The 277,639-nt window shown below is 35.1% G+C and overlaps 5 protein-coding genes across 13 annotated transcripts; 3 read left to right on the forward strand and 2 right to left on the reverse strand.

Annotated features, from left to right (window-relative positions):
• Positions 1–17,249: 17,249 nt before the first annotated feature.
• Positions 17,250–97,183, reverse strand: LOC123556943 (tripartite motif-containing protein 2-like). 9 transcript variants are annotated; one of them, XM_045348046.2, is made up of 8 exons: positions 96,978–97,183; positions 78,648–78,846; positions 78,242–78,321; positions 30,147–30,444; positions 26,173–26,253; positions 23,908–24,125; positions 21,079–22,776; positions 17,250–19,419 (listed from the first exon to the last, which is right to left on the reverse strand). In XM_045348046.2, exons 4-8 carry the CDS (start codon positions 30,418–30,420, stop codon positions 19,267–19,269), a joined length of 2,424 nt encoding a protein of 807 aa, XP_045203981.1. In that variant the 5' UTR covers positions 30,421–30,444; positions 78,242–78,321; positions 78,648–78,846; positions 96,978–97,183; the 3' UTR covers positions 17,250–19,266. The 9 variants fall into 9 exon arrangements, with proteins under 9 accessions (XP_045203981.1, XP_045203979.1, XP_045203984.1 ...); XM_045348044.2 differs by lacking the exons at positions 78,242–78,321; positions 78,648–78,846; positions 96,978–97,183 and adding exons at positions 64,427–64,495; positions 66,638–67,269; XM_045348049.2 differs by lacking the exons at positions 78,242–78,321; positions 78,648–78,846; positions 96,978–97,183 and adding an exon at positions 76,085–76,251.
• A 102-nt stretch (positions 97,184–97,285) lies between these two features.
• LOC123556944 (autophagy-related protein 13-like) lies at positions 97,286–117,610 on the forward strand. Its single transcript, XM_045348051.2, has 6 exons — positions 97,286–97,662; positions 105,218–105,774; positions 106,313–106,507; positions 107,363–107,497; positions 107,844–108,009; positions 109,264–117,610. Exons 1-6 carry the CDS (start codon positions 97,513–97,515, stop codon positions 109,510–109,512), a joined length of 1,452 nt encoding a protein of 483 aa, XP_045203986.2. The 5' UTR covers positions 97,286–97,512; the 3' UTR covers positions 109,513–117,610.
• Positions 117,611–130,410: 12,800 nt separating this feature from the next.
• Positions 130,411–168,678, reverse strand: LOC123556945 (uncharacterized). The gene is made up of 11 exons (XM_053544553.1): positions 168,555–168,678; positions 149,878–149,952; positions 149,407–149,461; positions 143,322–143,553; positions 142,540–142,626; positions 141,930–142,034; positions 141,243–141,323; positions 140,591–140,734; positions 139,845–140,036; positions 137,947–138,145; positions 130,411–134,929 (listed from the first exon to the last, which is right to left on the reverse strand). The coding sequence occupies exons 1-11, from the start codon at positions 168,670–168,672 to the stop codon at positions 133,713–133,715; spliced, it is 2,505 nt and encodes an 834-aa protein (XP_053400528.1). The 5' UTR covers positions 168,673–168,678; the 3' UTR covers positions 130,411–133,712.
• Positions 168,679–170,200: 1,522 nt separating this feature from the next.
• LOC123558914 (zinc finger protein 862-like) lies at positions 170,201–183,161 on the forward strand. Its single transcript, XM_053544554.1, has 3 exons — positions 170,201–170,344; positions 171,046–171,262; positions 181,915–183,161. Exons 1-3 carry the CDS (start codon positions 170,201–170,203, stop codon positions 183,159–183,161), a joined length of 1,608 nt encoding a protein of 535 aa, XP_053400529.1.
• A 1,784-nt stretch (positions 183,162–184,945) lies between these two features.
• On the forward strand, positions 184,946–211,389 carry LOC123556947 (coiled-coil domain-containing protein 22 homolog). The gene is made up of 16 exons (XM_045348054.2): positions 184,946–185,097; positions 191,187–191,358; positions 192,335–192,467; positions 193,186–193,316; positions 194,275–194,359; positions 195,792–195,961; positions 198,899–199,105; positions 199,880–199,939; positions 200,532–200,771; positions 201,573–201,689; positions 202,337–202,438; positions 203,653–203,760; positions 204,497–204,592; positions 206,351–206,410; positions 206,912–206,986; positions 209,391–211,389. The coding sequence occupies exons 1-16, from the start codon at positions 185,048–185,050 to the stop codon at positions 209,505–209,507; spliced, it is 1,923 nt and encodes a 640-aa protein (XP_045203989.2). The 5' UTR covers positions 184,946–185,047; the 3' UTR covers positions 209,508–211,389.
• The last annotated feature ends 66,250 nt before the right edge of the window (positions 211,390–277,639 follow it).

Consider the following 277,639-nt stretch of genomic DNA (forward strand, 5'->3'; position numbering starts at 1 on the left):
TATTGAGAAGTCTGGACTCGTGACCCCACTCGAACCACAACCCGGTTTTGAGCGGCCGACACCTTATTCTAGACCAACCGCCCCCCTTTAAAATCCCCGTATTTCTAGCGGGGGCTGATGTAAAATTTTTGTATGGTTTATTTTCTTAAAAACGTTCACAGCCCCCAAAATCAAGTGGTTCCCCACTTCCGACCTTTAATGGTAGGTGGATGACCATAGTATGTCTCTAGGTGTTATTTCTGCTACTGACAGTCAGTCACCTTGGGAAAACCATCGACCGTCCGCAACCCATGACCTCATCCCTTTCAAGAATTATTCCTTCTTTGTTGGTGTTTCTCACCCATATAAAGCGACTGATTTTCATGGTTTATCGAAATTAAATCATCACAAAGAACAAATTTAATGTCCAAATTATTTTATTACTATATATATAGTGTGCTAAAATTTTGGGGGTCCACAAATGGAGTCCTTACGAAAAAAAAACTTTTTTGGCCGAAACCTAAAAAAAATCATGAACTACGTGTCGGGAGAAAATTTATACGGATATGTTTTTTTACATTTTTTCAGTCGGGGCCGCCTGGTCAAAGCTGGGGGAATATTACACAGCCAAGACCCCCCAGACTACTGTTTCCATCAGCCCCTGGCTTGTCTGTGCTGTTTTGCCCCCACAGGTCTATGCGCTACTACAGAAAAGCGTGTAAGATGTATTTAATTTATATACATAAAATTTTGAAAAGGAAACCAAAAAAGATGTTTGTTTTTGAATAATCACTTGTCAAAAACCTTTCTTTTTTGTTTTAAAGAAAACGATAGTTTTCGAGATCTAATTTCGTGCGTCTTTGTTGGGGGGGACATTGTCCGTAACGGACTATTATAGATCAAACTTTGGCCTCCGTGACTCTTTTAATTCCCCGCAGTATTTGAATAGTTAAAAAATTATGAAAGAGTTCATCGTTAAAGATCAAGTGCGGGTTTAAAATTTTTCCCGGTAAAACAGTTCAAATTTAAAAGTCTTGGCAAGCTTAAGGCCAAAAAATCGTTTCTGCCCTTTTTTCCTTTTTTGGGACTAAAATTTCCCTGTTCAAACTATTTATTTCCCCATTTTCGACAAAAACCCCCCAACCCCTCCCCTAAAAAAAATCTGTTCCCAAAAAAAATTTTAAAAAAGTGATTTACCGTTTATAAAAAACTACCTTTTTAAAGCACATTCGGGCAAAAAAAATTGAATGTTAAAGGGGACATTGCGAGAAACCACAGTAATAACAAATAAGTTATTATCACGCATATTTTTAAACAAAGTATTTTCGGTGGGTGGGGACCGATCAAAGCAACCAGAATGGAAACAAATAATTTTTGTTAATGTTTTTAAGGTATTTCTTATTTTTAAAGGCTTTACACCGGGTACGTAAAACTGAAGGGGCACGGAAACTGAAGGTGAACAAATAAAATTTTTCAAAAAGAATATTTTTTTTTTTAAATTTCATAACACATGGCATGTAAAGGGTTTAATACCAGGTAACAGAGGCAAAACAAAAAGGTAAAAAAATACGGGTTTTTTTCCCATTTCGATTATTGTATGTTTAGTTTCAAAGCAGACAAACACACTTGCACTAAAGGGGGTATATGACCTAACAAGCAAAAGTCAATTTAAAATGGGCTTTTAATTTAACTGAGTATCATGCTGTTTAGTTAAAAAAGCAAAAAAAAAACATCTGACGTGAACGGTGAAAACCGTGGCGGCAAAAATGTCAATAAGTATATGTTTTTAATTAATTGCATTAACCCTGCGTATGGTTTAGTCACATAGCAGACAAACATACACTTAAGCAACCATAATGCCAACTTAATATTATGTTTTAATCTTAATCCGATATCATGCGTATGATTAGTCGAATAGCAGACAAACACACACTTAGGCAACCATTTTGTCAATTTGATATAATATCATGCGTATGATTAGTCGAATAGCAGGCAAACACACACTTAGGAAACCTTTTGTCAATTGAAAATTTCAGCGTTGATTAGTCGATAGAGGCAAACACACACTTAGGAAAACCTTTTGTCAATTTGATATAATATCATGCGTATGATTAGTCGAATAGCAGGCAAACACACACTTAGGCAACCATTTTGTCAATTTGATATAATATCAGGGTATGTTTAGTACTAGAAGAAAACCCCCCTTAAGCAAACCATAAGTTTTTTAATATAATAATTATTTTTTTAATTTAAACTATTATCGCGTAGATCAGCAAAAGCAACAAAACACCCCGTTCACGTGGAGGATATGACCGAAGAAAGAGAATGTCTACAAATTTAAAAATATGTTTTTAAATTTTTTTTTCAGTGTTGGGTATTTTTCCTTTAAAAGGACAACAGCACGACAGACACACGGGAAACTGAAGGGGTAAAACTGGCCAGACAGAACTTCAATTAAAAATTTTTTATAATTCTTTTTTTGTTATTATACTTAATTTACTTTCTTAGCAGCGAACCCCCGGGAAAGGGGAAAAGGGCCGAGGTGGTCAAAATTTGAACTAAATACGGTTTTATTTATTTATTATATTTTTTTCAGTCATTAGGGTAAGAGAAAAACAAACTTCAGTGAGGGAAAAGTCAGAGGCGACCAGAATGTCAATCAGATACATGTTTTTCAATTCAGTTTTATTATCATGCGTATTTTTAGTTACAATAGCAGACGAATACACTGGCACGAGAAGGGGACAAGACCAAGGAAAACCGAATGTCAGTTCAATAAAGTTTTTTTTAATTTAATTAATACCCGTTGTTTGGGTTTTACAATAAGATACATTTGCACGAGAAGGGGGACATAACGCGACACCCCAGAAGGGAAATTAAAAATATATGGCCGTGCCATGGGAAAACCAACATGTGGTTTTGGACCACATGGCCCCAGCCGCCTGCGCATCCGCGCATCGGGTCAGGATCTATGTTTCGCTAAAGTTTCTCCAATTCCAATAGGCTTTAAAAGCGAACAGCATGGATCCTGACCAGACTGCGGGGGATGCCAGGTGGTCTGGATCCATGTGGCGAAAACCCATATTTTGGGTTTTTCTCATGGCATCTCTATTTTTTATGAAAAATCATTACATATCTATGTTTTGTTTAAACAAGGCAAAACATTGTACGCAATTTTTGAATTTTTAAAAATTTTTTTAATTTTTATCATTATCAGACAAACAAAGGGCCCGAAACATCCAGAAAAAATTTAGGCTGTTCAGTAGTAAATAAATTTGCTTTACTTTGAGAGTGAACACAAAAGCCGGCCCATTTTAAAAGGAAATTAGTAGCCTTTTTTTAAAATGACCTATAAACCACCAAAAACCCCAAGAAAGTAAAGGCATTTTCTTTTAAGGAGATTTTTTTGTCTGACAGGTAAACACTTTGGAAGTCTTCCAAACAACAGCTAAAATGTGGGTATGAACAATGATAATAGGTTTTTTTAAATTTCTGTCAGTGCAATTAAATTTTAAAAAATGCTACCAAAGTGTCAAGTATAGATCCACAATGAAATAAAAGCAGAAACTGGCTTACATAAAACATGAAAATTCCACTTTAACTGGGAAGAAAATGATTTTTTCTTTCTGTCATTACCCGACTAGCCCAGAAGTGCTGCTTGATAGCCTATTTAGTGCTATTGTTCCATTAGCCTAACAGTGCCACACACTTGGACATAAAAAGGATATTACAGAGGGGCAGAATGTGTCAAATAAAATATATTGATCTAATTTTATCTTATTGTTAGGCAAACACACTAGCGAAAAGAAGGGGACATGGCTGAGGCAACTAGAATGTCAAACAATGCCAGGAACTTGATGATAACAAGTGTCGTCATTGGCGTAGCCTGGATAATTCTTGTCATTGTATTGAGACTAGTGGTTTTCGCTACAGCACGTAGTACGTACGGTTATGATTACTGATCACAGGACGGGTTTTAACTCCGGAATCGAGGACATGGCTTCTAGACTTTACCTGAATTGTTTTGTTTGTAAAAAGTAGTTAAAAGTCAAATTTAGAAGGAAATAATAAAGTATTGCCTAATATCTTTGAACATAGATACACCATGATACATTTTACCTCAGGTCGGATAATAATACACATTTTTTAAAAGTTAAACCCCTGTTTGTTGTAACAAAGTATACTTTTTAAAAAAGCCGATGAACCTAACAAAAAACCTTTTAATTTTTTAGGTTTTTTTTTTGTATGTTTTTGGGCTCTGTAAAAAAGAATTACGATTGGTTTTTTCATGCAGCAATAGGCTTCATTTAGACTTCCAGTTACTTGATATACACCGCTTAATTACAGTTTTTTCTTTACACTTGTCTTTTTCTTTTGTTTATTTGAAAATATCTAAAAATTTTAATGTCTTTGGTGTTTTTGAGTAGATGTCACATTGGGACTTTCTCAATCCCCCTAAAAAAAAAGGGAAAACGCGGGTACGATTGTGTTTTGGATTTTAAAAAATAGAATTTGCGTTTAAATCTTAGATGGCGGGGTTAAGTTTGATAGTTTGGTTAAAAAAAAATTGCTCATCGGGCATCATTGTTTAAAACCAGATAAGCCGTAGAAACAGTTTTTCCATCCCGAGCATTAGCCCTTTTGCCGTAACTGGGAACAGATAATCGAGGGAGTTAATGCCGAGAAAGCTGCACATGAATGTTTTGTCAAACTTATTTCTAAATGTATGTGGTTTTAACGTTAATATCGCCCAGTTTCTCACTTTTACTGACTGTTAAAGTCATATGAATGAAAACTCTCAGGGTTTTCTTCTCGGTAAAATATCTTTATATTCGCACCAGCACATTACAACTAAAGCAAAACTCCGATATGCTATTTTTATATTCTTTAATTTTTTTTTTAATAACTTTTTATCTGGTAAATTTGGGCCCTTTTATTTTAATGTGTAATTTGATGTAGATCTGTGTGAGATTTATTTACAATATTCTTATTTTATATTTTTTTACATAATTAAATTTTTAAAAATTAAAAAAAAAAGCCTTTTATATGGGGGATTGGGGACATCCGGGCACTGAAGATGTGTTTTGTTTCCCACTTGTATAAAAAATTTGAATTAAAATTTTTGAATCGACCATTTTGAAAAACAACATATTGTTTTGGTCCATTTTAAAGCAGCCCCTCAGAAATAGCCAATCGATGAATAGTTTTTTGATATGTCGGGCCAAATTTTTAATATTTCTTAATTTTTTTGGGCCCCGTAATTATTTACCCTCGAGTATTACCCCTAGGAGTTGCGTCAGCTGCAAACATGCTTTGAAATGACGTTTTTTTAGTGAATTTGTTAAGACAAGACATACGAATCTTAGGGAAAATTTTGCTGTGAGTATTGTTTATTTATCATTTTTTTAAAATGGTTTTCGGTCAATTTCTTTTTTCATTTTACATGTATTGACATTCATATTCTGCTGAGATCGAAACATTACTAAATGATTTTAATTGTCATTTAGAGCATGGTCCCCGAGTAAAAAGAAAAAAAAAAGGGGACATATTTAGCCAGTATGATGAAAATAAGGTTAAGTTAGACTTTAAAAACTCCCATTTGAAATTGGAAAACACCTGTTTTTTTTCATACAAAATTGGGGCCCTGGCAAAACTTTTTTTTTTTTAATTAAAATGACAGAAATGCATAAGTTTTTTTGATTTAACAGTGGGGGTAATTTGGCCAAATTTCAGAAAATGGCTGAACACTTCCTTACTTACTTATTTTCTGTTTAAAAGATTGCTATTATTTTGACGAACTATTCACAGTTTATATCGTGTGAAAATAAAGTGTTTCCTTATATTACTGTTATGTATATATATATATAATATATATACAAAAATGAAATTTTTGCCAATATTGATTCGTGAAAATCGAATGACAAAATGAGATTGTGCTTGAGTCGGGATTTGTTTTCGGTCATCTTTTTATTTTACAGTAAGCTCTTGTGTTACACATTAACCATTTGATAGGTTGTTATGTTATATTTTAACCATATGATAGGTTTTTATGCCATGTTTATTTGAACCCGCAAATAACTGAATTTAGACGGCATCGGGTTGGATATTTTTTCATGGAATTATAGAAAATGTTGAGCATGTTTAATTTACATTATTCCTGCCTTTTTAGAACTTTCTTGACTCAAAGTTAAGGTGTTTTTTTTTACATTCTTTTTTCTTGCAATATATATTTTTAAGTTTATTTACTTCATTTAAAAAAAAATTTGAGAAATTTTCCGCCTTGTATAAAAAGGTTAAGTTGTTTCATGCAGTGTTATGTAATTTTTTTAAAATACTCTTTTTTAATCAAATAAAAAGATAACAGCTGTTGGCCCCTTTTTAAAAAGTTTTTTTTTTTTTGTTATACGAAAAAAGTGTGGGTTGGGCAGGCACTCGTTTTCCCGCTTTTTTCTTAAAAACCTCCAGTAAAAGTTGATTGGGCGATTTTTCCCCCGTGTTATCATGAAAAGTCACCGTCATCCTGAATATTCATGAAACACTTTTCCGTGACTATTGTTAATATTGGCTATTGGTACTTTGCGAAACGAAACGGAACGAGGGGCACTATATGGGGGAAATTTAAAAAATCAAATTTAAATAATAAAAACAATATTAAAATTTTTAAATTTCATGAACCTTTTTAAACATCGTTTTTGGAAAAGATGTATAATACAAAAGAAACTTGTACGCAAAAAAATTAAATATTAAAAGTTTTGTTTGTTTCGTTTTAGCAAAATACCATTACCCCCCACGGTATTGGTATTTGCGAAACGGAACGAAACGAGAAAATTTTAAATTTTTGCATGAAATATTTCAGGAATTATATCTAAAAATCGTTTATTTGTGTATTTATGTATAAATGTCGATCCCGGGTCTGCAAGTTATCCTTTTTGTATAAAAATTACAGGGAATTTGTTGTTCGAGAAGGGAATATTTTTTGATATTTTCTTGCAAATAATGCTTGTAATGAAATTTTGGTTCCTATTACGACAACTTAACAAAGCAATAATCGGGAAAAAATTACTGCATCACACTGTAATATGTAATACCTGCCACACATATATTTTTAGAAAAATTTCGTGAAGTACATGCATGCAATATAGCCCAAAATACCGAATAAAATTTATGTTTGTTGTTTATATTTTAATTGCGATTGGCTGCCCGTGCCTTTTTATGTTTGAGATTGTACGTGTATTTTTTTATGTTTTGAAGGAAATACTTTTTTGCAATTTTTTCTTGCATGTAACTGGTGTAATAAATTTGATTTTCCCCTTTTATTTTTAGTTGTAGTTTTTCAAAAAATCTTTTATAAAATAAAATTATATAAGTTTTTAACAAACTTTATCTTTTTATTTGTTAATAGTTGTTGGGTCTTTAATTCATAAATTTTTTACATGTCTATAACAAAATAGTTTCTCTCTCGTTTCGTTCCCTTTCGCAAAGTACCAATACCACACAGGATTGGTACTTTGCAAACGAAAGAAACAAGAAAAAATTAAATTTATTTTTTTAAAAATATTTTTAGAAATATCGGGAGACTTTTTCCCAAAGGGTATCATTTTTGTGTGTAGTTTTGAACTGTCCACCTTGATTTAAATTAGCCTTTTATTGTGAAAAAATACAAATTTTTTTTTGTTTGTGAAAGGGAATACCTTTTGCATTTTTCGATCCAGCAGTAACGCTTTTTAATGAATTCGGTTCTCCTATTTATTTTTTCAATTCTTACTTGTCCCCTCTTGAATGACATAATGATATATAAAAAAATTAATTTTTTGACTCGTTTTTTTCCGTTCCGCAAAAATTTCCAAAAACCCCCACGGGATTGGTACTTTGCGAAACGAAACGGGAACGATAAATTTTTATATATTTACATGAAATATTTTTAGGAATTTATATCTATTTATGTTTATTTTCTTGCATGTACTAATGGTTTTAGCCTGGATTTGTAGGGGTTTTTTTTTCAAAAAATTGGGGACGACTTAACAAAGTTAATCTGAAATTACTGGTTTCATGCAACACCTGAATATGTACATACTACACAAAACCTTCATAAAATACATGGCATGCAATAAGCCGGAATACCCAAAAATTTTTTTCACATTTGTATGTTGTAAATTGCCGAGTTGGATCTGCAAATCGCCTTTTATGTTTTGATATTATCGAGAATTTTAAAGTTTGTGAAGGAAAAAATTTTTTTTTCATATTGTCTTTCATGTCTGCCGTAAAAAATGGGTTTTCTTTTTATCTTTTTTATTTTTCAGTAGTTGCAGTCTTTTAATTTCATGATTAAAAATTCATAACAAAATTAGCCTTTCTCTCTCGTTTCGTTCCCTTTCGCAAGTCCAAAATTCCCCCATAGGGATTTGGGACTTTTTCGAAACGGAAGAAACGAGAAAAATTTTTTAAATTTTTACGAAAATATTTCAGAAATTCGAAGACTCCCCACGCGTTTTGTACTACATATTAAGATGGTTTCGATAAGACAGATCAGTGAAAAAAATAAAATAATCGGATAATCATTTTGTGTGTAAAAGTATGTTTTTTAATTTCAACCTTGATCTGCAATTTCCTTTTACTTGTGAAAATTACAGAATTTGTTCGTGAAGGAATACCTTTTTCACATTTCCCTTTCATTAAAGGTGTAAAGAAATTTGGTTTCCTTCATTTATTTTTTTAATTTTAATTGTCGCATCGAATTACATAATGCTTTAAACCCAAAATTAGCTTTTCCCCATCTCGTTTCGTTCCCTTCCCTTTCGCAAAAAAACCAATACCCCCCAGGTATTTTGGGACTTTGCGAAAGAAACGGAACGAAAAAATTTTTGATAATTTACTGAAAAATTACAGGGAATTATATCTATTTTTCGTTTTTGCTTGGGTGTCAATATGGTTGAGCCGGTTTGGGAGGGCGTTTTTTTTTTAAATTTAAATTTGGGGCGCTTCAAAGCTTAATTGAAATTATGGTTTCAGCAAACACACTGTAACTATGTACATAACTACACAATACCCTTTATAAAAAACAGACATGCAATATAGCCGGACATACCGAATAATTATTTATTTTTGTTGAATGTATAATTGCCCGGGCTGGATCTGCAAGTCGCCTTTTTATGTTTTTACATTTGGTATACGAGAATTTGTATGTTTGGGGAAAAAAATACTTTTTGCATATTGTCTTGCATGTAACTGCGGTAATAAAATTGTTTCTCCTTTTATCTTTTTGTTTTTTTCAGAGTTGTAAGCATCTTTCATTACTAAAATTTTACATGTCTTAAAAACTTGCCTTTTCCCCTCTCGTTTTGTTCCCTTTCGCAAAGTCCAATACCCCCACAGGTATTGGTACTTTGCGAAAAGGAACGAAAACGAATATTTCAGAACTTTTTGGATAAAAATTTTTTGTGTGTTTTTTGTTTAATGCGACCTTGATTGCAAATTTCCTTTTTCTTTGAAAATTTCAGAATTTTTTTCGTGAAGGGAAACCTTTTTTCTTTTCTTTGAGTAATGCTTGTAATGAAATTTGCTTCTCCTTCTATTTATTTTTTAATTCTTACTTGTCCGCATCTTAAATTACATAAGCATATAAAAAAACCCAAATTAGCTTTTCGATCCGTTTCGTTCCTTTCGCAAAATACCAAAACCCACACAGGTATTTGGTACTTTCGAAAAAGAAAAAGGGAAAAGAGAAATTTTTTAAATATTTACTGAAATTTTCAGGGTTCATATTATTTATCGTTGATTGTTTGAAGTACAATAATGGTTGGCCTGATTTATAAGTCGTTGTTTTTCAATTAATTGGAGACAAAAAACCCTTTTCGGAAAAATTAGGTTTTAGGGATCACACTGTAAAATAGTACATACCTAATATGAACCCCTTTTTAAAAAGCCCGGCATGCAATTGCAACTTACAAATAATTTTTTTGTTTGATAATGTCCGAGCGGATCGCCAAAAAACAAGGGAAAAATATCCAACAGCGAAAGTACGTTTTAAAAACGGAGGTACTCCCCCAAGGCACACCGATCAACACACACAAACAACAAAACAACAAAAACAAAAAATACAAGGACAAAACAAACAAAAACAGGGAAACAATGGGGCCCGCCTTGGAAAAGGTCAAGTGTTTTTTTGTTTTTGGGGTTATACCGAATTTGTATGTTTGTGAAGGGAAAAACTTTTTGGGTTTTTCTTGCATGTAACTGCTGTAATAAAAAATTTTTTTTCCTTTTATATTTTTTTTGGGATTGTCAGCTCAATAATTACATAATACATGATTAACACCTTGCCTTTCCTTTCTCGTTTTGTTCCTTTTTGCGAAATACCAAAAAACCTGTGTGGGTATTGGTACTTTGCGAAACGGAAGAAAAAGAAAGAGAAAATTATAATTTAAAAAAAATAAGTTTTATTCACGCAGTTTTCATGCAAGGAAATATGCAAAAAATATTCCCCCAAAATTTTCAAAACATAAAAGGCAAATTTTTTAAACCAGGCTCGTCAATTAACATAAAACAACCATAAAAAAATTTCGATAGGGCCCCTCTATTGTTTGTAGAGGTTCTTTTTAAAGGTTTCATGTATCTATAAAAGGGTTTTTGCTGGGGATGGAGAGTCGTGTTTGATACAAATTCTATTTTTAGAACGAATTTTACAGTATCGGGGGGGCAGAAGCCGACCCCAGGTTTTTTTTAAAAAAGTGATGTTTTTTTAACGTCTAACTTTCTTAAACACAAATTACATAAAAAATTTTTTGATCATTTGGAAAGGTTATAAAACACAATTTTATTGATTATTTTAATTGTTATTTTTGAAATAAAAGGATTAATTTTGAACGCTTAACTTACACTGTTTTTCTAAAAGGTTGTGAAATAAATCGCCGCTTTTAAAATTATATGTCATTTAAAAACGTTTTTTTCATTGAAAAAAGATATTTGGGTACAAAAAATATGAAAATTTTAGAATTTCAAAACTTTTTGAATTTTTAAAATCCATAAATGAGCAAAAAAGTTATTAAAAATTAAAAATTCTGATTCAATACGCAAACGGTGTTAAAATCATTTGTTTTGCCAACCACCAGATAAACAGATGTTAACGCGTGACGTCACGGCGATCTCTCCTATAGTGTGTTTTTATAGGCCAGAATTTCCTGTATGGTGTTGTTAAGCTGTCGCCAATTCCTGAAAAATAATGACTTGCAGATCCAAGCTCGACCATTATTGTACATGCAAGCATAAACGATTATTAGATATTAATTCCTGAAATATTTCATGAAAATATATTAAAATTTCTCTTTCGGTTAAAATTTAATTAATTTTTAATGATCTTTTTGTCTCTCGCTCCGTTCCGTTTTGCAAAGTACCAATACTTGTGTAGGTATTGGTACTTTGCGAAACGGAACGAAACGAAAGAGAAAATTATAATTAAAATTATTAAATCTTATTACACGCAGTTTCATGCAAGGAAATATGGAAAAAAAAATTCCAAATTCTCCTATAATTGATAAATTATACGATGTTTGCTGAAGTATAATTTCAGTTTCATGAAATCACACTTAAACATTGGTGTCACACGTGAGATGGCTAGGTAGTGATAAAGGCTCAGGCCTCAACGCATATTGCTGGATGTCACAAAATGTTTGTAGTCGAATTCTAGCATGTTGCTTATTTAATACGGGGTTTGGGATGGGTGGGTATGTGACACCTATGTGCTTAAGTGTGATTTCATGAAATTGAAATCATACTTCATCAAGCATCGTATAATTTATCAATTTCATTTCTTCCCACTTAATCACATAGCGCCACACTAGTGTGAGACTTTTAGAGGACATCCAGCTAAAAATATAATACAATAATCATGTGACTAAACTTTTATTTCTAAATACAAAGTGTTGGCTATGATTACTACTTGAGTATATTTCATGAAGTATTATTATGACGGTAACTGCTTATAATATGAAACGTTCACAGACATAAAATAAATTGCTTGAACCTTTAAATATGACACATTAGCCCTTATGGCCTCATTTCATTTAATATTACGGACTTAATAATATAAGAAATTCTTTATTCAGTACAGCGTCTGTAAAAGACATATCATTTATAATTTGGTTAGATACGATTATATATTTCAAGATGTTGACAACTAAGAATTAAAAAGAAGGAGAATCAAATTTCATTACACGCTGTTACATGCAAGGAAATATACGAAAAGTATTCCTTTCAGGAACATGAAAATTCTCCTGTAATATTCACACATAAAAGAATAACTTGCAGATCCAAGTTCGACAGTTATACAAACATACAAATGTAAATAAATTATCCAATATTCCTGAAATATTTCCTGTAAATAAATTTCTCTCGTTTCGTTCCGTTTCGCAAAGTACCAATACCTGTGTGGGTATTGGTACTTTGCGAAACGGAACGAAACGAGAGAGGAAAGGCTAATTTGGTTATATATATGTATTATGTAATCAAAGATGCTGACAACTACAAATTAAAAAAAATAGTTAGAAGGAGAATCAGATTTTATAACACGCAGTTACATGTAAAACGTATTCCCTTCACAAACATACAAATTCTTCTATCATCTCTAAACATAAAAAGGCGACTTGCAGATCCAGGCTCGGCAATTATACATACAAACAACCATAAATGATTATTTGATATGTCCGGCTCTATTGCATCTATAGGTATCTTTTAATGGTACATGTATCTATGAAGGTACGTAGGTATGTACATAGTTATAGTGCGTTGCATGGTATTGATCAGTGATTTCCGGATATGGCTTTGTTAAGCTGTCGCCAATTACTTGAAAAATAATGACTTGCAGATCCAGGCTCGACCATTATTGTACATGTAAACATAAACGATTACTAGTATTAGATATGAATTCCTGAGATATTTCATGTAAACAAATTAAACTTTCCTTGTTTCGTTCCGTTTCGCAAAGTACCAATACCTGTGTGGGTATTGGTACTTTGCGAAACGGAACGAAACGAGAGAGGAAAGGCTAATTTGGTTATATATATGTATTACGTAATTAAAGATGCTGACAACTACAAATCAAAAAAAAAAAAGTTTGAAGGAGAATCAGATTTTATAACACGCAGTTACGTGCAAGGAAATATGCAAAAAGTATTTCCTTTACAAACATACAAACTGTCCTATTATCTCTAAACATAAAAAGGCGACTTGCAGATTCAGGCTCGGCAATTATACATGCATACAACCATAAGCGAGTATTTCATATGTCCGGCTCTATTGCATGTCAATGTATCTTTTAATGGTACATGTATCTATGAAGGTACATAGGTTATGTACATAGTTATAGTTGGTTGCATGGTACCAGTGATTTCCGGATATGGCTTTGTTAAGCAGTCGCCAATTACTTGAAAATAATGACTTGCAGATCCAGGCTTGACCATTATTGTACACGCAAACATAAACGGTTATTAGACATGAATTCCTGAAATATTTCATGTAAATAAATTAATTTTCCCGTTTCGTTCCGTTCGCAAAATACCAATACCTGTGTGGGTATTGGTACTTTGCGAAACGGAACGAAACAAGACAAAATCTATTTCATTTCTTTATGTTTTGCGTATCATGAGTTTCATCGGACATTATACATCATTCGACAGTTTATGTTTACAAGACTTTATATATATCCGGGACATCATATAGGGTTGCTCTAGTTCAAATACTATTGCGCTTGTTAACAGACGTTTCGCAAAGTACCAATAGCCGTAACTATTTCGGCAATAAATATCACACCCTGTGCAAATCTCACTAAACAATACTAACTGAATAAAATTCACTGACGAAAAAAGGTTATTAAACAATATTGAACAATTCATAATAAATAACGCTCACTGAATAGATCTCATCAGTTACGTCCAATGAACAAATTATTAAACTTGCCCCTCCACGATATAGGTTCGAGCCTCACTCGGGGCTTCGAATTCTTCATGTGAGGAAGCCATCTAGCTGGCTTACGGAAGGTCGATGGTTCTACCCAGGATGCACGGAGGGGCACCTAGGGTCTCCCTCCACCATCAAAGCTGGAAAATCGCCATATGACCACAAGTGTGTCCCTGCGACATTAAACCCAACAAAAACAAAACAATTGCATCAAAGTAAACAATACTAGAGTGTTCTAATCACTGAATAGATGTTGGTTAGCACTGCTCAATAAATAATGCTCGTAGAACACTTGACTATTATTCACTGAACAATATATACTAGGATACTGTTTATCAACCCAAATTTTGAATAACACTCGCAGAACATTTTAAGTGAATTCTTGTATAAATTCACTAGGAAGACTGAGAAATTATTGTGCGACCACACTTGCTATTTCAGGAAGAGGAGTCAAGTAAGGGAGGTAATTTGCTTCAGATGCCAATAGTCTAATTTGGATGATTTTTTTTTTCGCTTTTTTATGTATCAATTGCAGACTTTTGCATTTACAGACAGAGAAGAATAGTTGTATTTTTAAATAATAGGTGATATTAGCTTATGATTTCATGGAACGCCACATTTGTGGTGTTTACTTTTCAAAGTATCTTAGTGTGTTATCATTAGAAACGTTGGATGTCCTCAGACTATTCATTATGAAGTTTTGCTGTTTTCATACTTTTTTCATGCTCCGTGTGGACAGAGCTTTTGTGATAACGGGGTCGAATCATAAAATACAAACATAACTACATGTCCCTATTACTCATCAATTTTTGATATCTTAGAAGTGTATATTTAAGTTTTAAGTACCATATGTTAGTCTGGCTTATAGTTTAATGTATTATCCTTTTTAAATAAAGTTATAATTTATTATTATTATTATTATCATCATTATTATTATTATTATTATCATTATTATTATTATTTTGTTGTTGCTGTTGTTATTATTACATTATATTATGATAATAAAACTTTTGCTTAAATGAGATTCGACAGGGAATGTCTGGTCCAGCGGCAAAAATCAAACTTTATAGAACAGAACAGAACAGTAAAATGCTTCACTGATTGCAGTAACCAATGATGAACTGATTCATAGTGTGTGGCGAAGGCTCAGCTAATACTTGCACGAAAGTCTCGTACACTTTTTTAAAACACATCACGACCTATAGTGGCATACTTTTTCACCACATGAACTGCACGAAAATCATTCTGATAATTCAGTATTACAAAATGATAGGCGGGAAAAAATCAAAGCCCTTTCTTCGCAACAACTTCATCTGCTAATTCTTGTTAGCTTTTTATTCAGTCAATCTTTCTTTCAGTAGTTTTTAAAGTTTAAAAATGAGCTGCGTAAATACGTTACACTTTAGAAACAAAGCACTTAAATACATTAACTACTGTGCATACTACTGTCACATTGTGCAGAATGTTACATTTATTAAAAAATGTTCAGAAAGCACACATCCAAGTACTGGGTTCATAAATATCTCAGTGAATTTGTAGTAAAGGCAATATTCATTCTCTTTTGCACTTCCCTCTAGTGTGTATGGTCTGGCTTGGATGATCTTGTCGGGTAGTGATTTGGATAAGTGTCCACTTTGGAGGGTTGAAACTCGTGTACAAAATTTCTTCTCATGAGGATCCAACACTGAGCCCTGGAAGATTCCATGCTTAAATTTTCTGATTGTGACTGGACTAATTAGAGATTAACTTGCTGGGATCGCTGAGGGATAGAATCCCTTCCATTGAGTTGTGTCAATCCGTTGCAGTTTAGTTTTTGGAGGATTTTATTTGCATGTCGTACCTGTTTGGTCGTACCTTACAATGTCATATTACTTCTACGTTTGAAAAATGAAATGCTCCTAAATATTATCTTTTATATTAACTGATGTATAAATTATGTCTATAACTTATGGAAATATTAGTTAGTGTTAGTTTTTTTTGGAAACGTTGAAAGATTGCAAACTGAAACAGGTATATAAAACTTTTAGTTTTTCAAGTTTTTGAAACTACGGTTAACCGTAATTAACTTTGGCTATTCTTGCGTCGTGTCAAGAATAACACGTGGTGGCAATCAAAAGTGTGCATGGTGTGACACAACATGAGCAGGATATTCTTGAGATGTTCAATCGCTTCGTGGAAGACTTTCCATTACTGTATGAACTGTGATAAATTGTGCCTTTATACTCAATTTTTACCAGTGTTAGCCTTTAGGCACTGGTCCATACTTTTCATAATATACAACACTACTCATTATAACACATATTGTGTGATCAATCGAGAGGTGATGAAACAGATGAAATTTCTTGTGTTGGCATAAAGCGAGATCCTCGTGGGTCCAAAATTTTGATTTTTTTTTTTTGCCACCGTGACTGAAATAATCTGAATAAAGATATGCTTAGAGTTTTATAACAATCCACTGGCAAAGTCAAAACTGAAATTCTAAAACTTTTTGTTTTCCACTTTTGATGTGCACTTGCTTGTAAAGACATACGGCATGCTACCTATAGTAATTATACATACAAAAATATAGAAATAACAAGACTATTGCTTGGCAATGAAAATCCTCTACTGAAATGGGAATTTGTAATATTTGCTACTAATGGAACCAGATTTTAAGTATGAAGGACCTGCAAATATTCCAAATAACCCACCGTCTATAAACCAGGTTTAAAATCTCTCTTACTTTTTGCAGGACGTATGTGCAAGGTTTCATGAAAAACTAAATTGTATTTCTGAAACAATGGCAGAATCCGTCATTTGTGACTGGTTTCATGAAAAAATCTCTTGTACTTTTTGAAGTTATGGCAGAATCCATCATTTGTGACTGACAGATGCAGGAACAAATGGAGAAAAAAAAATAATGTGCATGTTCTCCAAACTGTCCACAGCCATCAATATATCGAATTTCATGAAAAAAAATCTCATACATTTTAAGTTACTGCAGGATCGCACATTACATGTCTCACAGACTGACAGAGGGCAAACCACAGTGCCTCTCTGCTGACACGCCACTAGGGGACTAAATATAAGAATTTTTAAAATTCTAGTAAAATTATTAAAAGACTTTGAATGCAGGAATCACTAAAACATATGAGAAAAAAATGTCCTGATGACGGAGTAAGCGCCGAAACGGTGATAAAAGATAAATACTCACGTGTTGTTATTAAACTTTACCATGTAAAACACATAAGAAAATACAGGACTATAGCAATTGTTTAACTGTCTGATAAAAGGTCAAGTAAGAAGATAATTCATAAGAATAAAGCAAACAAAAACACATGTAAAGCATTGAAGCAAAAATGCATTTATTGATGATATCAGCAACAAAATGTTATAACAATATATTAACAACATGTAATCATTATTTCATTCTGTCCAACACCTGAAAAATAATGTCATTCAGGCAAAATACAGGATTTCAAAAGAAAGACAGAAATAATTTACACAACACATATAACAAGCATTTTTGATGCATATAACTGACTCCATGCCAAAAAGTTATAACCATCAAATATAGACTTACCAGGGGCCTAATTTATTATGTTTCCAAGTAATTACTTACTTACTGAAATTGGTATGATGCCCTTTAGATATCCTCTATGTGTCCCAAGTGGTTATACAGAAATGCAACTATGTGATAAGGGCAGTTTTAACCCTTAGCCTGCTGGCGGCAAGTGATTCTGCCTTTGCGACCAGTGCAGACCAAGATCAGCCTGCACATCCGTGCAGTCTGATCATGGTCTGCACTGTTCGCTATTCAGTCAGTAAATTTTTAGTAAACACCCCTTCAAATGATAAATGGTACTGCCCATATTGGAAGATGGACCAGTCCATTATAGAAATTTAGCATGGTAAGGGTTAATAGAAAGAGATGGAGTGGTATATAATATCCTAATAATAACTGTAATACCATACAGGAAGAACTGCCAAAATAATGCCTCATTCTACAGTTACGTGCCAAGTTAAGTTCTGCAAACATTTTTTTTTCCCAACAAGCTTACATTTATTTCTAACTTTTATAAAAGTCATATCTATTAGAATTGTAAAAAAGATGTATATCTTGAACAACTTAATACATGTACACAATACTACAGAAAAAAAACATACCTTTGCAATGAAGTGTTGTACTCTTGCAAAATGGTTCGTTTTTTAATAACATTTTACAAATAATCTTTCTTGATATAGTGTTTTCTTTTTAATATTTTGGTGAACTGTTAGATTTGAAACAGTGTTTACAAAAATAATAGAAATATATGTAAGTCTAAGGAAAAAGATGTTTTCATTGTGAGTTTGTGAGCTTTTATTTAACATATAGATCTACATGTAGCTTGAAAATACATTGCCTTTCATGACATGTTTTACTTTGGATGTGCAAGCTGTAATTTGGCATATAGCTTGGAGATTATGTAACATTAAGAATATCAAAAAGAATTTTGTTAACTCTGAACTTATGAACTTTAACTTGGCACCTTGAAATTAATATGCTGACATAAAATGTCTGCGACATATTTTCATTTAGATTTTTGTTAAATGTACTGTGCAAATTTCAATAAGTAAGCTCTTTCAAAATAAGCAAAAACTAAATGCACATTGGTCCCATCTCAACCAAAGTAGTTACTGTGACATATAAATACCGAGTTCAAATTTACATCAATGACACATAAAGGGAGAGAACTCTTAGTGACCATCAACAAATTATGTATTCTCTGTATGCAATTTTGGCATTTTCTGATTTTTTATGAAAAGTCATGTGTACATGGAGCTCTCTCTACATCTGAAGAATTCCAAATTGCCTAATAAAAATACATAATCACATGGTACTAGCAGAGTTTTAAATTATAGGTCCACTACCCTAGTATATCACATGTAGACTGCATGATTCCTACGGTCATCGTTATATGAAACGTTTTGAGGACAAATGCAATGTCTTGACATATAATGCCACTGGCAGAGGTATTGATTACCATATCCTAACAACATCATTACATGAAGCATATTGTAAATGCACAAAGAATAACAATTAAACATACTGGTTCCAAGCTTCTCCACAGATTCACAGTCAGGTCACAGAGTCATAGGCAACGAGTGTTGGTTTCAGGCCTCACTTCATTTTAATAGTAATTCCCAAGAACTATGATTGGTGCAAGATTTCATAAAGGAACATAACACCCTTAATACAATGGCACACAGAACCTAGGACAACTCACATATTGGTTCCAGGCCTTCATTTCAATACTTGTAGATTTTAATACAATGGTTTACGGGTGCCTGAGACAACACTTATATTGGTTCCAGGCCTTACTGTAGATACTTGTACACCTTGATACAATGGTTCCCGGAGTCTGAAACAACGACTGTTCCCTCTGGTGTAATGGCTAGTCCTTGTGGCCCATACAACGGGTCTGCAGATGTGTTTACATAACTCAGGAATGATCCATTACTATCAAATACCTGAAAATAAACAGAATATTATATTCAAAGTTTTATTAGATCATAGATATTAAAACTAATAACAATCACAATGACAGATATAATTGCATTTAAGTTGCACTGAGACAATTTAGATAAGGCAACTTTCCAGCTTTTAATGGTTGAAGAAGATCCAAGGTGCTCCTCTCTGCAGTTTTTTAGGCAAGGGCAGACATTTTGGTTACAGGCAGAACCACTGACATTCCACAACCAATGTATGGCTTCTATACAAGATGGCCCCAGCAGGGCCTGTAAGCAGTCTTAATCACTAAGCCATGAAGGCAGTTTTCATATTAAACTCTGACAGATTTAGAAAATATCATAGCCTATATTCTTACAAAGGGGAATAACTTATGAAGACTTATTCGACAGCTCTGAAGAGTTATCAAATGAAACAGACTGAATCGATCTTCATCAGCTTATTTTAATTTGGTGCACAAGTAAAGTGGCCCAAGAAAAAATTACCAACATACAGTGAATCATTCATCTAGAAACACTTTATGACATGTCAACATTTTGGTATTGATTTAACCAAGTCAGATAAAGTTAACCTTGAAAATATTGTTTCTGGTATTGGGTGTCAGTCTAAATTTCCACATGGATTAATCAGCACAAATATAGCTCTGAACATCCATCAAGTGTTTCATGAGAGCTCTGACAGCCATGTTTTTTTTATCTATTGATTTAAGTAGTCTATAGCTAATGGTAGGCATTATGTCACCTTAATTCCAGAGTGCCATAAGTCCACTTTTGGCAAAATTGAGATTTTAGTGCCATTAGGTACATCTCTATGACATCTGTTGGATGGTGAATTTGCGGCCTTGTAGAACAAACATAAACAGGCTAAATTTTAGTTCAACAAGTTTATAAGTAGTGTAAAGTCATTGACACTCAAATCTTTAAACGCCGTTTCCCAAAACTATCAAAAAGCAAGTTAGGCATTAGGGAAATAAGGCGACGATTATGGAAAAATACAGTGGCCACAACTCTGACAGTAAAGGCTGAAGATGTATACATGTAGTTACTTAGCAAGTTTGGTTGAAATCTGCTGAAAACACAAGTGTCATGTACCCATAACAAAATGAACAGAACCATATCTGGAATTTAAGGCCCATAACCCTGACAGTATAATAATTAAATATGGCTGGTTCAATACAGAAACATGTCAGTACAGTGTAAGTTTGGTTGAAGTCTGTTGAAAAAGTACCCCCAACAAAACATTAAATTAAATTTGTCAGTTAGTAATAATGAAATCTGACTGATTCATATAATGAACTGCTGCCTTGGGGTCATATAACTACAGTGTATGTTTGGATGTTATCGTTTGATAAATGGCAGTGTTACAGTTTCCACAAATAAAGTCTAAGATAATGGACTCCGAAACAAGTTTAACAATAGGCTTAGATCTGCTAAAACTACAGAACTTTGGAACCCGTTATCTCGAATTCCAGTGGATGAAGCGTTTTAGTTCAAAATAACCAAAATCTGACTTAAAATGATATTTTGTGCACATATTTTTGGGAAGGGACTTGAAAGTTTATGTTTTCGAGATGGCCGGAATTTTGAGATAAGCAAGTTCCAGATATCGAGTTTCAACTGTATACTCCTCACTTTAAAAATAACTACAATTCAAGTCAGTACCTGTATCCTCGAATTTCCCCAGTCAGCAACCAGAATATTTCCATACTCGTCTACTGCTACCCCTGTTGGTGCATTAAACTGTCCATTACCCTCACCATTGGACCCAAAACTGAACAAGAAGTTCCCTTCACAGTCAAACACTTTTATACAATGGTTGTGAAAATCTGATACTATTATATCATTGCTTGCATTGACGGCAACATAATGTGGTCCCGCAAATTGATGGTTACCATTTCCCCGTGACCCAAACTTTGACAACAGTTTTCCGTTCGACTGGAATATAAATATAGTACTGCCCTTGTTATCGACAACTATAATGTGTCCATTTCTGTCTACTGCAACACCTTTTGGTCCCAGAAGTTTTCCTGTTCCGATTTTATTAAGGTATTTGCCATCAGGGGCATAAATACTAATCCATTTGTTGTCATAGTCTGCTATCAAGTAGTTGCCATTAAGGGTAGTGGCAACCCCTGTTGGCCTCTGCATTTTGCCAGCAATTCTACCAGGTGTCCCAAATTTTAATTTACAATCACCTGATAGTGTGAAAACTTGAGCAGCTTGATTGTTACTGTCAGCTACCAATATCTTATTATCTATACAACAAACTCCTTGTGGATTTGTAAACTCTCCCTTATTTCGACCTTTGACCCCTACTCTCCATAAAAGGTCATCTTCAATCAAATTGCTTTTTCTATGTGATCCTGACCTTGAACTTGATGGTCTTTTGGTCCCTTTTTGTTTGACTGCTGCAGTTCTTGGAATTTTAGAATGGCTGCCAGAAGCTTCTCCATGGTCTTCAACCCCAACATTAACAGCCTTGACCTTGAATGGTGACCCTTTTATATGTTTACCAAATAATTTGATAAACATCATGTAATTGTCTTCCCTTGGTAATAAATAGACTAGTTCATAAGTTCCATTCTGTTGGTCCGTTATTGCGGGAATAATTCTATCACCATTGGTAGCTTGAAGCTCAGAATCAATCAATGCTTGACCTACTTTCACATGATCACCATGGCAATCTTTGGTTGTTATAATGATTACACCAGGTTTATTTACATAAGCGTGTCTAAGTCCTTCACCAGTTGCTGTGGTATTATAAGCTATGGCACTATTATTTTTAATATAACCTAGTGTTCCGAGGGATTTCTTTAAACCTTGGCAATGAGCTGTATCAAAGCCTACAAAGTCATTTTCTTCTGGTTCTGTTCTTGTCAAACCTGATGCATATTCTTGAAGTTTACCAGACATTTCTTTCTGTAGAAGTAAAACCTCGGTATCACTTCCATTTTCTAAAGTATCTTCAGTGAATTCACAACAATGATTAATTTTTGTAATCACATTGTCTAAATTTTCTTTCTGGTTCATCAAAACTTCATGTTTCTTATTGTATATTGTATTCAAGTCTTTTAAAAGTGTTTCTTTTCTTTCATTCATAAAACGTACAAGATCATCGAAAGTTTCTATGATTTTACTTTCTGCTATTTTTGTCTGACTAGTCAATGACTGTGATACTTCAGCAATGTTATTCATGGCATCTTGTATAAGAGGAATTTGATCTTTGGCACCAGTAATCAAATTCGCTAGTGTGGATTTATGTTCTTCTATGGCTTCTTGTAGAGATATGATATTATGTCCAATATGCTCCACTGTAGTGCAGTCCTTGCAAACTCCAGTCTCACAAGCAGTGCAGTAAAACTGAAATATGTAAAGAATAAGTATTTTTATTTGTTCAATTAAAGTTAAGGGCCTCCTTTGAACAGTATTTCTGTCGAGTTACCATAGTCACTTTGCCGAACTACCACTGTCAAGTTACCATAGTCATTTTGCCTAACTACCATTCCAGGAATTTGTACCAGTACTCATTTGTACTAGAAACTGATAATTTCCTCACATGAATCAAGAGGTTGGGAACCAGTAATTTCAAATATAATTTAATGTCTTTTGTCAAATTGCCATAGTGAACATTTGCCTCCACAACAGATCAAACTTTTACCTCTACACTGGTAGACAGTCTAACTAATGAGCTAACTGTGAAGTCCAACTTTTAAACAAAATTGTAGTTTCAAAGTACTTCAAACAAACTTTATTTCAACAGGCTAACAGATCCACCAGAAAATACACTATCAGAAAGTTATGATGACATAATTTATATGTATTTCTAGGTGATATGCTACTATTTTTTCAGTTTGGTTAAAATTTAAAAACTTTGTCTTTACAAACTTGTTAACAGATAGAAAGATGTATGTTGTTTCAACTTTTGAATTTTCAGAGAATATAGAGCACACAGATGTAAAAAGTTAAATGAAATTATATTTTCAGTCTCCATTTTCGTAAGATTTTAAACAGTTACACTTGTGGTTTTAACTTACTGTGAAATCATTAATATACGTGGGGGGGGGGGGGGGGGGCTAATTTCGTGGATTTCGTGGTTTAGTCAATCTATGAAATTTAATCCCAATGCACAAGTAAAATTCCCATTCATTCAATGTTCAAAAGTTGAAATCCACGAATTCATAAAAAAGTAACATGAAGATGGACTGTGATTACCTCCCTTCAACCTCACCTGTAGAGCTTGTATCATGGTTCTAATATATACATTGACTCCTAAATTTTGGAGTAGTAAGAACATGTCAGAATACAGGGGCTGAGAATGGACAACAGTCTCAAAAATCAAGCATCATACTGGCTGACTCTATATATAAATTTGAAATTGACTAATAGTAAGGCAGGACATTGAAACTGATCCCCAAATTCAAGTTTACACCTTAGACACTGTATATAAAAATCAAAAACTGAACCATTCCGGTAAAGTTAATCTAACTATACCTGTAAAGAGTTGCCATCATGGTTTGGACAGACTAGAGTAGATTCCTCACTCTCGGAGGAAGCGGAACACACTGGAATACTGACTAGTTCATGTGTACTCAGATTGTCATCGTCTCTATGCTGCTGTGCACACGTCTCGCATAAACTCTTGTCACAGGTTGAACATCGGATACAGAGTCTTGCACTCTCCGTACCACAAACACCACATGTCTCTGTTCCTAGAACATAAAACAGTAAGTATGTAAATGAATCATTATTCCAGTATGGCTCTTATGTTACATTGTATGAAATCAGCCTGTCTATCTGATCTGATACACAAAGATCAGTCCAAGAACACTGAACCAGCTAAGAATATTTTGGTAATATTAAAAGGCTTCAGAACAAACACAAATGAAAATGTCGGTATTTATCATTATTATACCTCACATAAATATCCAATGCAAATTTCCCATTAGTTTAACTTGAATAATATATCATATTCCCCAGTAATTTTATATCTCATGCGCAAAATCGTTATTTTCAGTTTCTGCGCATGTGATATGATACATAATTTCATATCACCTGCGCAAAAGCGCTATTTTGTTTTTCTGCGCATGTGATATTATTTTTTCATATCTCCCGTTGAGTGATTGATACTTTTGCACTGAGTAAAAGACTGAGACGTTAACTTTTCAGAAGATGTGCTTTTATAATTTAGGATTAAATTTCTTTCATTTGCGAACCCGGCCGATTTTTCTTTTATTAATGATTTGTTCTACGTGCCAAAAATTTCGAAAACAACTTTTTATCAAATATTGAATCGAAACTATTTCCATGAGATTGGAAATGATCTAACTAAGAAAATAAGTGCTCACACATATATGTTTCGTTTAGAAATAATATAGTTATCGCCGTTTTTCGAATGTTACTGCTAGCGATTTCAGCAGTGTGTCACAATGTTGAAATAATTATGCGCATAAACATAGGATTCAGCGATATGCAAACGTCTCGACTAAATCTATCAAAAATGTCTTATTACACAGAAGAGTTGTCACCCGAGTGCTAACAAGTAAGCACTCCTTAATTCAGTCTCCATGTTTTGGTAACTCATTTTTAACGTTAGATAAATCATTTAAATCATTATGTTGATTTTACAGTAAATGTTTGACCTTTAATGTCATTTCGGTATAATAAAATAAATATTGCATTCCTGAGAGGGTGATATAAAAAATGTTCATCCCTCGAAATATGAATATAGACCTCGGCTGGCGCCTCGGTCGATATTCATATATCTCGTGGTGAACATTTTTCATATCACCCTCTCAGGAATGCAATATTTATATAATGTTTAGCCTGAAATTTAGACCTTTACACCTTTAAACATGTGAACACCAAACATTCAATACACCGTAACTTAAAAGTAAACCTACAATGCTGAAATTATATTGAGCAGATCAAAAATAACCAAGAAAACACATTCTGTACCAGTTTAGACTTTTATGTCTTTTTCAAAAATAAACAAATGACGTCATATCCGTTATGACATCAATGTGACAAAAAATGCAAATAATGAGTAGAAATTTGTATTATTGTACATATAGAAACGGATCATATAGACTAAATAGTCTAAATTTCAGACATAAAACAGTGTCCAGTATTAGGGCCCTAGGCTTTGGTCAGGAACCAGCAAATGATTTTCAATGAATCATATTAAAAAAATATGAGCCACGCCATGAGAAAACCAACATAGTGGGTTTGCGACCAGCATGGATCCAGACCAGGCTGCGCATCCGTGCAGTCTGGTCAGGATCCATGCTGTTCACTAACAGTTTCTCTAATTCCAATAGGCTTTGAAAACGAACAGCATGAATCCTGAACAGACTGTGCGGATGCCCAGGCTGGTCTGGATTCATGCTGGTCGCAAAGCCACTATGTTGGTTTTCCCATGGCGTGGCTCATATGTGACAGCTAATAATTGCATTAAAATGAACATAAACAGAATGAGAATACAATACAAAATGAATTTCATGCAACTTAGTATGCGATGACTATAAGAGAGATGATATGCAAGTTGTGCCACAAGAAGATGTCTACACTTCAAACAGGTAAAAATGATACATTCTTCATGCAGTCCCTAAAATTATCTAAGAAAGTTCATGCCTAACTAGAATAAGATAAATTTATATCTCACTAGAAAAAAAGTTTTTTTGCCACACTAGGTAGACAGAAGTTTTGCTTTATAAAAAGATAAAATTTTATGCCAAACTTATGTTTGCTGGAACACACCTTTTTGATCAGGCAAACACCTAGTCCAGAAATGTCCCTGTTTTGATGGTTTGGATTGACACAAGCCCCCTAGCAGGTTCCCTAATAAATAAAAGTTAAATTTTCTCTGTTACTTTAATTAAATCCATGAACAGTCATATGCTTTATTGTTTAGGGCATGCAATAAACCTTCAGAGTAAAATTATCTTGAAACATTCAACTTAATATTATCTTGAACCAATCTGAGCACCCAATATAACATATACTTAAGGGGCCCTCCAATTATTATGTTCATATTGGCTCAAAATATTATGTTGTCTGCTCAAGATAATGAATAAAATGTTTGATGAAATAAAAATCTTTCAAAACAAGAACAACCTTACACAAATGAACATGACAAATGCAGTTTTTATTCTGATTATTCATGTTTTTATGATTCTGCACACAGTATGAGTTAAGCAATATGATTGTTTAGCCATTCTGTAGCAAAACAAGAGCTGTCACAGGAGACAGCCTGCTCGACTATTTCGATGCTGGATAGTGAAACTGGGCACATCTGAGGAAACTGGAGCTGTCACTGGAGTGTTTAATGACTCCAATGGTGGATGAAGATGCACAATAGCCCGAGTCTATGTCAAAAATGTTAAGTAATAAGAGAGGTAAAGATAAAGTGTATCAAAACACAATATAAGTATATTCTAAGCAAAAAGGGGCATAATTCATTAAATACATTTGTATTGGTGAGTTATGCATGTTATATCATATGGTGTGGGTGATGATGTGGAACAACTACTTCAAGTTTGAATCAAATGCATTTCATAATAACTGAGATATAGTGAAAATGCATCAAAATTAACCTAAAATTCTAAGTAAAAGGGGGGAAAAATTCATGAAAATTTGTGCCACAGTTATGCATCTCGTGTCATATGATGTGGGTGATGATGCTGAACAACTATTTTAAGTTTGAATCAAATCCATCCAGTAATAACAGAGACAGAGTGAAAGTGCATCAAACCCTTAACCTGAAATTCTAAGTAAAAGGGGGAATAATTCATGAAAAAAATGTGCCAGAGTTATGCACCATGTGTCATATGATGTGAGTGGTGATGTTGATCAACTATTTAAAGTTTGAATCAAATCCATCCAGTAATAACAGAGACAGAGTGAAAGTGCATCAAACCCTTAACCTGAAATTCTAAGTAAAAGGGGGAATAATTCATGAAAAAAATGTGCCAGAGTTATGCCCCTTGTGTCATATGATGTGAGTGGTGATGTTGAAATACTATTTTAAGTTTGAATCAAATCCATTCAGTAATAACAGAGATAGAGTGATGGTGCATCAAAACTTTAACCTGAAATTCTAAGTAAAAAGGGGGAATAATTCATGAAACATTTGTGCCAGAGTAATACACCTTTTGTCATATGGTGTGGCTGGTGATGATGAAGAACTGTTTTCAGTTTGAATCAAATCCATTCGGTAATAACAGAGATAGAGTGAAAGTGCATCAAAACTTTAACCTGAAAATCTAAGTGTAAAGGGGGGATAAATAAAAAAATATTGGTGCAATAGTTATGGCCCTTATGTCAGATGATGTGGGTAATGATAAGAAATAACTATTTTAAGTCTGAATCAAATCCATCAAGTAAATACAGAGATATGATGAAAAAAGAGAAAGTGTTAAAAAACTTTAAACAAGGTGGGGACGCGGAAAGACGCCGACACCGGGTTGAGTAGGATAGCTCTCCTTATACTTCGTACAGTCAAGCTAAAAACTAGAACTGTCACAGGAGTGACGAATTATACCCCCACAATACGGCCTTGTCACAGAAGTAAGCCAATGTCAGTCAAACTTGTCCTATATTTGATGATGTTACACCTGTGTATAAAAATTTATTTAAATCTGTCAACCCTTTCATGAGTTTGGAAACCATTAGTTTGGCAAATTTTAAGTTGGAAAGGGCCCATAACTACGTTAAACAAGAGCTCAGCCAAGCGAGGCAATATACGCCTAAAGGGTTATATCAGAGGAGGATGGGAGCAAAATTTGACTGTTGAAGCCCAAAGGATAGGAAGAAATAAAAAAGAATCAAATCAAAGTCCATAGAAAAAAAAAATTCGACGTCCACAAAAAAATCCTAACCAGGTACAGATATGTCAAAATACACCTAAAAATTGGAGGTATTGTACCATAAAGTGGTCTCGGGTTTTTGAACCCTACGGGTTACAAAAAAGGCTATTTATAGTATCATAAAAAGGAAGTAATTCAAAAAACAAAATTACTGTAAGTGAACAAAATGGAGATCTGCCAAAAAAAAACAAGAGCACTGGAATGCAGAGCAATATACACACGCAACAAAGTCATATGACCTTTGATGCCTAAGTGTGACCTTGACCTTGAAGCCAGCCATCCGAAACATGTGCTCTGCAAATCATCTTGATGTGGTGAATATTTGTGCCAAGTTTCTTTTAAATCCTTTAAGCAGTTCAAAAGTTACAGAACGGACTCGAAAAAACTCATATGACCTTCGACCACTAAGTGTGACCTTGACCTTGAAGTGAGCCATCCAAAACATGCACTCTGCATGTAGTCTCGATGTGGTGAACATTTATGTCAAGTTTCTTCGAAATCTTTCAAGGGGTTCAAGAGTTACAGAGCGGACACGAAATTGCTAACGGACAGACAGAGGGAAAACGGGAGTATAAGATAATACGTCCCTTTGGGCGTATAAAAATGGTGGTTTGTAGGCAAAGTCAAAATTGAACTGTATTTTATGAAGTTACACCAGTCCTGTGTACCAGAATTTATTTAAATCTGTCAAGCCTTTCATGAGTTATTGTCCGTAAACGAGTTTGGCAAATTTTAAGTTGGAAAGGGCGAATAACTATGTAAAAAATTGGTGGTTTATAGCCAAAGTTGAACTTGATCTGTACTTTATGATTTTACACCTGTGTACCAAAAATCATTTTTAATCTGTCAAGCCTTTCATCAGTTATTGTCCGGAAACCATAAGTTCGGCAAATTTTAAGTTGGAAAGGGGCCATAACTATGTCGAAAAATGGTGGTTTGTAGGCAAAGTCGAACTGGACCTGTATTTTATGATGTTACACCTGTGTATCAAAATTTATTAAAATCTGTCAAGCCTTTCATGAGTTATTGTACGGAAACCATGAAAACCAACGGACTGACCAACAAGCTCGCTCCTATATAATCCCCCAAACTTTGTTTGTGGGGGTTATAATAACACCTGATGCCATCACAAGTCATCAGCTGTGCCCACAGCCAGAACAACGTTCATATGACAGACATACAGGTCACAATTACCAGTCTATGGCTAGGTCTTTAGCAATTTAAGCTGCATATTTGTCCCTCCTTGCCTATATTCTACTTCCACACAACTGGTAATAAACCATCTACTGGTAAAATTGAATGATGCCAACAATAAAACGTAATTACCTCCCTTTTTCATATTTTGTAATGTATTAAACCTGCTGTTAACTGTATTATTTATTGTGATAACCTCCCCTTACTTAGCTACTGATGATAAAGATTTTTTTGGCCTTGAGGGCACTTACTCCATCTATCAACACAATTACACACAAGACTTAATAACCTCCCTTTTCACAGATCATTACCTGACCCTGGCTATATTGAATTGTGTAATTATCTCCCCTTAAAACATCCATGAGACTGGTGATAAAGCTGCTGACCTGCAGTACCATTGACTGTGCTAAAATACTGGACATAATTACCACCCTTGCTCAGTTTAGTAAAATTACCTGCTCTTAACTGTTTTAGTATAATTATCTACCTTTACTTAACTGCAATATCCATCAGATGGGTAACGATGAAGTGGACCTGGTGGGTAATGAAACAAACATGAGTAAAATTGCTGCTAGCACTCAGTGCATATTATTTACCTCTTTGTTTATTATTTTTTAATGTAATTACTTCCCTTTAATACATTATATAGTGTAATCACCTCCCTTTACTAACCTACAACATCCATGAGACTGGTAATAAAGATGTTGGCCTGTAGGGCACTGACACCATCTAGTGGTAAAATAGACTGCTGCCGACACACAGGACACGATACTGACAAACTCTCAGCGGGAATGTAATCATACAAACACTGTTCACAGAATGAATGCAGACACGGCAATACTTTCGGGTTGTTATAGCTTCTGTGACATATCCCACAATTCAACAGTTGATGTTCAAGGTGGGGTAAGACTGCAAGATTGTTGTTGAGGTTGTTCTGCAAATCCATGTCTTCCGTGTCGCAATACGGCACCTGAAAATATATCATATTTTTACAGTTATTATTTTTGTTGTGCTTACCAATGTTTTTAAGCAAGGGTGCTACTGCTACCATTTTCACGTCTTTGGTATGACAGGCCGGGGATCGAACCAACGACACCCCCGAGTTAATACTGCATATTCACTGAAAGAGTCTGAGTGTTCTATAAATCAAAATCACCTGCTCTACATCACACACATACATTTTTTTCTCTTTTTATTGTTATTCCTATTGTCAGAATATCATTTAAAAGCTGAACGTTTTGTGATCAATGAAAGATGCAGCCTTTCAATAAAACTAATTTACATTCCAATCAAAACAAATTCAACCATTTAGGGAGGTAGCAAGATTCAAGCACGCCATTACTTGGCTCCTGTTTTTTGAGTCATTGCTACTAAATTGTCCGAGATTGAAATCTTTTAAATGGTTAAGCATTCATTAAGACCCATTAGGCACACTTTCCCATAATTTAACCGTAAGTTTTTATGATGGAATAAGGCAAAAATTTTCTGGGTGATTACACATACAAACCATTCACTCACAAATCAGGGAACACTTAAAGCATATTATTTTGTTTGTCAACTATTTTATGACACATTAGATGTATAATGATATACAAGTCTCTAAAACACCCAATTTTCATATTAGTCATTACCTTTTTGATGCATTTTGTACCTTTTCAATCAGTAACTAGAGCTGTCACTAAAGGTGATGAATGTACCCCCTGCATGCACTGACACAGTACTTTACAATTTGACGCACACAAGATTGCATAATTATGTGGACTGTATGTATACAGTATAGTAACAACAAACAAAGTCCTATAACTATGCAGAATATTTATCTAAAAGAACGTAATATGCACCATGCACAACTAGGGTTGGTACTGATCACTTGTGTGAAGTTTCATTAAATTGTGTGCAAGGTTTAGGCGCGCACAAGACTGCATATGCAGACTGTATGTACATAGTATGTTAACAAGAAACAAAGTCCCATAACTCTGCATTTTTTGTAGTTGAAAGAACCTAACATGCCCCATGCACAACTACTGTTGTTACTGATCACTTGTGTGAAGTTTCATTAAATTGTGTCAAGGGGATGAGGAGAGATGGTGTGTACAAGATTGTGTCTATGTATATAGTTTAGTAACAAAAAACAAAGTCCCATAACTCTGCAAATTTTTTTTCTGAAAGAACCTAACATGCCCCATGCACAACTACTGTTGTTACTGATCACCTGTGTGAAGTTTCATTAAACCGTGTCAAGTGGATGAGGAGAGATGGTGCGCACAAGATTGTGTCTATGTATATAGTATAGTAACAAAAGACAAAGTCCCATAACTCTGCAATTTTTTTTTTGAAAGAACCTCACATGCCCCATGCACAACTACTGTTGTTACTGATCACTTGTGTGAAGTTTCATTAAATTGTGTCAAGGGGATGACGAGAGATGGTGCGCACAAGATTGTGTCTACGGACAGACAGACAGACGGACGGACAGACAACCTGAAACCAGTATACCCACCCTTACAACTTTGTTGTCGGAGGGTACAATAACACTGTGTGTTTTGATAGGGAAGTGTTATTCTTTCTACACCATCATCATAATAGATTTTGTTTCAGGGGCCCCATTTCATGAGGTCTACTGAGGACAAAGCTGGAACTTTGGATTAAGGTCAGCACAGATGTATTGCATATACTTAGCTCTCCATCATCTGCCGATTCCTTTGTATCTATGATTATTATTATGATAAAAACAAGTAAAACTGCGGTTTCAGGACACTAAATTTTTAGGCAAAAATGGCTCAAAATGCACACCTTGTGCGACCTGTACCAAGTTATCTGCAAGTTTTATCTCTTTAAAAGTGAATGACCTCCTTCATCAAATAAGTTTTATAATTTAATTTCTTATTCAGCCTAAAACCATTCATGAGTTATCAGATAAAACAAACACTTTCATATAATATCATGTACACATCGCTAAAGGGAGGTAATCAAAAATATGATAGATACTTATTATATAAATTTTTTTGTCAGGCAATTACAGCATATTATTTAAGAAGAAGTCTGTTCTTCAGTGGTGCCAGTTAATAAAGAGTCAAATTATAGGTGTAAGTAAACCGAGGTTATTCTTGTATGGGACATACCAGCTTCCATCAGTCCCTGAGGTATTCAAAGACATTTATTGGATGAGGTTAATGTCTGTTTTCAACAATATTTCAGCTATGGAATGAGGATCAGTTAACCTAACAAATATTCCTGACTGTACCATGTACAAACTTGTTCTTCACGAAGGAGGAGAAATGACTCGGTAACACTGTCTTCTATCAAACTGTTACAGAGAATGTAATGACACATCCAGGGATCAAACTCCCAATAACTTGATTCATAGCTTTCACAGTGCTCAACCTGCTGAGCTAACAGGGCGGGCTAGGTTAAGAATATTTAAAATAACTTTGCGATTCCCGGGCAATAAAAACAAAGTGACAGATGACAGCTAAGATTATAATCTTTATTACTGTTGGTTTATAGAGCTAAACTAAAATGTACAATTTTATGCATGAAATATTACAGATAACCTTTTTTTATTGCAGTGATTTTCATTATGTTTGAGGCAGATTTACAATAAGGTTAAAAGTTGATGGGCATGGAAATGATAACAATCTTATATATATATATATATATATATATATAGAGAGAGAGAGAGAGAGAGAGAGAGAGAGAGAGAGAGAGATTTTATACAAACAAATCACCAGACATACCACTGTCACCATCTAAAAACAAGAGCACCGCAATGCAGAGCAATATACGCCTGAAGGAATGACCTTTGACCCCTAAGTGTGACCTTGATCTTGTAGCAACCATCTGAAACATACGCTCTGCACTTCGTCTCATTGTGGTGAACATTTGTGTCAAGTTTCTTCGAAATCTTTCAAGGAGTTCAAGAGTTACAGAGCGGATACAAAATTGCTAACGGACAGACAAACAGACGGACACCAGCATCATAACGTAATACGTCCTTTTGGGCATATAAAAAGGGTGCATATTCCACTTCAAATCAACTCACCCATTAAATTAATTTTGATGCTGCTTTAAATACAGACCCAAATTGTACTACACATTCGTTCTGGTTCAAGACTTGCAATATATACACACACACACATTAACCATATATATTGCTGCTTCACTTTTACTAGAATTTCAATATCATATTAACTATATTATCACAGTTGGGAATATTCTTTTTTGCCCTGTCAGGATAGCATTTCTGCCAGTGATGTTTTTTTGTTTTTTTTTTGCAAAAAGCCACCAGATTCTTTTAAAGTGACAAAATTAACATCTATTAAAGGGGGATAATCTAGAATAAACATTACAAAGAAATATCTATTAAGGGGAGGAAATAAGAGATTACCTTGGCAAATAAACATCAAAGGGAGGTAATAAGAAATCTACAGGGATCAACTTGACAAAGAAACATTAAAGGGAGGTAAATTGTGTACCTTAGCAAACTGTTACCACATACAATGCAATTAAATATACTTTATGCCTTATTTGCACATCTCATTCAAAACAACAAAAGTTTCTTTTCCATGAGTTACCAATATATGAATACTAATCCAGCTTTCGATTGTATAGGCTACCATCTGATGCAATGATCCTTTTTTATTTTTGTTGCACAATATCAGAAATTTTATGCACAACTGCACCTTTTTACTGTCCACATCTAGTATACATAACTGACATATTTAATTATCATCACTAAAAACACTTGAAGATTAAATCACAGCTTGCATTAGGCCATGAAGAGAGTCAATATATCTACAAGATGCCTGTATCCAACATGGTTTTAACATGTCAACAATGATCAATGGCCAACTTGAACAAAATTTAACCTCACACAAAGTTTTTCACAAGACACCCTATCTCGTCAGAAAGCAAAATTCTGACATGCCAACAATAAGAGAATTAACAATACAAATAACCGGGCAGTCAAAAGTTTTGTTTGGCTGTATTTTTCACTCTATACCTTTTACGTTGAAATCCTTTTTTAGCAAGACACCTGCCGTTTTATTTTTTAAAGTAAATAATACCGATAAACTTTAAACTTCAGTTGGTTTTTGTTAATCTTGAAATAATCTTGGTGTCAGCATGTTGTTAACACAAAACTGGGCTAGTGATAAAATTCATTATAAAATATATTCATGATATGTCACATACTTTAATCACCAGGACAAAATTTCCAACAAGATCTTAATTACTTATAATTTACCTTTTGCATGTCAGAGCACTATTACCCATACTTCAAGGAAATTTAGTTTTTCTTTACTTAGAAGCTTTGCAAACAACAATTGCACTCAAGATGGGTCAATGTGTAACAGAAAGGGTTTTAAAGACAAGCATAAAAGATATCAGAGATCAGAAGGGGTGTTCACTGCATCAAAAAGGTGTTCATGAGATCAAAAGGTAAAGATTCAAGAGATCAAAAAAGGTGTTCATGAGATCAAAAGGAAGAGGTACAAGTGATCAAACTAGAACTGTCACAGGAGTGACTTATACCCCTGCCATAACGTCTTGTCACAGAATGGCAACCATAAGAAATTTTAAAAATACTTAGAATGATATAAAACGTAAAAATTGTTTTTTACTCGTCTTTGGAGTACTTGCTCTTGGGCTTCCACAGCACATATAAGTAATACTAGTATATGTGCCCAGGATGAGGGATTGGGTAAATATAAAAATCTCTAATATTAGAGATACACTAAAAATGAATACAAAAAAAGTGTCTTACCACACATGTTAACACAGAAAAATGTCTTTACTTTATACATAGGACTAATAATAAAAAAGTTAGAAAAATACCTAAAATACTGAAAATCTAAAAATAGAATTTCTAAAAATAGACTAATTCCTGGAATTTAAGCGAAAGTGACTCAGTACTAAGTTAAAAAAAAATTCCCTTTGGCTCTAAGCCAATCAGAATGATATATAGAGAAAATGCATCAAAATTAACCTTAAATTCTAAGTAAAAGGGGGCATAATTCATGAAAAATTAGTGTCAGAGTTATGCACCTTGTGTCACATGATGTGGGTGATGAGCTGGAACATCTATTTTAAGTTTGAATCAAATCCAGATATAGTGAAAATGCATCAAAATTAACCTTAAATTCTAAGTAAAAGGGGGCATAATTCATGAAAAGTTGGTGTCAGAGTTATGCACCTTGTGTCACATGATGTGGGTGATAAGGTGGAACATCTATTTTAAGTTTGAATCAAATCCATGTAGGTATAACTGAGATAATAGATTTCGCGACGGGACGCAATGCGACAAGACAAAACTGCCTTCTATATAGCCCCCCCCCACCCAAACATGTTTGGTGGGGGTATAAAAAAGGTGCTTGTTAGATCAACAAGAGCTGTCCGTAAGACAGCCAAGCTCGACTATTCGAAATATTGTCCCAGAAGCAGGAAAATATTACCCAAAAAGGTTAAATACCAAAAGAGTTTTAAGTTCAAAAGGGGGAATAATTTGACCAAAATGCATATCAGTTATGGGACTTGCTGCTATCAACTAGTTTTATAACCCCGAAGGCACATGTGAAGTTTCAATTCAATATCTGCATTAGTTTTGGAGATAGAAACTTGCATGTAAAACTTTAACCAGAATTTTCAAAGTCCAAAAGGGGACATAATTTGGCCAAAATGAAGGTCAGAGTTATGGGACTTGCTGCTATCAACTAGTTTTATAACCCCGAAGACACATGTGAAGTTTCAAATCAATATCTGCATTAGTTTTAGAGATAATAACTTGCATGTAAAACTTTAACCAAAATTTTTAAGTCTAAAAGGGGGCATAATTTGCTCAAAAAACATGTCAGAGTTATGGGACTTGACCCAGTGAGGTTGGTAATTGATCTAGAAAAAGAAAAAATTAGTTTCAAATCTATATGCCTTTTAGAAATAGCTGTATGTACTTGCATGCAAAAATTTAACCAGAATTTTCTAAGTCCAAAAGGGGGCATAATTTGGCCAAAATGAAGGTCAGAGTTATGGGACTTGCTGCTATCAACTAGATTTATAACCCCGAAGACACATATGAAGTTTCAAATCAATATCTGCATTAGTTTTGGAGATAGTAACTTGCATGTAATACTTTAACCAAAATTTTCTAAGTCCAAAAGGGGGCATAATTTGCTCAAAATACATGTCAGAGTTATGGGTCTTGACCCAGTGAGGTTGGTAATTGATCTAGAAAAAGAAAAAATAAGTTTCAAATCTATATGCCTTTTAGAAATAGCTGTATGTACTTGCATGCAAAACTTTAACCAGAATTTTCTAAGTCCAAAAGGGGGCATAATTTGGCCAAAATGAAAGTCAGAGTTATGGGACTTGCTGCTATCAACTAGTTTAATAACCCCGAAGACACATGTGAAGTTTCAAATCAATATCTGCATTAGTTTTGGAGATAGTAACTTGCATGTAAAACTTTAACCAAAATTTTCTAAGTCCAAAAGGGGGCATAATTTGCTCAAAATACATGTCAGAGTTATGGGACTTGACCCAGAGAGGTTGGTAATTGACCTAGAAAAAGAAAAAATAAGTTTCAAAGCTATATGCCTTTAATTGATGGCTGTATGTACGTGCATGCAAAAACTTAACCAAGGTGTGACGCCGACGCCGACGCCGACGCCGACGCCAGGGTGAGTAGAATAGCTAGACTATTCTTCGAATAGTCGAGTTAAAAAGTAAAGGTTCAAGGGATTAGAAGGTGTGTCATGAGATCAGAAGGGTATTCATTTGATCAAAAGGAGTGTAAAAGAGATCAGAATGGGTGCTCATGAGATCAAAAGGGGTGTACAACAGATCAGAATAGGTAAATGAGATAAGAAAGTGTGTAAAAGAGATCAGGGAGGTCATGCACTGGCTGTTTCTAAAACCTGGCAACAACATTTACTGCTCTTGAACAACGGTGCTTGATTCTTCTATAAAAAAAAATAATTATTAAATCATTAATTGATTGTTTTGCAGGATGTTTTGTACAAAATGCACCTGGCAGTGTATATTTATGACATGTGAGTAAAATGATCACTATTTATCTTCGATCATCAATCAAATTGTTAAAAAATTCAATCAAATTACCTTTCACGTAAGACAAAAAGATAATTTTCTTTTATATTCAACTTGTTCTCCAAAGATTTATCATCAGAATTATTTAAACAGGTGTAAAATATTGTAGACAGCCCATTTTCAGGTGAAGTATCACTATTCAAAGGCAATTTAACTGCAAGAAAGTTATAACTTTGCCAAAATAAACATTATATATATACTGGGCATCATTGAAAAGTTACCACTTAATATACACCTCTTTACTTTTTTTATACAATATCGACGTCACTTTTTCATGACCTATGCGCGGTCTATTAATCATAGACCCTGTCTGATCATATCTCCTAGCCCATTTCATGACTGTCAGGTGAGAACAGCACATATGACGTGCAATTTCACGACAAGAAAGTTCGGCATCAACCATGCAAATTGCCTGATTGCGTTGATCTTGCCTTAAACGTGGCATTTCCTAACAAGGAAATTCTGCTTTTTAATGTATTCCTTTTAGTCTGTCGACTGACTTTCAAGTGCTATGAATGATTTGCGATAGAATTTTCGTACATGTCGGCATTGCTGGAAAAAGTCATTTTGCACGTGCAGCCCTTGCCTCAAATGGAGTATATCGACATTGACAAATCTTTACACCAGTGACGTCTCAACTTCATCAAAAATTAAGTCGTGTTATGCTTTTAACACAGTCCAATGCAATTTTTAAAATATAAGGGTCATTAGGGTGGTAACTTTTCAGTGACGCTGAGTATACATTGAAAGAAGGAGCAATAGACAGGTAACCTATTGATGAAGACATTATACTTTTATAAACAAAGTCAGAAAGTTAGATCAACAGGAAAGTGTATGAAAAAATAACACAACCATTAAAACTTGGCGATAACAAAAGGTAGATAATATTACTACTGCAAGGAAACATTGGAAATGATTTTATTCTTTTGGGTCAGTCTCACCAACACAATTTAAGTAATATCATAACATTTTCATCTATTGGTAGTGGAGGATCTAGGTTCATCCAAGCATTATTTCAGGCAGAGATGCCCACATGTGTTGAGATACCAACATTCAACCAACCAGCTACGTACATGGCCCCAAATGAGGATCCCAGCAGGACTCAAGCCCACAGAAGTTAGGGCCTTAAAAATGCAAGTGCTTTCTAAGAGGTAGTGTATGCTCGCTGGTCTTATTCAGTCCTTGGTAATAAAATTTTGACACTTTATGCTTAGTCCTGTTGTTGAGTCACATCAACACAATTTAGGTACCCCTGCGAAATGAAACGTTACTGTTCATGAACAGTGCATGAATCTTTCATGAACAAAGTTCATGAAAACTTCATGAATTGTTCGTGAAAACAAAATGGCACAAATTCTTGAAATACTCTTAAATACCGTGTTCATGAACAGTAAATGAAAAGTGAAAGATGACTTCAAGAATTAATGTACATTAACAGTTCATGAACTATTCACTTCATGAATAGTTCTTGATATTTTGTTGAACATAAATAGTTCATGAACTTCTTGCTATATGTTTTTATTGTGCCATTTTATCTTCACAAACTAGCAGTGAACCATTCATGAACACGATTCTTCATTAGTTCATGAACTATCTGTCATGAGTAGTGCATGAAAGATTCAAGAAAATAACACCATGATAGTTCCTTTAACCTTTTATCATGGACAATTCAAGAACTGTGTGATTCTTTAGTAGTACATGAACTGTTCATGAACACTTTTTAAGGACAGTTCATGAACACAAATCAAGAACTGTTGAAGGTTAGTTCATGAACAGTTCTTTAATGGTTTGAAGTGTTCATGATTTCAAGAACTGCATTTCGCAAGGGTAATTTCCAGCTTTTCCGGGAAAAGACCCAAGGTAACCCTCCATGCAATAGTTTATAACAGACGGGTGCAATAACCTTCCACTAGCCAGCTGGATGGCTTCCTCACATGAAGAATACCGCACCCCAAGCAAAGTTTCAAACCCACATTGGTGAAGGGCAAGTAATTCAAAGTCAGTGAACTTAACCACTCAGCCATGGTGGACCCCTGTTCTTTAAGTATTCCTTATATATACAAATTTCACTTTTAATAAAATCAGTTTATAAAATAGAAGTTAAAATGAAATATTTGGAAAAGTATTTGTTTTGCAATTTTAAAATGGCAAGACTATAAAAACATCATTCAAAACAGAAACTCTATCCTGTACAAAGCTGAATAATAACACTTGGTCTACTTTAAAAGTGGCAATAACTTGTATTTTCATGAAATCAATGCTATATAATCTGGTAAATAATATATTAAAATGTCAGCATCAAACAACGTGACCCACAGCGAGAAAATATTTGATTTATTTGGTCAAACCGTTAAACTGAAAAGTCATCCAAAGCATTTTAACGACTTTTTTTAATAACAATAATCACAGTAATCACTTGTACTGAAAATAGGACAACAAAGATCACACCAGCATTGCTCAAAGGGGGTCTGAATACACTGTATTGAACAGTATGTATCTTATAATGCTGTTCAATACCCCCATAAAGTATTTGATACTTTCAAAAAAAAATCAATTTACAGCCAAAATTTGAAGAAAATCTATCTGAATTTTTTTTTTATTTTAAACAGCCATATTCAGGGGACTTCATATGTAAATAATCATAAGAAAGTGCTCAAGCCAACATTTATAACCACGTCTCTTAGGTGCAGTAAAACTAACCAAATTTGGTGAAAATCTTTGAAAATAATCTATCAAGATGAGTAGTTGACAATGTCATGCTAACAGACACCAAATGATAAGACACGGATGTGAACAAATTAAATGATAAACAAACAAGCGGGCCATGATTGCCCAAGTTTCACACAAAATATGACATCTAGATTTCTCAAAGATTTTTCTATGATTTGAATAAGTTTTAGACCCCTAAATACTCCAGTTTCAAACTAAACCAAGATTTCATCAAGGTAAACATTATGACCTGGCAGGTTTCAACACTGATCAAGTAAAAAAATATGGCATCAACAATCATGACAGTTTTTCTATGACTTGACCTATTGACCTAATTGTGAACCCAGATGACCCACATATAAAAAGTCTAAGTTTCTTAATGGCAAAGATCATGTTTCATACATTTCATGTTGAAAATTAGGCCTATATAGGGTTAACAACATTTTTCTATGATTAGATACAGTGACTAATAGTTTTAATGATCCTAGATGACCCGCTTTCAAACTTGACCTAAATTTCATCAAGACAATTAAAAAAAAAATATTATTCTGGCCTTATACCCCAGATATCCCAGTTTTTCACTCAAATGAAATTTTATTAAGACAAAACATTCTGATCAAGTTTCGGAAAAGCTGGACCAAAACTGACCTCTACAATAACTGATCCTGGATAACAGACCATTCATCTATACTAATAGCTCATTGTGAATGTTTGCGTTCAGGCAAGCTAAAAACAGAATACCTGAAAATTCCATGAAAAGTCATGTTCTCAAACCGCAAAACCATTTCAAACTGCAAAATTCAATAATGGTAGCACTGGCCTGCATCGAAATTAATGCCTTATTTCTTGTTAAAAAAAATAACAACAAAAGAACACTCCACAATCACAATCACTTGTTTTTTAATCCAAAAAACCTAGTTAAAAACTGTCTGATAAACCTAGTTAAAAACTGTCTGAAAAAACCTGGTTAAAATTTGTCTGTCTTGCAACTTTTCAGGATGTGCATGATGCAAAAACACGTCCCTGTCATGTAAACATTTGACATCTTTTATCATGCTGCAACTAAACATAATCTTGTATCCATTTTTATTGTCAATAATTCAGAAGGTTGGAAAAATTTCCTTGTACGGGGAATGAAAACATGGTGTAATTTCTTTTCAAGTCAAGATTACATTTTGGCAATCGTATGATGTCATTGTAATTAATTGTCAAAGTTTGGTGCAAACATGGTGCAAAAATGAATGTTTACGCCCACTGCTTTAATTTGTTGAAAAAGTCTGTCTTTTTTTGTACATTTTATATAGTATACAGACTCGTGTAAAAAAGACAAGTCTTTAAAGTCACGTTGGCTTACAGTTCATTTGACTGAACATAAAACGTAAATTGCTTCTACGATTCAATGATCACTATGTCATTCTGATATTAAGCTGTCTTACTATAAATGTTTCTGCCGAACACGAGTTCCCTGTAACATAACAAGACTTTTCTACTTTTTTTCTTCAGCCAGAAATTAAGAGTCATTGCCCAAAACAACTGAAGTTCTTGCATGATCACATTTGATGGAATCTTAAAAGCTTACAATGGAAATTCTTGGGACAAACCGAAAATAAGGTCTTCTTCCCCTTTTTTATCCCTGCATTTCATGGTATAAAACTTTCGAAACAGTGAAAGATGAGAAAAGCTGCATGACTCTATACAGTACAATATAATCATTTAAAAAGAAGATAGCCATTGAAGATTTATACATCTGTACTTCAACTCACTGAAATTGTGAATAATTTATTTTTAACTTAATAGCCCTAAGCAATCTATTATAAAAAGCAGTTAACATTTACAAATATTGGGAATTTTATTACTTTTAATTTCATGTTTTCACCAAATTTTAAGGTTTAAAATAGATAGACTGTGTTCAAGAAGAATGTTCACATTTTGTTTTTGGTATTTAGATGAAACTGTTTCTAAATCAGAAGTTGTCAAGAGTGGCCTTTGGTATAATTTACTAAGATATTTCTTTGTGCAAACTATATCCCTGTAAAGTTCTGGTGGCCACATGACTATGATCCCTGTAAACTGGCATATCTGGAAGGGTGGACTCAAGTCTAACTAAAATTAAGATCATTTTTGAATGAGCGTTCTATTCTGTATTTGATAAAACTGTCCAAGAGGCCAACTTTTTGTAATACATACAACAATGGTCTTATTTTTCACTATTGAAGACTCCATTAAAACTTTTATAATATTATAACCTTTTTAATAAAGACATTATTAAGTATATTGCACTTTTTGCGAAATTGTAGAATATTAGATAAAAGTTACCAAAATGGTATTAATAATGGACATAGTTCAAAATGGGTAACCGTATTTAGGTACAATAGGAATATTATTTAAGGGTCAAGTACTAGTTCAAGTAGTTAGCCATCGTAAACAATCTCTATTTCAACAAGCCGAAAAACAACCTTGAAATAAGATTTACTTTGAAGAGCCTAACAATACCTAATTCATTCATTCTCTGGTTTGGTTCGGATGGATGAGTACCAAACTTAATTTTGATCATGCCGTAGGGCAAATGATAAAATTAGATGGTAAAATCGAAAAACTCTTAACTCATAATAATAATAATTAACAGGACTGTTGACAGAGTATTGCAGTGGCAATACAGAAGTCCCCTACCAGTGGAAAACTTTGATAGTGTAAATTTCAGTAGTGACCTTGGCCTTCAAGCATAGATCATGTACACGCCACATTGTCTCATTATGGTGAACATTTGTATGCAGTACTAATTATTTTGTTTGTTTCACGGCTACTAAACGCTAGCGCCACCACCAAATTGTGGTGATAAGGAAAAGAGCTATCGACATTTCCGTGGTGCAGCTATCGCCCGTTTCTACTTGTAAACACGTGAGTAAATTTTATATTTTATCTTATATTTTTATTGATAGAACCTTTTTCGAAAATCGGAGAATGTAGTTCCGTGTAACAACACTTTAACTAGCAGTTGGCTGTGATTTCATTAAAATATTATGCAAATTGTGGTGCCAGGAGCTTTTCTCCCGAATTTGACAGTGGCATATTTTCATATCGGCTAGTATTCGAACACCATTCCGATGATAAGACACACTGTAAGAACATACCTGAGCATGCAAATCGTGTAGAATTGAATTACACGTATTCCCATACACCAAAGAATTATGAAAAACAAAGTAAAAAGTTAAAACACGACTATTTTTGAAAATGATGGCGCTATCACTCAAGTGGTGGCGATATACAGTAGTGGTGGCGCTGTTGTATATGATTAGTGGCTGGTATATTCAATTTTAATATATGAAAATGTCTGATTGCAAGCCACGGAAATTTCTACAATAATTGATATTATCAACCTATCCCACACTACACCCAAATTACGTTACTCAACAAAATACATGTAGTAACCTCTACATGATCGCAAAATAATCTACATGTATATGGATTCAGATTGTACATCTAAGCTCTATTGATTAATCATATTTAATAGATTGGAATTGAAAATGTACTGTACTCACTTTTCAGAAAGAATTGTGAAAGTAAGGTCTTTTGTTTACAATGCATGCAAACTACGTATAATAACAAAGGCAAGTAACTTTCAGAATCTTAATATAACAAATAAATTCTACACAAATCTTTGTTTGAAATAAAAGTATTGCTACTATTTTTCACGACCTGAATTTAAAGTACCCTTACGTTTGTATTTAGGTAGAATATTTAAGGTTAGAAATAATTCTACATTAACATTTTAAACAAAGGAAAATATTTACTTTGACTACAAGAGTCCCAAGGGTCTGTGAGTATTTTGTTCCTTTTTTTCTTGGATAGAGAATGTTTCATAAAGGTAAATAAACTATGATACTATGATCGCGTTTTTCTTTCTTTAATAACATAATTCCTTGCAGGAATATTATCAGTTAGACAATGTTGGTGTTTGTTTTGTTCCGGATGCGTCAGCAGTTCGTATTACTGAATGCCGTAACAGCGCCACCACTACTGTATAGCGCCATCACTAGAGTTATAGCGCCACCACTTTTAAAAATCCTGGAATATTTCTTCTAACCCGAGATTCTGTTATTCATGGTGTGTGCGTATATAGTTATTTATCATTTCTACACCATTTGCATGCGCAGGTATGTTCTTACAGTGAGTCCATTCATCGGAATGGTGTTCGAATACTGGCCGATATGAAAATGTGCCACTGTCAGATTCGGGAGAAAAGCTCCTGACACCACAATTTGCATATTATTTTAATGAAATAACAGCCAACCGCTAGTTAAGGTGTTGTTACACGGAACTACATTCTCCGATTTTTGAAAAAAAGTTCTATCAATTAAAATATAAGATAAAATATAAATTTTACTCACGTGTTTACCAGTAGAAACGGGCGATAGCTGCACCACGGAAATGCCGATAGCTCTTTTCCTTATCACCATAATTTGGTGGTGGCGCTAGCGTTTAGTAGCCGTGTGTTTTGTTTTGGGTTTAACGCCATTTTTCAACAGTATTTCAGTCATGTAACGGCAGTTAACCTAACCAGTATTCCTGGATTCTGTACCAGTACAAACCTGTTCTTCGCAAGTAACTGCCAACTTCCCCACATGAATCAGAGGTGAAGGACTAATGATTTCAGACACAATGTCATTTATCAAATAGTCACGGAGAACATACGCCCCGCCCGAGGATCGAACTCGCGACCCCGAGATCCGTAGACCAACGCTCTTACCTACTAAGCTAAGCGGGCGGGCTGCGCAGTACTAATTAAGATAATCCATTAATGCCCATAAAAGTTAAGAAGTGGAAACAATTTTACTTGATCTTCAATAGTGACCTTGACCTTTGAACGACAACCATGGGTCATGTGTGTGACACATAGTCTAATTATAGGGAACATTTCTGTTTGGTAATAAAAAAATCCTTAAATGCAATTAAAAGTTATCGAGTGGAAATTTTTTTTCACTTGACCTTTAATAGTGACCTTGAACTTTAACTGACAAACACTGATCATGTGTTGACACACTGTCATTGTCTCATCATAGGGAACGTTTGAACATTTGTGTGTAACACCAAGATCAATCCATATAAAAGTTATGGAGTGGAAACAATTTTTCCTGACCTTCAATAGTGACCTTTAACTATGACCTACAAGCATAAATCATGCACATGCATAACCTACATATTGCCATCTATTTACATACCAAATTTCATGAACCTAGCTTGAATACTTTTTGGGTAATTGCAGGATATGGATTTGTGGAGGGACGCCCGGGATGGACAGACAGACGTACGGACACAGGGATTCCTATAGTACCCTCCGGTGTTCCACCGGTACGGGACTACTAAATTAACATTTAATAATAATACTGCAAAAGACAGTGACTGGTGTAAAAAAATTAAGTATTGCATAAAATTTAAAACTATAGTGGACTCTTGAAAAAACAACCCAAAAGCACTCTCTGAAAATATAATATGTTAGCTTGATGAAAACCATAAGCATACTGTAAGCAAGACTGATGATGTATTTACAGATTTTACACAAACTGGAGTGAAATATTGGTAAATGATGTACTTTGAATTCTAATTATTTGTGGTTGGAAAATGAACCACAAAGATAACGATCTTTGTTTTAATTAATAGTTGTTGTGGTTATTTTAAAACCACATAGATAATGACGCACATGAACTACTAACAAATGATGCAAAATGAATGGTAGATGTGGATAACCGAGAATAAATGGTTCCAATTTCAACATTAACTTGATTTATGACAATGTATTATTAGTACAAAATAATATTAGCTGATGAAAAACGTCATAGTAAATATATAAAATAAATAAATAAAACAGATCATTAACTCAGTTTAAATGAAATTTCAGTTTTTTTTAAGTACACAAACTGAGTCATATCCTTCGTTTTAAAATTAATTATACTTCTTTCCGCTGCACTGAACTTTTAACATTTTGAAATCTGTCAAAAATAAAGAAAACATAGGACACATCTTTGGGTAAAGATTTGTCTTCAAGATCACTTCATTAAGAGACCCTTAAGCCATGAATACTTTAAAACCCTTACCCTGCTAAATTTCTAGGATGAACTTTATCCATCTTTCAATTTGGACAGTACAATTAACTGTTAAAAGGGGTGCTTACTAAAAGACACTGGCTGAATGGCAAACTGTGCAGATCTTGATCAGACTGCAGTGATGTGCAGGCTGATCATCATCTACACTGGTCACATAGGCAGAATCAATTGTGTCCAGCATGATATTTGGGTTAAAGTTACTTGTTTGCAGTTAAGAAGAACATTTAGATGTCTTAAACTATGCAGAGTTTGTAACAAAATGTTTATCTGGCACTGGGAATGGGTTATTCATTACATAAGAATAAACAAACAGGCATGAAATTCCTGACAATATGCCCATATCCACTTTATCTTGTTAATATACACCTTAAATATCATTTGAATCTAAAGTCAGAATGGGGCATAACTCAAGATTATTGAACATGGAAGTCCTGATAATATGTGCACACAATAATATAATATATTTCACGTCCACTTCATACTGACTGCATGATGATTTACATGAAGTTTCATTTGAAACTGTAGGCACTCAGTAAACAAGAAAGTTAGACGGACGGATGGACTGAGTGACAGTTCAAACACTATGATGTCTCTCAGATGTTTGACACCAGGCACACAAAAACTAAGTTAAATCGCAAATTAAAAGGTGCTAGCTTAAGAATGCAAATATTTAAAATTTACACATAAAACGTATTTTAATTCCATGTTTAATCATCTTGTATCTTAAATTATCTTCTAATTTGGTAATATAAACTTTTCTCATACCATTAATTAACAAAGAAATTAGAATATTTAGTGGTAAAAATGCCAAAATTTTATTTTGATGCAAACATATCTTTTAATGGCATTATAATATGTCAGACTGTCAGTTTACAATCAGGAAGTTTGTACACAAATACAAATTACCTACATATGTTCAGAATGAAGATAAAATTCATAAATGCATAGTTTAGATATTAATGTTATGCAAGTGTGTTAACGGCTGGAAGCATTTCGTTAATTAGTGAATCTGAAGAAACACTATGGGAGCAAATGAACCCTGAAGTTTAAAATTAACTTAGAAAGATATTACCCAACAAACGATATTACCCTGCAAATGGTATTAACGTGAACTTGATACAACCCAACAAATGATATTACCCTACAAATGATATTAACGTGAACTTGATACAACCCAACAAATGATATTACCCTACAAATGATATTAGCGTGAACTTGATACAACCCAACAAATAATATTACCCTACAAATGATACTAACATGAACTTGATACAACCCAACAAATGATATTACCCTGCAAATGATACTAACGTGAACTTGATACAACCCAACAAATGATATTACCCTGCAAATGATACTAACGTGAACTTGATACAACCCAACAAATGATATTACCCTACAAATGATACTAACATGAACTTGATACAACCCAACAAATGATATTACCCTACAAATGATATTAACGTGAACTTGATACAACCCAACAAATGATACTAACATGAACTTGATACAACCCAACAAATGATACTAACATGAACTTGATACAACCCAACAAATGATATTACTCTACAAATGATACTAACATGAACTTGATACAACCCAACAAATGATATTACCCTGCAAATGATATTAACGTGAACTTGATACAACCCAACAAATGATATTACCCTACAAATGATATTAATGTGAACTTGATACAACCCTACACATGATATTACCCTACATATGGTACTAACTGACAAATGATATTACCCTACATATGGTACTAACTGACACATGATATTACCCTACATATGGTACTAACTAACACATGATATTACCCTACACCTAATTATATGAAGGATTTATTTATTTTGTGTCACCACAAACTTTAAATTGTTGGTGATTATACCAATGTGCAGCAGAATTTGACAATATCCGAATTCGAGAAAACTAAATATTTAAAATGCGGAAATGCTGAAGTCATGCCTACTTTGCAGTATCCCTTGTATAATTAAAAAACCCAAAAAAAACTACCATCTCCAAGTGATTAGTGTATATCTCAACAGGTGATTCAATTATCATGATGTGAGGTAATTTATCACAGCTTCAACAGATCATGAATAAATAGTCACATTTTTCAATGAAACTTTTAACTATTTTGACGATTCTAATTTCCTAGCCTTTCAAGTCGGCAAAATCATAACTCTTACCATTCATAACAATGGGCATGTAAAATGACTTCAGAGAGACAGAGTTGGGAAAATTAACAGTCCTTGTCATTAGGTTAAAAAAATACTGGCAGTCCCCCACAAAAAAGTTTATCTATTTTTGACCATACGAGAATTAATAAATGTGACTTTCCTCATGATACCTGCTATTTCTAATTATTAAATATGGAAATAACAGTATTAAATAATCTATGACTGGGTCACCTTTGAGCTGATGTTAAGCATTATGAATTATTAGCTTCAAAATATAATTTTTGGTCCACACAGATTATTGTTAACTGATGACTTGAACTGAAGCAAAAAAAAATTTAAAACTATGTAAAAAAAGAGCAGTTTCATTTCACATAATTATGAAAATGCAAGAAAAACATTTATTAAATATTTCCGAAATGAAGCGAAACTTTTCTTACATATAAAATTATGAACATACTATTTTACTAAAAACATAATTTACACTGAAGATAAAACTTTTTGATACCTGTGAAGTAGATTCCAAGAACATCTGAATTTTCCAACATTCAGCCAAATCTTGATAACTGCCATGCTCCATTGTTTTATTCATTTTTTTTCCCCCGTCTTTGATTTTCTACTTAAAAATTGTTTTATTTTCTATTAAAAAGCAGTTGTTCAAAACACTGTCACATAAAATTTATAATGTAAAACTGCTTATTACATTTTAAAGTTCAGTTTAATGCTATGGTGCATTTCAAAATGAACAAACCACTCAATCCATTCTAGTTTACAGGCTTATTTAATTTACGTCCTTATATATTTTATGTTTGAACAATTAACCGCAACAAGGATTTAAGAAAGACCTGTAGACGAGTAAACATTTATCTTTTGCCGACAGTAGATAAAACTGTTAGCTCAAGTCAACCGCCTATCAATTTTATACCAATTTAATATTACTGGTACACGATTTGGTTTAAGGTACTTAAACATGCCCTAAGAGTCCGTAAAATGGATTATACTTCTGCTAAACCTTAACTAGCACTTTTAACTGATTTGATATACCAGTTACACATTTCCTTATATTGACTTATAAATTATTATTTCAGAAAAGTACACTCTACAAGTTAAAAAAAAAAGAAGAGACACATATCTTCCAAGAAAACAAAGTTTTTCACACCGCAAAGGGTTATTAAGAAAATAAAATTGCATATAAATGGCTCTTTATTTCTATCAAATTAATAGGCAAATACAGTTTTCTACTTTTTGTGCAGCGAAGTGGAACGTGCTGGTGATATGCATAACTTGGCTTGGTACTGATCACCCCTGTGAAGTTTCATCGAAATCTGGCCAGCAGTCTGACCTGTGAAAGCTGGACAAGCTTAATGACAGACGGCGAAGGGGGAGACATAATTATCCAGTACCCCACTGGTTCCACTGGGGCAATTCCAGCCAAGGCAATGACATAAGCTTTCTATAACATAAGTTACATCTTAAAGTAACTGGCCTCCAGATTGCTTGACAACAACAAAAATAAAATTTTTTTTAGATATCTTGAAATAAATGCTATATTTCTTAAGAAGGCTTTAAAACTTAATTACTGACAAACTTTATGTTACTGAAATACATGAGAATTTGCTGTTTTTACTACTTTTTACAATGAAAATCGAAAAGCGTTTGTCACGCTTTTACTCCAGGTAAACTGTCCCGATTATAAATATCTATATTTTGAAGTCAGTATCCATTACTTCAGCTAAAGCTAGCCTATTGGTTACGATGATGGGAAAATTTCTTTGTTGCCGCGGCAGTCCGGGGTTCGATTCCCGACGCGGTCATCTTTTTTTCTTGATCTGGAATTTTTAAAATATTTTAGAAACAAAAATCATATTCTTATGTTCATAATATGACCAAACTTCAATTTGAAAGGAAGATTTTTAGCCAAATCTGGAGGTCAGTGCCTTTAACTTGAGTTATATCAAGTGGACAGTCCTTCTATTCTAAGTTACAATGACCTTGACTCTGACCCCACTGGAAAACATTAGTCTTACTGTAAGCTATCTATAAGCCAAGTTAAAGCTAGTGAACAGCAATATTACTATGGTGATTTTATGTCTAAGTTTGTGAAGGAAGAAGACTGGCAGATTTCCTCATACTTGACCTCAGTGAGGCCCATCCTGCTAATGTGACTGAACAGCAAAATTTTCAGAGTCCCTCACCATTCAGCCAAGGTAAAAGGACTGGTGCATTCATGTATAATTTTCATATAATTTAAGCAAGAAAGTATAAGGTACAGAAAGATCAAGACTTTTAGTAAACCAGATCTCCTAATAATTAACCTTTATACCGAGAATATGTGGCAGAAATAATACAACAGCCTATATAACATTATATGGTAAGATTAAAAGTTAAGCTTTACAGGTCGCCGTGTCCTTTTTTAAATCTTCCTCTCAACTGATTAAGAAGATTACATACTGAAATTCAATAAAGTTTTTTTCTCATACCAATCCAAGAGTCATAGGTTTGATCTCAGACAGGACGCTTTATTAAACTAAATATGAAGCTGTCTGTTTTCCCAATATGTATAATGCTGGGAAGTTGTCTGTTGTCCCCCTCTATTCAACATAGGGAAGTTGTCTGTTCTTCCAATATGTATAATGCTGGGAAGTTGTCTGTTCTCCCCCTCTGTTCAATATAGGGAAGTTGTCTGTTCTCCCAATACGTACAATGCTGGGAAGTTGTCTGTTGTCCCCCTCTATTCAACGTAGGGAAGTTGTCTGTTCTCCCAATATGTATAATGCTTGGAAGTTGTCTGTTGTCCCCCTCTGTTCAATGTAGGGAAGTTGTCTGTTCTCCAAATATGTATAATGCTGGGAAGTCTCTGTTCAATGTAGGGAAGTTGTCTGTTGTCCCTCTCTATTCAATGTAGGGAAGCTGTCTGTTCTCCCAATATGTATAATGCTGGGAAGTTGTCTGTTCTCCGGCTCTGTTCAACGTAGGGAAGTTGTCTGTTCCCCCAATATGTATAATGCTAGGAAGTTGTCTGTTCTCAGCCTCTGTTCAATGTAGGGAAGTTGTCTGTTCTCCCAATACGTATAATGTTGGGAAGTTGTCTGTTCTCCCTCTCTGTTCAATGTGGGGAAGTTACATGCTACTTGAATGTATTTGAACCATCTTAAAGCATTAAATAACCCACAAAATTAGTGCCAGTCAAATACAGCACAATATCTGTATATGAAACCAATTCTTGGTAAAATTACCTCACTGTTAAAACAATCCCTGGACAACAAACACTTTAAGCTGTGCAATGGTGTTTGCTCAAGAAAAGTTTTACTTTCAACATTTTATCTAAATGGACAAGATTTTGCGATAAAGCACAGAATGGTGCATTGATCAACTTTAATACTTTAATACAGGTGCAAACAAAACTGTCTCTCACATAATGATTAATCATTAGAACATAATAAAGTACATGCATTTTTTTGCACTTGTGCAATAAATACTGTTTACATAAAAATTAATATGACAGACAAGTTAACCTATAAAAGATGATCAGACTGTCAACATGATGTACTGTCAATAAATTATTGAGTGCATTTCAATCTGTAAGTCTTGTTAAATACCATCTTGAACACTGGTTACATGGGAAAATGACATGTTTACATTAACATATAATTTTTTTTGAACATAAATTATTATTGTCTTGTGGTTATTAAAATTTTTCACTCAATTTAGCATAAGTTATAAAGTAATAATACTGTTTTTTTGTTTTTTAGTTTTTTAATGTTTGTGAGAAACTGTTTAGTTTTAAATTAATTTTGTAATTAAATTCAAAACATAAATATGTTTTGTATAAATGAGTAATAGTCTGCTTGATGAGCAATCTGTACTCAATTTTACACTTAGCCGACACAAAATGCCAAATTTCATACAGCAGTTAATGGTAACATAAACAACTATTATATAAATATAGAGAAGACACAGTTGTCTAGTGGTAATATTGCCAACTAACAAACCGGAGGTCCAGAGTTGAGGCCCGGGATAAGATTCACGTTCATGTGTGCATTACACTTGGCACGCTAAAGAACCAGAGGGAAGCTTCTTGAACAGGACCATCTTCTACATCGTTGCACTTCCTTCACACTAAGACTTTTAAGGTGCTGTCCATATACGTTGATGGTGGCAACTATAAATAAGCTTATAAACATTTAAAAGAAAAAAAAAACAAACATAGTTGTCTAACCTATGGTGGCTGATTTCTGCCATTTGGCGTTTTCGCCCCACGACTCCGCCGCATGAAAACACGAGAATTAACAAGTAAAAATGGGGGGGGGGGGGGGGGGGGGGGGGCGGCAAAACTTGCTAGATAGCGGTGACGCGGAGGGAAAACACGATAATTAACGGGGTCGTGGGGTGAGATTTAGGAGCTGGTATGTCGGGGTGTAGGGCGAGAACATGATAATTAGCGCTGCTTAAACATAGAGTTTTCGCACTGCGTCCCTGACATACCAGTTACTAAATCTTGCCCCACGCCCCCACTAATAATCGTGTTTTCACTCCATGCCCCCGCTAAATAACAAGTTTTTACTTGTTAATTCTTGTGTTTTCGCTCGGTGGGGTCACAGGGCGAAAACACGAAATGGCAGAAATCAGCCACCATACTGGTACGTCGGGGGCGCGGGGCGAGAATACGATAATTAACACTGCTTAAACATCGAGTTATAGCACCGCGTCAGACATACCAGTTACTAAATCTCGACCCGCACCCCTGATAATAATCGTGTTTTCGCTCCATACCCCCAGTAAACGTTGAGTTTTGCCACGCACCCCTGCCATTTTTACTTGTTAATTCTCATGATTTCACGAAATGGCAGAAATCAGTCACCACACAAACCTGAAAAAATCTCCATCATTAAATTTCCTCTGCTTTTTAACCCTTACCTTGCTAAATTTCTATAATGAAACTTGTCCATTTTTCAATTTGGCCAATACCATTAACTGTTAAAAGGAGTGCATAAGTTACTGACTGAATGGCGAACAGTAAGGCTGTGCAGTCTGATCATGATCTACACTGGTCGCAAAGGCAGAATCAATCGTGTTCAGCATAATAAGGGTTAAGAATTATAAGTTCTAAAAGTGTAACTGAAAGTAAAATATTTTGGGTTGGAGGGCTCAGACAAGTTTTTGGAGATTTCACAAATGATGCAAAATTCTCCTACATGTCACTTAATGCATGTGCAATATTATACCAAAGGGGAAAAGTGACATTTTTACAATTATTATACACATTAATGGACATAATGTTGTCTGGCGGTGTAATTATAATATTTTCTCTCATTAGCAAGACCATTAACCTAATTAAGCTTTCAAGTCGGTAAAAAACAGTTTAGTTGCATTTTCATAATTTTTTTTATTTCAACCCCGCCAAAAAATAAATAAAATGGTTTATGAAAGTATTTAATATCATAGAATGGTCTTCTCTTAATTGAATAAATACTCTTTTTAACTGGCTGGAAGATTTTCCTAAGACTTTTATTCACAAATTTTATTTCACATCATTATGGTTTTCTTAAGCAATAAGTACAGTTCACCTGAAAATTGAACTAAATGCGGAAAAGGTTCAAACTAGTTTACAGCTACGGTTCACTTGAACATAGTTAACAACCGAAGTCAATTTGTGACACGAAATAATATGGTAGATCAAGATCAACTCATCAATAAAAGTTTTTCAATACAGTAATAATCAATTGATCTGAACTTAAAAACCTTCTAATAATAATTAATAAAGCATTACTTTTCATACGTAGTTCAATAACCACAAAATCAGCCTATCCCCCAGGGTACAGGCACTAGGATGTTTTTGTTAAATTTGAGACAAAAAGCAAACATATATGGTCTGCTCTTGAGTGAGTCTCCAAAATTATAAATTTGATATCATTTGGATCAAATGCATACACCCTAGTTAAACACGATCTAGTGAGTTCCGTTTTCAAAGATAAAATCTTAACCCTCACTTATTTTAAACACTGTCACTAATTAATCAAAATTTCAAAATACAAAAGTAGCAGGTGGAGACATAAGGGAGTGTTAAATGTCACACTTTTTTTTTTTTCGTGACTAAAATAAAACAGGATTGTGGCAAAGTGAAAATTAGTCAGTCTATTTCATTTTTAAATCTATATATTAAAATAAATTAGCCTGATGTGAACATTGATAAATAAATTCAAAATGGATATCTTTTGAGTTATTATAATGCTAGACAAGTATCAGTTGCATGCAGATGATCTGGCATGCTCTGTCCATACAGAGGTTATGTTACAAATTAACAAGGTGCCATAACTCTGAGAAAAAGATCTATTTGCCACTGAGTAAATGATTATCAATACCCCCAGCTGCTGCTTTAATAGAGTAGAAGTAAAATGTTGTGATCATGACCTTTGACCTTCAAGTGTAACCTTCATCTTGAATCTAGTGATCAGCATGTTGTCTTGATAAGGTTGATGCTAGTTTGATGGAAATCCTTCCAGCAGTTAAGAAGATAAGGAGCAGACATAAATTTGACCTCTTTCATCTTTGACTTCTCAATGTGACCTTGACCTTGGACCTAGCAACCTGGGTTGTCCACTTTGCATGTTGACTTGATGAGGTAAACAACTGATGCTATTATCTTATGCAATTTATTCTAGTGGTATTAAAAGAAGATATGGAGTGGACACAAATTTTAGCTCGAACAAGAACCTAGATTAAAATCTCACTAAATCTCGTGATAATCTAATGAAGATCCTTTAGTTTCATTTCACTAAACAAGCGCAAGTTGGTTAGCATGACTGAAACAGCCAGTTAAAATTCTGTTTTTATTTTTCATTTCTGTATATCTTTACATCATAGCACGGCAAATTCGAGGAAGTTTGAATCATATCTGTATATTCAAAATTAATACCATGTTTCCAGACTCACAAGATTTCAGGATGGACACACAAGTGCAAACCTGAATACACTTCCATTTTAGGCATAAATGTCAGAACCAGTGTACCATCATTTCCAAGTCACAAGAGATTTTTGCTGATTTAAATTGTGACATTGACTTATGGCTGATTAATTCAGTTCAAGTGTGATATAGTGAAGATTGCTCTGTCTTTCTAGCGCCATTTTGATTGATGACTGAAGTACTCTTTACTAATAATTATCAGGTGTTCTTATGAAATTAGTTCTTTGCTGACTTCAGTATCAAGTACCCGAATTCATTATTCAGCATATGTTATTAATACTTTTATTTTAGATTCTAACATTATTTTGTTAATATTTTTTTGTACAGATGTACAAGACATACCCTTGTAGCCAAGTTGAAAAAACTATTGTTACAATAAACCAGATTCTAAATAGCATGTAATTCTATTGTAGTCAAAACTTCTTTTTTTACATTTATTTAAATAAAGCAGAATGTCAGTAGATTTACACCAAATATCTACATTTCTGCATCTACAGCTTATATCTGTATTTTTTAAGCTGATGTCAAGACTGTAACCCATATAGGTAAAAATATAACCTCCTATACAGTTGTCTCCCCTAATAGCAGAGTCATTTTCAAAAAAAAAAAAAAAAAAAAAAAATGCAGCAAATGTATACATAACTCAATAAAAGAAAAGTATGAGATTGAGTTATGGTAGTAATATGGTTTAATATATGCTCAACAGAATATTTTATTATTTATTCAAAGAGCAATTGTTTTTGCATTTGCGAATACTCTCATCATGATGGATGAGTGAAACGTAAGTAGCAATCAAGGTATCCAACGATGTGCCATACAAGGTAATTATCAGCACATGGATATTTGTAATATTATGTGCATGGTACTGAATGTACAAATATACAATAGAGATGTCGGTGCAGTAGTTACTTTAAATACATTAGTGTTGCTAGCACTATGCGATAATAATGGATAAAGTACAACTGAGTTTGGAAATTTGCAGAATCGCACCAATTTTGTTACAGTTACTAAGAAAGGATAATGTTTTCTCAATTTCAAAAAATCATAAATCTTCGAGCGTGCTGCTTTACTGGTGCAACTTTAATGACAGGTGAGGGTGTAATAGGTGTTTTTAACCTACAGCTTTTTTTAATCCATTAAATGCTGATGCTTTTCTTTGCCATTACATGCAGTCACCTTATTATCGAAACATTTATCATGAAGCATTGTTTTGCCTTAACTATAAATAGGTGTTAAGTGAATGCGTACTGTCACGTAACTGGTGTCAAGTGCATCTCTAACAGTTTCAGTCCCCATTTTTATACAATCCAATGTTGGAACCTCTTTACTTGCACATTTATTTAAATATTGATATAAAGGATTTTCAAGTACTTTCAGATAAAAACAGACTGAAACTCTGAATACAGTCTAGCTACATGTGGCTTTTCAATCTTGATTTTTAACATACACAGTCTAAAAACAGCTAAAAAAATTTGTTCAACACACATTGCCTGGGAAAAGCAAAAGATCAACCTTCATTTTGTAAAGTCTGGAAAAAGCTTTAGATAAATGTGTTCCACCCTTGAACATACAAATTCCAAGAGAGAGCTTTCTATATACAGGTCTGTTTCTAACTTGAACAGAAACAGTCTAAGAAAGCTACAGAATAAACAGTTGGTTCTTGAACATAGATAGTCTGAAGAAAGCTACAGAAAAACAGGTGTTTGGTTCTTGAATATACACAGCTTGGAGAAAGCTACTGAAAATAGGTGTTTGGTTCTTGAACGCACTAAGTCTGAAGAAAGCTACAGAAAAACTGGCAGGTGTTTGGTTTTTGAACATACAAAGTCTGAAGAAAGCTACAGAAACACAGGTGTTTGGATCAATAACATACAAAGTCTGAAGAAAGCTACAGAAAAACAGGTGTTTGGTTCTTGAACATACACAGTCTGAAGAAAGCTACTGAAAAATTGGTGTTTGGTTCTTGAACATACAAAGTCTGAAGAAAGCTACAGAAAAACAGGTGTTTGGTTCTTGAACACACAAAGTCTGAAGAAAGCTACAGAAAAACAGGTACCTGGTTCTTGAACATACAACAAGTGTTAGGTTCTTGAACATACAAAGTCTGAAGAAAGCTACAGAAAAACAGGTGTTAGGTTCTTCAATGCACACAGTATGAACCTTGAAAGCTACAGAAAACAGGTAGCTGAACTTGAACATACAAAGTCTGGCGAAAGAAACATATTAACAGGTGTTTGGTTCTTGAACATAAACATCTAGAGGCCAGCTACATATTAACAGGTGTCTGTCCCTTCGACATACACAGACTTGAGAAAGCTACATATCAACCGGTGTCTGTCCCTTCAACATACACAGTCTGTAAAAAGCTACAGATAAACTAGTGCTTGTCCATTCAACATACACAATCTGCAGAAAGCTACAGGTAAACAGGTGTTTGTCCCTTCAACACACAGTCTGGAGAAAGCTACAGATAAACATGTGTTTGTCCCTCCATCACACAGTCTGGAAAAAGCTATGGAAAACAGGTGTTTGTCCCTTCATCACACGGTCTGGAGAAAGCTACAGATAAAAGATGTTTGTTCTTGGTTCTTGAATTACATAGTATGGACAAACAAAAGCCAACGTATGTTTGGGTCCTTAAACATAGAGTCTGGAGAGAAATACGGAAAACAGGTTTTTAGACTGTGAACACACACCATCTGTGAAAGAAAAGGGGCCTCTGCGGCCGAGTGGTTAAGGTCGCTGCCTTCAAATCACTTGCCCCTCATCGTTGTGGGTTCGAGCCTCACTTGGGGCGTTGAATTCTTCATGTGAGGAAGCCATCCAGCTGGCTTACGGAAGGTTGGTGGTTCTACCCACTCATCATGAAATAATGCAGGGAGGGGCACCTGGGGTCATCCTCCACCATCAAAGCTGGAAAGTCACCATATGACCAATAATTGTGTCGGTGTGACGTTTAACCCAACAAAATAGAAACCAACAGATAATAATAATGCACAGTTTAGAGAAAGCTACAGATACACAACCATTTACAGTCCATCAAAAAAGATGTTTGGTCAATGAACATGAAAGCTACAACTAAACAGATGTTTGTCAATTGAACATAAAGAGAAAGCTACAGATAAAGACATGTTTTAACTTTGAACACAGTCTGAAAGTAGCTGATGAATTCACTGGTACTAAACTTTGGACACTTAAACTGTTTGTACTAACTCTCTCCAGAACAACACAGACATGGTCTAAATACAGCTCCAACGAAGGAAGATTAACTTCACCTGGATATTTCAAACCTTAGCCAGCATTTACTTCCCCTACTGAATGTCTCAAAAACACTTAATAAATTCCATTACCAAGTAATATAGATCAAACCTGTGTGAACTGTGCCAGAGACCACCCTGTTCTAAAGAATGAGATGTGTCAAAATACTTTTGTAAAAATCTTTCTCTTACACCGTCTGCACATCTGTTAATACCCAAAAGGGGAGTTATTAAACAGTAAACAACAACAGACAGATCAGTAGATAGACAACTCGTTTTCCCATTAATTCTTTTGTTGTGTAATTTTACCTTTGAAGTGCAGCCACCTGCAAACAAAGATCACTAATGACTGTAAAATGCATTTTTATACTTCCATGTTTTCTTCCTGCAACAAAAATGGAAATAGATGTTGTAACATTCCTTTCTCATGAAACAGTGTTCACCCTAACCAACATCAATATATAAATATAATCCTCACCTATATTGCGTATTCCCTGATGCCCACATTTTGTTTCTATAAAAGTCTGCAGTGACGTCAAATATGGAGAAAATGAGTGCCTGCCTGTCTACAGTTTTGACGTATTAATCAATGATGTGAATAAATTCTTTGTTAATATTGAACCTTCTGTTAAAATATAGTAACATCCAATGATCCACTCCCAGCAAATCAACAGTTTTCTTCAATGATACAAAAAGGTCATGGTCATAATTTCTTTTTAGTTATGCTGCGTCTGCTAATATTTTTTCATTTCACTTTCATATTTATTTCCATTTTTCTTCCCAATTTGTGTTGATATTATCCTAATCCCCACTCAACACAAAAGACAGAATTATGACAACTTTCCTTATATGGAAACAAATAGTTTATTCATGCATATAAATAGAAAACTGATAGAGAGAAAACAAAGGACTACTGCTCTCTGTGAACAGTGGTCTATCTGTGACTGTTAACCAGATATTTTGTTCACACAAGCAATCAATATTTACAAGCCAATTTTCTCTCTTGTGACCAAAAAACAGGCGATATTTGGTCAATAAATTCCATAGCACACATCCGTTATGATACTGTACATACAGAACTATTCATTATCTGGCAATAGATGCTGCATTATAAATGATGGTATTTTAATAATTGATTAGCAGTTTCGCAATAAAAGTACTGTTACACAAGCCATAGGATTTCATCGACTTCTGCAATCACTCAATTACTTTTGCATCATGTGCAGTTTTTTATGCAACAGTCACTTTGTAATGAATTTGACATGACATGAATTTGACATGATGTTCATTTTTTGTCATGTGTCATTTTTAGACTTTTGTTTCTTTGCAATGATATCTGAATATTTAATTAACCAATCAATAAACAGGATCACTCAACAAAATTTGACACTGACATCAATATCTTGTATACATGATTGATAAAGCAATGTCTTTCTATTCAAACATTATATTAACAAAACAGACTTCTCCAAATAAATCTGAATTCCTGTCAATAAATCTAATACTGTCACTAAATACAAAAACTGCCGATGAAATTAAAGCAATATCTCATTTGTTAAGCAAACTAAAAACCAAATCACGATCATGTTTTTTGCAAACTCAAAGTTTATGAACACAACTCAAACAATATATCTTGTACATGTACAAAACCTTGGTATACATGTACAATACCTCCTGTTGACAGTTACGATAATCAATACGGCTGATGCATTTACCTCAGCTTTTTATGGAAGATCAATGAAGTTTCAGACTGTGCCATACATATGGCTGAAAATTACATGTTTCTTTCTTTATTTCCAATTTATTTCCAATAAACTAACGCTATCAATCAATTTTACATGCGATCGGGTTTTCAATACTGTAAAATCATTTATTTTCATGGGCACAAAATTCAGTGGTTTCGGGCAAATCAGTTATTTCATGACAATACAAATTTGTGGGTTTTAACTTTTTATCAAAATTGGAGACGGGATTAAATTTTGTGGATTTAAATAAAACAGGAAAATTAGTTAAAGATTTCACAGTAAGTGGTAGTTTTCTATAAAATGCAAAATGCTCAATTTAATCAAACTACTGTCTCTAAGATAATAAATTATAGGGATGTGCAGTATAAAAGACATACCATATACTATGATTCTGGTGTGAAAAGATAATTATGTTTCATGGTACGAAAATGATATGTTGCAGTACAACATTGCTCCCATTCATATATGTAATTTAATGGTGTAATTACTTTGAACTTCAAAACATCTTGGCTATGCACTCTGCCAATTCACCAATCTTGATACTCACTTACTGTAACTCAGTGCACTTGGAGCATTTTTCATGACATGAAACAAGGTACATTTGTACTTTTAAATAACAACTTTGGTGTGTATGTAATATACATTGCGTTTCCTGCAATATAGTGGTCCGAAGAAGTTTGCCTGTAGGCAAAAAAGCAAAACTATGATAAAATCCACATCCATCAGAGCAAAACAGAAGTGTATCGTCAATGATTGATTGATTGATTTACTGACTGATTGACTGACTAATTGATTGACAGGGATGGCAACGAGTACCGATTTTTGTAATCGAGTACATACCGAATTTTTCGATCAAGTATTCGGTTACTCGTTAAAAGTGGTTTCCGTAACCGGAATAGGCGAGAATCAGCTGTATTTATCCTTTGTTCATAAATAATGGGATAAAGATAACCATATTGTTCTTTAGAGAGATATTTAAGTATAACTACAGTATCAATATAAAGACATACGAAAACTGAGTAAATTTTAATAGCTCATTTAAGATCATAATTACTCTATATATCGGCAACTAATAAAATGCTAAGCCAAACTTCTGGAGCAAACTGTGACGTTGGCATAAAATTGGAATGGTTTACTTTTCAAATTATAAATGATAATGTTCTTTATGAGGTAGGGTTAATTTTAACTTTTGCAAGTCGATTCAAGTCAAGTCAAAATCCTTTATTTCACTCATTTCATGTATATATGAATCAATGAGGTAACGTATTAACAATATGTTTGAGACTCTTACTAAGTAAATTATCAACAAAGTTTTAACAAAACTAACATGACAAAATGCAAAATTATTATTTCTAGTTGGCAAATATATATGTATAATTATGTATAAGTATAATTCTGGTATCTACTACTTGTTTAATACCCAATAAGGGCATCGGAGAGTCACAATAGACATTATTTAAAGGCTAATTATAGAATATGAGCTATCTTAATTGTAACAGTATTATTTTAACGAACTTGCACAAATTCAAATATTCTTTTCTGTTACTGGTATTCAAAAGTTGCTCTAATTTATATACGTTTGGATGTCTTAAGTAGTATCGTTTAATGAATTTTTTGCGATCATTTGAAAAAAGGCGGCATTCAAACAGATAATGATACTCGTCCCCTAACTTATTTTCACAGATGTTACATGTCCTAAGGTTTATTGGTATTCTTGTCCAATATCCAGTTTCGACTGGTAATCTATGATTTCGCCTGCGGAATTTTATCATAAATCGCAATAATGACTTCGGGGTGTTTGCACACAGGTAGGTTGTGGGTTTTCTAGTTGTTTATAATATAAGCGGTACTGCAATAAGCAGCATAATTACAATTTACAGCGATCATGATTTTGCAAACACGTGTTACCTGTCAGTGGTCATTATTGACTATTGTACATCAATTTACACCTTTGTGTTTGTATAATCTGGGTAACTGATCGAAAAGATGACAGGTACACACTTTGGTGTCATTTAAACAGCCGTGTTAAAATTGGCGTGTTTCTAGTCTTTCTTCTTTTACTATTTTTCCGAGTACTCAATTACTAAATTTCGTAATTGATACTCGGAACACCAAGCGAGTACTTGGTTAACCATTGACATCCCTACATAAATTATTAAACAATAAACAAATCTGTATGGACATAAATTGAAAGAGCCATGTCACAAAACATTACATGTTAAGGATAACATAAATAAGAGTAATGATGAGCTCAGAAGTCCATTGTGGTCCTCAAATATAACCAAGAGCACCGCAGTGCGGAGCAATATACACCCGAAGGTATTACCTTTGACCCCCCAAGTGTGACCTTAACCTTGAAGCAAGCCATCCGAACATGAGCTCTGCATGTGGTCTTCATGTGGTGAACATTTGTGCCAAGTTTCTTTAAAATCCTTCCAGCAGTTCAAGAGTTACAAAGCGGACAAGAAGCAAAGATCTTTGACCCCTAAGTGTTACCTTGACATTGAAGCGAGCCATTCAAAACATGTGCTCTGTACGTCATCTCATGTGGTGAACATTTGCTGCAAGTTTCTGTGAAATCCTTCAAAGCGTTCAAGAGTTACAGAGCAGACATGAAATTGCTAACGGACAGACGGACACTCGGGTGTATAAAAAAATTATAATTATATTTCTTATGACAGCTCGTTTAACAGATGTGGTAGTTGTAAATTTCATCACATATATTTACTAATCTTAGTATCATAGCAAGCTATACTGGTATAGCAGCTACATGTACATCCCTACTCCATTATGATAAAGATAATTATATATAACATAATAGATCTATCATGTTTTGTGATACAGTGATGCCATATTATAATAAACTGATAAAATTCATCATCTGTTATTTTTGATTATCTCCCTTTTCGGTTCAAATTGCAAATGTTCAGTATTAAAAGTAGTAGTTTTCTAACCACGTTATAATGCATAGCATCTCTTTGGACAGCATCTATTTGGAAAGCTGTTTCATCATTTTTCAACATAAAATTTAAAGCCTTATGGGACTTTAATGTATGGTTCCATTTTTAATGGATTAATCTACTCATGAAAATATTCAAAACTAGATATCAATCATTGACCTAAACTATGGTGGCATATTTCTGTCACGAGATAGCTAGGTAGCTATCATGATAATTTGTAAACTTTCCAGGAAATGTGTGAATTTTTTCTGAAATAATATTTTCTAGATATTTTTATTCATTTCCTGAAAATATTTTAGTGCAAAATTTCGCCTTAATGCTTGGAACTGCCACGAGATGCTTGGTAACTATCACGATAATATTTTAAACTTTCCATCAAAGTTGTGCACTTTTCTGAAAACATTATCGCAATAAATTATTTTTTTACAATACACCTTTCATTTCCAGGAAACTTTAGGCTATTGCGATAAACTTTTCAGAAAAATTTGAAATATCGAGAAAATTTCTGAAAGTATCGAGAAAGGTGATCTAGCTAATAAATGTCAGTTGTGGGCACTTACACAAAAAGGATTGAGAAAATAATGTAAATTATCACAATAATATTTCCAGGAAACCTTCCACTATTGAGATAATCTTTTTAGGAAAATTCGTTTTATCAAGATAATTTTTTGAAGTATTGCAAAAGCTACCTAGCTATCTCATGGCAGAAATATACCACCATACTAAATTTAATTTTCTAGTATTCCCTGTAAAAAAACCAAGGGAGACCACTGTTTAAAATTGGCATTTTTAAAAGCGGATGAATTACATCCCTGAATTCATTAAATGGACTGATACTAAACTCGCACAAATATGGTATAGTATACAACATTGTGTATGAACAAACCAAGTATTCGAAACTTTTTAAGAAATACAATGTATGTTAAAAGTACGTACCTGTATAAACATTTCCAATAGATTTCAAGTACATGTAATACACAGTGCAGAAACAGTGAACAACCAAAACTGAAACAGCAACGTGATTATATGACATACACAGTATCTGGGTTACACGTCGCTGTTATTTTCATTTATTTTTACCCTTCAAGGGAGTTTACGAGTCTTTTTCTGTAAGTAGTCAATAGTTTATATATCAAAGTGATAATTCATCTTAGATTTCATCAATAAGTGTATTTAGTACCGTCGTTATGTTACCGTAATCAAAAGCAATAACCAACTTTCTTTTGAAACTTCAGAAAGTGTCACATGAAGAAACCAGAGTTTCCTCTTCCAGTTGATAATATACGTGTATAAAATTGTTATCAAAGAAGTCCAGCATTGTCAATAAATTGTCCTTGAACTCATACGTTACAAGGTATGATATTTGTTTGTAATTTGGCAGTTGTTTGGTTTTAGTGCCAAGTATTCATAACTAAATTTGTAAGAACAAAATCTCATTAAGATTCTTCGGTAGACTAGTTCACTTTTCTGTTGTTCCTTACAATCTAACCGGTACTAACAATTCTATCAACAGGCGACTGGCTGTTTGTACTTCTGTAGATTTATCAAGCAGTGTCATATCATTATCTTCAGATGCCTCTTTTTCCACATGAGCAAATTTAACTTCTGTTTGGTGCACATGTAAGTCATTCTTGACTTATATTGACTGAGGAACACTTGAAATATGCCTTTCGAAAAACATCTTAAGGAATAAACATACCTTTATTTGGTAATTATCCAAGTATCAATCGAAAAAAAAATTATGCCATTTTTATCATATTTCGACAAATGGTTGAAATGGCATCGCTTATTTATAATTTCCGTTTTGGATGTTCAATCGTTTCTACCCTGTGTGTAATACCTTGCAGCCAAAGTCAGGTGCATCCAACATATGCTATTCTCCTAACACCGATGTATTAGTTATGGCTTTAATATCCTTTTAACATGACAAAACATAATAAAATAAACCTATTTTTCAATTGGTTGCCATGAAACAAATTGCAGTTTACAAAGTTACTCAGACATTCACTGAGATATTTGATCTTCAGCTAATTGTAGTACAAATAAACTGCTGCATTTTCATGCTTCCTGCAGAAATCAACAGAAAATCTTTTACAAGACAACTTTTTTAACACAGACTATTCACATAATATTGCCTTGTTTACCATAACAAATATTGAAAACAAGCTGCACCTTTAAAGAGGCATAGGACACTTAAGAAAATGTAAATTGACAGTTAAAACTTCTACAATACTTTAAAGAATCATTTAAGATGCAACCAAGTTTTTACAGCAAAAAGCAAAATTTTCATTTCTACACATTTTACAAAACTAGACATACAATAGGGTTATTATAATAGTAGCTCGATCTGGGATGCTGTATTTGGCTTGAGTGGATTTTGCCAGATCAGATCTCATGAGGCGCGCAAGCACCAAGTGTGACCCATCCTTGCAAAATCCATGAGAGCCGAATACAAAGTCCCAGATTTATCTACTGTTTATATACCTCCACCTTCTGTTTGTTGTTTTGTTATCAAATGAAATCTTTAATGTTTGTTGATATTAAAATAGAAACGAGTAAAGTTTTTATGTGCGCTATATAGAATGGTGTCAGGTCATGCGTATTAAATGAAAGTAGTCTGGCAACATACAATACAAAAGGTACAATATGGATTAATTTTCTGCCTGTTCATATTTACTGGTGAAATACAAGCCTTACTTTTAACAGAATTTATAGAATATATATAATAAATGTTTTTACTACATATACTTACTGAAACTCAATGTCACACAGAAGCACTCTGTTATTATATTTTGCCTATTAGGAAGCTATTTAGGCATACCCATTTAAAGAAGATTCACATACAAATGTCCCTAACATGAAAATGTATGCAACCAAAACAATGAATCATAACTCACAATATTTTTGTCAAAACCACAATGTTTTCATCAAAACCAAATACTTCACAGTATGCCCTGCAACCAATATTTACTGCATGCTGCATGTTCACAAAGCACTCATCTTTACCTATGTGTAGATTTAGATATAATATAATATTATCTCCAATAAAACTAAATATATATAAAGTTATTTACCATCAGCCTCAAAGTCCGATGTTTAAATTTTCTATATTTATTGTACAATCCTGATAAAACAAGTGCAGCTTACCTTTGACAGACTATCCCGGAAATTCCCATGGCTTAATGCTGTATTACTGTTGTTTAGAGGAAAACAATGCAAAAACCGGCTGGAATTATTACAAGAATCTAACTCAATTCATGAAACAGACATCATATGATGTTTACAAGTCTGAGAGAAAACAGTTGTTCTGCAGAAGTCGCAGTGCTTTCAAATATTTCCCACTTTCACACATGTGTAAGTGGTTTGAAATGTCATTATTTCACACAAAATGTCAAAATCCTTACAATACCAGTAAAAACAATAGATAAAAAAAGTTGAAATTTTGGACAGCTGATCCTATTTCATTAGTTTAAATGTACATCCAAAATTACTATTTTACTGTAACATTTTTTTGTTACTGTAAACGTGGTTTGTCTTCAAATGCATTAAATTCAAACTACACTAGCACTCGATGGAAGACCGGCAGCAAAATTTTGTCCTTAAGTAATCAACCACAGATCCTCCCCATTCACTGGTCAATGTGCTAAAAAAATATAAATTGATATAATTTTCCTAGTAAAACTGTATACATGACAATTTCTTTTAAACTCTATCTTTTTAATTTTTCCTCCTTCTTTTAAGAGAATTTTTTTTTGGTTTGTTTAAAACCACACTGTACCAGTATACATCGCTGTATAACATTTAAATACAGACATTATAAATGCCCCTTTCCTTATCTGTAAGTCATATAAAGTTTAAAGCTTTTATAAATACATAATTGTTATGTGAGTTAATCAGGAATGCAACAGGACTTATCATGTTATCATGTTATTTCTGCAGATTTATGACTACTCATGTCCAACTTAATTCAATGTCTCATATTCTAATTAACATTCACACTGTCTTTGCTGTCACCAGGAAAAAAATCATACCCAAAGCTAGAGCTATCACTGATGTGATAAACATTTTTACACATTTGGTTACCCAAGTTGTAATGTCAAATACAAGTAATGTCATGTAAAATATAACCCCTCTGAAATAGGTTCATGAACTTTATGAATTTATTCATGAATTTGTAAGAATTCATGAATTTGTAAGAAAAAGTTCACTTACTAAAATTCATGAACTCTCAAGTTCAAGAATATTACTTTCATGTAAATGTAGTTCATGAACATTTCAGAAAATCCATTAAATAATTTAAGAAATTCATGAACTTGAAAATGAAATTCAGATAATGATTGAAATTGTGATTCAGGAACTACAGGGTTATGGTTTTCCCCTGTGAAAGATTTTCTAGAACTAGTATTATGTTCTTGAACATTCAAGAACTTCTGAAGAACTTAAAGAACTGTTCCTGAACCAAAGAACTGTTCCTGAACCAGCATAACAGTTCTTAGACTGTGGTTCTAGAACAATGATGGTTCTTGACCATTGGTTCAAAAACTGCAAAAGTTCAAGAAATTACAGGACTTTACCAGTTCCTGAACAGTTACTGTTGGTAAGACTAAGAACCAAAACTGTTCATGAACACAGGTTCATTAAAAGTACTAAAATTCAGAACATTTTTCTAGTTCAGTACCAGATCTTGAACCCAATTGTGAGTTTCTGAACTGTTAATTCATTAAACATAAAACTTAGGTTTATTACCTTTTACAATAATGAATAAGTTCATGAACTGTTCATGAACATTAAATTCATAATGTCACATGATCAGTTTCCATTATTTTGTTGCATGCTGGGAAAATTTTTGCACATGTGATTCAGCAATTTTTGAGAAGTTTGTGCAGCAAATAAGAAGGAAATATTTATCATATTACAGTTAGGAATGGTTTAAAAGGAACATGAGTATACTGAATATCAAGTAAGTAATTATGGTGTTGTCATATATCGTTCATTTTAAAAACTATAAAATCCTTTTAAAATGTCACAAGTTTTCACGACCCTGAAGCAATTTTAACTAGTATCTGAATTTCAATCTTGATATTAAAGTAAATTATACATTGTTTAACATAATGTTTTGTATTTTATACAGCAATTGTTTACTTCTTACTATGCTCCCAATCCCACTCTAAACTTAGTTTACTGTTTTCACTCAACATGTCATTTGTTGAGGGTAGAATGACACCAATGAAGGGAAAATAAACCTTTGTTGTGAACCATAGCATTCTTCAGTTTTGTAAATTGTACTCTTTAAGACTCTGTGCTTAGTTAGAATGTTTCAAATGGTCAGTCGCCAGTTCAGCTTCCCTTGCACAAGGTGCCAGGTTGAGCTAGTAAGGATCGCTGTCTGTTCGTCCTACCATTTCTTTTAAACAACATCAGTCTCTGAAACTACTAGGCCAATGTTAATGAACCTTTTATACAGGAATTTTTCTTGTATCAAGCTCTACCGAAATTGTTCAAAGAGTTCCATCACATGCAGATCTCTCATGTTCATATAGTAAAGGCCATTTATGGCCGAAATGCCAAATAAAAGAAAAAACTCGCAAAGAATTGATTTTTTGTGTAAGTATTTTACAGGATGTATGTAACAACATATTAAAAGTATAGGAAAGTATCATGATGCAAAATGTCTATTTTGGGGTAAAAATGTTAAAAAAATAAATGAAACTGTGGATTTCTGGAATCAACCCATAGCAACAGAATTATGTATCTTAAGAGATCCAAATTTGGCACAACATTAGATTACTATATTGTACAAAACGTAGATTAATTAGAAATTTTTAAAAAAGCAAGATGGCGTCCTAAATCCAATATGGCCGCAATAAAAAACGACATTTAAACCAGAATTATCATTGATTTTATGTCAAATTGTCTCATATCATTGCTTTTACATACAGTAAGTTGATAATTGTTATATGCAGCTTAAGATGGAAAACATACTGCCAGAAGATTCAATACGGGGCAATAGTGAAGTATACAGACACAATTTTTGAGTCATTCAGCAGTAGAAATTGTCGTTAAGCAGCGATAACTTCCTTATTTATTAACAAAACATATATGAGTACAAGTATTTGTTTTCTAGTAGGATCATTTCCCATCTTTTCTTAGTAGGATCATTTCCATATGATAATCATGTTTTTGGGAAAAATTACATTGAAATTGTTTACAGTTCTGTTTTCACTAAATAGAAAAATGGCGCGAAATAGATGATAGTCAAATAGTCCTCAGGTTTTGTTTCGTTATTTTCTTTTCAATTCTTGCTGAAATCACATGACAGATCTATGCTTGATCTGTAGGTAGCCTTTTTATAATGAAATAATAACATTACAGAATTTGCCATGTTTACTTAGATCATACACCACCTCTACAATCTGGAGTCTCGATCATTTGACTGAAAATATTTTCCCGCATCAAACATGACCCCAGCTTTTTATATATCTTTATTCAGAACTGACAATATTCTTTAAGAAAATGTAAGTTACAGACATTTTACATTTTCAATTGGTCCTGGTGTGTTCTGCGGCCATTGTAAATACGTGCAATTTTATATAGAATAAAGAAGAACAGCTACTTAGTGTATTGTATGTGGTTAATTACAGTGATAACTTGATTTCATCATCACACATGATGTTATATACAATAGTAAAAGGGAACCAACTATTTATTAGAGCAAGTATTCATGTTCTTGTTGTAAAATATGTTAGAATTTGGACCTATCAGAAACAAGTTATAGCTGCAATTAAAATACACCTCTGCTAGGTAAGTTAATAAGACAGATTACAGTGAAGTCATTTTCTATCCAGCGATTGAGGATTCAACTTATAATTTATCCAAGTACCTTAAATGAGCTATTACAGCTACGCTGAAATGGCAGATAAATTACATAAAAAAGATTTGAGACTAAAAAATAGTTGCAGTATTGTAACTAGGTGTCAAGCTTTAGGGCCAGCACATAGAAATTAAACCTTTACGGGATAGACGATAGCAAATACAGGCTGAGCATTGGAAAGTTGAGACAGAGACGTTTGGTTTGGTAATCTTCTGAGTCAGTAAGAGAGTTCCAGCTCACAGACGGGGTTCAACATTCATACCAATATGGTGGTTTAATGCTATATGTTATAGCATGATATAAACACTGAGCATCCAAGAGTCAGGGCAATCATACTGAGTTGCAACTTCAAGTAAGAGAACATCGGCTGAACATCTATGTGAAAACACATCTGTGGATGTCTCTGAATTATTTTTTGTACTTTTAGCATGTGTATATGTTGAAATCTGCTCAACCCGGGGCTAGAGGGCGTGGACGGTAGCATGCATTTCCACTACCGTCCATGAACAGGCTCAATCAAACCGAGCCTGCAACATTTTCGTGTTTGTTGTGTTGAGCAACCTGTGGAGTTTCCTCTTTTTCTATTTTTGTATGTTGTCAATTCAAAGCCATTGTCTGACGGGAACTTCAACAAAAAGACCTGTCAAATATAGCATCCCCAGCCTATAGAAGTTTGAGCTGATTATCATTAGTTGAAGGTTGTTAGTTTGAAACATTGAGTGATTTTTGCCTGATCCCTGAAATTATCTAGCTCATAACCAGGGATACAAATTAGCAGGGGCCCAGTAGCCCATGGCTATATAGATTTTGGGCTGGGCCCCTAAATTGTTTGAGAAAATGCCTATATACCTAATGTTAAATATTTATTTTTGACAGTCTGGGTCCCTAAATAAAAATAGCTAGTTTATATCCCTGATAACTGATAACTGCAATTATTTATGAAATATTGGAACACAAAACATTTAGGCGAGATAGTCAGAGAAAAAAATATATATGAGGTATATGGTTTCACTAGCTCTACGTGTTTTAACAAAGAACATTCTACATAGTTTGTCAGTTAGTCTGAGACATTGTCACCTTAGTGACTGGACCCATTACAATGTTTAAGATACTAAAGGCATAGGCACTCTCCTGGGTCATATAACTCTAATTTGACATACATAGTATTGATATATATATATGCTACGTGGAAGTGTTGTTATGATATAGGTTTCTTTGCTTTTGCAAAGCATATTTTTTGTAAAATGTTATCAATTTATGTTCTTGGTAAAGGTTATAACGCACTTCATAGCCGTTCTTCTTTATTCTTTACAAAATTCATATATTTTCAATGACTGTGGCACACATCAGGACCTATTTAAATTTTTATAACTCACATTGTTTTGCAGAATATTGTCAAATACTAATATAAAGAAAAAGAAAAAGCATGAGTCATGTTTAATGCAGAAAAAAATATTTTCAGTCAAACACACATTTTTTAAACTGCAAATTTTTAAATCAGCTAAAGAATGAGACCCTTAAATTGTAGAGGGTGGTGTATGTTCTAGTATATATGACAAGTACTGTAGTGTTATCATTTCATTATGAAAATGCTACCAACATGTCAAGCATAGATTTGTCATGTGATTTCAGCAAGAATTGAAAAGAAAATAAGGAAAATAGTTCTACAGAGCAAAAAATAAATCGAGGACTATATGAATCCGCCATTATGCGAAGAATTGCGCTATTTGCCTATTTAGTGTCTTTATGCTTATAAGATAAACTTGTTTCTCTAACATTGTGCAAGTTTCATTTGAAATGTACAAACAACCCAGATGCATGTAAAAACACAAGGTTATAGTCTGATACCAACAGGGTCTAAGGTTTTATGGTAATTTCAGTAACGTATGACAACTCGTCAAATTTTGGCAAAAATAGCTGTAACAACATAATTTTCAATCAGTTTTCATAACTGTAGCCTACTTTGCCCTGTTCTGTAATTTTCTACCCGGATCTGTATACAAATTACACATTTAAGCAGTAACTATTAAATATGTTGGTTGTACCTCTGACTACTAAAAATCAGTAATATTTAGGATACCAATGTGCAGTTTTTGAGAAACAATACTGTACAACCAAAACATTAAAAATGTGATATTGTTTGTGTTGTATCAATATTTAACGCAAAATTTCAATGATTTTCTCATTTTCTATCCATTCTAGTCAAAGAAAACCATTCCCATGTGGCCAGATTTCATTTTTTACCAATATGCCCTTGTATGTTACAGCACACTAAATAGCTGTTCTTCTCTATTCTAGATAAAATTGTCATATTTCCAATGGCTGCAGAACACATCTGGACCTATTTTAAGTGTCTGTAACTTACATTTTCTTGAAGAATATCCTCAGTCCTGAATAAAAATCAGAAGAAAACCGGGGATCATGTTTGATGCAAGAAAAATATTTTCAGTCAAACCATTTTAGAGCAATTTTCCTATTCAGTGTATGTATTCCTAAATGATCTTGTGGCGGCCATTTTGGAATCGGAGAGCCATCTTGAATTTGTTTAAGACTGAAGTTTGTGCGTTTTGAAATAAAATGTATGTATGTTCTATGATGCTGGTCATCTTTCACACTATTTGAAGTTTTTGAAATACTTAAACGGTTTTCCTGTATAATGAAAATTTAATGGCGGCCATCTTGGATTTTGGCGGCCATCTTGGTTTTTTTTAAATAATCTTGAGCTTAAATTTTTTTGTGTTATAATTCTCTACTAACATGCAAAATTTCGCTTTCTTAATGAAAACAATGAAATTATTATGGGTCGATTCCAGAAATTCATAGTTTCAATTATATTTTTTAACGTTTTACTCCAAAAAATGCATTTTGCACCATGATACTTTTCTATACTTTTAGTATGTTGTTACATACGTCTTTTAGAATGCTTACACCAAAAATCAATTCTTTGCGAGTTTTTTCCCCTATTTTCATAAAAGGCCTTTACTAATAGTGTTACACTCCTACCAGGTGACCTTGACAAGTTCATGAATTTTTTCATGAAACCTGTTTTTTTTTTCTTTTTAACAAAAATAGTTCATGAATAAAAATTCATGAAAATCAAAATTAATGTTTCATGAATAAATATTCATGAGAATCAAAATTTATGTTTCATGAATATATATTCATGAGAATCAAAATTTATGTTTCATGAATTTCAATATTCATGAACTTGTTCATGTATTATTTTTAATTAATGAACAAGTTCGTGAATATCGAAATTCATGAAACATAAATTTTGATTCTCATGAATATTTATTCATGAACTATTTCATGAATTTGTTCATGAACCTTTTTCACAGGGGAAGTAATGTCAAATTACAATACTAGTTATGTCCACACAGTTATGTCAGACTTACATACAAGATAAGTAATACCAGATTGTATATCTGGTTTATAAAACTAATGTTCTTTGGCTTCTTATAAAACACAATGGCAACAATGGTAATTTAAAATAGTTCTGCATGTTCAGATCTAAATTTTTTCTACAATGTAGAATTTCAATAAACCTTCATTTATGACTACTCATGTTCCAATTAATTCAATGTCACATATTCTAAAATAAAATGCCTTGTTATTGTCTTAGCTTTTGATTTTCTTTCTGCAGACGTTATAACACGAAAAAACATGCATTATCCCTACAATTCCATCAATTTTACTAAATTCCAAAATTCCTCAAGTTTACAGCACTGATCCAGATCAAGCACAGTTTGAAACAGGTGGTGTTTTTCTCAATGATGAATTTAGACATTTTATCAGTCATCTAAAATCTGTTTTTCCTTCTAAATTTTTATCTATAAATGATAAAGAATATATATTATGTAAGTACAAAACTGGAAGATCTCTACAAAATATTTTAACTAGCAGATTTCCATTTAAGATTAAATTTTTGATGGAAGTTGTGGAATAGGTACAAAATTTTATAGGAATCAGCAGACTGATATACAACATAATTACAATTTAATATCTGTGGAAATGATAAATATACTTAATTAATGTTTTGGGTTACTGAGTTTAAATTTTTCATTTTTTTTTCTCCCAAATTTTCTGTGTTTCCTAGTCTGGCCAGATCTATTTATGACCTTTGTTTTTTTTCTTTTATCATTTCTTGTGGTAAAGGGAAATAATCTTAGATATAAATGAATGACAAGTGCAGTTACCTACCATGCTGTAAAATAGGAGATTCAGCTTTCAGTATGCCAGACTAACTTGGCACATGTCAGATACCAGACTGGCAATATGAGACCAAGTAGTGCAAAACCAGTTATATAAGACTAGCAATGGAAAATTAGTAACATCAAGACTGCTCATGCCATAATAGCAGTGTCAGACTTGTAATTTCAGACAATTTATGCCAAACCAGTTAAAAAATGACTAGAAATGCTAGACCAGCTATGTCTTGACTGGGGCTGCCAGACTAGAAATACCTGACTAGTAATGCCAGGCAAGTAATGTCAGTATAAATGCTGGACCAGTAACTACTGACTAGTAATACCAGACAAGACAAGTAATGCCTGACTGTTAAAGCCAAGGCAGTAATGCCTGACTCAGAAATACCTTACCAGTAATGCCTGACTAGTTATGTCAGACCAGTAATGCCAGTATAAATGCCAGACCAGTAATTACTGTCCAGTAATGACAGACCAGTAATGTCTGACTGGTAATACCAGACTAGTAATGCCTGACAAGTTATGTCAGACCAGTAATGTCAGTATAAATGCCAGACCAGTAATTACTGTCCAGTAATGCCTGACTAGTAATGTCTGACTGGTAATACCAGACTAGTAATGCCTGACTATAGTAATTTCGGTATAAATGCCAGGCCAGTAATTACTGTCCAGTAATACCAGACCAGTAATGCCTGACTAGTAGAGCCAGACTAGTAATGCTTGACAGGTAATACCAGACTACATGTAGTAATGCCAGACTAGAAATGCCTGACTAGTAATACAAGACTAGTAAACTACTGTCAAGTAATGTCAAACCAGTAATGCCTGACTAATAATGCCAGACCAGGAAACCAGACTAGTAATGTCTGACTAGTAATACCAGAATAGTAATGCCTAAATAATAATGTCAGTATAAATGTCAGACAAGTTATGACATTCCAGTAATATCAGACAAGTAATGACTGACCAGTAATACCAGACTAGTAATGCCAGATCAGTAATGTTTGACTGTCAATGTCTAATTCTAATTTCAGACCAGTATAAATGGCATACCATAAAAACTGTCAATGCCAGATCAGTAACACCTGACTAGTAATGTCTGACTAGTAACGCTAGACTGGCAATGTCAGACTAGCAATGTGTTACAAATATTTAAGTAATTTCAGAAAAGTAATGCATGAATAGTAAGGCCAGCCTTGTAATGTCTTATTAGCAATGTCAGACTAGTAACATTGATTTGTAGTCTATACTTCCAACTTATATAACATTTTCACACTTTTTTTATGAGAAAGGGTTTATACCAGTATGTAAAGTCAGACTAGTTATGTCCACACAGTTAGGTCAGACTTGTATACAAGATACTAAGTAAGTAGTAAGTAATACCAGATTGTATATCTGCTCTATAAAAGCTTATGTTTAAGTAAGCATCTTCTTTGGCTTCTTATAAAACACAATGACAACAATGGTACTTTAAGCAGCAATTATAAAGCAAGGCTTAAAATTAAACCACTGTCTTACCTTACATAAAACTGAGCCACAATTAGTCCACTATTCACTCTAAATTTCAGCTGAATTTTTTACTCTGTCTTAACACATAATACTGACTCCTAACAAAAACTGCTAGATTTTTTTCTATACTTTTAAAAAGTATGACCTGAGTTTTTTTTAAATACTTTTACATTGTTTCTTATAGACAAAAAGTTGTGGACCAAGTGTTATACAATACAATACTTGGCTGTTGATAAAGGAAAAACAAAAGATACTAGTGTGTTTGATGTATGGGTTAAACAAACAGTATAGATACCAATCTGAAATATAATCTATATCATAATTAACCTATCTAGTTCCTCTAAGTATCTCTTTAAACCATGCACAGATTGTGTTTTGTCTATCTGAGTTTTCAATAAAATCTTTGTAAAATTTCATTTCATCGTTTTTTTCCATTTTTAATGACATCATTTACACCAGAAAATTTGCTAAGAAGAGAGAATACAATTACATTTTTCTCCTAAACTGACTGTTTCATGGGTGCAGACTGGTAGAGGTACCCCATACTCTCTGTGTTCATCAATGACTTATTAGTCCAGTTCAAACCTGTAACTTCAGAAATTCTTACAACTTATATTAACTATGCACCATTAATATCTCTCAAACATCGGACCAGTTTTTGTGCCAAAGCTGGAAAATGAGGTGACCCTGGTCATTTAAAGCTCTCATTGATTCAAACCTGTGACCTCATGTTAACCTTCACCCATCCACAAACAGATAACATTTCGATGCCTGGTGACCCCATGCTTTTTGGATCATTTGAAAGAGTTGTGTCTGTTGAACAAGAATTAGTAAATAAGATGACCATAATATTCATGAATCACTACAGTCCTGTTTTTTGCGTATTTGAAATATTTTAATAGCACTGTTATAATTAAAGAACCTGCTTATTTGTGGACCGGATACTTTAACTACCCACACTTAAACATTACCAATCAAACTGAGACAGATTTTTATTACTAACATATCATAAACAATGAACAGTGTCAACATCTGATATTAGGTCCGAAAACTGATAATCCAACAACATTGCACTGGCTGCATTAGAAACATTGTAAATCCTGCAAATCAATATGAATAGCAGAATACTGAATGCAAAGTCAATACAGGGATAGACACATTTTCTCATGAAATTTATTGATTAGCAAACAAACAAGTAATTCTTTATGAATCAAAGCAAGCTGATAAGACTATTTAAATATCATCAAATTTCCTTATTAAGCATTAAATTACCTGAAGTAAATTTGGTCAATTTTCAAAGGATGATTTGACAATTCCTAATTTCCTATATAGTTTCCAAAATTTAATATATGCTACTAAGAAGAGCAAAATAATTTCATGATAAACATCAGAACAATTAAATATTAATAAATTAATTTGTATTTGTTGGTGGCTGGGTGAGTGGGGATGTTGCTTATGTTGTTAAAACCTGTAGCCCAACACATTTTGCATTATATGTAAACACATATGTGTAATCTTTTATATAAGGGTTTATAACAAATGCAATAAAATGTATTTACAATAATCATTTGTAGGACACAGAGCAAAAAATTCATTCTTAGATAAGGCGATTTAAATCTTATGTGAAAAGGCAAGCTTTTTTTATACCGATACAAACCTTCAAGGCTCATTCATGCAATCTCTAATAAAGAATAATTATTTACCATGTATGTTTTAAATTAAAATAAGATCAAATTCATTTGACTGTCACAAGAACACACCTTTGTTAATTGCTTCTCACAAATCACTTTGTACAAGGTCATATGATGTGAGTCATCAAAATAAAAAGAATTAACCATTTCAACTTTCCTAATACATGGACCCCTACTTGAAAAATATTTCATCTGAACCGCAAAATCCTTCCTTCATCAACATTCACTTACAAATTTCTTAAAACAATAAATTTTGATGTTGCCTTTTAACATGAAAAGTAATAATTTATTATGTTAATGTCAAATAATAATTTCAATCATTTCTTGCATTCATATACAAAATTTCATTTGTTTCTGTAAGATATCTGTTTGAAATTGTAATTACATTAATATCAAACATACTTTCTAGAAAATCAAACTTGATATAGCACTAAAGTCTTGTCCGACTGACAAAATAAAAAGACAAAAATCTTACATTTTTCTCTTTGGGTTTGTTTCAGCTACATGATAAACAGGAATGTGAAGGACTGCAAACCCCTGCCACTATCAAAAACTCTGAAATTATAATACCAAAAGCAAAGTATTATATTAATACACAAAAGAATATTCTCTTCATCTAACAAGAAAATAAATTAACATAATTTTATGAAAACAATGTCTTTGCAGTTGATACCAGATTTATTTAAGACAATTTCAATAGAATTCAATCAAAATATTAGTATGAAAACTGTTTTCCATTATAATATATAATGATTCAATAAAATACTGAAACAAATATATATCTAACCAATACAAATATGCAATTCAACAAAACTATTTCATAAAATTCTAGCGTTATTTAAAACATATCAAAATCACCAAACTAAAATACAATTTTTTACCAAATATGTTAATCCATTCAGTAATCAGTGTATTCCTTGTCCAGAATGTTCACATTGAGAGCTTGGTGAGACACTCATTTCCTGTGCACCTCTACCACCGCCACCACGATGACTCATAAGATAAAAAGTGCCGGTATTGGAAAATTTCTCTCTAATGCCTCCTTCTAGAGGCATCTTCTTGTATCACCTCAGACTGAAACTGGAGAAAAATCAATCGTAAGACTATCCTTTTACAAAACTGAATTGTTTTACTTCAATGTAAACGCTATATTAGTCACAAATTAAAGATTGTTACACGAGAACTGCAACCAGACACAATAACATGTTAACCCCCAAAGATGGCCAAATGATTAGTGGCACTATTTTTTCTCTGAAAGGCATTCATGAAAGGTCCCTATTTTGCATGTCCAAATGGGTTTCAACTTACCAAATTAGCTCAGCTGAAATAGAAGACCAGTCAGAGTGTCACAGGTTTGATTTAATGGTTCCAGCAATCTTTGTTGCTTCTTTCATAAGGTGTAATACCATGTTTTAACAAAATGTCAGGGTTTAACATCATGTTTTAACAACCTTTCAGTTATATACATGCACCTGGCATTGCTCATTTGCTAATATTTTCTGACCACCTTTTCTCCACATGAACATAACTTCCTCATCATGCTAAGTAGCAGTGAAGGAATGTTTATTTGTTTGTTTGTTTTGGGCTTGGCGCATTTTTTCGACAGTATTTCAGTTACATAAAGGCTGACAAATAACCTAACCAGTGTTCCTGGATTCTGTACCAGTACTTATCTGTTCTCCACAAGTAACTGTCAACTTCCCAAAATCAACTAGAACTGTCACAGGAGTGACTCATACCCCCACCATACGGTTTTGTCACAGAAGAATGACAACCATAAGTAATCTTAACAAGAGGACCATGATGGTCCTGAATCGCTCACCTATCCCCACATGACCCAGTGTTGAACTGAGTATGACGTCGTTATTTCTATTATTTGACAAAGTGACCTAGTTTTTGAGCTCATGTGACCTAGATATCATCAAGATGAAAAATTCTGACCAATTTTCATGAAGATCCATTGAAAAATATGACCTCTAGAGTTACTGACCGCACGTGACCCAGTTTCGAACCTGACCTAGATATCATCAAGGTGAACATTCTGACCAATTTTCATAAAGATCCTATGAAAAATATGGCCTCTAGAGAGGTCACAAAGTTTTTCTATTTTCAGACCTACTGTCCTAGTTTTTGACCGCACGTGACCCAGTTTCAAACTTGACCTAGATATCATCAAGGTGAACATTCTGACCAATTTTCATGAAGATCCATTGAGAAATATGGCCTCTAGAGAGGTCACAAGGTTTTTCTATTTTTAGACCTACTGACCTAGTTTTTGACCGCACATGACCCAGTTTCGAACCTGACCTAGATATCATCAAGGTAAACATTCTGACCAATTTTCATGAAGATCTCATGAATAATATGGCCTCTAGAGGTCACAAGGTTTTTCTATTTTTAGATCTACTGACCTAGTTTTTGACCCCACGTGACCCAGTTTCAAACTTGACCTAGATATCATCAAGGTGAACATTCTGACCAATTTTCATGAAGATCGATTGAGAAATATGGCCTCTAGAGAGGTCACAAGGTTTTTCTATTTTTAGACCTACTGACCTAGTTTTTGACCCCACGTGACCAAGTTTCGAACCTGACCTAGATATCATCAAGTTGAACATTCTGACCAATTTTCATGAAGATCTTATGAAAAATATGGCCCCTAGAGAGGTCACAAGGTTTTTCTATTTTTAGATCTACTGACCTAGTTTTTGACCCCACGTGACCCAGTTTCAAACTTGACCTAGATATCATCAAGGTGAACGTTCTGACCAATTTTCATGAAGATCCATTGAGAAATATGGCCTCTAGAGAGGTCACAAGGTTTTTCTATTTTTAGACCTACTGACCTAGTTTTTGACCTCACGTGATCCAGTTTCGAACTTGACCTAGATATCATCAAGGTTAACATTCTGACAAATTTTCATGAAGATCTCATGAAAAATATGGCCTCTAGAGAGGTCACAAGGTTTTTCTATTTTTAGATCTACTGACCTAGTTTTTAATCCCACGTGACCCAGTTTCGAACTTGACCTAGATATCATCAAGATGAACATTCTGACCAACTTTCATAAAGATCCCGTGAAAAATGTGACCTCTAGAGTGGTCACAAGCAAAAGTTTACGCACGCACCCACGCACGCACTGACACACTGACGACGGACGCCACGCGATCACAAAAGCTCACCTTGTCACTTTGTGACAGGTGAGCTAAAAATACTTAGAATAATATGAAAATGTCAAAAAAGCTTAATACTTAAAAAGAAGTTTACTTGTCTTTGGAGTACTTCATCCTAGGCCTCCACATATAAGTAATACTAGTATAATTATGTGCCCTGGATGAGGGATGAGGTAAATATAAAAAATCTCTAATATTAGAGATACACTAAAAGTGAATACAAACAAGAGCACCGCCTTGCGGGTGCTGACGCTCATCTGATTTTTTTTGTATAATAGAAATATTGTCCTACCCATGATTTTCTAAGTCTAAAAAGGGCCATCATTCTTGCAAAAAGCAGGATAGAGTTATGTTTCTTGATGTACAGTGTCCACTTATGATGGTGAAAAACTGTTGCAAGTTTTAAAGCAATAGCTTTGATAGTTTATGAGAAAAGTTGACTTAAACATAATACTCAACCAAGAAAACGATTTTCTAATTCCAAAAGGGGCAATAATTATTGCAAAAAGCAGGATGGAGTTATGTTGCTTGCTGTACAGGGTCAGCTTATGATGGTGAACAAGTGTTGCAAGTTTCAAAGCAATAGCTTTGATAGTTTAAGAGAAAAAGTTGACCTAAACATAAAACTTAACCAAGAAATCTGATATTTTCTAAGTACAAAAGGGGCCATAAATCTTGCAAAAAGCAGGATGGAGTTATGTTTCTTGCTGTACAGGGTCAGCTTATGATGGTGAACAAGTGTTGCAAGTTTTAAAGCAATAGCTTTGATAGTTTAGGATAAAAGCTGACCTAAACATAAAACTTAACCAAGAAAACTGATTTTCTAAGTCCAAAAGGGGCAATAAATCTTGCAAAAAGCAAGATGGAGTTATGTTTCTTGATGTACAGGGTCTGCTTATGATGGTGAACAAGTATTCCAAGTTTCAAAGCAATAGCTTTGATAGTTTAGGAGAAAAGTTGACCTAAACATAAAACTTAACCAAGAAATCTGATATTTTCTAAGTACAAAAGGGGCCATAAATCTTGCAAAAAGCAAGATGGAGTTATGTTTCTTGCTATACAGGGTCAGCTTATGATGGTGAACAAGTATTCCAAGTTTCAAAGCAATAGCTTTGATAGTTTAGGAGAAAAGCTGACCTAAACATAAAACTTAACCAGGCAACGCCGACGCAGACACAGACGCCGACGCCGACAACCGCTCAAGTGATGACAATAACTCATCATTTTTTTTCAAAAAATCAGATGAGCTAAAAAGTGTCTTACCGACCCATGTTACCACAGAACAAGAGTGCCAGAATGTCACAATATACGCCCGTCACATTTCTTTACTCTAGCACCTGTATTTGCAAATGGAATTTTAATTTTGTGGTTGTTTAGTAATCATTGTAAGTCTTTTGTTTTTCTAAGTCCACAAAAAAACTCCTTACCAGGTAGAGATACCTTAAAATACACCTAAAATCTGAAAGTAACATCTATGTTGTACCACAGAAAAGTGGTCTTGTTTTTTCCCTACGGTCAGTTATAAAAAAGTTACAATATAAGTTATTTATAGTAACAACTAAGGGAAGGTAATCTTAAAAAAAAAAAAAAAAAAAAAAAAAAAAAAAAAAAAAAAAAAAAAATCCAAAAAAAAATTGTAAGTCCACACAAAAATTTTTACCAGGTAGAGATTGGTCAAAATACACCTCATAATTGGATGTAGCATGCATGTTGTACTACAGAAAAGTGGTCTCGATTTTTCCCTACGACTAGTAATGAAAAAGTTACAATATAAGCTATTTATAGTAACAACAAAGGGAAGTAATTCTAAAAAGGGAACTGCGCATGACACTTCGTCTCATGATGGTGTATAATTGTGCCAAGTTACATCAAAATCCCTCTATGCATGAAGAAGAAATGCTTCGGACAAAGTCATTCTTGTATCTGACCTTTGGCCTCTAAGTGTGACCTTGACCTTAGACCTAGGGACCTGGTTCTTGCGCATGACACTCCACCTCGTGGTGGTGAACATTTGTGCCAAGTTATATCAAAATCCCTCTATGCATGAAGAAGAAATGCTCCGTACAAGGTTTTCATTCTTGTATCCTTTGACCTCTAAGTGTGACCTTGACCTTAAACCTAGGGACCTGGTTCTTGCGCATGACACTCTGCCTCGTTGTGGTGAACATTTGTGCCAAGTTATATCAAAATCCCTCTATGCATGAAGAAGATATGCTCCGGACAAAGTTTTCTTTCTTGTGTCCTTTGACCTCTAAGTGTGACCTTGACCTTAGACCTAGGGACCTGGTTCTTACGCATGACACTCCGTCTCATGATGATGAACAACTGTGCCAACTTTCATCAAAATCCCTCAATGCATGAAGAAGATATGCTCCGGACAAAGTCATTCTTGAATTTGACCTCTAAGTGTGACCTTGACCTTAGACCTAGGGACCTGGTTCTTACGCATGACACTCTGTCTCATGATGGTGAACAACTGTGCCAAGTTTCATCAAAATCCCTCCATGCATGTAGAAGATATGCTCCGGACAAAGTCTGTGGACGCCGCCCGCCCGCCATCAAGCCCGCCCGCCCGCCCGCCAGGGGCGTTCCCATAATACGTCCCGTTTTTCAAACGGGCGTATAAAAATGTATTTACTTTTTACATAGGACTGATAATAAAAAAGAAAAATACCAAAAATATTGAAAATCTAAAAATAGGATTTCTAAAAATAGACTAATTCCTGGAATTTAAGGGGAAGAAACTCAGTACAAAAGTTAACAAGAGCGCCGCCAAGCGGGGCAATATACACCCGAAGGCTTACATCATATGATTGGAGCAAAATTTTAAGAACTTGACTGTTGTAGCCCCAAAGGACTGGAACAACAAAAGGAAAACTTCAAAAAACAAATCTAGGTCCACAAAAAAAAAATCAAAGTCTACAAAAAAATCCTTATCAGGTATAGGTATGTAAAAATACACCTTAAAATTAGATGTACCTTTCATGTTGTACCACAGAAAAGTGGTCTCGGTTTTTCCCTACGGCCAATAATAAAAAAGTTTCAAAATAAGCTATTTATAGTAACATAAAAGGGAAGTAATTCAAAAAAAAAAAAATTATTGTAAGTACAAAAAAGAGATCTGCCAAATAAAAACAAGACCACTGCAATGCAGAGCAATATACACAAAGCAAAGTCATATATGACCTTTGACCCTTAAGTGTGACCTTGACCTTGAAGCGAGTCATCCGGAACATGCGCTCTGCACATTGTTACAATGTGGTGAACATTTCTGCCAAGTTTCTTTGAAATCCTTCCAGCAGTTCAAGAGTTACAGAGCGGACACGAAACAAACTGATATGACTTTTGACCCCTAAGTGTGACCTTGACCTTGAAGCAAGTCATCCGGAACATGCGCTCTGCACGTCATCTTGGTGTGGTGAACATTTGTGTCAAGTTTCTTTGAATTCCTTCAAGGGGTTCAAGAGTTACAGAGCGGACACGAAACAAACTGATATGACCTTTGACTCCTAAGTGTGACCTTGACCTTGAAGTGAGACATCCAAAACATGCGGTCTGCACATCATCTCAGTTTGGTGAACATTTGTGTAAAGTTTCCTTGAAATCCTTCAAGGGGTTCAAGAGTTACAGAGCGGACACGAAATTGCTAACGGACAGACGGACACCAGCGCCATAATATAATACGTCCCTTCGGGCGTATAAAAAAAAGGTTACTTCCCTTTGGCTCTAAGCCAATCAGAATGAGATATAGTGAAAATAATCAAAATTAACCTTAAATTCTAAGGAAAAGGGGACATAATTCAAGAAAAATTGGTGTCAGAGTTATGTACCTTGTGTCACATGATGTGGGTGATGAGGTGGAACATCTATTTTAAGTTTAAATCAAATCCATTTAGTAGTAACTGAGATACAGTGAATATACATCAAAATTAACCTTAAATTCTAAGTAAAAAGGGGCATAATTCATGAAAAATTGGTGTCAGAGTTATGCACCTTGTGTCACATGATGTGGGTGATGAGGTGAAACATCTATTTTAAGTTTGAATCAAATCCATTTTGTAATAACTGAGATATAGTGAAAATACATCAAAATCAACCTTAAATTTAAAGTAAAAAGGGGACATAATTCATAAAAAATTGATGTCAGAGTTAAGCACCTTATGTCATATGATGTGGGTGATGAGGTGGAACAACTATTTTAAGTTTGAATCAAATCCATTTAGTAATAACTGAGATATAGTGAAAATACAACAAAATTAACCATAAATTCTAAGTAAAAGGGGACATAATTCATGAAAAAAATTGGTGTCAGAGTTATGCACCTTGTGTCACACGATGTGGGTGATAAGGTGGAACATCTATTTTAAGTTTGAATCAAATCCATTTAGTAATAACTGAGATAATAGATTTCGAGACGGGACGGGACGGGACGCGACAAAACTGACTCCTATATACCCCCCTCCAAACATGTTTGGTGGGGGTATAATTAGATGTGGACGGCAAATGATTTCAGACACAATGTCTTTTATTAATCATCACAGACAATATATGCCTTGCCCGAGGCTGAAACTTGCAACCCTGCGATCTGCACTCTCCCTACTAAGGTAAATGGGCAGGCTGAAGGAATGCTTAATTCAGCTGAGAAAAAAACCTGCTTATTTGGGTTTTATGACGCACCACCACAGTACAGGTTACATGGTGCCAAACAGGACAAAAATTTTGGATTCACATCTCATTTACATTAAAATTAAAGATATAAGGTATGAGATCAAAACTAGTATACCAGCTGCAATAACAAATATACAGCAAAACGTAAGCGTTCATTCCCTATTAGGCCTAACAAAAAAAACTGTTTGTTTCCAGTGACATGGCAAAAAAAAATAGGGTAGGTAGGTAGGCATTTTTTTTTTCTTTTCTTTTTTTTAAAACCTAACACCATCCTAGTTTCAAACAGGGAGATTATTAACCTTATAAACATGCATCCTATTGTTATGTTTGATTTTCACCTGAATGTACAATGACTTTGATGATGTTTTAGCAATATAAAATTCCATTTGATTGTGTATTTAAATATTATGAAATAAATATATGCTTTATGTTTGTGTTTTGTTGTTGTTGTTTTTTCATTTCCAGAGTAGCCCATCCGATTAGCTTAATAGGTAGAGCAGTTGATCTACGGATCAAGTGGTCATAGGATCGTTGTGTCCTATATCATTCATTCTACTCCGCTAATTCATGTGGAGAAGTTGGCAATTACTTGCGGAGAACATGGTTTATATTTGATTAAACATGAAACTTGAATGAAATCTTGCTGTGGATTCTCTCTTTGAATAATAATTTTAATACTGAATATTATTCAACAACCAACATTTATATTTCAAACTGAAACCAAGTAAAAGCACACTGGCAAGGAATATGATTTGCATCTTTGATCTGCATTGAGATTAATACCATCACCCCCTACCCCAGTCTAAAATTCTGGATTAACTGGAAATGCTAGACAATGGAGTTTTGACTGGTATGCCCAAATTGTGAATTAATAAAGCTGCAAGTGGTTGTTCAACGTCTTACTACTATAAATCCAGGGTTTTCCCTAGGAAATTTATTTTGAGGGACATCATGTCCCCCCAATTTTTTTTTCTGGAAAAAAAGAGACTTTGGAGGACATTTTAGGATTTGCTTGAATACTTTGATACTCTTTTGGGCTTTTAATAGTTTAAATTGATTGAAATTAACTTTTAATTAATTTGAAAAATTGTTTTTTTGGGAAAACTCATGCCCCCCTTTGCTAAGAAAAGGGGGACATGGACCTCGAAAAGTGGTAAATTTACCACCTTTTTTGGGGCTAGGGAAAACCCTGTAAATCCCATCTAAAACCTGACTTTTCAAGACTCTGCAGGCCTCGACCTTAACTTTTTCAACAGGTCCACCAACTGATGAAATCTAGGAGAGCTGCTCATTCTTTAGTGGACCTCCAATTCTATCACATAAATTGTGATGTTGTAGACATCATAACTTCATATGACTCAAAGAAACAGGACAGATTTCTAAAATAATTAAAAATGGAAGACTGTAGCAATCTGTTATCCCGAAAAATAATTATTTTGAAAAGTGTCCCAAAATATGGACACAATAATCATCATCCACCCGACGTCGACCCGTGTTGAAAGTGAAAAAAAAAAAAAAAAAAAAACATTAATAATTATCGGTAATTATTCTGATGATAAACTAAGTAATTAGCCTTGTTTTCATCATCAATTAACACCCCCTCAAAGAGCTAAAAGAAGTGTGTGGGTTATTATGGCATCTGAAGTGGAGATCAAAGCGGTATAGTTGCCCGAAATTGTCATGGCATTACGTCATGTTTTCGCGCCATGTGACACATCACTGTCTGATCGTACTTTCTAGATTCCTTAAATTGTTGAGAAGAAATCAATAAAAAAGTTTTTTCTTTATCTTTTTTTAAAAGCGAATGTGCAATATCCTGAATAAACTGACATGTAAATGTGTCGTGAACGATGATAGTGGATAGCCTACCTCTGTGACCTATTTGCCCTCAAGGAATTTACATTATTGTTTGAAAAGAATATCTATCAAAGAGTTGTGTCAAAAAATACATGTACTATGAATAATTTAAAACTTATTAAAATCCGCAACAACATCATAATGCTTTTTTTTAAAACCACATTTCTATTTACGTTCACGAGGTCACGTAACCTATTCTGCCGTGCTAACAGAAATCTGTTTGCCAAAAATAGTTCTACTCCATGTATTTAAATTGCTGCCGCTTTTTCATTATTTAAGATTTTTTAATTGTGTTTTTTGTACATTCTGGTCAAGAGTCTGAATTTTATTACCATAGTATGTACCGTTTATTTACCTTAAGAAAGAAGTAAATAATCAAGATCGCGCTGTTTGAAATTTTACAAAACATTAAATGAAAATCTGATCGTTTTTAAAGAATTTTGCCTACATTCCTGTCGATATCTTATTAAAATTGTTATAGAACTCAAACTGTATTAGTTCTCAAGCGGTGTTGAAAATTTGAAGCGATTACATTGAAAAATGAATGCACCACGCGTGTTTATTGTGTCAAAAGTAACCGCGATGTAAATAAAATATTACGATAGGGCGCACGTGTTTGTGGAATGGAAAATTACCAGCATGACGTTTTGATATTTTTACGATTCGCTGGTAAATTCCAGTCAATCCAGGTAATTTTGCCTGATGTATTAATTTCTCAATTTGGTAAAGTTACCACGTAAAAACCACTCGCCCGATCGGTGGAGTAGTCCATTCATGCAAAGAGCTATAAAAATAATAATATACTTATTTGCAAAAATATGCGGCCCGATTTTACCGCTAAAAAAGTTTAGGGTCGGCGGTAAAAAAAATAGGGTAGGTCGGGCCACCGGAAACAAACAATTTTTTTTTTTACACCTTAGTTGCCTTTCATATGCAAGGGTAAGACCATGGTTCCAATTCTTTTATACACAAGTTGTCCAATCCCAGAACAGCATGGGACAGAAAAAGCTTGACTTGCAATATTATCCTTCAAACACTTGGAATTGTAATACAGTGGTGCAAGGCATGCCATTTTTCACAAACTTGGACAAATATGGAACAGCATAAGTGACAGGTGCATTTTTTTTATTTACTTGAACTTTCGTGAAAATGACTTGAAATTTGGAATAAAACAAGAGCTGTCTGTTGAAAGCACTCTCGACTATTTGAAGAATTGATGGAAGAATGGGGTCAAAATATTCCCAGAGATTTTCAGACATAAGAAAAAAGCCTGATAAGACAACACTGTACCTGTATTTGCAGTGTTCGAAATTCACGGTAGTCCGACAGCCCGTGGCTACCAAATTTCAGCTCGGGCTACCGATTTTCCACAGGTACAAGCCCGACTGGGCTACCGAATTTTCCTCATTTGTTTAAAAAAAAACATGCTAATTAAACGAGTACTGCATCGTGATTTTCCAGACTGAGAAACGCTTTTGGAATTATTGGTTTTTGCACTCTTACTTGTTGACAATCAAACACAGTGCCAAAGACGTAACCGCAGCTCTAATTGGCTGAATACAATCACCTCTAGCGTAACGGATAATTTGATTAGCTTTCACACTTCTCGCGAAAATCTCACAAGTACCTGCAGTAGGAGGAGCTTAAATTATGCTATCAGCGTGTGTGTAATGTGTATTCAGCACTCGGTATTACATCTTACAAATTGTCAACAGTCCGAGTTGCAGTAATTGGCGAGTGCTGATCCTAAAAAATCGGGCATAACAGTTTAGATTTCGATTTGGCAAGGAGTGTCATGTCCGATGCTTTTGGACTCTGACGATGATGATCTGGACTGGAGTATTTCGAGTTAAAAGTTTTCAAAAACATGGCAAACATGTACTGTATGTCTTTTTTATTACTTCAAACATGCATAGAGATGTCTGTAAAACAAAATGTTATATGGTGCAAAAATTATGTATTTTAAGGTGTTAAAGTTCGGGCTAGTGAAATTGATGTCGGGCTTGGAAAATTTTTAATCTGGTAGCCCGAACGGGCTATTGGATTCAAATCTGAATTTCGTACACTGTATTTGTGAATTTGGATAAGTCTTGCACTATATGGCAACGTGTGACCATGATGGTAAGCAAGTGTTCAAAGTTTCAAAGCCACATGTCCAATAGTTTTGACAAAACATGGACTTGTACAAAAACTGAACACAGTTTAGACAAAATATGGAATGGTATGCAAAACTTAACTAATTTCTATGTCAAAAAGGGACCATAACTGAGCTAAAGTCCTTGTCCTAGTTATGTAGTCTTGCCTACATATGTAGACCAAGATGGTAAACAAGTGGTCTAAGTTTCAAAGCCATATGACGAAAGGTTAGGCAAACTATGGACTTGTATGAAAACTTTAACTGAATTCCAAGTCCAAAAAGGGCCATAATTCAGCCAAAACAGTTGACAGTTATGTACTCGTGCTTACAGATAGAAATCATGATGATAAACAAGTGTTCAAAGTTTCAAAGCCACATGTCAAATAATTTTGACAGAACGTTGACGTGTATGAAAATTGAACCAATTTCCAAGTCCAAAAAGGGCCATAATTCAGCCAAAATAGTTGACAGAGTAATGTAATCTTGCCTACAGATGGAAATCATGAAGATAAGCAAGTGTTCAAAGTTTCAAAGCCACATGTCCAATAGTTTTGACAAAACCTGGACTTGTACAAAAACTGAACCAATTTCCAAGTCCAAAAAGGGCCATAATTCAGCCAAAATAGTTGACAGAGTTATGTCCTCTTGCCTACAGATGGCAATCATGATGATAGAAAAGTGTTCAAAGTTTCAAAGTTTCAAAACCACATGTCAAATAGTTTTGACAAAACGTGGACTTGTACAGAAGTCCAAAAAAGGGCCATAATTCAGCCAAAATAGTTGACAGAATTATGTACCCTTGCCTACAGATAGAGACTGTTATAATAAACAAGTGATAAAAGTTTCAAAGCCATATGTCAAACACTTTACACAAAATATGGTACAAAAAACTTAACCAAGATTTGTAAGTTAAAAAGGGCCATAATTCAGCCAAAATCCTTGATGGAGTTATGTACTCTTGTCTAAAACTGGACATGGTGATGGTAAACAAGAGTTGAAAGTTTCAAAGCTTGATCTCAAAAGACTGTCAAAATCTGAACTGGTACGAAAAACTTAATCAAGGTTTGACGCCAATGCCGTGGTGAGTAGGATAGCCCTACTTATTCTTCGAATAGTCAAGCTAAAAAATGAAACTTCAAGTTATGTTTGTCAGAATTTCGAGTTTCTTACATGAAGTCTAGATTTATAATCTTGCCTCTTTATCCACAAAATTTGAATGTCTGTCGAAATTTCAATGTATGACATACTCTAGCCTCTAGAGCTACTTCAAGTTTCAAACTTACATAAAACAAAGATATATACCTAAATTTACATGTATAGTATTTTCTGGAGGCAAAGACTCAAACTAGTTCCAAAACCTTCCAGCATTCCAGTTATCAGGAAAGTTTAAACCAAGAAATCAGCATTCACTGTAACCTTTTGCAGTTATAAATCTGTGAATTGGGCAACATGCAGCTAAAATATGTTCAAAGGTATCTCAAAGTAATATGGCTTGAGCGAGGAACTTTGCTATTCAAAGTAGCTTTAGGCAACATGTACAGGTAATGGAGTTGAGTTCTTTGGTTTTGAAGAAGTGACACAGTTCCCTAAAAGATATATTTACCAGCATTGGTTAATATTTTCAATCGATATATGAGAGCTAGTAAATTTGTGATGCAAATTCAAAAAGTTTTCTTTTAATTTCACAGGACTTAAAACTTTTTATTTTCAATGGCCATGAAATATTTTTGAGTAACAAGAGCTCGTCGAACACGAAATGCCCCCCTTGATGCATTCAGTAATTGCACAAGGAACATAAATTATTTGCTCACTGTAAACAAAAGTTCTACTGTTCTGGTTCAATGTGACATTTGGCCTATTGACCTCGAAATCAACAGTGGTCATCTGCTGGTCATGATCAACCTCCCTATTAAGTTTAGTGATCCTAGGCCCAAGCGTTCTCAAGGTATCGTCCGGAAAGGGTTTAACTGTTCCGGGTCAATGTGACCTTGACTTTTAGCCTACAGACCTCAAAATCTATAGGGGTCATCTACAGGTTATGACCTACCTCACTATAAAGCTTCATGATCCTATGCCAAATCTTTCTCAAGTTATTGTCTGGAAACGGTTTAAATGTTCCGGGTCACTGTAACCTTGACCTTTGACCTACTGACCTTAAAATCAATATGGGTCAGCTGCTGGTCATGATGAACCTCTCTATCATCTTTCATGACCCTTGGCTCAAGCCTTCTCAAGTTATCGTCAAGAAACCGTTTAACTGTTCCTGGCCAATCTGACCTTGAACTTTGACCAAATGACCTCAAAATCAATAGGGGTCATCTGCTGGTCATGATCAATCCCCCTATCAATTTTCCTGATCCTAGGCCCAAGCGTTCTTGAGTTATCACCCGGAAACCGTTTTACTGTTCCTGGTCACTGTGACCTTGACCTTTGACCTACTGATCTCAAAATCAATAGGGGTCATCTGCTGGTCATGACCAACCTCCCTATCAACTTTAACGATACTAGGCCCAAGCAATCTTGAGTTATCATCCGGAAACCTTTTAACTGTTCCGGGTCACTGTCACCTTGAACTTTGATATACTGACCTCAAAATCAATAGGGGGTCATCTGCTGGTCATGACCAACCTCCCTATCAACTTTCATGATCCTAGGCCCAAGCATTCTTGAGTTATCATCCGGAAACCGTTTAACTGTTCAGGGTCACTTTGACCTTGACCTTTGACATACAGATCTCAAAACCAATAGGGGTCATCTGCAGGTGATGACCAACCTTCCTATCAACTTTCATGATCCTAGGCCCAAGCGTTCTTGAGTTATCATCCGGAAACGGATTGGTCTACATACAGACCGACCGACCGACGTGCAGACATTTGCAAAACAATATACCCCTCCTTCTTCGAAGGGGGGCATAAAAATGATGAAATTCGGATAAAAACAAATTAGACTAATTATGCAAAAAATGATACTTAGCACAGATTTACATAAAACAAGATAGACAGCAAATGCATGCTCAGCTATTTGGAAAGTACCAGTAACTGAAAATGACAGAATATAGTGAATGCAACAGAAAATTTTACCTTTTTTTCTGCTTCCATTGTATGTGAAAGGGAGGTGTCCTAAGAAACAGTATGGCAAAAAGCAAACAAATGGAGGTGTGAGGGGGGATGGGAAGTGGGTATGAGAAATATTAAGCCTATGGAATGTAAAACAAGTGGAAGACAGAAATGGAAGGGGATGGGTTGGGAGGAGGTGGTAGAAGTGTTCTTGTGTGAGGGGGTGGGGTGGATAATGGGAGGAAGTGATACTTAACAACCATATGAGATATGATTACTAGTATTGGAAGGGAGGAGGTAGGTACGTGTTAAGGCTAGGAGGAGAATGTGGGAATCTAAGAAACAATATGAAATATGTTAGTTTATGGAATTAAAAGGAAATAGGGAGAGAGGTTTTTACAAGTGGGGGAGGGGGCAGAAGTTGGGTTAGATGTTGGGATATGAGGAATATTACACTGGTACTAAGAAACATAATGTCCAATTTTTGGTACTTCTGAACAAAAAACTATATCTGTGGTTGTTCAGAAACACACACCATTAACAGAACAATTAATTTCAACATGCAATTTTGAGGTAAAGAAAAATTTCTGCAGTTTTCATACACCTAGTTGTTTTACAACTTGAAAAATTATATTATACATATCTATAAATAAAGACTATCTGTAAATATAGCACTTCCTTAGACCTGGTTATGCATCTTTTCATACTGCTGCTTGTCACAGTGCAAACTGCTGTACTTCATATCCCAACTGAAAACAAGAGGGTCATGATGACCCTGGATCGCTCACCTGAGTAATATGAGCTACATGTTTCAAATGTCAAACTGATAATAAAATATTAAGAAAGTCAGTAGGTCACATTCATGGTCAATGAAATTTAGTTTTACAGTGTGTGTGCAAATCTGTGTATGTCATCAAAATTTCAAGGCTGTATCTTAAAAAACAAGAAAGTAGGTCAGTAGGTCAAGGTCACAGTCAAGTGACATCATATTACTTGGGGTCGTCAGGTATTTAAAATTAAACAGTCTTGGAAATAGGATCAGATGATTTTTTGAAGTATTTTTCCTATATAACTCACATAATAACTAAGTGACCCCAGGGCGGGGCCTTTTTTAACCCCAGGGGCATAATTTGAACAATTTTGGTAGAGGACTACTAGACAATGCACCATACCAAATATCAAAAGCCTAGGTCGTATGGTTTCAGACAAGAAGATTTTTTAAAGCTTTTTCCTAAATAAGGCTATATAAAACTTGGGACCCCCAGGGAAGGGCCTCTTTTCACCCAAGGGGTACAATTTGAACAATTTTGGTTGAGGACCATAAGACAATGCTACAAACCAAATATCAAAGGTCTTAGTGTTGTGGTTTCAGACAAGAAGATTTTTAAACTTTTCTTCCTATGTAAGTCTATGTAAAACTTGGGACCCCCGGGGCGGGGCCATATTTGACCCTAGGGAGATAATTTGAACATTCTTGGTAGAGGACCACTAGATGATGCTACACACCAGATATCAAAGCCCTAGGCCCTGTGGTTTTAGACAAGAAGATTTTTTAAAGTTTTTCCTTTCGGTTGCCATGGCAACCAGAGTTCTGCATGGAATTCAATTCTTTGAAAAAACTTTGAAAGGGGGCCACCCAAGGATTATTTCTGTGAAGTTTGGTGTAATTCTGCCCAGTGGTTTTCAAGAAAAAGTTTTTTTAGAAATTGTTGACGTACTACGCACGACGGACATCAAGCGGTCACAATAGCTCACCTTGTCACTTCATGACAGGTGAGCTCAAAATACCAGGTTGGTCTGGTCAACAGCAGCTTCTGGCAGCTTTCTCCATTCTATGAATGATAGCTGCACGGGAGACGGTATACTGATAGTGTTGTATTGGCCCAATTTTGTCAGTAATAGTCATCATGACCTTGAATGGTCCAAGCTTTGCAAAGCGGTGGGTAAGTTGTTAGGTCTACAAAGTTGTTCCTTAATAGCATGTTTGAAAACTTTGTTGGGTGTTGTACTTCATGCCCTGAATCATACTGGTAATGCTGCTAGTCTGTGCATTGTCATTCTTCACAAAATTAATGTAGCAGCTCTTGCTCTATTGAAGCATATAGAGTTGTGCATTGCCATACTACATTTTGATTATGTGATGTTTTTTTAAATAACATTAAGACATGTTTAATTAAAACTCATGAACTATCAGATGTGTAGGTACCTGTACGCAAAATACACAGCAGCATACACATGGTCCTGAAAAATTGGAAACAGAAAAAGTCTTAAAATAGAGTTTAAATTCTGATACGGGTAAGGTTTTCATGAGCTAAATGTCTTTTTGACTGTGTTTGGTTGACTGTCTTCATACCAGCAAGCTTTAAATATGACTTAATTGGGTTAGTCGTATATTTCTAAGCATTCATTTTCTGCAATGGTGGCTTGTTCTTATTACAAAAGTGTATCCTACTTTAAAAAAACTTATTTTCATAGACTGTATCAAAATCTAAACATACACACAGATGGAAATGTCTCTGAGTTACCCCAAGGCAAACTGTTAATCGGACATGCCTAAAGTGTCCTTTTCGTGCCATTTCAGTAGGAATGCATGCTCTGTCACAGTCATTGACCGCCTCAGTAGCCTAGTGGTAGAGTGCCCGCTTCAAGTGCGTGAGGTCGTGGGTTCCATTCCTGGCCGCGTCATACCAAAGACGTAAAAATGGTATTAGTAGCTTTCTCGCTTGGCGCTCAGCATTAAGAGGATAGTGCTAGGACTGGTCAGCCCAGTGTCAGTATAATGTGACTGGGTGGGGTATCATGCCATTTGTCTACAGCGTGATATTCCAGTGAGGCAGCACTATAAAGTTGGGCATTGTGCTCACTGCTACAAGTAGACACCGCTTTTTATATAACTGAAAAATTGTTGAAAAAGACGTTTAAACCCGAACACACACACACACACACTATATTTTTGAACAACTTACATGCTCCCTAACAGTAATTTTTCTAGCATGGCAAAGGTTTCACTCGTACCAGATGGTTTGCCAGTGAGAAACAAAATTTAATTAGCTTCATGTGTTAGTACTGTTGGGCATTGTAGGGTTAAATCTATTTTCATTTAAAAAATAATGCCAATGTAAAGTGCAGAAAACAATATCTTATTTACAAGACAACTCCCTTATATATATGAAATAAACAGCTTTGTGAAATGGAAGTGGGGAATCCCCCATGAAATCATGATTAACAACCATTCGTTATTCTTGCCTACCTTGCTTGAAATTTCCCCAAGATTGGCAATTCTTCTCTCAAACTCATAGTTATTTTAATTACAATAAAAATACTGAAGGCCTTTAAACCATTCTTAAATATCTTTAGATTCTGAATACCGGTATCAATGAAAACATTTATATAATTACTGCCTCAGGGGTGATTTTTCTACATTCTAATACATTATAAGCATTTAGAAGAGTTTGTAATGTACAGAAATATTTTCTTCTGTTAGCAACATTTTAGAAATAAATTTTCTAGGATTTGCTGGTATTTGATAGTTAAAATCTGCCCATGCAAACTTTATTGTGAAAATGCTTAAAGATTGCTACACTACTACTGTTTGGACCATTGAAATTTTTATTCATGAACCCCTTACGTTGAAAGTTAAAATCAAGAAACTATGAAGATAAAAGATGAATTTCCACAATGGTGAAAGTTGAAATCACGATGGCAAAAACACGAAACTATGATGGTGGAAGTCAAAATCATCATGACATGAAACATGATGTTGATGAAAACACGATATAATTTCGCATTTTTACCATCGTGTTTCTTGTTTTCATCATCAATGGTTTCGGCTTTCACCATCGAACTTTTGACTTTCACTATTGTGGTTTCGACTTTCATTAACAAGCTTTTGACTTTCATCATCGTGCTTTCATCTTTCGATGAAAGTTGAAACTAGGGTGTTGAAAGCCGAAACTATGATGACAAAAGTCGACAGGACAATAACGAAAGCATGAAATTACGATGGTGAAAACGCAAAATGATATCGAGTTTTTGTCATTGTGGCTTTTACCATCATAGTTTCGAGTTTTCACCATCATGATTTTGACTTTTTCTTTACCATCGTCTTTTCGACTTTCATCATCGTAGTTTCGTGATTTCGACTTTGAGGTATGGGGTTCAGAAATAAAAATAACAATGGTCCAAACGCAACTCAGTATACCACAGACGTGGCAGGGGAGGGCGGGCATGCGCCCCTCAAGATTTGCATACATATTCTCAACTCCCTAGTTATGTCCCCAACTAACTTAATAATTAACTGGTGAGCATATATATATTACCTTATACCGCCTTTTTGTCAGCAGAAGTTATTGGGTGAGCCGACTTGAGAAATGTAGCTCTTTGGCTGGGCACGTGCTCACGTGCTCGGCGATACAATCATGTATTTTGCTTGTGACATTAGGAATTTCAATAACTCTTTTTGCAGACACGCAATATAAAATGTTAGGTTTAGGATAAGTTTATACTTTACATTCCTGCAACGACGTAACGTAATTCACTTGGCTTGACTTCCCGCCAATATGTCATTTTTATGATTGTACGGTTTAGAACGGTATAGAACAGAAAATACTCCAATCCCCACGTTCAACGTACTTCCGGTTTCTAGGACGAAGAAGAAAAACATGATGGAAAACAAAGTAGAAGCATTTATTGCTGATTTATCAGCGTCTGAAATGATAGATTTGCATATATATTAAATAACTGAACAAAAAATCAGCGTATCCTTTACTAATCAACAAAGTTTCAATGAGTTACGTTATGAGGAGCGTCTGAAAGCTATGTAAATTGTAAACAAAGTTGACCCACTTTTGCAAAATGACAGCGAAGTCAAATGCACAGGATAGGAAAGACTTTGATAAGTTTACCAAATTCTTTGTATACAAAAGTATTCAGATTATAGTTCAGTCAAGGCTAGGAGAGAAGATCAAGACAAAATCAAAGCCTTTCTCTTCTGGAGCAGATTGGGTAAGTTCAAGTTATTAGCAGGTCCCAAAAAAACCACAAATTAGCTATATAGCTAGAAATAGCTATAAAACCAATTAATGTTTTTCAAAATATGTCAATATCAAATATAAAATAGTTATTTTCCCATTCAAATGGTTTATGAGACAAAAGACAATCACAAAGTATGGAGATCTAGGTAGTCCAAATAATTGTACTCGAGAGTTGAATATCGTTATATTATTTTGACTTGTCGATATCCGCCTCCGAGTACAAACCAGAAAAGGTAAAGAATGTGGTAGCACTGTCCTCTTCTTTGCGTAAGTAACACCCAGTGGAATCCGTTGGGCGGGAATTATGTTATAATAATGCAACGGATAAAAAAAAGAAATACATACATAGAAAGCCTGTAATTTTTCCTTTTCAATGATGTATATATTACCGAGATTTTTTGAGAAAAATTCAAACTATGGCAGTTAAAAAATTGCCAAGGTTTAACACGAGTGTACTACATATTGGAAAATGGCCGATCACCGGTAAACACATTACTACACGAAGCGTTTTCATTGGTCACGCCTCCGACCGCCATTACATGAAGACGATTGAAACGTTAGAGGTTTAAATTTTTTACAACAGAAATTCTTGATAAATATGTCCTGTTCTTATGTTTTTTATTTACTATTTATGATTTAAAACAACAGGTAAGCAGTTAGGGCTAAAGAAAAATCGTGACTACTGATAAATCGTAATTTCAATTGACCACAGTTTCCACCACAGTTTTGATTGTTTCTGGTTGAGACCTCTAGGTAGACAACGTAAAATATCAAAATGTAAAATCGGTCTGCCCGAGGTCTCATTATTTAGACTAGAGATCTAGGCAGTTTTAGTTTCCGTACATGTTGCGAATTTCTGCGATAAATCTTTTATAGATTTGTCTTATACTACGACGATTATCACAAGTGAAATATTCAATAATGATTTATCGCAAAATACTGCTGCATTTATTGAAAATGTGACTATAAAGACCTTAATTTTGTGCTATTGTCTTTCTTGAAAAATCTTCTTGTAATCCATTTGGGCGCAATTGTGACCATTTTGCATTTGATTTTGACATATTTTGCATTATTATGTCTCCCCCCTGGAGACATATTGTTTTTGCCCTGTCCGTCCGTCCGTCTGTCCGTCCGTACGTCACACTTCATTTTCGAGCAATAACTGGAGAACCATATGACCTAGAACCTTCAAACTTTATAGGGTTGTAGGGCTGCTGGAGTAGATGACCCCTATTGTTTTTGGGGTCACTCCGTCAAAGGTCAAGGTCACAGGGGCCTGAACATTGAAAACCATTTCCGATCAATAACTAGAGAACCACTTGACCCAGAGTGTTGAAACTTCATAGGATCATTGGTCATGAAGAGTTGATGACCCCAATTGATTTTGGGGTCACTCCGTCAAAGGTCAAGGTCACAGGGGCCTGAACATTGAAAACCATTTCCGATCAATAACTAGAGAACCACTTGATCCAGAATGTTGAAACTTCATAGGATGATTGGTCATGAAGAGTAGATGACCCCTAATGATTTTGGGGTCACTCCGTCAAAGGTCAAGGTCACAGGGGCCTGAACATTGAAAACCATTTCCGATCAATAACTAGAGAACCACTTGACCCAGAATGTTGAAACTTCATAGGATGATTGGTCATGAAGAGTAGATAACCCCTAATGATTTTGGGGTCACTCCGTCAAAGGTCAAGGTCACAGGGGCCTGAACATTGAAAACCATTTCCGATCAATAACTGGAGAACCACTTCACCAAGAATGTTGAAACTTCATAGGATGATTGTACATGCAAAGTAGATGACCCCTATCGATTTTGGGGTCACTCCATTAAAGGTCAAGGTCACAGGGGCCTGAACATTGAAAACCATTTCCGGTCAGTAACTTGAGAACCACTTGACCCAGAATGTTGAAACTTAATAAGATGATTGGTCATGCAGAGTAGATGACCCCTAACGATTTTGGGGTCACTCTGTGAAAGGTCAAGGCCACAGGGGCCTGAACATTGAAAACCATTTATGGTCAGTAACTTGAGAACCACTTGACCCAGAATGATGAAACTTCATAGGATGATTGGTCATGCAGAGTAGATGACCCCTAACTATTTTGGGGTCACTCTATTAAAGGTCAAGGCCACAGGGGCCTGAACATGGAAAACCATTTCCAATCAATAACTTGAGAACCTCTCAACCCAGAATGTTGAAACTTCGTAGGATGATTGTTCATACAGAGTAAATGACCCCAATTGTTTTTGGGGTCACTCCGTTAAAGGTCAAGGTCACAGGGGCCTGAACATTGATAACCAGTTCCGATCAATAACTTGAGAACCACTTGACCCAGAATGTTGAAACTTCATAGGATGATTGAACATGCAGAGTAGATGACCCCTATTGATTTTGGAGTCAGTCAATTAAAGGTCAAAGTGGCCTGTTCATGTAAAATCATTTTTTGGAAATAACTTGAGAACCACTTGACCTACAGTGTTGAAACTTAATAGGATGATTGGACATTCAGAGTAGATGACCCCTATTTATTTTGAGGTCACTTGATCAAAGGTCAAGGTCACAGGAGCCTGAACAGTGACTTGAGAACCACTAGGCCCAGAGTGTTGAAATTTAGTGGGATGACTGGACATGCCAAGTAGATGATCAGGGCTTTTTCAGGGGGTTTTGGGAAAAAGGCCCCTGGTCATATTGGGAATTTTTAATGCGGTAAATTGTCAAATTTGGGAAAATATACTGACAAATTAAGTGAGTTTTTAATTAATATATGATTAGTTTAAATCTTCAGTTTCAAATTTTACTGGTAGACAGTATCCCCTTGTGAAATTTTGAGAATTTTTTTCAGGATTGTGTTCCAATATTGCCTAAAAATACAGTAACTATTGATTTGTCATGCAATAATTTTTGTTTAGTTTGTTTTCAACAAAGTTATAACTGAAATTATCCAAAAAGTAGAATGGCAAAGTGCCTGTATTATCGAGTGTAAAAACTGGGTCGCGAAAATATGTGACAATTGATTTTAATGGTATAAGAACTACCTGTCAACATGTTTTGGGTACTTTATTCAATTAATATTTGTGTTTTTATGCATTTTGAGAGGTTTTTGTATACAAATCACACATTTCTTCAGCAAAATCTTGTAATTATTTTTTGCCGAGGTTGCAGACGGTCACGTTACTAAAAATAGAAACGAGTTGGTTTTTCCAACATTTTGTTTAATTTACTTGGCAAACAAAACTAATTGTGCAAGAATTATTATTGAAAAACAGAAAGTAATTGATTTCAGTTGGGAAATTTTTCATTGGATTGGGAATTTTTTGCTCCAGATTGGGAAAAATAGAGCATTTTTGGCATTGGGAATGGGGCCGAATATCGGCCCCGTGAGATAGGGTGAAAAAGCCCTGATGATCCCTATTGCAGCCAACCATCAGTGTCTCTTTGACTTTCGCTCCTGACCCCTATTGACTTCTTGCCTATAGGACTTTGCATTTGGGGAGACATGCGCTTTTTTACAAAAGCATTTTCTAGTTGTTATTGGTTTTATAGCTAATTCTAGCTATAAAAAGCTAGATTTAGCTATATAGCTAATTTGTGACTTTTCTGGGACCTGATTAGTGCATGATGTGGATTATGATAAGCTAAAAAATTTCAGCTTCAGAATCAGAGATTTTATGGGTGGACGGATTAGCTCAATGGTTTGCATGCTGGCTTTCCAATCAGAGGTCTGGGGTTCAATCCCCGACAGATTCAGAAATGCTTTTCAGTGTTTCCCACCCAACTAGAGGTGTACTGGACTACTGGTCAGAAACCCAGGCAATCCTCGCGTGTATTGGTGCTATACACCGGGCACGTTAAAGAGCCAAGGGGTCTATTAAAAAAGAGCTAGGGTCTGGTACCCGGATTCCTTTGTATCTCAATATCTGTTTTTCAACAAGTCTGCATCTGTCAGACACTTGTACATATACACGTAGTGTGCTCTTGTAAATAATAGCACTTAGTGAGCACAGTTCATATAAAAAGAAAGGAAAAACTACCTCTTCAGAGGGTGTGCCTATACAAAAGGCGGAAGTTACCTTAAGAATACAAGATGGCTTATATGGATTACGGCTCTCAGAGATGAAATAACCCAGTTTGGAAACCTAGCCAGAAATTGTGCATGAAATCTGTCGCACTAATTTCATCAAATGAAATAAATGCCTCAGACTGGCCTTTTAGTTTTACACTGAAATATTTATTTCATTGAAAAATAACCATGTGCTATGAATTTTTGCATGACATCATTTTCATAGGAGGGTCAATATGCAGATGTAGCAGTGCAGCTCTGGTTATGTAACCAAATAGGGTTTAAACACAAATTAACTTAATGGATGCAACCATTAGTCCATTACAAAGTAAAAGATAGTGTCGGTTAAGTATACATCCATAATTATAATGTTTTAAATGAAATTTTGTACCTTGTAGCATTCTGGAGGGCATGTATATTTAAGAATACCAAATTTGATTTCTGAAATAGTGAGTTATTTTTATGCCCACAAAGGTGGGTTTACCTCATGTTTTTATTTCGATGTAAATGAGATATGAAACCAAAATTTGTAGTCCTGTTTGGCGCCATATAACCTATTGGGCACGCTTTTTGGGCATTTGTCACTAATAGTGACGGCTCTTGTTTCTAAAATCATTTTATATGTTCATTGTAAAAATGCTTTGTTTTACACTAGTGGAAACTAGCAAATACTTGAAAATGCAGTTCTTTGACTGGTCAGTTAAATTCCTGGTGACTTTGTGACAGGTGAGCTTTTGTGATCGCGTGGCATCTGTCGTCCGTGCGTGCGTGCGAAAACTTTTGCTTGTGACCACTCTAGAGGTCACATTTTTCATGGGATCATTATGAAAGTTGGTCAGAATGTTCATCTTGATGATATCTAGGTCAAGTTTGAAACTGGGTCACATGCGGTCAAAAACTAGGTCAGTAGGTCTAAAAATAGAAAAACCTTGTGACCTCTCTAGAGGCCATATTTTTCATGAGATCTTCATGAAGATTAGTCAGAATGTTCAACTTGATGATATCTAGGTCAAGTTCGAAACTGGGTCACATGCGGTCAAAAACTAGGTCAGTAGGTCTAAAATAGAAAAACCTTGTGACCTCTATAGAGGCCATATTTCTCAATGGATCTTCATGAAAATTGGTCAGAATGTTCATCTTGATGATATCTAGGTCAAGTTCGAAACTGGGTCACCTGGGGTCAAAAACTAGGTCAGTAGGTCTAAAAATAGAAAAACTTTGTGACCTGTAGAGGCCATATTTCTCAATGGATCTTCATGAAAATTGGTCAGAATGTTCATCTTGATGATATCTAGATCAAGTTCGAAACTGGGTCACATGCGGTCAATAACCAGGTCAGTAGATCTAAAAATAGAAAAACCTTGTGACCTCTCTAGAGTCCATATTTTTCAAGAGATCATCATGAAAATTGATCAGAATGTTCATCTTGATGATATCTAGGTCAAGTTCAAACTGGGTCACATGCGGTCAAAAACTAGGTCAGTAGGTCTAAAAATAGAAAAACCTTGTGACCTCTCTAGAGGCCATATTTTTCTTGAAATCTTCATGAAGATTGGTCAGAATGTTCACCTTGATGATATCTAGGTCAAGTTCGAAACTGGGTCACATGCGGTCAAAAACTAGGTCAGTAGGTTTAAAAATAGAATATCTTTGTGACCTCTCTAGAGGCCATATTTCTCAATGGATCTTCATGAAAATTGGTCAGAATGTTCACCTTGATGATATCTAGGTCAGTATCGAAACTGGGTCACTGCGGTCAAAAACTAGGTCAGTAGGTCTAAAAATAGAAAAACTTTGTGACCTCTCTAGAGGCCATATTTCTCAACGGATCTTCATGAAAATTGGTGAGAGTGTTCAACTTGATGATATGTGGTCAAGTTCGAAACTGGGTCACGTACGGTCAAAAACTAGGTCAGTAGGTCTAAAAATAGAAAAACCTTGTGACCTCTCTAGAGGCCATATTTTTCATGAGATCTTCATGAAAATTGGTGAGAATGTTCACCTTGATGATATTTAGGTCAGTTTCGAAACTGGGTCACTCGGGATCAAAAACTAGGTCAGTAGGTCTAAAAATAGAAAAACCTTGTGACCTCTGTAGAGGCCATATTTCTCAATGGATCTTCATGAAAATTGGTCAGAGTGTTCATCTTGATGATATCTAGGTCAAGTTCTAAACTGGGTCACGTGGGGTCAAAAACTAGGTCAGTAGGTCTAAAAATAGAAAAACTTTGTGACCTCTCTAGAGGCCATATTTCTCAATGGATCTTCATGAAAATTAGTTAGAATATTCACCTTGATGATATCTAGGTCAAATTTGAAACTGGGTCACATGCGGTCAAAAACTAGGTCAGTAGGTTTGAAAATAGAAAAACTTTGTGACCTCTCTAGAGGCCATATTTTTCATGAGATCTTTATGAAAATTAGTCAGAATGTTCACCTTGATGATATCTAGATCAGATTTGAAACTGTGTCACATGCGGTCAATAACTAGGTCAGTAGATCTAAAAATAGAAAAACCTTGTGACCTCTCTAGAGTCCATATTTTTCAAGAGATCTTCATGAAAATTGATCAGAATGTTCATCTTGATGATATCTAGGTCAAGTTTGAAACTGGGTCACGTTTGGTCAAAAACTAGGTCTGTAGGTCTAAAAATAGAAAAGCCTTGTGACGTCTATAGAGGCCATATTTCTCAATGGATCTTCATGAAGATTGGTGAGAGTGTTCATCTTGATGATATCTAGGTCAAGTTCGTAACTGGGTCATGTGCGTTCAAAAACTAGGTCAGTAGGTCTAAAAATAGAAAAACCTTGTGACCTCTCTAGAGGCCATATTTTTCATGAGATCTTCATGAAAATTGGTGAGAATGTTCACCTTGATGATATCTAGGTCAAATTAAAAAGTGGGTCACATGCCTTCAAAAACTAGGTCATTAGGTCAAATAATAGAAAAACCTTGTGACCTCTCTAGAGGTCATATTTTTCAATGGATCTTCATGAAAATTGGTCAGAATTTTTGATCTTGATGATATCTAGGTCACATGTGCTCAAAAACTAGGTCACTATGTCAAATAATAGAAATAACAACGTCATACTCAGTTCAACACTGGGTCATGTGGGGATAGGTGAGCGATTCAGGACCATCATTGTCCTCTTGTTTTTCAATGTAAGCTGTCCTGCTTACTTTAAGAAGATCAGTGGTTGAGTGGAACATGACATCTTTAGTATATTCAAGTTGTCATGAAAAGCAGTACATTTCTAATCCAGTTTGAAAATGTGATAGTCCTCTAAAGGTTGGTTAATGAGGACATTGAGTTCTTGGTTAGTTACAGTTTGCATTATCTAAAACCCGGTACTTATTTTCAAAAGTTTAAAGTTAGAGATTTTTTTAAACAATGCATTGCTTATAAATATGCTCAGTGAGTTCTTAATTGTAATTTAGAATGTTTTCTCCTTTTCAGTTCAACATAGCAATAACTGACAACAATGAAGTTCACACTGAAGCCAAAAAGGTTGTGTCAAACCAGACCACAACACTTGCACAGAACGTGTGTGTTGAGATCTCTCTACGAACAGCCGAGGGTGATACAATGGTGCTTGAACTTTGGTACATAAATTTAGATACAAACCAGTATGATATTAGTGCTAAAATGTCACAGACTGGTTATTCTAGAATGAGCATTGCATTAAAATCGTTGCTGAATGTGTCGAGAGTTACACCAGCATACAGACTATCTCGTAGGCAAGGAAGCAGTGACTATATAATCTGTTACAGAATTTATCTTGGGGAACCTCAGTTTTACATTCTTGGGGAAAGCTATCAAAAATCAAAAGTTGGCTCTGTACCAACGCCATATGGGACCATCGGAATTCATCTAGGCTACAGAACAAAGCTCTTGCTATCTCCACAGAACACAACAAAAGAGGTGCCTTTCGAGGTGAAGGATGACCACTTTAAACAAGACAATAGTCCAGTTAGACCAACCACACCAAAACCTTGTTCATCAGGTTACAGAAGGTAATGATCAACTTCTTTATTGAGTTGATCTGTCAGTATTCTACATTTTATTCATAAGTTAAAAGCTGTAAAAAAAAATTGCCAAAAATTGTCTTACAGGATGCCTCTAAAGATAACAGGTTCTATAAAATTGTTGAAACATAGTAGCGTAAATTTGTATTCTTTGAAATATAATTATACTTTGCAGGTAGATGGATACAGGAATGTGCTAGTGTTTAGTTTAAATGATAATGGAGAGACTGTAGGGATAACATGTTTTAGATTTCAGATCAATTAAAAAACTGCTGACAGTGAATTTTGGTTTTGGAATCACATTTGTATTTGTCAACCAAAGAGGCAACCTGGTGTCAAAGTAACACTCAAGCTAAAAGTACCCAGTACCTTTACAAAGTATGATCCAATTTCTTTAAGACTTGGCAGTTTGCAGAAGTCCTCGGATTGTATTTCACAAAAGTTAGTATTTTGTGCTTTGTTAAAGCTTTAAAGGATTTATGCTTTGTCTGGTTTGACCCTGCATTAAAGTTTCCTTGTTTTGCAGGCAAAGTACTTGTGATTCAGACACAGGGCAGAGTGAAGAATCTTGCACAACTACATTCTCTACAAGTCCTTGTGGTGAGTCCCTGAGAACAAAGGGAAGCCCTGCCTCCCACCACCAGTCACAGCCAATCAAGATAAATTTGCAGGGTAGCTCTCCAGTAACAGACAAGTTTCCTGATGATTTGAGGCCACAAAGGTGAGCATATTCTTAAAGCAGCATGCCTCCAGATTTGTGTAAAAAATAATCTTTCTTTCAAATTGAAGTTTTGGTCATATTATGAACATTAGAATATGAATTTTTGTTTCTAAAATATTTTTAAAATTCCAAATCAAGAAAAAAAGATGACCGCGTCGGGAATCCAACCCCGGACCGCCACGGCAATAATCCTGTCGTCATAACCAATAGCGCTATAGCTGAAGTAGCGAATAATGACTTCCAAATATAGATATTTATAATAGAGACAGTTTACCTGGAGTAAAAGCGTGACCAGCGCTTTTCGATTTTCATCGTAAAAAGTAGTAAAAACAACAAAGTCTCGTGTGTTTCTGTAACATAAAATTTGTCAATAATTTTTAAAGCCTTCTTAAGAAATATAGCATTTATTTCAAGATATCTAAAAAAAAATTTTTTTTGTCGAACAATCTGGAGGCATGCCGCTTTAACATTTAGAAAATATGAGTATAGAGTTATCGTATGTGGAATATCTGTGTTAAATTTTAATTTTTTGTTTTGAAATTGATTGATATAGTTTTTAACACATCTTCAAAAGTTGAAATTTTTCAACAGAATGGTGCACTATTTTTGGCTGCATTTTGCAAATAAAGATGTAAAATTCACAAGATTATTCCTTTAATACAAAGAGAGCAGCAGCATTCTTTATGAGTTGCAAGTTGGAATCCAGCCGTGACATGATCATGACTTCTTGCACAACAGTTGTCAACAGTTGTGGATTTTTAAAAGAATTATGCATGGTTTGTATTAATTTTCAAGCTTTGCAGTGAGGTTAAAGTCAGTTAGTTTATTCTAAAAGAAATTATTTGCTGATTTCAGTGCTCCGGAGAAACCTTTCACATACCAAGATTGCCATAGAGTGGGTGCGTTTGTTCAGCATTTTACAGACAACAAACATAGTGATACAGATGATGTTCCATTCCTGTCCCTTCTACAACAGGTCAAACTCGATAGGTATGTATACATAGGTTTTGTCTTGAATTCACTTGGATACTCTAATTTTGCATTTTACAGACAGCAAACACATTGCCTTCCCAGTCACATCCACAACAGGTAGATTTTGGTCATTAAGATGTCACAAGAAAGATGTGTAAGGACTGAAGGCTGGGATGCTAGCTTATGATTTCTTTTTATTTGAGGAAATTTTGTGAAAAATTGATACGCAGTAGTCCGTATGGTAATGCTTTCCTGCTTGTATGTTCTTCAAATTGATTTCCTTAACAGAGATATTGTACAAGCTGTCTTCATAATACTTCTTTTTACGAATGCTCTGACAAATCTTAAACTACTTATTTTCCAGACAAGACAAAGAGAAAACAGACAATACCAAGTTAGAGGCATCTAAAGGTACTTCAAGCACAAAAACAGAAAGTTCACGTGACACAAGTGAGTCAGCACTGAGCGAGTCTAAGACAAGTACGAGCAGTCAGATTTCAGCTCCAGATGACTTTGTTATGGTGGAGTTGGTAGGTGTCTTAAACTGTCTTTTCATTTATTCACCTTACTTTTGTTCAAAGGGCCTTGTTGCTTATTGTGTTATTGAGGTAAACGCTGTTTTCAACGTTATTTCAGTTATGTGCTGATGGTTAGTTAACCTAGTGTTCAGGGCCTTGCACAAGTTTTAAGTTATTTGCTTCAATACAGTAACTGACAAACTTCTCTAAATGACTTCAGACACCATTCTGTCAAGTCATCATAGAGTATGTTATGAACTGTCCAGGATCAAATATATGCAACCTCACAATTCATACATGTACATATGTGTTTAACCTACTAAACTAACTGGGATGGGCTGATAATTGTGACAGGTGTGTTTTATCCAGTTATGTGTTTTGCTAATTATTTCCAATACGTTACTTTAGATTTTTTTTGTGAACTTACTTTAACTTATTCTTACAAAACAGGCCCTGTGATTCCCAGTAAGTTTGTTACAGTTTGCTATCACATTTATCTTCCTTCTTAAATTCTTACTGTGTTATATTGTGTCGAATACATAGAGGATATTTGTTTGTCTTGAGTGAATATGGAATATATCTCACTGAGAAGTGAGAAAATTTCAAAATATTTTTGAAATATTTTCACGAATGAGTGAAAATGTGAAAATTTTCTCACTTCGAGGTGAGATGTATTCCATATTCACGAAAAACAAATTTATTTTTTATTTTATGCTCAATTACGTTCAGATGTGCATTTTGCAACTATTTTAATCTCAGCGCGGGAAACAGACGCGTGTAAACAGACATGATGTCAGACGTGCTGTGACGTTATAAAGACGCATGCAACATAAAGTTTCATTTTGTTTTATTTTTTGCTGCATAATGGTATGAAATTCTCATTAAGTAAAATAATTTGAATCGAGAAATATACTATAAAGAACAAAGTGCGACTACAATTTTCATCCTGTTTTAAGAAATTAATTTAAAATTCATACACAATGTAAGGAGAGGGTTGAGCATATCTCTCACAGTGTGAAAATATAGATTTCATACTTTCACAGTGTGAGTGATGAGATATGAAAATATTTAACTGATAGAATACAGTATTTCATTAGTTAGCATAAAATAAATAAATAATATCGTTGCTAAACAGTAAGAATTCTTTAATTCTTGCATTAGTTATAGTTGATTTGATTTATTTTCATTTGTCATGTAGCAATCATGTTTTCTCTTATAGGTGCCTGTTTGTAGATGCCTTTCAAACATTGTCTCTTCCTCTTTCAGAAAACTCCATTTGCAGGGGCTGATGCAAACAGTGATCTGGGCAAGTTTTATAGAGAATGTCAGAGTGCGCCTGCACTTACTATCTGTGATGAGGAGCAATCTGTTCCAGAAGCTCTAGAACAGTTAACAACACAGCTTGAAAGTTTTGAAACTAATATGAAAGACTTCGACAATTTTGTGTCAGAACTGAACATTGAGAATGAATCTATTGGTTTTGAACCGAAGGCTGACAAAGTTTTTGAAACGTGATACAGTGAATAGTGTTTTCCAATCTCTCATATAGAGTTGTCATTCTTACCTATCACGTTGGGTCTGTTATTGATCAACAGATTCTGTATCAGCTGAAAAATATCAACAATAAATTAATTTAGCAGGAACACTCTTATGTAGAATATAGGCTAGGAAAAGAAATACGAGTCGAAACAAATGCAAAGAATATATTGCTTATTTGGCATTTTCTTTTGATTGTTTAAGGGAAATATTTTTCAGTTATCTGGCAATTTTTCTTCAGTTTTATTTTTGTGCTCCCCTTCGAAGGAGGAGTATATTGTTTTGCAGATGTCGGTCGGTCCGTAGACCAATCCGTTTCTGGATGATAACTCAGAACACTTGGGCCTAGGATCATGAAAGTTAATAGGGAGGTTGGTCATGACCAGCAGATGACCCCTATTGATTTTGAGATCAGTAGGTCAAAGGTCAAGGTCACAATGACCCCAAACAGTTAAACGGTTTCTGGATGATAACTCAAGAATGCTTGGGTCTAGGATCATGAAAGTTAATTGGGAGGTTTGTCATAACCAGGAGATGACCTCTATTGATTGTGAGGACAGTATGTCAGAGGTCAAGGTCACAGTGACCCAGAAAAGTTAAACCATTTCCAGACGGTAACTTGAGAACACTTGGGCTTAGGATCACGAAACTTAGTAAGGAGGCTGAACATGACCAGCAGATAACCCCTATTGATTTTGAAGTCAGTAGGTCAGAGGTCAAGGTCGCTTAGCTCAGTAGGTAAGAGCGTTGGTCTACGGATCGCAGGATCGTGAGTTCGATCCTCGGGCGGGGCGTATGTTCTCTGTGACTATTTGATAAACGACATCGTGTCTGACATCATTAGTCCTCCACCTCTGATTCATGAGGGAAGTTGGCAGTTCCTTGCGGAGAACAGGTTTGTACTGGTACAGAATCCAGGAAAACTGGTTAGGTTAACTGCCCGCCGTTACATAACTGAAATACTGTTGAAAAATGGCGTTAAACCCAAAACAAACAAACAAACCAGAACAGTAGAACTTTTTTTGCCAAATAGCTAGAGAATGCTTTGGTCTAAGGTCACATTTGATACGAAGGTCACTTATTGATTTGAGGTCAGTACATCAAGCGTGCAGTGCACAGTGACCGAAAAATTTCTGTTCCTTGTGCAGTTACTGAATGCATCAAGGGGGACATTTCGTGTTCTACGAGCTTTTGTTTTTATTGAGTCAATATTCCGGATTTCTGTATCGATATATATCTTTGACTTGACTGTATCATCGAGATTAACATTGACAGCCATAATGCTAACATCCAAGTTCTATTTTGTATTCAAAATTCTGAATAGATATTTTGAGTCTTTAAAAGGCAAAGGCAGTTTGGAAAATTAGATTGTAAATTAGTGTTGTCAGCCAGTAATGTGCCATAGTTATTAGTATATATTACTCCTTAATCATTGACAGATGAATGTAAGAGTAAGGAAAGGCAGCTCTGTGAAAGAGATTGGGTGTTTTAAGCGTGAGTGACATGTGTGATAATTTAATATTATGATTCAATGGCAAAGCTTTTTTTCTTTTTATTTCAGCGACCTGAAGTGTTGAGCACTTTGGTTTTGTAAGAGATGATGGTTGTATTTTTATTCATAGAGGTTGAATGCATTTGACAATTGTTTTATTGACTGTTCGTTTGTTAAAAGAAGGAACGTATTTGTAAATAGGTTGTTGTGTTATTGACCTAGAACTTACTTTATTTTTAATTTGACATCTCAGTATATTTGATGTATATGGGAGACAGTGCTTTTCCATTTATTATACATTTGACAAAAATTTAATGTAAACTTCAGTATTCTGAATATGAATTTATCCTATCGGCAAAATGGGCATTTTTTCAGTTGCGTTATATTCATGTATCTATGAATTATTCTCTACATCCTCTTTATATTTGTTAATTGATTGTACATTGATTTTTGATCTTTGCCCACCTGGGAAGAACAGTAGAAAAAAACAGGTAACTACTAATAGAGGTCGCTGGTTCGATCTCCAGAAGAGATGAATGTTCTTGGTGAATGTGGTGACAGATTACAACTTTGTAGGAAAGCTAATTACCAAGGCCAGATTTACATGTAATTTTTAGCTCGACTTTTCGAAGAAAAAGTAGAGCTATTGCACTCGCCCCGGTGACGCCATCGCCGTTGGTTAAAGTTTTTAATAAAGTCAAATATCTCTGTTACTGTCAAAGCTATTGACTTGAAACTTAAAAGTTATTTACTATCAAAGTCTACAGAAGGAGAAACAATCCCCATAACTCTGGTTTGAATTTTGACAGAGTAATGCCCCTTTTTAACTTAATTTTTTTTTTTTAAAGTCCAATATATCTGTTACTATCAAAGCTTTTGACTTGAAAACTAAAAATAGTTATTTACTATCAACATCTACACCAGCAGAACAATCCCCATAACTCTGTTTGAATTTTGGCTTAAACTATTTACTGGCAAAGCTCTAATTCAAGAGTCAAGCACTGAGAAAAGTTGAGCGTGCTGTCTTAAGGACAGCTCTTGTTTATAAAGTTTGTTGTTTGAGTATAAACTTCATTATGTGCTCTTGATTGATCAAAAATGCCATATTTTACATATATTGTACTGGAGCAGCTTTTTAGCTCACCTGTCACAAAGTGACAAGGTGAGCTTTTGTGATCGTGCGGTGTCCGTCGTCCGTTGTCCGTCCGTTCGTGCGTCCGTGCGTGCGTCCGTAGACTTTTGCTTGTGACCACTCTAGAGGTCACATTTTTCATGGGATCTTTATGAAAATTGGTCAGAATGTTCATCTTGATGATACCTAGGTCAAGTTCGAAACTGGGTCACGTGCGGTCAAAAACTAGGTCAGTAGGTCTAAAAATAGAAAAACCTTGTGACCTCTCTAGAGGCCATATATTTCACAAGATCTTCATGAAAATTGGTCAGAATGTTCACCTTGATGATATCTAGATAAAGTTCGAAACTGGGTCACGTGCCATCAAAAACTAGGTCAGTAGGTCTAAAAATAGAAAAACCTTGTGACCTCTCTAGAGGCCATATATTTCACAAGATCTTCATGAAAATTGGTCAGAACGTTCACCTTGATGATATCTAGGTCAAGTTCGAAACTCGGTCACGTGCCATCAAAAACTAGGTCAGTAGGTCAAATAATAGAAAAACGTTGTGACCTCTCTAAAGGCCATATTTTTCATGGGATCTGTATGAAATGTGGTCTGAATGTTCATCTTGATGATATCTAGGTCAAGTTCGAAACTGGGTCACGTGATGTCAAAAACTAGGTCAGTAGGTCTAAAAATAGAAAAACCTCGTGACCTCTCTAGAGGCCATTTATTTCATGACATCTTCATGAAAATTGGTCAGAACGTTCACCTTGATGATATCTAGGTCAAGTTCGAAAGTGGGTCACGTGCCGTCAAAAACTAGGTCAGTAGGTCAAATAATAGAAAAACCTTGTGACCTCTCTAGAGGCCATATTTTTCATGGGATCTGTATGAAAGTTAATCTGAATGTTCATCTTGATGATATCTAGGTGAAGTTTGAAAGTGGGTCACGTGCCATCAAAAACTAGGTCAGTAGGTCAAATAATAGAAAAACCTTGTGACCTCTCTAAAGGCCATATTTTTCATTGGATCTGTATGAAAATTGGTCTGAATGTTCATCTTGATGATGTCTATGTCAAGTTTGAAACAGGGTCATGTGCGGTCAAAAACTAGGTCAGTAGGTCTAAAAATAGAAAAACCTTGTGACCTCTCTAGAGGCCATACTTGTGAATGGATCTCCATAAAAATTGGTCAGAATGTTCACCTTGATGATATCTAGGTCAAATTTGAAACTTGGTCACGTGCCATAAAAAACTAGGTCAGAAGGTCAAATAATAAAAAAACCTTGTGACTTCTCTAGAGGCCATACTTTTCATGGGATCTGTATGAAAGTTGGTCTGAATGTTCATCTTGATGTTATCTAGGTCAAATTTGAAACTGGGTCAACTGCGGTCAAAAACTAAGTCAGTAGGTCTAAAATTATTTAAATCTTTTGACCTCTCTAGAGGCCATATTTTTCAATGGATCTTCATGAAAATTGATCTGAATGTTCACCTTGATGATATCTAGATCAGTTTCGAAACTGTGTCACGTGCGGTCAAAAACTAGGTCAGTAGGTATAAAAATAGAAAAACCTTGTGACCTCTCTAGAGGACATATTTTTTATGATATCTTCATGAAAATTAGTGAGAATGTTCACCTTGATGATATCTAGGTAAAGTTCAAAACAGGGTCACGTACCTTCGAAAACTAGGTTCATTGGTCAAATAATAGAAAAACCTTGTGACCTCTCTAGAGACCATATTTTTCAATGGATCTTCATGAAAATTGGTCAGAATTTTTATCTTGATAATATCTAGGTCAAGTTCAAAACTGGGTCACATGAGCTCAAAAACTAGGTCACTATGTCAAATAATAGAAAAAACAACGTCATACTCAAAACTGGGTCATGTGGGAAGAGGTGAGCGATTCAGGACCATCATGGTCCTCTTGTTTTCTTAAACTATCCTACAAAGAATGTGTATACCAATAAGATCTCTTTCAAGTTTGATTATAGGTCATAATCAATATAGTAGATTGAGAGTTATGTGCCCATGAATTCAGTATTTCATTATGTACACTTTAGCACCCTTTATTTTTAAACAAATCCCGTGTCATATCTACACGTGTGTACTTATAAAAGCTGTATGAAGTGAGGGTACTGGTTAGATCAGATTATTGATTGTCAACTTACATGCTCTTGATTTAGTAATAATTTCCATGTAACATTGGGATGCAGTATAACTCTTATATTATTATACATACATATACCATACTAAGTATGTGAATTGATATGTGTGTTGTTATTACGTAGGGTCTTTACAAATTTGACCTTGAATCAAGAGCAAAAGTACTCATGTGAGATACCAGGCAACTGTGGCTGTTTTTAGTGTAATTGATAAGTTGTGGTTGCATACAATGTCCTGTTTACTTGTAATGATTTCCCTTTCTGTTTTCCCCAAACATTGATTTGTATCACAGACATTGTACTGCTTCACATTTATGTTTATCTTCCGCTATAAACATGTGTTTGTGCTGTGCCCAGATAATTCATATCCATTTATCCTGCCATTTACATTGTGGTAAGCCATGCACTTTTTTTTTCAAAAGCAATTTCTAGCTTATACAATGTTTCCTACATGTAATATGCCAGAATGAAGTGGCTGTGAACATGTATAGAAATGAAAAAAACGTTGTCTGAAAAAAGTGACTCTACTGTTTTGGGACAAGTGATCTGTCGGATACAATGTCACAAATAGTGTAAATTATTTTCATTAGTGAAGAAAGTTTTCTCCAGTTCCTTCCTAAGACTGTTCAGAATCAACTTCAGTCAAACTGAACTTGGGCATTATCACTTGAGACTATTTCATAACATCTTTCAACAAAAGCTGTTTTTTCTTTTGACAGTAAGGCCAAAATTAAAAATATGTTTGTTTGTTGTCCTCCCTACTTACCCGCTTAAAACGCTGCACCCTAAAAGCTTTTATTGGACACTGCTGGTCAAATTTTTTTGAGGCTTCTTTTCTGTAAATTGTGCTTGGCAAATTAATCTTTTATACTTCTTATTTTATCTATATGCAATTATTTTACCATTCAGTTTTTTTTTTTGTTAGAATTTTGCACATTTAATAGTTGGCTATATTTCAGTGCAGCAGATTATTATGATTCTTGTTCGTAAAACTTGGCTATTTTTGTAAATCTCAATCATTAGCTCCACTATTCGGCCCATTATACCCAAGGTCAAGGTCACCAAGGTGTTATACTTAGGTTATTGTGTCTCCCACCACACAGTAGTGTGGGAGACATATTGATTTACTCCAGTCTGTGTGTCAGTCTGTCTGTCGCAAAGCTTGTCCGCACTCTAAGTCAAACATTTCTCACCCGATCTTCACCAAACTTGAACAAAATATGTCTGACCATAAGACCTTGGCCAAGATCGATAACTAGCCAAATCGGCCCAGGCACTTAGGAATTATGGCCCTTGAATTACCGAAAAATCCTCGGAGCGCATGCGCTTTCGTGCACCCAAGCTGTACCCTATACTACTTTTATTAGTAGTATAGGGTACGTTTTGGGTGCAAGAAAGCGCATGCACAAGTAGTATAGGGTACATTTTGGGTCCAAGAAAGCACAGACTGACTTACTATTTAGATGATTAGGCAGTTGTGGGAGACATGCGCTTTTCTCAAAAGCATCTCTAGTTTTAAAGGTTAAATTTTTTCGCCAACCTTTGTTTTTCATCATATCTTTGTTACTATTGCTTATATCTTACTGTAACTTAACATAAACATTGTCCACCATACAAACAAAGTATGTACAGGGGCTGGGGCCCATTATACCAAAAGGTCAAGGTCACCAAGGTGTTACACTAAGGTTATTTTTAAGGTTAAAGTTTTTTGGCAACCTTTGTTTTTCTGTCATATCTTTATTACTATTGCTTATATCTTACTGTATGTTCACATAAACATTGTCCAGCATGCAAACAAAGTATGTGCAGAGGCTGGGCCAATTATACCCAAGGTCAATGTCACAAAGTTGTTATACTTGGAATTATTTTCATGTTAAAATTTTTCGAAAGCTTCGTTTTTAGACATATCTTAGGTACTTTAAAAGATAATGACTTGAAATTAAAAATATTTCTTTATAATCATCATCTGCATGTGTGATAAGAATCCCCATAACTCTGATTTGTATTTTTGACCAAATTATGCCCCTTTTATACTTAAATTTTTTAACAAACTTCTTTTTCTGGACATAACTTTGGTACTATATAAGATAATGACTGGAAACTCAAAATACATTTTTACCATCACCATCTACATGTGTGGTTACAAACCCCATAACTCTAATTGTATTTTTATGCCCCCGAAGGGAGGCATATTAGTTTTCAATTGTCCGTCCATTAGCTTGTCACAACGTTAACTTTCAACATTAACTTTTTGCATGAAGGCACTTTACTCGCGAACCACTGCACCCAGGACCTTCAAACTTCACATGCTAATAGTACTTATTGAGTACACGGCCCCTATTGACTTTGGGGTCACCAGGTCAAAGGTCAAGGCGCTGCGGGGGCATTTGTCACCATTAGTGACAGCTCTTGTTGACAGAATTATGCCCCTTTTGTACTTAAAGTTTTTTTGCAATCTTCGCTTTCTGGATATAACTTTAATGCAATATAAGATAAAGACTTGAAACTTAAAATGTATCTTTATCATCATCATCATCTACATGTGTGGTAACAATCCCCATAACTCTGATTTGTATTTTTGACCAAATTATGCCCCTTTTATACTTAAATTTTTTAATAAACTTCGTTTTCTGGACGTAACTTTGGTACTATATAAGATAATGACTGGAAACTCAAAATATATCTTTACCATCATCATCTGCATGTGTGGTAACAATCCCAATAACTCTAATATGTGTTCTTGACAGAATTATGCCCCTTGGTGTATCTTCCTTTTTAAAGTAGAGGTCTCTTATTGAAACATATATTCATTTTACTGTCAAATCCCCAAATAGTGGAGCGCGCTGTCTTATGGACAGCTCGTTTTTCAGTCTAATTACTGGTATCTTTTTGTTTGCTATTGTTTATGGTACTTCTCAAGATTTTTATTATTTTGAAAGCAAATGATAAAAAACTATCCATATAATAAATATTATGAATAAATAGTGTTTTAATATTTTTTTATAGCAATTATTTGAATGTTGCACCATTACACTGTTTCTGGTAACTGGAAGCATTGATTTTTTTTTTAACCTTTTTTGTCAGCATGTAAAATTGTCATGGAAAACTCATGAAGATCAAGAAATTTTGTTAGTTTGTATGAACTACAAAGCACTATACAATGTCACTTTTGTCTTAGAATTTGCATTTTTTCCCATTTAAATCATTTTATCTTGATTGATATATTTTGAATGAGACCAGTGAACTGTTGTATGTGATAGCCTGATGTATATTCTCATAAATAAATCTGATGGAAAGCCAGGAAGAATTTTTGTTGTAATTAGGTCCCACTTTGAAGAAAATGGATTATATTGTGTTGCTCAGATCACAATTGCAGATAATTACTGTTGTTCTGGGGCTCAGTTATGTAAGAGTCAAATTACATCAAACTACTATAGCTTGGCTTACAGTCATCCAGCTTCACAGAATGATTGCCTGTGGTCAGTAGATGAACTCTTTTGTGTTTTTTAGCTCGCCTGTCGCGTAGTGACAGGGTGAACTTTTGTGATCGCCCTTCGTCCGTCCGTCCACAATTTTTTGTGAACACGATAGAGACCAATTTTGCAATCAATTTTAATCAAACTTGCACATAACTTGTATTGGCATAATATCTCGGTTCCTTTCGAAAACTGGCCAGATCCAATGATGGGTTCCAGAGTTATGGTCCCTTATAGGGCCAAAATTTGCTATTTTTGGCTTGTGAACACGATAGAGACCACATTTTGCAATCAACTTTAATCAAACTTGCTCACAACTTGTATTGTGTTTGAAAACTGGCCAGATCCAATCACGTGTTCCAGAGTTATGGCCCCTTAAAGGGTCAAAATTTGCTATTGTTGGCTTGTGAACATGATAGAGACCACATTTTGCAATCAACTTTAATCAAACTTGCACACAACTTGTATTGGCATAATATCTCAGTTCCTTTCGAAAACTGGTCAAATCCCAGAGTAATGGCCCCTTAAAGGGCCAAAATTTTATATTTTTGGCTTGTGAGCATGATAGAGACCACATTTTGCAATCAACTTTAATCAAACTTGCACACAACTTGTATTGACATAATATCTTGGTTCCTTTCGAAAACTGGCCAGATCCTATCACGATCCAGAGTTATGGCCCCTTTAAGGGCCAAAATTTGATATTTTTGGCTTGTGAACACAATAGAGACCACATTCTGCAATCAACTTTAATTAAACTTTCACACAACTTGTATTGGCATAATATCTCCGTTTCTTTCAAAAACTTGCCAGATCCCATCATGGATTCCAGAGTTAAGGCCCCTTAAAGGGACAAACTTCGCTATTTTGGTTTTGCAGCCTTGTAGAGACTTCATTTATGGTTTGATTTGATACAAACTTGTAAAATATCTTCAACAACAATAAATCTTGTATTCCATGATGAATCTGTCAGATCCAATCAAAGGTTCCGGAGTTACGGCCCCTGATTGACCACTGAAAGAGCCAAAATTTGGTAATTTTTACCTTGTGAAGCCGATAGAAGTGACACTTTTTATTTGATTTTAACCACACAACTTAAGTCACAATAAGATCTCGGTTTCTTTCGAAAACCGGCTAGATTCCTTCATGGGTTCTAGAGTTACTGCCCCTGAATCAAAGAAAAAGCTTGTTAACAACCTAGAGGCCACTTTATGACCCTAATCCATGAAACTTAGTCAGATGTTTATTTTGATGATTTCTAGGCCAAGGTCAGAATTGGGTCATATCGGGTCAAAATCTAGGTCACCCGGTCAAATCAAAGGAAAAGCTTGTTAACACTCTTGAGGCCACATTTATGACCCTGTCTTCATGAAACTTGGTCAGAATGTTTATTTTGATGATTCCTAGGCCAAGTTCAAAACTGAGTCAATTGGGGTCAAAAACTAGGATCACCTGGTCAAAGCAAATGAAAAGCTTGTTAACACTCTTGTTCATTTGGTGTGCATGAAACTTGGTCAGAATGTTTGTCTGCATGAAATATCGCTTGAATTTTTATCTGGGTCATGTGGGGTCAAAAACTAGGTCACCAAGTCAAATCAAAGAATAAGCTTGTTTACAGTCTAGGGGGCACTTTTTTATTCTATTTTCATAAAACTTGGTCAGAATGTTTGTTATTATGAAGTCTTGGATGATTTTAAATCTGGGTCATGTGGGGTCAAAAACTAGGTCACTAGGTCAGATCAAATGAAAAGCTTGTATACACTCTAGAGGCCATTTCTTTGCTCCAATTTTCCCGAAACTTTGTCAGAATGTTTGTTTTCATGAAATTTTTGACAAGTTCGAATCTGGGTCATGTGGGTAAAAAAACTAGGTCAATAGGTCAAATCAAAGAAAATGCTTGTTTACACTCAAGAGGCCACATTTTTTTGTCCAATCTTAATGAAAATTGGTCAGAATATTTGTCTCCAGGAAATCACTAGGTAAAACATGTTTACACTGTTATGGTGTGTAACTCAGGTGAGCGACCTAAGGCCATCTTGGCCCTCTCGTTTTGTGGTGGGAGAGGGAGTCAGTAAACCAAATATCAAAGTTTTCAGTGACCTCAGGACTGGGAACAGTTTCCATTTGTAATTGAACAACGCAACTTTATTTTGCTGTAGATACATGTACGCTACCTTTGGTTAACCAGACAGCTGTATTTGTCGTACTTGTCAAATATCAAAGATTACTGCACTATATGTAGCTTACTAGTCTCATAATAATTAACATTTTGTGATACTGATTAATTGAATGGACTTTGAAATGATATTGCCTTAAATTTTGTTCTGCATCTGGTCTGATTATCACAAGTTGTTTGTTGGATCTGGCTACATGCAGCTTTTCAATAGCATATCCATGATGTAACAACAGTCAATTCATCTAACCAGTGTCCCCTAATTCTGCACCAGTATTGTAGACTTGTTCTCTGAAAGTAACTGACAAGTTCACTTGATTCCATGGTGGAGAACAAATGACTTCAGATACATCGTCTTCTATCGTCAAGGAGCCCGCCCGCTTAGCTCAGTAGGTAGAGCGTTGGTCTACGGAGCGCGGGATCGCGAGTTCGATCCTCGGACGGGGCGTATGTTCTCCGTGACTATTTGATAAACGACGCTGTGTCTAAAATCATTAGTCCTCCACCTCTGATTCATGTGGGGAAGTTGGCAGTTACTTGCGGAGAACAGGTTTGTACTGGTACAGAATCCAGGAACACTGGTTAGGTTAACTGCCCGCCGTTACATGACTGAAATACTGCTGAAAAACGGCGTTATACCCAACACAAATAAATCTATCGTCATGGAGGAAGTAAGCTCTGGGGTTTAAAACGTGAAATTATATTTTGTGTTCTACTTACTGAGCTATTCTAGCAGACCTCAGGGTACAATGATGACTGTCCATCGAACCAAAAAATGTATTCATCTTATCTTTAAGCCTGCTAAATTCTAGAATAGACTGGTCCATCATTCAATTTGAGCAGTACCACTTTTTCAAAGGGGTTTTCACTGAAAAGTCACTGACTGGATAGCAAAAAGTATAGATCATGATCAGTGTGCACAGACATGCAGGCTGTTTTTAATCTGCACTGGTGGCAAAGGCAGCAGGCTGATGGTTAAACACTTTCTAGGAACAATAATAATCAAAAGTACAAATGAACTTAACATCTTTATTTATAAACATACAAAACAGTAACATAAACAAACATGTTGTTCTGCTATGTTGCTACATGTCCGATTGGCTTACACAGATATTTGCTGTATTTATTAAATTTTACAGTTTTATTCAAACAGGAAAATTTCCATTTAAACAGCAATGCATAATGTGTTAATTATGAATAATAGTAGATTCTAAATCACATTTGAACATGTTTGCAAATTTTGTAGTTTTACTTTGTACATTCTATTGAATATATATTTAACAAACAGTATGCCATCTTACACATCAGAACTGTCGAGATCTATTAACTTTCATGAATTTTGTGATTATATCTCTTAAAAGAAAATCTTTGTAAATTATCATTAATTTCTTTAGATTTCAGCAAAATTCCATGCATTTGACATTAAGGCTTCTTAATAACTTATATTCAAAATACAATTACAGTCAGAATTTACTTTTTATCGAGCCCGCTTGCACATGAGAAGACATAGTCGCCCAAATGGCTGTTTGGTGTATGTGTGGGCGTGCATGCGTCCAGACCATGACTTTGACATGCATGGAGCAATCTTGTTTATATGGCATGAATGTTAACATTAAGTGAGAGACAGAGTGTCATGCTTAAACCCTAGGTTCCTGTCTCTAAGGTCAAGGTCACAGATGGAGGTCAAAGGTCCGGATTTGTTTGTCAGGACCATAACTTTGACATGCATGGAGCAATCTTGTTTAAATTTGGCATTCTAATATGCTTGTATCTGTTAAAACACTCTTACGCTAGAATGACGTCATGTTAACGTACGGTGACGTCAAAGTTTTTGTTGCGACCAAAAAAAAGCACTTCTATATTTTATCTACTGTTTTAGATTAAGAGCATATTAGAATCGAAATAATTTATAGCAAAACCGTGTTTTAACACTATACACTCGGGCAGTATTACATTGTACAAACAATTTCACTCACCCTCGTTAAATTATTACGCCCGACGTATAACCGCCCATCGTGCATAAATAGTGTTAAAACAATGTGTTAATGTTAACCTCAGTGAGACAGAGTGTCACGCACAAACCCCAGGTTCCTATCTCAAAGGTCAAGGTCACAGCTGGAGGTCAAAGGTCATGTCAGATCTTGTCTGGCCCTAACTTTGACATGCATTGAGGAATCTTGTTCATATTTGGCATGAATGTTTAACCCAATGAGACAGACTCTATCTCAAAGGTCAAGGTCACAGGGGTCAAAGGGCGGGCTCGACGTGTTGCATGTGGGCATCTACCAGTAGTTTATTTTACAATTTACCTGTTTTGAGACTGAAAGAAACAAAAGGGAGATAATAAACCTATTGATGCGGATTTCTCTTGAAAGTTTCAGTAGCAAAAAACATTCCTCTTATAAATCTACGAAAACTGTAATTCAGCCTTTACAATAGTCCTAAAATACTTAAATAAAAATACATCTATTTAATTAACAATTACTTGTACACTTAAAAATTGTATCGGGCTAGAAAAGCCAGAATTCAAATCTTCCTGATGATATTATTCAAACAGCTCTCTAATACATAGGAAATTCAAATAATTGTACACATTCACTCCTAAAAGTTTCATACAAATCCTTAACGTGTCTAAAATCTTACTGAACACCTTTCACGACGAAAAAAACTTTTATACAAACAGTAAAATATAAAGATAATATTATATATGATAAAACAATTTAAACAAGACCTATTACTAATAGTGATGAATACCCCCAGACAGCAGTTTATTGTCAGAGGAACAAGGGTATTGAACATATGATACATTGCATGTCTAAACAGACTCGATTTTTCCAATCAAAGTAGTGTCGTTAGTGGGCCTACTGATATCCAAGATGCCCAAGGAATGAGATATATAGTGTTGGTTGTACTGAAAGAAATGAAGTGAACACAAATATCCCTCCTAAATATGTGCCTCTTTCTGGATTCAACAGACTTTCAATTATTATCAATATTATAATATTTTCATTACTATTGTCAGTTTTACTATAAAAATACTTCTTTCTTATTTTAATATAAACAAAAGAGAAATGGTAGCTCACCAGAGTTTCTCAACTAAAAAACTAAGATTAATCCAAAAAGCATTTCTGAAACATTTCTTTTAAAACTATTCTGCAGATTTAGAGGAGATAATCACGAAGTTTTCTCTTTGTGGAAAATAGGGAAAACTAGTCCTTTTCCTTGCAGCAATGTCTTCTCTTTTCTTTTTGTGGTGGGGATGGCAAATCAAGTTGGCTTCAACAATTTGAGAACAGACTTGTTTGTAACTTTTGCAGCCATGACTTTTGACAAATATGGTAAGTTCAATAAGAATTCAAAATTCAGCACTTATCTTCTGACAGGAGGAAATTCAAATACACACACATACAGAAGTGGCCATTCTCTTTGGTGGCCAAGAGAATTTGAATTATTTGAAAAAAGCCTGACAGAGGGTCACCCAAGAACATGTATTCTCTAGTCAGGCCAGAAATTTCTGACCAGGAGATTTTTTAGAGCTTCAAACTATACAGATACAGGGAACTGGTAGTTATATTTGTTTTGACTAGTGATTGAAGAGGAAATGTTGTTTGACAAATTTTCTAGTGTTACCTCTAGTTACATGAGCAATCAAGTGGAACCACATGAACCACTTTGGAAGAACTCCATCCAAAGATTATCCAGGCTATCTATCATAAACTTCCAACATAAAGTTTCCTAGGAAAAGTTGTTTTATGTAAATGACTGTCTTGAAGACAATATACAGACGACAGATGATGAGTGATCACAACAGTTCAAGGTGAACTAAGAACTACAACAGGGAAATACATGAAAGTATATAAAAAACTTCATTGAAATTCCCAAGGTGTCCAACATTTAACAAAATACATTACCAGTGACTTTAACCCATCGAAGTTTGATTTTTATCAATTTGTAGGGTTCTATGCTTTTAAATTAAACTGTCCTGATGTCAGTGCTGATGAACTAAAACTAAATCGATCCTGATGATGAGATCACTGCATTATCTGGGGAAAAGCTAGCTGCCTCTAAAGACAAACAAGTTGGCCAAGATGGTCCTAGGTCGCTCACCTAAGAAACACACCATAACAGTGTAAAACATGTTTGACCTAGTGATTTCATGGAAACAAATATTCTGACCAATTTTCATTAAGACTGGACCAAAAAATTGGTCTCTTGCGATAAAACAAGCATTTTCTTAGATATGACCTAGATTTTGACCCTAGATGACCCATGTTCAAACTGGACCTAGATTTTATCAAGGCAATCATTCTGACCAAAATTCATGAAGATCAATTGAAAAATACAGCCTCTATCACATACACAAGTTTTTTCTTTGATTTGACCAAGTGACCTAGTTTTTGACCTCAGATGACCCATATTCAAATTCGACCTAGATTTCATTAAGGCAATCATCCTGACCAAATTTCATAAAAATCAATTGAAAAAAACAGTCTCTATCGCATACACAAGATTTTTCTTTAATTTGACCTAGTGACCTAGTTTTTGACCTCAGATAACCCATATTTAAACTCGACCTAGATTTCATCAAGGCAATCACTCTGACCAAATGTCATGAAGATCAATTGAAAAATACATCCTCTATTGCATACACAATGTTTTTCTTCGATTTGACCTAGTGACCTAGTTTTTGATCCCAAATGACCCATTTTCGAACTCGGCCTAGATTTTATCAAGGTAATCATTCTGGCTAAATTTCATGAAGATCAGTTGAAAAATACAGCCTCTATTGCATACACAAGGTTTTTCTTTGATTTGACCTAGTGACCTAGTTTTTTACCCCAGATGACCCATTTTCGAACTTGGTCTAAATTTCATCAAGGTTATCATTCTGACCAAAATTCATGAAGATCGGTTGAAAAATACAGCCTCTATCGCATACACAAGGTTTTTCCTTGATTTGACCTAGTGACCTAGTTTTTGATCCCAGATGACCCATTTTCGAACTCGGCCTAGATTTCATCAAGGTTATCATTCTGACCAAAATTCATGAAGGTCAATTGAAAAATACCGCCTCTATCGCATACACAAGGTTTTTCTTTGATTTGACCTAGTGACCTAGTTTTTGACCCAAGATGACCCATTTTTGAACTCTGCCTAGATTTCATCAAGGTTATCATTCTGACCAATATTCATGAAGAATAATTGAAAAATACAGCCTCTATCGCATACAAAAAGGTTTTTCTTTGATTTGACCTAGTGACCTAGTTTTTGACCTGAGATGACCCATTTTCGAACTTGGCCTAGATTTCATCAAGGCAATCATTCTGACCAATATTCATAAAGATCAATTGAAAAATACAGCCTCTATCCATACACAAGGTTTTTCTTTGATTTGACCTAGTGACCTAGTTTTTGACCCGAGATAACCCATTTTCGATCTTGGCCTAGATTTCATCAAGGTTATCATTCTGACCAATATTCATGAAGATTAATTGAAAAATACAGCCTCTATGGCATACACAAGGTTTTTCTTTGATTTGACTTAGTGACCTAGTTTTTGACCCGAGATGACCCATTTTCGAACTCGGCCTAGATTTCATCAAGGTTATCATTTTGACCAACATTCATGAAGATTAATTGAAAAATACAGCCTTTATCGCATACACAAGCTAAATGTTGACAGACAACAGACGCCAGACGACGAACATTGAGCGATCAGAAAAACTCACCTGAGCATTGCTCAGGTGAGCTAAAAATAACATGAAGACATGGTGAAAATTCTAAGGAACACTACATAGGGAAAAAAAGTTACCAAGCCCACTATTTTAAGGAGGGATGTGATTACCAAGCTTCCACGGTAATAAACTTTAAATTGAGGGAGAAGAATTCTTAAGACTTGTCTTTCATTCTAATCCTATCCATCAATCATATTTATATAAGTAGGCATGTAAACATAAATATGTATAATGTGTTTCAACTAAATTGAAAGAAAAAATCACCAGTATGAAAGTTTCACCAAAAAGATGAACAACAGAAAGTTTGTTCTCCTCAAGCAATTACACATGGCAAAGTCTTTGTTTCTGTCTTTAAACAACAGACTTAAAATAATGGCCAGAAGCCCAAATGGGCCAAAGTTGCTCACCCATGGACCTTGACTGTTTTACCTTGCTTCTGACCAAGTTTGTGAATATTCATCAAGCAGTTCATGCAAAGAAATCATTAAAGGAAATTTTCTATTTCCTAGCAGTCCTTAAATGCAGTAAAACAGAAACTCTTGTGGTCCTTAAGTGCAGTCAAACAGGACCATATTGAAATCTGACTCCAGACAACTGACTACAGACTATCCTCCCATACTAATAGCTCATCTCAAACAAAATTCGGGAGAGCTAAAGAAAACTAATGAGCAACCAGTGAAACATATCTACAAAGGTTAATTTTTTAAATATCATTATTTCAGCTACCAAACCTAGCTGTTGGACGACTGGTAATATTATTACTGGCATATGACTGCCAATTCTGTGTCAAGAAATGGAAGAAAATGGATACCCACAGATATATAACATTCAATAGCAATACTGATCCTCCATCGGAACAATTCCACAACTTGCATACTATCTACACTTATCACCAATTAAATCTTGTCTTAGAGGAAAAGTACATCACTCTAGAGCAATTTTAAAATATGATTATGAAGTAAAAAAAACATAGTACAAAAAAAAAAACAAGAGCACCGCCTTGCGGGTGCTGACCCTCATCTGATTTTTTTTGTGTAATAGAAATATTGTCCTACCCACGATTTTCTAAGTCTAAAAAGGGCCATCATTCTTGCAAAAAGCAGGATAGAATTATGTTTCTTGATGTACAGTGTCCACTTATGATGGTGAAAAACTGTTGCAAGTTTTAAACCAATAGCTTTGATAGTTTATGAGAAAAGTCGACTTAAACATAATACTCAACCAAGAAAATGATTTTCTAAGTCCAAAAGGGGCAATAATTATTGCAAAAAGCAGGATGGAGTTATGTTGCTTGCTATACAGGGTCAGCTTATGATGGTGAACAAGTGTTGCAAGTTTCAAAGCAATAGCTTTGATAGTTTAAGAGAAAAAGGTGACCTAAACATAAAACTTAACCAAGAAATCTGATATTTTCTAAGTCCAAAAGGGGCCATAAATCTTGCAAAAAGCAGGATGGAGTTATGTTTCTTGCTGTACAGGGTCAGCTTATGATGGTGAACAAGTGTTGCAAGTTTTAAAGCAACAGCTTTGATAGTTTAGGATAAAAGCTGACCTAAACATAAAACTTAACCAAGAAAACTGATTTTCTAAGTCCAAAAGGGGCAATAATTCTTGCAAAAAGCAAGATGGAGTTATGGTTCTTGATGTACAGGGTCTACTTATGATGGTGAACAAGTATGCCAAGTTTCAAAGCAATAGCTTTGATAGTTTAGGAGAAAAGTTGACCTAAACATAAAACTTAACCAAGAAATCTGATATTTTCTAAGTACAAAACGGGCCATAAATCTTGCAAAAAGCAAGATGGAGTTATGTTTCTTGCTATACAGGGTCAGCTTATGATGGTGAACAAGTATTCCAAGTTTCAAAGCAATAGCTTTGATAGTTTAGGAGAAAAGCTGACCTAAACATAAAACTTAACCAGGCAACGCCGACGCCGACAACCGCTCAAGTGATGACAATAACTCATTTTTTTTCAAAAAATCAGATGAGCTAAAAATCATCATAAAATTGATTACATTCCATCAAAACAATTTCAATGCTAAAATAATTATAAAGGCACATAAAATCCAATAGAGATTTTTCATGTTTCTTACCAAACAGTTAAAAAAAACGAAAAAGAAAAATGATATAAAATATAGTTTGCAATACAGGTACTTTTTTTTTTTTTGATAAAGGTATCATAGATACTGCATATACATCATATTATACAAGAACATATTTCTTCAACAATGTCAAATAGACAGTAGATCATATAATAATTTAATATCATCGTAGAAAAAATGTTATAATTTAACAGATTATGTTGGATTTTCAACAGTAGATTGGAAAGAGGTCATGACCGTTCAAATCAAGAAAGTCACATGTAATAACTGCTTATTTTTGAGAAAAGTATTTTGTTTTTTAAATGTTTTTTTCTTTGTCCCGAATGTAACAGAGGCTGAAATATGGTGGTTTTGCAATCCGAAATTAGATCCTCACCTCCTATGCTGTGAATAATTGCAGCAAATCAAAAAGACATTTTATTTTACATATTGGAAAGTTTCTCTGCCAAAATTGGGAAAGCTTACCTATTTTTCGGAAGTGGCCATTTATCAGCCACTGTCATAAGGATGAAAAGCCTTATTATATTATGAACACATCAATAAATGCTGACTTAATTACGAAAAGGGCCATGATGGCCCTTAATCACTCATCTGAGTACCTGTGGCCTCTAGTGTTCACAAACTTTCCTTAAAACATTTATTTATTTATTTGGGTTTACGGCGCACCAACACAGTATAGGTTATATGGCGCCAAACAGGACTACAAATCTTGGTTCCACATCTCATTTACATCGAAATAAAAACATGAGGTATGGAAGGAAAAAAACATTGAAATTAAACAAAGTAATGATCACATTTAACACTCAATGACTGTTTTCACTGTATGGTAACTTTTAATGCATGACACACTAATTTCTTTACTCTATCACCTTATACAAATATAATACGGTGGGTGGAAAAGCGTCGATGTGATGTGTTGGACGTGAATTTGTTTTGGAACGACTGAGTTTCGAAATTTTCGAATCCCTGCCATTAACAACTGCGTAACTAAATAGCACCAAGAAAGCAAACATGTTACTAAATATTATATTTAAGAAGAGGGCCCTGAGGCCCTGTATCGCTCACAAGACCTACTTCTTAACCCGATAACCTAGTATCTAATTTTGCCTAGATTTCATTGAGACAAACATTTTGACCATGTTTATATAAATAAGGCTGATCATTAACCAAGCTTTTCGATGACTTTAGCTAGTGACAGGAGTTTTTTACCTTGAGTACCACACTTTTGAACTTGACATAGATTTCATACCGACACATTCTAACAAAGATTTATCATGATGAAGTTGTAAAGGTGGCCCCGGCAGTGTTAACAAAGTTTTTCAACAGCTTGACCTAATGTCCTAGATTTTAAACAGACAAACATTCTGAGCAAGTCTCGTGATGATTAGGTAAAAAAATGTTGTATTTTGGATGTTAAAAATAGATTTCATGATTTAATCCAGTTTCAAACTAGACCAAGATATCATAGAGACAAACATTTCTGACAAAGATTTATGAAGAAGAAAATGTGGTATCTAGAGTGTTAACAATGTTTTTTCTATGATTTCAGATAAACAATCAATCTGGATCTGCGTATGTCTGTTCTAATGATAATGTGTTACTCACACAAACCACAACACACATTTTGGTAATGTTAAATTATTTAACTTTAATTATTTAAAACAAATACAAGGGCACCTATTGTTCAGCTTGTAGTATATCTGGACATTATCAACATATATCTATGCAAAATAATTGCAAAATCTACTGACAAACAAGAGGGCCAAGATGGCCCTAGGTCGCTCACCTAAGAAACACTCCATAACAGTGTAAAACATGTTTGACCTAGTGATTTCATGGAAACAAATATTCTGACCAATTTTCATTAAGATTGGACCAAAAAATTGGTCTCTTGCGATAAAACAAGCATTTTCTTAGATATGACCTAGTTTTTGACCCTAGATGACCATGTTCAAACTGGACCTAGATTTTATCAAGGCAATCATTCTGACCAAAATTCATGAAGATCAATTGAAAAATACAGCCTCTATCACATACACAAGTTTTTTCTTTGATTTGACCAAGTGACCTAGTTTTTGACCTCAGATGACCCATATTCAAATTCGACCTGGATTTCAATAAGGCAATCAACCTGACCAAATTTCATAAATATCAACTGAAAAAAACAGTCTCTATCGCATACACAAGATTTTTCTTTAATTTGACCTTGTGACCTAGTTTTTGACTTCAGATAACCCATATTCAAAACCGACCTAGTTTTCATCAAGGCAATCACTCTGCCCAAATTTCATGAAGATCAATTGAAAAATACATCCTCTATTGCATACACAATGTTTTTCTTCGATTTGACCTAGTGACCTAGTTTTTGATCCCAAATGACCCATTTCGAAATCAGCCTAGATTTTATCAAGGTAATCATTCTGGCTAAAATTTCATGAAGATCAGTTGAAAAATACAGCCTCTATTGCATACACAAGGTTTTTCTTTGATTTGACCTTGTGACCTAGTTTTTGACCAGATAACCCATTTCAAACCGGGCCTAGTTTTCATCAAGGCAATCATTCTGACCAAATTTCATGAAGATCAATTGAAAAATACAGCCTCTATTGCATACACAAGGTTTTTACGTGATTTGACCTAGTGACCTAGTTTTTGACCCCAAATGACCCATTTTCGAAATCAGCCTAGATTTTATCAAGGTAATCATTCTGGCTAAATTTCATGAAGATCAGTTGAAAAATACAGCCTCTATTGCATACACAAGGTTTTTCTTTGATTTGACCTAGTGACCTAGTTTTTGACCCCAGATGACCCATTTTCGAACTCGGCCTAGATTTCATCAAGGTAATCATTCTGACCAAAATTCATGAAGATCAATTGAAAAATACAGCCTCTATCGCATACACAAGGTTTTTACGTGATATGACCTAGTGACCTAGTTTTTGACCCCAGATGACCCATTTTCGAACTCGGCCTAGATTTCATCAAGGTAATCATTCTGACCAAAATTCATGAAGATCAATTGAAAAATACCGCCTCTATCGCATACACAAGGTTTTTCTTTGATTTGACCTAGTGACCTAGTTTTTGACCCGAGATGACCCATTTTCGAAGTCGGCCTAGATTTCATCAAGGTTATCATTCTGACCAATATTCATGAAGATTAATTGAAAAATACAGCCTCTATCGCATACACAAGCTAAATGTTGACAGACGCCGGACGACAGACGCCGGACATCGAGCGATCAGAAAAACTCACCTGAGCATTGCTCAGGTGAGCTAAAAAAACGTGAAAAAACACCTTTAAATCAAAAGCACCTTTTTCTCCCAGAACAAATGTCAATACTTTATACAGAGTAAACATGTAATTCAGAGACAGACATATGAAATTTATTTGCTCTGACAGCCAACTCAGCTGATATGAGAAATCAGATCTACTAGAAATATAGTTGTTACTTAAACAAGACCTGTCACTATTGGTGACAAATGCCCCCGAAGCATGCCCAAGAATGCTGGCATACAGTTGTCTGCACAAAATATGCCAGAATAGTTTAGGTATGAATCATTTTGTGACCTTGACCTGAGAGACCTGGTTCATAAGTGCGACACATCTTCTCAATATGGTTAACATTTGTGTCAAATTATTTTCAAATCCCTTGATAAATGGCAGAGTTAAGGACCAGACAAGAAACAGACCACTTTAACCTTTGACTTCTGTGACCCTGACCTTGGAGCTAGGGGTCTGGGTCTTGAGCATGACATGTCATCTCATTAAAGGGAACATTTATGCAAAGTTATTTCAAAATCCCTTGATGAATGGCAGAGTTATGGACCAAACAAGAAACAGAACCTGTTAACCTTTGACCTCTAAGTGTGACCATGACCTTACAGGTAAGGGTCTGTGTCTTGCGCAAGACAAGTCATCTTATTATGATAAACATTTATCCAAAGTTATTTCAAAATCCCTTTATGGATGGCAGAGTTATGGACCGGACACGAAACAGACCATGTTAACCTTTGACCTCAAAGTGTGACCTTGACCTTGGAGCTAGGGATCTGGGTCTTGCGCAAGACACTTTGTCTTATTATGGTGAACATTTATACAAAATTATTTCAAAATCCCTTTATGGATGGCAGAGTTATAGCCCAGAAGAGAATTAACACGGAAGCACACATGGACGGACAGTGCGATTTTAATATGCCCACCGTCGGGGGCATAAAAATGTATGTAACACAAAAATATATTTTATTAATCATGTTGCTTATAAAACAGGACAAACACGATTCAAATAGTCAATTAAACACTCTATGAAGGCACATATGGTATAATTTATCAAATATAATTATAAATTAAGCTCGATTTGATAATAAAGTTGTAGTGATCTTTAAATTAAAACAACTTACATGTAAAAAAACAAACATGTAATACAACTCTGTTTCTGCAAACCCTTATGTTGATTTTTATTTCAAACATTAAACTGAAATCAACAAATTTAAAGTAAATTTTGCATATTTACAAATTAAAATTATAACAAGAGAAAAATATGGCCTCTAGAGAGGTCACAAGGTTTTTCTATTATTTGACCTACTGACCTAGTTTTTGATGGCACGTGACCCAGTTTCGAACTTGACCTAGATATCATCAAGGTGAATGTTCTGACCAATTTTCAAGAAGATCTTTTGAAATATATGGCCTCTAGAGATGTCACAAGGTTTTTCTATTTTTAGACCTACTGACCTAGTTTTTGACGGCACGTGACCCACTTTCGAACTTGACCTAGATATCATCAAGGTGAACATTCTGACCAATTTTCATGAAGATCTTGTGAAATATATGGCCTCTAGAGCGGTCAAAAGGTTTTTCTATTTTTAGACCTACTGACCTAGTTTTTGATGGCACGTGACCCAGTTTCGAACTTGACCTAGATATCATCAAAGGTGAACATTCTGACCAATTTTTATGAAGATCTTGTGAAATATATGGCCTCTAGAAAGGTCACAAGGTTTTTCTATTTCTAGACCTACTGACCTAGTTTTTGATGGCACGTGACCCAGTTTCGAACCTGACCTAGATATCATCAAGATGAACATTCTGACCAACTGTCATAAAGATCCCACAAAAAATGTGACCACTCTAGAGGTCACAAGCAAAAGTTTACGGACGCATGGACGGACGACAGACACCGCGCGATCACAAAAGCTCACCTTGTCACTTTGTGACAGGTGAGCTAATAAGTTTCAAATCTATACGCCTTTAAGTAATAGCTGTATGTATTTGCATGCAAAACCTTAACCAGGATTTTCTAAGTCCAAAAGGGGGCATAATTTTGCCAAAATGCAGGTCAGAGTTATGGGACTTGATGCTATCAACTAGTTTTATAACCCCGAAGACACAAGTGAAGTTTCAATTCAATATCTGCATTAGTTTTGGAGACAGAAACTTGCATTTAAAACTTTAACCAGGAGGGGGCATAATTTGCTCAAAATACATGTCAGAGTTATGGAACTTGACCCAATTAGGTTGGTAATTGACCTAGAAAAAGAATAAATAAGTTTCAAAGCTTTATGCCTTTTAATGATAACCATATGTACTTGCATGCAAAACTTTAACCAAGGTGTGACGCCGACGCCGGGGTGAGTAGAATAGCTAGACTATTCTTTGAAAAGTCAAGCTAAAAATAGAGTTTAGTTCAAACAACCAGCTATTTGATTTTCAGGATGGTCTCCAAACTCTGACCTAGACTTTGCAACAATAAAAAGGATTTGACACAGCAAATTACTATTCTAGTTGCACTGTTATTTCTACCTGCAAATTGGTTCCTCTAATATTATGTCAGCTGCCTTATCCCCACTCACCATTAATAATAAAACATAAAATATTAAAAATTTTCAATCTTTCAAAAGTTCATGTATCAACTATTCTGATTGTTGTTTCAACTTCTGGAAAAGGCTTTTGAGTTTTGCGTTAGTTTCTGATGGCACTGAAGACAAGTGAGGTCCATCCTTCTCAGAAGCACTGCTGCCGTACCCATTAAAATGGCCTAAATCACTTGTAGAATTATGAGAGTCTTTCATCTGACGAGGAAATGATGCTAAGTTTCCTGAATCAGAAGAATAGAAATGAGTGGATGACTTTCCCTGAAGTTGCTCGATGAGACGATTACTTTTTCTAGCTCCCTGAGACGAAGGTCTATGTGACGGAGTATCATTGTCAGACGAAGATTTGTGCTTCTGCATGTCTAACACATCTTGCTCATGCATTCTACCTAGCTGGGAATTCTGAAGTCTCTCTAGCATAAGAAGTTCCTGTTCAGTCAGCCGTGATTTCCGCGGCGGAGAATAAGTGGCAATATCTCCACCTGGTATAGCTGGACGCAATTCCTCTCGCTGACTTCTTGAAACTGGCTGACTGTGTTCAGGAGAAATTTTACCATTACGAACACAAACACCTTGTGTGCAACCTACTGAATGAGGCATTGACCGAGACGCACTCTTCTCTCGATGCATCACTGAATCGTTTAGGTCACCGCTCGATACCACTTTCGTCTTTTTTGCTACACTAACCATCTTTCCAGCGGGTAAAATAGTGAAATTTTCTATATCAGCTGTAGCCTCAAATCCTGTAGCGTCTTGTTCATGCACAAGTGCTCGCATCAGGCTTCCTCCTCTGAGCTCTGCAGCATTCAAATCTTTTGTTGCAATGGATGTTTCTCCGAATGCATCAAGATTTCTTATATTTTGGGGATTAAATTTTGTTTCACAGAATTCTGACTGAGATATCTCCCCCTCCATTTCAAGCTTTTTTGCGTTCATTGCAGCGACTGCTTTAGAAACGAGATCACTATCTGGTGATGTATGAATATTTCTTCGTGAAGGAATAACAGTTTCACATGACTGAATAGAATCATTGCCACTCTCTGTAGAGGTATGAATGAGTCTTTGGGTAGGAATATCAGTTTTGTTCCTGTGGATGGAGTCAATGTCACTTTGAGAAGTGTTGTGTTTATGTGTTGAGACGGAACTACTTTCCTGAGATTCTGTTGCAGATTGTTTGTCAGCAGATGCGGCACAGCTTCCCTGAGATGAGACTTGTGAATTCATAACTGAAGAAATAGATCTCGGACCTTTAATACCTGCAATTTTAAGTAAAATTTTGAAGTTTTACAAAGTAACAACATACTGAGACAATATACAACTGAAATACTGATGAAAAATGAAGATATACCCAAATAAAACAAACAGTGATCTGAAAGACCCTTACAAAACTGACTGTGCCTGAACCCTAAATCATAAAGTTTCTTGGGCAACTAATATTCATGCATTTTGTGAATGTGTTTATTCACCAATACTAAACCCCAATGAATAAAATGCCTATACATTTTTAAACCGCAAATTTAAGTTCCCAAGAAATAGCCTTTTTGACCAAAAAAAAACCCGAAAAAAAAACAACAACTAACAAGAGGACCATGATGGTCCTGAATCGCTTACCTCTTCCCACATGACCCAGTTTTGAGTAAGACGTTGTTTTTTCTATTATTTGACATAGTGACCTAGTTTTTGAGCTCATGTGACCCAGTTTTGAACTTGACCTAGATATTATCAAGATAAAAATTCTGACCAATTTTCATGAAGATCCATTGAAAAATATGGTCTCTAGAGAGGTCACAAGGTTTTTCTATTATTTGACCTATTGACCTAGTTTCCAAAGGTACGTGACCCTGTTTTCAACTTTACCTAGATATCAAGGTGAACATTCTCACTAATTTTCATGAAGATCTCATGAAAAATATGGCCTCTAGAGAGGTCACAAGGTTTTTCTATTTTTATACCTACTGGCCTAGTTTTCGACTGCACGTGACCCAATTTCGAAACTGACCTAGATATCATCAAGGTGAACATTCAGATCAATTTTCATGAAGATCCATTGAAAAATATGGCCTCTAGAGAGGTCAAAAGATTTTTCTAATTTTTGACCTACTGACCTAGTTTTTGACCGCACATGACCCAGTTTCAAACCTGACCTAGATATCATCAAGATGAACATTCAGACCAACTTTCATACAGATCCCATGAAAAGTATGGCCTCTAGAGAGGTCACAAGGTTTTTTTATTATTTGACCTACTGACCTAGTTTTTTAAGGCACGTGACCCAGTTTCAAACTTGACCTAGATATCATCAAGGTAAACATTCTGACCAATATTCATGAAGATCCATTCAAGGGTATGGCCTCTAGAGAGGTCACAAGGTTTTTCTTTTTCAAGACCTAATGACTAAGTTTTTGATCGCAGTTGACCCAGTTTCAAACCTGACCTATATATCATCATGATAAACATTCAGACCAACTTTCATACAGATCCCATGAAAAATATGGCCTCTAGAGAGGTCACGTTTTTTCATTATTTGACCTACTGACCTACTTTTTGACGGCACGTGACCCACTTTCGAACTTGACCTAGATATCATCAAGATAAACATTCTGACCAATTTTTATGGAGATCCATTCACAAGTATGGCCTCTAGAGAGGTCACAAGGTTTTTCTATTTTTAGACCTACTGACCTAGTTTTTGATGGCACGTGACCCACTTTCGAACTTGACCTAGATATCATTAAGGTGAACATTCTGACCAATTTTCACCAATTTTCATGAAGATCTTGTGAAATATATGGCCTCTAGAGAGGTCACAAGGTTTTTCTATTTTTAGAACTTCTGACCTAGTTTTTGATGGCACGTGACCCACTTTCGAACTTGACCTAGATATCATCAAGATAAACATTCTGACCAACTTTCATAAAGATCCCACGAAAAATGTGGCCTTTAGAGAGGTCACAAGGTTTTTCTATTTTTAGAACTTCTGACCTAGTTTTTGATGGCACGTGACCCAGTTTCGAACTTGACCTAGATATTATCAAGGTGAACGTTCTGACCAATCTTCACTAAGATCTTGTGAAATATATGGCCTCTAGAGAGGTCAAAAGGTTTTTCTATTTTTAGACCTACTGACCTAGTTTTTGACGGCACGTGACCCACTTTCGAACTTGACCTAGATATCATCAAGATAAACATTCTGACCAATTTTATGGAGATCCATTCACAATATGGCCTCTAGAGAGGTCACAAGGTTTTTCTATTTTTAGACCTACTGACCTAGTTTTTGAATGGCACGTGACCCACTTTCGAACTTGACCTAGATATCATTAAGGGAAACATTCTGACCAATTTCACAATTTTCATGAAGATCTTGTGAAATAATGGCCTCTAGAGAGGTCACAAGTTTTCTATTTAGAACTTCTGACCAGTTTTTGATGGCACGTGACCCACTTCGAACTGACCTAAATCACAAGATAAACATCTGACCAACTTTCATAAAGATCCACGAAAATGTGCCTTTAGAGAGTCACAAGTTTTCTATTTAGAACTCTGACCTAGTTTGATGGCACTGACCCAGTTTCGAACTTGACCAATATTATCAAGTGAACGTCTGACAATCTCACTAATCTTGTGAATATATGCCTCTAAGAGGTCAAAGTTTTCTATTTAGCCTACTGACCTAGTTTGACGGCACGTGACCGTTCGAACTTGACTAATACATCAAGTGAACATTCTAGCAATTCATGAAGATCTTGGAAATATATGCTCTAGAGAGGTCACAAGTTTTTCTATTTAGACCTACTGACCTATTTTGAAGCACGGACCCAGTTCGAACTGACCTAAATCATCAATGACATTCTGACAATGTTCATAAAGACCCATGAAACGTACTCTAGAAGTCACACAAAAGTTTAGACCACGCACGCACGACGGACGACGGACACCACACGATCACAAAAGCTCACCTTGTCACTTTGTGACAGGTGAGCTAAAAACAAACAAACAAAACAAAAAGCCAAAATAAAATGAAATATTATATCAATGAAATTAAATGATTTCACAGTTATACTAAAGGCTGAATATAATACAGTGGAATCCCTCCAAACCATAGCCCCTTGATTCACCTTGCAACATTGAGTTCCAAATTTCCTACTTGTTCTGAAAATCTGTTAACCCCTGTCACCCAAAATTGAGTCCAAAACAGACTTTTCCCCTCGCTTTAGACCTAATTATGCTTTGGGGGACTCCACTGTTCAAAAACTAAAACCAAAAAAAATACCAGTTTTCTTTGATCCCCCATGCCAGATTGAATCCTTGGAGAAATAGACATCCGGCTGAACAATACCTGAGCAGTTCTCACGGAATCCATTCATGTCTTTTGGCACCTCTCGGACATTAAAGTGGGGATTCTGTCCTCTGTATGATGACATGAAGGCCCGGATATCTTGAAATGCTACAGGTAAAAGATGAGGGGTTGTCTGAAATGCCAAAAATTGAGATGTATGGATGGTAAAAAGGAAGGAGCATTATCTGGAACAAATAAATACAGCAATTTTGACAAAAAATGTAAAATGTTATCTTTGCCATTAGTTAACCAAATATGGTGTCTGCCTAACTAGCAATTTTACATTCATTTACTAGCATTATTATGTAACTCCTTATATAAATTGCCCACACAGAGTTTGTGCTATTCACCTGTCTACACTTCAACATTAAATTTCTTTCAGCTAAAGTTAAAATTTGAAGATAAACAAGAGCTGTCTCCATAGGATGACACATGCCCCTGATGGCACTTTGAATGAATAGTTATGGCCGATGTTAGAGTTTAGGACCTTTGACCTCAGACCTGGGTCTTGCGCGTGACACGTCGTCTTACTGTGCCACACATTCATGCGTAGTTATTTTAAAATCCATGCATGAATGACAAAGATATGGACCGGACACGCCCATCATTGCACTATCATGAAATATGACCTTTAACGTCTAAGTGTGACCTTGACTTTTGAGCTACGGACCTGGGTCTTGTGCGCAACACGTCGTCTTACTGTGGTACACATTCATGCCCAATAATTTTAAAATCCATGCATGAATGACAAAGATATGGACCGGACACGCCCATCAATGCACTATCATGAAATATGACCTTTAACGTCTAAGTGTGACCTTGAACTTTGAGCTACAGACCTGGGTCTTGCGCGCGACACGTCGTCTTACTGTGCCACACATTTATGCGTAGTTACTTGAAAATCCATCCATGGATGACAAAGATATGGACCGGACACGCCCATCAATGCACTACCATGAAAAATGACCTTTAACGTCTAAGTGTGACCTTGACCTTTGAGCTACGGACCTGGGTCTTGCGCACGACACATCGTCTTACTGTGGTACACATTCATGCCAAGTTATTTGAAAATCTATCCATGGATGACAAAGATATGGACCGGACACGAAAATTGCGGACAGACGGTTCAAAAACTATATGCCTCCCTTCGGGGGCATAAAAATAAGAATACTTGTTTCTGATCTCATGTAATAAGACATTTATTGAATGGCTTGCCAGACAGAAGTCAAAACTACAGGCCCCAAGTCCTTCGGACCTTAGTTAATAGTTCTGACTATTGACCAGACAGCTTTTCAGTAAGTGTATACTAGAACATCCTGGCCAAATACAGCTAAAACTCTGTAGATCTCAAACTTGCTTATCTCAATATTCCAGCTCGAAGATACTTTCAAGTCCCGTCCAAAAAACATGTGCACAAAATATCATTTGAAGTCAAATTTCCGTTACATCAAAGTAAAATACTCAATCCCTTGGAATTCGAGTACCAAGTTTCAACTACAATTAGGATTTACGATAAAAAATTCAAGCAAATTAACTTTTTTTCTTTTTTCTTCTTCCTTGCATTACTTACTACTCACTAACATTGAAAGTCATGATCTAATATAGTAATACATCTTCCCCATGTATGGGGTCAATAATGTTTGACTGACACTGGTTTATCATTTCTTTTTCTAACAGCATTTCAGCAATGGCAGTCAGTTAACCTAACCAGTTTTCCTGAATTCTGGTCAAGTTTTGCTCGGTCTGTGCATGTAGCTGACAACTTCCTCACATTTAGTTACCAAATAACAATAATTCATCTCAACAAGATAAAATTCATAGACAACAGATACCTGGTATCTTTTAGCATCATTATCGGAGGCATCTCGTACATGCATCAGGTAAATATTGACTCCTGCTACAAATTCCTCCATCATTTTCTCCATCAGTACCATACGTAGCTCAATCAGATGTTTGACGTTCTTTACAGCAGCCTCCACTAGGTGGCGCTGTGGTGGTCTCTCCCTCCACACCTCCTCATCTTCCTATAATACATCATTTTGATATCTGATACTTTCAAGTGACCAAAATTATAAAACATTTATTAGTACATGTATCTGGTAATGTAGTTATGCATAGATGCCTCTCCAAGCATTCTTTAAGGCATTGGATGACAAATGGGCAGAACCCCAATGCTACACCCCAAGCAAGGACTTGAACCTACATTAGTAAGTGGTCAGCTTTTCTATTAAACACTGCAGTCAATATATTACAGAAACTCTCAAGTATACAGTACACTTTATTTAAAACTTTCACTCACACCAACTACCTACTGTAACTGCCGATACACTTAAAAATTGAAAAAAGATGCACAGCAGACAAGAAATAATCCCTATTTGGCCTTTAATCTCTGACTCACCATATAACTGTGTTCTGTATCTTGTCAAAGAACACTAAACAATAGCACCAAGTTTTCTACAAATCCTTCAAGGGGGCAAAAAGATACGAGGATTTTGAGATGGATGAAGGGAAGACAGACTATTTAAACATAATGTCTACAAAGAACATGGAGAAAACATAATAAACGCAAATGACCAACCTCTCTACGTCTTTCTCTGACAACAGCCCAGTTAACTTCTTCCATGGATAGGTCTAGATGTTGAACCAGAGCTGATCCTAAACCATCAACATATCTCGGCCAGTCATGATGATGTCTTAATCTGTACACAAATACGTTAGCAACCTACAACAGGTGAGGTAAGAGATTAACTGATACAGAGACATAATGAAAATCTGGCACTTGATAGTTCATGGGGAAACACTCAAGACTGAGATAAATTTGAATGTGATAATAGGAAATCAGCAGTTAATTTTTCCTTTAAATCACAATTCTATTATTCCCTTTGACCTTTATCTATTTACTATAGATATATGTTGTACATACATCAGTATGTATATATCATTAAAAGTACCAGTGTTTCTGCATTCTATACCAGTACTTGCTTGTTCTGCACACATAACTGCCAATTCCTCAACTTGAATCAGAGGTGGCGGATGAATGTCTTTAAGACACAATTCTTTGATCAAATTGTAACAGAGAACATACACTTTGCCTTGGGATAGTACTGACAACCCCACAATCCAAATTCTGAGCTAAGCAGATGGGCTTGAGAGGCCTGCAACATATACCATCTTCAAACTTTGGTCTGTTGTGTTATTACAAGAAGTATTTGTGTATCAAAATTTTTTACCTGTGTATCAAACACATTGATAATGTTGATGTCATATTGGTGATGTAACAGGTCCGATACCATACGACAGTCGTGCAGCACCTGAAATTGTAATATTTCATTTTATTGGGTTTTAAGTTGTACAGACAGTTTTAATCACTTTAGTGACTTTTCAGCTTTTTTAACCAAGTCCAGTAACAGTCCTGGACTCAGGCAATGGGGTAAAACCTCCCAAGTTTTTGCAAACTAGCTGTGTAGTTTTCTCACATGAAAACACTTGACAGCTAGAACAAGCATCAATCCTTCGGCAGCAAAAGGCAAATTAATAATGTAAGTGGCTAATTTAAATCACCACTTTCCTACTTATCTTCTTACAGACATGATGAAATTACCACTTTCCTGCTTATCTTCTTACAGACATGATGAAATTACCACTTTCCTGCTTATCTTCTTACAGACATGATGAAATTACCACTTTCCTATCTTCTTACAGACATGATGAAATTACCACTTTCCTGCTTATCTTCGTATAGACATGATGAAATTACCACTTTCCTGCTTATCTTCTTACAGACATGAAGAAATTACCACTTTCCTGCTTATCTTCTTACAGACATGATGAAATTACCATTTTACGGTTTGTCTTATTACTGACATGATGAAATTACCATTTTACTGTTTGTCTTGTTACTGAAATGATGAAATTACCTTGAGTATATCTTCACTTTCCAGGATACTTTTCACCCCTTCCTCAAAACATGCTCTGCCCATCTGTAGTACATCAAACATGAACACATGCCCTGGCACAGCAATCTGGCAAATAGAATACATACAGGATACATATTATTCAGAAAACATTTACGATGCATTTAAATTTAATCAAAGCTTTCAGTTAAATTTCTTCTCCCTGTCTATATTATTAATGATTAGTAATGTATCCATTCCGTGCCTTTTCGGTATATTATAGACACCTGACATAAATCTGTGGCCAACAAGACGGATTTTTCACATAGATTTCACTCATAGTCCCTGACATGGCTTGAAACAAAAGAAGAATGTAACTGATTTAAAGATGCCAATATAGATGATCGTGGCTAAAGACACCCCAATTTTGAACATGCCTGAAAAATTTAACTTTTCAGGTATGCAATTTAATTTCAGCCATATTCACATCAGAGATGATGCACTACATATAAAATTAAGATTTAAAAGTCTGTTTCATTTTTATAAGCAGGATTGAGACTTTTGCCTTCTATTTACAGACCTACACCATAAAAGAATATGCATCAATTTACACAAAACCAAAGCAAACATTTACCTGTAACCAACAAAGCCTGCCAAATCTTCCTATAGATATACCCTCCATTGCCACGGCAACCACTTGATGCTTCTTAATGTATGTGACCTGAAATTTTTTGTTTTGGCTTTAGTGCTGTTTTCAAACAGTATGTCAATTATTTAATTGTTGGGCAAAAAACTTTACCAATGTTCTAGGATACTATACACGTATTAATCTGTTCTCCATTAGCAACTGCCAACTTATTCATATGAATCAGATGTGGTGGAGGAACGATTTCAGACACTATGTCACTATAAATTTTAATCATCACAGAGAACATATACCTCACCTAGGGATTGAACTCAACAACCTCATGATCAATAGATCTGCACTCTCCCTACAGAGTCAAGGGCAGGCGCTCAATGTGCTTTTGAGATAAACAGAATAACTTCGGACTATCTGTCTTACCCATTATCACATGTAACTTCTGGTTTACTGTAGACTGGGTTATTTCATGTAAGTTTTATTTACTGATTACATGATTAGCAGTCTTATTCCCCGTGTTTGCACTACATTTGTCAAACGAGAGTGTTTAAGGACATGATGTGTATTAATATTCACGAATATTTTGAATTTGCAAGTGGCACTATTCACAAAAATTTGCAAAAATAAATCCATTGCCAATATTATGCAATGTATTGTAGCAGACTAAAAACTAGGATAAAACATCCACTGAAATTAAATCATTTACACAGCATGGAAATTATAAATAACCAAACTGTATAGATATTATAACCATGTACATTACTATCTAAACTTACAGATTCATAGAATGTATTGCACAGCTTGGGTATAATGGTGTATTCGTCAGACTGTGGGAGAGCATCAATGTCCGAGTCACTGCTACCTGTCTCATTTCCTGAGGACGTCAATGCTAAAATGTAGCAAATTAGAAAACATTTACCATATAATTTATGAACATGACTATTTCCCAGCATTAAAAGTCCCCTAACAGCAAGGGCACTTGTCATATTTGCTGCTATAGGCAACACATTTTATATATTAACCTTTACCCTGCTAAATTTCTGAAATGGACTGGTCTGTCATTCAGTTTGGGCTGTACCATTTATTAACTGAAGGGGTGTTCACTGAAAACTTACTGAGTAGCAAACAGTGCAGACCAAGTTCAGCCTGCACAGATTTGCAGGCTGATCTTGGTCTGCACTGGTCACAAAGGCAGAATTACTTGCTGCCAGCAGGCTTAAGGTTAAAAATTAACTGAAGAACCTGCATATTCTTAAAATAACGTACCATTTAAAAGTTAGGTTTCATAAAAAATCTCTTGTCCTTCGAAAGTCAACAAAGGATCTATATTTTGTGGATGATGGACAGAGAAATGGACAGATAAAGGGACAAAATAAAATGCTGAGTACATTCTACATTCTGCTTTCTATCTATGTCAAGCTAGGTTTCATGAAAAAATCAGTTATGAATGAATCCACCATTTGTGACTGACAGAAAGACAGATAGGCAGACAAATGCACAGAAAATCTACCTATTTACCAAATCTCATGTAAAAACTCTTGTGCTTCTGAAGTTATCACAATATCCACTCTTATCTCATACTTGTGTACTATTTGTTGCTAAAAAAGAAGTGCATATTTTCCATATTGCCATCTATCCATGTATTATCAAGTTTCAAGGAACAGTATCTTGCACTTCTTACGTTATCTCAGGATCCCTAATTGCCACCATATTAGTCATATTTTATATCCCAGTCACACATAAGGCGCGGATAGCTACGTCTAGCCATGGATAGAAACATAGTAATCCGTATCAATCTGTACCAATCCGTACGGCTCAGGTATGGATGGATACGGATTACTACGTTTCTATCCGTGGCTAGACGTAGCTATCCGTGCCGTATGTTTGACTGGGGTATTGGACTATTTGTTGCCATAGCAACCAATTTATTTTTGCCATAGCAACGCAATAAAAGAATATGCATATTCTCAACATTGCTATCTATCCATGTGCTAAGTTTCATGAAAAAATATCTTGTACCTTTTATTCTAGGCAATTGCAGGATCCCATTTTGTGCGACCGAGGGACAGACTGACTGACGTACAGACATTAAACTATAAGTCTCCTCCAGCGAAACACCAGTAGAGGAGTAATAAGCAAGAGCTTGCCATTAAAATTAAGGAAGGTCTTGACGCATGCAATTTCCCAAATGCATGCTAAGTCTGAGTAGACAAAACTTAGTATTCATTGGCTAAAAGTGCAACTGAAATTTTCAGAATATAAAACAGCTTACTACTGAAATAAGGAAACAAAGCTAAGAAAATAAATTATTAGGAAGAATTGCCTACTTGCAAATGGTCCATAAATCTTTATTGTAGATAAGGTGTTGGCATCTCAGCCTGAAGATTAACAAGAGGACCATGATGGTCCTGAATCGCTCACCTCTTCCCACATGACCCAGTTTTGAGTATGACATCGTTTTTGACCAACTTTCATGAAGATCCCATGAAAAATGTGACCTCTAGAGTGGTCACAAGGTTTTTCTATTTTTAGACCTACTGACCTAGTTTTTGAAGGCACGTGACCCAGTTTCGAACTTGACCTAGATATCATCAAGATGAACATTCTGACCAACTTTCATAAGGATCCCATGAAAAATGTGACCTCTAGAGTGGTCACAAGGTTTTTCTATTTTTAGACCTACTGACCTAGTTTTTGACCGCACGTGACCCAGTTTCGAACTTGACCTAGAAATCATCAAGATGAACATTCTGACCAACTTTCATGAAGATCCCAAGAAAAATGTGACCTCTAGAGTGGTCACAAGGTTTTTCTATTTTTAGACCTACTGACCTAGTTTTTGAAGGCACGTAACCCAGTTTCGCACTTGACCTAGATATATTCAAGATGAACATTCTGACCATTTTTCATGAAGATCCCATGAAAAATGTGACCTCTAGAGTGGTCACAAGGTTTTTCTATTTTTAGACCTACTGACCTAGTTTTTGACCGCACGTCACCCAGTTTCGAACTTGACCTAGATATCATCAAGATGAACATTCTGACCATTTTTCATGAAGATCCCATGAAAAATGTGACCTCTAGAGTGGTCACAAGGTTTTTCTATTTTTAGACCTACTGACCTAGTTTTTGAACCGCACGTGACCCAGTTTCGAACTTGACCTAGATATCATCAAGATGAACATTCTGACCAACTTTCATGAAGATCCCATGAAAAATGTGACCTCTAGAGTGGTCACAAGGTTTTTGTATTTTTAGACCTACTGACCTAGTTTCTGAAGGCACGTGACCCAGTTTCGAATTTGACCTAGATATCATCAAGATGAACATTCTGACCAACTTTCATAAAGATCCCATGAAAAATGTGACCTCTAGAGTGGTCACAAGGTTTTTCTATTTTTAGACCTACTGACCTAGTTTTTGACTCCACGTGACCCAGTTTCGAACTTGACCTAGATATCATCAAGATGAACATTCTGACCAACTTTCATGAAGATCCCATGAAAAATGTGACCTCTAGAGTGGTCACAAGGTTTTTCTATTTTTAGACCTACTGACCTAGTTTTTGACCACACGTGACCCAGTTTCGAACCTGACCTAGATATCATCAAGATGAACAATCTGACCAACTTTCATGAAGATCCCATGAAAAATGTGACCTCTAGAGTGGTCACAAGGTTTTTCTATTTTTAGACCTACTGACCTAGTTTTTGAACGCACGTGACCCAGTTTCGAACTTGACCTAGATATCATCAAGATGAACATTCTGACCAACTTTCATGAAGATCCCATGAAAAATGTGACCTCTAGAGTGGTCACAAGGTTTTTCTATTTTTAGACCTACTGACCTAGTTTTTGACCGCACGTGACCCAGTTTCGAACTTGACCTAGATATCATCAAGATGAACATTCTGACCAACTTTCATGAAGACCCCATGAAAAATGTGACCTCTAGAGTGGTCACAAGGTTTTCCTATTTTTAGACCTACTGACCTAGTTTTTGACTTCACGTGACCCAGTTTCGAACTTGACCTAGATATCATCAAGATGAACATTCTGACCAATTTTCATGAAGATCACATGAAAAATGTGACCTCTAGAGTGGTCACAAGGTTTTTCTATTTTTAGACCTACTGACCTAGTTTTTGACCGCACATGACCCAGTTTCAAACTTGACCTAGATATCATCAAGATGAACATTCTGACCAATTTTCATAAAGATCCCATGAAAAATGTGACCTCTAGAGTGGTCACAAGCAAAAAGTTTACGGACGCACGGACGCACGGACGGACGACGGACGACGGACACTGCGCGATCACAAAAGCTCACCTTGTCACTTTGTGACAGGTGAGCTAAAAACCCTAGTGTCAAATCCATTATTCACAGGATCTAAATTTTTCCAAGATTTTTTTTTACAATAAAACTGAAAAAAGTGTTTAAACAAGAGGACCATGATGGTCCTGAATCGCTCACCTCTTCCCACATGACCCAGTTTTAAGTATGACGTCGTCTTTTCTATTATTTGACATAATGACCTAGTTTTTGAGCTCATGTGACCCAGTTTTGAACTTGACCTAGATATTATCAAGATAAAAATTCTGACCAATTTTCATGAAGATCCATTGAAAAATATGGTCTCTAGAGAGGTCACAAGGTTTTTCTATTATTTGACCTATTGACCTAGTTTTCGAAGGTACATGACTCTGTTTTGAACTTTACCTAGATATCATCAAGGTGAACATTCTCACTAATTTTCATGAAGATCTCATGAAAAATATGGCCTCTAGAGAGGTCACAAGGTTTTTCTATTTTTAGACCTACTGTCCTAGTTTTTGATGGCACGTGACCCAGTTTCGAAACTGACCTAGATATCATCAAGGTGAACATTCAGATCAATTTTCATGAAGATCCATTGAAAAATATGGCCTCTAGAGAGGTCAAAAGATTTTAATAATTTTAGACCTACTGACCTAGTTTTTGACTGCAGTTTACCCAGTTTCGAACTTGACCTAGATAGCATCAAGATGATTATTCAGATCAACTTTCATACAGATCCCATGAAAAGTATGGCCTCTAGAGAGGTCACAAGGTTTTTTTATTATTTGACCTACTGACCTAGTTTTTTAAGGCACGTGACCCAGTTTCAAACTTGCCCTAGATATCATCAAGGTGAACATACTGACCAATTTTTATGGAGATCCATTTACAAGTATGGCCTCTAGAGAGGTCACATGGTTTTTCTATTTTTATACCTACTGACCTAGTTTTTGACCGCACATGACCCAGTTTCGAATTTGACCTAGATATCATCAAGATGAACATTCAGACCAACTTTCATACTGATCCCATGAAAAATATGGCCTCTAGAGAGGTAACAAGGTTTTTCTATTATTTGACCTACTGACCTAGTTTTTGAAGGCACGTGACCCACTTTTGAACTTGAACTAGATATCATCAAGGTGAACATTCTGACCAATTTTCATGAAACCATAAAATATGGCCTCTAGAGAGGTCAAAAGGGTTTTTTCTATTTTGACACGACCTGTTTTGCCGCATGCAACCCAGGATTGCCCTTAATATCATCAAGTAAAATTTCGACCAACTTTCTACAGACCCCATGAAAATAGGCCCTTTAGAGAGGAAAAGGGTTTTTCATTATTTGACCACTGACCTATTTTTTGACTGCACTACCCAGTTTCGAATTTCCCCTAGATACATCAAGGTAACGTTCTGACCAATTTTCTGAAGATCTTTTGAAATAAAGGGCCCCTTTTGAGGGTCAAAGGTTTTTCTATTTTTAGACCTACTGCCCGTTTTTGAAGGCACGTGCCCCACTTTCGAACTTGACCTAGATATCATCAAGGGGGAAATTCTGACAAATTTTCATAAGTTTTTGAAAATATGGCCCTAGAGAGGTCCAAGGTTTTTTATTTTTAGCCTACTGACCTATTTTTTTTGAGGGCACGTGACCCAGTTTCGAACTTGCCCTGGGTATCATCAAGGTGAACATTCTGACCAACTTCATAAAGTCCCATAAAAAATGTGCCCCTTTTAGTGTCAAAAGCAAAATTTTACGGACGCACGGCGACGGACGCCGCCATCACAAAAGCCACCTTGTCACTTTTTGACAGGGAGCAAAAAAACTAAAATAACCTTTATATTTAATGAAAAAAAACTACAAACTTATATCATCCCGCTTTTTGTTCTCAAGACAAGTGAAAAAGGCAAAAACTTCGGGTTTTTCAGGTTGAAGGGTTTACATTTAGACAAAAAAGCTTCCACTGCCATTCCAACACTGTAAAAATCACAAATACTTTTTATAATACACAAAAAATGTACTTCCAATCATTAAATATCACTTATAATTCACATTGTTTGTTTGTAATGTAGTGATTGAGGAGGTTGCAACTGGACATGGGGATATGTTTTTTTCGCCAGGTTTTTAGAGTACCTTTTTAGCAAAGGGAGGGACCTAAAACAATAAACCCCTTTAATCACAGTAAAAAAAGGGCTGATAACTGGGGGTTAACTCTTTCCATTTGAAGAGGGTTGTCTTTCATCCAACGGGAAAAAGGTGTTTTATATAAAGTGTGAAATGTAACAATTTTTTAAAAGGGGTAATTATGAGGTAAACTGAACGTCAAATAAATACCAAAAAATTTTTTATTATTGCCACTGCCTGTGAATTTGCTCCTGACCACGTCAAATTGTTTTATCAAAAAATATTTTTAAACCATCACCACCAAATTTATAATATTTTTTACAAAATCAAAATATTCCAGGCCTTATGACCATGTCTTGTTGGGATTTTGCTGTCAACAACTGAACTACTTGAAGTATGTACATATAGATGTATTTACCTCTCTTGTGATTTTGTTTTCTTCTTGTGTTTACACACATCTTCTGTAACAACAACTGAAAGAAGAAACAAAATGAACCAATAACAACGTCACACTCCTACAACTGAGACATGTAACACACCTCCTTGCTGCACTCCATTAGTTAAAGTAGCTCCCAAATTCGAAGAACCACTTATGTCTTGACAACTATACAAAATTAATGTTCTTATGAAAGTGGCAAAAGGTTTCTTGATTTGAATCAACATCTACTAGTCCACAGATCACTAAAAACTGTGTTTTAACCGAACACCAAGCAAAAAGCTCAGTATAAAGATCATAGTTTAACCCTTAAACTGGCATTTATACTTGTTTTCTGACAAAGTGGATCAGCTGTTTGAGCAAGCTTTCAGTTTTCTTAACAACTGTGCTACAGAACTTTTCTAAATAATTACATCTTTACAAAAAAAATTCTTCCAAGCTGCAGTTACTTACTACTTGTGATTTCTTCTGCAAAGTAATGTTGAAGTCCAACTAGTTTTTTCTTTCTGCCATTCTCAAAACAGTCAACTGAAAAATATAATTAAATTTACTTAAAATCTTTGCTTTTAGTTACTATCTTCCAAAATCTTCCTGCATTCAGAGTGTTCCATCTTTACTGAAAAGAAGGGTGCAGCACCCAGTGCTTTTCCCAACCTTTCAAACCATACCCACCCTTACAAACTATTTTCTGAATAAACCCACCTCTATAGCCTAGTGGCAGAATATCCTCTTTGAGTGCAAGATGCTGTGGGTTCAATTCCCGGCTGCGTCACATTAAAGATGTGAAAAATGGTACTAAAAGCTCCCTTGCTTGATCCTCAGCATTAAAAGGAAATCTGGCTTCTGTTCTCTCATACCCTTGTGGCAATGGATTAAATCAGAGAAGATGTAATGTCATGGTAAATTTTAATATCAGATACTGTCAAATGCTGTTATAAAACTGTCTTTCTATCATCACAATTTGTCAAACACATCCTTTAAACTGGAGATTTGGGCAATGTTTACAAAAGCGTAACAGTATCCGGGCATACAATTTTGGATATCCAGATTTTGATCAATAAAAAAATTGGGGCTAGGGGTTTTAGATATGGGTGGGCAAAGATGAGAATCAAACAGTTAATTTTCTATTGCTAAAACTTGTTTTCTTTTTAACTCTGATTTTGACGGTTCTAATAGTTGCATTGTTTGTGATGCAAAAATGTAAAAACTCACCGCGGGAGTCTTGTTCCCCACAAAAGAAATATAAGTGAAGGTTTAATTCTCAGTGGAGTTTTAATTTTAGACATAGTGCTTAAAGTGCCAAAACTATGAAATTTTGCAAAGAAGCAGGGCGTTCGGTAGGTTCTGAAACTCAAGAGTCATTGACTCTTCAGCCTAAATTTTCAAGGGTCAAAATCAGATTTTCAAGAGTCAAGATCAGCTTTTCAGGGGTCAAGATATACTGTTATTAATGAAACTCCCACATACTTTATCTAAAACAAGTACATTAGTCATTACAGATTTTCTTAAGCAATTCATATTTTAGTTGTCTTATTTTGCACATTGCCTAAAGTGGGTGGGGTTTGGTGCCTTTGCATGACTTTATTCTCGGCAAATTCTTCAAAATAAGAGCTGCTTTTGCAGTGATCATATTTTTCTTAAATACAGACTTTTTATTGGCTTTTTATTTAGATTGTACTAGAAAAATCTTGTAAGAGATTATAAAAATGTCCGAAAATGGCGGTCCCAAAAACGAGTGACAAATATGGCAAATGAAAGTACAAATTTAAAATTCTTGATAAAACACCTGTTTTAAATTTCATTTTTTCACCATACCACTTATACAGGCCTTTTTTTCATCAATTTGGGAATGCCACCGACACCGGTGGAATTGGGAAAATGCTCTCGGAAATTGTCTTAATTGGGACAATTTGCAAACTACCAAAATCTACATAAATGTGTTTTTGTGTGAAATATTAATGAATTGCATTTCAGTAATTGTTCAATGTCCAGTATTATAATTTACCTAAATATACATACAAATTAGCAAAACTATCTTAAAACAGCAAAAACCCTAAAAGGTATAATCATTTGGGAATTTTAAATTCAACTTTGGGGAAAAAAACATACTTTTTTTGCATTGGGATTACCTCCTTTTACCGGAGGTAGATTTATAGGGTAAAAAAGCCCTGTTTAAATTTCTGCTTTTAATTAAATATTTAATTTGTTTTGGCCCAAACAAAGCCTCGGCAATGATAATAATTTTGCTATAGACCGTAACGGCCTACCAGCTCATGTAATCGTATCAAGCACACAAAATAATTAACAAGTGGTAAAAACACGATAATCTAAGGCTGCATTGTTTATCAATCAACTTTTACACATTGATCACAACAAACACCTTTGATAATGACATGACATTATTGTACTAAATACACACCGCGAGATGACCACGTGTCAGTTGGCGCGTGGCGTGATTGACGTCTGTCTGTAGCTAATTAACATACGACGCTCCGCCTACTGCCATACTTCCGCTTGTGCTGGCGAACAATATTGAAATTCACTGGGATTTTGATTGACAAGGGGCAGAACTTTCGACCTTGAGACGCTTCAAGGAAAATTTCCGCGAGTCAAGCCGATGCACGGGGCATATTCTGTGCAGGTCAAATACGAGTTTTGCTCGATTTTCGCGGGTCAAAACTCGGGACCTCGGGTCAAATGAACGCCCTGAAAGAAGGCTTGCGCAAGTTACAACAAAGAGTTGAATGTGGTGACTAGTTAGATATTAACATTTCAGGACTTGAAAAATGCATGATAAACTTAAAATGAACATGTCAAGAGTAATGACTAGTGATATAAGTGCAAATAAGTTGATATCATTAGCTGCTGCCTTGCATGTAATTAATTATTTTTTTTATTAGGAGTGCTTAAGAGATGTTTTATATACCTATGTATGTATTAAAAGCCTCCATTAAGTAATACCATGAACGTAAATACCATAGTATTAAATCTCCCACTTGAACACCTCAATCTCCCACTTTGGAATGCATGAACTCCCACTTGGCATTCAGAAAAAGTTGGGATGTCTGCAATAGCTCATTGGTAGTATCCATTTTGAGTGCGGGAGGTCTGGGGTTCGATCCCCGGCCACGTCATACCAAAGACGTGAAAAATGGTACTGGTAGCTTCCCTGCTTGGCACTCGGCATTTAAAGGGCAGTACCAGGAGGTAAACACCCCGGGATACCTTTATTTTTATAGAAAGCTTTGAATATAATTGTTTTTATTGCAGCTTTATCATATTAAGCAATAAATTGAGCATGAATATATAGGTGTATCATAAGTAGCAGACTCATAACACGAACCCCGGGAGGCCCGATTCTACTTCGCGATCACAGTGATAAACTGCATACACCGGTACACCACATTTCCCTAAGAAAGCTTGCAAATACTTATTTTGTTATTTAGATGTACATGTTCTTATTTCTGAAATAAATAAAGCATAAATTTAAGAATATTATAAGTAGGCTATACTGCTCATAAAGCATACCCCGGGATGCCTGTTTCGTCACTATTATGCAGTATGCGATTCTCCATTGAGTCAGGCGTCCCGGGGTCCGTGTTATGAGTCTGGCTACTTAGGATACACCTATATTCACGCTCAATTTATTGCTAAATATGGAAAAAATGCAACAAAAACAGTTAATTTCAAAGCTTTCTGTGAAAATAAAGGTATCCCGGGGTGTTTACCCCGACCTGGTAAAATAAGCACAGGAAAGTATCTGATACTGGATACCTAGTTTTTTTTATCTTTTACCTTTTGTTGACAGGGGAATTTTCGATGCCCTGATATGGCGTATATTCCCCATTGGATTACTGTTTTTTCTCGCGTCGACGGTTCTGGTCTGTGTCGATTATCTATTTATATAGTTGATAACTGGTGTGCTGAAACTTTTCCTTAGTATGCTTCTTATATTTGTTAGTTATATTTGCACCTGGTCAGAAACATTAAAGTTCAAAACTTCTCTCAGTATATATCTGACATATCATAACGTTTATTAATCCAGTGTTTGTCAAGCCTTGTTTTAAATGTGTCAACAGTTTTTGCATTAATTATCTCAGCAGGTAAATTGTTCCATGGTGTAACAACTTCCAAATTCTAAACTGAATGGGGGACGTTTTGACCAAAATGGGGGATGTTTTGACCAGGGGGTGTTTGACTAGGGGACGTTTTGACTTCATACCAACAACTCGGTGTGCGAATGAATTTAACCTGATGGCTTTCTTTGCTCTTGGTTTCTCTAGTTTTAAGTTTGTTGCACAAGAGCTTTCAGTGTAGCTTGTGTTATATGTTGATTATATGAGGCATTAAATAAAGCTTACCTTTACCTTTATATTGATTACCAGACTCTTAGACTACGGGTCTAGAGGTCCAGTTCTAAAATAAAAGGAAAGTTCATGTGGTTTCATTTCAGGAAATTATAGCGTGACAGACTTCTGACACAATTTCTGGTTAGGTTTCAATATGGGATTCGTTTCAACTCAGAGATTCGTGAGAGCATGTAAGCATCTCTGAGCTGATTTTTTTGGGTAAATAGAATGACCGGAAAGCACCGGATAGCACCGAAACACCGGAAAGCACTCAAATTTCTTATAAAAAACATATAAGGGATGTTCTGGGCGAGTTTTCAATGGTTTAAATCGATTTATTATTGAAAAAAAGATATAATTTGATGAAATGTTGACCAATTAACTTGCTTGTATCAGGATAGTATGATAATTGACATTTCGCGAGTGCTTTCCGGTTCTGCGATCCTGTTAAATTATAAGAGATTAATAATATTTGAAGGAAATTGGAATTTATAAGAGCAGCAGAAATTCAGATAATTATTTAAAGTTTTATTATATTAATTGATTATAAGCGAATTTATCAATGTCTACATGAAAACTAAATGTCCGACGCACATGTCCATTCACTTCGTGAATATATCAACACGACCGGAAAGCAATCTTTAATCATAGCGTTGAATCTGTTTAACTTGTAATGATTGAAAAAGTAATAAAAAGTGATAAATATTTGGTCAAATTAAGTCTCATAATTACGTTCATTTGATAATATTTATTTCAATAGTGCTTTCCGGTTTTGAGAAAACTGTGTTAAAATAAATAAACTTGTTAAACAGAAAAAAAAAAAAAAGCATATCTGAAAACAATTTTCATATTTATTTTTGTGACAACTGTCAAAATAACATACAAACATGTACAAGCACATACGACATATAATATACATACAAACGTAAAGCAGATGACGGTCTGTAAAATTCATCGTAGTTGTTGAACTTTTATGATCACAAATTGAAGACAAGACTTACATATAAAAACATTAAAAACATTAAAAATACGATGATCCAGAATTACTAAACATTTTTTTTCTTTAACTATTTTATGATATGACATGTTTACATTTGTTACGTTCAATATTATATGTATTTGTGTACCGAAAAGCAAATTCAAGTTACCGGAAAGCACTTGTCACATCGTGTATTGTACATCTATAGTTAACGAGGTGCTAATTTAATCACAGCGATTGTATATTAGCGATAATTAATAGGCGTTAATCCAATCATCACGGTGGTCTTATCGAAGAGAGGAATAAAAAATAACATGTTATATTAGTTTTATTATTTTTCTTAAGTGTCAGTAATTCCGGATCACAATTTCTATATACAAAGTTAATAAAGTTAATACATAAAACATACATATAAAAGAACACATTATAATGATTATACACAGAATAAAAACAACCACATGTGTCAGAAATATAATAGTCACACAATATAAAACAATACATTTGTCTTAAATTATGTACACAAAACAAATTACAGACATCGAATATGAGGCAGACTTAATTTAACTATTCAAAATGATAAGTTATTAAAGTTATTAATTTATTATGTAAATAGAATGACATTCATTATCCATTTCATAGAGTTGCTTGGTTTTATTTCATTTTTAATCCGTTTTCATGGTAGATCTATAGCATTTGCATCAGCATTGGTGTATTTTGTACATGTACACATAATATTTTTCATATCACAGCTCGAGTGAGGGCCACACTCGAGCCTCCTTCTTGATTTAATATAAACTTGATCAGATTGAGACTTAAAATAGATGTGTAAAGCACATTTCCTTATTACTACTTAAATATATTACATTGTATATACAAAATGTACACAAATTATGTATTGGCAATTCGGACTCAAATCCGACAGAAAGGATAACTAGCAATGAAGTAGCTGGAAATGAGCTCGAGTGAGGGCCATACTGTAGCCTGATGATCACAAGAGTGATATCGTTATACTCACTCGAGAATCATTCTGCTGAATTTTTGATTTCAGCCGTAGTGAGGGCTATACCGTAGCCTGATGATCACCAGAGTGATATCGTAATTCACACTAGAGCCTAATCAGTAGTTATTAAATAATTTTTGATTTCAGCCGTAGTGAGGGCTATACCGTAGCCTGATGATCACCAGAGTGATATCGTAATTCACACTAGAGCCTAATCAGTAGTTATTAAATAATATGTACATTGCTAATTATCCCTTTTTGTTCTTTTCACAGTCACAGTACGGGTGTTGATTTTTCGTTTTTGTTGACCTGGTTTTTTACCATGTGTGCGAGGAGCAACAATGGTAGACTGTCCATTTGTCGATGTCATGTAACCTTGTTTTTGGATATGATGGCGCCTAAATCGATTGAAAAGTTTCTGTCTTTGCTGAGTCGTCATTTGGACATACTCAGTTTTAGTGACCTGAAACTGGGCATGGGTTTGGGACAAGCGGAACTCGCCGGACCCAATAAGGGCACCGCGCAAGTCCTCCAATTGACCTTTAACAAGGGTATGTAGAATGTCGACTAGGTCTGTCAATGGTTGAGACTTCCAGTCAATGGCCTGTTTAAGGACATGGTTCATGGATTCACAATTATTGTTCGTCCAATGACTGTCAATTTTTCATTTAACGAGGGTCACTGACCTTCGTTTTGAGCTGCGGTCTAAGTCTGTCTTGGAAATAGCGCACAAAGTTTTGTGATTTTTCCAAACAGTGACGTTCTAACCGATCACACTTTTCTCAAAGCAGATACTATCATCACTGTCTAAGATTCCACCGTCACCAAATATCATTTCCAGAATTTCTGTCCGATCCCGTAACGTCACAGCATCGTCAGTCATTTTTGTTTTGCGTTTTGACGCAGATGTCGCGTACAAAGCACATGGGTAGCCTCAGGGAACGCTGTTGTAACTGCTTTTACAAGAGCGCGTTCGTCGTCACTGCCAATGACTAATTTGTCCAAGGGGGAGCTGCAGAGTTTCATTTTCAAATGATAAAAAAAGTGGCAGTACGACTCAAAGTCACTGTTATCATGCAGATAAATTGGACCAATGAATATGGGATGATCGTCCGTCCGTTGTCTGTTAACACTAAGTTGCTTATAACAGGTGACCGTGACGTGCATGTCACATAAATTGAAAGTTTTGTCCACCCCTAGGACTGTATGACCTTGACAACAGATGTTTTGTAAGTCCGTCATTTGCTCATCAGTGTATAGAATGATACATGGTGTCTTACCGTTATTGCGGATGATTGACCTCACATAGGAATGATTATTTGACACCATGTTTTCTAAGTTCAGTATATGGTCTGCAACATTCTTACGTGAAGATGAATGTTGCCCGTTAGTCTTTGTCATATTCTTTTTTTTGTCACGGATTTGTTGAAGACCAGTGGGGCGAGTAGATACGTCATGCTTACTTTTCATTTTATCAAAGACCTGTTTGGGTTTGTTATTTGATAGTAAATCCGTGACTTCATCCATTACGTAGTCAGGTGTCCGTAGGTACTCGGTTTGCTGTCTCGAATTACCATGGGAACCAAGACCCGGAAATTTACCTACATACTCAATTAAAGCTAACTGACTTTGTAAGCCCCCCTCTCCCAACCAGGTGACCTTTTTCTTATAATTTGGGTCCAACTTCAAGGAAGTATAATACCTATGAACCGCTACAACCTGAGATATGTCAGGTTGAGGATTCATAGGTACATATTCCCTTTTCCGCTGGACGCGTGTTAACCTACAGAAGACGTTATCTTTTTTGTAAATGACGGACAGGTCACCATTATTGCCCAAAAGATAAAATGTCTTGGGAGAGGTACCACTTTCAGTGTTCCAGACGCCACAATCGTCCGAGAAACTGCTTTTTTTGCTACGGGAGCGCTTGTCAAAATTTTTTGTGTTGTTTACTAAAAAATAAGAGTTTTCTTTAGCGCCCCCTGGAATTTTGCCCAACCCCTCACCCGATACATTCGTCAAAAGATGGACAGCTTTTTGTGTTTCCATAAATGCCGAGTCAAGTTTCCCAGTGAAATTATTATTACATTGATCTTCTGTGTCTGCCTCCGAAGCAGAATCAGTTGAACGGTTATTTGATTCTGTACCAGTTTCAGCTGTATCATCACAACTGTCAAGAGGTACATTATCAAACGACCTTTCAACTGTTTCTGATTCGTTACAATTGACATGAATAATGCTAGCGTCTATTGGAACTTCAGAAAGATTAACGTCATTAATGTTGAGCGAGCATGTACTTCCATCATTTTCAACAGTTCTTATTTTTGAACTTGGCACGAGCGGTACAAAGTGGTTTGGTACTAACTGTGATGTTGGCATTGTCATCTGTGTCCACATGATGCACAAATCTGGTGCCATATCTCTACAGCCTCTACCTATTACCCGACAAGTTAGTGGTTCCGATGTGTAATCAGAGAAGTTTTGAGGTGGATAATATGATTTAATGGTTTGATTTAGCACTGCACTTAAAACAAACATTTGGTCTATGCCAGAAAAACTATTTATCACTATCACATCATGTAGGAGTTTTGAAAATTCATGTTTGACTATTCTGTTGTCTGGCAAGAATTCATTGGAAGTGTAGTAACTTTTGTTTTCTATCAATTCTAAAGCAGACAACAATCTTAACAATGCGTGTTGATCTTCTGAGCCATTTAAACATAGAGACACTGCTCTATAAAGACAATTGCCGTCACCTATGGTTTTAATCGGGACACTGTTCCCTACTTTTGATGGATGAAACATTCTAAGAATGTCAGTCGAGGTTTGATCTTCGCTGCTTGATGGGTACTTAACATCAATCTGTCTAAAAGCTATGTTGTAACTTTGTAGCAGTTTCCTTTCAGACTTTGCGACTTGGTTAAGGGCAGTTTTCTTTTTTGACTGCATAGCAGACTCAAGTCTGTAAGAAAATATGCCTTGTAAATAAGTACGCTGAATTACTCATAAATCAATAAAATAGCCGCGCCATGTGAAAACCTACCTAGTGGCTTTGCGACCAGTACAGATCCATGTATCTGTACTGGTCGCAAAGCCAGTAGGTTGGTTTTCACATGACGCGGCTCAAATAAGTATTTGACGCTAAACCTGAAATTATTTCCAAATGATTTTAAATATTTTGCTGTTTTTGTCATTATCCATATCTTATGATCATTTCAGATGTCATATATTCTGTTAGATATTTATTAAGTTATTATGTATAATCTATTAATTTATTAATTAATTTTTAGGATTTTTTTTCTGCCGCATAATTTTTAAACTTTAAAATAATATTATTATTATTACTTCCCTTTTCTGTCACGGATGCGCAGTGTTGTTTTTGATTATATCGAAACGCAAATTATACCGCTTTTTAACATATTTAAATTTTAATAGATACTTTTCTTAATAAATAACTCTGTAACAGAATATATGAAAACCGAGATTTTCCACCCGCTAATTGTTGGATTCGACTCAAATCACTCATTCAGCAATTAAGTATCAAACAAGCAACACAATGTAATTAAAGACAACAGCTTTTTTTTTAAACTGACACTAGCAATTTGTAGGGTTAAAAAGTATTCACTCAAACAGTTTGATTTATGTCAAATTTTAATTTAATCACTCATATCACTGACAAGATAATATATAAGGTTTTAAAAATATTTTACAGACAGTCTACTTTATGACAACAATGGCTAAAGTTGTATTATTCGGCGATAGCTATATCAAACGTCTACGATTTTTTTGCGAAGATCGAATAGGCTTACATGTTCCTTACAATATACGTTGGTATGGAAAAGGCGGTCTGAGAACAGACAGAATGGATACAGACTTGTACGGTAGAATGCTGGAAGAAAAAGCAGAGGTCGTGGTAGTAGCAATTGGTGGAAATGACATCACCGTCACATCAAGCCCCAAAGAGATAGTCGGGAGAATTTGTGAAATTGTTGATAATCTAAAAGAAAAAGGGTGTAAGCACGTGTTCATTTCGGAAATAATGACACGTGGGGATTTTTCTAAGAGTCCGGGCCTTACTAAACTTTGTTTTGACAGACAACGGGTGAAAATCAATAAATGTTTGGCAAAAAAATTTAAAAACAATTTCATAAGATTTCCAGACGTCAAATTTCCGGCAGATTACGCCAAAGATCTCGTGCATTTAGAAAGCAGAAAACCGGGAAACAATGGAATGCACAAATACCAGTGCCGCCTACGCAGAATATTGTGTAGTGCATAAAAACCAACGGTCCTTTTAAGGACCACACAACGGTCCTTTTAAGGACCACACATTTATCATGAAAGAAATATCTTCAGTTGTTGTCATACTTTTATGAAATAAAACTATATAATCATTCGCTTGCTTTTCAGGTTCAGCGTCAAAACTCAAAAATAAAGGGAGATAATAACAAAACTATTATTTGTGTTTGTTTTTATAAAAGAGATTTAATAAAATGTAACTTTATAATGAATTTTGTTTTTATATATTTGATAAATACATAGGAAAAACATGGTATAATTTTAAACTCTAAATAAACCTTGCGTATTGTTTAAAAAATTCTCTTATATAGTTGACTGAGACTCGTAGAAGTTATGAACTATAAATCGTCAGTTAGACGGTCATTGAACTGTTAAACTGATAATCAAATGATACGTGTCCTTCCATGTATCATGTGCATTTACAGTATGTTAAGTATTACGTAGAAAATTTAAGGATTGCATAAAGTGTCATATCACGATGAAACAATATCTTTTAAATCTTACTTGCCAATTTGGGTAAAATTTCTCACCACTGGTGTTGAACATGATAACATGGATTGACCTCATAAAAAAACAACAACAACAAATGTACTCACCGCCTAAGAGCGCCTTCAGCATCGTAATCCGTTCCACGGAATGCACAACACTTACACAGATAAACTAAATTTCTATCTGACCAAGACCTAAATTCTACATCAGTCAAATTTGTACAAGTGCGATGTAACCAATTTCTACAATTTGAACACTGTATTGTGTCATCTGAACACTCTAAAGTGCATTCAATGCACGGAAATTCTGTCATGATTTTGATTTTGATTTAGCAATGTAATAGCGTAATAGATAAGCATAAATAGCAATATCGAATGGTAACAGGAATATCTTTTTCAGTGTTTATATACTAAATGTAGATTCTACTCAAAAAGTAATTGTTCTTTATTAACTATTTGTTGGTCACATATATTGTTTAATGTAAGGTGTATGGTGTGTTTATCAAAAGGAAACCGCCGTTTGAAAATTTGTCGGAAAATTCTCATGTCATCTCTTTAAAAAAAGGTGTCTGTACTAATTATCTCAGAAAAAATAAATAAAAGAATTAAATGGATCGTACATTAAATGTTTCCTCAGTTTGGCCATATATGCTTTTGATAAACCGCTGTTAATAATATCCTTTTTCAAAATTAAAGCCAACCGGTCGGTGCAATTTCTTTTCATTTTCAATAAACAACACCATTAATCATCTTTGATTAAATTAACACCTCTGTAAGGCCGCTAAACCGTTAATCATTGATTAGATTAACACTTGTTATACTACTGCTAGATCTACTTGTTTTTATTAATTCTAGTGGTTATCGTTAATTTTATTAATCAATGTTTCTTATCAAGTACACATAATAATGAATTAATATTTCTTATAAAGTACTTATATTTATGAATTAAAAATCTTAAGTAATAATAGTTCTGATCCCGCTGACGTCGTGTGTGCTTTCCGGTGATCTCGAGTGAATATTGAGTTTATTAAGTCTGTTTCTTGCTCGTTTTTTTTTTCGTGTTTATTTCTTGTGTTTATCGTTTTTTTTTTTAAATTAAAGTTTCTTATCAGGTTATCAGGTATTCTAATGATGAATTAACTGTCTAACTTTATAAATAAAGCGAGTTATTTTTTAACATTACATATCTTAAGTAATATATTGTGATGTCTTATGTGCTTTCCGGTGATCTAGAAATGTTTAATAGTCAGTCAAAGTGAGTTCATATAGGTCTGTTTTTGCTACATATAATCCAGATATTGAAAACTAAAATATAAAATAAAAAACACATTCATTTATTTTATATTTTATTCAATTTCTACAAAAACACTTCTGTTAGTGCTTTCCGGTTTCAGATGTTATGTTTTTATGAACTGCTTTTCGACAGCTTGGGGAATATGGTTTACTCACATAGACCCAACGTAATTGCATCATTTACATATTTTTTGGCATCATTATTATATATCTTAAATATTTCTCACATTACTTTATCCAACGTTTTTTTTTTTAAATTCTGACCGAAAAGCACGTTTTTTTTTTAATTCTGACCGAAAAGCACTACTCAAATGAACATAGTCACATCATCAATATGATCAGATATAAATCTATGTGAAACAGATTACTTAATAAATAAGTAAAACCACTTAAAAGCATGTAGAAAGATAAAATTGCAGTATATTTCAAACAGAAATATATATATTTCTTCTTTTTTCACTGACCGGAAAGCACTCGCTAATTGTCAATTATCATACTATCCTGATACAAGCAAGTTAATTGGTCCAAATTTAATCAAATTATACGTTTTTTTCAATAATAAATCGATTTAAAACATTGAAAACTCGCCCAGAACATCCCTTATATGTTTTTTATAAGAAATTTGAGTGCTTTCCGGTGTTTCGGTGCTATCCGGTGCTTTCCGGTCATTCTATTCACCGGATTTTTTTTTTGTCTAACGTAACTAAGGGGAGACTTTTCGTCATCTACTTGGTTATTAATAAAACCCGGCCCGGCCCGGCCCGGACCAAACCACGGAAATAGCCGATTCTGATTGTACGGAAACCACCGGAAACTTACGGACGGAAGGCTAATATAATTACGAATGAATGGTGATACCGTCATCTTAATCAAGGCAAATTTATGAGTATTCTATTTCATTATTACAAAAGTAGAAGCAAAGTATTTAATATTGATGATACGTATGTTTGATGAAGTATTGCACTTAACATAAGCAAAGACCTAAAATAACAAGATATTTGAATCACACTCAATCAAAGAAGTAATACGTTCGGCAGTCACGGCGATGTGTCATTTTGTGTACCGGACAGACACGATATAGCAGTTTGCAGGATACTTTCAACGGTACTTGACAGGCTAGTTAATGGAACGTTGTTATTTCACACCTAAAGATGTGACACTATGTTGTGTAGTACGACGAAGGGGTCTATAACGTGCACTGGAAGTATTTATAAAATTTGTTTGCCCGACCAAGATAGCGTTTTAGCATATTAAGTATTAATTTAATAGAAATATCTTGCCTTAGGGAACATATAAATATAAACACTCTTATATTAAGTTTGTCAAAGATTTGCATTGATAAGTACACATTTTGCGAAAATTAACTAGAAATGTAAGTTTATGAAATTATTATTATACTCCTTTTGCCTATCTCGGTTGCGCAACCAAGACAGATCGAAAAAAGATGAACTTCGAAGCTATGCGCTGTTTTCATACTTGCCATTTGTTTCAGGTTGTTGAGGTATTCAAATTTGAATATAAAACTATAAATTATATCTAAAGCTAAAAAAATAGTCCACTTTTTACATTTTTTTTCATATTAAAGGGAGGCAATTACAAAATTTCATAAAAAGTGTCAAAGTAAACATTTCCAGTAGAGGTATAACTCTGTGTAATAGATCTTTGTTCCTGAAATACAAGAAAACTGAAAAAAATATCATAAAATGTTGCTCAAATGATAAATCATATGATTTAGCTTTAAACAAAAACGGGTGATATGTATCATGATACCTGGAGTTACAGTAAGTTGTAGAAATGAATAAACTGGAGTATAAAATATGAAAGAGCGGTCGCAAAGTTTCGACCCGGACCCCGCACCCCCCCCCCCACCCCACCACCCCTCGAAACATGCCCGCTCAGCGCTCAGTCTGTTTAAAACAAAACAATAATAAAAAAAACGGTAAATATCTGATATGGATAAATGGGAGGGTAGTGATAGCAATGAACTTTCGTGTTTTAACAATTTACTGCTAACGTTATTTTTATTTTTAGATTATTTATTTTTTATTTCTCTTTCTTTTATATTTGAAATAATACTAGCATATCTTTTTAACACAGAATAAAAAAAAAAAAACCCGGTCTGGTCGGACTACGAACTTTTTCAGCTTATGCTTATACAACTATTCACACGATGGTAACTTTTTTGTTTTTAAAATGGATTACAAATGTGTGCAATTCAGATGTTAAATTATTATACCCCACACAATGTCCAATGCAATTTTCCCACTAGTTTAACTTGAATAATATATCATATTTACAAGTGTTTTTATATCTCGTGCGCAAAATCGTTATTTTCAACTTCTGCGCAACTAATCATATTATACAATAATTGCCTTTTGGTGAGGTCGATATGAGCCGCGCCATGTGAAAACCAACATCCGCACAGTCTGGTCAGGATCCATGCTGTTTGCTAACGGTTTCTCTAATCGCAGTAGACAATGTTGGTTTTCTCATGGCGTGGCTCATATGTGGATTTATCGGCCTGATAAAAGCAATATCAACCTCGGGCGAATTTATCGACTTGATATCGGTATACAGGTCGATAAATCCACATATCGATCACACATAAAAGGCGACAATTGTTTTATTATTAAATCCAGCCTACTCATAAGTATAAACATTAGATACAAATGTCTGCAGCCTTAGATCATCTTTGAAATTCGTAGTTAATTGTATACGACGTCGCATTGTTTTAACGTAATAACGTGTGGGCGTCACAGCTGGAGGTCAATATGTGTGTTTGACTCCGCCTTCGAGAAAATACTCTCCGACTTTTTATCGTTGAATATTTGACTGCATCTAGAAAAATGGAAAGGACTATAAATATTGATTTAATGATAAAAATAATTATTCTTATATCCCATGCGCAACAACGCTATTTTGTTTTTATGCGCATGCGATATTACATTTTCATGTCCCCCTATGAGAGATCGATACTTTCGTAGCTCTCATTATATGTTCCGTAGTTATCGCCGTTTTCCGAATGTTACTGCTGCTGATTTTGTTGAAGTATGCCCATAAATACAGCGATATGTAACCTCAAGACTATACTTATCAAAAAGTCTTTTTATACAGCAAAGTCGCGACAATCTAAATGCTTACTAGTAAAGTCTCCTTAATTTTGTCTTCATTATTTGGTAAGTAATAACTTTTTTAACGTTAAATAAACCATTTCATTTATTCTCCGGTATAATAAAATAAATAATGTATTCCTGAGAGGGTGATCCCTCGAAATAACTCTATCCGTGACTAATATTTTTCAATGCGACAATTGTAAGTTACTGTAGAGAAAGAGTTTAGTATTCAAAATGTAAATGTATAATAAAATGTTGACGAAAATGGGCTTAAAATCCAACAGGAAATAATTCTTCCCGGCTAATTCTGACTTTTAAGTTGGTCGGGACTTTGATATGCACAGTCAAAATTTTTCTAGCACTGCAGCATGAAAATGAACCTGGTAGTCATTTTATAATTTTATTTCATTCAAAAACATTTCAGGAACATTTTCAGAAAATAAAAGATACATACTGAGCGGCGAACGATCAGTAAAATGTTTAATAAGAAGTACTATATTATGTTTTTCATTACGCCGCTTTTGTGTGTAACATGTTTTCAGGTATACACCTCGTAACAATAAAGATCGGAAAGAAATCGAAAATGGCTAACAAAATAAGAATATAATTAAAATGAAATTTATGCTGTTGTAAACTTTTTTTTGGTGATTAACTTATTTTTCCCTCAGATACAAGCATTTGTATATGTAAAAATTGAGGGTGCAATACCTGCGCGTGAAAATAGGGTAGGAGAAAATTAAGACAATACCGCGAAAACGAAGGAGACCCCTGTTTATCTTTCGCTCATATTACAATTCAATTTTTTTTATCATAATTGTATTTGTAAAAAAAAAACGCACTACTTAGCCATTCCATTTGAAAACATATAGGTTTCAATGGGCATGTTACACCAAATGAAACATAATTACCGTTTGGATATATTGGACAACTCCAAAAATAAATTAATCTCCGTAAAAACAGAAACGTCACAACTATTATATATTTAGGGTTGAGGGCTAAAATGTGATTTCTCGACGCGATTTGCGTAAGAAGTACGAATTTTACCTTTTCAATACAATGTTTTATCGGGTGATTTGTTTGTTTTGGGTTTAACGCCGTTTTTCAACAGTATTTCAGTCATGTAACGGCGGGCAGTTAACCTTTCAAGTGTTCCTGGATTCTGTACCAGTACAAACCTGTTCTCCGCAAGTAACTGCCAACTTCCCCACTCGAATTATCAGTGGTGGAGGACTAATGATTTCAGACACAATGTCGTTTATCAAATAGTCACGTAGAACATACGCCCCGCCCGAGGATCCCTCTTACCTATTGAGCTAAGCGGGCGGGCCCTTTTATCGGGCGAAGATCAACTTTTACTATTATTTAAACAAGTTATGAAGGATACAACTTGTTTTTTGGAAAAACCCGCTCATTACACTTTCTTTACCGTAAAGTTGAAAACATGTGTAAGGTTAAAACTTTTCTGAGATGCTTTATGGATTTGGCCACACATGGGCAGTTTAACAAACCATTTTAGCTGGAGAATTACATTCAGATCCCTCATAAAAAACTGCAAACTATCGTGCAATTACTCTGTATATAAAAAAGAGCAACATTTTAATTTGCATAATTACAATAGGTTTGGTTCTACCAATGAAAAACTCACAAAACGTAGGGTCTCAGAATGCGACAGCATTAAAGCTGCTCAATATAGATCCAAGTACAGTTCACTTCCGGTGTGGTCACGTGACTATAGTAAAGTAAGCCATGTTAGAGTAAATCGTCTGCAGTACACTGTGATACTGATAGATTTACAAAAAATCTTAATGAAGAAATTTGTCAGATTTGAAGAAACAACATCCATACAAAGTTTTATTTTGCTTTTTTCCAGACTTATTTGTAAATTATGATTAGCGGGCTCAAACGATTCTTCTGTTGTTATGTATCAAAAATGCTGAGCACTAGCAAACTGACTGAAAGGGCATTCTGTATACAATAATATATCAAATCAATCCTAAATAAATTGCTAAGTTTTGCAAGATATGTCTAACCATTGAAGTTAATCTTGAAGCATCTAAATGCATAATCTGAAAGTATAGAGCATTGGTAAATATCAAAACGAACCTTAACAAGTTACTTGGTCTTTTTCACGAAACAGTGTGAATCGTTCTATATATTGAGTGCAGTTAGATGGTAATTTTGTTCCCATTTAAAGGATTTCTTTTTTCGCGTCGAGTTTTGGTTCACCCTGACAGGATTCAACCCCGCGACCTCCGGATTACGAGACGTCTGTACAAAAATGAAAAAAGGTAAAATTTGTATCTCGATTCTACTCTATATAGTTTTGAACTAATTTGAATATAACTTAAGTTAGTCAGTTTATTCAGAGATTACTTGCAAACTTGAAAAAAAAATGTTAAAACATCATAGCAACCTGCCGAATACGAAATTGGTTATCGAAAGTGCAAAGACTATGCCACAAACTGCAATGTACCACAATATATTCAATTTGTGACTTTCATCGTACATCAATTTAGTCGACCAAGTTCCAGAGATACTCAGAATATTGCGTGAACAAACCTATCTCAGTATGTTTCTATATATTTATACAGGAATATTTTGAAAATATGGGGTACCGTGTGTAAAACTTTTCAATATTCAACGCTGCATTCTTCGTGCGTAATCGGTATCCCGACCTATCCTAAATTTTTTACATGGCCCCAGGAGGGTCTAATACGTACCAGTTGTTCCAGATGACCCTAAATGTTTTATGGTCTTTGAGATTTTTTAAAAACTTTTTAAATAAAAGTTTTTAAAAAACTGCTCATTCTATTCTTTAAAAAAGGTCAGTGATATTAGAAATTATTCGTATTCATTTTTTTAACATAAAAATAATTTCCGTAAAGTCTCATTGAACAAAAAAGTATTAAAAAATATGCCTATTTACTACCTATTTTTAGGCATGTTACCGGACACAAAGAATTATTTAGGCTTTAGAAATGCACAGGTGAAACAAAAATTCTTTGAGGCCCGAGAGGAATTCCTTTCTTCGAAAGATAACAACTTTTTGGACATACGTGATTATAAAATAGTATATAATGATAACGATACAAAATTTCGGGAAATAATTAGAAGGCTCGTCAAAACAACGCTATATATATAATGTATAACGACTTCCTGTGCACAAGTTTACAAATTATATTAAGACGTTTTTGCAACCAGAAAGAACATATGCAGTCTTAACCCATTCATCAAAGAAGTTCCTCGCGGGCATGATAAAGTTCAGTGTTTTTTACTAAATTCTAAATATGTAAGTTGATATCGACAAGATATCATTCGTAATTATATTAGCCTTCCGTCCGTAAGTTTCTGTAATAATGAAATAAAATACTCATAAATTTGCCTTGATTAAGATGACGGTATCACCATTCATTCGTAATTATATTAGCCTACCGTCCGTAAGTTTCCGGTGGTTTCCGTACAATCGGAATCGGCTATTTCCGTGGTTTGGTCCGGGCCGGGCCGGGCCGGGTTTTATTAATAACCATCTACTTTTCGTACCAGATTCTTTGCATTCAACAGTTCAAATCTAATTCATTCAGGGAAAAACACTTGTGCAGGACGACTAACCCTTTTCCAAAGATATTTTGCCTGAGTTTGCACTGAGAGAGTGCACAAATCCATCAATATTGGTTCCATCTTCCAGCAATATTTTAACACGTCTTCCTATCGCACCTTCGAGCTCCATTTTGGATGTGCCTGATTCTACATCTTCGAAATTCGTCGATATTAATCGAATTAATGGGCTTAAGTGCGAAAATAAGGTTATTTTCGCGAAATGAGATTTTTTACGAAAATGAGATTTTTTACGAAAATTAGCCATATTTTTTTTTGTTTTATATCTAATTTAAATGTATTTTATATCATTATATAGATACGATCAATAGACACTTATAAACCAAAAATGATTTTACACCAATAATTAGGAAATAAACAGCGTTTTTAAATAACATGCGTCAAAATCGGTAACGAAAATAATTTTTTATACAAGACACAAGGTACAAATTTTATTTAAAGTCGGTGTTACATAATAGAGACAACATTAGCCACAAAACCTAGCTATTTACCGACATAAAATAACAAAAGTATATTTAATAACATAATAAAAGTGTAGACCTATTAAATAGAGTAACAGCATTAGCACATCACAGTTCATCTACGTTGTACTGTCAAACAACCAGTTCTGAATACAACTGGGAGGCGCTTGTCCAGTGTTGGCATTAAAGCGGGAAATACTCGTATTTTCCGGAACGGCGGGAAATACAGGGAATTCCCGGGAAATACTGGGAAATATGGGGTATCAAGGTTTAAAAAGTATACAATGCAGATCTTGTTAAATATATGTAACATTTTAAAGCTTTTATACCATCACATGCAGTTATTATCACATTCTCACATTAAATGATCAGAGATTAGAGATGTTTTGGCAACTTTTTGACCACTCAATTACAGTGTATTATTGTCTGAAGCATTATTAGTCTGACATGTAGGCTGATAATTAATCTTGTTTACAATCAAACCATTTTCACTCAATTTCAAGTTCAACATGATTTGTAATCATAATACAAACTGTTTCACATTTATAACAGTTACATGTTAGTAATAAGAATGAAGCCAAACAATCCTTGTTTGAATTTTTATGAGTTCTTTGAAGATGGGTAAAAAAATTGTTAAATACAAAGACTGTAAGACCATTGTCAGTGGCAAGAGTGGACGCCTAAGAGCACATACAAAAATGTCTAGGAACAGTTGCAGAGTGTGTTAGATCCAGTCAGCCATCGGAAGATCCATGTACACCAACAAGGAAGAGACATTTCTCTGAAATAGCTGACTCTTCAAAAACTAGTACAACATGTAAGCTGTTTTTAACATTAAAACAAAATGTCTTATTTTCTATTAGCATATTCAGTACTGTAATGTTTTTGACAGAATTATAATAGGTCATTGTTCACAATATATACACTGATCAAAATGATTGTCTCAACAAAAATGAAAACAGTTCTCTTTTTGTGTTTATATCAGATGACGTCCAAGATGTGACACAATCACCATCCACTCCAAAGAAAGCAAGGCGTCAACGAAATTTGAGTGGATTTGGAGTGTCCACTGATCCTTCTACCCGGGATAAACTTTAAAAGCAAATAGCAGAACTATTTTATGCATGTAATCTGCCATTTAATATAGCAGAAAACCCTGTATGGAAAGAAACCATTGAAATGTTACGCCCTGGGTATTGTTCACCAAATCGTAAAGACATCGGAGGATATCTTCTGGATGACATACATGAACAGTTGACAAAAAATATGAAAAGTGAACTTGAGGGCAAAGATGTTGAACTCATGCAAGATGGCTGGAGTGATGTACACCTATTATTGCAACAAGCATTCACACACAAAATAAATCATTCTTCTTGTCAGCTCTGTGTGTTGGGGGGGGGGGGTGCGTGCGTGCGTGTGTATGTGTGTTCGGGTTTAACGTCTTTTTCAACAATTTTTCAGTCAGTCATATAAACGACGGTGTCTACTTGTAGCAGTGAGCACAATGCCCAACCCTATTAAACAGGCACAAGAAAACTACAAGTTTACATTTACTGGTATTGTTACAGACAATGAAAAACATGGATGTGGTGAAACAGAATTTGAAATCAGCAGATCCTTACTTGATTGTGTATGGCTGTTCTGCTCATTGGTTAAATTAACTTGGACAGGACAGCTGCCCAATGCAAGTGATAAACCAGGTTGTGGAAATAAATAAATACTTTCGCAACCATCATATACCAGGTGCTCTGCTTTCAGAAACCCCAAGTCCAGTCAATAAAATCTGAAAAGTAGATCCCTCGGAAGCACAGAGAACAAGCCACAATTATCTGCAGAAACACAGTGGAACAGCAATTTGGCATGCATTAAGACATACCTAAGAAACAGACCTTATATGATGCTCATTGTTGCCCAAAATGAAGATCTAATTGACATTCATATACGCAATCTCATCCACAATGTTGAGTCATTTAATAAGGCCAAACATTTGAAAGACTAACTGCAGCCAATTGCAAATGCTTTAGACAAATTCCAGTCTGACATCAACAATTGCAGATGCCTGTGATGTATGGCTTGATCTGCTTGTGCATGAGGATCTGCAGTCATATGAAAATAAGGTGAAAAAGAGGTTTGATCAGGTCATGACAGGCAAGCACTTTCTGGCAAATATGCTGCACCCAGTGTACCGTGGGGAAAAACTATCCAAGAAACACACTGAAATTGCCCAGGAAATGCTTCTTAGTATTAACATTAAACTTGTACCTGAATTGCTTATGTTTTTGTCAAAAGCAGTGAATTGCCGAAGGCTTTAACCCATGAAAACACTATTAAGAATACCGACCCAGCAGTATGGAGGGCATCAGTTGAGCGTTGTAAAGTATTCAGTACTAAGTTGTATGAGCTGGTATTAGTATTTTGCTACAAACTTCTTAGGGGCATGGAAGAAATAGATTGGTAACATAAGACATAAATGTGAGGTGCACATAAATAAAATATATGACCTATATGTTTGTGTATTTACTGTTTAACAATGTATTTATTGTTGAACATGTTTGTGTACTGCCATTGATTTTTGCTTACAGTTATTAAATTCAGTTTAAATAAATAAAATTTTCATATATAGGGCAAAGAAATAACGTTTAATACATCATATTTGGAGTATTTCCAAGTATTTCCCACTTTAACCAATTTTTGGAGTATTTTCCAGTACGGGAATTCCCGCCCGCGGGAAATTCCGGCCAACCCTGCGCTTGTTTGGGACAGACTGTTAAAAGATGAGCAAGCTCATTAGGTGCAAAGTTAAAAAAAACTACAATTACTAAGATTAAAAACATAGATATAGATTAGAAGGTTACAGTTGCCAGCCTCTCAGTGAATAGAATCAAACTGGGCTGGGCTGTATGTGTAGGGGAAGACAATTCCAGGAACAATTCGTTCCTGGAATTGTCTTCCCCTACACATACAGGAGTTACAATGGTATTGTGTATCCAGTAATTCAGGTTTCTTGCAGGTGTGAACTGCAATAACACTGTACTTTTTTTTTAAATATAATAAGAGAATTTTTGACGCGGCATTGTTCAAGGGATTGCCAGTTGATTAACAGCATTCGGGAGACACCGCTTGTTTGACCATAGTTGTTGCACTTCGCAATCTGACTGGTAATCGTTGTAAATGAATCTTAAAGCTGTGGGTTTCGTTTTGGGGAGGCTGCGTTTTTGGTACGTGGAATTCCCTGTTTGATATTTATCTTTGTTTTTTAAAGCTATTTTCTGTATGGTTTCTATCTTGTTGTTGTTGTTATTTACTTCCCCACAGAAATGCCATGTTAATGGACAGAAGTTGAAGTCTGATAGAATGAAAGAATAATATATATTTAGTTTTCACAGTTTACATAAATGCCTACCAATACGTTTTAAAACATTTATTTGTCTGGAGGCTTTCTTAAAATATATGAAATATGAGTTTCAAAATTTAACCTAAAAAAATAGTAACACCTAGCAGATTTCTTTCCTCGTCACAGTTTATTTTAATACCAGACAAACCAAAAGCAATATTATATTTTTTAGTTTTACGCCTTATAGCGACTGCCTGAAATTTGTCTTGATTGGCTTTGCATTAAATTATCTGAAAACCATTTGCTCAAAGATATGCTGTCACATTCTAAGGTAGACTTAACTGTGTCTAGATCATGATTTGCAAAGGATAATGTATTATCATCAGCATAATTGTATAGATGGCTATTTTGAACAAAGTGAAATATGTCATTAAGGAAAATGTTAAAAAGCACAGGGCCTAATATTGAGCCTTGAGGAACCCGTTTATAAATTTCTTGGAAATCACTTTTGAATTGACTTAATTTAATACACTGTTTTACTTTCACTTAAGTAACTGACAATCAACTTCAAAGAATTTTCAGATGCACCATAACTTTTTAATTTGAGAGTGAGTAAGTCGTGTGGCAAACAACTGAACGCTTTAGAAAGGTCAATTAAAACTGAAGCTATATATTTATTTCCATCTAATGCCTGTTTCCAGTCCTCAATTAGTCTAAGTAGGGTTGTCTGACAGCCGTAAACTGATCTAAATGCTGACAGATATGTATTAAAATGTTGGTAAAAAAACTAGGTTAATTGCGTTGTTATCGCTCTTTCAAATATTTTAGAGAAAGCAGGTAATATACTGACAGGGCGGTAATTTCCCTAATCTACTGTACTCTTTTTCTTATTATTTTTATGTAAAGGTGTTACTTGCGCTATTTTCAAATTTTCACATGTATTGTGTTTTTTGGCGACGCCGTATAAATTCGTTTTCGTTACCTATGCCACGTGACTTCAGTTTGCAAATCAAACTACTTGATAACGCACTATAGATAATTTATCAAAATGGAAGATTTATGCAACACTCTGCCTGATTGGACGAGAGTGTCAATTTCTTTCACTCTGTTGATTGTGCTACGCTGAGTGAAATGTAGACAAAGCGTTTATCCAAAACGACGCTGTTCACAGTTTTAAAGCTAACTTTGGCTCAGTCTATTTAGCAAGAATATTGATATATCTCAAAATGATAAGTAAGTTTAATAAATATGATAGAAACCTGTTCAAATACCAACATATATCAAATTAAAGAAAAAGCTGAATACGGTCTCCGTATCACATGAATAAGGGTGTGATAAGAGTGTCTTATGTAGAGAAGTGCTTTTTAAAAGATTTTCCTTGTTACAATTGTCGTCTGTATATGAAAAGGTTTCTTGCTTTTGTGACTTATTCAGATTGCATATTAAAATGAGTACTTGTTTGCTTTGATATATTTGTTATAAATTATTTAACTGATTTATCATATATGAATATTGTTCTTTAGTATGGTATGCAAATATTGAACTCAGTTGCAATCTGTTTTATTATATATATGCTATATAATGACTGAATCTCATTGCACTGAGATGAAGGTACGCTGCATACAGTTTAACTATGTGATGACTACGGTATGAAACAGAAATATTGAAATAATTACAATTGTATGTTTTGCTTGACCTTCACTTTTTTATAGGTGTGACGTCATTGTCCAAAGATTCATGAATAGCGAATATGCATTTGTTAAAGCGGGATCAGTTGGCCTATTTTAGAAATAAATAAAAATAATAAATAAAAAAATCCTTTAATTGATTTTTTTCTCATGTATTCTAATCAAACTTGATTTGTAGCATCTTTATCAGGCCCGCAGCCAACTTTGTTCAGCTGGGACATTTAATCCCTTTTAGGGGCTGCTACAGCTAAAACTAGAAATGCCTTTATACAGCGTCTCATGAACAGCTTGGTGGATCTTTATCATACTTGGTCTGGAGCATCATTATAAGGTCCTCTTCCAAATTTATTTATATAGGAACTTGGGCCCTGTTAGGGACCACTATAGCTAAAAGTAGATATGCCTTTCTTCGCATTCATGTCCAGAAATGAGACCGTGTTTTGAAGAGTATTGTTCCTTGATTATTAAGCCAGCATGGTTAACTTTGATTGTTTCCCTTTATACCATCTTAACGCGAGTATCGATTTTTGTTAATCTCTCTTATCTTGATAATCTTGACTTTACACTGGTTTTGTTAATTAGGGGTATTGTGACGACATTGTGAAACTTTTTACACAAGCGGAATTTATATCTTGCCCGAGGCTATTTGCAGTATATTCTTCTAATTAGTTATTTTGAATGATAATCGGGTTTTTTGTTTCAAAATTGAGAGCCGGGAAGGATATTCCAATTACTAGCGTAACTTTTAGATATGTATTTAATCTTTTGATTATATCTTTTAAGGGCAAAAATATATGCGAATCATCAATTAAAAGTTAATGAATTAAAAAATGATTTTTAAATTTAAATATTTTTATTCAAACATGAAATTTAAAATAACAATTTTAATTTAATTTGACAAAGACGGAATTAGATCGACGTACATGTTTATTATCTGATATACATAACATTGTTATTTCTATAAACTGGTGATTTTGAATAATAATCTGGTATTTGTTTAAAAGTTGTCAGGAAGCAGGTTATTCCCATTACTCAGCGTATTTTCAAATATGTATTTAAAGGCACTGACCTCCAGATTTTGCTAAAATAATCTTTCTCTCAAATTGAAGTTTGTTAATACCAGAAAATGAGTTTTTGTTTCTAAAATATTTCATCGAAACAAACAGCGCTATAGCGGAATAAGTGAATTATGACTTCAAAATAAAGATTTTTCATAATCGAGACAGTTTACCTTAAGTAATACGTTACAATCGCTTTTCGATTTTTATCATAAAAAGTAGTAAAACAGCAAATTCTCATGTATTTCCGTAACATATAATTTCCAGTAATTAAGTTTTAAAGCCTTCTTAAGAATTATAGCATTTATTTCCAGATATCTATAAAAGTATTTTTTCTTGTTGTCGAACGATCTGGAGGCCGGTCCTTTTCATTTTTATAATATTTTTTGAGGGCGAAATATATATGTATTTCGGTTGAACCACTAAAATGTAATGGATTTTTATCAAACTCGATGTGTAACAATATCGTAAGGTCTCCTGCTATTTTGTTACAAATGGGGATAGGGACCAATTTAGCTAAAAATATAAACACATTTAATGACCTCTTCTCATGAACCGCTTCATGAATCTTCATCAAACTACCGCTGTAGTTATTCGTCTAAGGATAAACGAAACAAAATTGCAGCCCTACGAAACCTTTGCAAAAAATTAAAAGAGAACCATTTAAATTGTTAAAGTGCGGTGTTTAGTTTTGCAATTTGAAAAATGTTAGATGAAAGATAAATGTTAGATGAAAAATTCATAAACTTCTTTCCTTATTACAATTCGCCGACTATCATTTTAAAGATATTTCTTGTTTCCAATATCTTGAGCGACATTTACAAAGAATTGATTAAAATTTAACATATTTTTTGTTGATCTGTAATTATCTTCCCTTCCTCATACAAAATAGTATCTTTTTCAGTTGTGTTTTAATGTGCGAAAATAAGCTAAAATCTATATATTTTATTTTTTATATTTTTAAAACTATATGTTTGCACATAGTTATACATTGTATACGAACTATAATTGATTTTGTACAAATAGTAACGAAATGAACAGCATATATTTTTGATGTGTGCGTCAAAATCGCTAACGAAAATAACCTTAAGTGTGAAAATAAGCCATATGTTGTCTAATTTTCTATTGTTTTTTTTTCACGCTGAAGGTGTCTTTAGCACAGTTCTCAATCCAGCAGTTGAAACAACTGTGTTTTGATAAGATCTACCTTTATCAGATAAGAATTTCATTTCACGTTTTTCACGTTGTACCTGTGAGGCAGCTGATCAACGATCAATATCTATGAAATGGTGCGCAAGTTATTGTCAAGTTTATAATTACCAGTACCTCGTATTACGCGACACCGTTCAATCTGTCCCCTTAAAATAATATCATAAAGTATTCGGGCAAGTTTTTGAGTTTTCACTGAGTGGCGTGTTTTAGCACGTGATTGGCACTTTCGCTGTTGTTGTTAGTCCATTTGGTGGGATTTGTCCTTGTTGCGCTGGTTCAATTACGTGCATTTGCAGAGGAGACAGAAGTTTTGACTCCCAGTAAACTTTAAATGTTTTTTTCGCATTCTCTCATTCGCCGGCACTTTTCATTTTTTATTTTGCCTGAACAGTTAACATTGTGGTTGAAAGTATCTATATCTTTTGCATCAACTATTCCGTTTGCCCCAAATATATCGTTCAGTATCTCTTGTATGTCTTTAATGTGAAATCCCACTTGAACTTCCATACGAGGGCGGTTAAAAAATAACGTAGACAATTGGTGTCAGAAGACGCATATTGTGTAAGAAGCAATGTGAAATATTATTGTGATTTGCAACCTTTCTCTTATTTGGTCATACATTTCTTGCAACATTTTACTGATAGGCGAAGCGCGTGGAACGTTTTAATTACCATAGCTGCGCATTACCGGCGCAGTCGCGTTTTCATCTGTCATGATTTGAATTTTAACGCTAATATTCGCACTGATAGAGCACTTATTCGCCAGAAAATACGTCAAAGTGCAGCAACACGTCAGGGCGACATGCACCAAGAATATAGCATCATTCGGACGTAGGAGGCGAAAGTAAACAACATTTAAACTCAGTGAGTATCACAGTTTATAATGCATGTTATGTCGTCACCGACTCGCATAGATACTCAGGCAGTTTTTTTTTTTGGTTTAACGTCGCACCGACACAATTATAGGTCATATGGCGACTTTCCAGCTTTGATGGTGAAGGAAGACCCCAGGTGCCCCTCCATGCATTAATTCATCACGAGCGGGCACCTGGGTAGAACCACGGATCTTCCGTAAGCCAGCTGGATGGCTTCCTCACATGCAGATTTAAACGCCCGCCCCAAGTGAGACTCGAACCCACATCGATGAAGGGCAAGTGATTTGAAGTCAGCGACCTTAACCACTCGGCCACGGAGGCCCCTCAGGCAGTTGTTTAGTTAGTTATGTAGAAATTTTGGCGAAAAGCATCTGAAATTTATAAACTAATGAAGCAGACGCCACAACAATGTTCCATCATCTGTGTCTTGATTTTCAAGTGGAACAAACGATTCGCAAATGTCCCATACTTGCTTAAAGACAGTGGAGGTAAAGGGAGAAAACAAAAACAAATGTGTGATTCCGCGTTAACGTCAATGTATGACGCCTTGGGGTGCTAGGGGGCGTGGGCAGTGTTGCATTTTCCATTACTGCTCATGAACGGACTCAATCAAACCAAGTCTGCAATTTTCACTGTTTGCCTTGTTCTCGGTGCTTCCGAGGGATCTACTTTCCAGATTTTATTTACTTCACAACAGCGGGTGTTCAGTGCTGTGTGGCGGCCGTAAAAAGCCGCCCCGACTTCATCTCAGTGTTGTTATATTTTCTGGTCCTTCGGGATTATTGATTTCAACTCATTTAGATTTGAAGATTGAATACTGCTTAAGGCGGTGCTAGGGGGCGTGGGCAGTGTTGCATTTTCCTTTACTGCTCATGAACGGACTCAATCAAACCGAGTCTGCAATTTTCACTGTTTGCCTTGTTCTCGGTGCTTCCGAGGGATATACTTTCCAGATTTTATTGGATAAAGATCAAGTACTGTGAAATCATAAATATTCATGGGGGACTTATTTTTGTGGATTTCGTGGTTGAGTCAATCCACGAAATTTAATCCCAACGAACAGGTAAAATTCCCATTCATTTTATGTTCAAAAGTTGAAATCCACGAATTCATATCCCCACGAAATTGCCGTTTAGACCAAAACCACGAAATTTCATGTCCACGAAATTTAATGATTTCACAGTACTCACTTTTAGCACCGTGTTTGAGATGCTTGTCATAAGTGTTCATACTTTTCAGTATTCTAACCAAACAACTCATTATGACTTAGGTGTTGTTCATCAAAATTAATAAAAGAAATTTACAAATATTGAATAATGCAAACCTAATGAAGGCATCGCGATGAAGGCACGATGACGTTAAAATATGATCACCGTGCGCCTGGACCGTGTAAGTGACTGTATTCGAAGTGGCGTAACTCCTGACTGTATGACCAGAAGCAGTTCAAATTTGCAGTGCAGTGAGTAGAAAGATTAGGAATCACGAAGGTATATTTTTTGTTTTGTTTCATTAAAGTAAATAAAAGCTGGAGAAGAAGTCTTCGTTATTTTTTAACAACCCTCGTATATCTATTCGCGTTCTGTTTTAAATGCCATGTACAGACGACATGAGTCCATCGAAGCAGAGCCGAATACTCCTACAGTCAACATTGAAATTTCACCACCAGTTTAATTATCTGCAATTTGATGCATGAAGTGCGAGAAAGTTTTTGTTATTGAGCTAGTTGGATAAAGGTTGGTCCGAAACATATCGGGTGTGTTTCAATTTCCGAATTTCGTTTTATAACAGACTGGTCTTTACAAACAGTTGGTGTCACATGAAAGTCCCCAAAGTTATGTATACCGAGCATACTTCCCTCTTCTTTACAAAAGAATCGTTTTATGTCCTTAATTTGCTGTTCCGTAGATATTGTTATAGCCGGATACTGTATTCACACTTTTGACAAAGTCGTGAGTCTTAGTCATCTTCTCAACACTAATTATGTTATCGGCAACGTTGTTCGAAGATTCAAGCGGTGGGCGATTTCTTTATTTATAGAATGCTTTAAGTTTTTTAGCATCTTCTCATTTAGTTGTTTTCTGTTTCACTCTGAAATTCAATGTTCATTTGCTTTTCCACCACTTTCAACGGGTTTTCCCAGAGCTTTCCTTTAAGATTGTCCCGAACTAACTGTTTAAATAAAGTGTTCTTATCTGCATTGATAACACGGCCGTTAAACTGACGCTGAGGAAATGTTCCAATATATTCTATGACTGCCAAATCTGTTGGAAGATACATGTTCGTCGGACATTTCTCCAGCCATGAAACTCTTCTTTTAAGTTGTTCTTTTCTAGCAGGAGAGGCTTTTAATGTCTGGTGCAGTCGACGGATTTCTCAAACAGTTGCTAGATCTAGTTGTGGTTCTACTGGTATAAACTCCCTCTTTTTGTTGATTTGTTTAGCTGTGCAAAACACACCATTTCTCTTTATTACGGACACCAGCTTTCCATCCAGATCGACATAGTTTGTTGGCGGAGATGTGGCGTTCTTTCAGGCACCACAATCATCCCAGTAGTTAGAGCGCTTGCCTTCCTGTCCTTTTTCAATGTTATCATTATTGTTCAACACACAATAGTAGCCGTCTTTTCTACCCGTTGGAATTTCATCTAACATGATGTAGTGGCGTTTAAGAGTTTGTATGGTTTCAGTAACAGCCATAAATTTATCACCTTGTGGACCCGGGTTGAACTCTACCTCTTACCCTAAATTGTTGTCCAGGACACTGTCGTCAGGTGACCGATTATGGTGTTCAGTCTGAATGGGTGTGTCATTGAGCTCATTGGTTGATACAATTTCATCGGAATCACTGTCTGCGGTGTTCGTAACATTATTATTCACTGGTGACATTGTTTAAAACTGAAACTGAAACTGAATAATTTGATTAAACGCCTATTTTTATACAATGATATATTCAATGGTGTTGTACATAATAATAATAATAATAATAATAATAATAATAATAATAATAGTGAATATAACAATATTAATGATAACAATAATAATAATAATAATAAAAGCATTATTGTAACAAACAGTCATGACCACACCCCTCCCAATGAGGTCATTTTACCTCTATTGCGAATACCAGTGCTTAAAGCATCACATGGTACGCCCAGAGGAGCTACATACAGAGGTTTAAACCCCCCGGTTAATGGAGCCATCATATACTATTTAAGAAAGAAATACTACACACTACCCTACCCATAGAGCCTTACCAACAAGTGCATTTAATTAAACAAACCTTAGAAATATAAATGTTGAAATGTAAAACCTTTTACAAAAATTTAAGAACTATAACCTGCTGTTTTTGCATAATAAACAGTTATCACAAAATTTAAAACAATGCCGCGAAATCTCTGAAATACAGTGTCTTAAGAGTTTTTTGAATGTAGCAAGTGATTTACTTTTGCGTAGTTCTAACAGCAGTTCATTTCAAAGTTTTGGACCAATAGTACAGAAACTTCTATCATGAATGTTTTGCACTAGAACGTTGTTTCTGTGATATCCACCAAGTTCTGAATTTCTCTCTCTTCACTAATGATGGACAAATTCTGTAACCTTTTTTTTTGGAGAGTGTGACACTTTTTGTGGAGACTGGGATTTGATCTGGGCTATGCTTTCCTGTACGTTGTAGTCAACATTATCCTTGTAGACAGGTTGATCTAAGTCCGAAAAATGTTCAAATCTGTTTGGTGACGCAAACACTGATTTTGTGGTATCATTTCTTGAATTTGCGGCTGTAGTTTCGCTTTCATTATGTTCAATCAGTTGTTTTCTAGTGGCATCAACCAGTGGCACGAAATGATTTGGAAACCCATTTCTCTTGTTGCTCTAATTGTTCGTTAAATGATTACTATCTGGTTGAGAAATGCTTGTCTTCATGATTGTGATGTGCCTGTTCTCCGGTTGTTCAGAGCTTGAATGGCTATGTGTTTACAGCCGTTAATTGATGGGTACACGCACTCACCTGGTAGATTCAGGAGATTATATTCGCCAAACAGAAGAATAAGATCCTTGTTTTGCACAATCAACACAATCCTTGTCATAATCTGGAGATATTAATTCTAACCTGGGATACAATTTATTTCGCCTGATCCTCTCGCCATTTATGACCATTTCTACACAATACCGATACCATAACTCTACACTCATAAGTTCATTTCCAACCAAACAATTTGATACTGCGTTAAACAAGCACTCACCATCTGAAAATCGAAACCTAGTTCTGAATGCAAATCTGTTACGAAACAACGAAACTTCAATGAAAAATGGTTACGTGAATTTCCTTGGTTGGAGTTTAAATCAGACTCAAAAAAATGTACTGCACTTACTGTCGTGCGGCCAAGAATAGTAATATCTTTGCTAAAGATGGTGCAGGTTCGTATTTTTTTTTTTTTTTTTTTTTTTTTTTTTTACATATACATATACTTTACTGTGCTTTTTGGAAGACCAAGAAAAGTGTTTGTTGGCGTCCACAATAACAATCAGTTTAGTATTTCATATTTGTGAAATTTTTGCAAGTGGTTATAATTGTTATATTATTTCCATTAATAGCAAAAAAAAAAAAATCATACATATACATTTTAATAACATTATTATTTAGTAACCTTGTTGTTAATTAATTTCAATGATGTTTTTTTTTGTCCATTTATCTGGTATTATAAATAGAAATTTCTTTCTGTTCTTAGGAAATCTTCAACACTCAACCTTGACCAAGCATAATGACACAAAAGAACATAAAGATGCAGTAGAAGCCCATCAAATGAGAAAACAACTTTACAGTGTTGAAGACACTATCACAGTCAGTGACAACGAAGAACTTAAAGTTTCAGAGGCAGACAAACATTTGTTCAGGACTGTATACTTTGCTGCAAAGGAAAATCAACCAAATTCATCAGTGAACAAACTGTTGGAATTACTTAAAGCAAGTGGGGTTCAAATAAACTATCAGGATTTAACAAGTGATACCATTCTAGACATTCAAAAAAGCCTCTTGTTTGTTTTAGATGAAGCAATGAAGGATGAACTGAAAGAAGCAAAATACTATGGATTAATTCTGGATGAAAGTACTGATCTGTCTGTGCACAAAAAACTTGTAGTTTATATACGTTATGTGTGTCCCTCGGATATGAAAGTGAAGTCACAACTTGTTGGGGATATTCGGATCCCAGATGGAACAGCTGACACTCTTGTGTGTGAAGTGCGGAAATTATTGCAAACTCTTGGACTGAAAACTGTTAACTTGGTTGGATTAGGGAGTGATGGTGCCTCAGTGATGTTTGGAAGAAAAGGGGGTGTAGGTGTTAAATTACAAGAGGACTCACCGATGATGACCCATGTTCATTGTGTTGCCCACAGACTGGCATTGGCTTGCTCTGATGCTACCAAAGCAATCCCCTACTTGAAAAATTACAAAAATATACTTAAGAATCTGTACACCCATGTGAATGGTTCAGGGATAAGGACATACAAATTAGAGGAGATGCAGAGTGTGATGGAAGAACCAAATCTAAAACTGAAAGACCCCATTAACATTCGCTGGCTGGCCATGGAGAATGCTGTTAGGACTGTTCATAAGTGCTATGGTTCAATAGTTACATATCTCCAGTCAAACGAGGGAAAAAACACAGTTGGTGATGTGATCGCAGAGGGATTGTTGAGGGAAGTTTTACATTATAAGTTTCCAGCATTCACAGCTATATTGGCCGATGCGTTACAGGTTCTTGGCGTATTGTCAAAGCAACTCCAAGCTGAGTCATTGGATTTAAGCCAGTTCACACCAATGAAGGATTCCGCAGTAGGTAAATTAAATGGACCTAAGACTGTGAATGGAGAATGTATGAAAGAGTTTGAGTCTCAGATCAGCACAAATGGAAATAAGGTTTACTACAAGGGTATCCAGCTGACTCATAGCAATGAAAAAAAGCAGTGTTGAAAAAATGAAAAAAGATTACATTGACTGTGTAAGTGATTGTATTGAAGAACGGATGACAACTAACACCCCAGTGCTTGAGGCTTTCAGTGTTCTTGAACCCATCACCAATGAACTGTTGTCTGCTTCTGAAACTGAGGAACATCTGAAATGTCTGGCCATGAAATACAACATTGATTTAAATGAACTGAAACTTGAATATGCAGGTGTCAAGTGTCTCCTCCAAGGTGCCTACAAGAAAAAGAACTTTATGGACTTCTGTAGAATAATGATGAAGTGCCATGTAACTGACTATCCAATCATTAGTAAACTTTGTAACATGTCCCTTTGTATTCCTGTAACAAGTGTATCTTGTGAAAGAGGTTTCAGTTTGCAGAACAGAATTAAAGTAAAATCCAGAACTTCCCTTGCCCCTGAAAATTTAGAGACTCTTATGAAACTGTCATGTGGTCCTACTGTTGAACAATTTCCATATGAGAAAGCAATTGTGCACTGGCACAAGTTAAGAAAAGGCGTCTGCAGAGACTTTATGCACCAAGCAAAGTCACTAAGTAAATGTTGGAACATTCACACACACTGTCACTGCTATGAAAATCATACTGATCAATACTTTTTGCTATGTGACTGACATTGTAGTATTCACATTGTTGTGTACTGTACATGTATTTTATATCATGTTGTGCAAAATATTATAGCTAGAAATGTTGCAGATATAAGCTAAAAACACCGTATCTATACTTTTTGCTATGTGGTTGTTAAAATAATAACTTATTATTTTGGTATTCACATTGTTAACTTATGTACTGTACATGTATTTCATATCATAGTGTGCAAAATATTGAACTAGAAATGTTGCAGATGTGAACTAAAAAAAAACATTATTTTACATATCTGATCAGTTGCTGTTTTATGCATATGTGTTGACTTTGATAAAATGCTGATGATAACTATACATGTAATAAAACAATAAAAAGATTTTGTTAAATATAATGTTTTCTCATCACTCTAGTGGTACTTTAAATATGACGATGTCTGATGATGATGATAATGATGATGATGATAATGATATTAAGGGTCAGCGTACAAAGTAATACAAGGACTCCAAGAAAATTTAAGAGGGACTCCAAAATCTGAATGTCAGGCAGTCCTGACTCCATGAAATTGAATCTTAATGGAAGCCCTGGCCATCACCCGTGCTCTGAAGTGCGTCTTTGGAACTGGTGTGGTAGCGTGCGAGTATAAAGTTAGACACTAAATCTTAATTTATAGCATATTGAAAAACATGTAGTATTGTATAATTTGGAAATTATATGTCCTTTTCATGAAGATATTCCATATGCGAAAAGGAGCTTTTCGTATAAAGTCAGAAACGATTTTTTCTTTGGAAGACGTGAGTCCTTTTCATGAAGAAACTCTGTATGCAAAAATAGGTTTTCTCCTAGCACGGTGTATAAAGTTAACTGGCAAAGATTATCTCCTTTAACATCTAAAATTATTTTATAACTTCAGATATGTGATTTCAACATAATTTACCACAGCGGTGACAAAAAAGTTTGATTTTATATAATTTGGCAAGTATACCGAAACGCCTTTTTGCATGAAATTCCCATGTGCGAAAAGGAGTTCATTAGCTCACGGTACATAAAGTGTCAAAGTTTGTTGTTGTTGTTGTTGTTTTTTTGTTTTTTTTTTCATTTAACATATTTCTTTCGTTTAGGTTTGTAATTTAATCAAATTTCTCATACCGTGTTGAAAAAATGAATCATTATATAAATATGACTCATTTTCGCGTACAAAACTCTATTTCGCACTTAAGGCGTATCGGAATATTATTCTAATTATCCAACAAAGTTAATCAAAATGATCATATTGTCACATGACTGGTCAAAATGGAGGAAGTTGATAATATTATTTTGCATTCTTTGCGGTCTATTAACTGGTACTTTTGCATATAATACTCCTATTTACTATGCAGATTTACTAATTTAAACGTCTTTTCGTACGTTATCTAATTGTCAGTTCGTTTGAAATTAAGAACATATCAATATCGAGCTTGTTGTGGTACTGAATATCGGTGGGTGTGTTTGTTACCTGATAAATCTAACAACTACTTCTCAAATATTTTCATGCTTTCCTCAACATCCTATTAGTTAGACTAGATGAAACTTTACAGGTTGGAAACTATAAAATTTCAGAACAACTAAGTAATTAAAATAAAGGAATACAAGCTGACTCGGACCATGGCTTTTTCGGCCCAAATTTACTTGGCTTAAGTTTTCCTGACACTAATATCATGAGTAAAAATAACATTTATGAGTATTAAGTTTAATTTCTGATGCAAAGAATAATTAAAGTGCTTATTTCAATGCATAAATGATGCATTTTAGCTTGTCAAAACTTCTTACCTGCTTGTTTACAAACGGTGTATATTTTATGTCCTTACTTCAAGATAATTCCCTATAATCAACATTATTTCCTGAACATTGCTGAATCATCCAAAATATATGGTCATTATTGACTCTTAAATCAAAGTTTGTGGTCCGAATTAGCCAAAATATTTGGTCCGAATCAGCCTGGGTCGAATCACCCGAATTTACTGATTTTTGCAGGAACAATAATGTGCAGAATGTGCTACTAATAGGAAACAAATTTGACCTACTTTGAAATACATCTTTAAAAATTTGGGAAAAAGTAGGCTAATTATTTTTAAATGTCCTCACCGATCATTTGACAAAGTTAAGTCGGTGTGTTGACCAAATATTTGATGAAATTACACTGCCACAGTTTTAAATTTAGAATGAATAATTGTAAATGTCTGACACATGAATAATATTTTAGCTCCACTATTTGGAGAATAGGGGGGCTATTCTACTCGCCCCAGCGTCTGCATCGGCATGAGCTTTCTTGGTTAAAGTTTTTGGCAACCTTTGTTTTTCTGTCATATCTTTGTTACTATTGCTTATATCTTACTGTAACTTCGGATACACATTGTCCAGCATACAAAGTATTTGCAGGGGCTGGGCCCATTATACCCAAGGCAGGGCCTCCTCTGTGTTTTTCATACTTGTCGCCAACCTTTTCGCCAATTTGAAAAAGTTGGAGCCACTTTAGAGCCATTTTTGAGCCAAACTTCTGAGCCACTTTTATTTCTCTTAGTTGGCTGTCATAGTGTGCATAGAGAAATAAAATATTGTAAATAATTTCATCAGGAATAATAACAACTTTTGAAAGTGTAAATAGTTTATTGTAGAAGTAAAATCAATTTGTAGCTGGATACAAATGACACAAATCATTTCCTTAGTTTAAGAATCATATCTATCCATGAATTACCAATATTCCAGGACTCATTTATTTTTGGAAAGGAAAATTCAGAATTTTTTCTATTTTAGAAGGTCGAGTTGAAGGTCAAAGTCACCAAGGTGTTATACTTAGGTTATTTTTAAGGTTCAAGTTTTTCGACAATCTTTGTTTTTCTGTCATATCTTTGTTACTATTGCTTATATCTTACTGTAAGTTCACAAAAGCATTGTTCAGCATACAAACAATGTGCAGGGGCTGGGCCCATTATACCCAAGGTCAAGGTCACAAAGTTGATCTACTTGGAATTATTTTCATGTTAAATTTTTTCAAAAGCTTCATTTATAGACATCTTTGGTACTTTAAAAGATAATGACTTGAAATTAAAACTGTTTCTTTATAATCATCATCTGCATGTGTGGTTACAATCCCCATAACTCAGATTGTATTTTTGACAGAATTATGCCCCTTTCATACTAAAGTTTTTGGCAATCTTCGCTTTCTGTATATAACATTAGACTAAAAGTTTAGTACAATATAAGATAAAGACTTGAAACTTAAAATGTATCTTTATCATCATCATCTGCATGTGTGGTAACAATCCCCATAACTCTGATATTTATTTTTGACCAAATTATGCCCCTTTCATACTTAAAGTTTTTGACAAACTTCATTTTCTGGACATAACTTTAGAACTATATAAGATAATGACTTGAAACTCAAAATATATCTTAATCATCATCATCTGCATGTGTAGTAACAATCCCAATAACTTTAATTTGTGTTTCTGATCGAATTATGCCCCTTGGTGAATCTTCCTTTTAAAGTAGAGGTCTCTTATTGAGACATAATTATATTCATTTTACTGTCAAAGCACCGAATAGTAGAGCGCGCTGTCTTACGCCAGTTACGGACAGCTCTTGTTAAATATGGGGGTCTGATAAATTCTACATTTTTTAAAAAAGCACTTTATCAAGCAGGATGTGCTGAACAGTGAAATTAGAATAAACTCTCTTGACCAAAGTGAAGGTCACATGTACCAGAAAAATTATGAATTTTAAAGTAAATAAGAACTAGAACAAGAGGGCCATGATGGCCCTATATCGCTCACCTGTTATCATTGCACTTCAGGACAAGAAGGTCCTCAGAAAAAATATCTAAGTCCAAAGGACAGGAACAACAAAGGGAAGAAATTAAACCAAAAAGAAAAAAAATTCTTACAAGATACAGATATGTCAAAATACACCTAAAAATTGGAGGTACCATCCATGTTGTACCACAGAAAAGTGGTCTCGGTTTTTCCCTACGGCCAAATAATAAAAAAGTTACAAAAACAAGCTATTTATAGTAACGTAAAAGGGAAGTAATTAAAAAAAAAAAGATTGTAAGTTAACAAAAGAAGGATCTGCCAAATAAATCTGTTGACATAAATGAAATTTCAGATCAGTATCTTCATGAGTTACGGAGATATACCCATTTTAATTTGAAATAAAGGGAGGTAATTTGACATAAAATCAGACCATAGTTATCTACCCTCATTGGCTCAGTCCAACTAATGACAATAATGAAATTTCAAATAAGTCCTGTAAGTACTTACTGATATAAATCCATTTTGGTTACAATCAGGGGGGAGTTAATCAGATATAAAATAACTCTGGAACCTACGAATGGATCTGATTTGTCATGGAATCCAAGATTTATTTTTGTTGAAGATATTTTGGAAGTTTGTATCAAATAAAACCATAAATGAAGTCTCTATATGGCTGCAAAAGCCAAAATAGCCAATTTTGGACCTTTAAGGGGCCATAACTCTGGAACCCATGAAGGAATCTGGCCAGTTCAAGAAAGGAACCAAGATCTTGTGGTGATACAAGTTTTGTGCAAGTTTGGTTAAAATCAAATCATAAATGAAGCTGCTATTGTGCAGACAATGTCAAAATAGCTAATTTTTGCCCTTTCAGGGGCCATAACTCTGGAATCCATTATGGGATCTGGCCGGTTCAAGAAAGGAACTGAGATCTTATGGCGACACAAGTTTTGTTCAAGTCTGATTAAATTCAAGTCATAAACGAAGCTGCTATTGTGCAGACAAGGTCAAAATAGCTAATTCTGGCCCTTTCAGGGGCCTTAACTCTGGAACCCATAACGGAATCTGGCCAGTTCAAGAAAGGAACCAAGATCATATGGTGATACAAGTTTTGTGCAAGTTTGGTTAAAATAAAGTCATAAATGAAGCTGCTATTGTGCAGACAAGGTCAAAATAGCTAATTCTGGCCCTTTCAGGGGCCATAACTCTGGAACCCATAATGGAATCTGACCAGTTCAAGAAAGGAACCGAGATCTTATGGTGATACAAGTTGTGTGCCAGTTTGGTAAAAATCAAATCATAAATGAAGCTGCTATTGTGCAGACAAGGTCAAAATAGCTAATTTTGGCCCTTTCAGGGGCCATAACTCTGGAACCTGTAACGGGATCTGGCTAGTTCAAGAAAGGAACCAAGATCTTGTGGTGATACAAGTTGTGTGCAAGTTTGGTTAAAATAAAATCATAAATGAAACCACTATCATGCAGACAAGAAATTGTTGACGCACGGACGAGACGGACGGACGCACGGACGGACTCACAACGGACGAAGGGTGATCACAAAAGCTCACCTTGTCACTATGTGACAGGTGAGCTAGAAATGATTTTCTGTTTGATATAATATTTGCTAAGAAAAGGTTTACTAAGTTAAAAGGAAATAATTGTAACATAACCCTGTTCTTCTTCCCTTTATTCATTTCTTCCCTTATTACCGCAAAAATGGCATCAAACAGGTTACCTTAGACTGGCTCCCGTCCCTATGTTTGTTCTTATTTACATATATCAGTTTTCTTCATTAAGAGGGAAGTAACTCCAGAGGGTTGTTTCTACATTGACATTTTTTATTGCCCCTGGCTCCAAACATAGGTCAGATAAAATTGTGCTATTTTAGAGGCTTAAAATTTTCTAACAAAATGTTTCCTGTATTTATATAAAAAATAACCATGCAGCCAGGGAGCCAGGCTAAGGTTACCTATCAGTATCAGAATTTGACCATGTGATGTACCAGCTTGCATGGCAGAGATAAAGGTTCTTTTTTTGAGTGGGAAGTCGACAAAAGTCCCAACCTGAAATGGATTGAATAACTTCTTTCCAGCCAAGTCCATGGAAAGTGATATATTTACCTCCCCAGCATACAGTCTAGGCTGGTGCTACAGGAAACATTACCAATTTAAGTGAATCATCTGTCATGAATTGAACAGGGTTTGCCGAGTCCAACTGCATGACATGGTTAAATCAATGCTAAGTAAGTTGCTAGGCAAATAGTGTGTGACTTAATTATTTGAAAAAGTAGAATGTCAGAAGCATTGACCAAATTATAGGTACCCAACACAAGCCTATCGGGGAGTTTATTTCATAATAGGGGCAGTACATAGGCCTCCTCCCCTCAGAAAAGCTCTTTCAAATGATGCAGTTTTCCTTCTTAAATTGTCTTTAGGACTGTTACTTTTTGCTCAGATACTAAAATACATAGCTAATACTCTCCCCCCCCCCCACCACCCCACACACAGACAGACAACAGGCCCCTGTTTTGGCTGTTTTGGAAAGTTGTGTTCACATCTTTTAAAGAGACCTTGTTATCATATCTCTTAAGGGAAGTCTTTATCATGTCTTTTGGATAGATATCTTTGTTTTTGGGTTTTTTTTATGAAACAATTCTTTTTAAAAAAAATTTTTTCTAAAATATAGGTTGGTTTACTGTTATATTAAAGCTGGAATACACTCCTACCTTAATCTAAATTCCAACCAACTATTATTTTAGAAATTGATTTCTGTTTAGCAAGCTTGTAATAAATATGTATTTTTCATCTTTATCTTTTAAATATGTATTCGTATTGTAGCAATATGAATACAATATAGTAAGTCCAAAAGTTAATCCAGTCAGTGAGGTGAGAATTTTAGAGTTTCTTCCTACACAGCTAAAATGTATCAAATACAAGTGTTTAGTCATCGTGTTTTATAATTTTGCTATAACTGAAATAAAAGTAAAGAAATAAATGATTATTGGATGCAATTAATGAACATCTTGTAAACTTTGTTTGATTAAACTTTCTAAGAATCAAAATATCTTCTTAGACTTTCTAAAATTAAATCACTTTTAAGAAAAATGCAGATTTTTTTTCTGACAGATATCAAATATTTTTTAAAAAGATGTTTTATGATTTAATATCAGTTTATAAAGAATATGCTTATTAATGATTTATTAATTATTTCACATTGAAATAAAAACATTGGTATTCAGCCAAAATGTTATACATCAGCAATTTATTTTGTTATTTCTCCTGAGAAGAAGACTTAAAGTCAAAAATATAGAGAAACGGATTGTTTTGTATTTTATAAAGATCTAATTTAACCCTTATCATTCTGGACAGGACTGATTCTGCCTTTGCGACCAGTGTAGATCATGATCTGCACTGTTCGCCATTCAGTCAGTATCTTTTGGTAAGCACCCCTTTTAACAGCTAATGGTACTATCCAAATTGAAAGATGGACAAGTTAATTATAGAAATTTAGCAGGATAAGGGTAAAAATCATCAGTTGAATGCATTTATTTTCAGTGTTACCGTTAAACAATGAATAACTACATTGCCTGTTAATTTACATTGCTAGTTACAAAAGACCCAGAAAACCATAATGTTTGTATTACAGTGATATTGATGATGAAGTACAAAGCTTAAAAGAGTTTTCAACAGAAGTTATAGTAGCATGTGCTGTAAGATGTATTAAGACCATAGTTGGCGATGTGGATTTACCAAACACCCTTCCTCAGGCAATGTCTGCCAAGTTCCGAATGGGAACCACACTCGCCAATCACCTACAGGTAATTTATTTCAAGATATTAGTACAGTTAAAGCAAGGGTCACTCTGCAATTTGTAAAAATTGCATGAAAATGGCTCATTTTTATTCATGGGGATCTATTTTTTAATGTAAAATATTCTATAATAATTACTGTATATTCCCTAATTAACTCCATCATATTTTTAAAAAATGGAATAAGTTAATTTAGGTATTAGTGAATACCAGCACTATAGTTGTGTTATAATTGTTAAAATTCATTAATTTGAAGTTTGATTAATTGTTGATATCTAGTAAAAATATTGATAGTCCCCCCGCGTGCAAAATGTACATGTATGCCAAAAGGGGCATTAGTAAGGGAATAAACATGTATGTTTCATTTGTTTGTTTTCTTGCACTCGGAGTGAAGCTTAAAATTTTGAACCAATGTGACCTCTGTGTAACAGCCTGTGGGAGTTCTTCTGCTAATAACTAATAAGGCAATTTCATGTAGAAATATTTCCAGAAAACATACAAAAAATGTTGTGAATTTATGGTAAAATTTATTTTTAGATCATCTGAAATAGTTTTTACCAAGAAACTTTCAGTAATGATAATTTAAAATCAAGGAGATACATTTATTTTCCTGTTGATGCTCTTCTTTCCGATTTTATATAACAGATGGGTAGTTACATAATCTGACATAGCAAGTCATTCTAGATAAACCATAATTATGATTATGGCTTGTCATCAACTTTCCATGTATTTATTGAATCTTAATTAAATTCCATATAGCATCATTCATATTAACTGGAAAGAGAAAATCTGACTTGATAAGAAATTTTAAGAATGTTGGAAAAATTTTCTATATAAGTCAGTATATTTTTGAATGTAAATAGTAAGACATAGATAATGACATCAGTTATGCTAAGATCAAGACCCCCGTTCAAATATGAACTGTCAGCTTTTAAATGTATGTGTACATGTATATACATGTTCATGTATTTCATTGGATATGTAGGAACTTGGTTACCGTGGTGATGTTGGCTACCAGACTTTTTTGTACTCCAGTGAGGCAGACATCAGAAAAATATTTATGTTCCTTGTTGACAAACTTCCAAAAGAAACTGTAGAGACTACTGAGGAAACTCTAGGTAAATACTGGTATTTGATTTTTGTGCTTGTAGATGTTTCAGAGGTTAAACTGGTTTTTTAAACTTTTTGTATTAACAATATTTCCAGTGCAGATCTCGTGCAGAACTCGTGCGTATTTCTCGATACAAAGATAATAATAACCTATAAATTTTTTATGTATAGTGTAAATGCCTGCCCTTTTTAAATACTTAAAAACATTTAAATTTAATTCATTCTGTTTTGTTTATAGCAATAGTCACTTTCAAAATTTATGTAATTGGTCCCCAAAATAAACACGCTACTTCTGCAAAATGCAGTGTCACCATGGCAGTTTATTCAGGAGTATACTGTAGATATGATATTTTTTTCACTTTGAAATACACCAGAATGGGCTAAATGAGTCATTTTTAACTTTAGCTTGCTGGCGGCAAGTAATTCTGCCTTTGCGACCAGTGCAGACCAAGATCAGTCTGCACATCTGTGCAGGGTGATCATGGTCAGCACTGTTCGATATTTAGTCAGTAAATTTTCAGTGAACACCCCTTTGAATGATAAGTGGTATGGCCCAAATTGATCGATGGGCCAGTCCATTTTAGAAATTTAGCAGGGTAAGGGTTAAAACAAATAGATTTCTGGTGGAAACTCCTCATGCCGTTGGCATCTCAAAATGTTTTTTTGCAACATTCCTTACAAATTTTCTGGTTATAACCTTGAATATGCTTACTTTCTATGATGCAGGGTCATCAGTTTTACTACAGAGAAGTATAGCCAACACATTATCTAGACAACTGTCATCACCATGGGTACCAGCATACCTCAAACAGAAGGGCATTACCTGGCGAGGGAAACCTCCAACTTGGCAGAGAGAGGTTTGTTCAGACTATGCTTAGTTTTGCTACACTAGATTGGATATTTATCATCTCTCTGAATTTGTAATGTAGGAATCATTTGTTTCAACCTTTACCCTGCTAAATTTCTATAATGAACTTGTCCATCTTCCAGTTTGGACAGTACAATTGACTGTTAAAAGGTGTGCTTACCAAAAAGGTACTGGCTGAATAGTGAACAGTGCAGATTATGATCAGACTGCACATATGTGCAGGCTGATCATGGTCTACACTGGTCACAAAGGCAGAACCAATTGTGTCAAGCATGGTAAGGGTTAATCGCTTTTACTGCAAAGAAAGAAAAACTTCAGGGGTGTTTTGACTCATTCCATATATTTCAATGTTTACTAATGTTTCTAAACTTCAGAAAAATGGTTCATGGAAAATATTTTTTAAAGACTATTGATATTTATTTCTGGAGTTTATTTTACCTTTAATAGCAAATTTATGTGTATTTCTTATTAACAGAGTTTATTTGGTACATGCTTATATCAAAGATGGAAGAGCACATGTTTGCAAATTATTGAAAGATGAGGTTTTGTTTAAGAGTGAATTTGTGCTAAGCACAACCCCTTCATTAAAAAATTTTGGTCTCGTTGGCAGAGTAGGTAAGGTTGCTGAATTGCTTGTCCGTCACTGCTGTTGGCTGAAGCCCTGCAAGGGATTGGGAATTTTTTCATGTGATGTAGCCATCCAGATAGCTTACAGTACAGAAGAGTTGTTTGTTCTACCCCCATGCCTGTCCTTGTCTGCTCTACCCCCATGCCTGTCCTTGTCTGAAATGATGCACAGAGGAACTCCCAGGTTCTTCCAGCACTGAAAGTCAGAAAATAGTCTTGTGACTTCAGTTGAGTCAGTGTGACTTATAATCCAACCAAAGAAAAAACATTGTTATTAATAGCCATAGATATAACAGAAGTAATTTTGTTGTTTATTTCAGGGCACATGCTGTATGTTTCACTTCCATTCCATGCACCTAACATCACCCGAGGGTTCAGCTGATCTCACAAAGAAAATACCAAAAGGTAAAGTATGCATGTTACCTCACCCAAGGGTTCAACCAAAGAAGTTTACAATAAAATGGTTCTCACAAAAACAATAACAAAACTTTAACTACATATTTTCTGATTTTTTTTACCTAAATAGTAATTTCATGAGGATAAAGATTAATAGATTTCAAATTTTTAAGATAAAATGAATATTACTTGTTCATTGGGATTGAATTTCATGGTTTTATGCAACTCAGAAATCCATGATGGTTCCCCATGAGAATAATAATATCTGTCATGTGTTTACGAATGGGATAGAAATATCCGTCCCAAGGGCACCTGCGCATTGGGCGGTAATGAGGCTTGCCGAATTACCACCCATGCGCAGGTGGCTGAGGGACGGATATTTCCATCCGATTCGTAAGCACATGTCTGATATTTTTTCTTGCATATCGTATACATGTTAGCATTTTATTCTGGCAGATTATTTTTCTTGCATACCGTATTTTACAAATAACAGGTCGAAATACTTTCTTTGCTGCTCTCTTTCTTATAGTAGAGCGCGGGAAATTAACGTCCGTAAGCAGAAGTGACGTCATGATGTTTTGCGTTACGCACAATAACAAAGTCCCACTTTAGTTTTATCGTTTGTAGCGTAACGTTGTGTTCTTTCGGTAAACTAACGTATTTTGAATCGAGAAATATACTATAAGGAACGGAGAGAAATTATCAAGGTACCTGCTTCTTTCGTATTTTACCTAAACAATATATTATCAGTGCATGAACCACTAGTTGTCATTAACAGCACGAGAGTCTTCTGGCATGGGGGGTGCCAGATGGGTTTTGCCGGCATGGGTAAAATCACCGGAAACGCCAGTCCGGTGTGCAAGAATTTATGATTCCACAGTATAATAGATTGATGATAACTTCTTAGGTAATGCATTCTGAGACTTTTTAGCATCTGGGGGATTTATTTCTAAAACCAGGCAATTTTCTATAAGAAAATTATGAACACAGGCATGAAGAAAATTTCATTTTTCAGTGGAAAAGATCTTTTCTCTAAAGAGATGTTATGCTCATGTTGCATATTTGAAAATATCAATACCAGTAATAACTACACTTCATTTCTATGTCTGTGTGTGTGTAAACAGTATTTTATTTTAGGTTCAAAATACTACACACTAATAAATGTATATGTACACACATTTATATGTATAATGCTATGCCTCTAGAAAAAATGGAGAGAAAAAACAGCAATTGCTAGATGACATTTCATTTGTGACTGGAACTCGACATACGCAATTATTATATATATTTTAGCTACATTAGATATATTATATAATAGATGTAAATCAACATTTAATGATAAAAATTATAAGAGAAAGATGATCAGATTGAATATTTCTGCTTGAAAAAAATTTATGTGGTTTGGTAGAATGTATGAAATTGTTTTATGTAATGTTTACAGCATTGAAGTCCTATTACCAGTCTAGTCTTCCATACATAACCTGCCAAACATTAGACCACGATGACATTATCCCATCTCTACTTGAGGCAAACGCAGCAGACGTCACAGCACAACAAGAATGGGAAGCAGAATGGAACCAGTCAGGTCTAGCTTCCAGACTGTCTCAACAGGTATAAGGTCCATTGTGGTCTCTTGTTTGAAAAATTGATTTTAAATTAATATATAAATTACTATAAAAAGTGGGAAAAGTTGAACAAACAATCAACACTGGATGGTTTTAAGGTTTGTTTGCTGAAAAATAACTGACGTTTTGATTTTCATGAGTCTTCTTCAGGGTAATATATAAATTGTATGATTTATTTTCTATTTATGGCTAATGATACATGTAAAGAGTGTAAAATGAAATTTGTTCTGGTTAAGAAAACAACTGTATTAGATGCTAAGAAAGGTCCATACTACTCGCTGAAAGAACAAACTTTGCCTTGCTTACAGGGATCATCCTACAAGGCGATTTGAGCGATATCGTCGCTGTAAAGTCGGCCACTTCGCCTAATTATCGCCTCTGGGCGAAATCCGAATCACCGAGTTTTTCAGAGTGCTGTAATCTGTTTACTCAGTGGTAAAACTTGATGCATATTCTAGGTTAAATTACCGATAAATCCATGGTCAACCCCGCCTACTCGCCTGTCAAACTTCAGCCAATCATAGCGTTATTATCCCACTGTAGTTAATCAATAATATTGTAAGCCGCCGCCATTTTGAAAATTTTCAATTGGCGTGTAAAAAGCCGATAAAAAAGCCGATAAACTTAACGAGTGCATGATCTTATGCATCCATTGTATATTATTTCTCGATTTTATTAAAAATTACTTCAAAAATTATTTCAGATACGGCCAATTTCTGTAAATGAATTGCCCGGGCGCTGTGGATATAAAACAATCCCCGCGGACTTCTGAACTGCCGTACAAAATATTGTAAAAGATCACCAATATCTACAAGTTTTGTATTATTTTCGAAAAGATTAATAAATAAATCAGTTAAATGTATAAATCTGAACAAGTTGATGCAAGAATCAGGCATTATTTAAGCACGAGTTTCGAAACATGAATGAAAATTTTCACAGCGTTTCGATCGTGCTCCTGATAAATTTACGAGTTTCGGACGTGTAAATTTCGGATAAAAATTTAAAGGCGACTTTTTCATAGCTCAGTTTGTACTTTTTTTAGAAATTCATGAAAATAATAATGCAAAATTCAATTTCCTTAAATAATTACTGTTTATAAGTTATAGCAAGACTCATAGAAAGTGGATATATAGGCGGGAAACTGAATACTATGCCTAATCTTCTCCTTAAAATCTACGATTTCTCCCTAAATTCTGTGAAGGGAGAAATCACTTCTCCCTAAAATTTTGACCTAGGATGATTGTACAAAATGGCATTTCTCACTCAGTTTGATGGAAGTAGGCCACTTGCAACATATTCAGAAGTCATTTGTTTGTGTTTACAGTGATAAAAATATGACATAAAATGTTGTAAAGAAGTAATGTTTATTCTTTACCAAAAGTGGAAACTTCCCTAATTTAGAGTGTAGAATCAGGAAGGTCTAATACGGGGAGTAGAAACTCCGTATAAATCAATACATTTATCTGTACTATGCTGTCGTCCATACCTGTAATTATCGACCAGTCGTTAGCGATCAAAATTTTGTTTTCGCCACTATCGATTAGCGCGTAATTAGCATATTACCTCATGTTAATCATGGAGCTATAACACTTATTGTTCAAAGGGTTTACCAGTCACATGTTAAGTGGCGATAATTAGATGATCAGAGATTGATCTAAAGGGATTCTGAAGCAAAAACAGCATGCGACTGCATGTGGTGATATGCTTAATTATTATGAATTAACTCGAGCTCACTTCCCTGAAGAAATATTTTACCACGTAACTTCAAACCTTTATCAAAGGGCCGATTTTTGTTGGATTTGAATAAAAAAAATGGAAAATAACAGAAAGCTGACACTTTTCTTAATCTTGTAGAGCCATAATTATAATTATTGTTTATAATGTCAGATTTCTACATACAGAAACAAACATTCTTCTTGAACGTAGGGAATGTTTCAAACGAAATTGTTGTTTAAACTCCAAAAATTAGTTTAATAAATTTAATCTTAAAACTGATGTGTGAAAAATACAATGTATTTAAATTAAAATAACAATATTTTTTTAAAAAGGCCAACAACGAAGTTACATTTAGTATTCCGAACTTTAAGATAAAACTGCAGAAAATCATCTAGGTTTAACACGCATTTAAATGGTGAAGAACAGAGCAATATCATAAACAAATATTTTCAGGCAACAGTTTACAGTTTTGACTTGCTATTTTCATTAAAATATGTCCTAATTTTTTTATTCTAAATACTCTGAATCAACAAGGCAAATATCATGTAAAAAACGACATCTTTTTTTCTGGGTAAGACAAGTCTAGATTAGCCATTTTCACAGGGCGAAAAGTAACATTAATGTAGATATTTTCCATTTAAAAACAGATGCAGGCAATAATTTCATGGCAGAACTTTTGTTTTCAACAAAAAATTCAACAAATGCTTTCCCAGATTTTCACTGAAAGGACGAGTTAAACTGTAAGACGTAAGTGTTTGAGTAATAGCAGAATAACCTACGGCATACGTTTCGATTGGACGACAGCATCAGATAAGATAAATGCCTGTTTCCAGTCCCCGTATCAGTTGTTCCAGGTAGAATGCATTGTGTTTTCTCCAGTTAGAACCTCTGAAATAAACCAAATTTCTGTAGCAACAACATGTTGACATATCAGCATTTAATATGGCTGAAAAAACTATACATTTCTTACTGTCCATATTTTTGCTATGATGGTTTGGGTTGTTTTTTTTTTACACATTTTGTATCCTTAAAACTCATCATGGCTTTAGTTTTGACTTTGTTCAACTGCATAGCAGAAAGTAAGGATAGTCAAAATTTTAAATATGCAGCATTAATGATGAATTTTTGTATAAAACTGTTCAAATTAAAAATTGTTACTATTTTAAAACATACAGAGCATTAAATATTTTGTATCTTTCATATGTAGGAATATAGAGACAGAAAACGTCAAAAAATCCACAAACGTATCACAGATCAGTTACGACAAGATCGTCAGCGAAGTGAGGCTGCGGCTGGAAGTGGAATGTCCCAGGACTTGCAGCAGATTCTTGCCTCGATTAGTGGTCGTGGATCTGGTGCTGCCAAAACAAAAGGATCGCGTTTCACGCATACTGAAAAACTGCTTTTTGCTAAGGTAAATACATCAGCTTGTTATTTATGTCTTATGGTACACTTAAAAGACTGATTGAAATTATTTCTGCAAATTAAATATTACATTTAATTTTGTATTATGTATAGAAATGCTGGAAATATATTACACTGTTTTAATTATATTTAAAAGATGAAAATGATTAAATTATAAACCTTTAAATGAACTGGTTCCAAGGAAGTGACTGTATGGCTTGTGTGCTATTTCACATAAAGATAGCAAAAACATCACTAATAATCAAAATAGTACAGAATTTTATAAATACAGTGAAATTTTGTTTCCTGAAGCATAAATAGCTCATTCACTTAGACTTGAGAAAGTTATATGGTCCTCGGCTGTTTTCTGTCTATTTTCTATTTGGATGACATGAAACCATGGATAACATGAGCATTTAGCACGTCCCTTTGTACAGTACGTGTAATCTGAGTGATTGGTGTTTTAATGTGGTTCTTAGAATTTTGAGAAAGCAGAATGTATTGTCTAGAAACTAATTATGGTAACCTTTCTCTTAACCCTTATCATACTATCTACAATGAACTTGTCCATCTTTCAATTTGGACAGTACCATTAACAATTAAAAGGGGTGTTTACCAAAAAGATACTGACTGAACAGCAAACAGTGCAGATCTTGATCAGACTGCACGTATGTGCAGGCTGATCATGATCTACACTGGTGGCAAAGGCAGAATCAATCGTGTCCAGCATGATAAGGGTTGAGGGTCTGATGTTTTGATTTTCTATTTATTGATATTTTGACAGGATGAAGATAAAGCTATATCTGAGGTATCAGTACAAGGTCCTGCAGGGCAGACGGAAGAGGTAAGTTTATTGTCTTATCTGATAAAATGCAGTAGAACAGAACTTTGAGAGGGTATGGTAATGACTGGAATCTTTTGAAAAAAGTTTAATGATTTGTTTGATTCACTTCCCTGTATGAAAGGTGAACATGGCTTTTTTAGAAAATATAAAATATAAAACATATATGACAGGTGCAAAAAGTAAGACCATAGTAGATATTGGTAAAGTCTACATAAAGTGGACGTGCAGAAATCCAATGTATCACTAAAATATAGTATTGGATTTCTCAGCTGAAGTACTGCCACCAAAGTGAAAATAAGCATTTAAAAATCGAATTGAAGGAATGGATATCTTTAGGATTACCAGTAACAGTATTTGTTATATTTTTATGACCTGTTCCTGTCCACCAGTACATAAGATATGATTTTAAATAAATGAATTTCCAGCTATACATTATCGTACTAATTTGAATTGAAATGTATTCCTTACATGCCTTCTGCAAGAGACACCATTCTCCATTTCAGTCCTAGAATCTCTACTTGAGTATAAAAAGTATAAATCCTGATATTTATACAGGTTTAAAATATACAATGTATATGATGTATTCCTAAAGGAAAAGCAGAAAGAAAGAGAAGAGGAAGTTGACACTCTAAAAGAGGAACTCAACACACTAACCTCACGTCTAGAAAACCTTGACCTTGAAGTAAAAAAGTTTACGGCCAGTATTCAACAAATGGAAGAGGAAATAGCCAATCAGAATCGAGCAAATGCCGAGAAAGAAGACGGTTATAAAGTGAAGAAGAGAACTTTAGATTTATTACCCGATGCCGAGAACAATATAGCTAAATTACAAGTATGTAAGATTTTTGAAATGTGTTAATATTACAAATATTTTTGAAAAGAGCGACATTTGAGGATAATACTTGCTGTAGTTTTAGTTCTGCATATATTCTTGAAAAGGATGACTTGAATTGAAAACAGTTGAGAATTCTATGCAGTGTTATTTTCAACAAAACAGAAATGTAGAAATTGTAAATAATAGCACAAATATGACTATCAGATCTGTCTTATAATGAAATAGAAGTGAGATAAAAAAATCGAGACAGTATATAGAAGCAGAAAGGATTTTAGACAAAATCGGGGTTTTATGTCACAGTAAAGCCTCTACTAACATCACCCTTGAGGATCAAAAGCCTCCATACAAAGGCAGCCAGTTTCATAGCAAATTAAAATGTCTAGAGCAACAAGCTGTAAACAACAAACACCTCCTAATGGTGTTTGCTCTAGTGAGGTTGCATTGTGTATCTAAAGATACCTGTATTTTGATGTATCTTTTGGAACAAATCTGCCATTTAATAGGTACAGGTATTGTCAATTTGATTGGCTGTTTCTAAGAAGTGCCTATATCTAATTCTTATTTATACCTGGTTGAAAAAGGAAATTTGACTGCTGTTTAGTGTGTTGCTAGAATGTGTTGTGGAGAAAATTAGAATTGAAACTCTTCAGAGCAATGTACAGAGTTTGCACGTCGATATTTGATTACACTCAATAGTAAAAGTAAAAAAGGACAACTCACTTATGATAATTGAATTTTAATGATGCCAATTCTAGCATTAATGGTATTTTGTGTAAAGTTTAATGTTTTTTATTTCAGTCTGTTGTAGATTCTAGTGCACAAAGGTTAATCAATTTAGCAAGTCAATGGGAGAAACATAGAGCACCTCTGATAGACCAGTTCAGAAGTTTAAAAGAACTTAGTTCAAAAACTGAGGTATGGTATTTCAATCAAGTATATCTTGTTAAAGACACTTTTGAGCGAACTAAAATACAGCCTTTTTGCAGGTTGCCCACATTCACTGATGATTTATTGTTTAAATGAATCATGAGCTATGTTGTGAGTAGCTTGGTTATCCTTGTGTACTTTTTAGAGTTTATTAGTGGTTGCCACTGGTTCACTTATACTGGAAGCTCCGCTAGAAGAATGCTAGTCAGTTTAGGTTTAGATACAGAAGATGCTACAATGCAGTAGTTCCCCTTGGTTCTTTATCATGCAGGATGTAAAGCGTATATAATTATGGGAGCTTGGTTTAAACTGATATTTTTATATGGAGAGTCTAGCCTCAGGTTGGGTTTGAACATAACATCATCAGCTTCTGAAACAAGTGCACTTACCTTTGAGCTATAGAAGACTGTCAAGCTGTCTAAACTTGCATGCTCGTGTTAATAGAACTTTGGCTTTAGAGCTTCTCACTCTGGAGTGAAACATTTATTTCCATTAAGTAAAAATATTTTCATGATTTTTTTAATGTGAGTTATTGGTACTTCTTATTCAAATGATGATGGAGGAAGAAGTCTGTATCTAGAACTTACAATAGGAAAATTTTGTTTTGCAGCATGTTTTTTTTTCCATTATTTCAGTCTGAAGCACAGATCAAATTGGAAGAAATTAAAGAGTTCAGAAAAAAGATGAAGCAAGTACAAGATGAGGCAAGAACTAAAGAGGAGCTGGCTAAACAACTGGTAAATTATCTCATGAAAATATATAAAACTAGATGTTTTGCAGGGCAAAAGTCATTATTTTCATGCTTGGTTGCTAAGACTTGTCTATTTTTACGTTTAAGTATAAAATTCATTACTGTGAAATTATTATTATTATTGGTGGGGTTGACTTATTTTTCTTGGATATTTTGTTTCTTTTAATTCTTGAAATTAAATCCTGATTAATGATTTAAATTCCAATCTATTTTTTCTTCTATCTTTGAGAGCCTTTTTGGTTGAAACCTTGATATTTTATGCCCAGAAAATTAAATAATTTACAGTATTTGTCTTAAGGTATTTTTACAAGATTATTATTGTCATTTTAAAGGTCCATTACTAAGGGAAAGTGAGTTGGCAATTTTTTTCATAGCCAGTGCATAGACTTCTGCAAGACACTAAATAATGAAGATTGGCAGGTCAAAATTTACAGAAGGTCTTTGGAACTCAAAGAAATATATGTGTATTATGTTGAAATTTCAATGAATCAACAGAATGACCCCCCAGGTCTTTTTAACTTTCTTCATACTTCATAGAAAAATAATTGTACATATACTGCGATTTATTTCGAATTTCTACATACCAACTTTCATTTTCCAATAAAATTAAATAGTTTCTGTGCTTTTTAAAAGAAATTAAAATGTTCACTTCCCTTAGTATTGGACCTTTAACTCATAGCATACTAGCGGCAATTGTATCTGCCTTTGCGACCAGTGCAGATCAAGATCAGCTTGCACATCCTGCAGTCTGATCATGATCTGCACTGTTCGCTATTCAGTCAGAAAATCTTTAGTAAATACCCCTGTGAATTATAAATGGTAATGTCTAAATTGAAAGATAGAGTAGTCCATTTTAGAAACTTAGCAGGATTAGAGTTAAGAAAGACTGTAAGTCTAGAACATAGAGTGTTGAAAAGAATACATAATTTAGAATGATGTTCAGTATATTAACCCTTACCATGCTAAATTTCTGTAATGGACTGGTCCATCTTCCAATTTCGGTAGTACCATTTATTATTTAAAGGGATGTTTACTGAAAATTTACTGACTGAATAGCGAACAGTGCAGACCATGATCAGACTGCACGGATGTGCAGGCTGATCTTGGTCTACACTGGTCGCAAAGGCAGTATCTATCGTGTCCAGCATGGTAAGGGTTATAGTCAAGAACATTATACATGTGTTGTTTTTTTACCTCTAGAATTCAGAGTATGAAAGAATGACCAAAGATGTGAACAGATCAGCCTACACAAAGCGTATTATGGAGATTGTTGGCAATATTAAAAAACAGAAGATGGAAATTGATAAGGTATTATATAGATGAACATATACGGGATGGCTTTCCAGTCTTTCAGTAAAGGAAGCAGAGTTGCTTTGATTAAACTAGAGGCTTTTCGGATGGATGGTTGCAGTCCTCCAATTACATTTACCTCACCCGTGCTTTTGTTTAACCTCATTTGGGATTTTCGGAAAACTGCCTTATATTCTAGAATTGTACGGGCGTGACTTAAAACTGAACAAAATCAAAATTTAGATTTTATGAAGGGATATTGCTGTTAATTTAAGTTCGTAGGTAAAAGTCATTACATTTAAAGGTTTTCATATTTGTTTATAAATTCATATGACTGGTAACTTCTGTACCAAATACCTTCCATTTTGTCAGATGTATCATGAACGCGTCAAAAAGTTGAGGTGACCAATTTTCTCAGCAAAGCTTTTTTAGTTACAGTCATACCTGTGTTAAGCAGCCACTCAAGGAAGCAACACAATCTGGCTGGTTAAGGCAGGTGGCTATTTAAGACAAGTTGAACTTAGAGAAAAAGTCAGTTTGGGAAGTTAGCTGACTGATCACTAAAAACAAGTTGTTATTTAATACAGGTGGCCGCTAAGGCAGGTTAATCTGTATAGTTTACAACGACCATTGAGTTGCATATTCGGCTTTATTTAGTAAATGTTTATATAACAAGGAATTAAAAACTGTTCTATATTTACATCAAAAGCAATAAAAGTGATGTGACTGATGGATGTATATCTTTGATTACCAGGTGCTTGTAGATACTAGGACTGTTCAGAAAGAAATTAACCAATTATCCGGCAAGTTGGACAGACAGTTTACTGTCACAGATGAGCTTATATTCAGAGTAAGTGTATATATTCTTATGCATTTTACTTTAAGTCAGTTCAGTTATTTTAATACTGTGGATTTGGTAATACAAGCTATTATTTTATTTATGCTAAAATATGTGATCAGAGCAAGAAGCCAATTCAAAGAAAAAATAACTCTAGAAAGTTAAATAAATAAACAGGAATTCTTAAAGTTACTCACCCACAGTTTGGGTGAAATTTTTCAACATGTTCATTTCTACCAAGTTCCGCATATATCCCCAATTCCTGTATCTTCGTGCCTTCCTATATCTTCGTGCCTCTGTCATTTACACAAGCTGCTAGTTCATGCAAAAGTTCTGACGTCACTAAATTGTGTTAACATAATAAGCACATGGTATTTCGTAAACAAAGAAGGCAAAATGCATAAAAAAACATGTAGTTTGCCTTTAATCCAAATTAATTAAATATCTATCATTGAAAATGTGTAGCTGCTTACAAAGAAACCAAGTACAATGCAATTATTTTTAAAATATCCAAATTTTCATTTCCAAAACTTCTGACAGTTTCATTCCAAGGTCATTGCCAATTTTCCTAACATAATTTCATCGAAGGGGAAAATTTCCATGCTTGAATGACATAAGTGACCCAAATAACACAAGTGGCACGATGATATAGGAGAATGGCAGCCATGACTTAGGTTACACACATGGTGGAAACATCTTGAGATTTCACAATGACTGTTTAGGATATCCAAACAAAAAAGTTTGCATGATAAAGATAAAAGGCTTATCTTCAATATCATATCTACAGTTTTGAATGCATTTTGCCTAATTTTGGGATTTAAATGGGGGAATAAGTAGGGGGCACGAAGATACAAGAAAAGGGCATAATGTATATATGACATTGAAAAATGATAGTGGGTGAAAATAAAAGGAAGATATTGTTAAAAATGCAAGAAAATGTAAATTTTCTGCAATATTTCAAAAGCATTGCAACAGTTTACTACCTTTTACATAATAATTTTGGTCATTCATAAGAATATCGTGCAAAAATCTTACGTCAATAAGTTTGTACAACTAGTCACTTTTAGAGTGTTCACTTTTAATGAATTATTGAGAGGTATTATTTTTCACCTAAAATGTTTGGGTTAGTCCCTTTAACCCTTAGCATGCTAAATTTCTAAAATGGACTGGTCCATCATTCAATTTGGGCATTACCACTTATCATTCAAGGGGGTGTTCACTGAAAATTTACTGACTGAATAGCGAACAGTGCAGACCATGACCAGACTGCACGGATGTGCAGGCTGATCTTGGTCTGCACTGGTCTCAAAGGCAGAACCACTTGCCGCCAGCAGGCTAAAGGTTAACATGAATATGGCTGTTTTCTGTCAAAACTTGAAATGAAATTGATAGTGATTTAACCAGTTTACATAGTAAAACTGTGTGTACAACAGCACATTTTGTCAGCATTGATTGGTAGATAAGAAAACTCTCATAAATTAAGTGAAAAGTGTTTCACTTTTCATCTTAGAGATAAAATGCATATCTAACTGAATTGTGACATTTTTACATCAGGAACATAGATAAAATCTGTTGCATAGAAAATAGCAATGCAACATATACTTTATTATGGTTCATTAAATAGTTATAAATCCAGCCCACCTAAATCAGTAAAGCAAAATTGGGTAAAAAAAAAATAAAAATTCTCTACTGTATTATATGTGATATTTTATCAGCATTTTTCTATAAAAAAAATATCCAGTGGATAAATGTTAGACTCTTATTTGACAGGATGCAAAGAAAGATGAGTCAGTAAAGAAAGCTTACAGATATCTAGCAGCATTACATGAGGTGAGTTTGTCTTTCTAACATGGCTGAGCGGAATAAGATCACTGACTTCAGTATAAACTATGGAAACGTTTTGCATACAAATGCAACCTGGTTATTTACTGGAAAAAATTGAGTACAGTGATAACTTAGAAAATGATGGTTACATGGTTAGTTTTATAAATTATTGATCAACTTCATAAAATAAAGTATTTCAGCTTACTCTCTGTTTTACTTTCAACAGTGTTTTCAGTTATATACATTGGTCAAATAACCATTGTTGCTGGATTCCTTGCTAAATATACCTGTTCTATATAAGTACCTGGTAACTTATTCAGGTAAATCAGAAGTGGAGGATGAAAGACCCCAGGACGTGTTGTCACTTACCATAGAGAACATACAGATTGGAACCTATTGCACTAATGAGGCAGTTCTCAAAAATTTAAAATAAATTAGTATGTCCTTATTGGACTTACACTTGATGAAATTAGTGATGCAGTGGTTGAATATTTTATGTAATTACAGAGTTGTGAGTTACTAATAAAGACAGTGGAGGAAACTGGAGTCATTATGAGAGAGATAAGGGAACTTGAGGACCAGGTTTGTTACTGATAATAGTGTTATATATGATAATTAGAACGCAGACATGTTGAGCTCACCAGATCAGTGGGTTCAGAGTGAGCTTTTACTCTATAGCTTGGTGGTTTGGCCTCAAGTCATCCACAGTTTTACTTGAACATCTCTCCTCCCTCTGAAACTGCTGTTCAGAATTACACCCAAATTTTGATGTAGCATGAACCTTTCTCACGTTTGGTCAAATGGTTGCACTTGACTGCACAGGTACTGGCGCTAAGCATTGAAAAAACTTCGAATGATTTATTATATGCTGCAAGAGATAAAAATAAAAAGCCTTCAAAGAACAGTTACTACGTTTCATCTGCTTGATGGACATTCACCAAACTTGCTCAGAAGCATCCTTGCATGGTCTTATCTCAGTTTTGCTCAAATAGTCTGCTTGACTGGATTTAAGAGGCTGCCTGAAACAGAAAATCATTTAATTAATCCCCCGCTGTGGCGGAGGGATTATAGGAATGGTCTGCATCCGTCCTTCCGTCCGTCTGTCCTTCCATCCGTAACACTTTCGTGTCCGCTCCATATCTCCTAAACCCCTTGAAGGATTTTCATCAAACTTGGGTCAAATGATCATCTCATCAAGACGATGTGCAGAACCCATGAGTAGGCCTTGTCGGTTCAAGGTCAAGGTCACAACTCCAGGTCAAAGGTTTGAGCCTGCCATTTTGTGTCCGCTCTATATTTCCTAAACCCCTTGAAGGAATTTTATAAAACTTGGGTCAAATGATCACCTCATCAAGACGATGTGCAGAACCCATGAGTCAGCCATGCCAGCTCAAGGTCAAGGTCACAACTCAGGGTCAAAGGTTTGAGCCTTCCATTTTGTGTCCGCTCTATATCTCTTAAACCCCTTGAAGGAATTTTATAAAACTTGGGTCAAATGATCACCTCATCAAGACGATATGCAGAACCCATGAGTCAGTCATGCCGGCTCAAGGTCAAGGTCACAACTTAGGGTCAAAGGTTTGAGCCTTCCATTTTGTGTCTGCTCTATATCTCCTTAACCTCTTGAAGGATTTTCATCAAACTTGGGTCAAACGATCACCTCATCAAGGCGATGTGCAGAACTTATGAGTCAGCCATGTCGGCTCAAGGTCAAGGTCACAACTGAAGGTCAAAGGTTTGAGCCTTCCATTTCGTGTCCGCTCTGTATCTCCTAAACCCCTTGAAGGAATTTTATAAAACTTGGGTCAAATGATTACCTTAATCAGAATGATGTGCAGAAATTATGAGTCAACCATGCCAGCTCAAGGTCAAGGTCACAACTAAGGGTAGAAGGTTTGAGTGTCCATTTGGTGTCCACTCTGTATCTCCTAAACCCCTTGAAGGATTTTCATCAAACTTTGGTCAAATGATCACCTCATCAAGAACTCATGAGTCGGCCATGTCAACTCAAGGTCAAGGTCACAACTGAAGGTCAGAGGTTTCAGCTCTGTATCTCCTAAACCCCTTGAAGGATTTTCATGAAACTTGGGTCAAATTATCACCTCATCAAGACGTTGTGCAGAATTCATGAGTGAGCCATGTCAGTTCAAGGTCAAGGTCACAGCTAAAATCAGAGGTTTACCCTTTCACTATCCATAGCAGTGGCGGGGGATTTAGCTGTCGTTCAGACTGCCTTAACTTCTTCTCATGAACCACTACATGTATACTGATGTACAACAAACTGTCAGAAGCAAGGTGAAGGTCAGGTGAACAACTTAGAGCCTTTACGGCCCTCTTGTTATTGAATTATCTTTAGATAAATGGGTTGCTCTTTAGTTGTTGATCATACCTTTCTTTATTTTGAAAGAATAATTGTTCACAATATATTATAACACAAATTGGGTTCATTTCTGCTGCTGCAAAGTTACCAAAAAGGCCCATTGTTACGAGTAGATAGAGAATTGGGTTAATAAAGAAAAACAGGTAGACCTGTTCTAAAGAATTATTTCCAGGAGTGTGAGACTTAAGAAAATGTCTCATAAATTATCGATAGCAAAGTTGCCAGCATTATTTTCAGTCTTTAGTATGATGCAAGTCTGCTCTGTAACATGAATTGTTTTTAACATGTAATTTCCCCATTGAAAGAAAACAGTATTTTCAAATAGATTTTTAGTTTGCTTTGGTCTGTCCTTTACATGTGGTAGCTTTAGAAAACTGCTCCTTATTTAGAATGTTCTTGAATTTCTAAAATATTGTTGTAACATTTCTCTGATTATTCTGAGGACTAGTGGCTAAGTTTTTAATGTCATTACTGTTTGGAGGTGCACCTTTGGTTTCCCCCGTCATTAAAACTGGAAAAGTTGCCATAATACCTTTCTTTTGCCAGTGTAATTGAAACAGAGGCAATAAGAAAAAAAATCAATATTTATGTTTTAAACCATTTCAGACAGAGACAGAGAGCAATAAAAAGGTGCTAGCCAACCTGGAGAAAATCACTGCTGACTACCAACAGATGAAGAAAGAAAATGATGCCATAGTAAAGAAAATAAAGGGGAAATCTTAGTGTTTAAATCTCCAAAACTTTGTAGCATACCTGAAAATATTCTCATATAAGGCAAAAAATAAAATAGTTTTTGTTTCCAATTACCTGATTAACCCTTTTTTTTTGTTGCCAGTCCTAGAAGTGTTTGTGTTCAGTTTCACTTGAATGTCATTCAGATATTTCCAGCTTTTGTCAAGTCACTGAGGCCTTATAGGCCATAAAGGGTGAGCGTTTTATATATGGATATCAAGCATATGTTCATAACAAATAACACAGTCAATGAAAAACATTTTTATTTTATTTTGTTGGGTTTAACTTTGCACTGACACAATTATATCTAGGTCATATGGCGACTTTACAGCTTTGATGGTGGAGAAAGACCCCAGGTGCCCCTCCGTGCATTATTTCATCACGAGCAGGCACCTGGGGTAGAACCACCGACCTTCAGTAAGCCAGCTGGATGGCTTCCTCTCATGAAGAATTCAACGCCCCGAGTGAGGCTCGAACCCACATTGATGAGGGGCAAGTGATTTGAAGTCAGCGACATCAACCACTCGCCCACAGAGGCCCTTCAATGAAATACAAAGTCATTATATATTGTATTAGTATATATAATTCACAGGATTTTTATCCTTTGTGAAAACAAGAATAATATAAAAAAGCATTAATGATCTACTGACCTTGTATTTTGTAGTCACGTAATTGGAAACAAGCAATATATTTTTGTGCCTAATTTGTTGTAGCAGTTTTAATCAGTATGTGGAAAGTCCCATTGTGCTTTAAATTCTAGGCTCCAAAGTAATAAAACTGTTATCCGAATGAAGACTTTAATATGTCTTTTGAAGTTATGAATCAGAAATTTCCAAGGAAGGTTATAAATTAGACAAATTCCTGCAAGTAAATCAAACTATATTAAGGATAGATAGAAGTAAAATTTGGTACTCAAGTGCAAAATGTAGCTAACTACAGTGACATAAAGAAAAATGTAACAACTTTTTGCTCTAAGGTAAGAGACCTCTGGTAACGAATTGAAGAATATTCTTTTTGTTTCATTTATATTCCCAATGTTACAAAGGCATTACGAAACTTTAAAGTTACAATAGTGTTAAAAAATCAGAAACAAATATCATGGAAGGAATTAAGGCCATTTCATGTAGGGTAACTTTAGTAAAGTGGATGAAAAGATTGCTGATGATAATTATTAAGAAAACAGTAGCGTATGTCAATGTTTTTTGCCTAGATGTATTACAAATTAAAAGACAATCCTATTCCTTCTTATGTAAAATCATTTTTTTTTCCATTGAAACATTCCTTATCAAACCTGATTAAATGACTATACTTGCTACTTAAAGAAACCTCTTTCATATTTCATAATGAAAACGCTTTCTGACTTTGAACATTTTAATATAACTGTTAAAAGCTGCTTCCATTTATTTAGGCTTCCTTGCTTTATGGTGCAATGTGTTTGTCTAAATATCAACAAAATTGTTAAATTTTGCAAATACTGCAATTTATGAACTACTATTTTTTTGTGCTTTACAAGACATGATTACACTTCTTAAAATTCAGTGTTTCTGTATAAGGTTGAAATTTTTGGGTTAAATGTGCGATTCAATAATAAAAAAAAAAACACCTTTTTTCAAGCGGAGTGGTGAAGTATTGCTAAGACAATTAAAATTAAATATGCTGTGGTGGCTATTTTATTTTTACTGATGTCAGTAAAATTTGTATTTAGTAACACTTTATTATTTCATTGTTATGTAACAGGCCATTAGAAGGTGATTTGAAAAACTTTTCCAGGTCACTGGATATCTTTAATGAGTAAACTGTATACATATGCATGGTTATGTATTTATCATATTGTATTTTATTAGATAAAAAATAAAAGCGATGAAGACATTTACTTATTTTGCTTATTTTTATGACCCCTTCAGGGTAGTTTTTGTAAATTGTGACTGCGTTGTTTGTTCATTGGTCCATCTCTGTAAAACATTCATTTGGTTTCCAATCAATAACCACTGTTGTTAATTATTGTGGCTTGTGAATGAAACTGTACTTAGGGGGTTAATATGTCAAAAGCAAAAGTCAAGTTGAAAGTGACGGCTGTATACATTTTCTGATCAACTTCAAAACATTTAGACCTTTTAAGAAAATGGCAGCACCTGATTGTTCATAAAAATGAACCATGAAAAAATTTTGAGTTTGAGAGACTGTGGCCATCAGACGTAGAGTTAATTGTCTGTGATCTGTAGCTGACCGGTATTGTTAAGTGTTAGTAGGTCAACGGTCAAAGTGACTGACGCTCAACACGGTTTTCTATAATTGGAGAACGCTCGGACGTACTGCTGCCAAAACGCGTTGTACAACGATGACCGCTATCATTTTGTTTTTAAGCAAGTCCAACACGATGAATAGTAGGTTGTATAGTGACTTCCGAAGTTTTAACACGATAGAGGAAGAACCAAGTATATTCTACATGATTTATTTTAGACAAGTGGGTATAGCCACTGATATTCTGCAAGACAGATGAATCATGCTGGTGGCTTCCTCGTATAATGCCACTAGCAGAGCTCAAAGCCACTGAGGTTCTGTTCTAGTTCTCTAATCAAATGTCATTGTCACTGTGACCTAAATACTGCAGTGTCTGAACAATTACTGAAGGACGCTTCAAGCTTGATGGGACCATTGCCTATTACCTCAACTGTTTTGTTGTTCAGTAAGTCTAGGGTAAAGGTAAGAGTGCCCCAAACCCCACTTCAGCTTATCTGTAACTGGCTTATATGAGGAATATTTCACCCATACTCACAAAACTGAGACAATGTTTTATGCTTATGCATTATATAAAAGTAAAAAATATTACTGCTTTGCGGTCTTAGATCAGTGCTCTTTATAGGCATAAGAGGTCTCTTTAAGGTAATTGTGTTAAGGGATGATTCTATACTTTTGAGGTAAATTACCTTTTAATCATGTCAAAGATCCCAAAATTTAACTTTACTGAATAATTTGATCTCATTACATTAAGCTGCAGGTTTATTGTGCTCACTTATACAGGAGCACATCACAGTGCTTTGGAATTCTGTATTGATCGAGTCCAAACAGGACATTCAGAAAGAGTTCAATGGGGTTGAGTGACTACTCCATTGGTCGTGCCTCATGAAACTTATAGGAATGCTTAGCTATGTTAAAACTTTTCATATATATCTAATCTTAATAAACTCTACAGTTAGTTTAAACTTCCGTTTAAAGTTATCTTTTTTCTAATGAAGCATAAAATAATATATTAAAAGAAATAAAATTTAGCTCATGTATTTATATAGATTTGTCTTAAAACAGTTTTTCTTATTTTCATGTTAGTTTATTACCTCCCTTTAATGTTCAAAGTCTGCGACAATCTGTCCTGTTTCAATTGGCAGATGCATTAAATCATTTTTACTCACGCATTTTACTCGCTTCTTCTTCTTCTTCTTCCCATTAAGGTACTTCACAGTTATTAAATGTATTTTCGTACCGGCGCAAATGTGGTGTGAGGACATCTATTTACAGTGATAATAACAGTGCATTAAAAATTTTAATTTTAAAAACTAAAAACGCCGGTCTTCTAACGTCGGATTGTGATGGTCTGGATCTGGGCCGTAAAGCTGTCCAATGATGGAGCATGGACCGCTTGTGATGGCAATGAGTTCCAGATCCTAATACCGTCCGGGAAGAATGACTTCTGATACACCAGGGTCCTAGCAAAGGGGACCAAGAATGTGGTCTGGTTGCCCCTGGACGAGATGATTGGTATCAGTGTAGTACTTGGAATATCTACAAGATGGTAGATAATTCTGTACATCGTGACAGCTTTGGCATTGGCTCGCCGCTCTTGGAGTGATGGCCAGTTGAGTTGCTGTAACATGTCTGATACACTGCTGGTAGTTCTATAGTCTGAGAACACCATGCGTGCAGCTCTTCGCTGCACCATCTCTATTTTGGAAATATTGTCCGCTGTATGTGGATCCCAGATGACACTACCATATTCTGTGAGTGGCCTAATGAGAGTCTTGTAGCATAAGGCCTTTGTTTCTTTAGGGCACTGCTGGATGTTACGTCGCAGGAAGGCTGATGTTGAGTTTGCCTTCTTGGTGATCTGGTCGATGTGGTGGTTCCACTTTAGACTTTTGTGGATATTCATACCCAGGTACTTTGCCGAGTCAACAACGTCAAGTATGTGTCCATGAATGTTGTATGGATATTTAATCAAATTCCTCTTGTTGGTGACGTTTAGGACTTGACATTTCTTTGGATGAAACTCCATCAACCAGTCATTCTCCCATTGCTGTAGACTCTGTAGATCTTTTTGCAGTTGTATGGCATCTGCTTCAGATCTGATGTTCCTGTATAGAGCACAGTCATCTGCAAACAGGCGAGTTGTTGATCCTTCAGAGACGCAGTCTGGTAGGTCATTAATATACAGAAGGAACAACAACGGACCAAGCACGCTGCCTTGTGGGACCCCTGAATGAACTGGAGATGTTGAGGATGACTCTCCCTCAAGCAATACTTGCTGTGTCCGCTCCTCCAGGAAATCCCTGATCCATGCAAGATAATTGTGCTGGATGCCATAGTAGCCTATTTTGTAAAGAAGACGCTTGTGTGGCACCTTATCGAACGCTTTAGAGAAATCCAGTAAGATGACGTCTGTCTGCACTTTGGAGTCCATATTCTTGGCGAGGTCCTGTATGGTCAGGATCAGTTGACTCTCACAGGAGCGTCTCTTACGGAATCCATGTTGGGCATCATTCAGGATGTTGTTGCGGTCAAGGTGCCTCATGATGTTACTGCATAGGATGTGTTCAAGCGTCTTGCACACCACTGATGTCAGGCTGACAGGGCGGTAGTTTTCTGCTTTGAATTTCTCCCCCTTCTTGTAGATTGGAACGACATTTGCAGTCTTCCATTCGGCTGGTATTTTCCCTTGGTCAAGTGATGCCTGGAATAGTAGCTGAAACATAGGTGCTAGTTCCACAGCTAATTCCCTCAGCAACCTGCATTAGATCCCATCTGGACCAGTGGCCTTATGTATGTCAAGGTTGAGAAATAACTTTCTCACACCCGCAGTCCTCACAGTGATCCAGTGGCATCTGGTTGAAAGGGCTTGGGCCCTTGTCCGGGATGTTATCATCAGCCTCGTCGCTGATGAACACTGTGGAGAACTGTTGGTTGAGAATGTCAGCCTTCTTACCGCCGTCAGAGTGGGTTTTTCCTGTGGAATCCTTAAGTGGAGCTACACCGGATGCATCTGATCTCATGCTCTTTATGAAACCCCAGAATCTTTTTGGGTTTGACTTTGACTCTGGACTGATGATGTTTTTGACATAGTCATTATAAGCCTCTTTACATACTGATTTAGACTGCTTCTTGATTTGTTTATATCTGGCTATGTCCTTGTCCTTGTTTGATTTTCTTGCTCTCCAGAAGCTCCTTTTCTTCCTTCGTGAAATACGCTTCGGAATTAGCTTAAGCTATTTCATATTTAGTACGACCCAGGGTCAGACATATCGGAATATGTCCGACCCAGGGTCATACTAATTGTAAATATGTCCGACCCAGGGTCATACTAATTGTAACTATGTCCGACCCTGGGTCGTACTAAAGATGGCTGCCGTAATTTGCCATTATGACAATGTTAGGTAATATAGCCCTGTACATAGTTTTAACAGGTTGTGTCGGCTACCCTTTTTAAAAACATATAATTTGGCTGTCAGAGCGATTTTGGCATCAAAATTACTTATTCGTTTTTATTAAATGTATTATATATGGGTAGTTGTTTCTTTTTATCAATTCTTCTGACTGTACAAATTGCCACCCGCATGACGTTATGATCAATAATGATCGAAGTCATTATAGGAAGAAAGAAAGAAAGAAAGAAAGAAATTAAGGGTCATACTATTTCAGAATTAGCTTAAAGCTAATTGGAATATGTCCGACCCAGGGTCATACTAATTGGAATATGTCCGACCCAGGGTCGTACTAATTCGAATTGTCTTAAAGCTAAATAGATTTATCTTAATTCAGGGTCATACTAATTCCGAATTGTCTTAAAGCTAATTGGAATATGTCCGACCCAGGGTCATACTAATTGCAATATGTCCGACCCAGGGTCGTACTAATTCGAATTGTCTTAAAGCTAAATAGATTTATCTTAATTCAGGGTCGTACAAATTCCGGATTGTCTTAAAGCTAATTGGAATATGTCCGACCCGGGGTCAAACTAATTTCAATATGTCCGACCCAGGGTCGTACTAATTCGAATTGTCTTAAAGCTAAATAGATTTATCTTAATTCAGGGTCGTACTAATTTGAAAAGAAAATTATTTTAAGTGATCAAAAGAAGGATCTGCCAAATAAATCTGTTGACATAAATGAAATTTCAGATCAGTATCTTCATGAGTTACGGATATATACTCATTTTAATTTGAAATCAAGGGAGGTAATTTGACATAAAATCAGTCCATAGTTATCTACCCTGATTGGCTCTGTCCAACTAATGACAATAATGAAATTTCAAATAAGTCCTATAAGTACTTACTAATATAAATCCATTTTGATTACAATCAGGGGGGGGGGGGGGGTAATCAGATATAAAATAACTCTGGAACCTACGATTGGATCTGATTTGTCATGGAATCCAAGATTTATTGTTGTTGAAGATATTTTGGAAGTTAGTATCAAATAAAACCATAAATGAAGTCTCTATATGGCTGCAAAAGCCAAAATAGCCAATTTTGGACCTTTAAGGGGCCATAACTCTGGAACCAATAATGGAATCTGGCCAGTTCAAGAAAGGAATCAAGATCTTGTGGTGATACAAGTTGTGTGGAAGTTTGGTTAAAATCAAATCATAAATGAAGTTGCTATTGTGCAGACAAGGTCAAAATAGCTAATTTTGGGCCTTTCAGGGGCCATAACTCTGGAACCCATGATGGGATCTGGCCGGTTCAATAAAGGAACTGAGATCTTATGGCAGCACAAGTTGTGTGCAAGTTTGATTAAATTCAAATCATAAATGAAGCTGCTATTGTGCAGACAATGTTGAAATAGCTAATTCTGGCCCTTTCAGGGGCCATAACTCTGGAACCCATAATGGAATCTAGCCAGTTCAAGAAAGGAACCAAGATCTTATAGTGATACAAGTTGTGTGCAAGTTTGGTTAAAATCAAATCATAAATGAAGCTGCTATTGGGCAGACAAGGTCAAAATAGCTAATTCTGGCTCTTTCAAGGGCCATAACTCTGGAACCCATAATGGGATCTGGCCAATTCAAGAAAGGAACCAAGATCTTATGGTGATACAAGTTGTGTGCAAGTTTGATTAAATTCAATTCATAAATGAAGCTGCTATTGTGCAGACAAGGTCAAAATAGCTAATTTTGGCCCTTTCAGGGGCCATAACTCTGGAACCCATAACGGAATCCGGCCAGTTCAAGAAAGGAACCAAGATCTTATAGTGATACAAGTTGTGTGCAAGTTTGGTAAAAATCAAATTATAATTAAAGTTGCTATTGTGCAGACAAGGTCAAAATAGCTAATTTTGGCCCTTTCTGAGGCCATAACTCCGGAACCCATGATTGGATCTGGCCAGTTCAAGAAAGGAACCAAGATCATAGTGATACAAGTTGTGTGCAAGTTTGGTTAAAATAAAATCATAAATGAAACCACTATCGTGCAGACAAGAAATTGCGGACGGACGACGGACGGATGGACGACGGACGAAGGGCGACCACAAAAGCTCACCCTGTCACTATGTGACAGATGAGCTAAAAAATACAAAAATGTATATGCTTTCATTCGGGTTCGATGTTTCAAAGTTAAGTAATAGAAAGAGCATTGAAACTCGAGGGTAAACGATTTGTACGAGGGGGCGCAGCCCCCGAGTATAAATCGTTTATTCGAGAGTTTCAATGTTCTTTCTGTTTTGTATCATAGCCATCCATATATGAAAGGGCCAAAATTAGCTATTTTGACCTTGCCTGCACAATAGCAGCTTCATTTATGAATTTAATTTAATCAAACTTGCACACAACTTGTATCACCATAAGATCTTGGTGTAAAGCCCAGGTAAAATAAACCAATGCTAGAGCAGAAAATCAATAAAGTACACTCCGTTGTCTACTGTTATACCTCCCTGTGCACACTTTTAGTTACCGCACCCTGTACTCAACATACGAATTACCTGCACCAAATTTGTTACGAAAAAACACCGAGCTATGATACAATTTCATATAACTCTCAGTTTGTACATATACAAAAAATGAAACAATACATTTATAACTAAGACATAATACATGATACATGGAGGGCAACGATAAAACTTTATCCAAAATATGAATGCGATAATGGTAACTATAGTTGTACGCTATGACATTATTGATGCTGCGGTCTTTTTTGGTCATAATTAATAGTCCTGTCTGTAGAAAGGTTAAATATAGATCGACATAGTGACATAATATTACCTAAACGAAGCGTGTGTAGGCCTACAGTACCGGTTCTAGGCGTGTGGCTTTAATAGACGAATTTACCGTAACAAAATGCCACGTGCAAGTATTCATGAAGTAATTAGTGATTTACTTTCTTTTTTGCCGAAATTGTAATACGTAAGGAAATTAGTCCAAATAATTTGACGTCAAAAGTGATTCTGAGATATTTTTGTGATAGGTCATAATCCCTCCTGTGGAGGAAAGATATTGACCTATACAAAAATTATCACAATATCATGGCCCACGTACAATTAGTTGGACTATGAGGTAATATGAAAATGAGTTGAATTTCTGCTCACGGAATGATTCTTCTTTGGATATGGATGTAAACTGATTTTTTGTGTGTTTATTTTGCCCTCCTTCGAAGAAGGAGAGGTATATTGTTTTGCAGATGTCGGTCGGTCGGTCTGTCGGAATGAAGACCAATCCGTTTCCGGATGATAACCCAAGAACGCTTGGGCCTAGGATCATGAAAGTTTATAGGGAGGTTGGTCATCACCAGCAGATGACCCCTGTTGATTTTGAGGTCTGTATGTCAAAGGTCAAGGTCACATTGACCCTGAACAGTAAAACGGTTTCCGGATGATAACTCAAGAACTCTTAGGCCTAGGGTCACGAAAGTTGATACGGAGGTTGGTCATGACCAGCAGATGACCCCTATTGATTTTGAGGTCAGTATGTCAAAGGTCAAGGTCACAGTGACCAGGAACAGTAAAATGGTTTCCAGGCAATAACTCAAGAACGCTTGGGTCTAGTGTCAGGAAACTTGATAGTTAGGTTGGCCATGACCAGCAGATGACCCCTATTGATTTTGAGGTCATTAGGTCAAAGGTCAAGGTCACATTGGCCAGGAAAAGTTAAACGGTTTCTGATCTTCTAGACCAAAACCATAGGGCATAGGGCTTTGATATTTGGTATGTAGCAAAATCTAGTGGTCCTCTACTAAGATTGTTCAGATTATTTCCCTGGGATCAAATATTGCCCCACCCCGGGGGTCACATGGTTTATATAGACTTATATAGGAAAAAACTTTGAAAAACCTCTTGTCCAAAACAACAGGGCCTAGGGCTTTGATATTTTGTATATGACATCATCTAGTGGTCCTCTACTAAGATTGTTCAAATTATTCCCCAAGGGTCAAATATGGCTCTGCCCTGGGGGTCACATGTTTTACATAGACTTATATAGGGAAAAACTTTGAAAATCTTCTTGTCCAAACCACAAAGACTATGGCTTTGATATTTTGTAATGTAGCATCATTTAGTGGTTCTCTACCAAGTTTTTTTCAAATTATCCCTCTAGGGTCAAATATGGCCCCACCACAGGGGTCATATGGTTCATGTAGACTTATATAGGGAAAAACTTAGAATCTTCATGTCCATAACTTACAACATTCAAATTTGGACCACATGTATAGTTTTGAATGGCAAGATGAACCTTGACATGAGTTGACCTTGATCTTGACCTAGTGACCTACTTCCATATTTCTGTAGCTACAGCCTTCAAATTTGGACCACATGCATAGGTTTATGTACAGAAAAAGACTTTGACCTTGTTATTGACCTAGTGACCTACTTTCACATTTTTGAAGGTACAGGCTTCAAATTTGGACCACATGCATAGTTTTTTGTTCAAAAATAAAATTTGACCTTGATTTTGACCTAGTGACCTACTTTCACATTTCTCAAGCTACAGCCTTCAAATTTGACCTAGTGACCTACTTTCACATTTCTCAAGCTACAGCCTTCAAATTTGAACCACATGCATAGTTTTGTGTACCGAAATGAACTTTGATCTTGAGATTGACCTAGTGACCTACTTTCACATTTCTGAAGCTACAGGCTTCAAATTTGGACTGCATGCATATTTTTGTATTCTGAATTCAAATTTGACATTGAGTTTTCTGTCTGCCGAAATGAACTTTGGCCTTGAAATTGATCTAGTGACCTGCTTTCACATTTCTCAAGCCACAGTTCTCAAATTTGGACCACATACACATTGTTTTGTACCAAAATGAAATTTGACCTTGATTTTCACCTTGAGCTAGTCTTCAAATTTGGAACATTTAAAAATGGCTCAGTGGATGGCGCCAAGATCACTCTGTAATCTCTTGTTAGGTTAATAGGTTAAAGGTCAAGGTCAGATTAAACCAGAATGGTAGAACTTTTGTTTACAGTGAGCATATAATTTCTGTTCCTTGTGCAATTACTGAATGCATCAAGGGGGGCATTTCGTGTTCGATGAGCTCTTGTTTTGTGAGTTTTTCAACAGTGTTAACCTCTCAAACTATAGCATTGTGTCAAGAAAGTGATAAATTTTGTTTATGGAATTTTAATTCTTTGGATATGGATGTGAGTTATTTATTGCGTACTATTTAACCATTTATTTTGTGCCTGTTTTGTGGAAGGGTTAAACCTGGAACTTATCTACAGCATGTCCACTACAGCACTTTGTCAGCAAAGCGTGAGTATTTCATTATTTAAATAAAAAAAAGAAAAAGAAAGAAAAACTGTACCAATTTTACTGTAGCTAATATACTGTACATTACAATGAATGAAATGTCAAAGAAATGGTGTTTCTACAATATTGAGCAGGCTGGTAACATTACCCGATCGGGCTTATGACACAAAAAGTAATATTTCTTGACAAATAATGAAGATATTTCTTTCAAACTTGGTCCATTTATTAAGCATTACATATAATGCTTATCAAGATAGAAGTAACTTTGTTGCCTTCAGTTTAGTTAGAATTACTTCCCTTTTTCAGATTTTTATGATGCATAATTTTTGAAGTCCAAAAATATTATGTTTTAATGCAATGTTTAAAACAGAAAAGGGTTCAATGGCTTATTGCTCCAAACTTGTGGGCCAATACCTTTATTCTATATATTTAGGGTAAATACTTTGTTTCTAGTGCAGATGTATGAGCAATTTTTAGGCTGGCGATTTATTCGCCAGACTATTATAACCATAAATCGAGATTCCACAAAGTTCAACAAAAGTTCAAAGGTGCTGAGACTGACAACACAAAATATAATTTCATGCGCAATACGTTTATCAGTTTTGCCATATAGTCCAAATAATTGTACTTGAGAGTTAAATATCGTTATATTTTTTTGACTTGTCGATATCCGCCTCCGATCGATATTGTTGTCATAAGAAATTTTGCAATGAAACCATCATCATTGTGTTGGAAATGTCCGAACTAAGAAAATGAGTGATCAAATGAGTTTTTATTCAAAAACGAAGAAGTTATTGCGATTTTGCCGGTAATCACGTCATTTTATAAGTGACGTCATTACGAATATGACGTCATTAAAGCGGTTGTCGCACACTTATTTTTGTAAAATAAATTGCCAAATTTCGGAAAATGAAGTAATGACAAGATAAATAGAATAATAGGTTAGTGCCTAAGATGGAGAAATTTTATCTGGCTCGGCTCTGGACGTTATCAGGTTCGCCTTCGGCTCACCCGATAACCTCCTCCACCTCACCAGATAAACTTTCTCATCTACGGCACTAACCTATTATTCTCTATGTCTGTATGAATGGAACTTTTTCGTAACTCAACACTGTTGACCAGGCTGGTAACATTGCCCGATCGGGCTTTCGACATAAAAACTAATATTTCTTGAAAAATAATGAAGATATTTCTTTCAAATTTGGTCCATTTATTAAGCATTACATATGATACAAATTAAAATAAAAATAACTTGGTTGCCTTCAGTTTTGGTAGAATTATTTCCCCTTCTCAGATTTTTATGATGCATAATTTTTGAAGTCCAAAAAAATGTTCTAATGTTAAGTTTAAAACAAAAAAGGGTTCAACGGCTTTCTGATGCTCTAACTTATTGCGCTAGTACACGAATGTGTACATTCTACTGTGCTTTCACTTACAACATTACAGAAAAATGTAAGTTGTAAAAAAAAAATGTTCATACATCTGCACTATAAACAAAGTATTTAACCTTAAATATATAGAATAAAGGTATTGGTGCACAAGTTTGGAGCAAAAGAAGCCATTGAACCCTTTTCTGTTTTAAACATTGCATTAAAATATAATTTTTTTGGACTTAAAAAATTATGCATCATAAAAATCTGAAAAAGGAAAGTAATTCTAACAAAACTGAAGGCAACAAAGTTATTTCTATCTTAATATGCATCATATGTTATGCTTAATGAATGGACCAAGTTTGAAAGATTAATAGCTTTATTATTTTTCAAGAAATATTAGTTTTTATGTCAAAAGCCCGATCGGGCAATGTTACCAGCCTGTTGACCGTTACGTTATAGATTATGACCGCGGTCTGTAAATAGCTAATTTAAAACAAACGCTGGTTCTGAGAAACAATTGTCAATATGAATAGCACTCTCCCGTTTGTAAGGATCTGTGACGCCACCGATAAAGTCTGCTATCTAAAAATAGCACGGGACTCGTTTTTACGGACAAGCAATCATGCAGTGCATTCACTGTGCAGTAGCATAAGTAAACCATAGATTTTGCATTTATTTCGTTATAATTGTTCAAGTTCTAGCCTGCACATGGCAAATAAATGTTTTTTCTTCACTTTTCATTTCAATTAAATAGTCTGAAACTTTTTATTTTATATCCATGTTAGAAATAGCATACCGATTTTTAATCAATATATTATGTATGAATAGATGATGTTATTATATTATTCTGTTCATTTTGTGACATCCAGTTTTTAAAAAAATATTGAGAAAAAATATAATCACTCGGAAAAAACTGTTTATACTAAATTGAAAGCGTTAATAAAAACAAAAATGTATTCACAGAACTGAGAAAAAAAATCAAATTGTTCTTCTTAGTTACCGTCAAATAGAAATCTATGTCAACATTATATATTTTTTTTTTTTGTATTTTATATAAAGTGTTTATCAACCGTATACTTGTGAATGTAAAATATATTATGATCGCATAACTTAAATTTATTAAAATTTCGAAATGTGATGAACAACATGTGCCATATGTTAAAGTACACAGTCATACCCATTATTATTTTCGGCCACATATTTACAGTTCGTTTACTAGGTCATGCGTATTTACTTTTTCAAACTAAACATTCTCTACTTATAAAATGATCTTTCTACTTTCTGATTATGTTTTACTGTTTTGAGACACACCGCATGTTTGGTGTTCAACCCTTTTACAGTTGGACGCTACGCTTTCCTCTTTGATTGTGTCTGACGGATCAGGTGGAGGACTCTATGATTAGTAGTTCTTAAATCCCACTAGGACTGAGCTATTTTGATTTCCGTCTTCTGGCCTGTTTCGTCGGGCCCTTAAGGGTGTTTTCCTTGTTGCTCTGTCTTCTGCAAAGGCATTGAGTACATGCGTATTAGGTTCTTAAGGACTGCATTTTTATATTATATTTACAAGGGCATCTTTGTGTTATTCGATCAAAATATTCAATCAAACCGAGCCTGCAACATTTTTGACAGTTTTTGACTGTCTTTAGACAGTTCCTGTGATACGCAGGCTCCATAACCTCAGATCCCCTTCCTAAATTCCAGTTAGTTTAGTTCTGCCCATTGTTTTCTCGTTTGGGGCAAACCCTTTACTTTATCTGGGGACCAAATGCCGCTCTTCATGGAATTACACGCCTCAACACGTGTATCATTGAAGGTTCCATGTTCATCGCCGTTTGAATACATCTGCGGATGTCTCTAAATTGCTTTTTGTACTTTTAGCATGTGTAAATGTTGAGTTCTGCTCAACCCGGGGCTAGAGGGCGTGGACGGTAGCATGCATTTCCAGTACCGTCCATGAACAGGCTCAATCAAACCGAGCCTGCAACATTTTCGTTTTTGTCGTGTTGAGCGACCTGTGAAGTTTCCTCATTTTCTCTATTTTACATAACATACCTTCTGTTGCCTTTACGTATGTTAGGATTTCACCTGGCCGGGATTATTTTTATTTACACTGTCTTGTAACTTTGAACTTTGAACATGGTGGGGGTAAGAGTGAGGTTAGTTGCACCATAAACCGGTTTAAACTCCCCAGTGGTGGTTTTGCCACTGACTGTTCCAAGGCGGTGCCCCACTGTGTTCCTATATTTGTTTGTTTTGTCCTTTGGTGTTTCATTTTCTGTGTTGTGTGCGAGGGTTGTTCGTTTGTGTTTTTGGGGAGGCTGCGTATTTGATATTCTTCCTTGTTAGCTCACCTGAGCACAAAGTGCTCAGGGTGAGGTATTGTGATCGCTCACCGTCCGGCGTCCGTCCGTCCGTCCGTCCGTCCGTCCGTCTGTCCGTCCGTCCGTCCGTCGTCCGTCCACACTTTCTTTAAACAACATCTCCTCCTAAACCAACAGGCCAATTTTGATGAAACTTCACAGGGATGTTCCTTGGATGGCCCCCTTTCAAAATTGTTCAAAGAATTGAATTCCATGCAGAACACTGGTTGCCATGGCAACGAAAGGAAAAACTTTAAAAATCTTCTTCTCAAAACCAGAAGCCCTAGAGCTTAGATATATGGTGTGAAGCATTGCCTAGTAGACCTCTACCAAGTTTGTTCAAATCATGACCCGGGGTCAAAATTGACCCCGCCCCAGGGGTCACTTGATTTTACATAAGAAAATCTTAAAAAATCTTCTTCTCAAAAACCAGAAGCTTAGAGCTTAGATATTTGACATGTAGCATTGCCTAGTGGACCTCTACTAAAATTATTCAAATCATGACCCTGGGGTCAAAATTGACCTCGCCCCAGGGGTCACTTGATTTTACATAGGAAAATCTTCAAAAAATTTCTAAAAATAAACCAGAAGGCCTAGAGCTTAGATATTTCACATGTAGCATTGCCTAGTGGACCTCTATAAAATTTATTCAAATCATGGCCCTTGGGTCAGAATTGACCCCGCCCCAGGGGTCACTTGATTTTACATAGGAAAATATTTAAAAAATCTTCTTCTCAAAAACCAGAAGCCCTAGAGCTTAGATATTTGACATGTAGCATTGCCTAGTGGACCTCTACTAAAGTTGTTCAAATTATGACCCGGGGGTCAAAATTGACCCCGCCCTAGGGGTCACTTGACTTTACATAGGAAAATCTTCAAAAGTTTTCTAAAAATAAACCAGAAGGCTAGAGCTTAGATATTTCACATGTAGCATTACCTAGTGGACCTCTACAAAATTTGTTCATATCATGACCCCCTGGGTCAAATTGACCCCCCACCAGGGGTCACTTGATTTTACATAGGAAAATCTTCAAAAATTTTCTAAAAATAAACCAGAAGGCCTAGAGACTAGATATTTGACATGTAGCATTGCTAGTAGACCTCTACAAAAATTTTTCAAACCTTGTCCCCGGGGTCAGAATTGACTCCGCCCCTAGGGGTCACTTGATTTTACATAGGAAAATCTTAAAAAAAAATTCTAAAAATAAACCAGAAGGCCTAGAGCTTAGATATTTGACATGTAGCATTGCCTATTAGACTTTTACAAAGTTTATTCAAATCATGACCCCTGGGGTCAAATTGACTCTGCCCTGTGGGGTTACTTGATTGTACATAGAAAAATCTTCAAAACTTTCTAAAAATAAACCAGAAGAGCTTAGATATTTGACATGTAGCATTGCCTAGTGGACCTCTACAAAAAGTTTTCAAATCTTGTTTTTAAGTAACTTAAAGAAAATTTCAACTATATTTTCTCATAATTCTTTTGATTGATTTCTATTATGATCTTTTGACCTTGAAGGCTTGTCCTTAAGTGCAATGATAACAGGTGAGCGATATAGGGCCATCATGGCCCTCTTGTTTTTTTTTTGTTTTAGCTTGAGCTCACATTTTTCTTATACTAGAAACTTTAAATTATGGAAGTCGGAGTTAAGGTTACAAAACGTAATCTTTAATGTTTACAAACACGATGTTTACAAAAACGAACTGTAAGTTCTTCATTGAAACAATTAACAACTCTGTGGTATACATATGTTGTGTTTTATAACAAATGACCCCTTAGTGTGACATAATTATGTAGATATTTGATTTTGGTAGTAATATTAAGATGTAATCTGATAAAACATGTTGCTAATCTAAAGCAAATCCATTTTTATTTCTACCAAATCATGCATAAATATTGTATTTTCACTATAAGGAAATGTTTGACGGACACTGACCACAGCTGACATGTGAATCAGTAGTTTAAAATGAAATACATTTAATTATGATTTTAATTGTGCTGATAATGTTCTTTGAACGCTATGAATCAAAATGATTTAGCATTAGAATCTAAATATTTTAACCACTGCTCTTCCGCGTGTCGAATTCGCAAAATATTGTAATGCAAAATTTTAGTAGTATTATTGCAGAATATGGGTGTAATGTGCATGCAACATACTTTTTAACAGTACCTTGTTTTGAATCGTCTTGTTAAAACAATATGTCTGTATATTTTGTGTATTTCCTACATTCTTCCAATATATTTCTTTAATTAGTTATTGTTTCATCTGTTTTATTTACTCTGTTAACAGTTGCGACAATTTTATACAGGTGGCATGTTACTTTTTTTAATTCCTTTCGAAGTTTACTCAGATTGTAAATGATTCGTAACATATAGAAAACGCTCCCTTGTCCGCAACTCGCGCATTGCATTATGGTATACTTGCTGTATGTTCTGTTTATAGAACACGGGAGTGTGCTATTATACTGCGCATTATTAGATAACCTGACATAACATGGAAAATAAGAAATATGAAATATCAGTTAAAATGAACTTATAGTGATATGAGTTATGTCAGGTCATATATTTAGGGCTAAAGTTATACGAATCTATTCTTTCAGATCATTTGCTGTAGGTACTACGGGACGTAATCGTTGCGTGGAATTGCCACAGTAACGTGAGAAGAAACAAATGACCACTTTCTACGAGTTGTGTACCTAAAGAGCGTACATGCTATATATATATTTATATATATATATATATATATATATATTTGGCTATTTCTATACTAAATTCATTTTAGAAACATTTTAGCAAATGCTGAAAGATATATTGTAAAAAGTGCTTTGTCACCATTTTGTTTAAAGGGTGGGGGCGTAGGTGTAAGCGATTTTTGTTTAAACACACGTTTTCAACTGTATTTCAGGTTATATTAAGATAGTGGGCCCATAACGGTAATGTTTAACAAATGCATTAATTGATATAGTCCTGGAGTTAACATTGTTTCGCACTGTGTTGCATCTTTAAACGACTTTTACCGTGTTGTTGTTGTTTGATTGTTTTTTATTTGTTAATCTTGTATAAATTATGGTTTTTTTTTCCTCCAGCTGAAACAGAGACAAATTTCAAAGTGATAGCCATTGCGCAAAACGATCACAGAGAAGTCATTTTACCTCATATTTTTCTAAATGAAACCTCAAAGAATTTTGAATTTCAGTTGTTAATCTAAGTTCACGGGTGTGAACCTATGATGGGCATAATCCAGGGTTCACGAGTGTAAACCATAGTTTACGAATGGGAACATATGTTAACGATCGAGAACTTAAGTTTACGACCGTGAAAATGGGTTTACGACCATAAACATAGGTTCACGCTCGTGAACATAGGATTATGACCAAAAATCATAGTTTTGTTCAAGAAACCAATTTTACTGAACATAAACCTAGGTTCACGTTCGTAAACTATGGTTCATCTCGTAAACCCAAGTTCATGATGGTAAACATAGGTTCACGCCGGTAAACAATGGTTCGCGGCAATCCAATAATCCAATAATTACATTCTTGGTCGAAAAACTAGGATTATCGAATACTAACCTAGTATATTTTCGAGCGAAAACATAGGACAACAGGCGTAAATCATAGTTTCTCGATTGAACTTTAACTTGGGTTTACAAACGTGGACCTATGTTTACGAGTGTGAACTATGGTTTATGAAGTTATCCTTTGTTTTGCTAGAAAGAATAGGTTTACATGGTTTTAAATTTGATAAACCTAGTTTATCCATCGTTAATCCTAGTTTTTCGACTGTGAACCTGGGTTCATGTAATTATTGGACGATTTCCATACATGTCACGTCTGTAAACTATGGTTCAAGATCATAGACCTAGGCTCACGTTCGTGTACACGGGTTCAAGATTCGTAAACGCAGGTTCACACCTGAAATTCATGGTTGATTTTTTAATCCTAATATACCGACAGTAAACCATGGTTTACATTCGATAAACTGCGTTTCTCGAATAAACTGTGAATTTCATTCATTATCCTATGTGGTTTGATTGGATTACGTTCTCGGAACCTGACTTTTTTGTAAGATATTAATTTTTGTGGTTTCAGGTTCCCAAGTGAGTATTATGTGCCATTTATCTCACTAATTATGTTATCCCCAATGAAGCAAACACAATGTAATTTTTCACCATGTATAGTCTGTAATATCCTTACAATACCTTCACAAATTAATCAAGATGGTTCATCACATCAATACCCTATGCTCGCCATAGTTTGATATCGAAAATCAATAATATCTAAGATTTTGCAAACATCTTTCCTGCACAGATTTCATCCAGTGTTTTGTGGTAGCCAGCCTTGCTGTACTTTCAGTACTTTGATTTAACTAACATTTCTCTATTATGTTGTAAGTGAAAGCAGAGTAAAATGTTTACATTCATGTACTAGCGCAATAATTTAGAGCATTAGAAAGCCATGTAACCCTTTTTTTGTTTTCAACTTAGCATTAGAACATTGTTTTTATGGATTTCAAAAATTATGCTTCATAAAAATCTGAAAAGGGGAAATAATTCTACCAAACCTGAAGGCAACCAAGTTATTTTTATTCTAACTTGTATCATTTGTTATACTTAATAAATGGACCAAGTTTGAAAGAAATAATAATTCTTCATTATAAAATTTTCAAGAAATATTACTTTTTGTGTCATAAGCCCGATTGGGCAATGTTACCAGCCTGTTGAGTCAGACCTGTTAACAGTTTTAGGCTGTTTTATTTTTGATATTTGATTATCTTTTTAATTATTAATTTATTTTTAATTTTGATCTGTTGATATACTGCAGTACAGTACAGTACAGTACAGTGCTTTAGGGTATAGCGGATAGCTAACTAATTTTTCCTGCATTCCAATTCAAAGAAATGAACTTTTGTAGTTTTTATTCAGTATATCAGACAGAAAACATCTATTCTTCTTAAAACAGTCAGCTTTTCATAGAAATTTATGTTTTTTCTCTCCACGCCATTGTTTACACATGAGCTGATTTAGGGTGTACAGGATAGCTTTGGTCATTTTTTACATTATTAGTTTAAAATCCACATCTTAACAAACTTTCCAAGATTTCTTTAATATAAATCAGAATAATAATGTATTCTCTTTTCAAAAACATTCAGCTTTTTAAATTTCTATCAAATACTTCTCATTCACTGACGATTTTCACATATACACCAATTTAGTCTATAGGGGATATATACGAGGAATCTTTCAAAATATATGCCATACTTAAGGTACATTCTATAGCCAAAATATCGACATTTTAGTGTTTGTCTTTACAACCATTTTGCGAATTTTTACTGAAGAATTACATAATTTGATGAATGAAATGACTGTTGAAAATGATTTAGCTCTCCTTTGAAGTATATATCTTGAAAAACAAATGCCAACTTGTACCCGAAAATCCGGACAGAAGACAGAAAAAAATATTTTTAGGTGGTCATATTTTTTCAAAATCGACAGCTGCTACATTCAAGCATTATCCTGCTTAAAATTGTGACCAAAACGTACCTAGATAATATATCTACTTCCTGCGAGCAATCAGTTTTTAGATAAATTTGATGAAAGTGCCTTTTATAGTCGATAATTTCAGATAATTTTTATTTTCTCTTTTTTTCATGCAGACATCATCATTTCACAACTAATTTGAGATAAACATGCGTATCTATGACAAAAATCCATAATATCATTACAAGGGCAATACACATAAAAGTCAGATGTGTCAATTTTATTTTTAGAAACAGTTGCAGTCACAAAGTAACTGACAGAATAAAATGTAAATTTCAGCATATTTTTTCACACAAAAATGTGTTAGTGCGTAGAAATGTGAACAGGCTGAGCACATGGCCTTATGGATTTCATGATTTTCGGCGCTTAACGTGAAAACAGTTAAAGCACAGGATTCACAAACATTAAATTTATGCTTAAATCTATATGCGATACATTATGCATATAATTATAATTCACGATAATATCGCATATGGAAGTAACTGGAATAAATTTGGACTATTAGCCTTCGAAGCTTGACAGGACGTCCTGTCAAATGTGCCCTCCCTCGAGTTTAACTTATTTTGGACAGGTCAAGTTGTTCTGGGACTATGAACAATGTAATTGCAAAGTGTTAAATATAGAATTATATGACTACGATTATTTTTCAATGAGTTCAAAGTAAGGTTGATATCAGTCGACTCTATTCCAAGAAATCTGAGAATGATTTGCCTATTTTTTGGTGTAAACCTTCTATTGCAGCTAAGCAAGTAACGTAGCTAGGAAAATTAATGAGGGGTACGGATTCCAGGGAAATTTATTACAACAACTAAATCCTAAAATCTTTTGACAGCTTTACATTAACCTCAATAATTCACAGAATCACGTTACAAAACATAGCTAAGCCATAAGTGGAAGTAAAGTGTTTTGCTGTTTCAAAAATAATGCATTATAAAAAACTACATAGCAAAACTATTCAGTGTCTCAAGAGTCAGGTGAAGGGTTTCAAACCACAAAATCAAGTAAATCTTGTACGATCATAAAATATTTTATTATACAAGAAATATCTCGTTACAAAATCAAATAAGCAATTATATGAAAGTAAAAGTTTTTGCTTTTAAAAAAAAAGTAGTTTACAAGATGACAATGCGTATTCAGGCTGCACAACATCACCACTAAGAACTATTGAGCAATAACTGTTGGGACATTCTAAAAGTGTTATAGTTTTACTTATCAAATTGAAATATGTCATCCAAACCCTGTACAGTGTTCTATAATATGGACAATATGCCATGGGGTAATACCGCGTCTATAATATGACATTAACCAGTACAACCTGTCTATAATAGTGCAGTAGCGAGGTACATACCCTGTCTACAGATACGACGTGTATGATATTAAGGTTCTGTGTATGCAAAAATTCCAATGCTACTCTCGAAACAAAATGCGATATTAACGAAAAAACGGCCGGTCCCTTGCTTATCCGTAGGATCACGATTGTACTGTATAATAAGCAGGTTGCCAGGGTAATACCCTCATCTGAATTTATGCCAGTAACGCAGGTAATAACCTCTCTGTAGCATGGCAGTAGACAGATAATTACCCTTTCTTAAATATGTGCAATAACCAGGTAAGTACCCTTCCTATAGTATTAGCAGTAAGCAGGAAAGTACCCTGTCTGCAAGTACGGCAGTAGCCGGCTAAGTGTACCCTGTACCTAAGACATTAGATTGAAAGTAACCCTTGACTATAATATAGCAAGTATCCAGGTCAATACCCCTGTCCCTAATAACACATTAGCTATTTAAGTTGCCTTTACTATAGTATCGGCAGTAAGCAAGAGTAAGTACCCTGTCTATTAATATGACAGTAGCAAGGTAAGTACCCTTTCTATAATAATACAGTAGCCAGGTAGTGACCTGTCTAAAGATCGACAGTATCCATTTAAGTACCCTGTCTATAGTATGACAGTATCCAGGTAAGTTCCCTGTCAATAGTATGACAAGTAGCCGGTAAGTACCCTGTCTATAGTATGACAGTAGCCAGGGTCCGGTACCGCTGTCAATATTATGACAGTAATCCGGAACGATAACACAGTCAAAGTAAGACAAAAGGCCAGGAAAGTACCGCCTTCCACAATTAATGACATTACCTGTTCTATAGTATGGACAGTAGCCAGTAATACCCTGTCAAAATACATACATTATCCTGGTAAGTACCACCCTGTCTGTAGTATGACGATAGCCTGTAAGAACCTTCTGTATGTAGAAGGCAGTCGCCGGTTAAGTACCCTGCCTATAGTAAGACAGAATCCGGGTAAGTACCACGTCTATATATGGCAGTAGGCCCGGGTAAGTACCCTGCCTAAAATTAATTCATTAGCCGGTAAGTACCCAGTCTATAGTAAGGCATTAGCCGGGTAAATAACTCTGCAGCCAATAGTATGGCAAGAATCCGGGAAGAACCCTTACTAAAGTATTGCATTAGCCGGTAATTACCCTGTCAATATGTAGGTCAGTGATCCGGTAGTACCCTCCTATAGTATGGCAGTTAGCCGGTTAAGAGAACCTGTCCTATAGTATGGAATTACCCATTAAACTACCCTATCAAAATTATTCCAGTATCCCGTGTAAAACCACTGTCTATAAGTATGACAGTATTCACGTTAACTAACCCAGTTCTATATTAATGGCCAGTATCCTTGTAAGTACCCAGTCATAGTAATGACAGTAGCCCTTTAAGTACCAGCCATAGTAATGACAGTATCCGTTAAGTTTACCGCTGTCAATAGTATGACAAAGGCCGGGTTAAGTACCCCTGCCTATATTATGGGCAAGTATCCGGTAAATTGGTGTAGATTACCGGACTTTCAAAGAATTCCAGTATATCGGGTAATTACCTCTGACCATAATATGACAGTATCCGGGTAAGTAAACCGTGTCTAAGTATGACAGTATTCCGTGTAAGTACCCTGTCTTATAAAATCAGTAAGCCGGTTGTAAGAAGCCTAGTCTCATAGTAATAGGCAGTAGTCCCGGGTAATTACCCAGTCAAAAGTAAGAACAGTATCCGGGTGAGTACCGTTCTATAGTATGGCAGTATTCGGTTATAATAACCCTGTCTATAGTATGACATATCCGGTTGAGTACCCTGTCAATAGTAAGGCATTAGTCGGGTAAGCGACTGAGCAAAAGTATGACAGTATCGGTATAGTACCTTTCAATATTAATGACATTACCGGTAAGTGCCCTTGACCTATATTATGACAAGTAGCCGGGTAAAGTTTCCCCTGTCTATAGTATGACAGTAGCGCGGTAAAGTTCCCTTTCCAATATAATGAAAGTGCCCTGACAAAAGTATTACATTAGTCCTGGAAAGTCCCCCTTTTATATTATTCCAGTACCGGGAAAGTGCCCGTCTATAGTAATGACATTAAGTCGGTAAGTACCCCTTCCAATACAGTTACAGTAGCCAGTAAAGTGCCCTTCCTAAAGTATGACAGCATACGGGTAATTACCCTTTCTTTATAAGACAGTAGCCAGGTAATAAGCCCCATCCTAAAATGTAATGACAGCATTCGTGAAATTACCCTGTCTTTTAGTATGACAAATCCAGGTAAAGTGCCCTGTCTATAGTAATGACAGCAGCCGGAGTAAGTACCCTCTGTCTATAGAATGACAGGTAGCCAGGTAAGTTGCCCAGTCAATAGAATGACATAGCCGGGTAAGTACACATGTCTATAGTATGACAGTAGCCATGTAAGTACCCACTGTCTAAATTAAGTCATTATCCAGGTAAGTACCACTATTCATGCACTATGGTCGATGTTTCTGGCATATTAGACAGTAGCCGGTAAGTGCCCGAGTCAAAGAATTCCAGTAGCCTTTTAAGTACCGACTGTCTAATAGTATGACAGTAGCCAGTAAAGTCCCCTGTCTATATGTATGCACAAAATCCAGGTAAGTACCCTGCCATAGTACTGAACAGTAGCCTGTCCTATAGTATGACAGTGCAGGAAAGTACCCTGCTATATTATGACAGTACCCGGAAATTACCCTTCTAATATATTTGCCTTAGCCGTGGTAAAGTACCCTCTATATTATGACCATGAAGGCCGTTAATTACCCTGTATGTAGTATGGCAGTATCCGGGTAAGTACCAGCCTATATTAATACATTAGCCGGGTAAAGTACCCTTCTATAGTAATGACATTAGCCTGTAAATTACCCTGCCTATAGTATTACAGTAGCCTGGTAAGTACCCTGCCTATATTGAAATGCCATAAGCCTGTTCAGAGCCGCAGTCAATATATGTTCAGTATATCCCGGTAATTACCGACCTGCCTATAGTAGGCAGTAAGCCGGTAATGTTGCCCCCTGTCTATAGTATGGCATAAGCCTGGGTAAGTGCCTGTCTATAGTATTGCAGTAGCCGGGTAAGTCTCTGTCTATATTTATGGCAGTATCCGGGAAAGTACCCTGTCCTAAAGAAAGACATTATCCAGTAAGTTCCTGCTGTCTATGATTATGACAGCATCCTGGTAATAACCCTTTCTTAAGATATGACAGTAGCCAGTTAATTCCCTGTCTATAGTAGACAGCATTCTGGTAAGGACCCTGCTAAAGTATGCCAGTAGCCATTAAGTGTCCCTGTCTATAGAAGACAGCAGCCGGAGTAAGTACCTCAGTCTATATTATTACAGTAGCCAGTTAATAGCCCAGTCTAAAGTATTACAGTCTCCGGTGTAATTACCCTTACAATAGAAAGACAGTAACCAGTAAAGAACCCTGTCTATAGTATTGCAGTAGCCAGGTAAGTACCACATTCTCAGCAGCTATGTCAGTATATCTGGCTATATATGACAGTATCCAGTTAAGTGACATCCTGTCTATATATGACAGTAGCCGGAATTACCTCATTTAGTATGACATTAGCGCCATGTAAGTTACCCTGTCTATAGTATGACAATATCCAGGTAAGTACCCTGCCTATATTATGACAGAAGCCCTGTCTAAGTAGACGTAGCCAGGAAATTACCCATACCTATCGTTATGGAACATTAAGCCGGTAAGTACCCTGTCTGTAGTATGGCATTAAGCCGGTAAGTACCTGCTGCCTATAGTATGACAGGTAGCCGGGTAGTCCACATTCTGTAGTTGCAGTCTAAGCGCGGTAATTCGACCCTTCCTGATATAATACAAAGCCTGGAACGTAACCTGCCTATAGTATGACGTAAGCCGTGTAATTACCCCTGCCTATAGTATTGACAGTATCCGGGTTAAGTACCCCTGCATATAGTAGACATAGCCGGTAAGTACCCTTCCTATAGAAAGTCCAGAGCCGGTAAGTTACCTCCTGTCTAGTAGTATTGCAGAAAGCCGGGAAAGTACCCTCCTATAGTATGTCAGTAGCCGTTAAATACCCTGACAATAGAAGGCAGTATCCGCGGTAATTACGCCTGGCCTATAGAAAGGCAGAATTCCGTGTAAGTAACCCCTGCCTAAAGTATGGCAGTAGCCGGTTAAGAACCATCCTTTCTATAGTATGGTCAGTAGCCTGAACTACCCTGCCTATAGTATTGGCAGTAGCCGGGTAATTAACCCTGTCTATAGTATGACAGTAGCCGAAACACCCTGTCTATAGTATGTCAGTAGCCGTTAAGAACGCACAGTCCATATTAAGAACAGTAGCCTGTAACTCCCTGTCCAATAGAAATGACAGTAGCGCGTAAGAACCCTGTCCTATATATGTACAGTAGCCTTTAAGTACCCAGCAGATAGTAAAATGTACAGTAATCCGGAAAGTACCCACCTGTCTAAAAATGACAGCATCTTTGTGACTAACCGCTGCTATAGTATGACAGAAATCCGTGTAAGGTGGGTAAGTACCCTGTCTATATGTATGACAGTAGAACGAGTAATTAGCCCCGACTTAAAAAATTAGCATTAGCTTTAAAGTACTTTTCCGTAAAAGTAAATGACAGTATGCGGTAAGTACCCTGTCTAAAATAGTGACAGTATCCGGTTGATACCAGGTGACTACGGTATTCATTAGTCGTGTAAGTACCCTTTCTATAAAAGGACAGTACAGGGTTAGTACCGAGACTAAGGAAGTCATTATCGGGTATTACCTCAGTCTATATTATTACAGTAAGCCCGGTGAGTACCCTGTCTTATAGTATGGCAGAGTCGGTAAAGCCCTGTCTAAATTAAAGACATTAGTCGGGAAAGTGCCCTGTCAATAGTATGATCATTAGCCGGTAAGTGCCCTTGTCTATATGTATGACAGAAGCCGGGTACGTCCCCTGTCTATATATGACATTATCCAGAAGTGCCTGTCTAAATTAATGACAGTAGCCGCGTAATCCCCTGTCTATATTATGGCAGTAGTCGGGTAAGTTGCCATGTCTATAGTAAGACAGTATCCGGGTAATTCCCCTGTACTATATAATGGCATAAGTCCGGGTAAATTGCTCGTCTAATATAACAGAAGCCGGTAAGTCCCCTGTCACTAGTATAGCATATGTCTGGGTAAGTGCCCTGTCTAAATATGAGCAGTAGCCGGTAAGTCCCCTGTCAAATCGTAGGCAGTATCGGTATAAATCCCTGTCAAAAGTAATACCGAAGCCGGAAAGTTCCTTACCTAAAGTATTGACATTAGACTTTAAGAACCCTTTCAATAGTATGACAGTAGCCAGGTAAGAGCCCTGTCTATAGAATTTACAGCAGTCTTGTAATTCACCCAGACTTAGTATGACAGTAGCCATGTCAGATCCCTGTCAATAGTATGACAGGCAGCCTGTAAGTCCATTTCCCTATATTAAAGACAGTAGCCAGTAAGTGCCTGTCTATATTAATGACAGCAGCGGGTAAGTCCGCCATGTCTATATAAGACCAGAAGCCAGGTAAGTGGCACTGTCAATATAATACAGCATCCGGTAATCCAAAGTCTATAGTATGACAGTAGCCCGTAAGTGCCCTGTCTAAAGTATGACATCAGCAGCCGGTAAGTCCATTTCTAAAGTATGACATAGCCAGTAAGTGCCCTGTCTATAGTATTAACAGCATCCGTGTAAGTCCCATGTCTATATATGACAGAATCCATTTAAGTGCCTCTTTCAATAGTAAGTGACAGCAACCGGTTCAAAGTAAAAAAAACCCAGTCTTAGTATGACAGTAGCCAGTTAAGTGCCCTGTCTATAGTTATGACATAGCTGTTAATACCAGTTCAAAATAAATACATAGCCATGAAAGAACCCTTTTCATAGTATTTCAGAATCCATTTAGATTACCCTTTCTTCACTATGTCTGAAGCTGGCTACGAACCCATACCTGTAGTATTGCAGAAGCTGGCCATAGCCGGCTGAGTATCTTTTCTGGCAGCAACCAGTGTAAATACCCAGTCTATAATATGGCCTAGCTGGCAAGTACCCCCTTCTGAAATATGCTGTAGCAGTAAATTACAAGCATCGTTTATATTATGTGAGCAACCAATAAGTCACTAGTATATACAGTATCATACTCTGTAATACTGAAAATAACTGGAATACAACCACCCATTACTCGTCTTAATAGAGAAATAGCTACCATGATACTGTAAAATTAATATTTCCAGGGCATGAAATACGAGTGTTTTGGCAATAGTAGGTAATATACCTGTAATTCATATAAATCCTAAACAGAAGGGTGTCATCTATAAGTTCCTGTCCTACACTGAAATCCTTACATTTGATGTTTGATATATAATACCTGCATGAATTTGGAGTAGCTAAGAATTATGTTACTTATAGTTGGTGGACGAACAATTTATCTTACAGACATACTCGATTTTTAATTTACCGTAACATGTCAAATCGTTACATAGACTATTGTACCAAAAGCAAAAGAAGTAAAGATACTAGTATCCAAAATATTTACAATGCTGTTTATCAACATCTTCAAAATTTTTTTACAGGGAACTTCCTTGGTGTGCATACAAAAACAAAAAAAAAATTACAGAGAATGTTTAATTTAATTGTAATAAAATTTACACATAACTGAAATACAGACAATCTCCAGTGTTTATGTAGGAATATTACAATATCAAAGTATCCTATAAAAATATCAAAACATAAAGCACGAACAGAATTATGTAACATTAAACGAGTACATATATTAACAAACCCCATTTAAATTGAATTCATTAACTGGCAGTAATACCTCTATTAACATTTAATATGTGCAGAAACACCTATTCACAAAAAATTTTCCAACAACCTGAATACAAACAAAAATTCTACTAAAATTTTATACTGTTACACAAAAGCTTTACTAAATAATTTAAAGGATAGTTGGAAGAAGGACCACATTAAGAAGTCAGAAAATTTATAATATGTTTTAAAGAAGCATCTTCCATCATTTAACGCTACTTACCAATTACATCTATAGATATATGCACTGAAATAGGTAAAATGCAAACAAATTCATATGTCAAAGCAGTAAACACAATCATGTAATTGAATGTGTCACGTCTAAAGCAAATACACACAATACCTAAACATCCATATTTACAGGTAACAACAACCCGTACTCTGCTTAAGACATTCCATTTTCAAAAAAAATCTAGGGTTTTAACTATAAGTACATTTTTGTGGTTTCTTATTCCTGTCAAACACATTTCAAACATCAGTTGCACATCTGCTTCGCCACCTATGGTAAAGTTTCTTGCACCATTGCATCTTAAAAGAACACCGTACTGTAATCAATGATTATTCTGAAAACACACGCCTACATGAAATATAGTACTGAAATATCTTGAAAACATTTTAGTTTCAAAACATACTATATAACTAAAAAACTACATCTAATACAAACATAGATGGTTTAATGCAACTGATGTGAAAAAGAAAAACAGATGTCACAGAAAATAAGTTACTGAACCACAAAAAATTACAGACTTCTGAAATATTGAACTGTTATTTCAATTAGATCTGGCATCATTTTGGGGCAATCACATTTTTAACTAATCACAAAAACGGCCCAAAAATGATCCTAAAAAATACACAAGAATTAGAACTCAAGAACTTTTGACCCTGGTTTATACTGTTTTGGTGAAACCCATTGTACAATTAAATGGAAGCATTTGATCACCTCAAAAAGATAACTAAGTATTCTTCTGATCAAGTTTGGATGAGACTTAAACAACACAAGCACAAGAAAACCTTATGTGTAACTAAAACACAACTGTAATGAATCAGGATTGTGAATCAGGCATCCCTCCCTCTTTCCAATTGATATAAAAACAAAATGAAATTTTAGTTTGATTCTTTCCCAAACTCAACAAAAAATCTGTAAAGTCTTGAATAAATGCGATCGTCTGAACATCGGCAGATTAGCTTGGTTTTCTTTTTAATATTAATAATTATATAATTATTTAACAAGCACATGTATCAGACAGTCCCTAATACTCCCGTCCTCGAAACAGGCCTAATTCATGGGCCATAATCCAAGATTGCCTTGGTGGTTTTGCTGGTTAACGAAACGTATGCCAATAATTAGTCCACAAAACATAATGTCAGCTAAGTTTTGTTTGAAGAACAAATGCAACAACTGTTTGAGAGCCAACAATGCAAATTCGCAGATTTCAAGTAATTCAAGCCCATAATCCAATAGTGTCTAGGCAATATGCTGGTATCGAACAAGGGCAAAGATATTATCCAACAAACATAATGTCAAGTTTGTTGAAGATTGAATGAAAGTTTTTGTGCATAGAGAGCAATACAAGTCTAAAACTCGCAATTTTTCATGTAATTCAAGAGCCATAATCAGAGTGCCGAGGTGGATTTTGCTTGTTAACATAACTTGGCCGATAACAATATTATACCAACAAACAATGTCACCAATTTGGTGAAGATCGGATGAAAACCGTTTGACAGTGGTACAAGGCAAATTTGCAGATTTTGAGTAATTCAAGGGCAATAACACAGAGTGCCAAAAGCATTTTGCTGTTATCGAACTTGGACGAGATACTTAATGCCCACAAACACTGTCACTAAGATTGGTAAATATCGATGACAACTGTTACATAGAGAGCAGACAAGCTTTTAGTACGCCTGAAAGCCCTCCCTCCCGCCAAGGGTTTTTACCAGAGACTTTCCTAGATAAAACTTATGAGATTATAGAATGCGAAGAGGAATTATCAGAATCAATTTTGTGTTGTCAAACCTGGAAAATCAGCCCATTGAAACAACAAACAGTATTATTTTGCTAATTAAAGTACAAGACTTAATGCAATGCTTCTATTAAGAGAAACCTTTAGAAAATAAGGGCAACATAGTGCAGAATAAATCTTGCTTAAATGCAAACATATTCTTTGAAACTAAACATCATACCTTTTGTGAAAATTGACAAAAACCAAGATCCCATTTTTGCTTACACCACTCAAGAAGAGCTAAAAATAGAAAGACCAGATATTTAAATAAAAATAATGAGAGTAAAGAAAGTCAATACAATGGTAAACTCGACTTGTTAAACTGTTCGGTATGTTACAAATGAAATAATACTGAATGGGAACGTATCCACAACACATTTGTTCACAGGTTAATCAATTAGTATTTATGTCACGTCCTAAAAGTAATGAATATCAGATTGTTTTAAATAAAATTCTGCGGATTAAACATTTTTTAAATGCAATAGTTCAGATTCCTTGTAAAAAAAAACAGAAAGCACTATATTGATTACATGATGGAATTCAGCATCAAACAGCTTTCAGTTAACAAACCAAATTTTTCTTCTAGAACATTATTTTATTTACAACAGTAAAAGTAATTATATAGGTTACATAATCTTCAACTCCCCAACTCCTTTCCATACATCGTTTCTGCTGTCTGGTGTGCCTATACTAAGGTATTTTATTTGATGAAGCCATGAAGCTTACATGGACTTGAAGTTACACTGTCAAATAACAAAAATCTGTTAAAAATGACTTTAAACCTCATGCTTGCTTATTAACTATCAACCTGTTCAAAAAAACAAACAGGAGAGTCATGATTTGTATTACTCACCATAAACTGCCCATGAATTATCAAGATAAAATTCTTACCAAGTGTCAAGAGATAGGGTCCATTAAACTGGCCTCTACAGTGTTAACAAGCTTGTCCTTTCATTTGAAGTGTTGATCAAATTTATGACCTCACCATGATCCAGTTTCGAACTTGGCCAGAGAGACTGTCCAAGGTAAGATTTAATATATCCTCAAACTAAACCAACAAATTGTGCTGATAATTAAATGCTCACAGCAATTAAAGACAAAGCAATTTTAGTTTCATACATAATTAACCTTAAAATCCTGGAAACTTCACAAACTTACCCGCAATTAATGACTGATCTACAGCAAACTTTTGGTATTTTTGTTACAATATATGTTTCTACTTCCAGCATAACCGTGGTCGCATTGCTGTAGAAGTCTGAAATCATTAAAAATGACTTGTATTGAACTAAACTTTTTTTCCTTCTATCAGATTTGTAACTATTAAACAAATCAGAAGTCATACAATTTCAGTTAGTGAAAACTGAAGCAATAACTTAAGCAAGAATACACCAAACTCTGCTTTGGCACAAATATGATGGACACACAGATGGGAGGTGCAATTACATAAAAACATCTTTCAAACAGGTTATTAAAATGATTTAAATACAGTGCTAAGGAATATCGGATAGCTAAATAAATTTTTTCCTTCCAAACCAATTCAAATAAATGTAAATATAAGGAATATTCAGTATAACGACAAAAAACACATGTACACTAAAAACATTCATCTTTTATATAAAAAAGAAAATTCATGGTGTTTACTCTCCAAGCATTGCTTACATATGAGCTTAATTAGTGTACAGGATAGGTTTTGTCTTTATTTCAATTATTGTAGTTAAATCCACAATCTTAACATAAAAAAGATTTCTTTACTATTAAAAAGCAAAAATAATAATGTATTCTACCTTTCAAAAACATTCAGCTATTTAAATTTGAATTCAATACTATTTCATTCACACTGTGTTTTTTACATATACACTGATTTAAGTCAATAGGGGATAGCTATATATTACATTTGATGACAATATGAAAAATTAAACACAAGCAAGCAAATATTTAAAATTGTATGTCAGAATGTCCGTTGCATGCCCAGTAAAAGAAGTGATATGAAATTATACAATAATTCAAGTCTAAATATAAAATTTACAATCTTCCTCATAACACCTAAAAATCCGCAATACACTAAAGCAACTGTAGATGAAAAATTCACAAAAAAATTACAAAAAGTGTCATATGAAGTCAAAAACACATGAGTAAGAAAATAATTATCTTTCAAAGTCACAATGTGGATCAAAATCATTTGAAAATAACTGATTTTAAATGTTTTAAGCTTTCTTATATATGGAAAGTAAATGATTGACTACAACATTAACTAGTAAACCATTGATTTTTGCAATATTATATTTAACGTATACCCATGTCACTCAGATTTTCTGTTTTGACCACACGAATCCTTGACAAATTATTATTCCTCTATCTTGAAGGAGAAAGCTTTGAAAAGTCTTCGTGGACTGTTAAAATTCTAGTTGTAGCTACTACCATACTGACAGACAGGCAACTGCCATATTATTAGACAGGGTACTTACCCTCTACTGCCATCATAAAGACAGGTACATAACGCAACTGCCAACTATAGTACAGAGTTACTTATCCATGTGGGGGGATATCACGGCTACTTCAAAAACTACACACAGGGTACTTATCAGCACTGCCATACTACAGACAGTTTAGTTAACTGCTACTGCCATACTATAGACACTAGACAGGGTACTTACCTAGCTACTGCCATATTTACAGACAGGGTCCTTAACCAGGCTTACTGCCATATTACAGACTGGGTACTTACCAGGTCTACAGCCATATTATAGACAGGGTACTACCTGCTACTGTGCCAAACTACAGATATGGTAGTTACCTTGCTACTGCCATACTATAGACACTAGACAGGGTACTTACACCGGCTACTGTGCCATATTACAGACTGTACTTACCAGGCTACTTCCATAATATAGACAGGTTACTTACCTGTCCTACTGCCATACTAGCATATCGGTTATTAACCATGGCTACTGCCATACAATCGACACTAGACAGGTTACTTCCCCTGCTACTGCCATATTACAGACTGGGGGTACTTACAGCTACAACTTCCATATAATAGACAAGTTACTACCGCTACTTTCATAGAGCTATATACAGGGTACTAACCCTCGCTACGCCATACCTCCATAGACTGGTTACATACCAGGCTACTGCCAACATTATAGACAGGGTACTTACCCGCTACTCGTCATACTATAGACATTTTTACTGTAGCTTTCACTGCCATAATTGTCGACAGGGTATAACATACCCTCCTTACTGTCAAACTATAGACAGGATACTTAGCTGGCTACTGCCATATTATATAAAATACAGGGTACATTACCAGTCCAACTGCCATACTAAATGTATGTACTTACCTGGCTACTACCACATTACAGACAGGTTACTTACCCTTCAACTGCCATAATAAGAGACAGGTGAACACCTAGCTACTGCCATACTACAGACAGTTACTTACCGGGCTACTGTCAACTACAGACAGAGTACAACCCGCAGACTGTCATACTACAGACAGTGATCAATACTCGACAACTGCCATACTGATCGAAAAAAAAACAAGGTTGTACATACCCGGCAACTGCCATAATACAGACAGGTAACTTACTCCCTAGCACATCCATACTAACATACATTTAAGATTACCTGGCTACTGCCATACCTAAAGACACTAGACATGGTAACATACCCGGCTTACTGCCTATATTACACGATAGGAAACTTGACCCGGCTACTGCCATACTACAGGACAGGGTAGTGTACCTGGCTACTTCCATACTAAATACAGGGTACTTACCTACACAGCCATACTATAACACTAGACAGGGTACTTACCCGTCTACTTTCAAACAAAAGACAGTGTACTTACCAGGCTACATGCCATACTATAGACACTAGACAAGGGACATACCCTTCTACAGTCAGTACTATAGACAGTGTACTTACCTGGCTACTGCATACTAAATACACTAGACCCGTGAACATACCCGGCAACTGTCAAACAATAGACAGGGTATTTACCGTGCTACAGCCATATCTATAATAACACTAACAGGTAACTTCCCCGTTCTACTTTCATACTACAGACAGGGATACATACGCCGACTACTGTCAACTAAGATACATTTTACTTATCACTATCAACTATGCCAAACTAAAGACACTAGACAGGGTAACATACCCGGACGACTGTCATACTAAAGACAGGTACTTACTGCTACTGCCTAAACAATAAGACCACTAGACATGGTAACATACCCGCTACTTACATACTAAGAACAGGATATTTACCAGCTACTTCCATACAATAAGACAATAGACATGTAACAAACTCCATTCTAACTGTCAAACTATCGACAGGTTATATACCTGCTACTGCCAATACAATAGATACTAGACATGGTACTTACCCGGCTACTGTCATACTAAAGACAGGGAGTTACCTGGCTACTGCAATACTCAAAGACACCCAAGACTGTTCAATACCCGCAACTATCATACTACTATCCAGGGTAGTAACCGCTAAACTGCCATACCTAAAGACACTAGACATGAGTAACTTACCCGGCTACAGTCAACTATAGACAGTGTACATACCAGCTACTTTCCATACTATAGACAGGGTACTTTAACAAGGCTACAGACATATTATAGACAGGTAGTTACCTGCTACTGCCCATCCTAAAGACATGTGAACTTACGCTGGCTCCTGCCATACCATAACAGTTACTTACTGGCTAACTGTCATACAATCTACAAGTTTTGAAACATACCTTGCTACTTCCATACTAAAGACAGGTAGATACCTGCTACGCCATAACTACAGACATGGTACTAAACCCGGCTACTTCCATACTACAGACAGGTTACATACCTTTCGTACAGCATACTATAACAGGGTATTACCTGCTACTGCCATACTACGACCAGGGTAGTTTACCTGGCTATACTGCCTAATACTGACAGGTTTAGTTACCTGGCAACTGCCATACCTACAGACGGGTACTTACGCCGTCTAACGGCCAAGTAGCAACAGGACATGTAACTTACATGGCTAACTGCCATACTACAGACAGGGTAGTAACCCTGCTTCTGCCATACTTCATACAGGTAAGCTAACCCTCTGCTACAGCCATACAACATACATTGTAACTAAAACCTCTTCTACTGCCATACTATAGACAGTGTACTTACCTGTCACATCCAAACTACCAGACAGGGTAGTTACACTGGCTACTTCCATACAACAGGCCCAGGTACCTCCCCTGCTACTGCAATACTACAACAGTGTAGATTACCTGGCTACTGCCTATTATAGACAGGGAACATACCTTGCTACTGCCATAAACTACATACCCGGGTATAACATGGCACCGCCATATTTATAGACTAGTTAATTACCCGGCTACTGTCATATTACAGAACAGGTTACGTTAACCTGCTACTGCCAACTAACAGACAAGTATTACCCCTGGCTTCCGTCTGCCATATTAGACAGTGTACTTTATCGCTGGCAACTGTCATATTACAAAATGTAATTTACACTTTCTACTGCCATATTAAAGACAGGGAACTTATCCCTAACTCAGCCATACTACAGAGAGGTAGTTACCTGTCAACTTGCCATATTATAGACAGGTTAATTACCCGGCTACAGTCATACTAATAGTCAGGTACTTACCTATTGCTACTGCCATATTATAGACGATGGTACTTACCCGGCTACTAGTCATATAACAGACAGGTTACTTTACCCTTCTACTTGCCAAACAACAGAAAGGGAAGTAACCTTGGCTACTGTCATATTGAAGACCGGGGTAACTTACCCGCTACTGCCTATACTATAGTCAGGGTACTTACATTGCTACTGTCAAATTATAGACAGGGAACTTATCAGGCAACTGTCATACTACCAACAGGACTTAGCTGCATGTGAGTGGCTACTGCATACTACAAACAAGGTATTTACCTGGCCCTTGTCATAGTTAAAGACAGTTACTTACCATGGTTACTACCGATACAATAAACAGTATACTTACATTGTCTAATTCATTCTTAAAGACATGTAACTTCCTTGTTGCCATACTATAGACAGGGTTACTTACAACAGCTACAGGCCATATTATAGACATGGTAATTTAGCATCAACTGCAATATTATAGACATGTTACTATATGCTGGCTACTTGCCAAAATTATAGACATGGTACTTAGAGTCTGGCTTCTGCCATAATATAGAAAGGTTAAACTTACCCACTAACTGCCTTATAAAGAACAGGAACATATATCCGCAACAAGCATATTTTAGACAGGGTAATTATCTGCTACTGCCATACTACATACAGGGTACTTACTCTGCTACTAGGCATACAACAGAAGGGCAGTTACCCAGCTACTGTCATACTATAGACAGTGTACTTACCGGCTACTGTCATACTACAGACAGGGTACTTACCTGGCTACTGACCAAACTATAGACAGGTAGTTTACCTTTCTACATCCAACTACAGAATTAAGTTTACCTTGGCTACTGCCATACTACAGACAGGGTAGTTACCGGCTTACTGCATAACAACAGACATGGTACTTACCCTCAACTGCCATACTACAGACAGGGTACTACCCTTGCTACATGCCATACAACAGACAGGTTAGATTACCCACGGCAACTTGCCCATATCAATAAACATTGTACATACCCGCAACTATCATAATAATATACATGTACATACCCGGCTACAGTCATACCTATAGACAGGGAACTTACCCGTCTAACATTCCAGAACTATAGACAGGTACTTACCCGGCAACTGTCCATATTATAGACAGGATTACTTCCCTGTCAACTTGGCATACTAACGACTGGTACTTATACCCGCGAAAATTTGTTTGTTTGTTTTTGGGTTTAACCGCCGTTTATTCAACATTATGATCAAGACTTGTCAACGGCTGGCATTAACAAAACCGGTGTTTCCTATTATACAGTATCCAGTACAAACCTTTCACTTCTTCAGTAACTGCCAACATCCCCACATGAATCAGAGTTGGAGACTACTGATATCAGACACAATATTGTTTATCAGTAGTCACGTGAGAACATACGCTCTCGCCTTGAGGAATCTAACTCACGACCCACTATCCTCATGCGTATCTCTACTGTCTACCTATACTGAGCTATGCGGGTGGGCAAAAGAAAGGGTCAGTTTCCAGTCTACTGCCAAACCTACAGACATGGTATTACCTGGCTATGCCTAACAACATACAGTTATTTACCTTCCAACTGACCCGATACTACAGACAGGTAACTTACCCGCTTACGCCATACTAACAGACAGGGTACTCACCCGGCTACTGCCATACTACATACAGGGTAGTAACCTGGCTACTGCCATAATATAGACAGGGTTACTTATTTGTAACAAGTGTTTGAAACTTGAAGTCAGAAACAGCCAGCCATTTTATTCAAATCCTACAATCAAGTAAGTGAAGACAGTAAATATCTGTCAATTATTTCCTTGCTTCCATATCACAAAATCATATCACACGAGCTGCAACTTACCATTTAAAAAAGTAGCTACGATTTCCCTATCTTATCTTGTATTGTCTGGCCCGCTAAATTGCACAAATATGAGAAATAACATTAAAGTGAAATATTCAAATTAGCACCGCCGCTAGAACTTCACTAGCTACTGCTTAAGCTCTACGAAAAGAACATCACCTATTTTTTGGGCGGAGAACATAGCATATGCATGCATGTAACCACCAAAGATTATCCATTAGATCCCATTGGTAGATCTACAACAAATCATTCAGTCAGATCTAGAAATGGAGTCGATGCAGAATTAACGCATTTTTTCATAGAGGAACGACATAAAAAATAACATAATAATCATTGTCATAGAAAAAAAAAACTTTATTTACTTTTTGGGGCATTGGAATTGCATAAACATGAACATAGACACTCATTTATGAGCCATAAAATATTTCCTATATCGGACGTGCATAATCATCCGACCAAAAACCGGATCAATATTTTTAAAGTAACATTAATTAGAATCAAGGTCTACTATTACCAATTAATCGTCATTTGTTTGTTTCAGATGAAGAATACTGCACCATTGGAGAACAATGTCATGATTGCAAACGTTTTGAACCTGTGATGGGCGTTCACTATGACGTTTTCTATGTACAACAGTGAATACATTCTTTCCGAACCAACAGTACAGCTAGGAAAATGTCAATGTCTAAATATTTCTACAATAATTCATAACAAAAAGAACAATGTCTATAAGTAAAGCCAAAGAAATGACACCGCAGGCATAGCTGACAATGTCAAGGTCTGAATAAGCATGCCATGCACAAAATATCAACAAATTTATACATTTATACAATGGAATTAAAAAACAAACAGAAGGTCTATATTACAGCAAGATAAGAATAATAAAAATTATCATAATATTATTTTACAATTGCAATCATAATTGTTCAACTTCAAAATTCAGCTGTGCTTTCTACCTACAGAATCAGCATAAAGAAAATGAAGCTACATTATTAGTTTTTAAGATACATAAATCCACACTTCTCAAGATTCCATAATTATATAATGCTAATTTTCCTTATATGGTTGGTTTTCAAAATAAAGAAGCGTTTTCCTCTTTTTCACCTTACTTTAATTCAGTTCAGTTTTAGAATGTGTTTTTGGGGCAAAATCATATCCAAGTCAAATAAAAAGATTAATACCAAGAAATGTGTGCAATATCAGATGAAAGCTCAAGCCATATATAAAGATTATGTTAAATTAGATATAGCTCTTATAGTCCCCTCTGCACTCAAGCAAGAGGAATAAATTTGCATGAAGGATAGTTTACAAACTGGTGTTTTACATTTTCAAACCAAACTTTATTGTTACAGGCTTTGGGCGTTTCTAACATATGTAATCTAAACTCTGCACATTTAAAACAAATACTTCTTTTCATTAACTACATTTAATTCTTACCAATATTTTCAAGTCTTGTGATTGAAGCCCTTTCATAAAAGAAAATAGTGATACATTTAAAGTTGGAACACTACAATTCAAACCCCAATATCAAGTCTAAAATGTTTTTCTAAGATCTTATCTAACAGCTTTGAGACACCTTAAGATTTATTGTTTTATAAATCAACTTCTCAGAAACTTCATATATGACAATACACCCAAAAAATGTCACTTGTAAGATTCTTAAATAAAATGGGTGGTTTCTACATTATATCCCTCTAAATGGAATTTACACATGTTACAAAGAATCCAAACAGCATCACATATTAATCAAAGTGATGTCCCCGTGCACCTTTTTTTTGACATTCATCATTTATCACAAGCAGTTAATACTGTAATAATTTGTGGCCGTTCTATAAATCTTAGCATGTGTAAGTTAAATTGGCAGGGCATAACATGATTAAAATCAATATATAATAATCCCAGGACAATATAAGTTATTATTTTTTTGCATTTCTTCTACTCAAGTTTTCAGTGATTTAAAAGGTGACACATATATTTAATTAAAGTTATTACCTCAATATGTAAATAATACAGTAGCTAGTATTGGTGTAGTAGAAAGACTAGTACTGTTACTATGAACATGTTCCCATGAATATATATTTTTGCTGCCATTATGTCCCCTGAGCATCTTCTAAAAAATTAGTTAGCATTATAAAGATGTATGAATTTTACCATTCCAATTTACCCATGCATGGCATTTTGTCATTTATCTACTCAGAATAAGCAGTGCATGTAAACAAAATGAATTTCAATGTTAAATGATTATTCAAAGTCACTTATTATTCATTTTAAATCATTAACAAAAGTCAGAAAAATCGATGTTTGTTTTGTGAAAATTTTCATTAGTAGTTATTTTGAGAAAAAAGTAATAATTATTGTTCAATAGACTTTGTCTTAAGATGATCACCATAATCTTGTTTTAGAACCGAAAAACTAATACTTAATGACTATTACCCTTATTTTTAGTATGTACCCCTGTGCATCACGTAAAAAATCACCATGACATTTTTGAAATTAAGAAAAGAGGTTTATAAACCCGCAAAATTAGAGAAAAAAATAAGTTTTAAAAAACATATGTTAATTATTTTCCATTCAACAATCGAACTTTCTAGATAAAAAATTATTTATAAGTCAGATATGTGCAGAAAGGGTGATTTATAAAAACCAAAGTCCACAAGCATTTATTAAAAAATTTTCCAAACAATACACCAACACCTATTCTATATTTGAAAAACATTTATCTGTTAAAACATATATCCTGTTCATAAAACACAGCAATAATTTATCACCCATCTTACTGGAAATTCCTCTGAACTTATGACTGAAGTTCTTTTCAAATATTATCCGATTGTATTTCTCAACACTTTCCCAAAGTTGTATATATCCTTGAAAATTTAATATTTGCTATCATAAAAAATAGGTGACCACCAAAGAAATAGGTTTGACTTTCCAACCCCTATGTACACACTTTGCATCATTATTTGGAACCAGCAATCATGTTTCCTCATAGTTTTTTTTTTCTACATACTATACTTAGTTCAATGAAGATATCAATTTGATTCAAAGAATAATGGACAATGAATGCTAAAAATGCCAAGAATAAGACAGCCAATTTACACACCATTTATACCGTAGGTTTTTAAAATGTTTTGAAAATAATATGGCATTCATCATTTATATTACAAACTATAATAACTGATAGAATTAAGTACACTGTACTGTAAATTGTGTTTAAAAGTTAAGTGTCCAGAAATTTATAGAGAAATCAGCAGTACAATGTGAAAAAAAAAATTATATATAAAAATGTTACATGTTGGGCTTTTTTTTAATACATTATGATATGGTGAACAAAATGCCTGCATGCAGCCAGTTCAGAGCTTTGCCTAGACTATGAACAGTAGAAATCAAAGGTACAGAAATAGATAATTAGCTATCAATATAATAAATTTTATTATGAAAACTATTTATCAGTTCAAATGAAACTGTGGTAAAAAACATCAGCATTAATATGACAGGCACAAAATTGTCAGTACTATCAAATTTGAAAAATTGTTTCATCATTTATTATGTCATTTTCTTTCAAATTGACATATCATTGCTTCCTTCCTTAAAACTCTCTTCTGCAGATTCCATCAAATTAAATGGATCATGTATACTTTATGGCCACGCAGCAGAATAATACACATCGGATACTATATTGGATTTTACAACTATATGTACAGTGTTCATAAAGTTAAGTCCTTTAGAATCCTTTGAATTAAATGAAAGATTTACATTTTTCTTTTCTTTTGTTCGTTATTACTCAGCACCTCCTCCACTTTCTATTCAATGCCCTTGAAACTTGTATCACTTTTACCATTAAAATAACATAAAGGCCTATATCAATATTAGCCTAAAATATAATTTGGAGTGTTTATGCCCCTTTTTACATTATAATAAATAAATTTCTGCTTTTCATCTCCCCTTACAGTTTTCATACTTTGTCACAGAGCAAAAGTAATTGAATATAAATTCACAACCAAGAGTAGGGCATGCACATATATGCAAGACATCATTTCAGTTACTTTTTATGAGTGAAGTCGCATCCATTAAAATATCACAAATACACATGAACAATGTTATGCCAACTCACAGTTTCAAACAATTCATAAGAATAAAATTTAGTATACATTAAGGACATGAAGTAATATGACCTATGAAAAAATTTTAGTTAAAATTTAAAGCATGAAGACAAACATACAAATATATATCACTGTTTTGAATTCAAAGCTAATTTCCTTAGTCCTTTATTACTTGTGGAAGGATACTGTTTTTTCACTACTAACTGCATTTTCCTTGAAAATGTCTGACATACTGACATATTATAAATGTAAGAATATTACATTCTAATATTTGTGTTTTAAAATGAACAAAATATAAAACATGTAAAGTTTATACTAGTGTAAAAATGGTGCTAAATGTATCCATTTCAGAGATCATCTGAAGGGCCACAATAATTATAGCATTGGTCAACAAAACTGAACTATAATGATGGATCATACATGTGCCAAATGACTACCATATTTCCAGAAGTCAGAGAGACAAGAAATATCAAGTATTAGATAGAGAAGAAAAGTATGCATCATGACATGAATAACAAGCCATAGACAAATTTTGCCAAAATCATTGAAATCTAACAATATCTATTGCATAAGGAAGTTTAAGAAAGGTGTACTCTTCTGGAAAATATGTTGTCCCGTGCAACATTTCAGAAACCAATATTGTGAGCATAAATCGAATAAAAATTTCAACATCCAAGCTACAGTGAAAAATACAAAAGGGTTAATCTTTATTTTCCAAACACATGGGGGAATTCATAGCGAAATATCAAGAATTAGGAAAAATAAATATTTGTCATGAATTATAGAACTTGCCTTTTCATTAATTTTACAAAAACTTTTTAACCACACGAACTTTAATGAAATAAAGATATTGAAGCATAAAGTGTGGACTTTGATTAATCTTCAACTTCTCTTATCATAGTTCTACCTAAAAAATGTAACTTTATAAAATAGTCTTTGTAGAAAAGTTTAAGACATTCATACTTTTTTATAGAAAATTTTTCTGTAGGATTTTCAATGTAAGTTTTCTAGACCAGACCACTAGCTCTAAGTCAAAGGTACTCTTATAATGTCAAAGGTTCAATGGTCTGTTTCTGCTGTCAATTACTGCCATACATAAAGGTATTTTTGGAATTACTCGCATAAAAAGTTCACCAAAAGAAGAACAACGTGTAAGCGCAAGAACCCAAACCCTTGCTCCAAGGTCAAGCACACTTAGAGGTCAATTGTTAATAGAGACAATATGTTTGTCGTGACCAAGGCCCGCAGAGCTACTCGAAGGTCACACTGAGAAGGCAAATGATCAGAAACAAAAATGACTTTTCCCCGTAGCATTTCTTGTTCCTGCAAGGAAGGAAATTGAAGTACAATGGGGAAAATGTTGCATCAAACATAGATTATGGTGTGACCAGATAAGAACCATGGCCCCTAATCCTTTACAGAAACTATAAATAGCTATAACTGTAAACTTCTATCTCTTAAACCCTTATCATCTGAACAAGAAAAATTCAGGTCTATTCGACCAGTGAAGAACATGATCACCCAGCACAACCCGCAGTCTGAGATGAACACACAGATTCGCCATTTCAATCATATATTTTTGTAAGCAAACCCCGTTTAATCATTTTAATTAACAAATAGGAAAAATGGACAAGTTCATTATAAGAAATCATCATGGTAAGGGTTTAATATTATCCCTATTAGAAAAATGGGACTACTTTGTCATAGTACAAAACCCATGTTACATCCAATTTTTTGATTTATTTTGACTTAATACTGCCTGATAAATACTTTTTGTTGTACTTAAATTTTTTCCAGATTAACATTCTTCTCGTTGTCACTGATACACAATATAAAGACAACTATTTATAAAATTGTACCGTAGTGTCTAATCAATACCATTATAGCTCGCACAATTCGAGAATATGTGGGCTAAACTACTCCGCCCCGTCTTCGCGTTAACCCTTCCTTTGTAAAAGTATTTTCGGCAACCTATGTTTATCTGTCATATCATTTGATAACAATTGCCTGTATCTTACTTAACATCACAAAACAGTTGTCCAGTTATACAAACAATATAAAGTATTGATTATCCCAATATACCCAATGTCAAGTCACCAATATATGTTATATCAAAGATTATTTTTAAGGTAAAAGTTTTTCGGCAACCTTTGTTTTTTCTGTCATATCCTTAGTTACTAAAGCTTATAATGGTACTGTAACTACACATAAACATTGACCAGTATAACAACCAAAGAATGTATATGGGCTGATCCATTATACCCAAGGCAAGTCACCAATGTGTTGTACATAGTTTATTTTTATAAGGTTAAATGCAATCTGCAACCATCGTTTTCTGTCAAAATCTTTGTTAAATATTGCTTATATCATACTGACACTTCACATAAACATTGTCTAGTATACAAAGTTGTATAGTTGCTGATTCCTAATAAACCCAAGTGACAAAGGACACAAGGTTTTATTCATAGGTTAATTTTAAGGTTAAAGATTTTCGGCAACCTTTTGTTTTTCTGTCATATCTTGTAACTGCTTCTTATATCTTACTGTCACAATAGCAAAAACAATGTCCATATACAAACCAGAAGTAAGTGCAGCTCTGAATCCCATTAAACCAAGTCAAGGTCACCAATACTTACAAATAGTTATTTTATAAGGTTACAAGTTTATTCGTGGTCAACCTTTGTTTTTTTGGTCCATAACTTTGTAACATTTGCTTATAACATACTGTTATGGACCAGCATACAAACAAAGTATGTGTATGGGCTGGGCCCATTATACCCAAGTCAAGGTCACCAAGAGTTTCAACTTAGAAATATTTTCATGTTATTTTTTTCCGAAAGCTTTTCAAAAATACCTTATCTTTTTATTTTTAAAAGATAATTGACTTGAAATTTAAAAGAATTTTGTTTATGATCATCTGCATTTAGGCAATATACCTTCCATAACTCTAATTTGTGTTTTATAAGAATTATCCCCTTTTGTAACTAAACTTTTTTGCAAATCATCGCTCACTGAATACTACTTTAATGCAATATAAGAATAAATACTTTAAACTATTAATGTATCTTTACATCATCATCTGCAATGGTGGAACCAATCCCATTCATCCTGATTATTAATTTTTTGACCAAATCATGCCCCTTTTATACATAAATATTTACAAACTTGTTTACTGTGTACAAAATTTTGTGGTGCTATATAAGATACTGACTTGAAACTTGAAACTCAAAATATATCTTTAATCATCCATCATCTGCAGTGTGTTTGTAACAATCCTAATAAACTCAGTATTGTGTATATGATGGAATTATGCCCCTAAGGTGTACCTTCCTTTTAAAGTAGAGGTTCCTCTATTATTCAGACATATATCTTTTACTGTCAAAAATCCCCGAATAGTGGAGGAAGCGCGCTGTTCTTACGACAGCTCTTGTTTCTGTGTTAAGCACTCAATTTTTAGGTGATATATAAAGGTACCATCGTATACTGTAAGTTTTTTGTGGACCTTAAAAATAAAAACTTACTTCCCTTTGGTTGCTACTAAAACATACGATAATAATCTAGACACTTTATCACGCTGGTTTGTTAGAAAAGTATATGTCATTGAATTAGCTTTCTTCTACCAAACATATATTTTAGTACAGAAAATGTTTTATTATAACCCTCTTCTCTGACATCATATATTTAACATCCTGGCACACCTTGTTTTAAATTGTTTCACTCCAGATGCTTATAAAGGGCATACAGTAGTATGATGAAAATGACTTAGGGCTGGGACTTGCTAACAAATATTCCAAATTATTGTTGTTGTTTTTTAGCTCACATGTCACTTTGTGACAAGGTGAGCTTTTGTGATCGTGCAGCGTCCGTCGTCCGTCGTCCGTCCGTCAGTCCGTGCGTCCGTCCGTCCGTCCGTGCGTAAACTTTTGCTTGTGACCACTCTAGAGGTCACATTTTTCATGGGATCTTTATGAAAGTTGGTCAGAATGTACACCTTGATGATATCTAGGTCAAGTTCGAAACTGGGTCACGTGCCATCCAAAACTAGGTTAGTAGGTCTAAAAATAGAAAAACCTTGTGACCTCTCTAGAGGCCATATATTTCATGAGATCTTCACGAAAGTTGGTCAGAATGTTCACCTTGATGATATCTAGGTCAATTATGAAAGTGGGTTACGTGCCGTCAAAAACTAGGTCAGTAGGTCAAATAATAGAAAAACCTTGTGACCACTCTAGAGGTCACATTTTTCATGGGATCTTTATGAAAATTGGTCAGAATGTTCACCTTGATGATATCTAGGTCAAGTTTGAAACTGGGTCACGTGCCATCAAAAACTAGGTCAGTAGGTCTAAAAATAGAAAAACCTTGTGACCTCTCTAGAGGCCATATATTTCATGAGATCTTCATGAAATTTGGTCAGAATGTTCATCTTGATGATATCTAAGTCAGGTTTAAAACTGGGTCACGTGCCATCAAAAATTAGGTCAGTAGGTCAAATAATAGAAAAACCTTGTGACCTCTGTAGAGGCCATATTTTTCATGGGAACTGTATGAAAGTTGGTTTGAATGTTCATCTTGATGATATCTAGGTCAAGTTGGAAACTGGGTCAACTGTGGTCAAAAACTAGGTCAGTAGGTCTAAAAATAGAAAAACCTTGTGACCTCTCTAGAGGCCACACTTTTGAATGGATCTTCATGAAAATTAGTCAGAATGTTCACCTGGATGATATCTAGGTCAAGTTCGAAACTGGGCACGTGTCATCAATAACTAGGTCAGTAGGTCAAATAATAAAAAACCTTGTGACCTCTCTAGAGGCCATATTTTTCAATGGATCTTCATGAAAATTGGTCAGAATTTTTATCTTGATGATATCTAGGTCAGGTTCAAAACTGGGTCACATGAGCTCAAAAACTAGGTCACTGTGTCAAATAATAGAAAAAACGACGTCATACTCAGTTCAAAACTGGGTCATGTGGGGACAGGTGAGCGATTCAGGACCATCATGGTCCTCTTGTTCTGGAGTTGTTGCCCTATTTGATCTTGAACTAATTCATCACATCGTGAACTTAAGTCGAACAAATCCATCCAACTGAATTGAAACTAGGTATACATCAGAAGCATGAAATGAATATGTACATGTTGCTCTGACTTTATGATCGATTATTTTGTCTGCAGTTGTTGCCCTTCTTTAACGACGGATGACAACAACATTGTAGTTTCCTTCTTTTCATTTCAAATAAAACTTGGTAAGCATCATAAACATTATGTAGACATGCGCATTTGTTTCTTGTTCAGTTGTTTAACTTCTATATATTTTTCCTTAATAACGTTATTGACCCGTCGTTATTATAAGTTATTGAATGAAACATTTTTGTCGACATCATTCTAGGTTGCTTTGCAACCTCCGTGAAGGAATATTGTCAAACTATACCGATAAGGGGAAGAGTTTGCTTCCTTTTATAGCACAACTGTTTACGCATTATTGTGTCTTGCTCATATATAACACTTTTATTTGTGTGAACATGCATGAATTTGTTATACTGCAAAATAAAACAGTCATCATTGATTACTTTACTTGTCGTCACTTTCATCCTTTTTATCGTAAATAGCACAGTCATACACAGAAGATGCTGTATACTAAACATATTTTCTCAAAATTCAGACCAAAAATTCTATCAGATGCCACCATTACATAACTATATTTCAAACTTTTGCAGGGGAGAACACCCTAACTCCTACTCACGCTGGGAGCTATGTGTCTCGCTGGTGACACATTCTTTCTAAACTGTTGCCTCGCTGCATCAGATAAAGGCATTTCTGGATCCGGACTAGCCTGGGAAGCCGTTGACAATAATTGTCAGAAGAAATCTTACCTACATTAAAGATCCAACTTAAATTGTGCTAATTAATGTTAATTGGCATTCATCCGAGTTTCTGATATTGTCAATTTGCAGGTAGAAAAATGGTTAGAAATTGTCAGACTGGATTCCCAGGCTAGATCCGGACCTGCCCTTAATTATGATAAAGGCCTTTAAGGTCGATGTCGGAAGAAGGATCTAGCAACGTTTTACAACATTTAAGGAGGAACCACATTATAACTTTTTTTCAGAGCCCACGTCATTGACTGGTACCAATAAAAACTTGAAGATATTTCTGATTTAGATCTGTGTATATTTTTACGTTTAATGCATCAGTGACGTTTCCATGACGTCGCAAACATGACCACTTCGCGCACTTTTGACGTCAGATATACGGGGACAAAATCTGCCTTGAAATTATTGTACCGGCAATATTTTTTAACGTAAACCCATAAATTATACATGAAATGATAGCTGACATGAAACTGCAGACGATGATTTAATTGGAATTGCTCTATGTTTTCGCGTAATAACATGAGAACCAAAAATACGAGTTTTCTTTTTACTTAAATTTTCCACAAAAAAATAGCTTCGCTCAGCATTAAAAAATATCCATCCGTAATTTTTTTTACCAAAACTGAATATGTTTTTCACTAATACGTCCTGTAAATATGTAGTAAAAAACAGAAAGTTTTACCGTGCCGTTTCGTGGCTATAAGAACTTTTTAAGCATCACTACAGTAACATTTTCGACGCTAAAAAAATGACGTGAATGTGAAGATATGGCCCTTATGGTCAGACAAAAAACAAGTTTGTTTCTGGTACTATGCTAAAAAAATAGGGTAGGTAGCTAAAGTGCCGCCAGTTTTTATTTACACATTTACAATTAACTGTAATATATTTATTATTAGGTATAAGGCCATGTCACGGCTACGAAGTAGGTTCGAAATGGCTTTTTTGACCATATCTGGAAGGTTTTCGACCCAGTTGGGTCCCTTTTGACACAAACTTGTACCCTTTTAATACATGGTCGACTAGGTATGGGTCCTGGCTACGGATTAAGACCATGTTCGAAAACCTGGGTGAGCCATATGTGCCAGGGGAGGTAATACATGGAGGAACAGTATTAGTATTAAATTCATACCGAATTTCAGCTGATACTTAAACTCCAAAACGAAAGCCGTTTTTGTACAATAAAACTCCATCAAGTTTGAATAAATAGTTCAAATGGTTATGAATTTTGTACAGTAATCATTTCTGCGTACAGACTGAAGGATTACCATTAGTGTATTCATAGCGGTGGGGGGGGGGGGGGGGGGGGGGGGTCACCGGGGCGCTCCCGCCACTAAAATCGTCGGAGCATAGGTAATTTGTCTTATGTTCTGGGTAAAATAATTGCAAAATATACATTTATCATTTTTTCTCGCTCGCTACGCTTGGATACATAATTTGTCTTTTATTCTGACTGAAGAATATGGAATATGCATTTTTTCTCGCTCGCTACGCTCGCACTGTTTAATATTTTGTTCCGGCTGAAAAATATGCATATTTTTTTCTCGCTTGCTACGCTCGAAAACTTAATTTGTCTTCTGTTCTGGGTTAAACATAAAAAATGCATTTTTATCTCTATCTCACAGGTAATTTGTCTTACTTGTTGTTTTTTTTTTATTATAATTTTTTTTTATTGATGGAAAAAATGCATTTTTTTTCTCGCTCGCTATGCTGGCACATTTAAAATCTGACAGTTTGCATGAGCTCCAAAAAAAACCTTTTTATTTCAGTCCTAGGTAAACCCTCTCCATGAAAATCCTCAAAAAACGAACGGCTAAGAAATTCCGAGATACTCGCGCAAGAATAAGTCTGACAATTCATAAGACGTGACTATAATTAGCATGTTATTTGTGTTGATTTTGTCACAAAACCTGTCCTTTGTCAATAACAAATAAAGTACCCCAGAACGCCCAGAATGCACCAAATGGATCCATTATTTTCATAGTTTTCCGGGGAATCATGCCCCCGGACCCACCTATTTGCTCTAGTCTTCAAATATTTTACGCCCCCTCTTACACCAAATACACTACCCTGAGGTAGTCAAATGTTTTAAAAAAACGTTATGGATGTAAGAAGTTTTTTACAAAGTTTGGAACGATAACGCTTTTATCATATTAAGTAGACCGTTTGAAAAAAATGTTGGATAGTTCAATGAATCAGATATTCTAGATTTCATTTCAGGTTGTAGAATATTTTGAAACAAAAAATATTGATTATTCTTCGAATACCTTTTGACTGTACTATTAGAATAGTGTTATTGGATCTATAAAATCTGCCGAGAATGATAATCGGGATAAAGAACTCTCCCTTCAGGTAAACGGCGTGAAGAACTATCCTTTATTATATTTGGCGGGAATCGAGCACGTTTTCACCGTGCAATATTAGTATTTATAGTAACAAAAAAGTAGTCCGTCATGTCAACAAAACACGATGAAAACAATCGTCTGAAGCATTTTAAAGTATATTTTCAATCGTAAATTGTCAGCCTTTAAGAAAAAGTTTGGGTAATTTAAAGGGTGGCAGGAACTAGATACATGTCTTGTCTGTCTATTAATACATTTTAAATGGACTCCGCATGTATTTTGAAGCAACCCTTGATTTTGAAAAAACATGACCAATTTTGTTATCAAATTCGTCGTCGTACGACTTATGAAAGAGTCGTAGTCGTAGTTTGATTATCTAGTCGTATACTTCGTTCCAAGACGAATCTATTGGTGTATACTTTTTATGACTTTTGTCCAGTAACAAACCCGCCAATCTTAATTATTTAGACCCACTATTTTTCCGATAGAATGAACCTTAAATTACCCATCATACAAAACATTTTTACTATGATAAAACAAGTAAAGTAAGAACTGACTTTAGATCGGTCGTAGAAATCTAGTATCTAGCGGTGTGCTGTAAACATGGAAATGGCTACAGAAGCTGGTAATCGCAGAAACTCAAAAAACTTTCTTTTGTCATATTTCAAAAGGTTTTAGATATAGAGTAACTTCGGGTATATTCGACACCTTAAGCATAAAAACGGTTAAGCAATTTTCGTTGCAGAATGACCGGTGCGAACATTTCTTGAAAACGAAAGTAGACCTTTTCTGCTTCTTCAGTATAAAACGCTGCCCAGTGTTTGCATCTACATCGTCAATAAGATGGATTTTATTCTGATTGTTGCATACCTGTGAAGACACACGCATTGCACGTGTGTCACATGCATTTCGGACCTAGATCACGCTCACACGCCTACTATTCCAAGTCACACGCATTTAAAAAAATAGAGCAGTCAATTGTTTTTCCGTAGAAAATTATTGAATCGAACATGCGAGACAGCATTGACACGGTGTTTTCATACCGTATAATACAGCTTTTACATTCACCGGTGCAATGTGTCATTTTTACCGACTGCATAAACGGCACAAAAAGTAAATTAATAATGGAGGGAGACTATTCAAAAGCAGGTCGATTATATGTGTTCAAAAAGTTTTTTTTCCATATGAGAGCATCTCCGGCTTTTAGGGATTATTGCCCTCCGGACCCTATGAGGGACAACCTTCCCTTTGAACCCCGATCACACTCGTGGCCTTTGTAGAGCCTTGACAGCTATGTTGTTGTCATCGTGTAAGTTCGACATCTTTCGGGCAAATTCGGCGCCCTGATGAATTTTAAAACTATACAAGTTGAACATTAATCATTTTTGTAGAACTACATTAAAAACAGCTAATTTCACAACAGACATAACACACAGTTTTATGCTGAGGAGTAGGCTCTTAATTTTTCAGATTTCATAACTCAAGCTATAAAAAGTAAAACAAACAATAATCTTTATTGTTCAGTAGATTATACAAACGCTGGCTAATTGTTTCGGGAAACAATATAAGATATAGCCTCATTAATGATGTTTATTTATTTATTCGCTGCTGCCTTCTTTTTTGACATGGTACCATTTTCTATCATCTGAACGGTGGAAGCAAGTTTTGACGGAGAGTAGCTGCAACATTTCGCATGACTTTGTCTCGACATTTTAATCTGATAGAAGGGTTTTTGTTACTAAAATATGTGGAGTACTCAGCCATGATTGTTTTAAATAACGATCGATGATATGTTCTTATTGTATGCTAATCAATATATTACACTTTGCATGAATTTTTATTGTCTATTGATAATTAATTGTCATATATTCATATTAGTCCCAGGTGTAATTATGTGCACGCTAAGTAAAAGTACAGGCGCTTTTTAATGATGTAATTAGCGACGTCAGCTCAGGTTACATACTGTAAGAATCTGTGTGGACAAAATTCGGAAAGCTTGGATTGGTAAAAAAACGCTTAAACCACTTGTATACCGTAAATATCCTTTAAAGGAGATATAATCAAATAATTTTTAATAGTATGACGAATTTGCACGACAATGTTATATCTTGTCTTGCAAATTCGTCACCCCCTAGCCAAGGTCATGCTTGGAAACATGGGATACTATTTGTTTCTAAACATCAACATCAAATATAGTTCTGTTTATATTTCGGTTAAATAAAGTCAAAATGCAATTGTAAGAATAGTTTTACATACCTTCGGTTCCCTGACCATTCTTACAGAAAACTGTAACTGCGGTTTTCCTTCAAAATGAATTTTGACTGTCGAAGTTACCCGATGAGCGTATCGGAAAAGGAAAGAGCACCTGTGTGATCAAAATGTTCACATGATGTCATACATAAATATGACGTCATATATATTACCTAAGAAGAATTATTCTAGAACATTATGGGTTTTTCCACACGGATATTAATTCAAGGTGTCGAATATACATGACGTCGAATTTATCCGAAGTTACTCTATAATTATCTAGTATTAGAAACTTGATTTTTTCAAATTTTCATATTAAGTTATGAATACCTGTTGTTTGCAGTGATTATATTCAAAATGTCTTGCTTAATTTCTTAATTGTCGTCAGCACCTGCAATTTTAGTAATAAGCACATGCATTCATTTCAGGGTTTTTTCTAGCTATTTTGCGAACATAGCCTATACCCCCAAAATTGGGAATTTTGATGCGTAAATTTTCCAAATTGGGAAATATTTAGTCCCATAAGATATAATAAGGATGCGTTTAAGCACCTTTTCATACACTTGTTTCACATTGTACAAACCTCTTTAACATACTTCCATTACAAAATTGTCCATAATCTTGGTCAAAGTTTATCCAATTTTGATGGAACTTTTTTTCAGGATGTAGATTGGGAATTTTTGCACTCATTTTGGGAAAAAAACATAATTTTTGGCATTGGGAATATTGCCGAATAACGGCTATAAAAACGGCCCTGCAGTTGTAAACTAACAAGGTGTCCTTTTTTAATCAGAAAATGTTTTCTGGACTTAATTACAACTATTGCTGATTTTTGGCTTGAAAATGTTGTATAATATGCATGCAATCAAAATTCTAAAAATTTTGATACGTCAGTTTAACAGCATTTTATATAATAATGCAGCGGATTGCATTCCATATTAGGCTATTAATTCGCTTCCTTTTTCAATACATATGGACAATGAAGTTGATTAATAATGCAATAATAACATATTATAATGCAAGCATAAAATTGTTCCTTTTTTTAGCTCCACTTTTCGGAGAGTAGGGGGGCTATACTACCGGTACTCGCCCCGGCGTCGGCGTGACCCTTCTTGGTTAAAGTTTTTCGGCAACCTTTGTTTTTCTGTCATCTTTGTTACTATTGCTTATATCTTACTGTAACTTCACATAAACATTGTCCAGTATACAAACAATGTATGTGTAGGGGCTGAGCCTATTATACCCGAGGTCAAGGTCACCAAGCTGTTATAAGTTATTTTTAAGGTTAAAGTTTTTCGGCAACCTTTGTTTTTCCGTCATATCTTTGTCAATATTGCTTATATCTTACTGTAACTTCACATAAACATTGTCTAGTATACAAAGTATATGTAGGGGTTGAGCCCATTATATCCAAGGTCAAGGTCACCAAGGTGTTGTACTTTGGTTATTTTTAAGGTTAAAGTTTTTCGGCAACCTTTGTTTTTCTGTCATATCTTTGTTACTATTGCTTATATCTTACTGTAACTTCACATAAACATTGTCCAGTATACAAATAATGTATGTGTAGCAGCTGAGCCCATTATATCCAAGGTCAAGGTCACCAAGCTGTTATACTTAAATTATTTTTAAGGTAAAAGTTTTTCAGCAACCTTTGTTTTTCTGTCATATCTTTGTTAATATTGCTTATATCTTACTGTAACTTCAAATAAACATTGTCTAGTATGCAAACAAAATATGTGTAGGGGTTGAGCCCATTATACCCAAGGTCAAGGTCACCAAGGTGTTGTACTTGGGTTATTTTTAAGGTTAAAGGTTTTCGGCAACCTTAGTTTTTCTGTCATATCTTTGTTACTATTGCTTATATCTAAACATTGTCCAGTATGCGAACAAAGTATGTACAGGGACTGGGTCCATTTTATCCAAGGTCAAGGTCACCAAGGTCTTATACATGTACTTAGGTTATTTTTGAGGTTAAAGTTTTTCGGCAACTTTTGTTTTTCTGTCTTTACTTTGTTAGTTTTGCTTATACCTTACTGTAAGTTCTCATAAACATTGTCCAGCATACAAACATAGTATATGCAGGGGCTGGGCCCATTATACCCAAGGTCAAGGTCACCAAGGAGTTATATTTATGTCTCCCCCAGGAGACATATTGTTTTTGCCCTGTCCGTCCGTCCGTCTGTCCGTCCGTACGTCACACTTCATTTCCGAGCAATAACTGGAGAACCATTTGACCTAGAACCTTCAAACTTCATAGGGTTGTAGGGCTGCTGTAGTAGACGACCCCTATTGTTTTTGGGGTCACTCCGTCAAAGGTCAAGGTCACAGGGGCCTGAACATTGAAAACCATTTCCGATCAATAACTAGAGAACCACTTGACCCAGAATGTTGAAACTTCATAGGATGATTGGCCATGCAAAGTAGATGACCCCTATTGATTTTGGGGTCACTCCGTCAAAGGTCAAGGACACAGGGGCCTGAACATTGAAAACCATTTCCGATCAATAACTAGAGAACCACTTGACCCAGAATGTTGAAACTTAATAGGATGATTGAACATGCAGAGTAGATGACCCCTATTGATTTTGGGGTCACTCCATCAAAGGTCAAGGTCACAGGGGCCTGAACATGGAAAACCATTTCCGATCAATAACTAGAGAACCACTTGACCCAGAATGTTGAAACTTCATAGGATGATTGTACATGCAAAGTAGATGACCCCTATCGATTTTGGGGTCACTTGGTCAAAGGTCAAGGTCACAGGGGCCTGAACATTGAAAATCATTTCCGGTCAGTAACTTGAGAACCACTTGACCCAGAATGTTGAAACTTAATAGGATGATTACTCATGCAGAGTAGATGACCCCTAACAATTTTGGGGTCACTCTGTGAAAGGTCAAGGTCACAGGGGCCTGAACATTGAAAACCATTTCCGATCAATAACTAGAGAACCACTTGACCCAGAATGTTGAAACTTAATAGGATGATTGAACATGCAAAGTAGATGACCCCTATTGATTTTGGGGTCAGTCTATTAAAGGTCAAGGTCACAGTGGCCTGTTCATGTAAAATCATATTTTTTGGAAATAACTTGAGAACCACTTGACCCAGAATGTTGAAACTTAATAGGATGATTGCTCATGCAGAGTAGATGACCCCTACTTATTTTGAGGTCACTTGGTCAAAGGTCAAGGTCACAGGAGCCTGAACAGTGACTTGAGAACCACTAGGCCGAGAGTGTTGAAATTTAGCGGGATGACTGGACATGCCAAGTAGATGATCCCTATTGCAGCCAACCATCAGTGTCTCTTTGACTTTCGCTCCTGACCCCTATTAACCTCTTTCCTATAGGACTTTGCATTGGGGGAGACATGCGCTTTTTTACAAAAGCATTTTCTAGTTGGAATTATTTTCATGTTATTTTTTTTTCAAAAGCTTTATTAATAGACATATCTCTGGTACTTTAAAAGATAATGACTTGAAAGTTGAAATTAAAAATATTTGTTTATAATCATCATTTATTGTGTGGTTACATACCCCATAACTCTTAATTGTATTTTTGACAGAATTATGCCCCTTTTGTACTTATATTTTTTTGCAATCTTTGCTTTCTGGATATATTACTTAATGCAATATAAGATAACAACTTGAAACCTAAATTGTATCTTTATCTCCATCATCTGCATGTATGGTAACAATCCCCATAACCCTGATTTGTATTTTTGACCAAATTATGCCCCATTTACACTTGAAGTTTTTTTTAACAAACTCCATTTTCTGGACATAACATTGGTACTATATAATATAATGACTTGAAACTCAAAATATGTCTTTACCATCATCATCTGCATTTGTTGTAACAATCCTTATAACTCTAATTTGTGTATTTGATGGAATTATGCCACTTGGTGTATCTTCCTTTTTATAGTAGAGGTCTCTTATTTAGACCTATATTCATTTTACTGTCAAATCCCCGAATAGTGGAGCGCACTGTCTTACGGACAGCTCTACGGACAGCTCTTGTTTGTTGATATTTTTACTATTACTGTTATGAAATCAAGTATTTTAGATTTGACACTTCTATTTCTTTCATAACTAACCATATTACCGGACTTCTCTCCATAATTCAACGGAACCATTATGGGAGTAAACTAGGCCTAGAGTAAAGGCTTCCAGTGTGTGTAGAGCAGTTCTCACTACCAGAGTGATGCTACTACTGTTTGCAGATCAAATTGCCCTTTCGCCTTTTCCTATATCGATAGACTTGTACCTTTACATTACAAACAGCGATGCTGAAGCTATTTTTGGATCTCGTCTGTACAGGTAACTCCGCTTTTCCGATACGAATTAAAAAATACTGAATGAACTTGTTGACATTCGCTGTATGACCGAGAAATGATGATTTTAATACTGTTCCAACAGGTGTTTAACCGGAATGTAACAGATGTACCAGATCTAATCTTCATTTAAAATTTAAATGAATCTTGCCACAATGCACACTTTACATTTAGGTAGCGTGGATGTGAAAAAATCACTACATTACAGGCCATTGTCTGCCTAAATTTCAGTACCTTTTGCTGCAGACTATTCTTTTAAATAATGTATCTCGTGTTTAGTTTTTACAATAATTATAAAACGTGACTGACTCGAGTTGTTGGATTCGCTCATCATTGATTGAAGGGCATAAGTTTGATTCCCGGAACCGACCATGCCTCTTTAGTTGTAAAAAGTCAGCAATTTCTTACGGAATATGTGAGTCTTAGTCTAACTAATTTAGCGCGATCCTAGGAAACAGATAAATTCAAATAAAACTTACATGACCCATCAAAAGGTAATCCAAATAGTTGTACTCAAGAGTTAAATAGCGTTATACTAGTATGTTTGACTGGTCGATATCCCGTTTAGGTAGACAACACAAAATTTCAAAATGCAAAAATGTAAAATCGGTCTACCCGAGGCCTCATCATTTAGACTAAACAAAAGTGGGGTTCAATTCCTCAATAATTTATGTAAAAGTTACCATAATTCCCCTTGACACGATTAAGGAACGGTTACACATATCGTGCAAGCGATAAAACCAATAACTTTACAAGACCGTGTGCTGTTATTTAACCTCAGTTATTTTGGTCCTTTTAGAGTGACCATCACAAATATATTAAAACAAACTAAACGTCGAATTATTTTTACTTATGTGAGCCTATAAATGGTTCTTTCCATGAACGAAGACAAGGCTTATCAACTGACTGTATGTGAATAACTGCAATAGTGTTTAAACAACTTCAGATATATAGGAGATAAATTCACATGTATGTAAACCAACTTAAAAGATAAAATAAAAAAGAACTGGATCTATAATGGAGTTAGATTGGTGATAGTTAAGCTACGGAAGACTCTGCGAAAGTTTTAATATCAAATAAATCAGTTTTTATTGATATAACAATTAGATCTACAAGTGTTACGTAGCTTGAAGGTTCAATGATACCTTTCTGTAAAACCTTGTATACCTTGCGTAGCTGGAAATTTCGTCGATATATAATTGTTATAACAAACAAAAAAAACGCTGTTTTCATTTGAACGTAATTGAAACATTCTATATTCTACTTTTAAAACATAATTCATTAACACCTCATTGCACTTTACAATGCAATACTTTAAAGATAGAGTCAGAGCGTGCGCTTGTGTGACATGAAGATCATTATTAAAAGAAAAAAAAAAAATTTCACGACAAGGTGAATGAATAGGCGGGGTCAACCTGTCAGGATTACTCCAAAAATAGCTTCAGCTTCACAGTTTTTTGTGACGTAAACGTGCAACTCTATCGATTTGATAAAAGTTGAAGGGGCAATTTGATCTGCAAACAGTAGTAATGTTCATGTAGAAAGAATGTACAATGAAATTTGTGAAAAAAAAATGTTTTGCATACCGGTATTTCTTTTTTTCGAGGTGGGTCAGTTATTGTTAACTCTGTTGAAATCTTGTATTATGCAATACACTTTCCGGAGATATCAACACCATTGGTATGTTATCAAGTACTATATATTTTGTATATAGACCGGATGGAAAATTAAAATGAAATTACAATCATACAATGTTTTTGAAAGAGTATAATTATGTCTGTATTTCTTTCATGTAATTGTTTGTAGTAGCAATATACATCCTCTGTATGCTGTTACAAAGAAAAAATACATAGGTTAAAGTGACAGTTTGCAATGTTATCTTATAGGCAAAGACTGATGGAGCGGGTGACGTCACAGTATTTTTTTCTCTCTCGTTATTAGTGGGAACTTGAAAGAGTGCTGATGGAGCTGAACATAATTGTTGAAGATATTTTTATCTAAATTTGTGCACTAGTGTGAGAAATTGAAACCAGGGCATGAGAGCGTGATTTCTGTCCTGAATGCGTGATTCTCACGCTCAGTGTGTGAGACTTGACAGGTATGGACCGTAAAAAGTCGCCAGTGTTGTTACATTTTCTGGTCCTTCGGGATCATTGATTCCAACTCATTTAGATTTGAAGATTGAATACTGCTTAAGCCGGTGCTAGGGGGTGTGGGCAGTGTTTCATTTTCCATTGCTGCTCATGAACAGACTCAATCAAACATCAAACCGAGTCTGCAATTATCACTCAGTTTGCATTGTTCTCGGTGCTTCCGAGGGATCTACTTTTCAGATTATATTTACACTCTAAACATTGAAAAACATACACATACCATAATCTCGTTTTAAAAAAGCAAATAAAACGTAAGTATAGGACTATTTGTAAGGACGAATTTCAAGTGTTAACGAATAACTACGGATGTCCAATCCCCTGACACCCCACCCCCACGCACTACCACTTACTCAAATTGAGTAACCTGAATAAATCCTAGACGTCTCAGTGCTAGGATTTATTCTTTATTGCAACTTTGTACGACTGTTCCGGTACTTACCAATATGCACACTATATTAGAATCAATTTGCTTATAGGGAAAATACCAAAATGGTACAAGGTTACATTCTTCATTTGTTCAGTTAAATCTTGAGACCTCATTTTCAGTGCTTTACAGCGTTTCAGTGATATAAAAACACATATATAGTCATTAGATAAAAAATGTCTTCTCACCAAAAATGAAAAATATATACATTGAGATGTTAGGAAATACATATATTAAAGAAACATTATTTGGCTGAAAAACATCACCATCTGAAAATACTTCAATGAAATTTGTCATTTAGCGATAACCCGTATACATGTTGACATGGAAATTCACAGTGAAAGTAATCTAGATCTTTTCTCAATACAATAAGCAATACAGCTAAGCCAAGTTATAACTGTCACATCCATATATGACTCATATACAAGATCTCATCAACAACATGGAACTACATTTTGAATTGCAGTAACAGATAATCTAACATCATCTTACATGCTTGGTGAACTTCTCTATTCATAACACTGGGGTTCATTGTCCCTGCGCAGTTAGTGGGGACCGATGTGCTATGCTAACTGCCAAATGCTAAGTTAGAAGTTGTTAATGCTAAATGTCAATAGCTTAATATTTAAATGTCACATACTTAATGCTAAATGCTACATACAAAATGCTGCAATCTGACTAAATACATCCTATTACGCTACGCACATGATCTGACAACAAGCTATTGATAGCCTCATTCTGACGACCCTTCCGCTAGCCAATCAAAAGCAAACTTACAACATTCTGCAAGCTTTAAAAAGCCTTGGTTTTTGATATCTACAATTTTTATGTCGAAAGAGGTCAGATTAGCTCAGTCGGTAGGGCACTTGCTCTGTAAGCGAGAGGTCCCGGGTTTGAGCCCTGGATTGGCTGCAAATTTTTCTTACCCTTTGACATTCGAACAAGTCTGATTGGTTCAAATCAAAATAGATTTGCGAAAATAAAAATAGCGATATTGGAAATCCAAAATATACAGAATAAAATCTGGACAGTAGATCCCTTGGAAGCACCAAAAACAATGCAAACAGTGAAAATTGCAGACTCGGTTTGATTGAGTCTGTTCATGAGCAGTAATGTAAAATGCAACACTGCCCACACCCCCTAGCACAGGCTTAAGCAGTATTCAATCTTGAAATCTAAATGAGTTGAAATCAATGATCCCAAAGGACCAGAAATTATAACAACACTGAGATGAAGTCGGGGCGACTTTTTACGGCCGCCACACAGCACTTAACACCCGCTGTTGTGAAGTAAATAAAATCTGGAAAGAAGACAAAATGTGAATGGGTCGTTCTCAGATCTTCGTTTAGAAGATCAAGTACCTTAGTCAGATTGCTAAATGCCGTATACAGGATGCTAAATGTCATAAAAACTCTACATGCAGCCACAGGAAAACAGTGCAGCAATTACAAGGCAGAGACTGAAGCACTCATAAAGGCCGTCTCAATGGTTGAAGACTCGGCAGAAGAAAGCTCCTCAGTCGTCTTTCTCACATAATGCACTGTCTGTTATGGAAGTTCTGATAAAAAATAAAGCTTCGCACTAGCCTGGAGAATGCAAAGCCTGAGTATAATCTGCAGTCAATAGCACTTCAGTGGATTACATCCATTGTGGACTTGCCGGCAATGAAGAGGCAGACCAACTGGCGAAAATAGATCTTCGAAGCTCAGTCAGAACAACCAACAAAACCTGTGAGTTACAAGAAGAAAGTCACTATCATCAAGGCACTAACGAGACCAAGGATAGAGAAAGATGCTTTTCATCTCCTTGAACAAGTGATGTTGGTCAGGCTTCACTCGGGGCACATCAAGCTCAATGCCTGCACATATACAAGAAATACAGACTGGCCCATCGCCAACTTGTGTTCAATATTTCATACTGGCAATTTTCTTTATATATATCTATGGGCGGCGGTTACCGCCAAAATTAGTAAATATACAATCCATTCCGAAACAAGTCAGTCAATGCAGTGCATTTCAACGCTGTCTAGTCTAAAATTCCATCCCGTCCAATATATTTGCATTCAACGCATTGCATTTTGAGACCATTTAATATAAAACTTCATTCCATTCATTTAAACATGGAACGATACATTGAAAAACTTGTTGCAATGCACTGTAATATGAAATCATCCAACAAAACATGATACCATGCCGCTCAATGTGAAGCCGCAGGGTTTTCCCTGACGCACAAATCCTGCGTCATAGTAGCACTTTTCTGACAAATGACCCGTAAAAATAAATTCTGTGCGTCACAGTGGACGCAGTTTCTTGAAAATCAAAATCAGGCCCATTTTGTTTACATTGAGCGATTTTCTGAAAATGTACTTTCAGCTTCGTAATAATATGCAGACTGTGTCACCAATTTTCTATATTTGCGTCGATTCACATTTCACAAATTTACTACCCAGTCTGATACTTTGACTGATTAACACTTTGTAACAGTTGTTATCGCTGCTCGCTACTACTGCTAGTAGTACCAGTCTGCTGTTTACTAAAAAAAGATGGCTCAAAATCAAAGCAAGCTGACGATGTTTGTGACATCGTCGGCAGCAAGTTCAGTAGGACCCAGTGGTTCAGATCGCCTGTTTCTACTATAACACTGCCTGGTAAAAAGTACTATTTTTGCACATATATAAATAAAAGTCAAACATTGATCAGCTGTTTTTATCATTTTATTCAGTGACAAATATGAGGAAAGACATTAATCTGTATAATCACTAGTATAAGAAAAACAAAGTTTTATTCAAAATACTAATTTTAGTATATCTGTATGACCCCCAAAATTTGAAAATGACCCCCACATGTGAAACACTGGGGGTCACTATGACCCTTATTTTCGAAAGCCAAGGGAAAACACTGAGCCGTTTAACACAACATGAGTACGTGCAGTGTAAAGTGAAATGATTTATTAAAACTTGACGCCGTCTAATGCATATTGAAACCGCTCTGCGTAATTAAGAGCGGTGTATAAAAACTTGATGCCATGCAGTCCAAATTGAAGACGTATAACGTAACATGAATTCGTGCAGTGTAAAATGAAACGATTCATTAAAGCTTGGCGATGTCTAATGTATACTGAAGCCGTGTTGTGTGAATTTCAGCGGTGTATCAAAATCTGATGCCATGCAGCCAAATGTGAGCCGTTTAATGAAACACGAGTGTGTGCATTGTAAAAGATTAGTAAGACAGTATCAGTTCATAAGTTTGACCTGTTATAAATATAGATTCTGGATATGTTTTCATAAGAATATCTTAAATTTTGTCCTAAAACCGACTTCCTGCTAAATTCTAACATTTAATTTCAAACAGTTCCTGCGATTTATCTCAGTATTAAAAGGGACCTTATTTTCAGGAAACATCTTTCTTCTTAGTTTAAGCTTTGTGAGAAGTATGGTTCATGAAACAGACTCAGTAATAGAAATAATAGTGACAAAATTAACACTAAAAAATTCCAGAGTTAATTATTAATAATATAAAATCAATGTTAACATGGATTTCATACGACCTGTAAGGGGATTTGTCAGGGCCGGATCCAGAAATTTTTGTCGGGAGTGGGGATGGGGAGGGGGCACCAGTTTTGAACGAAGACATCACCGCCGAGGCGCATATCAAGGTATTGGAGTGGAGTGCCTTTGCCAATGTTAGGGAATTCAGGGGGACTTCCCCAGGGATTTATTTGAAATACAGGTATGAAATGATATCCTCAGGTGCATTTATTGGTGTGTGTACTCCGTTCCTATTGGGGAGGTGGGTGGAGATCAGAGGGCTCTCCCCTGGAAATTTTTTAAATACAAGCATGGAATGGTGGCCTCTGGTGCAATTTTAGGTCTAAATTTTGAGGTATTGTAGGAGTACGTTACTCCCTTCTTGATTGGGTGGTCAGGGGCTCTCCCACTAGAAAATTTTGAAATACAGGTATGACATGGTGGTCTCTGGTGCGTTTCTGGGTCTAAATTTTGAGAGAAAAAATATTCCTTTGCCAAAATAGTAGGGTGAATCTTTGATGAGTATAGGTAACATCTCAGCCAACTTGAGGGGGGGAGGAGGGGGAGGGGGCACGGGCCCACTCGGTCCGGCCCTGGATCCGGGCCTGTTGTGAACCGAGCGAGCGTAGAAGGTACTTGTTGAGATAAAGTTAATACTTGTATGAAATCCAGGAAACTGACTGACCAACTTAAATGAAATACTGTTCAAAAACTGCGGCATAGTTAGATCTACCCCACCACCCACCCCCGAAAAAAAAACAAACATTGACAAAACATTGTACAGTGAAGAACATGTAATTTAGACATTCTGTCTAGAAGCATAAACATGTTAACATTGATTTTATGTTATTAATGAGTAACTCTAAGAAGAAAGGTGTTTCGTTTCACAAACATAAGGTCCCTTTTAATACTGAGATAAATCGCAGGAACTGTTTAAAATTAAATTTTACCTCAAGCCACACCAAATTGATAAGTTGTTCATCGGATTTTTTTCTGAAAAAATTGAGGCGGCGAGCGAAAAAATAATTTAGATATTTGTTTAGGTTTTTGAAAAAATCAGGAGCGAGCGAAGAGCGGAGAAATATATTTATCTTCATTTGGCTTTCGGCTGACTAATAAAAACCTTAAAATAGAATGCATAGCCCTTTTAAATTAAAAAGTAAGTCCCCAGGGATTGAGAAAATCTGACCTGCAGACGCCTAACAAAGCGAACTCGTGAAAAAAATGTATTAACAGTGTCATACAGTACACTGTAATCAAATAATGCATGCTTTTGAAAATGCTGTTAGAAAATATGTAATAAACAACAATGCATAACCTTACACTATACTTATCGCATACATATGTGACTTGAATATTTACTGCTATGAAAATGTAGCATTCTTAGCTAACTTTACAAAGTTTTTAGCTCGACTATTCTACTCACCCTGGCGTCGGCGTCGGCGTCACACCTTGGTTAAGTTTTTGCATGCAAGTACATACAGCTATCATTTAAAGGCATATAGCTTTGAAACTTATTTATTCTTTTTCTAGGTCAATTACCAATCTCACTGGGTCAAGTTCCATAACTCTGACATGTATTTTGAACATATTATGCCCCCTTTTTGACTTAGAAAATTCTGGTTAAAGTTTTACATGCAAGTTACTATCTCCAAAACTAATGCAGATTTTGAATTGAAACTTCACATGTGTCTTTGGGGTTATAAAACTAGTTGAAAGCAGCAAGTCCCGTAACTCTGACCTTCATTTTGGCCAAATTATGCCCCCTTTTCGACTTAGAAAATTCTGGTTAAAGTTTTGCGTGCAAGTACATACAGCTATTACTAAAAGGCATATAGATTTGAAACTTATTTTTTCTTTTTCTAGGTCAATAACCAACCTCAATGGGTCAAGTCCCATAACTCTGACATGTATTTTGGGCAAATTATGCCCCCTTTTGGACTTAGAAAATTCTGGTTAAGATTTTACATGCATGTTACTATCTCCAAAACTAATGCAGATTTTGAATTGAAACTTCACATGTCTCTTTGGGGTTATAAAACTAGTTGAAAGCAACAAGTCCCGTAACTCTGACCTTCATTTTGGCCAAATAATCGCCCTTTTTTGGACTTAGAAAATTCTGGTTAAAGTTTTGCGTGCAAGTACATACAGCTATTACTAAAAGGCATATAGATTTGAAACTTATTTTTTCTTTTTCTAGGTCAATAACCAACCTCACTGTGTCAAGTCCCATAACTCTGACGTGTATTTTGGGCAAATTATGCCCCCTTTTGGACTTAGAAAATTCTGGTTAAGGTTTTACATGCAAGTTACTATCTGCAAAACTAATGGAGATATTGAATTGAAACTTCTCATGTGTCTTCAGGGTTATAAAACTAGTTGATAGCAGCAAGTCCCATAACTCTGATATGCATTTTGGTCAAATTTTTTCCCCTTTTGAACTTAAAACTCTTTTGATATTTAACATTTTTGGTAATATTTTCCTGCTTCTGGGACAATATTTTGAATAGTCGAGCTTGGCTGTCTTACGGACAGCTCTTGTTGATACATCAAATATTAAGTTTTATATAATGACCAATAACTCTGTACTTTCAAAGCTTCTGACTATCATGCCCCTTTTACTGGCAAAGCTCTGATTCAGAAAAGTCGAGCATGATATCTTCTTGTAGCCTACAGCTCTTTTTCTAACTTTTAAACTTTCACAACATAGTAAATTTGTTGAAACAGTCTCAATTAAAGTCTGAAATGGAGATTAACGTGCATTAGCATTAACATTAGTCAACTAAATGATTGGAAAATTTGAAAATCGAAACGGTTCTGAAAACAACTCATAATGTAAATTCCTTACCCCACCAACTTGCGTATGCAAATTATTTGGAGGGACGGTATACTTTGCAGACAAGATCTGCAGACACTATACACTAAGAAGGATTTTGCAGACAACATAGGTAAAGAAGGGTATTGGATTTTGCAGACACTATAATATAAAGAACAAAAGGTGTGAATGTTATATTAGGGATGGTTGAGTGAACTGATTATGGTTTTATTATGTCACTGATTTTGTGTTATATTTAAAGACCAAGATTTAAATGAGAATTATGGTTTATAAAATATTAAAATTATTACAGTAGTTACAATTAAAAATAATAATATGAGGAAATAATGATAAAAATCTAATAATAAAAATAATTATTATAATTATCATCATTATTTGTAATTATTATTTTTGTTCATTTATTATACCCCCACCAAACATGTTTGAGGGGGGTATATAGGAGTCAGTTTTGTCGCGTTCCGTCACGTCCCGTCGCGTCCCGAAATCTATTATCTCAGTTATTACCAAATGGATTTGATTCAAACTTAAAATACATGTTCCACCTTATAACCCACATCATGTGACACAAGGTGCATAACTCTTGACACCAAGTTTTCATGAATTATGTCCCCTTTTACTTAGAATTTAGGGTTAATTTTGCTGTATTTTCACTCTATCTCAGTTATTACTAAATGGATTTAATTCAAACTTAAAATAGATGTTCCACCTCATCACCCACATCATGTGACACAAGGTGCATAACTCTGACACCAATTTTTTTTATGAATTATGCCCCTTTTTACTTAGAATTTAAGGTTGATTTTGATGTATTTTCACTATATCTCAGTTACTACTGAATGGATTTGATTCAAACTTAAAATAGATGTTCCACCTCATCACCCACATCATGTGCCCACATCATGTGACACAAGGTGCATAACTCTGACACCAAGTTTCATGAATTATGTCCCCTTTTACTTAGAATTTAAGGTTAATTTTGTTGTATTTTCACTATATCTCAGTTATTACTAAATGGATTTGATTCAAACTTAAAATAGTTGTTCCACCTCACCACCTACATCATGTGACATAAGGTGCTAAACTCTGACATAAATTTTTTTATGAATTATGTCCCCTTTTACTTTAAATTTAAGGTTGATTTTGATGTATTTTCTTTATATCTCAGTTATTACAAAATGGATTTGATTCAAACTTAAAATAGATATTCCACCTCATCACCCACATCATGTGACACAAGGTGCATAACTCTGACACCAATTTTTCATAAATTATGCCCCTTTTTACTTAGAATTTAAGGTTAATTTTTATGTATTTTCACTATATCTGAGTTACTACTGAATGGATTTGATTCAGACTTAAAATAGATGTTCCACCTCATCACCCACATCATGTGACACAAGGTGCATAACTCTGACACTAATTTTTCTTGAAATGTGTCCCCTTTTACCTAGAATTTAAGGTTAATTTTGATGTATTTTCACTATATCTCATTCTGATTGGCTTAGAGCCTAAGGGAAGTAACCTTTTTTTAACTTTTGTATGGAGTTTCTTCACCTTAAATTCCAGGAATTGGTCTATTTTTAGAAATCCTATTTTTAGATTTTCAATATTTTAGGTATTTTTCTAACTTTTTTATTATAAGTCCTATGTAAAAAGTAAATACATTTTTCTGTGGTAACATGGGTCGGTAAGACACTTTCTTGTATTCACTTTTAGTGTATCTCTAATATTAGAGATTTAATATATTTACTAGTATTACTATACTAGTATTATACTAGTATTACTTACATGTGGAAGCCCAGGATGAAGTACTCCAAAGACTAAGTATTTTTAAGATTTCTTATGGTTGCCATTCTTCTGTGACAAGACTGTATGGTGGGGGTATGAGTCACTCCTGTGACAGTTCTAGTTTATTTAATTATTTATTAATTAATAGTTTTTCTCAGTAGTAACTGTTGTAAATAATTTTTGAATACTTTATAACCATAATTCTCATTTAAATTTTATTATTACTAATAGCTGAAATTAGTAATAAATACTATAAGGGTATAAGACCATATAAGTGAGTTACTAACACTTTGACATACAAATGTATATTCAAATAAGACAAGAAAAGAAAATGTTTCTGGTTTCTTTTACTCTGATGTCATCTTTTTTAAACAATAGGATAAATTAACAAGCATAATAATATTTATATATTTATATGACAGTCATACAAAAAACATAATTCTACATGAAGAAATCATTATTCAGATATACATAACATAATATCACATGCATAACTTTCTTAACATAACCCACATTCAAGTCTTGAAATGTCTGATGGTGCATTTACACAAAACTTATGATACCAACATAGA

Source organism: Mercenaria mercenaria, chromosome 5 (genome assembly GCF_021730395.1).
Source record: "Mercenaria mercenaria strain notata chromosome 5, MADL_Memer_1, whole genome shotgun sequence".
Classification (NCBI taxonomy): Eukaryota; Metazoa; Mollusca; class Bivalvia; order Venerida; family Veneridae; genus Mercenaria; species Mercenaria mercenaria.

Coding starts and splice junctions, on each gene's coding strand:
- LOC123556943 (XM_053543264.1), bottom strand. CDS start 49,156: ATGAATAAAACAATGGAGCATGGCAGTTATCAAGATTTGGCTGAATGT. Junction 26,254..30,146: donor CAGTCTCATGGATGTTGTAG/GTTAGTAAAGGG, acceptor TTTATTTATTAG/GGAACCTGCTAGGGGGCTTG. Junction 24,126..26,172: donor GTGTTTGCCTGATCAAAAAG/GTGTGTTCCAGC, acceptor TTTATGTTCTAG/GAACAGAGACATGTGGTGTT.
- LOC123556947 (XM_045348054.2), top strand. CDS start 185,048: ATGGAGGAAGTTGATAATATTATTTTGCATTCTTTGCGGTCTATTAAC. Junction 195,962..198,898: donor CTTCCAGACTGTCTCAACAG/GTATAAGGTCCA, acceptor TTTCATATGTAG/GAATATAGAGACAGAAAACG. Junction 201,690..202,336: donor AACTTAGTTCAAAAACTGAG/GTATGGTATTTC, acceptor CCATTATTTCAG/TCTGAAGCACAGATCAAATT.
- LOC123556944 (XM_045348051.2), top strand. CDS start 97,513: ATGACAGCGAAGTCAAATGCACAGGATAGGAAAGACTTTGATAAGTTT. Junction 97,663..105,217: donor TCTCTTCTGGAGCAGATTGG/GTAAGTTCAAGT, acceptor TCTCCTTTTCAG/TTCAACATAGCAATAACTGA. Junction 108,010..109,263: donor ACTTTGTTATGGTGGAGTTG/GTAGGTGTCTTA, acceptor TTCCTCTTTCAG/AAAACTCCATTTGCAGGGGC.
- LOC123558914 (XM_053544554.1), top strand. CDS start 170,201: ATGTTACGCCCTGGGTATTGTTCACCAAATCGTAAAGACATCGGAGGA. Junction 170,345..171,045: donor TGCAAGATGGCTGGAGTGAT/GTACACCTATTA, acceptor CAAATGCTTTAG/ACAAATTCCAGTCTGACATC. Junction 171,263..181,914: donor TGCCCAGGAAATGCTTCTTA/GTATTAACATTA, acceptor TTCTGTTCTTAG/GAAATCTTCAACACTCAACC.
- LOC123556945 (XM_053544553.1), bottom strand. CDS start 168,672: ATGGAGCTCGAAGGTGCGATAGGAAGACGTGTTAAAATATTGCTGGAA. Junction 141,324..141,929: donor AAAGTGAAGATATACTCAAG/GTAATTTCATCA, acceptor TTACAATTTCAG/GTGCTGCACGACTGTCGTAT. Junction 140,037..140,590: donor TCAGAGAAAGACGTAGAGAG/GTTGGTCATTTG, acceptor GATGTATTATAG/GAAGATGAGGAGGTGTGGAG.